The sequence below is a fragment of the Chrysemys picta genome, chromosome 2, assembly GCF_011386835.1.
Source record: "Chrysemys picta bellii isolate R12L10 chromosome 2, ASM1138683v2, whole genome shotgun sequence".
In the NCBI taxonomy this organism is placed as follows: Eukaryota; Metazoa; Chordata; order Testudines; family Emydidae; genus Chrysemys; species Chrysemys picta.
In genome coordinates, this window is record NC_088792.1 from 11281973 (window position 1) to 11570330 (window position 288358).

The 288358-nt window shown below is 45.2% G+C and overlaps 2 long non-coding RNA genes and 2 pseudogenes across 4 annotated transcripts; 2 read left to right on the top strand and 2 right to left on the bottom strand.

Moving 5' to 3' along the window:
• Positions 1–28062: 28062 nt before the first annotated feature.
• Positions 28063–205350, bottom strand: LOC122174647 (uncharacterized). 3 transcript variants are annotated; one of them, XR_010598187.1, is made up of 3 exons: positions 204110–205350; positions 132107–132540; positions 28063–37274 (listed from the first exon to the last, which is right to left on the bottom strand). It is a non-coding gene; the product is annotated as an uncharacterized LOC122174647 (long non-coding RNA). The 3 variants fall into 3 exon arrangements; XR_006176742.2 differs by lacking the exon at positions 204110–205350 and adding an exon at positions 202879–204087; XR_006176743.2 differs by lacking the exons at positions 28063–37274; positions 204110–205350 and adding exons at positions 107376–108390; positions 202879–204087.
• LOC135981247 (uncharacterized) lies at positions 122478–132313 on the top strand. Its single transcript, XR_010598186.1, has 3 exons — positions 122478–122761; positions 128537–128603; positions 132174–132313. It is a non-coding gene; the product is annotated as an uncharacterized LOC135981247 (long non-coding RNA).
• A 28020-nt stretch (positions 205351–233370) lies between the features above and the next one.
• Positions 233371–234313, bottom strand: LOC135981076 (olfactory receptor 5G9-like; annotated as a pseudogene).
• Positions 234314–275794: 41481 nt separating this feature from the next.
• Positions 275795–276732, top strand: LOC135981087 (olfactory receptor 5J3-like; annotated as a pseudogene).
• The last annotated feature ends 11626 nt before the right edge of the window (positions 276733–288358 follow it).

Below are 288358 nucleotides of genomic sequence, written 5' to 3' on the forward strand. Positions count from 1 at the left end.
ATCAGGAAGCCACGGCAATATGCCTGTAATGCTTAGTACTCTGTTAAATTATAATGTTGAAGCAGATCCTTCGGTTATCTTTATCCAGGCTAAAGTCTCATTGAAGTCCATGGGTGTTTTTGCCTCGGAGGGTCACTGGACTTGACCCAGTGATGTGTTGTCTATGTATGCAAGGCATGCATTTTCTGCCCTGCATGCTTGATTGGCTATGTGTTGTCCAACTGGTGGCCCACAGGCTGCATCCGGCCCACACGACAATTCTTTCCAGCCTCTATGGAGGATGCCATTTTGTAGAACAAAATGGTATCCTCCACATAGTTTCTGCACGCCACATGGTGGACACCATTTTGGACAACCTAGGGCAGGCAAGTGAGTTGTTGAATGCCTTACTGAAACTGTCACTGCACACTACTGACTGGACCCATTGTTAACATGCAATATAATATAACTATACAATGGCTATTTAATTTTGTCAATTCTCAGCCTCTTAGCTAAGATCAAACTTAGTTTAATTACTCCAAGTGTCTTCAGTAGTGAAAGCATAATGTGTTCATAGCAAGCATTGAGTAAGTTGCATGTAAACAAGGTTATCTGTCAACAAAGCCCTTCTTTCACCCTGCCTAATTGGGATTGCATAACTGGGACTTTAACAGGGCACAGCTCTTGTGCTGGTTCTTGGCTGACAGAGGTATACTTTGTTACCAGCAGATAATTTTCAGGCAATATATTTAGTCACATATGTTCACAACAGCTGTTTGTTATTCGTGTTAAGTGGCGGGTTGTCCAGGTTACAAGGTATTGTTTCTGTTCCTGGATTTGTTGTTTAAAGACTGGTGAAAAAACGTACACTTCTGGTATGTATTTTTTGGGGGCAAATAATGCTTTGTGATCAAAATTGGTGTAACTTACAAGATTCAAAATGACTTTTTGATGACTGACCCACTTAGAAGTCACCCAAGTACTTGTAAAGAATAAATGACAGAAAACCATATTCCATGCTTTTCATTCAGAAGAAAACAGTCTCAGTTTTAAGCATGTGCTTAGTCCATCCCTCTTCAGAAAAGTACTGAAGAACACTAACTTCAACGGGACTGAAGCATGTGCTTAAATGCTTTGCTGAATTGGAGTCTTACCCAGGAACAGTGAATACAAACAGTGTCCATTTCATGGACTCATCGATTCCTAGAGTTAAAGGTGTGGTCTGATCATCTAATCTGACCTGCTGCATAACACACAGAATTTCACCTCCTAATTCTTGATGCTTCTTCCCAGGGCTTGGCAAACTGTTGTGTAACTGACCCCTCTGCAGGGTGTCGCTGTGAGGACTGGGGCTCTCTAGAGCTCTTTCAGGGTCCTTGGTGTATAAAGGGGCATAAGGGTAGCCATATCCTCAGGTCTAATGCCAAAGGAGCTGCGTGCAACCTACCTTTCTTGGAGGGCAAGCAACCATTGGCCTGCAGATCTCTGACCAGAGCTCAGCTCTTTTGTCCCTGGTCTCGTTAGGGCCTGTCTGCCCCAATTTTGCCACTTGCACATGCAGTTGCCCTCACACGTCCTGCCTGTGGGCTGCCATACTGTATCCACCTGCTACTGTTATTGTGGCCTCCCCTGCCTGGCTCTCAGCTCTCCAGTCCCAGCTCTTTGGCTGCCCACTGCCTCCCCTTCTCTCTGCAGGAAGCTCCTAGACTGCTGCCTCCAGCCTGTTACCTCAGCTCCCACATCATCACTGGATCTCTACCAACCCTGGTTGTGATGGGATCCCAGGGGTACAACCTGGAACTGTGGGACTGCTGTGCCCCCCTTAACTCTCTAGCCTGGGCTGTCTCTCACAACGCTTTGCCAATGACAAGCAGCAATCCGCTCCAGGCACTGCTATCACTCAGCCACCAGCATGCAGAGACGCACCCAGCTAAATTGCATGAATGCTCTCCAAGCCACTCATGAACTATAAACAGGGAAACACCAGCAAATCTCCCAAGCTCCCAGCCTTGTATCCCAGACATATATCTTCTTACACTGCTCAAGACTTTCTCTTGAACAATGCAAACTCATTAATCAGTTCGCCACTTTGTCAAAGGAAAGTGGATAGGCACAAGCCTTTGTAATCTGAGCAGATACCCAAGTGGTTTGAGCATCGGCCTGCTAAACCCAGGGTTGTGAATTCAATCCTTGAGGGGGCCACTTAGGGGTCTGGGGCAAAATCAGTACTTTGTCCTGCTAGTGAAGGCAGGGGGCTGGACTCAATGACCTTTTGGGGCCCCTTCCAGTTCTATGAGATAGGTATATCTCCATATATCATTATTATTAACTTTAGACAAACTTTAGGATAAAACATTAAAATAAGTTTATTTACTAAAGGAAGATAGATTTTGAGATAGTTACCTTAAGAAAATAAAAAGTAGCCACGCATTCTAAATCCTGAACTTTTAGACTATACAAGAATTGAATCAAACAGATTTTCTTACTCCACCAGATGTTGCAAGTAGGTTATAGTTCTTAATATACAGGCTGAATTTCCTTCTCAGCCTGGGACCAGTCTCCTCAGTTCAAAGTCTATGTCTTCCCAGCGTTCTTGTTGCCTTCAGCGTAGGTGGAGGAGGAAAGAGGTGGTCTCATGATGCCTCTGTCCCTTATTTTATACTCTCAATCCACTGGTCCCTGGAAAGATACTGGCCCAGGCATGTCCTAGTGGGTCTTGCTGAGTCATAGAGTTGAGCAATCCTCATTGAGTGGTGCTTGGGTAACTGTCTCTTATTGAAATGTAGAGCTCTTGTTTACAATTCCCCTGCTGGTCAATGGTCGTTTAACACCAACCTGGGTGTGAATTTCCTCCTTTGTTGTCAATGGAGAACTAGCAGTGGGCGACTCCCAAACTCACAACATATTTCAATAACAACCATATAGCAAAATCTCATCACTTCATACACCCTAACGATATACATAGTTTGACAGAACAGTACGTTTCTTCAGATCATGATCTTTCATTTGGTATCTTACATGTCAGGCTTTGTATGAAATATCACAATCACATACAAACGATGAATATGGGGGTTACAGGGTGCTACTTTGAGGCACAGTGTGTCACACTGGTATCTCCTGATGTTACACCGTTTCCTGTCCTCTGGGGACTATGGAACCCTCTGTGGGTAACATGTTGTCCTCTCTTCTGGTTAGAGCCTTTCTATATGGCTCAACTGAAGTGGGGGAAAGGTACCAGTGGGTTCATTATACTTGCTTTACTATGCCAGAGGTCAGCTGATTTCTTCTAATTACCCCATATTATCTGCTAAACATGTATAGGACCAAGTATTAGTTATTGACACAGCAGACAGTTGATCTTTACACCACAGAGCTAATTAAATGCTCATTTACAATACGGTCATGTGTTACCCAGAGGACAGAAATGAATTATGAAAGGGAGGCATTTCTGAAAGCAGCAGTATTTTCTGGGGAATGTTTCTTTCAAGATTTCTTCTTCTATTTTCCCTTATGAACTCTCCCCCTCCCCCCCAAGATATGATAGAAAATCCCCTTTATCTGTCTATATTTTTTAAACTCCTAGAAAAAGTTTTGGGGTTTTTTGGACTGCAAATTCCTGCAATACTAATACAAAATCTGTCTGCCGCCAAAACAGCTTAATTTGGGTGTGGCCTCTTTGTTTCCCATGATTTAACTGAGGTCTGAAAAACACACAAGGAGAGAACAAGTTGAGAAATACAGTAAGTACTATAAAGGGTTAATAGCATGAGCACACAACTCATTTTTCACTGTACTGGAAGATGTTTGAGAGGAGAATATTCCACATAACAGCGCAGTCCAGGCCACCTGGCATTAGATAATTATATTGAACTGTACCTTTCAGAGAGATTACGCCTCGAGCGAATATGAATTAGACCTAGAATTGACTCTGGATCCGTCACCTCTTTGTCACTTGATACCCTCATTTCTCAAAGTTTCAGAGCAGCGTCACAGCTCCTGGAAGCTTTGAAGCACTCTCTGGTACCCCCTAACCTTTAGGCGCAGTGTGGTCTGGTGGATATAACCTCATTTTCCCCCCGGCCCCAAATGTTGAAAGCACTTGGTCCTGACATGTACTGGAGCTGTCTGAAATTTTTCAGCAGAAACTTTTTTTTGGCGCAAAATGCAAATTTACCAGCAATTAAATGTTTTGTGAATTCTTCCCAGTTTTGACAAACTGTGTTAACAAAAATCAGAAAAAGTCAAAATGTCATGTTTTGACATTTTCAAAATGAAACATTTCAACGTTTCCGTTTGGACTGACATTCTGTGCTGAAATGTCCTTTATTTTAAAAAGCGCAAAAAGCCCCTCAACATCTAAATGAAACACTTTGTTTGACCCTAAATGGATTTTTTTTCAAGGTTGAAAATATTGAAAAATTTCATTTTCAGGTCAAACCAAAACCATTTAAAAAAATTTTTTTTTGGAATATTCAGAGAGTCCAAAAAAATCCTTTCCTTGCACAGCTCTGTCTGTAACTTTTAGAGTGACCAGACAGCAAAAAAAATTGGGACTGGGTGGGGGGTAATAGGAGCCTATATAAGAAAAAGACCCAAAAATCGGGACTGTCCCTATAAAATCGGGACATCTGGTCACACTAGTGACTTTGAGCAAGTCATTTCATCTCTGTCTTGTATCAGGGGGTAGCCGTGTTAGTCTGTATCTACAAAAACAACAAGGAGTCTGGTGGCACCTTAAAGACTAACAGATTTATTTGGGCATAAGCTTTCGTAGGTAAAAACCTCACTTCTTCAGATGCGTAGAGTGAAAGTTACAGATGCAGACATTATATACTGACACATGGAGAGCAGGGAGTTACTTCGCAAGTGGAGAACCCGTGTTGACAGGGCCAATTCAATCAGGGTGGATGTAGTCCACTCCCAATAATAGATGAGGAGGTGTCAATTCCAGGAGAGGAAAAGCTGCTTCTGTAATGAGCCAGCCACTCCCAGTCCCTATTCAAGCCCAGATTAATGGTGTTAAATTTGCAAATGAATTTTAGTTCTGCTGTTTCTCTTTGAAGTCTGCTTCAGGTTGGGGGGTTGTCTGTAAGTAAGGACTGACCTGCCTCCCGAGGTCTGTGAGAGTGAGGGATCATTTTCCAGGATAGGTTGTAGATCGTGGATAATGCGCTGGAGAGGTTTTAGCTGGGGACTGTATGTGATGGCCAGTGGTGTTCTGTTATTGTCCTTGTTGGGCCTGTCCTGTAGAAGGTGATTTCTGGGTACCCGTCTTGCTCTGTCAATCTGTTTCCTCACTTCCCCAGGTGGGTATTGTAGGTTTACGAATGCTTGATAAAGATCTTGTAGGTGTTTGTCTCTGTCTGAGGGGTTGGAGCAAATTCGGTTGTATTTTAGGGCTTGGCTGTAGACAATGGATCGTGTGATGTGTCTTGGATGGAAGCTGGAGGTATGTAGGTACATATAGCGGTCAGTAGGTTTCCAGTATAGGGTGGTGTTTATGTGACCATCACTTATTTGCACTGTAGTGTCCAGGAAGTGGATCTCTTGTGTGGACTGGTCCAGGCTGAGGTTGATGGTGGGGTGAAAATTGTTGAAGTCCAGGTGGAAATCTTCAAAGGCCTCCTTTCCGTGGGTCCATATGATGAAGATGTCATCAATGTAGCGCAAGTAGAGGAGGGGCACTAGGGGACGAGAGCTGAGGAAGCGTTGTTCTAAGTCAGCCATAAAAATGTTGGCATACTGTGGGGCCATGCGGGTACCCATAGCAGTGCCACCGACTGAAGGTATAAGTTGTCCCCAAATCTGAAGTGGTTGTGGGTGAGGACAAAGTCACAAAGCTCAGCCACCAGGCGTGCTGTGGCCTCATCAGGGATACTGTTCCTGACAGCTTGTAGTCCATCCTCATGTGGAATATTGGTATAAAGTGCTTCTACATCCATGGTGGCCAGGATGGTGTTTTCAGGAAGAACACCAATGCATTGTAGTTTCCTCAGGAAGTCGGTGGTGTCTCGAAGATAGCTGGGAGTGCTGGTAGCGTAGGGTCTGAGGAGAGAGTCCAAATAGCCAGATAATCCTGCTGTAAGAGTGCCAATGCATGAGATGATGGGACGTCCAGGGTTTCCGGGTTTATGGATCTTGGGTAACTCCCTGCTCTCCATGTGTCAGTATATAATGCCTGCATCTGTAACTTTCACTCTATGCATCTGAAGAAGTGAGGTTTTTACCCACGAAAGCTTATGCCCAAATCAATCTGTTAGTCTTTAAGGTGCCACCAGACTCCTTGTTATCTCTGACTCAGTTTTCCCATATATACTTACTTATCTTTGTAAGCTGTTGTGTAACTGACCCCATTGCAAGGGGCACACCAGATTGTTCTGTACATCCTACAGGGTGCTCTGTGTGCAGCCCCTCCAAATAGTAGACCCTGCAGGGTCTGGCCTTTGATGGGTTTCCATGAACATGGGCTTTACTAGGGCTCCCATTAAAAAGTGCCACATGTCATTAGCTTCCCACAAAATTCTCAATGGCTGAAATTCACAGAGGATTGCAATGTACCAGTTAAATCTTGCATAAATAGGTGCAGGCTGGCCCACTACACAGGGGTGAATTCCACCCAGTCTGTATTGTCAACATACCTATTAAGAACTTTGCTGGAGCCACAACAATGAGTGCTTTCAGAATACCCACACAAAACAGAAGGCATTGCCTAATCCAGACCTATTAGAGTATTAGTAGACAGTTGCTTCCTTTTGTAGCTCCACAATGTGCCTTGTATGTTCAGAAACAATGAAGAAAACATAGTTGTATTCAAAACAAACATTGCAGGTTACAAGGCCAGATAATGGAGTGACAACTTGCCAACCTTCAGAGTTAAAAACAAGCATTGGATTAGTTTAGGAAAGACTGAAAAGGAGATAATCCTCCCTTAAAATGCCCTGGTGTTTTCACCTATTCTGGTGATGGGCAAGGCTTTGCAATTAATCCATAATTACAACTTCACCTTTCGACTCAAGTGAAAGACAGCCTATCAGATTAAAAGTCCTGGGCTGTGGGCGTTAGATAAGAAACACATAATCACCTACATTGGAATTTGACCAGGACGCCGGCCATTATTGCTCCTACTCTTGAAAAAAGAGCCCTGAAAATTGTTATTAACACAAGTGTTCAGGACCTTGGTTTTATATCATTGTATTATATCCTTGTAGAGTAAAATTTGCCTGTGTGCAAAGGTCCAGTATGAGCGCCATGCATCACCAAAATCCCTGTTCATTTTGCTTGTCGGAGATAGCATAATATCTTTGTTTTACTAGAAATGTCCTGGTAATCGAGGGGAAATATTGGATTTCCCTATATTAGCAGTTTTTCACAAGTTCCAGATGTTTGGATAACGCTTCTCAAGCCGAGGCCTAGTACCTCCAGAGGGCAACACAGCCAGACACAATGCGGTGACACTGCAACTTCTGATTTGTTGATCCAGTAATGTCTAATACTACTAATTTCATTAAGTAGCATTTCTCTGAGTGGTAAGAGTATGGTAGTTTGGGCTGGAATTTTCAAAGGGGCCTAAGTGAGTTAGGTGGCCAGCTCCTATTAGATCTGATTGAACATTTTCTGACTGAATATTTTGCCATCAAAAATGTCAATTTTTGTCTAAATCAAAACTTTCCACAGGAATGTGTCAATTATGACAAATTCATTTTGAAAAAAAAATCAAAAGGAGCTCTTCAATGATGTCACAACGTTCTGTTTTGACGTTATCAGAATTAAATGTTTCCATTTATCTCTTCAGAATGAATTTTCATTTCATTTTTTTAAATTTTCTACTCTAAATGATAATAGAAAATTAAAGTCAAAATGGAAGTACACCTCTACCTCACTATAATGCGACCCAATATAACACGAATTCGGATATAACGCGGTAAAGCAGTGCTCGGGGGGGGGGGCTGCACACTCCGGTGGATCAAAGCAAGTTCAGTATAATGCAGTTTCACCTATAACGCGGTAAGATTTTTTGGCTTCTGAGGACAGCGTTATATCAAAGTAGAGGTGTAGTTTAATTTTATGTAAATGAATCCCTTTAATGGTCCTGAAACAGTTTTTTCAAAAATGTCATTTTATGGAAAAGTTTGAATTGCTTTAGTTTTTGTTCCAAATTGGAACAAAAGCAAATTTTGAAACTGTGGACTTCCCTGTGAAACAGGAATAGCGCCTATGTACTATTAATGGGAAAAGCATGCTAATACTTTCAAGCTCCTTTAAAAATCTCAGCATCTATTAGATAGCTGTAGACCTGTCTGCAAACGCTACCAATTGGTACTAAGGGTGAAATCTAGAACTGGTTGGAAATGGAGCTGGAATTCATGGAGAAGGGGGGGAGTGTTTAATTGAAAAACCGAAGAACAGTTTGATGGAAAATTGTGGACCAGTTTATCAGTCTACTATAAATGTACTTGTTTATAGATTGAAAACATAACCATTCATTTTCTTGCTGTAGTGAAAGATAAATATCATTCCCAGGGAGAAAAATCTAATAAAGAAATGACACTTCCTTGCAAGCATGTTGTAATATAGGGGACTGGATGGCTCGGGGCTGGCAATGGGCTTCTGAGACTTCCACTTCTTGGTTCCAAGTTAAAAACTTTTTCAAGTCAATGGCATCTGAAAGCCATTTACCTTCTAAAGCTTGGTCAGTGCCCTATGTGAAATAAAGTTGTAGCCTTTGTTCATTTCCTGTTGAGCAAATGCCCACATCAGTACATTTAACATCAACTGGCCTTCTTAGAATCATAGAATATTAGGGTTGGAAGGGACCTCAGGAGGTCATCTAGTCCAACCTCCTGCTCAAAGCAGGACCAATCCCCAGAGAGATTTTTACCCCAGTTCCCTAAATGGCCCCCTTAAGGATTGAACTCAGAACCCTAGGTTTAGCAGCCCAATGCTATTTGATAAATAGTAGTAACTTACTAACTATCTCAATGGAACAGCCCAAGGAGATCTAAGGTGGTTTTCCCCAGATGAATGGTGTGGTACATTGTCTGAATGTCATTGGGAAATTTGGGTTAGAACCTTTTGTGGATATGTAGAAGGCATCAGTTGCCAAGGGGTGCCAAATCCCTTTCATAAAGCCCTTAAATAAGAGCAAACAGGAGTATTTCCACTGTCTTCAGTAGAGCATGACTGTGCCCTAGAAACTTGGTTTCAGGGTAAAGGGTTTGATTCTCAGTTATACTAGAGTGCCTTCTTAGTGACACCTATTTTAAGTTGACCCCTTTACACTGCCAGAGTGGTATAAAGGGACCTTGGTGTGAATGAAAATTCAGGTCTAAGTATTTGAAGTAAAAAGACCAAGCTTTTCACCAGGCCAGGAATGTCCATGGGCAGTTAATAATTAAGGACAGGAACAGTTGCTAAAGATAATAGAGACGCCCTAGGAATACAACATACTCCTCATTTTTGTCTTGCAATGGCATTCTCCAGAGCACAGACTTTTATCAATCAACCAAATGAATCATTCCACTTGGAGGATTATTTTCTTGTACCAAATTCCCCGTCTGAATCTAAAGAGATAAACTGGGTCACGTCTTTGTGGGAAACCTTATCAAATCACCTAGAAGAGTTTTCGGTGTGTTTATGGCCTGATTAAATGAATTCATCTTCAGGCAAGTAAAGAAATAAAATTAATATATTTTCCATTGTGCCTACTTTAAATTAAACTTTGAGTGGCTGCATATTTCATAGTTGATGATTCAGATGGAGCCGCATGGGTTCCTTGCCTCTTGAAAACTGTCTTGAGCAACCCCTCCCGCCTGAGAATATTAATAAAAAGCTTGCAGTGTAATGTTCAGTATTTTGATTTATTGATTTTATTTTTAATACCAATTAATTTTCCTTGGAATGAGTTGTTTATTAGTTAACTTACCGAGGAACGTGGTGAGTTCTCCGTCACTGGCAGTCTTTAAGTCAAGATTAAATGGCCTTCTAGAAGATATGCTGTAGCTCAAAGAGAGTGATTGACTCCTCAGGCCCTAAGACCCACCCTTGTATTCTGATATGATTTTCCTTTCAGAATTTCAACGTATAATATATTAGATGACTTTCCCTTTTTATTTCTTTGCAGCAATTTTCATTTTATCAGAGATGATAAAAGAAAGAGAGCTTGGAGTCATGGTTCCTGAAAACATACACACAATGTGCAGTGGGAGTCAAAAAAGTTAGGAACCATTAGGAAAGGTATAGATAATAAGAAAATAAATATAATGCTACTGTATAAATCCATGGTATGCCCACCCCTTGAATATGGCATGCAGTTCTGGTCGCCCCATCTCATAAAAGATATGTTAGAATTGGGAAAGGTACAGCAAAGGGCAACAAATTATTAGTGGTATGGAACAGCTTCCATAAGAGGAGAGATCAAAAAATCTGGGACTTTTCGTCTTGGAAAAGAGACAACTAAGGGGAGGGATATGATAGAGGTTTATAAAATCATGAATGGTGTGGAGAAAGTGAATAAGGATGTGTTATTTACTCTTTCACATAGGATGTGTTATTTACTCTTTCACATAACACAAGAACCAGGGGTCACCCAATGAAATTAATAGGCAGCAGGTTTAAAACAAACCAAAGGCAGTAAAAAATAAGTACTTCTTCACACAATGTGCAGTCAATCTGTGGAACTCATTGCCAGGGGATGTTGTGGAGGCCAAAAGCAAAACTGGGTTAAAAAAAGAAATAGAGAAGTTCATGGAGAGTAGGACCATCAATGGGTTTTAGATAAGATTGTCAAGGATACATTCCCATGCTCTGGGTGTCCCTAGCTTCTGATTGACAGAAGCTGGGAGTGGATGACAGGAGATGGATCACTTGATAATCCATCCAATGCTCTGTTTGTTCCCTCTGATGTATCTGACATGTGCCGCTGTCAGAAGCCAGGATACTGGGTGAGATGGACTATAGGTCTGACCTGGTATGGCCATTCTTATGATGCCTTACAGTCTGAGTTCCATAACAATATATCTGGACACTTCTCTTACCTCCTACTTAAGGGCTGGATTATGGCTGTGCTACATGATGAGAATACTGAGTTTATATAGCATTTTTCATCCACAGATCTAAAATACTTGACAAAGGAGGTCAGTAATATTATCCCCATTTTACTGATGAGGAAACTGAGGTGAAAAGACTCTACCCAAGGTCATCCAGGAGCAGTTTGGGGACTAGAACCTGGGTATTTGAAGTTGTAGAGCAGCACACTATCCAGTAGGCAACTCTACCACAAGCCCTGCATGACGGGTAGAGCATAGTTGTACTCCCCTGGGAGTGGATCTTTGCTCCTTGAGTGGATAATCTGCACCAGACCTATACTGGGCATAGATCCCATCCCCCCCTCCATACTGGCTCAGCTGCGCTGAAGCAATGATCACTTATGAAAAAACTGGTGCTGACTATGGCAGTAAACAAAATAAAGTTTTTTTATGAAAGAGGTACTGAATGCAAGGACATCACCTTGAATGCGTCTAAATTTAGAACGGTGGCTCATTCAAACATACAACAATGTCACAGGTCATTCATTATGCTTCAAGGTGCATGAGAGCATAGTCCCCAGGAACAATTCAGGAGCCATTATTCCAACCACATGCCATCCGCTACGTGCAAGACATCTGTTCTAATGCAAGACGGCTGACAATGGCAATATGGAAAATGTCATTTGAAGAACTGCAAACCTGATTGAAGTACATATTTAGTCAAAAAAGTAATAAACCTTGGCCAATCCATTATTTATAGCTGCTGGAACAGAATATGTTAAATCTCTTTAAAGAAAAACAAAACCTTGCTTGTTCTTGGCAAGTCACTTTAATCGTAAATCCCCTGTGGGGCTGTGTCCAAACAGGTAGAGTTTTATCAAAGAATTAGCCTGACACTTGCCGTCGAAGAGCTGTTCGGCTGATATTTTCGTTTTTCATTAGTGCACAGCGTTAGTAGTATAGCTAGGACAAACACATATGTGTCTCATGTTACCACCTTCAGGGGCTTTTCCCATGATTTCCAATGCGCACATGCTTATTGGACCTACATTCGCTTAGGGCTCAATCCAGCTCCCACTGAAGTGAATGGAAAGGCTCCTAGGTTGTGTCTACACTGCATCTCGTCAGCAAGTCTCAAAGTCCAAGTCTACAGATTCAGGCTTGTGGGGCTTGCACTATGGCACTAAAAACACTGCAGTGTAGTCATTGCAGTTCAGACACTGAAGCCCATCCAACATCTTGAGCTTCAGAGCCTGAGCGCAAACATCTATACAGATATTTTTAGGGCCGTAGCATGGGCCTAAGTCTGTAGACCCAGGCTCTGAGACTTGCTGCCACCAGTTTTTAAACACAGTAAAGACACACCCTTATTGGTAGGGCCCGACTAAATTCATGGCCATGAAAAACACATCACAGACCATGAAGTCTGGTCTCCCCGTGAAATCTGGTCTCTTGTGTGCTTTTACCCTATACTATACAGATTTCACGGGGGGAGACCAGCATTTCTCAAATTTGGGGTCCTGACCCAAAAGAGAGTTGCAGGAGGGGTCACAAGGTTATTTTAGGGGGGGTTGTGGTATTGCCACCCTTACTTCTGCGCTGTCTTCAGAACTGGGAGGCCAGGGAGTGGCGGCTGTTGGCCCGGCACCCAGCTCTGAAGGCAGCGCCCGACCAGCAGCAGCACAGAAGTAAGGGTGGCAACACCATACGATACCATCCTTATTTCTGCGCTGCTGCTGGCAGCAGCTCTGCCTTCAGAGTTGGGCTCTCAGCCAGCAGCCGCCGCTCTCCAACTCCGAAGGCAATGCTGCCACCAGCAGCAGAGAAGTAAGGGTAGCAGTACCGCAGCGCCCCCCGGCCACCACAATACCCTTTTGATCCCCCTCATGACTCCTTTTTGGGTCAGGACCCCTACAATTACAACACCGTGAAATTTCAGATTTAAATAGCTGAAATCATAAAATTTATGATTGTTAAAATCCTATGACTGTGAAATTGACCAAAATGGGCCATGAATTTGGTAGGACCCCACTTATTGGCTTCTTTGGGAGATGGATTGGCCTTGTGACAGGGTATACCAATCCCGCACTGGGCTACTGGGGCCTGACCAATCACTGTGAGCCCAGGAGACCACGCCCCCTCACCCCTTCCAGGCATGCTCCTAGACACAGACTAACTGTTTGCTCTGCCCTGCCCAGAGAATCAGAGCCCCCCACCCAAAACAAAACAAAACAAAACAAAAAACCCTGCTATTGTCTGCCCTAGCGAGGCAGCTCAGGGGCCATAGGCTGAGTGTGTGCTCTGCTCTGCCCTGCCCCGCCCCAGGGGCTACAGACTGACGGTTTGCTCTGCCCTACCCAGCGGGTCAGCACCACCCCATCAGCTATTGTTTGCCCTCTGGAGCAGCTGACCCTTTGTGCTGCCCCGCCCAGGGGTTGCAGACTATTTGTTGACCCTACCCTGCCCAGAGGGTCAATGCCCCAACTGCAGTTGTATGCCCCAGCCAGGAGGCTTGCCAGGCACAGACTGAGGCTTTACCTGGCCCCACCGGGGGCCCTGAGACCTGCAATTGCCTGATCCAACAGGGAGTTGCGACGATCGTGTGATGGGGTGTACTAACCCTGCACTGGACCAACAGGGGCAGCCCAGCTTGACACACGGCCCCTCACGACAAGCCCCTTAAAGAGAGAGGTACATTTTACAGATCCATACATATTAAGTTTTTCATCCATCTCCACGTTGAAGGCATTATGAGAAGCTACAGTCACAAAAGCCAGACATTTGCGGATGATAGAATGATGTCTGTAATTCAGTTCTGAATGAGAACTTCATAGCACTTCTACTCCCTCCACCCCATCCAAGAAACAAGCACCTGGTTTTACAGAAGCACTCAATTCAAGGAAGATGGAGGTGATGCTGCTAAACAAAATGGAGGCCTTTAGGAAGTCTTGCAGAATCCATGACCACCATCCATTGATTGTGAGGCGGGGGATATACAAGCTGGGAACACTCAAGAGCATGCTGTGCCTCGAAACTCATGTTGCGGGAGTAGTCTGAAATGCTTGCTCCAACTTCAGGTGGTAAGAAAACTCCCCTCAGATGAACACCCGGCCCCAGCAATCCACGCTTTTTCACCTTCAAGGCTGGACGTCTGCTGTGGTCGGTATCTGGGACCGAGAGTGGAAACACACGCAATAGGCAGCTAGTCCAAAAGGCAGTGACCCACCTATTGCTGAGGGAATTACAGGAGTTTTCCCAGGGAATTATGGGAGTTTGACTTCCCCCACAATGCGGCAAGTGGGCTTTCAAAGCCTCCCAGAAGCCACTGCTTCAGGGAGCTGTGCCAGAAATGGTGGGAGAGGGAACCAGAGTAGGTCAGAGGGTGGTACCATTGCAATGAACATGGAGTAAGAGTGCAGCTGAACCAGCATGGCCTCTCTGCCCCACTGGGGCCAGCTAAAGCTGGTCAAACAATTTCAAAATCCAACATTTTCACTGAAGTTTCCAATTTGCCCCCTTCCACTCCCTCAAAAAAGGGACAAAACCATCTTAAAAATTCATATCCCATGTTTTGACCCGTTCCTGTGCTTATGTCACTCCTCCCCCAGGTTCTAAATTAATTAAGCTATTTGATACATTACTGTAGTCTCTGGGCACCTCACAATCTTCAGTGTATTTATCCTCTCAGCTTCCCTGGGCAGTAGAACATGGCTATTATCCCCAACTGACAGGCCGGGAACTAGAGTACAGAGAGGCCAAGAAACTCTAAGCTCACACAGAGTGTGTAGCAGAGCCTGGAAATGAACCCAGGTCTTCAGCTAGGGCTAGGGTGACCAGACAGCAAATGTGAAAAATTGGGACAGTGGGTGGGGGGTAATAGGAACCTATATAAGAAAAAAAAACCCAAATCAGGACTGTCCTATAAAATCGGGACATCTGGTCACCCTAGTTAGGGCTCTAACCATTGGACCATCCTTTCTCCTGCCAGTATAGTCTAAGGAGGTTTGAATGAAATGCAGCATGTGACTAACCTCCACTTACATGATAGCCGGGGAAGAACAAGTGAACAATAACATCTCTCACTGAAGTTACAGAGGGAATGTAGGTTCACTCAGATGACATGGCACTTGTAGCCTGACAACATGACAAAACGGTGAAAATCAAAATAAATCACCTAGATTATCTATAATAATAAGACATCTCCCCCCTCCCTCCCCCTTGCAGGCAGAGGAGTGTGTATTTAGTGCTGACATGTAGGAAGTTGTGATGTTTTTCACAGATGCTCGGCACTTCGGCTGAAGATGACAGGATGAGTCAATTATTGCACTTCCAAAAACTCAGACAATAACAGCTCAACAGAGAGCACTGGGTGATCATTAGCTGACAACTCAGACTTGTGCAATCACTCACAATAAAGGCAATACCTGGTCACTCCCATCATGTCTCAGTCAGCGAAAAAATGTTTATTATTATATTCTAGTTGAATGTTCTCTAGCATTTTCATTCAAAGCCTCTAGTTCTTATGGCTTTTTTTCTCTCTCCTCCTCCTAAGTCAGCCAGAAAAAAAACCTTTCCATGAATCTTGAGGTAGTCAGTGTTGCCAATTCTTGTGATTTTATTGCAAGTCTTGCAATTATTTTTTGTGTGTGGTTTTTTTTTTTTTTTTTTTTTTTTTTTAATGCCTTGGCTCCTGGAGTCAAATGAATATGAAAGAATGTCAACATATATATTTTTAAAAAGTTTAGTTTTCAGCTGTCATGATTGTGGAGAACAGCTTGAAAATATGTTTGTGTGTGTGTGTGTGTGTGTGCACACTAATGGTTCCAAAATCATTAAAAAGAGCCCCAAAAACATTGGCTTAAAAATCATGAGATTTGAAAACAATCTGATGATTTTTGTAGACCTGACAGATGATTTTTAAACACTGGGCGTTGGCAATAATGGGTACTCGAGCTTTGAAGAATGTGGAAGGAATAACCGGATGCTAACTCAACTTTTGCTGATGGCTTTTCAGGCAGGTACTTGTAAGAGATGGAACAATCTCTTCCTCCATGTTGCATTGGATTCAACAGGCCTAGAATGTCACAACTAAACACTTTTGCATTGCTTTATTCTGTGGAGGCATCTAAGTGTCCATGCACATTTTCTGCAAATTATTGAAAGAAAGAGGGGGGGGGGGAAACAACCCAAAACAAACAGATGGTGTAAATTGGTATATTCCCTTAAGAGAAAATCTAGGAGGAAACTGACAAATGTACCCCTCCCCTTTACTTTCTTCCTATTTATTTTTTCTGTCTTCTCTCCTACCTCCTTAAATGTTATGTGCTGTTGGGTTTAGCTAAGCTGGAAAAAAAAGGGACCTCCTGCTGCATTTTGTTCGTTTGATTTGTGAAGTTTTCTATCATTTTACTTCAATAAAAATTAAAATGAAGCACTCAAAATGGAAATGAAGAATGCAGGAAACCTGTTCTGGTTTAAATTAAATTAAATGTGGCTTATAGAAAGAAGAACTTTTTATTGAAAATAGTATAAGGATCAAGTGTAGAGTGTGCATCTGCTAAGCTATATTTTCTCTTTCTATCTAAAAAGACAGGAGGCCGAAGCTTTCCAGACTTACTGTAATATAAATTGAGAAGCAGCTTACTTTATATTATAATAAAGAATTGGCTGTTGAGACTCCTAATTCTTCATGATAAGCACTGGAAAAATCAGGGGTTGCACCATTTTCATTAGCTGAATGTTTCATGACATAAACCAAAACTTCCAACAGACTCAAATCATTTGAGTGAACCGGCCTTTGCAGATGTGGTTTAAAGGAACAGCCTTCTACTTAGTATAACACGATCATTTCTAGTCCTAAATCGCATACAATTCATCTACCCCTATATAGCTGGATTTAAAATAGGAATTGAGGGGGAAATATAGAAGTGTGGCTTTGAGAGCTAGTGTGCTGTAGTGGGGACCAGGAGACTTAAGCTCTCTTTCCAGCTTTTCCACTGACGTGCTGGGCAAGGTACTTTATCTTCCTGTGCTTTCTGTACTACTTCCCACTCTTGTCTATTCAGACTGTAAACTCTTGGTGACAAGGGTTGTCCTTTACTGTGAGTTTTTGTACAGCAGATAGCATAAGGGGGCCCTGATCTCAGGCAGGCCTCAAAGCGCTACAGTAATACAACTGATAAATTATAATAACAAAGGACTTATGGCCGCATGCTAATTGTATTATCTTGGTGGACCTCTGACATCATCCAGGGCCATGTTTTGAAACAAGCTCCTTGTGTAAATACATTCCCAGTTGACACAGGCAGTTTATTGTGATGAGAGCTAGCGGAAAAATGTGACTTTTTTTGTGAAAAATTTGTTCCCAGGGTTGGTTGAAAATTTTCTGGGAAAACTGTATGGATGGAAAAATTGGGGTGTGAGGGGTTAGAACCCCCTTCTGGGATGCTATCTGATATACTGGGGTTTCACTGAGTTGCTCCTGCTCCACCAGCCTGGATGCCTGCTCCCTGTTTTGCTGAATTAGGCTCTCCGGCCTCTTGCAGCACAGACACACACAGGTAGGGCCACGCCCAGCTGCAGACACAGACTAAAGTCAGCTCTGTGTGAGAGGATTCACCCAGCACTCATGTGCATACCCCCTTTGGGGAATAAACCCAAAATAATACGGTCTTGCACTATATAGAAAGATCTGCACAGCGCAACCTCATAAAAATTCACCCTCTCCCTCAATGTGAAGAGAGATATGCACAACTTCTTGCCTCCCCCCATTAGAAATTGCACAAACTGAGTTTAATATAAACAAAGCAAATTTATTAACGATGAAAGGCAGATTTTAAGTGATTATAAGGGATAGCAAACAGAACAAAGCAGATTACTGAGCAAATAAAATAAAACACACATACTAAGCTTAAGATCTTAAAGAGACTGGTTTCAAGAAGTAATTTCTCACCCTAAATGTTATTTTAGGCAAGTTGCAGAATTTCTGTAGCTCAGAGTTCCAGTTATTTCTTCTTACAGACTGGACCCCTGTCTCAATCTGGACTCGCCCCTGCCTTTCCCCTCAGGTTAGTTCCTTTGTCCCTTCAGGTACTTTCAGCAGTCTTTCTTCTTGGGTAGGCAATGGAGGAGAGTCCAGAGTCCCCCTCTCCAGCCTTAAAAAGGGTTTACCTAAGGCAGGAAACTTTTGTTTGATCCCCATCTCCCTACAGAGGAAAAGTACCAGCGGATTGCGGCCACAGTGCCTCAGACACTTGTAGTTTTATTGCCTCATGTCCCCATTCTTCTCTATGAGCTGGGCTCCCAGCCAGACTACATGTCCCATGATGCACCGTGGCCAGGTCAGGCACCATGCTGGCTCTCCCTACTCCAAAAGGTGAGATGTGCATCATGGGCTAGGGCTGCCACCTGTCCAGGTTTTCCTAGGTCCTTTTCTGAGGTAGCCATCCTGGGAAATCTATCAGGGTGCTCAGGACACATTGCCATCTGTTCAGCTTTATGGGCTTAGGCTCATCCAGCATGTCCCATATATATATATATATATGTACCTCAGAGGTGGCAACCCTATCATGGCTCTGCTTCTCTTCTGTGAGCAATGGCTCTCTCCATTCCTGTAACACCAAGCCTGGGAAGGGGGAGATGAGGCCACTGCTGCAGCACTCCTTCCATGGATGGGAGAGGAAGGTCAAGAGCCAAAGGAGGAGCAGAGATGGAGGGAAGATAAAACTGATGTGGGGATAGCATTGATGTGGGTGCTAGGGACAGACAAAGGTGGATGCTGGAAGGCAGAATTCGTATGACAGTGAGACAATTAATTGCTGGGATGGGGGAGACACAGACATAGGGTTGGAGGGGGGACACACACAGAATTAATGAATTAGAATTTGGGGGTTTGGAGAGAACCTGGAAGCAGCACTGCACATTCAGGCAGCCAGTGAGAAAGTCCTGCCGTGGAGGCCAAAATCACCTTTCCCAATAAATTTGGGAGCATTGGCAGCACTAATACTCTCTCTCTCTCTCTGTCTTTCTTTCAGGGTATGTCTTCACTACCGGCCGGATCGGCGGGCAGCAATCGATCCAGCGGGATTGATTTATCGCATCTAGTCTAGACGCGATAAATCAATCATCGAGCCCTCTCCCGTCGACTCCTGTACTCCAGCTCGGCGAGAGGCGCAGGCAGATGGGAGAGCAGCAACAGTCGACTCACCGTAGTGAAGACACCGTGGTAAGTAGATCTAAGTACGTCGACTTCAGCTACGTTATTCACGTAGCTGAAGTTGCGTAACTTAGATCGATCCCCCGCCCCACCCAGTGTAGGTGAGGGCTCACACACACACACATACAGGTGGTGGGCAAGGGGCGTTCAAACATCAAAAGACAGACTGAAAAAAGACAATTTATTCTTTAACAAAGCTCTCATGACTTTGGAGCAAATCTCATGATTTGGGTGACTCTGACTCATGGTTTTCGAACATCTGGGGTTGGCTATATTGATGACTTGCTGTTGACGTCAGATTAATTCAGCCGCATCCTGGATAAAGACCTTTAGGAAATAAATCAACTCTCAGACAGTCAATGAGAAGCTGGACCAGTTAGAGAACTGCTAATGCTGCCGGTATTTTGAGATAGTTAGAGGTGTGAAGCTGTCCAGTTGCCTTGAAAACATAATCATTAGCTGTGACTTCACTGAAGAGGTGTATCTAGCATACAAATGAAATCACCATGAACATCGAATGGGCCAACTAAATTGTCTGCTGCTGGAATGCTACTGACTTTTTATGATAAATGACACACGTTCGTGCTGTTATTAGGGATACACTGATGAGGGGCCTTCGAGCCTCAAGAAGGAATTATGACTCAGTAAGAATTCCTCCCTATCTCCGCCCTTGCTCTGGGTAGGAAAGTTACTTGCAACTCCTCTTTTCTCTGCTGGCCAATACATGCCACCCAATCCCTGCCTACATAATGGGGAAGTATCAGGCATGCAGCCTCTGCCCACCACTGTGCCCACCCTATGATCAGAGGCTGAGCAGGAATTCCTTACTTACCCTCATTCCCCTGCATGGCAATATAGAACCATGGCATGATCACCCACAATGAGGGAGGATTCAGGCTTGCTTCTTCTGCCATGACCCTCCTGCATTATTGGTGCCAGTCGACGTATCTTAGATCGACTTACCTCCCGTCGTCACGGCGCGGGATCGACGGCCGCGGCTCCCCCGTTGACTCCGCTTCCACCTCTCGCCCTGCTGGAGTTCCGGAGTCAACGGGGAGCACGTTTGGGGATCGATTTATCGCGTCTAGATGAGACACGATAAATCGATCCCCGATAGATCGATCGCTACCCGCCGATCCGGCGGGTAGTGTAGACATACCCCTAGTCCCTTCTCCTATTCCTCTTGCCTTAACCATCTGCCATGCGTAATCCTTGGCAAGTCATCACTTTGGTTCTTTACCCCTCACTTGCTTTGTTTCTTACAAAAGTGAAAGTACTGACAGTTTTCTAGATACACCACAGCAGATCATTAACAATATCTCAAGCCAAGCTGATGACCCCTTTTCTTTTCCCAGTAAAATGTGTCTCAGTGTTGTCTTTGGCCACCATTATATCTCAGAGACTGCCCTCAAAGGTAGCCTCATGTGGAAAACGGAGGCGCAAAAGATTGATTTGTCTGTGTGGATCAGTGCGTTTGTATACTGCATAGGGACCTTCCCCAAGAGAAAAAAAAATCACTTAATAAATTTAAAGGTGAAGACATAAAGCATAAAACTGGAAGTCACTAGCCTTAGTTCATGTAAGACTGATGGAACATTAACCAATTGAACTTTTCCATTGGCCTTAATTAAATTCACCGCCCTATGGAACCTGAGCAATACAGGACAGAGGGGAAATTGCTATTGGGCTTAAGAAATATGTAGCGCTTACGTTTTTGCATAATATTTCACTTTAGGGCACCAATCTAACCTGAAGTAGCTTTAAAGTTCCCAGACTTGGTGCCTTCTGAACGGTGGAGAATAAACTAATTAAAAAGCTGATGTAACACAGAGAAAAAAATAACAGGCTCCTGTTTAATTCAAGCCCCCTAGCCTTGTGTAAAAACAATTTAAAAATGCAAATACTGATGAACCACAGACAGATGGCTAGGCCTTTAATGTTATTCCCCCTTAAATGTCACAGGGTGAAAAATGCCCGTTATTATTTTAGTCTCCTTATTAAAGCCAGGGCGATACTCTCTACATTTAGCTCTTGAGAGCTTTCTTAGGGGTATACCAATTTACTTTCTGCACTAGTACATGCTTCATAGGCGAACCACGGGGAGGGAAGGAACCAAAATAACGAATCGTATAATTATGTTTTGTCAGGGTTGTTTTGGAAGTAGATTTGCATGTACCGTTCTATGCTCATATTTGTAATAACTAGGGATGCGCATAATATTAGCAACGCACAACATTTGAGGCATTTTTCATTTCGCTGTGAATTGGAAATTGCAAAAATGACACCACTGGGCCCATTTTGGATCTTTTTTTTTTTCCATTCTAAAATCATGTGATTATTCTTATTTATGCATAAATAAAGTGCTGCATCACTCTGCGAGGTGCTGTGGAAGCATATAACAAAACGGAAGCCCTTGCCACAGAGAATTTAAAATCTAAGCTTAAGACAAGAGACAATAGGTGGCTATGACAAATTGGCAGAGGTTGGGAAGTAGCGGTGAAATGGAGAGAGGTACAGATTGTGACGTTGCACCCCATAATGCTTTATAGAAATATGCTTATGAGTGGAAATATGACATAACTGGAATGTGTTTTATGCTAGAGATTCCATGCAACATATCTCTGCAAAGGTTATAATCTACTGAATATATTCATCCTATTTGTATGCATGTATCATTTTTATATCTGAAGTTATGAGCGTTGGCTCTATGCTTGTATTTAAAGTGTTTGCTGTAGGAAGCACATAAGACAGATTTGGTCAACATAGTGTGAAGGGGTTAGTCAAGTAATTGGGAGTACTTAACTAACAATGGACTCTGAGAGACGCCAATCCACATCTGACCTTTCCTGGGAACCTTCAAACTAACATGTAAACAATGGCCTCGGCCTGCAAAAAGCTGAATCATTCATAGACATGTGACTTGCCCAGGTGGCTAGAGACCCCATCTTGTGGCTGTGATGTGGCACAAGAGAAAGACTATATAAGGCCCTGGAAGCCCCTCCATTTTGTTTTCAGCTGGCTCAAGAGATAGCCTCTCCACTCCAAAGAGATGCCTGAAAGAAACTGGAACAAAGGACAGTAACTACGGGGGGTGTGAGTGATTGCTGGACCCAGACTAGGAGGAAGTCTAGTCTGTAAAAGAAGCTTATTGGAACATCTCTGAGGGTGAGATTTACCTGCATTTAGTTTCCTGCTGTATTAAGCTTAGACTTGCGTGTTTTGTTTTATTTTGCTTGGTAACTTACTTCATTCTGTTTGTTTTTACTTGGAACCACTTAAATCCTATTTTTATATTTAATAAAATCACTTTTTACTTATTAATTAACCCAGAGCAAGTAATTAATTCCTGGGGGAGCAAACAGCTGTGCATATCTCTCTATCAGTGTTATAGAGGGTGAACAGATTTATTTGGGGTATGGATCCCATTGGGAACTGGGTACCTGGGTGCTAGAGACTGGAGCACTTCTTAAGCTGTTTTCAGTTAAGTCTGCAGTTTGTGGGGGATCTGGTTCAGACCTGGGCCTGTGTTTATAGCAGGCTAGTGTGTCTGGCACAACAAGGCAGGGTACTGAAGACCCAAGATGCCAGGGAAAATGGGCTCAGAGATAGTCCCAGCACATCAGACGGCAGTCCCAAGGGGGTTTCTGTGACCCAACCTGTCACACAAATATTATGCAGTTTCGCATATTCTTACTGCCTATTTAGACAACATTTTGGGAGACTATGACAGTTTGGTGGCATGGGGATGGGCAAAATGAACTGGAAACATTTTGTAAGGGATTTTTGTTGCAAAATGTTTCCGGTTCATTTTTGGCCCTGACTCCTGATTTTTGAACCACAGGAACATCAGTCACTTTTGAACCCATTGGGATTTGCAGTGCTGGGACGACACAAAAATGCTGTGAATATTTCTGATCGCAGGGAAATTAAGGCCTGCCGACTCTTTAAAACAGCAGGAGATTGTCAATTTGCATAGATCAGGCACAAACCATTAGAAATGTGCAGTCCCCACTTTTAAAGTTAGACGGACAGAAAACCCAAACTGGAAAGCACTGTGTGCATTCCTGTGTCACGGTTACAATTCTTCCTCGTCTCTCCAGCACAAGGAGAGGGTCTGAGATTTAGGACTGGTTGACATTAGCTTAACAGTTAATTAACTCAGACAATGTCAGTGGGAAAGGCAGACATGTCCAGTCATTTAATAGCTGTGCAGAATTAGGTCTCATGAGAGAATGTGGTGGGAACAGTTGAAGAAGGAGATTGTTTTGAAATATTTCAGTTCTAGGACTATTTTTTAACTCACGCATCACTCTTAGTGTTCATGAAATTCCCTTGCACTGAGTCCAGAACTCAGCACCAGGAAAAAAACAAAAACAAAACTGGTTGAATTTCCCAGTAGAAAGAGCCTAAAAGCAGTAGTCCACCGGGGAAAGCAGAAGACATGGTAGGCCTGACATACACAAATAAGCTAGAGAGAAAGAAATAAGGAGTCAGATTTTGTCTGCTGACCAGTGCGATATTAATGTTGCATTAAACTGGATGGATTTATTAGCGTTGTGACAGACCCAGACCAGAGGGGTACAGGAGTCTGGTAGAGGGCAAATATACTGGTCACTGGATGAGTAGTTTTCTCTTCCCTGAGTGACCAGAGCAGGGGCTGCACTAGAGTAATCAGGAACCTGCTAGAACCAGTTAAGACAGGCAGGCTAATTAGGACACCTGGAGCCAATTAAGAAGAAGCTGCTAGAATCCATTAAGGCAGGCTAATCAAGGCACCTGGGTTTTAAAAGGAGCTCACTTCAGTTTGTGGTGGGAGTGTGAGGAGCTGGGAGCAAGAGGCGCAAGGAACTGAGAGTGAGAGGGTGAGCTGCTGGAGGACTGAGGAGCACAAGCGTTATCAGACACCAGGAGGAAGGTCCTGTGGTGAGAATAAGGAAGGTGTTTGGAGGAGGCCATGGGGAAGTAGTCCAGGGAGTTGTAGCTGTCATGCAGCTGTTACAGGAGGCACTATAGACAGCTGCAGTCCACAGGGCCCTGGACTGGAACCCAGAGTAGAGGACGGGCCCGGGTTCCCCCCAAACCTCCCAACTGACCTGGACTGTGGATTCTTCCAGAGGGGAAGGTCTCTGGGCTGTTCCCCAACCCACATGGTGAATCTCTGAGGCAAGAAAATCCGCCAATAAGCGCAGGACCCACCAAGATAGAGGAGGAACGTTGTCACAGCGTGTTAAGGGATGCCAGTCTTCTTAAAACACAGAGAGCAGCTATAACTTCCACAGATAGCACGAGCTCAGAAAAATAACTAGCAATTAGGTTCGTAACATACACAACAGAAATAGCAATCGGCCAAGGATTGACCCCTAGCTAAATCCAAAATGACCAGGGATTTAACTCCAGCCAGTTTTGCTCTATTGATTTGATAACGAGTTTTGTAATGCAAACCACAGAACAACTCCCTTGATGAAACACAAACAAATTAAATGTCCAGTTAAGAAATAAATGCGTACAGGCCTTTTGAAAAGGCTGCTATGGAGCTTCCCTTTCCCACAGTGCCTCTGAAAGGGAGGAAGAGGGTCGAAAAGGAGCCCAAACCTGCCCCCTGGCATCCTGATACTGCACATGTTTACCCCTCATTCTAATGCTCATAACTTTGTTGGATTGAACCCATTTCCCCCCCCAAAATGTAGCAAAATCCACATTGCTCGTGTAAGGCCTGCTTCAGCACCGTGTGATTCCATTGTTACTATCCTCTCAGAGATACAGGACTTATCTACAGGGCATTTCAGTCTGCGCCAGGAGGGGTGTACATTCTAGTGTGCACTAACTGGCCCTGCTGGTGTGCACTAAAAGTTCCCTAGCGTGTGTTACGATAGTTCTGTTTCAAACAGCACTCTGTTAATGTACACTAGAGAACTTCAATGCACACCAGCAGGGTCCACACAGGCGTCAGTGCACACTGGAATTTACTGAGACACCAAGTAGACAAGCCAATAGTTTCCCCCCCCCCCTTACAAACCTATGTATCTTCTGTATTATCTGAGCACCCCACAGCCTCCAGTCTATTTAGCAACAGAGGGTCCTGTGGCACCTTTAAGACTAACAGAAGTATTGGGAGCATAAGCTTTCGTGGGTAAGAACCTCACTTCTTCAGATGCAAGTCAGATTCAGATTCTTTTTACAGATTCAGACTAACACAGCTACCCCTCTGATACTTGACAGTCTATTTAGCCTCACCGCACCCTTGTGTGGGGTAGGGCAGTGCTATTAGTCCCACTTTATAGAGGGGAAACTGAGACTCAGAGAGGCTGTGACTTGCCCAAGATCACACAGAGTGTCTGTGGCACAGTAGGCGATCGAACCTGGGTCTCCTAAGTCCCAGGTCACTAGGCCACCCTTTCTCTGTATACCAAAAAGAGCTACACTGACCTACAACTGAAGTAACACAGCAGGAACTCAAACCTGTCTACTTCTGCACACCTGGCTGGTTAGCTCAGCTGGCAAGAGCAGCATGTTAATACTGCTGAGGTAGTGGGGGGGTCAGTCCCCTATGGGCCGTGCCTTTGTGGCCTGGGTTATAGAAAGTCGGACTAGATGATCACAGTAATCCCCTCTGGCCTTGGAATCTGTGAATCCATGTGTCCGTTATCTCCACAAAGAAGAAAGTGCTCAGAATTTTTCCCAATGGGAAAGTGTATATCTGTCTGTTAATCCCTCTGCCTCAAAGTGGTTTGAAGGGATTTCACTCAAGTTAATTAAGTGAATGAATAAATAAAAATCACCGCCAGGCACAGACCAAGCAAGTGCAATATCGGTTCAAAAAGTGAACGTTTTGGAAAACTCTGAGCTGGGGAAAAAGCAGCAGAGGAGGTTAGACTGGAAACTGATGTGCAGCTTTGACGGTAGCATTCCTGTCTGGTGGGATTGCTATCATTTTATCTGTCGTAAGCAATAGTGCTCATGTCTCAGTGGTGGGGAGGCCACTAAGGCATCCTACAATACTGGACATTCCCGTTCTTCTAGGAATGGCAAAGGCCCGCCCCCATTTGCATGAGCCTGCCCTGTCTGTGTGATGTCACATGCCCGGGTGAGGTCATACCAGTGGGGGCGGGGTCATGTAGGTGGGGACGGAGCAGCATGCTCTTCAAAATGACATCTTCCCTGCCTGATAACAGAAAAAAACAGATCCGGTTTAGCAGCAGTACTGGACAAGGGCCAAACCAGACAAAAGCAGGACTTTCCGGCTTAAAACCGGACGAATGGCCTGCCTGCTCTGTGGGCATTATGTTGGGGGTTCCACTCCCCCTGTCCATAAGAAAATGAAAACTTGGTGCTTATACCCCCAGTGTGAACAGCTGTAGTGCTCTCTCCTTGCTCCCTCTGCAAAATGTGAGCATTATGGACACCTGCCTAATGACCCTGCAACTTTGTCTTTGGACATGACCTGTAAGGTCTGAGCCTCGCACCAGCAACACAAGCTTCGCCTGCATTACTGATTTGTTTTAAATCTCTATGGTTGTTGGCAGGACATTTAGTACGATTGCTTTATGTTGTGTCAGTTTTTTTGGCTTATCAACTGCCTGCAGAAATTCCCTTTCAGGAGTGAATTATCTTTTTCCTCTTCTTTGGGAGATCCAGAGTAAACAGAATCTAGAAGTGTCGTTTCAATTAATAGGACTATCATCTAGCCAAAAATCAGAGAGACAACAGAAGATTCTGATCGGACCATACACTTGCTGAGGAGTATTGGCTTCTGCTGTTTAAGGGCCCAGTCCGAAGCAATGAAGTCAATGAAAAGATCCCATTGACTTCAGCGGGCTTTGGATCAGGCCCTGAGTGTATTCTTAGCAGGCTACCGCTATTGTGTTTACAGCTCTATGAATCCATGTGCTTAGCTGGGGAAAAAAAGTGTCTGGATTAGCTTCAGCATTCTCAAATGTCAGTAGGTTTGAAAGCATTAAGCATTTTAAGTGATTGTGAGTTCTGAGAACTAGTTCTTTTTTAATAGCTTATAGAGATGACTATGGAGATATAAATAGTGCAAATTAGTCATCAATCCCGAAAGAGACGCAGGATTAGAGATAGGAAAATCTAGATCCTTCAAACGGGGAGTAACAGTTTTCATTTTTTTTTTCTGATTGGAACAAGTAATGCAAAAGGGCCAGTTTGTTAACACTTCTTCACTCACAGTGAATGCTACCTACCGTACACCACTAATAGCCTAACATCCACAGGGAAGGGGGGGGATTCTGTAAATAAGGCTATCATGATCTAGGCCTGCCATTAGGGCCCGGTTCTGGCACCCTTATGCATGCTGAGTAGTAGTATATTGCTTAAAAAGTCCGATTGAAATCCATGGGGATACACATGGCGTGAAGTACTGTTCAACCCAAGTAAGGGTATCAAAAATCCGACTCTCATTTTGGCCCAGATTCTGCCGCACTTACAGCGAGTAGCTTCTTATTCCACAAGTAGCCAGCTCCTGAAAAACCATATTTATTGTAGGATCAGATTCTTCCACCTTACTCAGGTTGAGTAGTAACTTACTGTGGAAAAAATCAATTGGGCTTTTCATTGAGTATGAAGTATTATTCACGGTGACTCAAGGTGGCAGAATTTGCTCCCGGTTTAACAGAACACCCATACTAAGAATTCCCTGGCATTGTACAAGAGTTAAAATGACAGTGAAAAATGAAGAGCTGGTCCGAAAGCACATGGGGAACCAGCCACTCAGGGGAACAAAGAATTGGCTTTTTGCCCCCAACTTACTTTTCCAAAAATGAAAGGGAAGAGCAGAAGTGAAAAGCTAGATCAAAATGACTAAATCTCAGTGTAGAAAAGTAGATGTGGTTGAAAATTTTCCACCAAGAGTTTTTTTTTTCCCCTCCACCCAACACAAAATGAATTTTTCATTAAAATGCCTATTCCCCATGAAATGTCTATTTTCCACATTTTGGGGAGGGGCAAGGAGAGAGTTGTCAAAAAACCCCGAACTGAAATTTTTGGTTTTCATATTTTGAATGAAAACTTGAAACATTTCTAAAAAAAAAAAAAAACCAACCATTTTTTGTCAAACTTTTTCATGGGGAAAAATAAAATGTCCCAACAGCTCTAGGAGAAAGGGCCTTAACGATGGATACAAGGGAGCACCAGACATCTCCAGCAGCAGGGCTCCATAGAGGAGAGGTCTTTGAAGAGGAAAAGGCCAGTTCAGGCAGAAATTTTGATTGCACAGCCAGTGAGCCTAGCCGATGTCATGATGGGACATAACGGGAGAGGTGGTCTCTTGGTCCTAGATTACTATCAAGCTCTTCTGCCCTTGAAACAAGACCTGGAGGTAAATAGCTTTTCTAGTCATTATTTATCTACTTTCAAATTCCAACACAATAACATCACCGATAATTAATGGCCAAATTAGAATTCCTACTGAAAATGAAGACTTCAGAAATATTGTTCTGGGCTGTTAGCTGCATAAAAAGAAGACTTAGGGTACGTCTATACTTACCGCCGGGTCCGGCGGTAAGCAATCAATCTTCTGGGATTGATTTATCGTGTCTTGTCTAGACACGATAAATCGATCCTGGATCAATCCCGGAAGTGCTCGCCGTCGACGCCGATACTCCTGCTCCGTGAGAGGAGTATGCGGAGTCGACGGGGGAGCCTGCCTGCCACGTCTGGACCCACGGTAAGTTCGAACTAAGGTACTTCGACTTCAGCTATGTTATTCATGTAGTTGAAGTTGCGTATCTTAGTTCGGAGTGGGGGGTTAGTGTGGACCAGGCCAAAGAGATGCTGCTGCTGGGGAAGATTTTAATCAACCACAGCAGCTGATGAATGAGCCTCTCAGACATTTAAATCAGACCACATCCCTGAGCAGCTTAAAGGGTATTAGAATCTTACCTGTATGTGTCAGCAGCTGAAAGATCTTTAGAACAACATCTGGAGCTCAACCACCAACTGTTTTAAGATACTCGCCATGTCCACTCTCTGTTTATTGCACTCTTGCCTTGTGTGGCTAATCTGGATTCTGTTCGCTTTTCTGTTTTGTCCCACACTAAAGACTTTGTCTCCCCGCACTATCATCTCTATAGGGAAAGCCAAACACAATGTGCTTCAATTTTTTACAGTTCAAAAAATCTTGCTGTAACTGAATGGTGGAGCATTTGGGGATGGATTCTTTATCTTCAGGGATCATGTCTCTAAACTGCTCTCTTTCCAGCTAGCAATAGATCAAACACTTAAGCGGAGTCAGAGTGGTAGCCGTGTTAGTTTGTATCAGCAAAAACATCAAGGAGTCCTTGTGGCACCCTAGAGACTGACAAATTTATTTGGGCATAAACTTTCATGGGCTAAAACCCATTTCATCAGATGCATGGAATAAAAAGTACAGTAAGCAGTATATATATATATACGCAGCACATGAAAAGATGGGAGTTGCCTTACCAAGTGGGGGGAGCCAACACTTAAGCAGAGTCCTACCACTGAACAGTAGCAACTGCATGTTTCTTTCTTATGTCATCACATTTTTTTATCCCAGTCTAAAGAAACTGAATGTAACAAGAATAAATTTAAACTCCAGCAGAGGAGGCCCGATTGTCCTGTACCTTCTACCAGTTTTACACCAGTGTAACATTGACTCAACAGAGTTATTGTTCACTTGCCATGGTGTAATCAGAAGGGCCATAGTCCAAGACCCTGCAGATTTGTGGCAACAGTACAGCTGGGCTGATTTATCAGTTGATTAGGTGCTATAAATTAAATGCTTGAACACAGCTTTGAAAACATAGGGCCAAATTAAGATCCTATGTAAGTGGGAACCACTCCATGCACTCTGTCTCACAGAGAGTCAATCTGGTTTTGACCCATAAAGTGTTATTGATTTGTAGCACTGTTGATTCTTTGTATGCACCTGAATTTGTTATTTTAAAAGAAAGTTGCTGATGGGGGCAACTTTGGAATCCCCCCAAGGCTATTTAATGCCTATAAGAAATGTCAAGTATCAGAGGGGTAGCCGTGTTAGTCTGGATCTGTAAAAAGAAACAGAGGGTCCTGTGGCACCTTTAAGACTAACAGATGTATTGGAGCATAAGCTTTCTTGGGTGAATGCCCACTTCGTCAGACGCATGACGTTATAAGAAATGTGTCATAGTTTGTTTGTTAACAAAGCAGTTGTCAGGTCACAGGTACCCAGCAGGGCTATACAACATCCCTGCAATCAAACCCCAAAATGAAGCAAAATGCTCCTAGCGTCAAGTATTGTGACAAACTCCAATCAATTGGTTGAAAGGCTCAGAATAAAATGTAAATCGAGCTGGTCAAAAAAAACCCAAGTGTGATCCATGAAAAGTTTTAAAAAGTTTTGATTTTTATTCTGGTCTTTTTGAAAGTAAGTAAGTAAGAAAGAAAGATGCCAATTTTTTTTTTAACTTTCAGTTTCAGGTTTTTCTTTTTCTCGTATTTCCTTCCTTCCTTCCCTCCCCCCTTTTCTTTTTTCACCCTTCCCCCCTTTTATCATTTTTCCATTTTGCCATTAAAACAGGGCAAGAAAGAGGGAATAAAACCCAGAAAAATCTAAAACCTTTTTATTGTTTGGTTTCAAAAAGAAACAAAGAAAAACAAACGGGGAGACAAAATTTTCATTTTCATGGGCAGGGAGGGAAGGTTCTTTTTCTTCTCCTTTTTCACGTTTCAAATGAAAAACGCTGACCGAGCTGTAATCCCAGCCCTTCCAAGGGAGCTGTACTGCCCGAGCGGACTGATGGGGGTGACTACGATTCAGGGAGGCATAACATCTCCCAGAGCTGCTGCTTGTGCACAGGAGAATTAAGCAGATTGTTCCCTCTAATCTGGCAGCTCCACTCTGCAGGTTGGGCAAGGGGAGGGGCCGGGTCACAGCCCTACCTCTTTCCAGCCGCTCTGGTCAGCCTTTCGGTGGGGGAAAGGTGAGCAGGAGTTGGCCTGGAGCTCCCAGAGTGCAGGGACTGAGATTTGGAGTGACCCATGTGCAGCTGCGGAAGGGGGATTGTGTCTTGTTGGTCTCTCCAACCAATCAAACCACACAGGGCAGGGGAGGGTAGAGGGCACTTGCAGAATGGCTCTCAGAAGTTTGTAGGGATGATGTTTGCATGTAGCACACAGCAGAGAAGCCTCATGCATTCAAGAGACCTGAGTTCTAGCCCTGGTTCTGAGCTGCTGTAAAATGTTGGGAAAGTCATTTCAGATGCCTCTGTTTACCTTGTCTGTTTCAGACTGTGAGCTCTTTGGGGCAGGGACTGCCTTTTACTACGTGTTTGTACAGCACCAAGCGCAGTGGCCTCCCGATGACCGTTGAACCGTCTAGCTGCTTTTGTGACACAAATACTAAAGAGCCACGATGGCTCAAGGTCCCATTGCAAGGATGTTCTGCATGGACTGCCGCTGCGATTTACTGTCGAGAAAAAGATGTATGTTCATCTTTAATTGGGGTATAAATGTTGGACTGCTCCCCCAGACAATTCAGTGCAATCACACGGAATATTAACAAAATAAATAAGAGCTGCTAATGTCAACCAAAGGTTTGCACACCAGAGTCGGCCTAATTGAATATCTGCCTTCAGGAATGCCATAAGCAGCAGGTTAGCCGACTTGAATTCAAATGTGGTGCTTAACCTGCGTTCTCTGTCAGTGTCCCCACAGTTGCTGTGCAACTGTGTGACAAAGGGACTGCTGAATATTAGGATGAGGAAGGAGATGAGGAGGACGAGGCAGTCGACAGCGCTTTCAACGCTGATTTCCCCGACAGTCAGGATCTCTTCATCACCCTCACGGAGCTCCCCTACCAACCCTTCCAAGGCGGTAACCCGGACTGTGAATCAGGGGAAGGATCAGTAGGTAAGTGTGTTAAACATTTATTTTGAACAGAATAGGAATGGTATCTTAACAATGGGTTTTTCATGATTAGTTTGCCCTAGGCGCTTTAGTTTTTAGTCCTTGCCAGTGCAGCTACTGGAAAGTTCTGTCAATATGTCCGGGGATAGAGCAGAAATCCTCCTGGGACATCTCCAGGAAGTTCTCCTGGAGGTACTGTGAAAGCCTTTGCATCAGGTTCCTGGGGAGAGCGGCCTTATTGCGTCCTCCATGGTAGGAAATTTTTCCGCGCCAGGCTAGCAGCAAGTACTCTGGGATCATTGCTTCGCAAAGCATGGCGGCATACGGCCCTGGTGTTTGCTGGCATTCACGCAGCATGCGGTCTTTCTCTGTCTCCGAAATCCTCATCAGAGTGATATCACTCATGGTGACCTGCTGTGAATTAGGGGAATGTTAGTATTGGGACTGATTGCCCGTTCCTTTACATAACTGTAACCAGCGGTTTACAGCCACGCGGTGGAGGCGGGACAGGGGCAGCATGCAGGGAACTTTCCCGGGGACAGCCACGAGAGGGGAGGGACAAGGGCAGAGTTCATGCTGGCTGGATTGCCGGCAGCAGGAACTGGCCAACGCTAGGAACATTGCTTGGAACGTGAAAGGAGGGCACTGCTATAAATTAAGCTTTAAGCAGCCAAAAGTCTACGGCTTACCATGTCCGCCTGCTAGCCGAATTCCGTTGTCCGGCCCCACTTGTGTGATCTGTACAGCAAGACTCCAGGCACTCAATGGGAAGGCCAAAAATTTGACCTTGTATTGAGTGCGCATGTGATAGGTACTGTGCATGGTCTTGTTCACCGAGAAAGACTATATTCATTGTTTGCAAAACTGTATCTTTGTGAGGAATTCACTCCCTTTTTCCCATCCCACAGCTGCGAGTGTCTCCCGAGCTACCCCGGCATCCCCCTCCCAGAGGCTGGCGCAGATCAGGTGACGAAAGAAAAGGACACGGGACGAGATGTTCTCAGAACTTATGGGCTGCTCCCGAGCCGAGGCGGCACAGCAGACCCAGTGGAGGGAGAACATGTCGCAATACCAGCGATCACACAGCGAACGGGAGGACAGGTGGCGGCAGGAAGACCAGCAGGCGACTCAAACGCTGCTTGCACTAATGAGGGAGCAAACGGACATGCTCCGGCGCCTTGTAGATGTTCTGCAGGACCAGAGGCAGGAGGACAGAGCCCCGCTGCATTCTATCTCTAACCGCCCTCCCCCACCACAAAGTCCCATCCCCCCCTCACCCAAAGTCCCAAGAAGGAGGGGCGGCAGGGGCCGTGAAAACAGTCACTCCACCCCTGCAGACTGCTCAAGTAGCAGAAGGCTCTCATTCCCAAAGATTTGATACGTCCTTTCCTTCACTCCAAAAGCACCTCACCCAAGCCCCCGCCCCAGTTTCATCCCCTAACTGTGTAGTTGTCAATAAAAAATACGTTTCTGTTAATTACTGTTTCCGTCATGTTCTTTTAGAAGAGAGTGTGTTTGAAGGGGGGGAAGGGGGTTGGTAATTGGAGAGGACAGTCACCTTTACCAGGGTACAGACACGGGGGCAGGTTCAGCAGCAGGTCACACACACATTGCAGTCATTAGGCACCCTGGTCAGTCTGGGAGGTGGTTTTCATGTTCTGTGTGGGGGGGCTATGTGAGTTTGTGGTGGGGGAGGGCGGTTACAGATCTTATGCAGCAGTCCTTAGCCTGGATGACAGAGCCACGCAGCAGGGGATCTGTAACCGCCCTCCCCCGCCACAAAGTCACATAGCCCCCACACACAGAGTCCTGAAAAGGAGGGGTGGCAGGCTCCGTTGAAACCACTGCGGACTGCTCTAGGAGCAGGAGCCTGTCATTCCTCGAGTTTAGAAGCGTCCTTTCCATCACTACACCCGCTCCCCACCACAGACTGCGTCCCAGTTTCCACACTTTACCACGAAATCCTTAATAAAGAAAACGGTGTTAATGAACAAAGTTTCATTTATTTTATTTTTAAAGGTGTGTTGGAAGGGGGGAAGGGAGTTGGTAACTGGAGAGGATAGTCAACATTAACTGGGTAAAGAAACGGGGGCAGGTTCAGCTTCTGTTTAAACAAACTTAATAGTCACAGGTTACCCTGGTCACTCTGGAACCCTAGCTTTCAAAGCTTCCCGGATGCACAGCGCGTCCCGCTGGGCTCTTCTAATCGCCTGGCTGTCTGGCTGGGCGTAATCAGCAGCCAGGCGATTTGCCTCAACCTTCCACCCCGCCATAAAGGTCTCCCCCTTGCTCTCACAGAGATTGTGGAGCACACAGCAAGCTGCAATAACAATGGGGATATTGGTTTCGCTGAGATCAGAGCGAGTCAGTAAGCTTCTCCATCTCCCCTTGAGACGGCCAAAAGCACACTCCACCACCATTCTGCACTTGCTCAGCCGGTAGTTGAAGAGTTCTTTTTCACTGTCCAGGGCGCCTGTATAGGGCTTCATGAGCCAGGGCATTAGCGGGTAGGCTGGGTCCCCGAGGGTCACTATAGGCATCTCCACATCCCCAACAGTTATTTTGTGGTCCGGGAAGTAAATACCTTCCTGCAGCCGTCTAAACAGACCAGAGTTCCTGAAAACGCGAGCATCATGAACCTTGCCCGGCCATCCAACATTGATGTTGGTAAAATGTCCCCTATGGTCCACCAGTGCTTGCAGCACCATTGAAAAGTAGCCCTTTCGGTTAACGTACTGGCTGGCCTGGTGGTCCGGTCCCAGGATAGGGATGTAAGTTCCATCTATAGTCCCACCGCAGTTTGGGAATCCCATCGCAGCGAAGCCATCTATGATCACCTGCACGTTTCCCAGGGTCACTACCTTTGAGAGCAGTAGCTCAACGATGGCGTTGGCTACTTGCATCACAGCAACCCCCACGGTAGATTTGCCCACTCCAAATTGGTTCGCGACTGACTGGTAGCTGTCTGGCGTTGCAAGCTTCCAGAGGGCTATGGCCACTCGCTTCTGGACAGTCAGGGCTGCTCGCATCCGGGTGTCCTTGCGCTTCAGGGCAGGGGACAGCAACTCACAGGAAAGTTCCCTTACGCATCCGAAAGTTTCGCAGCCACTGTGATTCATCCCAGACCTGCAGCACTATGCGGTCCCACCAGTCCGTGCTTGTTTCCCGGGCCCAGAATCGCCGTTCCACAGCATCAACATGACCCATTGCCACCATGATGTTCACGGCGCGGGGTCCCGTGCTTTGTGAGAGGTCTGTGCCCCTCTCAGACTTAATGTCCTCACCACGCTGCCGTAGCCTCTTCGCCCGATTTCTCAGCATCTGCCTTTGAAAAAGGTGGATGATAAGGCGCGAGGTGTTGACAACGGCCATAACTGCAGCGACGATCGCAGCAGGCTCCATGCTCGCAGTACTGTGGCGTCCGCACTGTCAATCACCAGAAAAGTGCGCGAACTGATGACCCGCCGGCGCTTTCACAGAGGGAAGGCGGGAGTGAGGGTTGAATGTCAACAGTTTCCCCAAACCACCCTCGACACATTTTTTGCCCCAGCAGGCATTGGGGGCTCGACCCAGAATTCCAATGGGCAGCGGGGACTGCAGGAACTGTGGGATAGCTGCCCACTGTGCACCGCTTTCAATGTCGACGCTAGCCCCATTAGTGTGGACTCACAAAGTCGAATTACTGTCCTTAGTGTGGATACACACGTTCGACTTTGTAATATAAGTTCCACAAATTCGCTTTAAGTAAAATCGAACTACTCTCGTAGTGTAGACATACCCTTAGATAGGAATGGGCATAATTGGACATCCAAGGGTATGTTGACTAACTGGCAACTGCAAGGTGTGGCCCTAAAGTAATTTCTTGTTTCTGTCCTTATTCAAAGACAGAAAGAAACCTCTAGCTGTGACACCTCTTTCTGTGCAATGCTGCTTTGGATTTATTCCCATCAAGCCCTCGTGTATTTTGACAGGTCTTAGGCATGAGTGTGGATCTGGAGAGTTTCACGCTGAAAAGAAACCTAATTATAAGTTACTATAAGGACAAAAATACTCTCCCGTGACAGTTTGAAGCAGCGTGGCTCCAGACAAGTTGTCGTCCAAAGATCTCACTTCTAGTTTAAAAATAAGCGTGCTACATTTTAAATGTCCTCTGAGATATACAGTCCCTCAGATTTTTAACAGCCTGTAAAATGAACTAAAGTTGCCAAGCAGAGAAATCAAATGTCTCTCAGTAGCAAGTGCATCAGTTGTCTTCTGTAGGCAAATGGCATAAGCCAATTTCTTTTAACTGCATAAAAATGCTCGCTTAGAACTAAATGCACCCTAATAGATTCTTCCTCTGGAGAATGTTTACAGTGGAAACAAAGCAGACGTGTCTCAGCATCAGATTATGCCTTTGTTCTTCCCTGCACAGCACTTTGACAGTGCACTGCAAAATATGTTACCATTGCCACATCTGGTCCTTTTATCCCATTGACACCTGATCACTGAACATGGCCTGGTTAAAGAGAATCTTTTAAAACCCAGCAATAACCAGATCTGCATGAAATTCCATGGGTTCGGTTCACAGGGCTTTGCCCTGGACTTTTATTGTTTGTTTGTTTCAGTTTTCAAACTTTTATTGTTTGTTTGTTTCAGATTTGGGGGTTTCAATGATCCCCAAACCCTTAAAGCAAAATGCAAACAAAACTTCTCGGTTTTGCCTGGTTTGGGGTCGCAATCAAATTCTTTCGGGCTATGTGAGCATTGCAGCTTCGGGTCTCTTCACTCCTCTGATCCTCCCTGCTTACCTGCTCTTGTATTCTTAGGGCTTGATCCTGAACCACTGACGACAATGGGAGAGGATCAGGGCCCCTTAGTGAGTTGTTCCTGTACCTGCTCAACTCCATCAGTAATGCCCATTTGTCTGCTTCTCCCACAAACACCTTTGTGCTTTCTTCCACGCCGCACCATACGCATGGAACACCTTCTGCAAAGTAGTCTGTGAAGCCACCACCCTCGCCTCACTACCTAAATGGTAGGCATGGCAGGCAAGTGAGGATATAATATACACCTAGAAGGGGCAGACGAAAGAGGTACCTGGGTTAGAGATATATGGTTTTGAGTTTATATGCTTTAGGCAGATGCATGTCTTGGTTGTTCAGATATTTGGGTTTTCGTCTGTTTCCTCAAGATGCAAAGTCATGGTTTGGCTAAGAGAGAATAGAGAAGAGACATGTGAAGAACCTGCTAATACTTGAAGAGTTCCAACACCAAGGATAGAGAGAAATTAGGCAAGGTGGTAGGTGCAGGGCTCCCCAGAAGGGGAGGCAAAAGAGGCAGTTTGCACTGGGCCCTCCACTTGAGAGGGCCCCATACCCATGGAACAATATGCAACCTGGCATGTGGGATTGGAGCCTTGCACAGGTTTGGTCTCGTTGCCCTGCTGTCATCACAGGAGGCAGGGGGTGGCTGGCCCAGAGTTGAGTGGTGTGGCAATCTGGTGTGTGTACACATGCTGAGCCCTTGTCTGCTGGCTGCCAAAACCAGGGTGGCTTCTCACAGTGCTGGGGTCCAGTCAGGAAGCAGGATGGACCTGGCACCTGAGAGCAAGTCTCACTAGCTGGGAAAGGCGAGGTAAGAAGTGGGGTGGAAAAGGTAGGGGGCTCCCTCAATGGAGGCGGCTCCTGGGAGGGCATGGATGTAGGGGCCTATGAACCAGGCTTTTTGGAAGGTGGGGGTTCAGTTTCACTTTTCATCCCAGGCGCCCCAAAAACTTGTGTGGTCCTGGGTAGGAGAGGTAAAAACTAAAATTAGCAGCAGAGCAATAGTCAAGAAAAAAATCAGGACTATCAGGAAAAACTTCCTAACACTGAGGCTAGGTCTACACTACCCGCCTGAATCGGCGGGTAGAAATCGACCTCTCGGGGATCGATTTATCGCGTCCCGTTGGGACGCGACAATCGATCCCCGAATCGACGCTCTTACTCCACCAGCGGAGGTGGGAGTAAGCGCCGTCGACAGAAAGCCACAGAAGTCGATTTTGCCGCCGTCCTCACAGCGGGGTAAGTCGGCTGCGATACGTCGAATTCAGCTACGCTATTCACGTAGCTGAATTTGCGTATCTTAAATCGACTCCCCCCTGTAGTGTAGATGTACCCTGAGATCTATCAGGCAGTAGAATGGTCTCCTAAGGGAAACAGCAGAAAGCCCCAAACTTTCTGGAGAAAACCTTAGGAAACATACAGTAGGGAATAGAACTGCAATGGCCAGGCTGAGCTCTCTACCAGCCAGGCACACAGCTCATCTGTGAAAAAATATTTCGATGATAGATTCATAGAGTCTAAGGCAGTGGTGGGCAATCTGCAACCCATCAGGGTAATCTGATTGCAGGCGGTGAGACATTTTGATGACATTAACCGTCCGCAGGCATGCCCCCCGCAGCTCCCAGTGGCCGAGGTTTGCTGTTTCTGGCCAATGGGAGCTGCGGGAAATGGTGGGCTGTAGGGATGTGCTGGCCGCCGCTTCCCGCAGCTCCCATTGGCTGGGAACAGCAAACCGTGGCCACTGAGAGCTGCGGGGGCCCATGCCTGCGGGTGGTCAACGTCAACAAAATATCTCGCGGCTAGCAGTCAAATTACCCTGATGGGCCACATGTGGCCCACGGGCTGCAAGTTGCCCACAACTGATCTAAGGCCAGTTGGGGCCATTATCATCATCTGGTCTGATCTTCTACATAGCACAAGCCAGAGAATTTTCCTCTGTGATCCCTGTATCAAGCATAGTCACCTGTGGTGGAACCAGAGTGTATTGTTTTTAGAAAAATATTGGCAAAGTTGTAAACTGAAAACAGGGTCTTATAATGGGAAGTGTCATGCCACCTTAATAAGAGGTGGCGCTATCAGACCTGCTTATAATAAAACAGCTCCACTGACAATTAACACTCTCAAGATTTTTTCCTCTTTTCAAGATATTTAATTAAAAATAGACCAGTTCCTTTAAGTTATTTGCAAATCTGGAAAGGATAGTGCAATAATTTCACAAGAGGAGAGAAAAATCTCCCACACAAACACATAAACACCTCTTTCTGCAAACACAAAAACCAGATTACAATGGTATTTACTCTGCCAAGCCTCTGTTGACAATAACTGCTCAACTGTTTGGATTAACCCCTGTGGTTTCCCTTTTGAACAACAGCCATGTCTGGCAGAGTATTAATAAAAAGCCATTTTTTTTAGATTACTTCACTCCTTAAACATGTTTTGGATTTCAGTGGAAATTGGCTGCTAGCTGGTGGTGTGATCCAAGTTTCCAAAGGTTATCTGCAATCAATTAAATAATGGAATGCATGTGTTGACTGCAGGACTGTTGGAAAGCCAACGTATTTCACAGCCGGTGTTTTCTTTCACTTCAAGGATTACATCCCATTGTATAAAGACAGTGTGTTTAAAAATAACAAAAATAAGACCAGAGATGAGAGAGCAGCAGAACAAACCCTAAAGGGTCGCGAGGCAAAGAGAATTTAATTTTCTAGAATAATAAAAATTATTCTCCCAGAGCAACGTTTCCATTGACTTCAGTGGAGCAGGATTAGACCCACCCTCCCAAAAAACGCCAACAACCTCTGACTCAACTATTTTACCTCTCATTACACAACTGACTTCTCTTCTGTTGGACTTTGGTAATCACCAAATTATACCAGACTTCCTGTGTGCTCTTGGACAGAGTGTTTCGGCCTAAAGCCACAAAGAAATGTAGGCTCCTACTGGAATGGAAATTAGGGTCCTAAATATCTTTGAAGACTTGGGCCTTAATCTGTCTGTGCCTCAATTCCTCATTACTGGGTCCTAGGCAAAACTCTCCGATGTTCACCCCCAGCCACCTCTCTCTCAACAAGTCCCCCTATATGGGCACTGACTGCAGCTTCCCCTACTTGTAGATGGACTTGAGGTTGTCACTGAATCTTCTGGGCAGAGCAGAGGCAACATAGGCTGGTGGAAGTGCAGCAGCAGCAAAGAGGAGCAGTACTGGCCGTTCCACTGCCCACTCAGATTTGGCCCTGGTGCCTCTCTTTCATGACAGGGAGGAGGAGGTGGCCTGGCCAGGCCAAATTTAAGTGAGTGCCATTGCAACCTGGCACAGAGGGTCACAGCCCCACTCTGTTTTGGCCTCGCTGCCCATCCACAATGATGGAAGGTGGCAGGACCAAATTTGAGTGAGTGGTATTGCAATCGGGGTGCACAAGGCCACAGTACCACTCAGGTTGCCCTCCACCACCACCAAACTGGAACCTAGGAGCATGCCTAGGTTGCCTATACGTTAATCTGGCCCTGGATGCTGGGAGGATAAATCTATTAAAAGGCTTGTGAGGCACTCAGATACTACAGTAACGGAGCCCATTTTAGTAGCTCAGATGGACAGAGCACACCTCCTCCCAGCGGTCACTGGCAAGTGAAAGCTATTCCTTCTTTGTAAGTATTATTTCTTTGTAAGTAGGTCTAAAATGAGAACAGACCTGGACATTCATTCAAAACTTCAACCAGGCCTGACCCTTTTCAACTCATCAAACTAGGGTCAATTAGCTACAATGGCTTAGGGGCCTTCACGATATTCTAAACATGTATCTTGCTTCAGTGGAGAAGTAGGCCACTGGAACTGGTGGCCTACTGTCCACCACACCCCTATATGTTTGCATGGGCTCCCATGGCTCCCATTGGTTGGGTGTGGTTTGAGAGAGAGGCTTCGGGAACATGACTGAAACAAAGTGTTCTGTTGTAGGCTTTAACCTGGCCTGCCACCAGCTCTAGGGAAGGCAGGCAGATTAGAGTTCTGGATGCATTATAAAATTGGTTGGGTTTTTAGACAATATGGTCACTTCGTTGCTTTGGATACCTCTGATGTCACACTATAGTAGTGTCAGTGTCCGAAGACTTAAGGAAGAAAGTATTAAAGTGGATGTAATAGGCTGAGCCTTTACTGGGTCTCGTGTGGGCGTTTTGAGAGTCTCTTCCCCTTCCAAAATATTTTCCTCCTTTGGGAACCTTGTTTCAGAATTTCTTGATTCTCAGGTACAGGATCTTCCAGTTAAGGGGACAGTAAAGGGGGAACTTTCCTTTAAGACAATCTATAGAGGTCTGGCTTGTTTATGGCAGTTAGATAAGACTGAACCCTGGATCGGAGTTTATCTTTGGCCCTTCCCTGTAGTGATCGGCTTGTACTTGGTCTGGTGAGCCATTGTGAGCAGCAGACCTTTTCAAGCTCTCTTCTCCTCAGCAACTCTGTTGAGAGTCAGCTAACTCCGAGGCACAGCAGTTTTCCTCCAGTTGCCACCCTTTCCTAGGGCACGTTCTCCCTTTTAAGCTTGCTTCTTCCAAGCAGAACCGGCCTTGTGCCTATGAACCCAGAAGAGCTTGTTAGCCTGCATGCCCCATCACAGTGGAATGATGTTAATCATCATTATTTAACACCTGTAGGATGGTAACACCTAGAGGCCTCATCCAGGGACACTGTACATACAGGGTGTGACAGTCTCTGCCCCAAAGCATTTACAATGTCAGTGATGGAGCTAAGTCTGAGAACTCCTGCAATGGGAGGCTTATAATTAGTGCTGAAGTCCAGCAGTAGACAAGGAAGCATGTATAAGGCCCAGATCTTGCAAGACATTCCATGTGGGTCAACCCCTGTTGAATTCAGTTGGGCTCTGCATGGATGCATGGGTCTGCCCATGCAGAACAAATTGCAGGATCAGGGCCACAAATCACAACACTTGACTATTTTTCCATAGTAACATTGTGGGAAACATGCAGAAGAACTCTGTGCTGGGAAATAAAAAGAGTCAGCCCTGCTGAGCCCAGCAGGAAAACATGGCATGCTGCTCAAAGTGACTGATGACCTGTCTCAAGCACCAGGAGATTGCTCATCCCGATAAGGAATGTAATAACTCCTGAGATGAGCTCTCAGTGTCACTGCTCATAGGATTTAGTGTCTGTCTGCGGGGAGCAAATTTATACAGGAGCCCTGATTCCTGTATAAATACCAGGAATATGCACTCAGCCTGGTCTGTCGCTCTCATGAGTGTCTGCCTCTGGGCAGAAAGCTCTGGCTCACAGAAACGTACCTTTGATTTTGCAGTGTGGGAGCAAAAAAAGCTTTGGACCCTGGCAAGAGATATCAAAACCAAAGTGACTGTAGATGAGGGGCAGGGATAGCTTGGAGGTTTAAGCATTGGCCTGCTGAACCTAGGGTTATGAGTTCAATTCTCTAGGGAACTAGAGGAAAATCAGTACTTGGTCCTGCTAGTAAAGACAGGGGGCTGGATTCAATGACCTTTTGGGGTCTCTTCCAGTTCTATGAGATAGGTATATCTCCATATTTTTATATTATAGTTCCTGGCTCTGAGGCATCTCAGTGACTTGTTTTGCATGTTACTGGAACAAATTAAACTCAAAACTCTCAAAAACAACGAGGAGTACTTGTGGCACCTTACAGACTAACAAATTTATTTAGGCATAAGCTTTTGTGGGCTAAAACCCACTTCATCGGATGCATGGAATGGGAAATACAGGAGGAAGAGATATATAGCAGTGCATGAAAAGATGGGGCTTGCCTTACCAAGTGGGACAATTGAATTCAGGTGGGCTATTATCAACAGGATGAAAAATCACTTTTGTAGTGGTAATCAGGGTGGCTCATTTCAAACAGTTAACAAGAAGGTGTGAGTAACAGTAGGGGCAAATTAGTATGGGGGAAATTAGTTGTTTTTAGTTCTTGTAGTGACTTAGAACAACGCTTCCTCAGCTCTTGTCCCCTAACATCCCTACTCTACTTGCGCTACTTTGACAACATCTTCATCATCTGGACCCATGGGAAAGAGGCCCTTGAGGAATTCCACCAGTATTTCAACAATTTCCATCCCACCATCAACCTCAGCCTGGACCAGTCCACACAAGAGATCCACTTCCTGGACACTACAATGCAAATAAGCGATGGTCACATAAACACCACCCTATACTGGAAACCTACTGACCGCTATACTTACCTACATGCCTCCAGCTTTCATCCAGACCACATCACATGATGCACTGTCTACAGCCAAGCTCTAAGATACAACCACATTTGCTCCAATCCCTCAGACAGAGACAAACACCTACAGGATCTCTATCAAGCATTCTTAAAACTACAGTACCCACCTGCTGAAGTGAAGAAACAGACTGACAGAGCCAGAAGAGTACCCAGAAGTCACCTACTACAGGACCGGCCCAACAAAGAAAGTAACCGAACACCACTAGCCATCACCTTCAGCCCCCAACTAAAACCTCTCCAGCACATCATCAAGGATCTACAACCTATCCTGAAGGATGATCCCTTACTCTCACAGACCTTGGAAGACAGGCCAGTCCTCGCTTACAGACAGTCCCCCAACCTGAAGCAAATACTCACCAGCAACCACACACCACACAACAAAAACACTAACCCAGGAACCTGTCCCTGCAACAAACCCCATTGCCAACTCTGTCCACATATCTATTCAAGGGACACCATCATATGACTTAACCACATCAGCCATACCATCAGGGGCTCATTCACTTGCACATCTACCAATGTGATATATGCCATCATGTGCCAGCAATGCCCCTCTGCCATGTACATTGGCCAAACTGGACAGTCTCTACCCAAAAGAATAAATGGACACAAATCAGACGTCAAGAATTATAACATTCAAAAACCAGTCGGAGAACTTCAACCTCCCTGGACACTCAATAACAGACTTAAAAGTGGCAATTCTTCAACAACAAAAACTTCAAAAACAGACTCCAACGAGAAACTGCAGAACTGGAATTAATTTGCAAACTGGACACCATTAAATTAGGCCTGAATAAAGACTTGGAGTGGATGGGTCAAGCCATTGAGGTAGTTCAGCAGCTTACCAAAATATATCAAAATGTCATTTCTAACTTATTTGTGTCTGGTAATCTGCGTAGCACAAAAGCCATGAATAATAATAACAGCTGTGTATCTTTGTTGTGTATCTTTTCGATGTGTTGTCTAGAAACCTGAGATGTTTAAAAAGGATGTTATCATCTAACATTTTAGGCTTCCTTATGCATTTATGTTAGTATAGAGTCTGGAAATATTGAAGGTCAGCCTATCCAATCTTAAAAAAAATGTGCACAGAAAGAAAAATATTTCATGTTGTACTTCAAACATCCATTTTTAAAGAAGGCGGCAGCTGAACCAATAAAGCTTGGCAATCGCTGTCTTAGATAAAGTAAGTCTCAGATCCTGCCATCCTTGCCAACTTCAAACTCCCACCAAACCTAATGGGAATTTAGGGGTACACAAGGCCAGTAGGGCTGGGTTAAAAGACTGCCTCTTCATGAACACAGCGGATTTCTATTTGTGTGCACGGAGTTGCATGGACTTTTTCAAATCTTTTATACCTCCTGGCTGAGCGTGTCACATGCAATATTTTTCAGACTCATCATTTTGTGTGTCTGATTCTGCTCTCACTTGCATCATTTTCACAATTAGACTGTAGGCTCTTTGGGTCAGAGAGTATCTTGTACAGCACTATGGGGGTGGGCAGGTTCCACTTTATGAATACATGCCTGGGAATAAAAATATCCAAATTCATCAGCTAAATTCTTCATGGATGAATAATTCAACAGCTCAGCATGTCATAGGTACTAAAAATACACAATACTGGGCCTGATCTTGCTCCCATTGTATTCAGGGTGAGCTTTGTCATTGACCTGAATAGGAACAGATTAGGTTCACTGGTTTTAGAATTGTGAATTGCCAAGTTTCATGTCTTCATCACAGCAGATAATTGGTTTTGGTTTCAGTCCACCTGCTACTAATAATTTGTAATGCATCAATTACTCCTCTTTCCTTTTATCTCTTCTGTAATTATCATGGGAAAAACCCAAAGGATGGGAAAGGTGCCTGGTGCTTAGAACATGGAAGCCTGAGACCCAGGGCTCCTGGTTTCTACTCGCAGGTCTTCCACTGATTTACTGGGGGCCTGATCTAAAGACTATTGAAATAATTAGAAATACTCCCATTGGCTTCAGTGGTCTTTGGATCAAGCCCTGTGTGATCTGGGAAAGTTTCTTCATTTACCCAGCTATATAAATGGGGATAAACGCTTACGTTGTGTGGCTTAATTATTTAGGCTGGGATGATCAAAAAAGGCAAAATGGAGGTAAGTGCCGGACTTCCCCTGGAAGGCAATGGAATCTGGGTACTTAATTCTCTTACGGCATTTGCAGAGCCCTACCTCAATGTTTCTAAAGCATTTTGAGAACCTTGAATGAAATGTTCTGAGTGCAAAGCATTGTAATTATCTGAGGAAGCAGGGGGTGGGGGAGGGGAACCCAACACTCATTAGTTCAGCTGGAAACCACATACTGTAACTAATCTTTTTGATATCAGTGTGTTTGCTGCTCAATCCTGGAAAATCTTTCCATCCTGAAGAGTGTGTTTATTGTCCACCAGCTGCCTTTGTCACCTTGTATCCATTTCAGATTGTAGAGATAACACACGTAGCTAATATTTTACTTCTCTTGTTGCTCTTATTTATCTTTTTAATGTTTCTTGTGGTTGCTAGACTTCAGCTCCATTAGGAGAGTTTGCTCACATTTTGAATGCTTTGAAATTTCATTCTAATGGTTAGTTTTCATTCTAAATTTGGAAGCACAAGTTCAAAACAGTGTTGCAAGACCCTTTGGTGATCATGACAGGTGACATAAGGTCACGTAAGTTGCTTGTGATGATAAAGAACCAGAGAAACTAATTTGTAGATTCAAACTAAATTCATATTAGAAGAAATCAGGCCTATAAACTGATATAGGAAACCAAGATTAAATAATTGGTCCTGGTCTCTGGCTCCCTGGGACTGGAATAAACAGCACAATCCTTCTTTGTCTTGTTTAACTTTAGCAATCTTGTACTCTGATCAGGGAGCAAACGTTTATGGGCTGCAAAGAGACGCCTACGCAGACATTCTTAGCCTGACAGATGGTGGTTTGGAATGGGACAAAGGAGTGAACCATAGATAGCAAAGAAACATGGATGGTCCTCAAGGCTATTGTAAGGTTGCAGTGGAGAAATCACCTTGCTATCTCACACCAAAGGAGAAAGAATGAATTTCAGAAATACACCATCAGAAAACATATTACTCCTAACTGGTAACTGGAAACCAAAGTTTTAAGAAAGCATAACCTGGCATGACCCATGAATAGCCTAGAGGGCAAATAAATCTCCATTGGCCAGATGAAAAGCAGGTAGTGGTAGATCTTCCCAGAAAAATCTGCCAGTTAATAAGGCAAGGAGCCAGTGGCACATCCAAATACTGCTAGAGGCAAGAGCGAAAATTACTGAAGCATGGCCTCCCTCAATCTCCTAGCTTGCCAATCTATGCACATTGGGGAAATGACTATGTATGATGTGCCGGAGCAGGGCAAGGACACAGAGGGAACAAGTTTTACCAGCAATTCATATTTTTTATGCGTTGACTGAATTGTTCTTTTAAAGTGCTGCCTTGCACCTAGAGTAGAGATAAGCTGCAAAGTTTGGAGCCATATCTTAACTCCCCCATAGTTTGGGCGCATTTGTATTCAGGATGGGGGGTTACTTTGGGTCCATCTGTAATCTTGATCATGTCCAAAAAAAGGGTAATGGGAAGGTAAATACAATAGATGGAAATGAAAATAAATTCTACCTTTCCCCCATAATCCTTAGAAAATCAAGTGGATTTGGGTGGTGACCCCCAAATGAAAATCCAGGCTGTTCCTCTGCTTATGCATTATTAGAGGGTATTGCATCACTATGCAACTAGCATGGAAGTGAGGAAGAACTGTCCAGCGTTTATGGACTACCTTAGGCTTTGGGTTCCCATCCTCATTCTACCCCAGACTTCTTGTGTGATTTTAGACAAGTCACTTAGGGCTTGTCTACACGCATGGCAATGCTCACTAAAGAGGTGTGACAGATGACAGAACAAGGAGTAATGGTCTCAAGTTGCAGTGTGGGAGGCCTAGGTTGGATATTAGGAAACACTATTTCACTAGGAGGGTGGTGAAGCACTGGAATGGGTTACCTAGGGAGGTGGTGGAATCTCCTTCCTTAGAGGTTAATAAGGCCCGGGCTTGACAAAGCCTTGGCTGGGATGATTTAGTTGGTGTTGGTCCTGCTTTGAGCAGGGGGTTGGACTAGATGACCTCCTGAGGTCTCTTCCAACCTTGATCTTCTATGATTCTATTCTATGATTCTATGTGTATAATCTAAAGTGCACGCAGGTGTTGCATGCTAAAAGACCCCTAGTGACAGCTAGAGTACCATGGTTAGATAACAGTTGGAAAAGCACAGGAGATCATACCTATAGATCATACCTATAGAATCATATTTTCTTTCAGAAGCAGCCAAGTCCCATTTTGGAAAGCAACAAGCACTCAGGAGCCTATACGTCAATGGGACGTAAGCTCTTAAATCACTGAGGTGCTGTTGAAAATTTTACCCAATATATCAGTGATCAGCGATGAACAGAAAACAGTAACGGATTTTCCAGTTAATCTCTGCAAAATGACAGGTAAACTGTTAAGCACATCAACACTCATTGTGAAAATTTGGGATGGCTGATGCTAATATATGCCTCCTAGCCCCATGACACCGTGAGGCAGAACAATTTTTGCTCTGAGTTAGTGGAAGTGTAACCCCTCAGGGTGATATTTGTGATGAGTTCATATGATCACATACAAGTGAATCATTTTTTCTTTTCTTTCTCTCTCCTCAAAGTTCATATCAGTTAGTCACAGTGGAACTGAATGAGTGGGCTCTAGAGATGGCGTCTGATGGTGGTGGAAACACAGCATTACTGGCACAAGGGGACTTGAAAGAGGCCAGCTGAATGAGTAGAATCATAGAATATCAGGGTTGGAAGGGACCTCAGGAGATCATCTAGTCCAACCCCCTGCTCAAAGCAGGACCAATCCCCAACTAAATCATCCCAGCCAGGGCTTTGTCAAGCCGGGCCTTAAAAACCTCTAAGGAAGGAGATTCCACCACCTCCCTAGGTAACCCAGAGACTGACTGGAATGGCCAGCTGTGTATTTCTTTATTTGCCCCTGGAGGGTACAGAGTACCCAGGATTTAGGCTAAGAGGATTTACAGCATTCACCAGCTGGATATTTCCAATGCAGTCTGAATTTTGGAATTAGGCGTTGATCCTTGTTTGATACTAGGACGTTTGGTGGGGGTAAGTGAGGGTAAATGACAATACTCGGACCATTGCAAAATCACATGTGCTGATGTGGAACGGAAACTGTTTTTCGGTTAGTAAAGTCAAAGGCGCGGGTGCCTTGCTCCTTGTGGATATTTGCTTTTATTAAAAACGGACTCACATGCACAATTAGTAATTCTTAAACCTCGGAGTGAGAGGCTGCACATTGGTGCAGTGGGTTATAATATTAATAAGCCAAACTATGAGCATCTGTATGTCTTCAGGCTGAGTTTACTGGAAAACGGTTGCGTCCTGGATAAAGAGTTGAATGTTTCAAATAATTAACTATCCAAGGGCCACATTCGTAGCTAGAGTGATTTGAAACAGCTCCCTCATCTCAGAAGCGTGGTTTTTAAAATGGAGATGAAGCTGGCTGAAGGAAATGCTCCATAGCTGCATCTCTGACTGACATGGGTTGTCTGTATGATAAGTTCATTGTTACCTCAGCAGAAACTACTGCCACGTTGTGATGAACAAAAATAAACAAATAAAAAGATGCTCTAAAATCCAAAGGTAACATTTCTCAATTTGCTAAAACTGATCTCATTCATGTATTCTGCTCCTGGATGGAATTCTGCCAGAGTTTCCGCACTGATGAAACAAAAGTAGAGTGGAACCAAATTGACAAAACTAGCCGCCTAACTTGTGTGTGTAAAATAAATCCATGACTAACTGTGTGAGACGCTATCAGTCCCCATTTGTGGGTGCAAAACAGGCAAGCTGTGGCATGCATAACTTCTTGTTCATATGCACAAACAAAGCTCTACTGGTACAATTTGGGTGGTCACTTTTGAAAATCAGCCCATTGCTGCAGCCAGTGAAATTTAGAGAGTTTGACTGAGGTTCTGATCGCGATCCATATATTATGTGTGCCAAACGTCTCAATTTTTTGAGTTTCTGTGGTTGCTTGGGAGAACCTTCTATTACAATACCCCAAACCACACACCGTTCTCCTGCTTTCAGATTTTGTTACAGTCTTGACATTCAACCAAAGATCTTTGGAAGGCTTGTGAATGGTGCTGGTTGAAATTGTTTTGATAAAACTTTTTTTGTGTGTAAAAAAATGGAGGTTTCAACAAGAAATTTAGATTTTTTTTTGTTTTTAACACAAATATTCAAGTTTTCATAAAAAAATCCAAAACCTAAAAATGTTTTGGTTTTCAGTAACTGAAGGGAGGAATAGCTCAGTGGTTTGAGCATTGGCCTGCTAAACCCAGTGTTGTGAGTTCAATCCGTGAGGGGGCCACTTAGGGATCTGGGGCAAAATCAGTACTTGGTCCTGCTAGTGAAGGCAGGGGGCTGGACTCAATGATCTTTCAAGGTCCCTTCCAGCTCTAGGAGATGGGATATCTCCATTAATTAAATTAAAACAAAGTTTTCAGTTTTAAAAAATGAAAACATTTCAATTTTCAATTACTGACAACCAAACATTTTGGATTTCAAGCCAAAAATATAGGGAAGGGTTCAGTTTTTCAAAACAAAACCCTGAAAATGTTCATGGGGAAAATATAATTTCCTTGTCAGCTCTACTTATGAGTCTTGTAAATAACCAGAGGCTGAAATGTTTTGGTCCCGTGTCAAGACCTAATGAAACTATGAGGATGATGTGAAAATTTCATTGAAACCAAAAACACGATAGATGTGAAAATACATGAATCAGAACTAAAGAGTCACGTGAACCCCTATGACGTCAAACAGTGCTGTGTTACACAGCTTTTAAACTCCTTTCTAAAATTAACCCTACACTGCAGCGCTGAAACATGAAGTTGGATTCTGATCTTAGTCACACCAACGTAGAGCAAGAGCAGCTCTGCAGTCCACCGTGAAGTTCGTCTGGAGTAAATGAAATAAGCATCTTGCTCATGGAGAACAAGCTGATGAATTACTAGAAAATGCAAGATGGAAATCCTTCCTTGAATCTTTATGAAAGATTATTTTTGATTTGTTGAAATACATGTACCTGCCAGACTACCAATTGGGTCCATTATTATCCAGTAAATCCCATTGTTCTGGTAATGCAGAATAATAGGAGTAATTGAAATGCGACTAGAAACATGTATAGTAAGGAACATATGTAATTTTTTAGAACAGATTGCTTTACTCTGAGATATTTGATGCTCTATTCCCACTGCCACCATTCCATTACCCATTGTTTATTAATCTACAATATCCAGTGACTACAACACTACATTACACTGTCATAAAGAACATGAATAATGAAACTGTACTTTCGAACAGCACAATCTTTTTGTCAGTTATTTAGGCACCTTTGGTCATATTACATAATGTATTTTGCATGGGAGTCTGTATCAAATGAAACACAAATTGATCTTCCTTCGGAAATTTTACAGGCCACGCCTGGAAAGTTTAGTACAAAGTGGCTTCTCTAGGATGTGAACAAATTGAGGTTTGTTTCTACGTGCACACCTCTCATGAATTAGCTACAAAAGTGGGAGTGGACAAGATTTTGTGCCCAGCCCATAGATAAGATTCTGGAGGATCCAGAGAAGTTTATTCTTTATTTCCCCGATTTCTCTCCCTTAAACATGATGGCTGCAAGGTGAGAGATGTGTGTGGGGAGAGGATCGCTGTTTCCCACCTTTGTACTCATGATCCGTGGGGTCATACTGCTCACTGGCTTATATTTTAGGACCCAAATAGATCCATTCTACACCCCAGGAATTACAGGAACGCAGCAATACTCATTTACTCCATGTAAACCCCAACATACTTCCTATGCTGATTCTATGAGAGCCAGCGGTACCCCAAACCCGGGGAATTCCCTGCTACCCAGGTGTTTTCCTTTGATAACTGACATATGCTAGACTGCCAGATCAATGATGAAATATTACTTAGGGTCTGATCTGGCCCCATTTTACTTGCATGATGTGGTATGATCATCTGTGATTAGCCCAACTGATTTTAGTGGCCCAGCTTGCCAAGTGTGAGTAAAGGAGGAGAAATCAGTAATTGTGTGTTTGGTTTTGTTAAAGAGACAAATTTGGCTCCAGTGGCTCCTAGTTGCTCAGGTCATACGTAATAAATAAACAAACAAATAAGTAAAAATAATACATTTCAATTTAAGTCTTAAATCCTAAATTAAAATGTTTCCTGTGTCCTGACCTCACTATTGAATCCAGGCCCACAGATGGCATCGTTAGCCTCAGCTACTGTCTTTGATCAACAGTCTTACTGTTACAGGCCTACAGGCCCATAACAGCCACGTCCCCGACCTCTGATTGCATGGACAGGCAGCACTTCCTTTGGGTGCCTGGACTGTATAAAGGCCCCAGCAGAAAGAGGAAGTTGTCTGAGCAACAGGCCATGGCATGCATAGACTGCCCTGCTTTGCCCCACCTCACCTTCCCAACCCACTGCCCAGCCCCTTGGATCAGTTCTTTCAGCTACCAAGTCCTGTAAGGACTCCAACAATTGCCCCTGACTGCTTCCGATATGGATTGACCTGCCAGATACTGGACTACTCACGTACTCTTGACTACTGCTCTGGAATGCCCCGTAGCCTGCCTCAGCCACCCAGCATTACATCTATACGCTAAATAAACATTCCCTGCACAGTACAGCATGAAGAACTTAAGGTCTGGATCCTGTAAACATGCTTAACTTTACTATTGTAAGGATTCCTATTGAAATCAACACGGCTTGCTCAACGTAGCTAAGTTAAGCACACGTGTGGGGAATCAGAATGGGGAGCTAAGACTGAAAGTGATCATACCTATCTATCTCATAGAACTGGAAAGGACCTCGAAAGATCATCAAGTCCAGCCCCCTGCCTTCACTAGCAGGACCAAGTACTGATTTTTGCCCCAGATCCCTAACTGGCCCCTTCAAGGATTGAGCTCACAACCCTGGGTTTAGCAGGCCAATGCTTGAACCACTGAGCTATCCCTCCCCCCCTGTTTTTCATTGCTCAGGTAGAGGGACAACAACAACTACCAAGTAAAGTAGGACTACGTTTTTTCAAAATAGGAGATTTAAACACATTGGGGGTGATTTTCAAAGACACAAATGGAAACTGGGTGATTATCTGCCTTACTCTCCTTGAAAATCCTAACCATCAGTGGTACTGGAACAATTTTTATAGGCAGTTTTTGAACTTCAATTTTTGAAGGCATAAGCCATGTATTTGGGTTATTACTATGACTTCAAGCCAGGGGTGAGGCAGCATCACCAGCACCTCTAGTTCCAGCACCTATGCTAATGCTAACCATTGATTTTAATGGCAGACATGTCTCAGTTTCCTAGTTTTGAACTAGTGAATGGAGGAAATGTGTCTAAATCCCCTAGACTGCTTTGGCAATTTCAGCCCCTGGAGTCTTCTCCTTTTTAAAAACGTCTGGTGTTATATACACATAGCAGGAGAGAGGTATTTATAACGTATGATTTTTAAGTTGACAGTGCTCCTTTAGCAGTTTTGAAATTAATGGTAACAATATTGAAAGCTACATAGTACATTTTAAGTACTTTGCACAAAAACTATAAACTGTAAGATGATTCCCATAAATAGAACCACTACTCAGTAAGTGGAATTAGTATTTAATTATTATTATCAATTATTAAACATGATTAATCTCCATATCTGAGGTGCTCAAGCTAACTTTCATTGGAAAGTAAGAAATAACACATCCTATTAAAAATTACTGCCTGTATCATCTAATTGAGAGTATCAGATCAATGAGTCATTAAAGCACATTTAAACCATAAATCAGCATCATCACAAGAGGGCATGAAAATGCATTTATATCACAGAAATTCAAGGTTGTTTTTTTTTAAATAAAACAACAACACTGAACCAGAAGAAATGTCTTGTAAAGAGAGTCTGATTTACAATTCTACATTATTGCTTGGTTGGCTGAAAGATTTGCTGCAGAAATTATTTACTAGAATAAAATGTTGGGGGAAATAATTTTGCTCATATGAAATGTCTGCACGGTGTCTCACCACAATGTGACAAGATTTCACTAAGACCCAAGCTCATGTAGATGAATCGGGAGTGCGTGTGTGCGCATGGGGGGGGGGGGGGGGGGGAAGGGGAGAAGAAGCACAACAAGACAAAATCCACTTCCTAACATTTCCCCAAAATATAGCTAATGGCTATATAGAAGTGTTGATTCACTCCTGGTGCATGCCGCATGCCTGGGCACAGCAAAGCAGGCTTGCCTCATCTAGCGCCTCTTGTCAACAGCAGCTCCAGCCCCATGGTGGTCTGCCTCTTCTTGTGACTTGGCCCTCCAGCCAGGTCATGTCATGGATAGTCCCACCCCTTCTGGGGTAAGGAAAGAGTCCAATCAACCAAATTTTGCTTTTCATCCCCACCCAGGCTCACAACCCTGCAGAGTCTTCTTGCTCTTGAGCAAAGCAACACCTCCTAGCACTTTCTCCCTGGAGAGGCCCAGTTCTATACTCAATAATGCTTTTCCCCTCTCAGCCCCCCCATGTCAGGGCTTTCCACACTACCTTTTCAAGGTAGCTATTAGGGGAACCCTCATTCTCTTCAGGGGTCCCCATCCAGGGACCCTAATATATGGAGATATACCTATCTCATAGAGCTGGAAGGGACCTTGAAAGGTCATTGAGTCCAGTCCCCTGCCTTCATTAGCAGGACCAAGTACTGATTTTGCCCCAGGTCCCTAAATGGCCCCCTCAAGGGCTGGGCTCACAACCTTGGGTTTAGCAGGCCAATGCTCAAACAACTGAGCTATCCCTCCCCCCTGTGGCAAGTCTGCTCTTTCAGAGTCCTCATGGCCTTCCTAGACTGTTTCTTGTCTTGACTTTCCTTTAAGCCCTTTCCCACAGCCCCTCTTTGGGCCTTATCTGTGCTTTCTGCTACTAAAGCAGGCTCACAGGCTCCCCTCTCTCCCTACCACCCCCTTTTAATCAGTGCTTCTTTTCTTTAGAGTTACCAGCCAGCTCCTTCCCCCGCCGCACTGCATCTTTAATTAAGCATGGCCCACCCTTCAGGTGCATCCAGAAAGTCTAATCGTCCCCTTAGGCTCACCCTTCCTGAGGGTGAAAGTAACCCTTTCATTGCCTGTGTGGCATAAATAAAGGGTAAATTTTTAACTGGGGGGTAATTAATCATTGGAATGATTTACCAAGGTCATGGTGGCTTCTCCTTCACAGGCAATTTTTAAATTAAGATGGGATGTTTTTCTAAAAGACCTGCTCCAGGAATTAGTTTGGGGACGTTCTTATGGCCTACGTTATGCAGGAGGTCAGACTAGATGGTCACAATGGTGCCTTCTGGCCTTGGAATCTCTGAGCCCTGTCATGGGCTAGTGCCTGTCGTTTTACTATTTCACTTCGAGATGTTCCCTAAAGAGAACCAGGCACAATGCTGTGTTCATTCATTTGGATAATATTTTTGTCTGGCTATATCTTTATGAAAACTGTCTCTTCTGCTCCCAGCTGTCTGGGAGCCACCAGGATGGTCTAGGCTAGTATTATTTTCTCACTGGACTCATTATTTCTTCTGATTCAGGGCGGCAGGCAGGGCCGGTGCTACCATTTAGGCAAACTAGGCAGTTGCCTAGGGCGCCAAGATTTGGGGGCGCCAAAAAGCGGTGCCCCCAATTTTTTTTTACAGCGTTCCTACGCCCCCTCCCCGAGCGCGCGGTAGCCGCTCCACTTCTCCTGCCTCCCAGGCTTGCAGCACCAATCACCTGTTTGGCGCCGCAAGCCTGGGAGGGGGGCGGCGTGCTCGGGGAGGAGGCGGAGCAGAGGTGAGCTGGGGTGGGGAGCTGTCGCACGGCTCCCCGGGGGGGGAAGCTGCCGCGGGGGGGGGGGAGGGGCGCCTCAGGGCAGGGGGGAGGGCGGGGAGCTGCCGCAGGACTGGGGCGGGGGGCGCATGGTGGAAGTTTCGCCTAGGGCACGAAACTTCCTTGCACCGGCCCTGGCGGCAGGTCTCCACTTAAAACAGTGCAGCTGCACCACTGTAGCGCTTCAGTGAAAACCGGTGGGAGAGCTTCTTCCGTCAACGTAATTAATCCACACACACCCCTCCCAAGAGCCAGTAGCTCTGTCAACGGGGGATGCTCGCCTGTCAACCCAGCACTATCTACATGGGGCTTAGCTCAGTATAGCTACATCGCTCAGCGGAGTGGATTTTTCAAACCCCCAAGTGACATAGTTATACTCATATAGGTCTGTAGTGCAGACTTAGTCTCAGTGTGTCAAGCGATCAGGGTTCAGTTCCTGGCTCTGCCAAAGACTTCCCGTGTGACTTTGGGTAGGCCTGATCCAATGCCCGTTGAATCCAGTGGTCTCCCATTGATTTCAGTGCATTGGATCAGGCCCTAAATCTCTCACTGCTCCACCTGAAAAATGGGCCTAATAATACTTCTCTGCTCGCACCCTTTGTCTGCCTCGTCTATTTAACCCTGCAAGCACTTATGCACGTTGTTAACTTTACATACCTCAGGCCATTTCTACACTAGGAATTCTTTACCGGCGTAGGAATACCAGTACACTACATCGGCAATGCAGAATCACCTACACTGGCAAAACTGCACTTTGTACCAGTATAATAAATTAACCCCTCCTCCCCATGAGCAAAACAAGTGATATCGGTAAAAGCGCAGCTTTGCTGATATATCCAGGCCTACACTAGGGGCTTCTGCTAGCCCGGGTATGTCAGTCAGGCATCCGACTTCTTCATACCCCTGACCACCATATCTAAGCCGGTGGAAGTCCCCAGTGTATATCTTGGCTTCAGTCCCATTGAGTTCAAAAGCATTGCTCACATGTGTAGCATTAAGCATGTGCATCAGTGTTTGCAGGATCGGGGCCTTGGATTGTAAACTCGTAAGGGCCGGGACTCTAAAAGGTGTTTGCACAGTTTATAGAACAGCAGAGCCTTGATCTCAGTTGGGGCTGCTCAGTACTACATTTAATACTAAGAGTCTGAACAGTCACTTTGCAAATACTAAGCATGTTTTAAAACTACTTTGTTAATTTTAGCACTTGCAAAAAAGGCTCTGGGAAGAATTTCATTCTCCAGCGCTGGCTTTTTACCTCCACCCAGCATTTACTTCGCAGGATGTAGCAGTGCAACCTTGCCTCCAGCAGTCCCACCGGCATGCCTCGACCCGGTTATAGCCCCGCCGAAATGAGGGGGAGGAGAGATCGGGGGTCCCATCATCCTCAGAGCTCTCGTTTCTGTCACTGGAACGAGACCATTTTACACCAGACGAGAATCCGGCTCTCTGTGTAAAAAACTAAAACTTGAATTCTGTGGATTTTCATTCAACGGGGGCGCGGGGGAAAGACTGTCCCTCTGAAATCCCATTACCAGTCCCTTGAGCTAGTGCAATGTTAAGAACTAAGGGAAATGCCCCCAGAAGGCCTAGCACCTCACTCAGTTCAGTGTCAGTGTGGACACAGTGACTGAGTATGGCTCCAGTTACCCTTTTCAGTGCGGATGCTCTCACTCGCGCTAGACCAACTGGAGAAACTTGAGTTAACTTTGTAGTGGAAACGTACCCTCGGAGGGGAAAGAATGCCACCTAGTGACTCTCCAAAGACCTTCTCTTACAGCACCTAGGCTTTTCCTTCATGGTCTCCCGTCCAAATATTAATCAGGCCTACTCATGGTTCACCGGTGAGACAGGTGCAGATGAATTTGTTCTCAATTTTTTATTTTATTTTGGCATAGAGACAGATTAAGCCTGTGTATCAGAACTGAGCAATCATTCAGAAGCCTTCCGTCGTAAAATGCAAAGTGGTCAACACCTTTCAGCAATCTGGCTCGCTGTATCATTTTCCTTTCATGCAAAATATTTGCTGCTTTCTATTTGCCATGTAGATAGTGTGCTTTACCTTGCAGAAATAAATCACTTACAAGCTAGGATCATATCCTCCTGTGCCTAGAATGTATTTGTCTCATTTGCTCTTATCGAGTGTATAAACTAATTAAACTTTTCTGTCTGAAGGGAAATAACACAATACGTGATGCTGGCTCTAGGCTTCCACCTGGATCCCAAGCCTGACTTCGATGATGTTAAAATATGCGTTTGAGAGAGTGAGCAATCTGGTGACAAAAATTAAAAATGAACAACTCAAAAACAAGTAGAAAAGAAACTGAAGGCAGAATCCAAAGATCTTTGCTCCCTGCACTGTTGTACAAGCTACCAAGATGTTGACTGAGTACAGAGAACCACACTACTTGGCGATTCCAACAACGTGAAAAGTGCCATAGAAGATTCATGCTGCGGCTTAAAATGAGAATCACAACAGAAGCCACGGAGCAGTGGATCTATAACAAGGAGGCCAACCAAGAGACACTAGAGCTGTGGCTTTATCTACTTAGAAGGGAAGCTGAAGCAGATGGTTGAGAAGATGAAGGAAACTAGAACTAGGGAGGGGGGAAAAACCCATAGAATATTTAGTTCAAAGGGGATGAATTGGCAAAATCAGTGATTTATAGCCCTTAAGGCCAGAAGGACCCATTGAGGGGAAGGGATAGCTCAGTAGTTTGAGTATTGGCCTCTTAAATCCAGGGTTGTAAGTTCAATCCTTAAAGGGGCCATTTGGGGATCTGGGGCAAAAATCTGTCTGGGGACTGGCCCTGCTTTGAGCAGCAAGTTGGACTAGATGACCTCCTGAGGTCCCTTATGATTCTATGAACATCTAGTATAATCTCCTGCCTAACATAGGCCATAGAATTTCACCCATCAAATCCATAACTTCTGGATGAGCTAGAGGATATCTTTTAGAAAGACATGAAGTCTTGATTGAAAGGGAGAATCCACCACATCCCTTGGTAAATTATTCCAGTAGTTAATTACCTACATTGTTAAGAATCTGTGCCCTACTGCCAGTGTGAATTTCATTAGTTTTAGCTTCCAGCCATTGGATCTGGTTATGCTAAATTAAAGAGCCCTCTACCACTGCAGATCTTCTCCATATGTAGGTACTTTTTAGAGCATGATAAAGTCACTCAACCTTGCCATTGATAAACTAAAATAGATTGAGCTTCTTAAACTGCTTATAGTAAGGTAGGTTTTCCAGTCCTCAAATCATTTGTGAAGCTCTTTTCTGAACCCTTTCCAAGTGTGGGCACCAGATCTAGATACAGTTTTTCAGTAATGGACCCACTCACGCTATACACAGAGGTAATACCACCTCCCGACGTCCACATGGTACTCCCTTGTTTATACATCCAAGGATCAAACTAGCCATGTTAGCCACCGCATCACATTGGGAGCTCATGTTTAGATGGGTATCCTCTATGACCCTTACATCCTTTTCAGAGTCACTGCATTCTAGGATACAGTCCCCCACCCTGTAAGTATGACCTACGTTCTTTGTTCCTAGATATGACCTTGCATTTGATTATATTAAAATGCACCATGTTTGGAAAAACCCAGTTTACCACGCAATCCAGATTAGTCTGTATAACTGACCCATCCTCGTCATTACTCACCACTCCACCAATTTTATTGTCACCTGCAAACTTTACAGCTGTGATTTTATATTTTCTTCCAGATCATTCATTTAGATATCGAATGGGGCCAAGAACAGGTCCCTGTGAAGCCCCAGAAGAAACACTCCACGAAAGCTTATGCTCTAATAAATTTGTTAGTCTCTAAGGTGCCACAAGTCCTCCTGTTCTTCTGAAGTGGGCTGTAGTCCACGAAAGCTTATGCTCTAATAAATTTGTTAGTCTCTAAGGTGCCACAAGTCCTCCTGTTCTTCTTTTTGCGGATACAGACTAACACGGCTGCTACTCTGAAAACTCTCATTGGATGGTGATTTAAATCCGTTTAACATGTCCTCCATTGATACTGAGCACTGCTAATTGTTTAGTCAGAATGTCATGTGACAGCAGTTTAGGGTGACCAGAGGTCCCAATTTTATAGGGACAGTCCCGATTTTGGGGTCTTTTTCTTATATAGGCTCCTATTACCTCCACCCCTGTGTCCTGATTTTTCACATTTGCTGTCTGGTCACTCTACAGCAGCTCATACTGCTTACAGAAGTTTAAGTATGATGCCCGTGGTTGCCTGGAAGGTGAGGTTATGTCAAAAATGCCTTCACTGGAGCAGATCCACAGGTTGTCAGCTCCAAGACCTAGAAACAACTTTCTCGCAGACTCTGCCTTTATGCTCTTTGCTCCCTATGCCCCAACCATCCCACTTTCTGTGTACCTCGCCGACTTCAAAACCCACTGCTGTGGCTTGGCCTTTTGCATCCACTCATGTACTGCCAACATTTTGACCAAAAAAGCAGATGACCTTGTCACGAAAATTTCGCCCAGTATTTTGACCCACTCCGCTAGCCACATAGCAGTAACAGTGCAGCTGGCTTCCCAAAATGTGCCCAAATCTAGAATGGCCTCCAAAATGAGTATTCATTTCCACTGATACATGAAGCTGAGCTGAGGTGACCCCAGTGAAAGAAGGTGGACAGCCAGGGTGAAATTCAACCCTGCACTGAGATCAGCACAAGAGTTGTGCCCCACTTTCACCTGCTCTGAGAGTTTGAGTGTTGCTTAGAATGGTGCGAAGGTACAGTGTAGCTAGCGGATACCATATGGGACTGGAACACAGGAGCTTTAGGTTTTAGGGTGTTGAGTGATCTTTGGCAAATTAATTTCTCTCTCTATGCCTCATATGTAAAATAGGGATAATGATACTAACCTCCTTTGTAAAGAATTTCGAGATCTATTGATGAAAATAGCTCTATAAAGAGCGAGGTATTAGTATTTTGCCGGCCCATTTGCCCTGGGGTGAACAAGTAAAATTGAGTAAGATGTATTTCTTCTGCCTTTCAGCCTGCTTTGGAAGGGTGAATACCTCTTCCTTAAGAAAGCAATTCCAAATACAAATTAGTAATAAGAGACAATAACAATCGGTGCTGACTGGCAGCAATAATCAGAACAAAGAATATGAAGGGGGAGATGGGAACGTATTAATCTGCTCCTTTTATAGATTTATGGCAGCTGCAAGTGTGTTCACAGAAGCAGGAAGCAAAACCTGTGTTAAAACAGATGAATGATTTGTGCTACCAGCAGTTGCAAATTGCGTTTTTAAGATTCATTCCCTGCCACTCAGCCAAAATGACTACATGATAACTTACACAGTTCTTTCACGGATATATACATATACATATGAGCAAAAGATTAATTATATATATATATATAATTATATATATATATATATAATTAATCTTTTGCTCATATGTAGCAGCATTCACTCAAAGATCCAAAATCATTTTACCAATCTGGATTATTATTTATTATTTGCACTACAGTAGCATCTAGAGCCTCCATACGGGACCGGGGCCCCATCCTGTTAGCATTGTACAAACACGTGGCAAGAGAGAGTCCCTAACTTGAAGAGTTTACAGGTCCTGCAATCATACATGTATGCAGTACAGAGCCTCAACTGCCTTAAATTAGCAGAGCTCCATCGAACTTAATGGAGTTTTGATCACTCCCAACAGCTGAAAATCTAGCCCATTGACTTTACTTGAAAGTGGAAAGTTAAGCATGCATGGCAGTGATAACAGGCTCGGGGCCTAATTTGAGACAAGATGTGACAAAGGAGTGAAGGTAAGGAAAACAAGAGCACATGGCTCAATTGTGGAGGGGTCGATCTTGAGGAAGAGCCGCTTGTGGCTTTATAGATTAATTCAAGGAGGCTGCTCCACACACAAGGGGCAGCATGGAAGAAAGAGCAGCAATGCTTGAAGGAGAAGCTGAGAGAGGATGAGTCTATACAGCGGCCCTCTGAACTAATTAGCTGTTGCAATGATTGTTCTGATCCCTTTAAGGATACACGCACTGCATTGCAGGGAAGCTCTTAAGAACATAAGAATGGCCCTACTCGGTCAGATCAAAGGTCCATCTAGCCCAGTATCCTGTCTACCAACAGTGGCCAGAGGGAATGAACAGAACAGGGAATCATGAAGTGATCCATCCCCTGTCGCCCATTCCCAGCTTCTGGCAAACAGAGGCTAGGGGCTCAGTCACTTCTCTAAGGTCACACAACCAGTCTGTGGGTGGGTTAGGATGAGAACCCAGCCTTCCTGACACCCCAGGGTCCTGCTCTAACTAACCGCTGGCAAACCATACTTCTCTCTCTACAAATTCCCATCTTGCTCAGTCTTAACAAGGAAGCACAGAAATAAGATCTCTCTTGCTTTCACGTATCTGCACTGTCTGTCCTTGATCTGCTTGTTAGAATTATTTATGCTCAGGCTGAAGAACAAAATAAGATAAGGAGCTCTGCATTCAGGCATCAGTTCCAGCTTTAACTTTATTTATTTACCACATTGAATGATCATCCACTAGGCAGCTGAGTAAGACAGGGAGAGGATTGGGATGGCAAATTAATGAGCGATCGTCAATAAAGTACAACTTCTGAATTAATGACCTTGTAACGGCTGGAGTCATTCCTCTCAATTTACTCCCCGTCGCCTTCTTCATCCACTCTCTTCCTTTGAATGGACTTTTTGAGCTCCCCCCAGGCATCGAGTTGGAGTGTCGGCATGAGAAAGACTCCTGTTCAGAGCGAGGTTCCAGCTCAGGGAGGGAGGGAAAGGGTCTATTCACCCCGATACTCCCTAGTATGAAAAAGTGGGGGAGATGTGGTGAGGAGTGGGAGGAGCCCTGGCTTCACCCCCCTCTTCCCAACCCCCTCAAACACACACTCGTTGGCCAGAGTAGCTAATCGGACACAGAGGGGAATGAACTGCTCCATGAAAAGGGATGAAGTATCTTGGCCCAGACTCCTCAAAGGTGTTTAGTATGCATTAGATTTCAGTGGGAGTTAGGAACCTAAACACTTTTGAGGATCTGGCCCTTGCTCCTCCTCTAGAGCAATGGGGTAGGGTCAGAATTGGAACGGTTACTCTCTGGGTCACAATTCGTTCTCTGGTGTGCTTCCTGTGCAATGCAGCTATGTGGTGCCCCTTCTGGCAAATTGCAAATTTACAACCTAGTTCATAACCGGAGAATATCAGAGATGTGCAGAGCTATTACTTGGAAATGGTATGAGTGTAAGGATTTTGTCTGTTCTCATGCTACCTCCACCAATATATAAGTCCTTCTGAGGAAGGCCTCCCTCACTTTTCAGCTCCACTCCTTGCAGGAGATTACTCCTAATCAGGGGTGAAAGTAACACAGATGACTTATACCAGTAAGGGGACTGGCTCCTGGCCCCCAGAAGGGGCGGGGCCTCAGGTGGAAGGGGCAGGGCTGGGGGTCAGCCTCCCCAAGTCGGCCCATCCGCCCTGCCTGGCCTGTGCTGCCCGGGGCCCTGGTGGTGATTTAAAAGGACCCGGGGCTCTGGCCACTGCCGCGGTAGTGGCGGCGGCCAGGAGCCCCGGACCCTTTTAAATCACCGGGCCCCGGGGCAGCTGCCCCTTTTACCCTCTCCATTGGCGGCCCTGCCAGTAGGGTCCCTACCGGCAGGGCCGCCGATGTGGGGAAGGAAAAGGGGTAGCAACACTTTAATATCAGCTGCATATGGGCCGGTACCAGCGGCCACTTCTTACCGGTACGCCGTACCGGCCTAATTTCACCCCTGCTCCTAATCCTCCTCTGAAAATGTTAAAAAAACCTGCTTCAGTGAAACTATAAAAACAAGTGGGTTTTTTTATTCAATGTAATGCAATGCAACTAACGAGGTAACTCATTGCTATATATTATCTAATCAAAAATAATTCTTAAATCCACACTTTAATTTACTCAGTCACAACCACCCCCTGCATGAAAGGAATACCACAACTGGTTGGCAGCAGTAGTAAGCTCTTATATTCTAGTAGATCAGCCCCTAAAAAGGATGTGACATCCACTTTGCCCTATTCAATTTGCACAAGTCATAAGAGCAATTAAGGAACGGAAACACAAGGAAGCAAGTAAGTCAACAGGAAGCCTTTAGCAAAACAAGAAGTAATTAAGATGAAAGTTCAAAAGAGCCCTTATAACACCTCAAACAAATTAATGACACCTTAACTTCAGGATTGCAGATAGGCAGTTAATTTGTATTTAACATGGCAGCTCTTACAAATGTAAACATAAGTAGCACTTGTGCAGATTGTTCGGGGCAAACTGTTCCATGTGAAAGCACAGACCAGATATTACTGAAAGGAAAATAAATGATTGCAAAACTAATGCTTGTGTAACTGCATAATCATGCAGCAGTCACATACACTGCTAAGGTTTTGGGTCTCTGAAAAATTCCGTCATGAAATACCCATTTTCAGAGTTCTTCAAAGAAGAATTTGGGCATTGTTAGTTTTCACCCATGGAATAATTTTTAAGTGTATTTAAAAACCTATAACTTAGTAATAAGATGACTAAATGATCAGCTACCTAATAGGGATAGCGTTGAGCTTAATACTTGCAATTAATGATTAGTTTAATTACTATTCGGGAAGCACGCTCAGATGCAAATTTGCAATTGCTGAGGCCAAGTGTTCAAACATGATGAGTCAGCCCCTCCAAATCATAAGACTGGTTTAAAAATAATGAGATGGTAAAAAAAGAACAAATGTTGAGTTCATTTCAATTTGCTTTCTGGTGTTTGAGCTTTTAGTTACAAACATGAGGGCTAGAGATTAGCTTTTTTAAAAATGGAAACTAAGATTTGCAAATAATCACATGATTCCAGGAGCTAGAGCTTTAAGATGACCACCAAATATTGTGAGATTCTTGATGAAGTTATGAGTTTATCAAGCACTGGAATTGCTGGAATTACCAATTGCTGGAAGCACTATTACAGTTCAAAGTATGTTAGGATAGCTTACTCCTACTTGTAGAAAAGCCAGTGGGCTGGGGTGGGGGGAAAGAAATGTCAGCGAGGTACATTTTGTTGGAATAATTCATGCCCTTCCAGTCCCAATACACTCCTGCCTTGAAAGCTAGTCTTGCCCACCAACAGAAGTTGGTCCAATAAAAGACATTACTGCACCCACCTCGTCTCTCCAATATCTTGGGACAACATGGCGGCAACAACACTTTACATCCTCCTTCCCCACACACATATCTCAGACACCACAGAGAGCATTTAATGGGGTTCAGGAGCAGAGTGCATGAGGGTCCATGATGGTGGTGGATTCCCCTCTTCTGCACACTCAGGGGGATATTCACAGATGGAGGGTCCATTCTGCTTGCAGACTTGGGATGGGCCAGGCCTTGTGCCAGGACACCTCACGACACTTCACACATAGAGGAGTTATAGCTTAGTATTGTCTCTAGCCTTGTGAACCAGTGACTGAAGGCAAAGGAAAATAAAGCAAGGGAGCTTCCTTTTAGAAATAGAGAGTGGAAGGGAGCCTCATCTCTGATACCTCTTAGCAGGGTATTCCAGAGAGAAGGTGCTAAAAGGCCGAAGCTGCAACCACTTATTGCAAATTGTAAATATATTTAAGATGTCAGTACTACTGGCCAAGGAGGTGTAATTAGGGGTAAGGGCATGAAGCTGAGAAAGGCTGGATACCAGGAAGAAAAACCTCCCAACAACAACAACAACAAAAAATAAAAAAAAAATTCTACCCATGTGTGGCATAATCTCCCATGGGAAGCGGTGGAATCTCATGCCATTCAACTTTTGAGGATGATTTCAGCTGGTGCCTGGAGATGTGAGGGGTGAAGAAGTCAGAAAAACGATGTAGGCCAATATTTCACCATAGTTATAAGTCAAGAGACGCGTGCTGACTCCAACTGGCAAGCCAGGTGTTGGAACGAACGTACTTGCTCGGTCCAGTCACAATCCCAGCAGCAGCATTTTGTACTAGCCAAAACCTGTCAGCCCTTAGGAGCCTGCGTACTCCTGAGGTGTTTACAGTGGGACCCAGGCAAATGAGGGGGTCGAATGAAGGAGCCACTATGGGTGTAATCCATGAAGCAACTTAGGAGCCTAAATTCTAGTGCGCAGCACCATTGAACTCCACAAAACTCCTGCTTGGCTGCTGCTTAACCCTGTAGGCACCTAAAGTCACTCGGCGTCTAACTTTCCACTGTAAAAGTTTGCAGGTGCCTAAGTTTTAAACTTTAGGGCACACATGCTGCTGCCCCACTCTAGGTGTCTGGACATCTGTCTCCCGCCGAAGCGCCAGAGCGAGTCACGAACTGGGGGAAGATAAGCATTTGCCTGCCTAAGTCACATGTGAGGCCTCCTCTGGGAGGTGGCCTCTGAGCATGGTTAGTGGATTGGGTCCTGTTCAAAATTTGGAGGGAGAGAGGAGAAGCCCAACAGTTAGAGTATTCAGCTGGGATGTAGGACACCTGGGTTCAGTTCCAGCCTCCGTACCACAGAGGACAAAAAGATTTGAGCAGGGAGCTCCTACCTCTCGGAAGAATTTGCTGACCACTGAGCTATGGCAGATAATCTGATATGGGCTCCCTCAGTCTCTCCTGTTGAAGCGGTTCCACTGTGGATAAATAATGAAAGTGTGATTGGAGCAGGGGGATTGGCTCTAGGATCTTCCACCTCCCATACCGGTGTCCTAACTCACCACTGCACTGCAGAGACTCTCTCTTTCTGGCCCAACGATGACTGTTCCACGGTGGATAAACACTTAAATAGTCATTGGGGCAGAGAGAGAGACTCAGTTATAGATAGTATTGCCTCAGTTTCCACTTGAGTTGGCCTAGCTAGCTTTGGGAATGCACCAAGGAACATAGGAATTGCCATAGGGGGTGAGAGCTGAGCCTCAGTTACTCCTCTTTCCAGCAGTGGCCTGGCCTGCCTGCTTCAGAGGAAGCTGTAAGAAGCCCGATAGTCATGGGATAACCTTCCCCCATGGACAGTTTCTTCCTGAAGGATAATGGGGACCATGTCAGAGCCGATGATGACGATGACACAGAGGTTAGATTTCAGAGTGGGGGCTAAGAACAGTTTCACCAAAATCCTGCTGGTGGGAGGTGGAGAGGGGTTGGGTTGTCTTCCCCTATCCTATGTGTAAAACGTAATTATACTTCGACTTTGCACAGACAGGGTGAAACTAACCCTTGTGCATAGGGCCAGCCCAAGGCCTGTATGCAGTGTCACAATAAATGGAATCATAGTCGGTCTTAAACAGGAGGTATGTATTAAAGAAACAGCTGCTAACCCTAGATCCAAACCCTTAGGCTATGTCTACACTACCCCGGTAAGTCGACCAATGCTACGCAATTACACCTACGTGAATAACGTAGCTGGAGTCGACGTACCTTAAGTTGAGTAGACCGTGGGGGGTCAACGGGAGAAACTCTCCCATTGACTTACCTTACTCTTCTCGTTGCAGGTAGAGTACAGGGGTCAACTGGAAAGCGATCTGCTGTCAATTTGGTGGGTCTTCATTAGACCCGCTAAATCGACTGCCGGTGGATCAATCTCAGAGCGTCGATCCAGGCTGTAACGTAGACGTAGCCTTAGGCTTCCATGCAGCTTGAGTTCCAGCTTTGGCTTCTTTGTTTAACAGGCACCACACCCTGTCAGGAAGGCTATCCAGAACACAGTGCCATCTCGTGGCTGAACCATATAGTGCAGATAAATATCATCCTTACACAACACTTAAGTCCACTAAAGTTCTAAGGTGTGTGTAGACTTTTCATAGATTCAGAGATTATAAGGCTAAAAGGGACCACTGTGAACGCCGAGTCTGACCTTCTGTATAACACAGACCATAGGACTTCCCTGAATCAAGTCCTGTTTGAACTAGGGCATAGCTTTCAGAAAAAAAACCATCCACTCTTGATTTAAAAATTTGCAGGGATGGAGAATCCACCACAACCTTAGGTAAATTGTTTCAATGGCTAATTACCCACACTGTTAATTACTGTCACTGGCTCTGTGCAAAAGGATCAATTTCACCCTGAAGGTAGATTTGAGGGATGGTGTTTTAGACTGAATTTCCTTCCTTGTTTTGCTTTAACCCAGCTACCCACATTCTGGCTCTCCTTGCTTCTCCAGAACTCTTCATTGACTGGAATGGTGCTTTTGCCTGGGTCTGGACTGAAGAATAGGCCCATGATTTTTACATCCTTGGTGGAAAAAAATATAACTAAGCTAAAAGAAACACATTGTTTTCAAGCGATTTATATTATTCCATTATTCTTTGGCAGTTGACTTGCTTTCCAGGCAGCTATGGAATACTAATATTAATGCTTAAACATATTACCATCATGTAGATATTAGGCTGATTATATCTTAATTGCGGTATAATTCACCTCAAATAACATAAACCATGAAAACATAATTGCACCTTTATTACATCATTAAATTTCATTCCTATTTTATGGGCTCTTTTATATTGAAAACTAAACCTCTCTAGTCTACGCTAGACATCAGGGTCTATTTCCTGTTTGACAAATTCAAGCCCTATTTTTATTCTTTGCCAGGAATATGGGTGCGAAGCATCCCTAGGCATAGGACCATCATAAGGTCTATGGGTCAGCTTTTAAAAAGTATTTAGGAGCCTAAAAATGCAGATACGTGCCTAGGTGGGATTTTCAAAAGCTTGAAGTCAGTGGGCGTTAGGTGCCTAGACTCTCTGAAAATCCCACTCTGTGCTAAATTCACAAAGGAGATTTAGAGTCAACATTGCAATGTAGAACTGCAGACACCCTGCCTCCCAGTGGAATTCACAGTCTCACGCTAGGCATTCAGGCTCCCTACACAAGGCACGAGGAGAGCTAGGTGCCTAAGAATGGGATTCACAGACGCCAGCATGCTGAGCAGGGAGGCAGTAGGAAATGTCAGGGAGAGGGATCAGGCTGAAGACCTAGCCCTCAAAGGGAATTCGGTGCCAAAGTCTGGGCTGTGAATCCTTTCCTGGAGTTAGACCTGTAGGCACAGGTACTAACTTTTGTTTTTGCCAGTGGGTGCTCCTCTCTGCCCCCTCCCCCTGATGCGAGCGGTGGATGGGACCTTGAGGGGAAGGGGGTGGGGCTTTGGGGCATAGGCGGGGTCTCAGGGCAAGAGGCTGAGCGGGGGCAGAGCCTCAGGGTGGAGCGGGGACAGAGCAGGAGCGTGGTCACAGCCCTCAAAATATTACTCGGTCCTGCAGGTGCTGAGCCCCTCCCTGGTTTTTTTGGTGCGTGCTTGAGCCCCAGAGCACCCACAGAGTCGCCGCCTATGCCTGTAGGCCAGGTCAACTGCTTCTCACCAAAACAGCGGTGGTGCCTCCCGCACCTTATGCCCTGTAGTCCACTAGTTAGAGCACTCACCCTAGATATGGCACACCCAGGCTCAAATCCCCACTCTGCCTGATGCAGAGAAGGGACTGGATGCCAGACCTCCTAGGGGAGTGCCCCAACCACCGGGTTGTAAGGTATTCTGGATGTGGTTCTCTTGTTTCTCCTGGTGAGGCTGTTCCATTTTACATAAATCTGTACAAGTTCACAGGATCAGGGACTTGAATGATTCTTTTCATCCCAGGTGAGCTCCCTAGCCACTGGGGTATAGAGTCAGCCTCTGTCTCAATGACTATTTAACTAGCTACACAAAGGCTGGCACACGTTCAAAGGCTCCCAAGTCAGAATGTTCTATAGCTCAGGAGTTAAGGCTTCCAGCGGGGAAACCTACATTAACAGCCCCCCATTGATTTAGACAGAATAGGGATTTGAACCGGAGTTTTCTATGATCTGGGTGAGTACACTAACCACTCGGCGATAAGGCGCACCACAGCTTGTAACAGCTACCATTTGTGTGGGGCCTGACCCAGCAGGCATGGTCCTCAGTAGCCTCTGAGAACAACTACAGGATTGGGTCCCACAGATGATATAGGCAAGGGAACGTCTAGCTTGAAGATCTCGCCTGGGTTTAGACATGAGTAGGCACTGGGTGTCAGGACTTAGGCAGGATTTAGGCACTTCAGGGACTTAATCAGTGGAAACTTAGGCACCTAGGGAATTTAGGCAGCTATGGGGTTAGGCGGCAGCTGAATGGGACTTTTCAGGTTCTAAATTTTGGAGGTAGGTGCCTAAAGTGGCAGATACGGCTAGATCCACAAAGGGATTTAGCCCCTAGATGCCAATCTACATCTTCCTGTGCCTAATACCTTTACAAATCTGGTCTTATGTCCCACCTGAATCGCACTTACGTCCTCAAAACAGGGGCAAATTTCACCCTATCTGCAAACTTATATACAGAACCCTGAACACATGAAGAAGCATGAGTTAAATAATGGTGGACAGCAACTGCTGTCTAACTACCCCCATCACTGCATGGCCATGCCTCTCACCTCCTGACCATGTGGGGGATCCGATGCTCATTGAAGTCAATGAGAGTCTTTCCATTGACTTCAGTGACCTTTGAATCAGGCCTGATCTCCTTATTTTAAAGTTAGTTAAGTTAATGCCCTAGGATCATGGTGCCCTTAGCTGAAAGGTCATCTCATGGGTACAAGCCGGAAACCTCAAGCAGAATCTGAGCAGTAAAATAATTAGTAAAACAATCTTACATTTGCAGCTGCTGAATGGGTTTATTTACTAATAGCGGGTGACTAATTTTGGAGGCAGATGAATTTGTCATTCCATATCGAAGCTACAATTGTTCAGGTGCTGGCGCCACTTAACTTCATGCACGAGGCCCCCTGTTAATTAAATCAGTTTAACAACATTAGCTTCTGCTTTTCACTAATGGTTTAATAAGTGCAGGGGCTGCATTTAGTATTGAAAATGCCTGCAACCTGATGGCTCTCTTGACCTTAACGAATCCAAGTTTAAAAGAAAGAGTAAGAGGACCAAAAAAAGTCACCGTAGCTAAACAACAGAGTAAAAGAGGCTGTTAGAAACTGACAGACATCCTTTAAAAATTGGAAGTAAATCCTACTGAGGAAAATAGTAAGGAGCATAAACTCTGGTATTAAGTAAACCTAATATAGGTTGACATATAATTACTTCCTTGGCCACTGACCCATCCCTCTCTAATTTCTCTGCTGCTTCCACCTGTTGTCACAATCCTAGAATCTGAGCACTCAAGGGATTTTTTTTGGTAACAGGTTTGTACAGCACCTAGCACAATGATCTTTGATTGAGCCCTGATCCTTGATTGGAGCCTTAAATGCTCCTGTAATATAAATAATATGCAATCTATCAAAAGAAGCATAACACACAGAGGGTCAACTGCAGAATGATTTGATAAGTTCCATTTGCAGAGTGTAATTTTTTTAATTAAATTATTCTTTTTTAAAGTAAGTGACTGTAATGCTCATGAAAGGGGCTGGACTGAAGGTGATAGGGCCTGAACCCAAACCAGGCACAGTGGCGTCAAAAGCACTGGAAGAGTCGCACCAGTGCCCCTCAAACCTGAGCTGGAGGAACCAGGGATGAAATACTGACCCCATGGCAGTCAATGGCTAAATGCCCATGGACTTCAGAAATTCCCTTGATTTCACCCCAGATCTAGGAATCCATTCTCTGTCCCCCATCTAGATAACTGGATCCTTCTGGGCATTTATAGTGCACAAACCATGCTATCTGAGTGCTTCCGGCCTTAGCAACCATGTAGTCATTCACATTTCTATTATAGATAGAGTGGTCGAACAATTAGACTCAGCATCCTACATATGCCTTCAACTACCTGAAGGTGGGTTCCAAAGAGGATGGAGCTCAGCTGTTCTCAGTGGTGGCAGATGACAGAACAAGGAGCAATGGTCTCAAGTTGCAGTGAGGGAGGTCTAGGTTGGATATTAGGAAACACTATTTCACTAGGAGGGTGGTGAAGCACTGGAATGCGTTACCTAGGGAGGTGGTGGAATCTCCATCCTTAGAGGTTTTTAAGGCCCGGCTTGACGAAGCCCTGGCTGGGATGATTTAGTTGGGGATTGGTCCTGCTCTGAGCAGGGGGTTGGACTAGATGATCTCCTGAGGTCTCTTCCAACCCTGCCATTGACCTAGCTACCGCCTCTCAGAGGGGTGGATTAACGACATTGATGGGATAACCCGTCTACACTACGGCACTACTGCGGCACAGCTGCAGTGCGGTAGCGGTACTGCCATAGCCACAGAAGTGCATGCATGGCCTAAGACCACTTTACACCTCTCTGGCAGCACAAAGAGCCCTTAACATGCATGCAAATTTGCACCCTATTTAAGATCCCCTTTAGTGTCAGAATGTGGATAAGTGGCCTTAGTGTAAACAAGAATCTGGCCCTTCATCTGCAATAATTTGCATCTCTCTGGGAGGGAGGGAGTTAAACAGTTTCCATTCCAGCCTGTGCCTACTGCTGCTTCTTGCCACTCTAACTGTGAAGTTTCAGCTTCTGAATGTTGGGATGACTCAAGGCTCAACTGGGTGTATTAATGCCATGGGCCTTAGCCATTCCTTTCCGGCTTTCACAAGATTAGCTGTTAACGATGGCAGGGAATGGTTTAACTCCCCCAATCCACCCCCAGATCGCTTCAGCATTAACAAAAACAGTAAGCACTCACCTTCCCCAGGGCTCTTGTCAGAACAAACCTCTCCTTCAGCTCTGGCATTTATTGGTTTGGAATTGATTTGCTAATTTTGTAATTAAGGCTAATCGTTTTCAGATTTTGGATGCAACTTTAATAAGATGGATTATGTTTGTTTAGAAATGGAATCAGGAGAAGCTAAAATGCTGGCACTTAATTCATTGTTTGAGAACCTGATATGAATCTGCATTCCCCTTTGATAGCTGAAATCAATTAGCCACTAATGAAACTTTCTAAATGTGACTCATGTAAGAGGAAGCTCTGAGTTAGGGAAACAAACCAGTCACTGGGGGCTTTTTTTTTTGGCAGATAGAGGCCCAAACACTGCAGGCTTTATTCAGGCAAAACAGCCTGTGAATTCATTTAAAGCCCAGTTGTGAGGATCTGGGGGTGATCTGGGGGTGAAACCCAGGTTTGCTGTGTCTACGCTGCCACCTGGCAGCTCTCACAAAGTGGGGAACAGCAGCCTAGGAGCCTTACGGGTCCAAGCACTACTGGATGGCCCATCCACGGAGGTCTTGACTGACAGTGCCTACTGTGTTCCCTGATTGGTTCAGGCATCCTATGTAAGGCCTCGGGAAAACCCCTGCAGGCTGTCTGTGCATCTAGGCAGAACCCTGCCTCGTTGTGGAAAACAGACCCTGGTGCACACCCATTATACCTGTCCTCCCTTTTGATCCCTGCCCCCCTGCTCCGCTCCTGACACTTTGCTCTGCCTCTGTCCTACTAACCCTACTGCGGCTGATTCAGTTGGCTCTGGCCCCATCCTCTTTGACACTGACTTGATCCTCTGGCGTGATGCTAACGCAAACTGCTCCTTCTGGCCTAGAATCTAGACTGAACTCACACCATATTCTCGAGTCCTCTCCCACTTGGTCCAGGGCCTCAACCAGCACGGGAGTCCTGACATCAACCCATCAGAGCACTCACGTGTATGCATAACAACGAGCATGTGAGTAGTCTCCTTGACGTCAACATGCTTAAAATTAAGCGTATGCTTAAGTGTTTGCTGAGTCAGGGCCTTAGAGTTCTGCCTAGGAAAGACCTAACTAAAGACTTCAGGGACTGTTCTACTGGGGCCTGCCCCTAAGCTGCCCCTCTTTAAGGTGAAGTTCACAGCTGTGGACAGGGCTTCCGTGGAAGCCCTGAGGCTGTATCACCTTTCCCGGGTAATCTCCACTGTCCTGATGTCGGAGACAGGTTAGTCTCTCTGATCCTGCTTTCCCCTCCCATCTCCCTTTGCGCTGACCTTTATACACTCTGAGAGGTACGGCGTATATGTTAATGTATATGTAATGTAGTTTCAAGTGGTGTGTACGAACATGTCTCAGTGCTGCCCCCTTCCTACGTATATAGGAATTGGCAGACTGGATCAGACCCAAGGTCCATCTAGCTCTATATGCTGACTGTGACAGTAGCTAATAGTACATGCTTCAGAGGACAATGTAAAAACTCTGTAGTGACAGATGTAGGATAATCTGCCCCTCATCATCCTAATGTCTAATAGAGACTGGCTTAATCCCTGAAGCACATAATGTAATATCCCCTCTGAACATTTATATTACATAAGAACAGCCATACTGGGTCAGACCAATGGTCCATCAAGCCCTAGGAACCTGTCTTCCAAAAGTGGCCGGAGTCAGATCCTCACAGGGAATGAACAGAGCAAGGCACTTTGTTGAGTTCCTGTCATCCAGTCCCAGCTTCTAGGAGTCAGAGATTTAGGGACATCCAGAGAATGGAGTTGCATCCCTGATCATCTTGGCTAATAGCCATTGATGGACCTATCCCTCATGAACTTATCTAGTTCTTTTTTTAACCCAGTTATACTTTTTGACTTCACAACATCCCCAGATTGTGCATTGTGTAAAAAAGTACTTCCTTTTGCTCGTATTAAACTTGCTGCCTATTAATTTCATAGGGTGACCCCGGTTCATGCATTTTGTGAAGGGGTAAATAACACTTCCTTATTCTCTTTCTCCACACCAGTCATGATTTTATAGCCCTCTATGACATACCCGCATCACTCGCCTCTTTTCCAAACTGAATAGGCCCAGACTTTTTAATCCCTTCGCATATGGAAGCTGTTTCACACACTTTATCATTTTTGTTGCCCTTCTTTGTACTTTTTCTAATTCTAATATATCTTTTTTGAGATGAGATGACCAGAACTGTGCACAGTATTCATGGTGTGGGCATATCATGGATTTATAAAGTGGCATTATGGTATTTGTAGTCTTATTATCTATCCCTTTCCTAACGGTTCCTAACATTCTGTTAATTTTTTGACTGCTGCTGCACACTGAGCAGATATTTTCAGAGAACTGTCCATGATGACCCCAAGATCTCTTTCTCGAGGAGTAACAGCTAATTTAGGACCCATTGTTTTGTATGTATACTTGGGATTATGTTTTCCAATGTGCATTACTTTCCATTTATCAACATTGAATTTCATGTGCCATTTTGTTGTTCAGTCACCCCGTTTTGTGAGATCCCTTTGTCGTTCTTCGCAGTCAGCTTTGGATTTAACTATTTTGCGTAATTTTGTGTCATCTGCAAATTTGCCACCTCACTGTTTACTCCCTTTTCCAGATCATTTATGAACATGTTGAACAGCACTGGTCACAGTACAGATCCTTGAGGGACTCTGCTATTTACATCTCTCTCCTGTGAAAACGGACAGTTTATTCCTACCCTTTTGTTTCCTGTCTTTTAACCAGTTACTGATCCATGAGAAGACCATCCCCCTTATCCATGATTCCTTACTTTGCTTAGGTTAGGAGCCTTGTCAAAGGTTTTCTGAAAGTCCAAGTACACTATATCCACTGGTGTCAAGTATCAGAGGGGTAGCCGTGTTAGTCTGAATCTGTAAAAAGCAACAGAGGGTCCTGTGGCACCTTTAAGACTAACAGAAGTTATGCTCCCAATACTTCTGTTAGTCTTAAAGGTGCCACAGGACCCTCTGTTGCTATATCCACTGGATTACCCTTGTCCACATGCTTGTTGACATCCTGTAGTGAGGGGGTGTGGCCCCCCCGCCAAGACTGACAGGAAGGAAGCCCCATCTACCCCCTAGTAGGTGGAGCCAGGCGAGCCATGCCCACCCTTCCGGAAGCAGATGGGTGGGATAGGCAGCTTAAAAGGTGGGCCCTGCAGCTCAGTTGGAAGGGAGCTGGCAAAGGAGACAGCCCACTGCTGTGCCCCACACCTGAGGATGAGCCCTGCAGGGCTAAGGAGCCTGAAGGACTGTCGGGTGAGCCAAAGGATGGGAGCATGGAGGAGCTACTGGAAGTGCTGCGGGGACAGAGGACCTCCATGAGATAGAGGTACACTGCAACGGGGTCAAAGAAAGTAGCCCAGGGACACCAGACAATAATCCGGTTGTGTGGCCAGAATACTGGTTAGCCTGTTTCAATGGCATCCCTGCTGACCCAGTGGTGGAGCCCTCTGCCACTGTCAGGGCCCTGGGCTGGGACCTGGTGGAGTAGAGTGGGCCCAGGTCCCCCTAACTCCTGCGGCCGCCCCACCCCTGAGGTGGCTGCCTATCCACCTTAGGCCTTAGGCCAAGAGGCCTGTGTTTGCTGAGCCAGGACACCAGGCAAAAGACTGCTTATTGCTCTGCCCTACCTTGAGGTTCAGACCCCCATGAAAACTATTTGTTGATCCACACTGCCTGAAGGTCTGAGCACCCTAGACCAGTGGTCACCAACCCATAGATCACGATCGACCGGTAGATCCTGGAGCCTCGGCCGGTTGATTGCGATCTCTGGCTGCTAAAAGTCTGGCCGTGCAGCAGGGCCAAGGCACGCTCTCTGCCTGCCCCGGCCCGACACCACTCCCAGAAGCAGCCAACATGCCCCCGCGGCCTTTGAGCGGGGGACAGGGATCTCCTCATGCTGCTCCTGCCTGCAAGCACCGCCCCCGCAGCTCCCATTGCCCTGGAACAGGAAACTGTGGCCAATGGGAGCTGCGGCAGTATATTGGGAAGCCATGATTTCCCTTTACAAAAGCTGTGTTGATTCTTTCCCAGCATATGGTGTTTACCAATATGTCTGATCATTCTGTTCTTTCCTATAGTTTCAGCCAATTTGCCTGGTACTGCGGTTAGGCTTATCAGCCTGTAATGGCCAGGATTGGCTCTCGAGCCTTTTTAAAAATTCAGCATTACATTAGCTCTCAGTATGTCATCTGGGACAGAGGCTTATTTAAGCAATAGGTTACAGACCACAGTTCGTAGTGTTGCAATTTCATATTTCAGTTCCTTCAGAAAGCTTGTGTCAATACCATCTGGTCCTGGTGACTTATTGCTGTTTAATTTATCAATTTGTTCCAAAACCGCCTCCATTGACATCCCAGTCTGGCACAGTTCCTCAGATTTGTCTCTGAAAAAGAATGGTTCAGGAATCTCCCTCACATCTTCTGCAGTGAAGACCCATGCAGATAATTCATGTAACTTCTCCCCAATGGCCTTGTCTTCCTTGAGTGCTTCTTTAGTACCTTGAGCATCCAGAGGGCCCACTGTTTCTTTGACAGGATTCCTGCTTCTGATATACTTTTAAACAGTTTTTTGCAGTTAGTTTTTCTGTCTTTTTCTAGTTGTTCTTCAAATTAGTTTTTGGCCTTCCTAATTATATTCTGACACTTGACTTGCCAGAGTTTATGCTCCTTACTATTTTCCTCAGTAGGACTTCCTTCCAAATTTTAAAGGATAGCTGTTTATTTCTAACAGCCTCTTTTATTCTGTTGTTTAGTTACGGTGACTTTTTTTTGGTCCTCTTTCTTTTTATTTGTGGTATATGTACAGTTTGAGTCTGTACAGACGCTCCCTGGGTTATGCAAACCCGACTTACGCAAACCCGCACTTACGGAAAAAGTTCCGTAAGTTCCATAAGCGGGTTTTGGGTTTTTTTCGTAATTGTCAGGTATATGTCCCTGACTTACGCAAGGTATTCCGGAATGGAACGCTTGCGTAAGTTGGGGAGTGTCTGTATTATGGTGCTTTTAAAAAGTTTCCATGTGATTTGCAGGCATTGCACTCATGTGACTGTTCCTTTTCTGCGTAACTACCATCCTCATTTTTTGTGTTGTTCCACTTTGGGAAGTTAAATGCTACTGTGATGGGTTTCGCTGGTATTCCCCCGACAAAGATGTTAAATGTAATTACATTATGGTCACTGTTACCAAGTTGTTAATCTATATCCACCTCTTGGACCAGATCCTTAGGACTAAATCAAGAACTCTATCTTCCCTTGAGAGTTCCAGGACTAACTGCTCCTCTGCATCCCGTCCTGAGGTGACACGTACCCATTCAATATGGGGATAGCTGAAATCCTCCATTATTATTGGGTTTTCTGTTTTTGTAGCCCCTCTAATCTCCCTGCGCATTTCACAATTAACGTCACCAGCCTGGTCAGGTGATTGGGAGTGTATTCCTACTGCTAGACTCTTATTATTCAAGCATGGGATTTCTATCCATAAAGATTCTATGGTACAGTTTGGTTCATTTAAGATTTTTCCTAAATTTTTCCTAAATTCCTATGCTTTCTTTTACATATACTGCCACTCCCTCACCGTCATGACCAATTCTAATATTCCTATATATTGTGTCCCTTTGATTGTCATCCTTCCACTAAGTTCCTTTGATACCTGTTATATCAATCCTTGTTTAATATCAGGAACCCAAGTTCACCCATCACAGTATTTAGACTTCTAGGATTTGTATACAACTACTTACAAAATCTGGCAATATTTAGTTGTCTGTCTTCGTGTGATGTAACTGGATGGTACTCTTTTTCATTTGACTGTTTCTCTTCAGTTCCTACGTGTACTTTATCAAAGTTTATACTCTCCTCTTTAGTTGGAGATAGAGTAGCTCCTTTCAAAGGCACTGACTTACTCAGATCCCGGGGTGGGGGCTGCATGACCTGCACTCTGCCCCATGCCCCACCCCCACTCCACCCCTTCCTCCAAGCCCCGACCCTGCCCCACCTCTTCCTCTCCCCCTCCCCACCTCTTCCTGTCCTTGCTCCTCCCCCTCCCTCCAGAGCCTCCTGCATGCTGCTGAACAGCTGATGGTGGTGGGCGGGAGGCGCTGCGAGGGAGGGGAAGGATCAGCGGGCCGCCGGCAGGTGGGAGGAACTGGGGTCAGGGGAGGCACTGATCCATGGAGCTGCCAGTTGGTGTTGAGCACCCACCATTTTTTTTCAACTCCAGTCGACACCTATGGCTCCTTTAATAAATCCTCCCCTAAGGGATGTGTCTGTCTAGACTGTGTGTTCCTCCACACTTGTCAGCTTTCCCCCAGCCCTTAGTTTAAAAACTCCTCTATGACCTTTTCAATTTTACATGCAGTTACACAGGGTTTTCAGAACCCAAAGCAGTGGTAACTTAACTGTTTCTCTCCAGGTGGTGTCAGGAATAAATCAATAAATGTTTGATACAAGCAACCGTGCCCTTATCTAAATAGACTATGTATTAGATATTAATTAGACATGTACACAATAGGTTTAGGACATCCCAGATGATGTTACTCACAGTCTGAAATGGGTTCAAGTGATCACCAGCCAGGCTTTCTGGGGCCCTTTTTCCATCCAGTTGATGGGGAGTTTAGATGTCAGCTCCTTGCCTGAAGAAAAGCTCCCGCGGACTGCTCCGAGATATTTACTTTTACCTAATCTTTTATAGCTAACTCTAACAAAGCACATAACCTATAGTGACCCCTAGTGGGTCAGCATAATGATCTCTACTGGGTAACCAATTCTTCTAATTTCATCAAACTGCTCATTATCTCAAAACATTTCTAGCCATAACAACAATATATTGGGACACCTAAAACCCAGGTCACTATTCACTCACTCCGTTCCATAACTTTCTGTCCCATCCTCCCATTCTGATTAGTAAACTGCGAGTATGCAGTTGTCTGACCTTGTCTCACAAAGGCCTACGATTATTCCTAGCTATGGGATGGTTGGTTTGCAGCTGGCAGTCACTGAACATACAAAATGGCTGACTGCAGTACTGTCAAGTTCTGAGGTACATGCAGGAATGTCAAATTCCAGGGTAACAATGCCAGTAATCTGTTCCATTTTGGTTTAGGTGGAGCCCATCCTTCCTGTATAGGCTCCTCCTTTCCCAAAAGGTTCCCCAGTTCCTAATAAATCTAAACGCTTCCTCCCTACACCGTATCATACATGCATTGGGACCCTGCAGTTCTGCCTGTCTTACTGGCCCTGCTTGTGGAACTAGAAGCATTTCAGAGAATGCTACCATGGAGGTCCTGTACTTTAATTTCTTACCTAACAACGCAACAGAGGATCCTGTGGCACCTTTAAGACTAACAGAAGTATTGGGAGCATAAGCTTTCGTGGGTAAGAACCTCACTTCTTGCATCTGAAGTCTTAAAGGTGCCACAGGACCCTCTGTTGCTTTTTACAGATTCAGACTAACCCGGCTACCCCTCTGATACTTACCTAACAACCTAAATGTGGCCTCCAGGACCTCTCTCCTGCCTTTTCCAATGTCACTGGTACCTACATGTACCACGACCATTGACTCCTCCCCAGTACTGCGCATTAGTCTGTCTAGACGTCTCAAGAGGTCCACAACCTTTGCACCCAGCAGTCAATTCACCATGTGGTTCTTCTGGTCATCGCAAATCCAGCTATGTATATTTCTAATGATCAAATCCCCCATAATTATGATCTGTCTCTTTCTAACAACTAAGGTTCCCTCCCTTGGAGGGGTATCTTCTGTGTGAGAGGATACCACAACATCATTTGGACAGAACACACTACAAACTTAAATCAAGCAGGCACATGGCAAGCAAGCACACAACGACAAACAAAATGACAGCAAACTCACCCCAAGGGTCACATCGTCGCTCCTGCTTTACTTGGAGAACTCCCTCACATAACTCTCCTGCTTGCTGCTCCTCTTTGCAGTCTGGGCATGAATTATAACTCTGGATGTTCTAGATATGCATATAAATGTCCAATCCCTAATTTCTTGGTCTCAACAACTTTCGGTGGCAATGAGTTCCGTGGTCTAATTACATACTCTGTGGAAAAACGATACCTGCCTTTTATTTCCTGTCGTGACTCCCCTGCACATCATCAGTACAGGCAGTAACCACGTCCATTCACTACTTCTTTTCAGCATGCCAGCTAGCCTCCTGGTGTTTGATTTATGGCACAGCACTTGATTCTCAACAGCATGGAAAACGCTTTTCCCCCCCCTTTTACTGCAAGAGTATTTAAAAGTTCCAGAAGATGGATTTCCAATAGCTGCCCTGAGAGCTCATCTGTCACTTTGTCAGATTGCATTGTGTCACTTGAAGCAGAACAAATGTCATGTTTTATCACAAATATAAAGGGTCTCTCCTGGGTTAATTTTACAGGGCTAGATTCATCCATATGCTCTTCTTCCCAACCTTCTCATTTCCCATTCCTTTGTGTCCCTCACACAGTGTAATCAGGTCTTTCTAACTCGCCCCAACACCATCCTTATTTCCTTTTAATTCTCAATAGTCCCCTACCTTCTGTGATATTCTTTTTGAATGCCTGAAGTCCAGCACACTCTCTGCTGGGATTTGGATGCTGTTCCGTTGAAATCCGGGGCACGCCAGGGTTCTCCCAAATCAGGCATCCCAGAACTCAAATGACTTGAAGAGAAATGCTGGGTAATCTGTGGTTGTGAGAGTCCAAGAAAGATTTCAGCCTGGATAACCTGTTCTGAGTCACACACAGAGAGGAATGAAATTATCCCAGACTATCTGATTTTTAAGAGAGGAGCTGAGGGTTACGATAGTCTTGTTTTTTTACATAATGATTTGCCAGAAGCTGGAAATGAGCAACAGGGGATAGATCATTAGATGATTACTTGTTCTGTTCATTCCGTCTGGGGCACCTGGCAGTGGCCACTGTCGGAAGACAGGATACTGGGCTAGATGGACCTTTGGTCTGACCCAGGATGGTTGTTCTTATGCCCATTCCCTAGTTTATAAACTTTTAATGAGTTGGACAATAGCACCAATATGCTACTGGGGAAATCCACTGAGCATGTAAGTTCAGTAAACTTATCATCCCTTTACCTGATGATAATTACCTGAACTCTGACCTGGAGGAGCCTTCGGTAACTCTAGGGGCTGAGAAGGGAGATCAGTTTCTGTGCTCATTTAATCCATGCATGCCTGCTCATGCCCTTAACTTGTCTGCTGAGAATGCCACTAAGGGCGCTAGGATGACCAGACAGCAAACTTGAAAAATCGGGACGGGGGTGGGGGGTAACAGGAGCCTATATAAGAAAAAGACCCCAAAATCAGGACTGTCCCTATAAAATCAGGACATCTGGTCATCCTAAAGGGCGCCTACTGTGGAAAGCAGGTTCTTCTACAATGTGAAACCAGTCACTAGTGATTTAACAGAGCTCTCCAACTCTTTTCACATATGGCACCACACAGCCCTCAGATGGTAACAGCCTTCAGTGACTGGTAATTGGGCTGGATTTGAAGCAGTGTATTAAAGGTAGGGAAGGATAGTCCAGCAGTTAGAATGGTAGATTAGGATACAGGTTCAATTCCCCCAGCAAGAATGCATTAAGTGTGAAGATCTCCGGTAGTGAACATAAACAGACGGTTGCACATCTCAAAATCCCATTAGCTAGACCTTCTTGCAGCAGATAGACTGCAAATCTCCACTACTTCAGGTTAGTGTGGCTGAAAGTGGCTATATGTCTCCAGCAGAAGACAGGAATCCCCCAGGTCCATAAAACTGGTAAGACTCTGATAGAGAACTTTCCTGGATATTTGCCATCTGTGTTACTCTGGGAAACAGGTGTTCTCCAGGTTCCCACAGAGAGGAGTGGTATGCAGGCCCCCAACCCTTCAACCTTGCAAGGGCAGCAGGGAGGTGGTGGGTGTGAGACTCAAGGTAATTGTGTGAAATCCTCCTCTCTTGGTGCAGCAGTTGTCGACCTTTGGGCTACAATCCACAAAATGGCCGATAAAACACCCCGCTACCCATCGTACCCCACAACCCTTGATGGGTTTGAAGAGTTGTGGTATTTTGATCCTGAGATAATTTTTCGGCCAGTGTTCTGGGGCGAGTTTGGATGCTGGGGGCCTGCTGCTCTTGAGTGGGGAGAAAGGGACAGCTTCTGGCCTTAAACGCTGTGACTCTGCCGGGACGGGGGCATGGGGCACCTGAGCGGGGGGTCAGTGGTGACATCACCTACACACAGCTGAGTTTTGGCAGTTGGGAAAGGCCGCTTCAGGGGGCTGTGCAATCCCTTGAAGTCTCAGCTCCAAAGCTGAGCGCTAGTCAGGCAGAGGAGAAGATGAGGCTGGTTACCTGCTGCTCTGGAATGGGGTATGGGGAAAGGATGGGGCAGGGGCAGCCCAAATCACAGGGGACAGGGAGAGGGCCAGCTGCTCTTTCCCTCCCCTGCTCCTATTCCTTCTTGGTCCTAGCGACTGTGGGGTTTAGGAGCTCTCAGATGGTGGCTACACCCGATAGGGCTCTCTCCTCACGACCAGCAGGTGGAGAAGTGGTGTCTTCGAAAAAATGTAACCTGTACTCAGGACACCAGGAATCTCTGAGCCTAATCATCACCCTGACAGTGACTAACTCTGTGTTCCTGAGCCATTCACTTCTCTGCCTCAGTTTCTTCAGCTCGACTATGGCTATGATGGCTCTCTCAGGGCTGATGTGGGGGCTAGCCAGTTAATGTTTGTAGAGCACTTTGAATCGCTTTGTACTGCATCAGCTTTTTCACACCAAACTGAGGAATGAACTCATGTCTGATCCTGATTGCTGGCTAGCAGGATGAACACTCAGATAAAAATATTTAAAAAAGAAACAAACCCTAGAACACAGTGTACAATCTATCGGTGTGGCTAAAAACAGTTACAATACTTGGCCTACTCCCTATGCCTATTAAGACGAACACAGAAGAATCAATACACTTGACATATTTTCCATTAGCATTGTAAGGTCAAAGCAATCGCGTATGTTTATGAATTCCTTGGCTTGGGACAGCAATGCAAAATGCCAAGTCGAGCTGGTAAGTTTTCACCATATCAAAATTCTGACAATCTATGGTTAAAATCTAGGGCTGACTGAACATTTTCCATTGAGACCACCACACTGCAAACCCTAAGCATTCAAAAAACAAAACCAGCCCAAACCAAAACCCATAAGTTAAGCCTCTGGAACATGGTAGCAGCTGCTGCTATACCAGCACCAAAGATATGCTGTCCCATAAAACAAGGACAAAGGGAAATTAATAGCCGGTAAACACCAGGTAATTTTATGGCCTATTACAACTAGTTATGTGTGTTAAAATAGGAAGAAGGGGCCAGGCTCTCTCTTATGTCTCTCCAACCCAGACTCACAAAGCAAAGTGGTACAAGTTTCTGCAGACTGTGTTCTAGCCAGGGCTTTGAAATACCCAAATAATGAGTCTCTGCACAGAACATGGGGTGAATTCTCAAGAGATTGTTGTATACATATTCATGCAGTGAAAATATGGGGCCTTATTTCCCATTGCTTTAGTCCAGTTTTATGCAAATGTAACTCCACTGGCTGTGATTCTCATAAACACAGACTTCAAGACCAGAAGGGCCCATCATGATCATCTAGTCTGACCTCCTGTGCATTGCAGACCACAGAACCTCACCCACCCACTCCTTTAATAGACCCATAACCTCTGGCTGAGTTTCTGAAGTCCTCAAATCTTGATTTAAAAAATTAAGTTACAGAGAATCTACCATTTACTCTAGTTCAAACCAGCAAATGACCCATGCCCCATGCTGCAGAAGAAGGTGAAAAAACCCAGGGTCTCTGCCAATCTGACCCAGGGGTAAATTCCCCAAATATGGTGATCAGTTAGACCCTGAGCATGTGGGCAAGACCCACCAGACAGACCCCAGGGAAATAATTTTCTATAGTAGCTCAGAGCCCTCCTCCTCTAGTGTCCCATCTTTGGCCATTGGAGATATTTGCTAATAGCAGTTGTGGATGGGCCTTATTCCATTGTAGGCAACCTCATCACACTGTCCCCTCCACAAACTTACCAAGCTCAGCCTTAAAACAAGTTAGGATTTTTGCCCCCACTACTCTCCTAGGAAGGCTGTTCCAGAACTTCACTCCTGTGATGGTTCAAAACCTCCATCTAATTTGAAGCATAAACTTACTGATGACCAGTTTATATCCCATTTGTTCTTGTGCCAACATTAGCCCTTAACTTAAATAACTCCTCTCCCTCCCTGATGTGTATCCCTCGCCTCTATTTATAGAAAGCAATCATATCTCCCCTCAACCTTCATTTTGTTAGCCTAAACAACTCAAGCTCCTTAAGTCTCCTTTCATAAGGTAGGTTCTCGATTCCTCTGATCATCTTAGTAGACCTTCTCTACATCTGTTCCAGTTTGAATTCATCTTTCTTAAACATGAGAGACCAGAATACAATTTGATGTATTTGGTAGCTAACGATTAGACCCTTAAGGAAAGGACAAACAGGAGAAGGAAACATTTTCTATTATAAGAAACACTCATAAATAGTACAAAGTTCTATTTAAGTGCTGCTTAGTAATATGTAGCACTGTTTTCCCTTCATGGAAGGTTTGTCTGTCCCCTTCTTCCACAGCCACTGTCCCTAGTCCTGGACATGGGGCATATCTGAGTCTTTACAACGGTTTGTTTTCTTGGAAACTACTGAACTAGAAATAATTGGCCTGATTTTCCTCTGGTACTCCAAAGCAAATTGCAAGTAACTTCCTTGAGTCAATAGTTGCACCGATGTAAAGCTGTTCGAATGAAGAATCAGTATCTGTGTCTAAAGAATGCAAAGCCACTGGGGGTTATTTTGTTTAAGAGGATGGATGATGGTTTTTAACGTGGTAGAAAAACAAAGAACAGGGTGGCATTAGCACTGAGGAGGGGTGGTCTTATAGCTAACATGGTGGGCTAGGGTTCGGGAGGTATGTGTTTAATTCCTGAGTCAGCCCCAGACTTTACCCCTTTGGGGGCAGGTTATTTTCTCTCTCTCTGACACAGTTCCTCATCTGGAGATACTACTTCCTTTGTCTGCCTTATCTATTTAGATCTTGATATTAACTCCAAAAGATTTCTGATTTGGAATATTCCTCGGGGAATCACATATGAACACACAGCAGCCTTCTGATTCCTGTATGGTTCTAACATGGGAAAGAAACATGTGTCGTTCAGAAACTGATCTTGGTTTGTGCTGTTGATGGAAACTGACATTCTCCTTCAGTGACAAGTATGAACTATTCTGGCAAACTGGACCCTCTGGTATGATGACTTAGGGAAATGCTTAGGCTGGTCTACAGACAAGGCTTGTCTGTCATTTGATCATTCCCTCAACCCTGTAGTTTATGCTGGCTTCTGTATTCTGAATATGCTAAGAGTCTAGAAACATGTCGTGTTTGTGATGCCAGATTTTATTTCTTGCATCAAAGCTTTGAATCAATCCAATACTGCAGACTTTTTAAAAACCCAAACCAAGAAAAACCAGACATACTATTTCCACAACAGGTTTTCTAATTTCAGGTCCTTAAACACTAAGGAGAGGAGTAACAGGATTGCAAATGACTCATGTGTGACCCCACGTTTAGTGGATGATGCTATTATCTGCCAAGGTATCTGGAGTATACAGGCAAGGATTATTATAACCTGGAAATGTAAAAGCAAGAGCCACTGTGTGAGACAGTATATTCAACTAGCTAGCAGGTCAACTCCACTCCACCCTCCTGTCAAAGCTGAGGAACATCTTCTGCTCTTAGTTGGAAAGTTTTCTGATTTTGTTGGGTGGGATAAGTCCTCACTGGTCACTTCAGCATCAGAGTTACTTTCTTCAGGAACTTCAGTGCCAGAGGAAACTGAAACCTCATTCTCTCAACCAGCAAGTTGTTCCAGCTGTTTGGCTACAACTCAATCACTTGCTAAGTTAGCTTTTTGTTTCCCATTAGTATTTGGATGATCATTTATGAGACGTGCATGGAAACTCAATGCTTTACAAACATAAGGTACATGGTCCCTGTCCTGAGACGCCTGAGTGTGACTCGGATTAATTTGATACCCAGGGAATCAATAGGAATAGTAGATCACTAAGGGGATCAGGATAAAAAACACAAAGGATACAAGTATTAAACCAAGGTTGGGAGTTCCAGCCATTTCCACCACAAACATCTTTCGGCTGAGAAGGAGAGCCAGGAACCATCAAATATATGATGCATTCCAAACTCTGATCTTCCCCCATGCCTGACAGTGTATTTTCCCACCTCTAAACAGTTTAAGAGGGCAGGCAGTTGTCTGGAGATGGGCCAAAGTTACCCAGAGTTAAAAGAGTTGTCCACCTAGACAGGGCCGACGAGAGGGGGGGAAGCCGATACAAATTACCGGGGCCCGGCGGTCCGGAAGGGGGCCCGGGGCCTGGCTTCCCTGGCTTTGTCAGCCCTGTTTAGCTGGTCCGCCCTTGGTGGGGAGACCAAAAATTTTTTTTCACCGTGGCCCGAACCCGCTCTCGGCGGCCCTGCACCTGGATGAGGAAGCTGGCGGTAGGGTCTGGGTGTGAATTGACTTTGTTTTAGCTTGGCAATTATGGAAGTGTTTTCTGTAGACAAGGACTGATCAGTCTCCAGCGTGCTTTCATTGTTGCTGTCAGTAAAGATTTGCAGGCTCAAGAAGGAAGCAAATAGTTCATTCTTAGAAGCACAAGGAATTATTCAAAAAAAAATTTTCTAGCCAAATGGAAGTACAATTTCTCTGCCGCATTCCCGTAGAAGAAAAAATCAAGTAACTTCACACTGATCTGTAATTAGGTGGTTTCTATATTGTATTTAGACTAAGTTCTACTGGGGAGAGGACTGGCACAATGGGGCCCCAATCCTGGTTGACATCTCTAGGTGTCATGAGAGAACCAAAAAGGTAGATTTTAAGTTTACACGTTTGTTGCTTTTTATTTGAAAAGTATTTAAGCACTAAGCAGGAAGAACGGAATGTAAACTTAAAACCCACCTTCCAAACCTTGGTCTGGTTTCCTGATTTGTGGTTTTAAAAAAATCTCTTATGTTTGCCCCTTAGCAGCAACCTCTCTTGAAGTCTAGTGAACTTAAAGTCTGTTATGGAGGAATTGATTGGAAAACCTTTACATAAAAGAGTTTGCACCTGCTCTAAGGTGATGTAATGTGATGCAGAGAATGACCTCCATGGGAGCTACTGAAAGTGAGGTCTCTATCTATCTACACATAGACGTAGAGGTCTAATTCTAAGCTCCTACTTTTTTTTAAAATTGTGGTCCTACCTTCTATCCATTACTCATTTAATAGTTAGGAACATGCATTATTTTACACTCCTTTTTTTCTTCTTAGAGGAAAAGTCTGAGTTTTCATGAATTACAGCTACTGAGCTTTTCAATGCCCCTGTGGGTGGACTCTGCTTTTCCAGAACTTTGACTGCAGATACATTCTTTGTGGGTTTGTACTCAACCAGTAGCATCTGGAAGAGCCCAGGAGTGCTTTATTCACCCAGATGAGTTTTCACTTTCTAGTAACCACTCTAGTGACTCCTCAGAAATGAAGTTTCCAAAAGCTTCTTTCTCAAAGATGGCAGAGAGCCAGGAATCCCTGACCCAGGGGTGGCTCCAGGCACCAGTGCAGCAAGCGCGTGCCTGGGGCGGCAAGCCACAGGGGGTGGCCTGCCGGTCGCTGTGAGGGCGGCAGACAGGCAGTCTTCAGGAGGTCCGCCGGTCCTGTGGCTTCGGCAGCAATTCGGCGGTAGGTACGCTGAAGCCGTGGGACTGGCAGATCACCCGCAGAAATGCCGCCGAATCCGCACGACCAGCAGACCGCCTGTGCTTGGGGCGGCAAAAAACAGAGCCGTCCCTGCCCTGACCTGCAGTGAAATGCTCCAAGCTCTATAATATGCATAGGTAAGAATGACTATGGTACACAATGACTATGGCCAATTATGGTAGTTTCACATGTTACATCAAATTCAGAGAGGGGTGAATAAATGAATGAATGAAGAAATCCCCACAGAATTCTTTTATCTCCTGGCCAGCATGGGAAGACTCCAAGTCTATTTCAGGGATGCAGGTTGATCTCGTATTTGAGAAGTTCAGAGGAATGGTTTCCACACGGATGCTATGGAAGCATACCAGTCACTTTCTTTACTGATTACCAAGTGCTGTAAAAAGTGTATTTCTCTATTTGTTAAGTCGGACTTACAGTGTGGGTAAGTGCCTCCTTCTTCTGCACAAGAGAATTAAGTATTTTTCAGAATTTCTGGTTTACAGCAAGATTAGCATCTCCTACACACTCTGGATGCAATTTAATCCTGAGCAGAGGGCTGGTAAAAAGCTAATTCACCAGTTAAACCCAGTAAGGCCCTATTTTCAAGGCAGAAGTGGTTCACCGTCCTTGTGCTGATCCCCCACAAAAAAAACGGAACCCTCTGTGACCTGAAGGTTCACTTGAATGCAGCTGGCTGAAGGGGTTTTCACTAGCAGCACCTCAGAATGCCACCCATGCTGTGAAAAGCTCGGAAGCAGCATGTGGTGAATATATTGGACTCACACCGTGAACTGTGAAATTTAGTGAGGCTATACAGGTAAATGTAGGCCTTCTAGCTAGCCCGAGATGTTAAGAGTAACAAGAAGGGTTTCTTCAGGTATGTTAGCAACAAGAAGAAAGTCAAAGCAAGTGTGGGCCCCTTACTGAATGAGGGAGGCAACCTAGTGACAGAGGATGTGGAAAAAGCTAATATAGAACAAGGCCAGCTCCCAGACTGGTCAGCTCCCGCTGGGCAGCACAGTATGGGGAGAAGGTGACCAGCCCTCTGTGGAGAAAGAAGTGGTTCGGGACTATTTAGAAAAACTGGATGAGCACAAGTCCATGGGGCTGGATGCGCTGCATCCGAGGGTGCTAAAGGAGTTGGCGAATGTGATTGCAGAGCCATTGGCCATTATCTTTGAAAACTCATGGCGATCGGGGGAGGTCCCGAATGACTAGAAAAAGGCTAATGTAGTGCCCATCTTTAAAAAAGGGAAGAAGGAGGATCCGGGGAACTACAGGTCAGTCAGCCTCACCTCAGTCCCTGGAAAAATCATGGAGCAGGTCCTCAAGGAATCAATTCTGAAGCACTTAGAGGAGAGGAAAGTGATCAGGAACAGTCAGCATGGATTCACCAAGGGCAAGTCATGCCTGACTAACCTAATTGCCTTCTATGATGAGATAACTGGCTCTGTGGATGAGGGGAAAGCAGTGGATGTGTTATTCCTTGACTTTAGCAAAGCTTTTGATACGGTCTCCCACAGTATTCTTGCCGCCAAGTTAAAGAAGTATGGGCTGGATGAATGGACTGTAAGGTGGATAGAAAGCTGGCTAGATTGTCGGGCTCAACGGGTAGCGATCAATGGCTCCATGTCTAGTTGGCAGCCGGTTTCAAGCGGAGTGCCCCAAGGGTCGGTCCTGGGGCCAGTTTTGTTTAATATCTTTATTAATGATCTGGAGGATGGTGTGGACTGCACTCTCAGCAAGTTTGCAGATGACACTAAACTAGGAGGCGTGGTAGATACACTAGAGGGTAGGGATCGGATACAGAGGGACCTAGACAAATTAGAGGATTGGGCCAAAAAAAAAACCTGATGAGGTTCAACAAGGACAAGTGCAGAGTCCTGCACTTAGGACAGAAGAATCCCATGCACTGCTACAGACTAGGGACCGAATGGCTAGGTAGCAGTTCTGCAGAAAAGGACCTAGGGGTCACAGTGGACGAGAAGCTGGATATGAGTCAACAGTGTGCTCTTGTTGCCAAGAAGGCTAACGGCATTTTGGGCTGTATAAGTAGGGGCATTGCCAGTAGATCGAGGAACGTGATCGTTCCCCTTTATTCGACATTGGTGAGGCCTCATCTAGAATACTGTGTCCAGTTTTGGACCCCACACTACAAGAAGGATGTGGAAAAATTGGAAAGAGTCCAGCGGAGGGCAACAAAAATGATTAGGGGTCTGGAGCACATGACTTATGAGGAGAGGCTGAGGGAACTGGGATTGTTTAGTCTCCAGAAGAGAAGAATGAGGGGGGATTTGATAGCAGCCTTCAACTACCTGAAGGGGGGTTCCAAAGAGGATGGAGCTCGGCTGTTCTCAGTGGTGGCAGATGACAGAACAAGGAGCAATGGTCTCAAGTTGCAGTGGGGGAGGTCCAGGTTGGATATTAGGAAACACTATTTCACTAGGAGGGTGGTGAAGCACTGGAATGCGTTACCTAGGGAGGTGGTGGAGTCTCCTTCCTTGGAGGTTTTTAAGGCCCGGCTTGACAAAGCCCTGGCTGGGATGATTTAGTTGGGAATTGGTCCTGCTTTGAGCAGGGGGTTGGACTAGATGACCTCTTGAGGTCCCTTCCAACCCTGATATTCTATGATTCTCTATGATTCTATGATTCTATGATCAGTTGCCACATGGCCCCTGCTTGCAGACTGCTCTTCCTGTACCCCGCTGCTGCCTGCACCCTGCCTCTCTGCTTGGCTTGCACCTTGTCTTGTGCCACCTGCTGTTGGTGCTGCTTCACCTGAGGGAACTTCTCCAGTTCATCCCTGGAGGGAGAGGAAGGCAGGCAAAGAATCTGCTGCTCTGCAGACTCATCATGTTATTCCACAGTGTATGAGTCACCACTCGACATGGAGCCACAAACCGTGGCATTGGAGAAGGACACCAGAGCTTGGGGGATTCAGATGGGCACTGAGTGTCCAGCAAAGCACTGTGGGTACTAGGAGATCTGCACTCTAATCCCTGCCTCAGTTTCCTCACCATTCCCTCTCTTGCCCCCAGGCAGAGCTGCAGTTTGCCAGAGGGCTCCAGCCCCAGCCACACTCACCTGACTCCACCTGGCAACGCTGTGGAGCACGAAGGCCGGTGCAGTCTCAACTGAGGTCTGCTACTAGTAGTGACCCAGATAGTCGCAGCGCTACTTCTGGGTAGTGGAAGGACATTAACTCTTTCAGTGCTTTCCAGCTCAACCAGGCAGAACTCAAGCATGTTCCCAGTATCACAAAACCCCCAAATCATGAGCCAATCACCCCCCCCTCAAAAAAATCACAAGACTGGCTTAAAAATCTGGAGGTTTTAAATAATAATACATTGTAGGTTCTTATTTGTCTGTGGTTTTTAAGTTGTTAGGTTACAGTTGGGTTATATTTTTTGAGCTTTTCTCTGCAACCACAAAGACTTAAAATTTCTTTTCTTTTTAAATTAATGCAAAGTTTCTCATGTAATCACTTGTGTCCATCCCCTGGGGCTTTAGGAAAAACATCAAATACGGAGAGACTCATAATGAAATTCCAAGCATCGGCAGGCTGCTTCCATTTCTAAAAATCCATTTCAGCCCACATAAACAGTGACTGAATGTTACTAATGTAATGAGGAATATTTACAGCGTTATTAGCATCTGACTGTCTTGTCTTGCTCATCTGAAATGGATTTAATTTTAAATGCACTCATCCACAGCTCTGTGTGTATGTATAAAAAAGTTACATTGTCTGTCACAGATGCATTGGAGTGACATCCAACATAACAATCCGCTGGGAAAAATATTTGTTATGAAAAATTGTTGTTGTTGTTTTTTTGACAAGACAGTTTTACTTTTCCATCTAAAACCTTTTTACAAGAGAACTTCCCTATGTATGAAATTTAGCATTTTTACAGAGCGTTTTTGAAACCCCCGTTTCAAGGTGAAGTAGATCAAGGGAATTTTAGTGCATGGTTGCATGGTCCACATGGACAGTTAATGTATAGCACACGTGTTAACTGTTCATCTAAACAAGCTCTAAGATTGATGATGTTAGTCTCGTACCACATGAGTTTTTTGTGATTCCTGATTGGTTCATTGTATCCATAACGAAGGACAGGGGCATGCTGAAGTCATGTGATCATTGATAGTCTCATGGAGAGGATGTGTTCTGTTTGTTCAATTACAGAAGCGTGGCCAGGTTTAGAAGGATTAGGGAATATTTGGGGACATTGCCTTTTATTAGGCAAAGCCATGCTCCATTGTGTGATGTAGTTGTTACTATCCATAGCCCATATGCAGCTGTCATATGCCAAGGTCCCTTCAGGAACTGGTGAGGACATACACACCCATCTACGCACTGGTCCAGCAACACATCAATGAAAGGGAACTACTTACTCCATTTGTGGGTGGTCCAACAAATTCCTGTGTAAAACTGAATCTGAAAATAACTGGTTTGGATATGGAAGCAATAGGATTTTTTCTAGATTTTATGTCATTAAGGAGCTGTACATGGATCTCATACACTTAATAAAAGAATGGTATTAAAGTATTTCTCTAAAATATGTATGAACTTATCATGAGTACTGTGACGGGTTGGATCACAGAGACCCCCTTGGGAGCTGCCACCTAATGTACCAAGACTACTTCTGTTCCTGTTTTCCCTGCCAGCTCAGGACTCCAGCACCCTGTCTTGCTGAGCCAGACACTCCCGTCTGCTCCAACACAGACCCAGGGGCTGAACTACCTGCCCCAAAGCTGCAAGTTTACCTGAAAACAGCTCACAGAAGTGTGCTTGTCTTTAGCACTCAGATGCCGAACTCCCAATGGGGTCTAAACCCAAATAAATCCGTTTACCCTGTATAAAGTTTATGCAGCATAAACTCATAAATTGTTCGCCCTCTATAACACTGAGAGAGATATATGCACAGTTGTTTGCTCCCCAGGTATTAATACATACTCTGAGTTAATTAATAAGGAAAAAAGTGATTTTATTAAATACAGAAAATAGGATTTAAGTGGTTCCAAGTAGTAACAGACAGAACAAAGTAAGTCACCAAACAAAGTAAAATAAAATGCGCAAATCTATGTCTAATCAAACTAAATACAGACAAGATCCTCACCAGTTCCAGAATGCTCCCTTTTACAGGCTAATCTCCTTTTAGCCTGGGTCCAGCAATCACTCACACCCCCTGTGGTTACTGTCCTTTGTTCCAGTTTCCTTCAAGTATCCTGGGGGGGTGGAGAGGCTCCTTCTTTAGCCAGCTGAAGACCAAATGGAGGAGTCTCCCACGGGTTTAAATAGACTTTCCCTTGTGGGTAGAGACCCCCCTCCTCCCTCCTATGCAAAGTCCAGCTCCAAGATGGACTTCTGGAGTCACCTGGGCAAGTCACATGCCCCTGCATGACTCAGTCTTTACAGGCCGAAGCCATTGCCCACATGGTATCTTGCATGTCTCCAGGAAGACTTCTTATGTGGATTGGAGCATTCCAAGATGCATTGTTCCCCAAGTGCTTCCTGATCAGGTACTTAACCTGGCAAATTCCTTCCTAAAGAAACTGACCAAATGCGGCGCCTCACAAAGCTTACTTAGAAACCAAGCAAGTATACAGCCCATATTCTTAACCTCGAGTGGAAAATGATCTATATGTACAAATAGGATGAATAGATATAGTAGACCATAACCCTTATGGAGATATGTTACATGGCACAGGCAGCACAAAACATATTCCAGTTATGTCATACATACATTTATAAGCACCCCCTCCCCATAAAGCCTTTTGGGGTACACTGTCACAAGTACTTTCAAGAAAATATTACACCTCTACCCTGATATAACACGAATTCTGATATAATGCAGTAAAGCAGTGCTCCGGGAGGGCGGGGCTGCGCACTCCGGCGGATCAAAGCAAGTTCGATATAACGCGGTTTCACCTATAACGCGGAAAGATTTTTTGGCTCCCAAGGCCAGCGTTATATCGAGGTAGAGGTGTACTTGCATTTGCTAAATGCTTCCTTGTAAGACCTGCAGGCATTTTTCTAACCAGAGACTAAGCAAAACAGACAATTTTACTGAGGTTTGAAACTGTCCATACATACTAAAGAGAAAACTTGGTTAACTGACAGGGAAAGATTTGCTCTTGCTGATTCAAGTTTTCATTTTTTTCCATACACCTCAGGAAAAAATCACAGAGTTTGTTTGTAATCAAAATACCCTGATTAAATCAAGACACTTAAATAGTAGTTCTGTGGTGTGCTTGCATTCATTTTTAGTATTGCAACAGAGAGATGAAATGTATAATTTATAAAGGCATACTGATCATCCTCTATCAAGCCTTCTTAAAATACACCGTAATATATCAGAGGAGATACACTGAAAGATAATAAACAAATAAACCATCTAATCCAGGGACATCTTTGATGTACTTCAAAGGTACTTTTTTGTAAATCATTTTAGCACGGATCTCCAAATACTATTATTGTACAAGCAGCCTGTCCTCAAAAAAGTTGGAAGGCTTGAAGTAACAACAGATAATTCCATACAGCATTTAAAAAAACTGCAGATTCACTGTAAAAGGCGTGATAATTGCAAAGATTGGTAAATGCAAAAGAGACCTTTATGATCCCCTAGTCTGACTTCCTGCACAACACAGGGCATAGCATTTCATCCAGTAATTCCTGCAGTGGATAGAATTATTTTTCCTTAATATGTAAGTGAGAACAAGTATAACTGAAAAGTAGTGTGGAAGGGAGTAATTACTGCGGCGGCTGATGTCCACACTACCCTTCTGTCGGTGGTGCCTGTGCTCACCAGAAGCGCTTCCACCGACTGAAGAGGGGCCGTGTGGGTGGCTGAAAGCCAGGGCTCTCAGCTCCACGCAGCTCCCTGCTGGGAGCCCACACTCCAAGGGCTTTTCACCTCCAACAAGGAGCTCCACACCCAGAGTTCAGTCGGCTTCCATGCTTCCGGTGGGGAACTGAGAGCGGTGGCAGCCAGGCTCTGAGCTGGGACCCTCGGTGCAGCTGGTGCTGGCAGCAGGGAGTGGGGATCCTGGGGGCCAGCACGGCTCCCAGTGGGGATCCTAGGGAGCCAAGGGGCAGCCCAAACTGAGATCCAGCCCAGCTTGGAGCGGAGACCCGGCAGCAGCCTGACAGCAGCCCGGCTGGGAAGCTGGGAGCCGGACTTTCTTGTCAATGTCAGGGTTCCAGTGGTGCTCTTAAATTAACAATATAGCCAACACCCGGTGTAAGTAATGCAATGTCTAGCACTGCCCTAACTACACCGACATAAGCCCTACGCCTCTCGTGGAGGTGGAGTTATTATGTCGGTGAATTAGGGCACTTACATCGGTGGGAGCAAGGCTGTAGGGTGTACACTGTCGTAACTAGATCGATCTAAGCTGCCTTATGTCTACCTAATTGGGCAGTGTAGACCAAGCCTTTAATGCGCTTGGTGAATATAATGCTTATGAACAGAATGAACCAAAGTACATTGTCCGTAGTGTAGGCAAGGCGCCACCGATTCCTAGCTGCACAGCTCTGCCACTCACCTGTCCTCACCTGCTAGTCCAGCCCAGCAGATTCTCAGTTATACCCGATCTGGGCTGGTTTTGCACGAGAGACTATATTAATAATTTAGGGCCAAATTCTTCCTTCCAGCCATACTGCTGATGAGCATGGCTTTATTCCTCACGCAGTCCTAGTTAAACCAATGTGAGTAAGGGTGGCACAGATCTGGCCCCTATAAAGCACTGTCATTTTGCTCAGAATTGTGTAATTTATAGAGGCAGGCATTTTCCCTGCCCCATGAAACTTACAGTTGGTATCTATGGGAACTGAGAGTCCCTACTGAAGCAGGATCAAAACCTAAGTCATGCAGACAATGCAGATCAATAGATGTGCTATATACTGTAGACTGAAGGATGAAACTTGAATCAGTCCAGACTTTTTTCCTGCCATACATCCTCTGATCAGTGGATTATCATTTAAAGGCTTAGATTAGGAGCTCTTGAGAGCAGGGATGGCCCTTAAGTGTTTGGAAATCTAGCACATATCAGGTGCTATCAGAAATAAATAATAACAAATAGTAAAAATATGTAGACAAAGTATATTGGAAGGGGGATTTGAATAAATCGAGGCAAGTTGCTTGGAAACTGAGAGAGTCACAAGCATAGAACAGCCTCACAGAAGGCACAAAGGTGACTGTAGAAAGCTACAAAAGTGATACAGGTTGAACCTCTCTACTCCGGCACCCTCAGGACCTGACTGGTGCCGAACCAGAGAATTTGCCGAACCATGGGAGGTCAATACAGTATCGTAGCGAGTGGTTCTCTTTATTTTTATCTTGCCGAGGCGAATAAACGGAACAACGTACCGATGGGCCCCCTTTTCCAATTTCTGCAACAATTCCACCGTTTGCTGTATCGACATTGACAGACGCTTACGCCTAGCAGCATTACCAACACTGTCACGGCTTGCTGGTCTCTTAGAAGACCTATTTAGGGGTAAATTAGAGCTAAATAGCTGCACAGAACACTGAGAGCCGGGACTGGCGGCTGTAAACAAACTTTGCTGGACCTTGGGAAACTTGGGCCCACCCACGATAAGCAGATATTCAGCTAACTAAAATCATGCCGGGCCACGGATGTTGCCGGACCAGAGAGTGTTTCAACTTGCTATTCAGAATGAAAGGAGCAGGGCCAGATTTAGGGGAAATGGTGCCCTGGGCGAACTTGTATTTTGGAGCCCCCGGCCCCCTGGATGCGGTGTCCCCCCATTGCCCCTGGCTCCTGTGGGCTCCCCACCTGCCCTTCACGAATATCCCTTGCATCCCCCTCCTGTGCCCATGTGGGGAAAGTGACCTGGATGCACAAAGCGGCTGGCATGGCTGCTCGCTCCCCCCTTCAGATGCTGCTCTGCCGATGTGGGGGTGGGGAGGGCGAGGAACATCAGGGCTCCCTGCATCCAGGTCACTTTCCCCACATGGGCTGCGTAAGGGGAGGACGGGGGAGCAGCAGGTCCTGAGGCTCGTCTCACAGCACAGCCCATGGAAGAAAAGTGACCTGGATGCACGAGTGTGTGGTGTTGCTTCTCGCTCCCCCTACTCAAAGCCCTCGAGGAAGGCATGGAGAAACATTGGGAGGATGGAGTATCTGTGCATCACCCTTCATGAACCTCCCATGTTCCTCTGCCAGGAGGACACAGGGAGAAATCTCCTCCTCCCCCCCCACGTGGCACTCCCCAGGGAACAGTTTCTGACACTACACCAGCAGTGTGCACCGCTGCATGATGCCCCTTGACCGTGGTGCCCTGGTAGGATGACTAGATGTCCCGATTTTATAGAGAAAGTCCCGATATTTGAGGCTTTTTCTTATATAGAAGCCTATTACCCACACCCCCTGTCCCGATTTTTCACACTTGCTGTCTGGTCACCCTATGCCCTGAGTGGTCGCCCGAGTGGCCCACTCCTAAGGCCAGTCCTGGGAAGGCGCATAAGCAGAGAAAGAGAGAGAGAAAAGAAAGAGGAAGAAATGAGAATGGAGATGCGAAGTGTCTCTCTAATATCCTGAGGCTGAAATGGCTACAACAATACAACATACAACAATGGAGCTGCAGGCCGGATCAGGGCTGAACAGAGCTTTTAAGGTTAGGATGATGTGCAAATGATGAAAGGAAGCTAGTAAAGGGATAGGATGAGAGGAGTGACATAGCTGCTGCTTAGCTATTAAGGAGACAGGCACTTTATAAATTCTTTATCTTTGTCCTCATACCTATGTGACCTCTACTGCTGTAACATCTGAGCATCTCCATGGATGACGGACGGTCAGAGCAGAAGGAGGGAGAGATGATTTTAGCAGCAGTATTTTGAATGCGGGGAGATGAGATGTTGGAGACCAGAAAGGTGGGGGTAGAAGCACTGTAGGTAAGAGGTGACCAAGATGTTCATGAGGGTTTCAGCATTAGGGCTGGAGAGGAAAGGATGGACTTTGGAGATCTTGAGGAGGGAAAAAGTGACAGGATTTAGCAAGTATCTGGGTATGGTAGTGAAATGACAGTGAGGGCTCAGATCTGACAGTCTGTGTGACAGGGAGGAAGGAGACAACAGAGGGACTCAGATGTGATTCTGAGGTAACCGTAGCTGAACCTTAGAGCAGGGGTGGCCAACCTGTGGCTTCAGAGCCACATGCGGCTCTTCAGAAGTTAATATGCAGCTCCTTGAATAGGCACCGACTCGGAGGCTAGAGCTATAGATGCTAACTTTCCAATGTGCCAGGGAGTGCTCAACCCCCTGCTCTGCCCCAGGCCCTGCCCCCACTCCACCCCTTCCCCTGAGCCTGCCATGCCCTTGCTCTCCCCCCCTTGTCCCCACCAGAGCCTCCTGCACACCACGAAACAGCTGATCATGGTGGGCAGGAGGCGTGGGGAGGAAGTGAGAGGCACTGATTGGTGGGGTTGGCTCAGGTTGGCCGCTGCTGCCTTACAGGATACAATAGGGTTTCTATTTAAAGTTGAATTTTGATTCCTGTCTAAAATCCATGTGTTTAATGGGATCAGCTTAAAAACTGATGTCCTGTCCAATTGCAATTTGACCCACAGTTATTATGTTTGAACTCCAGCGTCCGGAAGTGAAAAACAAATGCTTTAACTCAGTGTTACAGAACAAAAACAATACAATAAAAACATGTAGAGTACGTTTCATTTAAAGATCTGTTAAAAACAGGAGAAGTGGATCTCCTTCACATAATCAGGACTGAGAGTAAAATAACCCTTTTCTTTTCCTCAAAGAAAGGTGGTTGGTAAAAGAAGAGACTTTGATATTTTGCCTTCAAGAGAAGAGAGACTATTTTGGATATTAAGAAACACTATTTCACTAGGAGGGTGGTGAAGCACTGGAATGGGTTACCTAGGGAGGTGGTGGAATCTCAATCCTTAGAGGTTTTTAAGGCCCTGCTTAACAAAGCCCTGGCTGGGATGATTTAGTTGGTGTTGGTCCTGCTTTGAGCAGGGGGTTGGACTAGGTGACCTCCTGAGATCTCTTCCAACCCTAATGTTCTATGATTCTATAATAGGTTTTGATTGTTTGTTTTACATAATTACTCAATTTCAGTTTTACTGCTTTGTGCTTGTTTTGATTTCTTGTTCTTTTCTGTGTTTTAATGAATTAACTTCCAATGTCAGAGTGAGTGCTTTTGGATATTTGCCAAGAAACTGAATAAACCCAGGTCTCAGTAGAAAGAACTCAGAACTTTTGTAGTGCTGTTTCAATGTTGGACAGGGAAAGAGTTTAAAACATCTTTAATTGTTTCAACCGTTGAGATCAATATAACAGAGATTGACCCAGACTGATCCTAGAATAGCCAATAGGTTGGTGGTTTGGGCACTCACTTGGGAAATGGGTGGGGAAGCAAAGCAGAGATTTGAATCTGATCCTCCCCCATTCCATGTGAACGCTCTAACCATTGGGACACTGACTGTTCTCATGTCTTGCCCTCTCTTATTTTTCACAAAAAAACTTTGAATGGTCTCTGTCCCATTGGCTGGTTCCTTTCTCCTCAGACAGGGCAGTGCTGCATGGGCCATCTCATCCTGCTGTGCTGAGAGGTAGGATAAGAAGAAGAATTGGGCAGAAAGTAAAACCAAAAATGAAGGGAGACAAAATAGGATCTTACATGCCACTGACTGGAACCTTCTCAATGCTGACAATCGGGTATCCCTGCTGAAGGGCTGAGGACTGGATGTCATGATGATATTTAATGACTTTCATGACTCACAGGTGAAGGACAAAGTTCATTGAACAAGAGCAAGGCCTGATGGCCTTCCTTTCTAAAGAAAATCCTTCAGTCTGGTTTGCTCCTTCTGTCTTGGGGAAGCCAGTGAGAATTATTCCAAGTCTCCTTCTAAAGTCTAAAATGGGGTGGGAAGTGGATAGCATAGTTCATCTCCTCATCATTTCATTCAGCAGTTAAACCCTCTCCCATAAGGCCAAACTTTGCATAGGTAGCTTTGTTCCCACATTTTTAAAAATTTATTTAAGTCCAACCTCAACACAGTCCTTGAGCCTTATCCATAGGCCTTTTTATTTGGACTACTTAAGACTCTGTCTGGTTCTCTTGTGCCTGTGTTTAACATTCATTATTGAAAACAACTTGACCTACTTTTCATAGTTAGTTCCCAAGCAAGCAAATATGATAGGCCCAGTTAGTACAACATCTCTGCTGTTGGTACTGTTCTACAATAACTAATTAAATATTGAGGGTGCTGGAGAGAAACTAACTCTATAGCCCAGTTGCTGGCACTTCCCTGAGCTGGTGAAAACCCAGGTTCAAGTCTCTGCTCTGAATTAAGCTGGGCAGGGACTTGAATCTGGATCTTCTACAGCCCAGCTGAGTCCTAACCAATTGGCTATTTTGGGGGCTCATTTTCTGCTTTTGACAAGAAATCCCAGCCTTGACCTGAGAAAACTTTCTCAATGATAGTTTTGCCATAACTGGCGCATTTCTGTTGTTAGCCAGTATATATATATATATATATATATATATGACATACCGGGGCACAACCCAGACTTGTGAGGGGCTGTACCACTCCTGACCTGTAACCTGGGGTGCCTTACAATGCTTTGCTGTAGTTTCCACAAACAAGCCACACCTTGAGTGTGTGTATGTGTAACTGCAGCCTGCCCGCTACACCCTGGCTCTCATGAGCGTTGATTATACCGCAGGGTGACCCCAATACCCCCCCCCCACACACACTCCTATACTGCCCAAGCCTCTCCCGGATAGTACAAATATATTGTCTGTTATTTCTTTAGGGAATAATATGCCATTTTATTATCTTAAATAGTTATCCAGACACTTCATCTTAAACACAGTGGATTACATAGAACAGTAAAACAAGTTTATTAATTACAAAGAGAGAGATTTTAAGTGAGTAAAAGTAATGAGGCCTAAAACTCAGAAATGGTTACAAGAAAAATGAAGATAAAATGCTTATTGGTATCTTCTTAAGGAACTATCTTAGTTTCAAATCAAACTTTTTTATCACATGCTCTAGCAGATTACTGACCAAAAATTCAGGTCAGGACCCCTCCCCCCCAGTGTCCAACTGCTCTTTTCTTTTGCTTTCTAAGTGTGGAGAATGAGGTGGGCAGGGGGAGAGAGAGGCATGTCTTGGGGTGTCTGCCCTTCTTTTTATAGTCCTTTCCCACCTTTGAGAAGCGCTTCCAACTGGGAGCAAGGTGACACGCAGCCTGGTGAAGAAAGCAACGAAACGGCATGGAGTTTCCTAAGATGTAGATTTTTTTGTCCCTGCCCCCTTTCCTGCCAAAGAATGGACCCTTAGCAGGTAATAGTCCATTAGCCTTGTTGACACCTGGCTGAGGTGTTTCTGAGTAACTGGTTTAGCCACTCCCCAAACTTATCTGAGAAACATACTTCAGTTCAGATTTTAGCTTATGTTCATAACTTTACATATAATGTTGTTATGTGCATTTTACCGTGATATTATTGATCAGCAAGTTATGAGTTTGTACAAGGCATACCTTGTACAAATTTATTACAATAGTGTGTAGGGTGTGAACACAAGGGTATGTTCTGTCACAATATGTATTCCACACCGTATTAATATGTATTACACTTTATACTATATATGAACGTTAATATATTATATATAAATGTTATCACAAAGCTTTATATTTGAATGGTAATATGCTTACTCTTGTTCATTCATGCTGAGTATCCCATAACACTTTGCAAAGCTGAAGTCAGCTTTGGCACTAGCAAATATGAAAGCTATCAAAATCAAGATACATTCATTCTATGTCCCAATATAGCTACCTTTACAGGCAACTGGCTGGAATGTAGCATCCAAATAGAGCTAAGAAAAGTACAAAACAAAACTGCAAGTTAAGGTTGGATTTTAGTGACGTGTAAAATTTTTGTAACTTTTAAAATCACACTATAAATACTACTAGCTGAAATGTGTATTTTTTAAGCCTACCTTCTGTGTAAGGTGAACTGAAGATGCTGTGAAATAAGAATCACTCCCCTAAAGGAAGGGTATTTATGTGTCCCTTTTATATTGTACTTTTTTGTCTTAGACAATAAACTTGGCTAAGTTAAGTCATTTGGTTTCTCGAACCTTTTTCACGATGAGCCACAATTGTAGTCAAACAACTGGCTATGTATTAATCAATCCCACAAAAAGCTTTGTTTTGTTGAAAAAGTCCCATCTAGCTGTAGTTCTGACTGTGGTCCATGAATTCTAACCACTAGATACGCTTCCTCCATCTCCAGCATACACATTCAGTGAATAATGGCCATAAGAATATGCATTTTCTCCTTTACTTTGAACATATTTTGGAACCAATTCCAGGAATATCCTATGGAATCTCCTCTTCCGTTCAGGGGTTATAAAGAAGAACGAATATCTAAGTAGTAGCAGGAGGCAAATAGCCCAGTGTTTATTGATGCGTTCTTTAGCCCATTAAAACATCTGGCTTTTATCCCTCTCTAAAGTCTTTTTATTTGTGTACAGAATGAGTTTAATTATATGGTAAAATGTCAAATACCATTCAGATACATTACATCCTTATGGCTCAGTGGGGAAGGTCAGATTGTTAATGGGGAAAAATGTGTAAGGATGATGCTAAATTGAAAATACTCACTCTGTTCCCTCTCCTCCTTTGTGAAATAAGTTGTGCATAGATGGCTGCTATTAAACAGGATTGAAGCTTCAATACTCTACCAAATGTCCCAACCACATATGCAAATGGTAGCAATGGGACACCTCTCATCATAATGCTGTGCACCCATATAGGACTTCAGAGCACACTGCAGACAATGATTAAGCCTCTGTATGGTATGTTTCAAAGAGTTTAAAGTCAGAAGGGACCATAAGATCATCTAATCTGATCTCCTGCAAAGCACACGCCACTAAGCCTCACTCAGATACCCTGACAATGAACCCAACAACTTTGAGTTAGAACGGATTGAATTTTTTCCTTCAAAATGTAATTTTGTTGAAAAACAACTTTTCATTGAAAAAGAGAACATGCCATTTTTTTAGAAAAAACAAACAAAAACCCACCAAGCATCCTGCCAACCAAAAAATTCACAGAAGCAACCTGAAGGCTTTCCTGAAAATCGAAATAATTTTGGTTTTCGGTTTCAGTTTCATAAAAATCAATTAATTAATTAAACAAACTTTCCTGGGCTGGTTTGATGAAAATTAACATGCTTTAAAATTTTCCTTGAAAAATAAAAGGTATTTAGTCATAAGCTTTAGTCATAAGCCCCTTTTTACAGATGGGTGAATTGAGGCACAAAGGAATTAAGTGACTTCCTCAAAGCTACATCTAGACCTAGTGGGAAGTCCTACATTGCATGCCTCTGTGCTGACCATTAGCTATTAATGCCTCTGTCATCTGAGACACCACAGTAGTCAGTAAAACTCCTCAGTTTATCTATTCTTCAGACATTTGTGACTGCAAAAGTAGAAGTTGAAGTTACAAGTTCAATTTAGACACTAGGACCTAACTCCCATTGAAATCAATACGAGTTATGTGCTTTAAGGATCTGGGACTGGGTGAATTTAGTAGCTGAAAGGTATATGTATGCGTTTCAAGGGAAATACTCCCTTCCAACACCTCCTGGGGAAAAAAACAAGTCGGGGGAGGGGAGAAACTTGTAGTACTCAGTATTATAATATACATGCTTTTTTTACTTGTACAATGGGAAAGAGCAAGTAGTAAATTTCATGAGATAAGGTATTTGTTCTGTAGCCATATTTAATTTTGAATAGTTGGTGAACGGATTATGTTAGGGGATTTCTCTGCAAATGAAAGTTGAAAAGTTGTCTATTTCCCCCCAAGCAATTTCAAAGAAGCTTTATAAGTAACATGGATATATAGATATAGGTTGTCTGAAAGATCCAAGATATATTTATGTTGGCTTTGGAGCACTCCTCATAATTTGTTCTGAGTGCAAAAAGAATGACAACGTTTTTGGTCTGGCATTTAGAACCAGTTAAGTGCTTTATATGAGTAGAAGTGATAAATATTGTCACTTCTAATCAAAACCAATGTCTTCTAAAGAGCATCGGGCTTTTCCCCCCCAGAACTTGATGAACGATTATAATTATATCAACGTATTCAAGTAAGTTAAGCTAGTTGTCACTATTAATTGCAACCTTCCCTTCAAAGATGCAACTTCTCTGGCTTCTACATAAATAATCAATTTTCATTTTTACTTCATTATCTATATCAATATCAACCCAGCATGACAAATTCACATCAAGCTAAAGATAGGACATTAAGAAATTATTAATGCGAATTCCATCTTGCTCAAGGTTACAATTACATATGCTAATTTAGATTTACTCCTCTTTGTCCTTTTGCAGAACCACCTGTCCTTGCTCTTTAAGGCAGTTAAATAGATGTTTCTAATTACATGTACCTGGATCTGAAGTGCAATAGACTACTTCAGTCAGTAAAGGAGGATTTGTTCAAAAGTGGTAAAATGAAATCTGAAGGATTCTTGGCACCAGAGTGACAAACATGGTGTTAATTCCTAGGTCTGATAGACAGTTAAATGGCCAAAACATAGAAGATTAAATACATGTGGTGGGTCTAATTTTCAAACATTGTCACCTCAGTTGGACATTTGGCTTCAACATCTGGATACTCAGTCACCACAAAGACATATTAACTGGGCATTTCCACGCCTGAGGACTGATCTCAGTGCCTAAATAGAGCATTTGAATGTGTCTGCATTTCCAAACTGGATTCTAAATGCCATTGCATAAGCAGTAAGAGGCATGATGGAACTTTTATTGTTGAAGGTACCAAAATAAAGAACTTTAAGATAAGCAATAAGACTAAGTAATGGTGTGAACCAGCTTGGACAAGATCACCCCAGTCATGATCTAAAAGCTTAAAAATGCTTAGTTAACTTTTTGAAAATATTATTTCTTATCTTCTGGCATCTCTGCAACTCCTGGTTGCAACCAGGACTAGAAACAGAACTGGTTCTTTCCCACCTGTGTAAATGGGTGTCATGTGCTACCATTGTGCTTTAATAGCATTTGACACTCAGTGTAAGTCATAAGACCTAGCATTTGGTACAGATGTAAATAACTATGGAAGGCAGGGAAAAAAGCACACCCAAAATTGTATAAAATTGTCACAGGTCCAACCAAACCCTTGGGTCTATTTGAGGGAGTCCAAATCTGGATTGAAACTTTTAAACTGGACCCTCTCTCTCTATAGTAGAATGAGCCAGAACCCCAGATTTGAACACTTACTAAGCTACAGGAAAGTTTGCATCTGTCTGAGATCTCTAGTTAATAAGTATTTTATAGATTATAGAAGGTTAAAAACTATATTGCATTACATGCTCTCCCTGCTTTAAATTAAACATCACCATAATGTTCAGGAGAAGAATGCCAACCCCTAATCCCTGTCATAGAATCATAGACTATTAGGGTTGGAAGGGACCTCAGGAGGTCATCTAGTCCAACCCCCTGATCAAAGCAGGACCAACACCAACTGAATCATCCCAGCCAAGGCTTTGTCAAGCCGGGCCTTAAAAACCTCTAAGGATGGAGATTCCACCACCTCCCTAGGTAACCCATTCCAGTGCTTCACCACCTTCCTAGTGAAATATGTTTCCTAATATCCAACCTAGACCTCCCCCACTGCAACTTGAGACCATGGCTTCTTGTTCTGTCATCTGCCACCACTGAGAACAGCTGAGCTCCATCCTCTTTGACATCCCCCTTCAGGTAACTGTCCTTCAAAGACAAACTCTCTTTAATGTGCCACTGCCACTGGTTGCCACGAAAGGCAAGAGAAATTACCATTGACTTCAACACAAGAAAGATCAAGGCCTTATGGGCAGTCTGGATCTTTCATGGCAGGAGAAAGGTAGGACAAGAATCACTCCATACTGGAGTCAAAACCTTAACTGTCACCCTCTCAACTTCATCCTAGTAAACCCCACCTGGTATTCCCTCTGAGGAACCATCTGCTGCCCGTACTCTATCCCTCACACATCCCCACCAGCCAGCACACCCACAGCCAGCACCCGCCAACCCCACAAAACTTCATCACTGCCTAGCAACAGATCCTCTATCAACACCCCAGGACCCTAAACCATTCACAGTTTCTACTGTTATCCCAATATAATAATATTGTGCCACATCAGGAGATAGAGGCAGGGAGCCATGGATGGAAAAGGAAACCACTTCCCTAGAAAGCAATCTTATGTACTTATATGGTCCCTGTCACCACAGTATCTGTGCACCTCCCACTCTGTTACATTCTTTTCTTTAGGGGAAGTGCTATTATTCCCATTTTACAGATGAGGAACTGAGGCAGAGAGAGAAAGAGACTTGCTTAAGGTCATACAGAAAGATTGTGGCGGAGCAAGTAATTGAACCTAGGGTGCCTCAATCAGTACTCTTAACCACAGAGTTTCAGCACCCCGGATGGTCTGTTACATTTTTTTCTGTTAACAGAAAAGCAACTGTTTAAAATTGTTTGGTTTATAACCAAGAAGATACTTTTTTCCCCATAGGATGTGTAAAAATACTATAATGTATGTACCAGGAATACAGTACAGAAATAAAATTGTCTCATGACTTGTTGTGCCCTTCTATTCATTCCCAGAAGAAACCATGTAAGGTTCTTTTAGGAAAGGAAGACATTATAAAAGACACCAATGGGGAACTTATTAGTGGCAGTAATACACTTCGTCACATTTCTTATGAAGCTGCTAGATAGTAAAAGAATTTCTCATGTTGTTAATAAAAAAGGAAAGCAGAGATCAAGAGCTCACAGCACCCACAGTCGCTTTAGAATTCTGTTTACTGTCTTATTTGGTATGTATTAAATTACTCTGTAGAGAGGCAGAAAAGTTACAGCAGTGTTTCTTTTAAAATAGAACTTGATGTAATGCTGGTGGATTGAGAACCCAAACACTTTAAATCACTGATCTGCTCTCAGAACAGTATAGACACTGGTTGGGAAATCCTGGCCCTATTGAGGTCAATAAGAGCTTTGTCATTGACTTCAGTAGGGGTAGGATTTCACCTGCAATGCAAACGTTCTCCAATTACTTTGGCAGTGCATCTCAATACCTGACACAGGAAAGAGAGCTGAGTGACTTTTTTGGACAAAAGTGGTTTTTGCTGACAAAATGCAGATTCGGGTCAACTGAAACGGTTCACGGATTCGGGTTGAATTTGCCAAATTCCTCCAAGTGAAAAACAAAAACAAAAAATTCAAACATAAGGTACATAAGAATGGCCATACTGGGTCAGACCAAAGGTCCATTGAGTCCAGTATCCTGTCTGCTGACAGTAGCCAATGCCAGGTGCCCCAGAGGGAATGAACAGAACAGGGAATCATCAAGTGATCCATCCCCTGTCACCCATTCCCAGCTTCTGGCAAACAGAGGCTAAGGACATCATCTCTACCCATCCTGGCTAATAGCCATTGGTGGACCTATCCTCCACGAACTTATCTAATTCTTTTTTGAACCCTGAATACCTAATCATTTTGTTTCAACATTTTCTGTACCAAATGTTTTGACTTCTTTGATTCAGAATGACTTTTTGTTTAGAATTTTACTTCAGCTTTATATTTTAAAAAAGGTGAAGGAAACCAAAAATCAAACAAAACATTTGCGAACTAAAAAACTTTTTTCACTTTTAGTTTCAGGTCAAATGAAATGTTTTATTTTGGATCAAATGAAACGTTCTGTTTGACCTGAAACAAACATTTTTTTTGACCTTTTCAGTTCACAAACATATTTCATTTCAGGACAACCCAAAAAGATATTTTTTAAATTATTTTTTGGTTTGGCCATAGAACCAAAACCACAGTTATTAGGACGGCACTAGTTGGCAGACCACCTCCAGGAGAGAAGATAGTTAAGGGTTTATAGGCCTTCTATTGGGAGAGTCAAATGTAAGAGTTAGTTTCAGTTATAGGGGTATAACCGGTGGTCTTGAACCCAGGCCTATAGTATGATGAACCCTTACCCAGTGCACCACAAGCTCACCTGAGGAAACAAAACCTAACCCCTCACCTCCAGAGCTTATACCCATTGACAGGCATAAAGCTTCCCGTTCCTATCCCACCCATTATCTGAGCAATTAGAAGATAGGCCTGATTTTGACCAGACCCGTGAGACTAAGTTCTGGCCTCTTCAGCTGGTTCCTGCACTTGTTATTACACCTTGTACCTGGTTCATGCTTCCTTGCCACAATTCCAGTTAGTGATTCCAGCTTGATGTTTGGCCTGACTTTGACTCCAGCTTGATTCTTGGTGTGACTTTGGATTCTGGTCCTGGCACTGACCTTTGGCATGGATCCTGATTCTGGATTGACTTTGGTGTGGCTTCAGACTCTGAGCTTGGCTTTGACCTTTGGCGTGACTTCCAACTGCAGCCCAGCTCTGATCACTAGTCAGACTGCCCCGTTACAGGCCCCAACAGGTATCGTAGTTTATGTGGACCCTTATCTGCTTAGGGCCTGATCCAAATCTCATTGCCATCATTGGAAAGGTTCTCACTGACTTCAATGGATCAGGCGCTAGATAGTGGACTAAGTCACCAGCTCATTTCACAAAGGATGCGTCACATGGCAACAACTTTTGATCATTACCAACACTGGCCAGATTCAAACCTCTGAACTGGATATGAACTCGACAGTCACGCACAGAAATGTTTCTTGCCTATCAACAGTATATTATGGTTCTCTTTTTCATAATCTAGCATATTTAATTGACTACAGTCCTGCAAGGAGTCTCTTGGGATTGCTCAGTGCCCTGCAGTCTCCTGGAAGTCAAACAAAGGAAAAGTTATAAACAAGTTAGAAATAACTTTTCAGTTGTAAGCCTTTGTGCCTTGAAAATATAATTAAGGAGAAATTATGAGCCTCTTATGAGAGGTTGATATAAAATAATGTGTTATATTACAATATACAATTTATACTTGCACTGATTAGAATAATGATTTAGTATCAATTCAAGTGCCTACAGTATATAATAAAGCCTCCCATCACTTGTTACTACAGCACATACATTTTATGATTGCTAACCCTCTCCAATCCCACTCACTACACTTCCCCGGATCATTCTCAAGTCACCTGGAACCAGCTTAACCATAGGAATTGTCACTTCAGAGAAGACCAATGATCCACCTAGTTCGGTTTCCTTTCACAAACAATAGCAGTTACCAAATGCTTCAAAGGAACACATAACACCTTGGTATGCTTCCAGGCTGTGAATTTTCAAAAGAACTTAGGCACCCATGGTCTTCTTGACTTTCTTACTATTATTCTCGCCTGAGTGGTTTGAGTTGGACACTTTGTTACATATTTTAGAGATTTTATTTTTCTTCTCTTGTATATTTTATTTGTGAAAGTCATGGGTTAGGTGCATTCAAAATAAAAAATATTGTGAAATCAGATTGTTATGAGGGAAAATTCTTCTTGGCCCCCATAAACAATTTAGCTTATCCCCTGATAACTCTTGTAATTTTATCCTGGCTAATGTGACTGATTCCTTGGCCTGGTCAACACTTATAAGTTTTGCTGACATAGCTATGTCAGTTAGGATTTGAAAAAAAAATCACTTCCCTTACAAACATAGCTTTGCCAAAAAAATAAAAACCCTAATGTAGATGCAGTTTATATTAGCAAAAAAGTTATTTTACTCGTGTAGCTTATTCTGTTGAGGGAACAAGTTTAAGTTGACAAAAATATTATTTTGCTGGTGTAACTGTCACCCACACACCTCCTGGGTGCCATGTTCTGTCCCATCTAGTAGCACAGAGACCACTTAGAGAGAGAGAGAAAATGAGTCTGTTCTACAGCCTTAGCTAACAGCCATATGGCTTTCATCTCATGCAATAGAGGCTCATGCACTAAGCTCCAGAAATCCCAGGTTTGATCCCACCTGCTGAAAACTGGGGTCTGTTGGTGTTACCTAACTGTAGGGTGGACTAGAGTTTACTTCACCTTCTCTCTCCGAGTGCTTTTATACAACTCCTGTAGAAAAGCACATGGAGAACCAGTATTCAGTCATTGAGGATTTTCAGCATGGGTTGTACAGGGTCAACCTCCGCACAATCAAGTCCCCCCCCCCCCAAAAAAAAGAACAAAAGGAAAGAACTTAACTCTTAAGTACCAATTTTATAAAATCTTATGACAATAAAGATATATAATAGTAATAGCTTAGTTTCTACTACATAACAAGGCAACTTCATAACCATGTACATTATCTTCATTGTTATACATAAGCAAAATAAACACAGTATAGCTAAACAGGTCAGTCCCCACAACCATAAGTAACTCAGAGTTCCAAAAGCTTAGCCTACGTTTCCCTGAGGCCTGGTCGACACTGGAACAATAAGTTGGATTAACTACATCGCTCAGGGGAGTCCAGCTACAGGGAACCTATTGAGCATGCCCCCAAATTACCACACCAAATCCAGAAACTTCTGGGTGTGAAATGCTAATTGTGTATCTGCCTAGCAACAATGACCCAGACACAACTCACTCCCCTTTTCCCACTTCTCTCTAGATCTCTTATGAGATATATCCCTATAAGGCACGTGGGTTACACTGGTATCTGCTTTGTCCCCCTGGGAGAGTTGGCCAATATCGCCATACCAGTATAGCTATCTCGGCAAACCCTTTCTATGTAGACAAGGGCCGTATCATGTACAGCTGTTTGCAGTGACAAGAAGACAGGTAAATAAGCTTTTGCAATAGAATGCCATTTTTTAAAGTATTGATGGGTTAAAAGATCTCCACTTGGTTCTCTGTTTGTATGTTTGTCTTATACTGCCTGTCTCAGCCTTCTCAGCTGGGACTGGCTTGGAGGGCACCATCTGTCCGTTTACAATTCTGGACTACCACCTGGAACATCAGTCAGCTCTACAGAAGTATCATTGGCTGCATTATGTTCTTCCAGCCAGAGTTGATGTGAAGAAAACTTGGTACCATGAATGTTCACAGAAAAGCAAACTAAAAAAAAGGGGCCTGAACATGAGTAGATTGACTCAGGAGTCCAAGCTAGACACCATTTTGTGAACAAATGTTTCCACACTTTGTTCAGCTCTGCAAAAGGGTCACACTCATACTCCTAGAAAAGCAGCTGCCTTAAGAAAAGAAGAGTAAGTCTGTGAAGTAGCCTAATCCCATTTCAGTCCCAACAGTCTTCAACATAAAAGTTCTTTTCTCATGACAGCGTTTAGTGCTCGTTAAGGATGCAGGAAAGTCCCTGTGGCTGGAAGAAAATAAATATTTTACTTCAGCAGTAATGGTAGGGTTACCATTCGTCCGGATTTACCCGGACATGTCCTCCTTTTGTGTGCTAAAAATAGCGTCCGGGGGGAATTTGTAAAGCACTCACAATGTCCGGGATTTCCCCCTCCCCCGGCAGAGCGAGCGGCTGGGAGGGCTGCAGGAAAGTCCCGGGCTGGACTCCGGAGCAGCTTCCTCCTCCCACCCCCCCTCCCTGCATTCTGAGCCGGCCGGCAGCTCCTCCTCCTGCAGCCCGCTCCGGCAACCCTGTGCAGGGCCAGGGACCGGGTTTTGTGTTGTGCTGGGGAGCTCAGCCATGTGTCCGGCTGGCACAGAGCCCAACACCCTGTTCTGAGCAGCAGGGTAAGGGGGGGCAGGAGAAGGGGCAGGGAGGTTCTGGAGGGGGCAGTCAAGAAACGGGGGGGGGGCTTTTGGAGGGGAGTGGAGAAAGTTTTGGGCAGTCAGGGTACAGGTAGGGGGTAGGGTCCTGGGGGGCAGTTGGGGGGGGTCTTAGGAGGGGGCAGTTAGGGGACAAGGAACAGGGAGTCCCCCCTGGTAAGGGTAGCCTCCCCCAGGTACGGGTTGACTCCCCCTGGTAAGGGTTAGATTCCCCCTGGTAAGGGTAGTTTCCCCCAGGCACGGGTTAGTTTCCCCCTGGAAAGGGTTAGTTTCCCCCTGAGAAGAGTAAATCTTTTGCTATGGAAAAAAGTAATTTATATTTTTATACCGGATTGGCGCTGGACCGGGTTAATAACGCCCCCGCTGTTGGCTTTGATGCCCCGGCTGACAGTGTTAAATATATTAGGGGTGTGATCAGGGTCGCTGGACCAATGGATAAAATGGTGTGGACTATAATGAAGTCTCATGAGAATGAGAGTGAGAATCAAGTCCTCCCAGTGGAGCATGGAGAGGAGGTAGAGGAGAATGTTTGTGATGATCATGGTGAGGAGATTTTATCTATCTTACCGATGGTTTTTACAAGGGACACTTTTAATGATTTAACTATGGACAGTTTTAATCCAGATTTTAAGTATTTAAGTACATTTGATGATCCATATGTTAGGGAATCAAGTACTGATTTTAATAGGGATCGTAATAAGGATCTTAACAGTATTGGTAGTAATATAAATATATTAGAAAGTAGTTCATGGAAGGATGGGGTTTTTTATTTAGAGTATCCCGTTGATAGTTTTAATTGTCCAATATGTCCCCAGATATTACCAACATTTGGTAAATGGGCCAAACACATTAATGTGGTTCATAAAAGTAAAGCCATACGAGTTGTATGTAGTAAATGTGGAAAATCTTCTCAATATCATAATATAGCTTGCCACTACCCCAAGTGCATACCCAAGAAGGCGGATACCCCAATGAAGAGCCATACGTGCTCGGTCTGTGGGCTTGGTTTTCATACTAGATCTGGATTGAGCCAACACTGTAGACATAGACACCCTGCTGTGAGGAATGAGCAAAGAAAAGAAGATATGGCTGCTAAAAGTAAGATCAAAGAGGGATCGACTAGATCTCGTATATGGACTAAAGATGAGGTTGCGCAGCTTATACAGTTGGAAAGGAAATATATTGGGAAAAGGAATATAAATAAATGTATTGAGAGCGAGATGAGGACCAAAACGAATAAACAAATATCAGATAAAAGACGAGAATTAGCAAAGAAGAAGTTAGTGGTAACAGGAGATAGGGAGGAAGTGACTGAGGTAGAGGACATTAGAGTAAATATATTAGAAATTCCACCCCCAAGAGAGAGGATTTTCCCACTAAAAGGACATCCAGAAGTGGATTTAGTGGAGAAAATATGTAAACGGGGAAAACAAAGTAGGGAGGGAAGAGAAATAATAAATAGTTTAGGGGAAATTGAAGGATTATTAAAGGAGGATTTAACAAAAGCTCTCGGATGGGCAATGTTGGAAAAATTATGTTATTCATTAGTAGAGGGACAGGACCCTAGAAATGAAAGTCAAATAGAGTTGAGGAATAAAGGAAAAGGGAAGATTAGAAAGGAGGGGAGAAGGAAGCAATTTAATGCAATTAGGAGATATGCTACAAAGAAAGCTAAGTATAAATTCTATCAACAATTATTTGATAAGGATAGAAGAAGATTGACTCGCATTATAATGGGAGAGCCAGATAAGGCTAAGTGTGCTATCCCTATGAAAGAAATTGAGGAATACTATGTAAATATTTTGGGAACAATTGGACATGGTAATATGATAGGGTGGCCATCATCCACAGAGAATGCGGATAATGATATATTAATGAGTCCGATCTCTGTGGATGAGATTAGAATAGCTTTAACAGAAATAAGAAAAGATAGTGCTCCTGGCCCAGATAAAGTAAAAGTGAGCAATTTGTGGGATATTTTTAATTTAGACTCCTTAATACTTACAAAAATTTTTAATATATGGTTTCTAAATAGACAGGTACCAGATGAATTTAAGAAAAATAGAACGATTTTAATACCAAAGACACAAGATAAGGAGGAAATGAAGAAGTTAACATCTTGGAGACCATTGACAATTGGGTCAGTTTGGATTAGAATCTATACCAAAATATTAGCAAAAAGACTGGTGGAAATAGTTAAGATATGTAGTAGACAAAAAGGGTTTATATCCGCCCCTGGGTGTGAGGAAAATATTGCTATATTAGATAATTTGATTAAAGGGGCTAAACGAAATGGGAATGAAATTGCAATAGTGTTCGTAGATCTGGCTAAAGCATTTGATTCTGTGGGACACGGACATATAATAGCCGGGTTGAGAAGATTTGGTATAGATGAACATTTTATAGATATTATTAGGGACCTTTATGATAATTGCACAACTAGGGTATGGGTGGGTGATGAAGCTACTGAGTCTATTTTAATTAGGAGGGGGGTCAAGCAGGGTGACCCGTTGTCCCCAATTTTGTTTAATATTGCTATGGATCCCCTTTTAACTAGATTAGAAGTAGAAGGAAGTGGTTTTTATGTTAAGGGTAATAGTGTCACGTCATTGGCTTTTGCCGATGATGTGGCAATTTTAAGTAGCTCATATAAAGGAATGATTAAAAATTTGGGTATCTTAGAGGAGTTTTGTAAAAATACTAATCTCTCTGTTAATGTGAAGAAAACGAAAGCCTTTCATATTTTAACTAAACATAAAACCTATGTAGTTAATCCTAAGGATAATTGGCAGATAGGGTCAGAGAAGATTGAATATGTTCAACCAGGGGATTTTGAAAAATATTTAGGGGCTAGAATAGATCCCTGGATAGGTGTAGGGGGACCCGTACTTAAAGAAAAATTGAAAGATTGGAGTGAGAATTTAATTAAGGCCCCATTAAAACCGGCCCAAAAAATATTAATTTTACAGACATACATCTTACCGAAGCTATTTTATAATCTTCTTTTAATAGAACCCCCTTTTAATCTTTTAGACGATCTTGATGTGTTAGTTAGAAAAATAGTTAAAGAGATTTTACATTTACCTCAGTGTACCACAGATGGGATATTTTATTCTAGAGGTAGGGATGGTGGTTTAGCTCTCACTAAGTTTAGTGTGCAAATCCCAAATATGTTAATTCGTAAATGGAGGAGACATATTGTCTCGAGAGATGATTGGATGGACCTATCTTATCTATATGCAGGAGAAAATCTTGTGGATAAAATATTGTCATTTAGTGCAGTAACATCTCATCCCAAGAAATGGAGGGAAGAGGAATTTTTAAGATGGTCGGAACTGAGATGTCAGGGAATAGGGATAAAATATTTTAAAAATGATTTAATTAGTAATTCGATTTTTAGAAACTCTAGTAAAGTTAAATCGTCAGCGTATATCGCAGCATTGCAGCTTAGGGCAAATATTTATCCTACTAGGGAGACATTAGCAAGAGGAAGAGGAGGTGTGAATGCTCTTTGTAGATGGTGCGGTAAAGTGCGGGAGACTGTTCCCCATATCTCAGGACAATGTTATAAGACTAAGAATGCTAGGATAAAAAGGCATAATAGAGTAGTGTCTGCAGTTGTGGATAAGGTTGGTAAATTAGGGTGGAAGGCAATGATAGAGCCCCATTTGAGAAATAGTAAGGGTGAGTTAAGAAAGCCGGATATTATATTTATAAAAGGAGATACAGCAGTGGTGGTTGATGTTACAGTGCGATGGGAGGATAATGCCGGAAGTTTGGAACAAGCCCACAGTGAGAAGGTGGCTTATTATCTTGAGTTAGAGGAAGAAATTAAAAACTTAACGGGAGGTAAAAATATCCACTTCTTTGGTTTTGTGCTTGGGGCGCGTGGCAAGTGGAGTGAAGGTAATAATGATTTGTTACAATTATTGGGAATGGACAGAAGTAAAAATTTTAAGGAGAGTATATGTAGACTTGTTTTATATTCCACTATTGGTATGATGGCTATATTCAGTGACAGGTAAAGATCCCGGAGTTTCCATTCCGTGTATCTTGCCAAAACTAAATTTTAGCTATTTTGGTTTCCATGCTCTAAATTTTCAAATTTTTAATATTGTTTTGAACATTAACATATTTAGTGTTATTTAATATCTGCCCTTCAATAGAATGGTTTTAACTATAATAATAAATACTTATTAATGGATGAAATTCCAATTTAAATCATTAGTTTATTTATTTATTTATTTTAACTACTGGATGTGGATGCGGACTGGCCGCGTATAGTAACCAGGAAAGGGCAGGTAGTCACGCCTGTACATAAATAGGGGGTGGGGTTCTGGAGGGCAGTTAGGAGCAGGGGTCCCAGGAGGGGGCAGTCAGGGGACAAGGAGCGGGGGGTAGGGGGCTGGGAGTTCTGGGGGGGAGCTGTCAGGGGGCAGGAGTGGGGAGAGGGATCGGAGCAGTCAGGGGACAGGGAGCAGAGGGGTTTAGATGGGTTGGGAGTTCTGGGGGGGGGCTGTCAGGGGGCAGGAGTGGGGAGAGGGATCAGAGCAGTCAGGGGACAGGGAGCAGAGGGGTTTAGATGGGTTGGGAGTTCTGGGGGGGCTGTCAGGGGGCAGGAGTGTGGAGAGGGATCGGAGCAGTCAGGGGACAGGGAGCAGAGGGGTTTAGATGGGTTGGGAGTTCTGGGGGGGGCTGTCAGGGGGTGGGGAGTGGTTGGATGGGGCGTGGGAGTCCCAGGGGTCTGTCTGGGGGTGGGGGTGTGGATAAGGGTTGGGGCAGTCAGGGGACAAGAGGCAAGGAGGCTTAGATAGGGAGTGGAGTCCCGGGGGGCAGTTAGGGGCAGGGGTCCCAGGAGGGGGCAGTCAGGGGACAAGGAACAGGGGGAGGGTTGGGGGTTCTGGGGGGGCGGGAAGTGGGAGGGGCAGGGGCGGGGCTAGGGCGGGGCTCCTCCCGTCCTCTTTTTTGCTTGTTGAAATATGGTAACCCTATAATGGAATGGAATGATATGGAATCCATTTTTATCTGTACTTTAATGTGCCATGGACATCTAAATCATGGTGCTTCTTGTCAGGGAACATGGCCGGCAGCAGAGTCAATCTCCAGGCAACCCAACGATTGCAACTGGCCTGTAGTAGGCTGCCTGATGGACAGAGTCGGCAGACTGGCTCTTAAGCTCAGCAACATTTTGGTGGCTGCTCAAGTATAGATCCAGAGAGGTGACATTGCCTGTCCCTGCTTGTTCGAAGTCCTGCTCCTGCCTAGCTTCACTCCAGGTAACTCAGGCATCATTCTAGCTCTAATGTCCATTCTGTGGTAAATTTGGCCATTTCAAAATTTGTTTTTGTTCCAAATTGGAACAAAAAAGCTGAAATTTTGAAATTTCCAACAGAATGAAATTCCATGAAATTTCATTTTGGATCCATCAAAATGTTCCATTTTGAGAATGTTGAGGCACAATACAAATTATTTCTATATAAAATTAACATTAATATTTTCATATAATAGAAACTGAAACAAAATGAAACAAAATGAAATGATTTTACCTTCTAGGAAAAAATATTTTGACGGTATTGAAATTTAGGGTTTTGACATTATCAGAATGAGAAAGTTGAAATGATTCCTTTAGTCTTTTTCCCATCAAATTTTTTGTAGAACTCAACACATCCCCGTGAAATGCTTCAACTCTGATGAAACTGCATTTTCCAATGGAAAATGGTTCTAGTGAAAATATGTCAACCAGCTTTATGGCACATGTTGCTCCTATTGAAGCAATACTATATTGTTCTCTACCAAAGAAATGACTTCTGGACCCTCCACTCAGCCAATAATCATCTTCACCATCTTCCCCCCACCCCCAGAGTGGCAAAACTGCATTGTGCTGTAGGATTTGCAAAACTAGGGCTGGAATTTTCCGGGGATGCTAAGGGAATTTTTTTAGGTGCCTAACTCCTATTGACTTTTAATGGGATTTAGGCGCTTAACTCCCTTAGGCCCTTTTCAAAATCCCAGCCTCAATGCTTACAGTTAGATTCCTAAACTCATATATATGTGCCCTTAATTTTCAGACGTGCTGAGCACCTAGAATCTCCCATTGAGTTCAGTGGGAGCCACTTATTTAGGTATCTCAATATGGATTTAGGAGCCTAACTTTAGGCAAAATTGTCTACGTGAGTTAGGCTCCTAAATCTCATTGAAAGTCAATGGGATTTAGACTCCTAAAAAGCCTAAAGGACTTTTGAAAATGTGATATAGGTTCCTAAGGCACTTAGACTCTGTCGAAAATGTCATCCTTAGTGTTGAAAGTCTTGGTCTCAAAGAGTGAAAAACACAGTTTGACAATATTGATTCTTTTTAAAGAAGATGAGATGTGATTTTAATTGTTCTTACTTACAAAGATCAATCTCTTTCCAGAACGCAAAACCTCATAAATCCACTGTAGCAAAAATGAAGTTGGCATGCAGCTAGTGGGAATGTGACGTGCAGTGACTGCATTTCAAAATGTTCCAAGTTTCTCTTGGATAACTAAATACTGTTACCACAGTGATCTATTCTAGTATTTCCCAGATATTCCCTATGCTTGGAAGGTATATCAAAAGCTGTTGAAAGTGAATGAATTCTTAATGGTTTTGATCCTCTGCCAAACCATGAAAACCAATTTCTACTAATGGAAAATGGCACTTCTCTTTTACTTGGAAAACACAAAGACAAAGAACAGTTTGCTCGCTGACCTTTAGATGCTAAGAAGAGTAATGGCTTGTCAGTCAATTGTTTCTTGAAATTCCCACACCATTTCCTGCTATTACAAAACATATACTGTACATCTTTATGGAATCCTAACTAATTTCGCAGCTGTTCTGTCAGGAATGAACTCACAGAGAGAGCCACTCAACACTTTCGCTACTGCAGCTTTTTGGATTCAGATGTTCAGTTCAGATAATCACCAACAAGGTTTGAATGTCTCCCAAAAACATAGTTTTCTCAATGAAACATAATGGACTTCACATATTCCCTATAATGCTTGTTGATCAACAAGGAGAGATATTTTTTCCTCCTTTTCTCTTCCAAAATTTCAAGGCAAATCCTCAGTTCTTGTCAGTGGATTTGCACCAGCTGAATATTGGTCTGGTTGGTTAGATTTTCAAAAGAACTCAATGTTGATCTAACTCTGCTCCCTTTGAAATCAGTGAGAGGTTTATCATTGACTTTGATCGGAGCAGACTTAGGCCTATGCTAAAGGGTCCTGGAAACCACAACCATTGCGTATACTTCTGTACCTAATGAATTCAGTACTGGGTGAATCTCAAGAATATTGTTCAGAAAAGTACCTAAACAAGTTGGAATACTTATTGGAATATTAGTGGCTTTGCAAAATTGGACTGGAAATCTCAAAAGAGCCAGTTCTGTCACCGGGTGCCTGTCATAGTTAGAGGGTAAGTCAAACCCAGGATGAATTGTTGACTTTTTCAAGCTGGACTGGTTGGGTTTGTCATTTGATATTTCTTCTGGTTCCCTTATTTGCTGAGTTTACTCCATGGTTTGGGTGGACAGCAAAAGCCATTTATCTCACTTTCTCAGTGACAGCTGGTGCTGGGTGTGCGCCAGTCAGAAAATAAATAAACCTGACATGTAATATATCATTTTATAAGATTGGAGAAGGCCTCTGAGAATGATCAGTCTTCCTCTGCTGAGTTGTGGCACTGGAGATATTCCTCACACCGAGCGAGGCTGTTTGCTATCTGCCCTAAGCAAGGGGCTGCATGTAGTTATGTTACCCCAGCAACGGATCTGGGAGGGATGAGTCCCAATTCTCTCCTGGGCTACCCCTTTGCTCTGGGGTCAAACTAATATGCTGCTAACCTAACCCAAACAAGGCTCCACTCATTCCACACCCCCACCCGTCCACCCACCTACCCTTCTCACATCGTGACACGTCTCTTTACTCCCCTCCGTGGGCATTTAGGGAAAGCCATGGTCTTGCCCTTAATGAAGATGGCTAAAAGCAACAGCAACAGCAGCAGAAGAGCTAGTTCTACTGATATTTTACAATCTATAATCTAAGTCACTTTCTAAGCAGTTCAGTGGGATGTTAATTTAGTTATTGTCATCATTATTTCAGGAGAAACTATTTGCCAATGGGGAAAAACAGAAAATATAGTAGAGTACTATTAATTATGTATATTAAAGCTAGCATGCAAGGTCCTCAATCCGCGTGCAGGGCCTTTGTGTTAGGTGCTGTACAAACCCGTAAGAAAAGACTACGGGCCTATGAGGGGAAATAGAAACCCCACACTGGGCAGCACGAGCTTAATTGGCTATTGTGGGCTCTCTTCAGCCCCGCCCCCCTGTGGGTGATGTTAGACCTGGAGGGAGGATCTTACAAAGGGAGAACATGGTACGATTAGGGGCAGGCCAGAGAGGAGAGTAGGTCTCAGCTCCCGGAGAAGGACTGTGTGAAGGCAAAAACTCCTTGAGTAACTGCTGACCAATGACCCCCTTCGTGACGGGAGGGAGGGAGAGTCTGATATTGAACCACTACTGTAGGATTATTATTCTAGACTAGCCTGTGAGTCCAGCTGGGTTTACCAGTAACCCTGTGAAGAAAGAGAGCCCTACTGCACCTGTGGGACATTTCATTTGTGATCACTGATTTTTTTGTTTGTGTGTTCATTGACAACCCCAAAAGGAGTGGGCTATCCCGTACCCAGCCATAGGGCTAAACCTTCTATGACCACACTGATGTGGTTGAATGCCCAGATGTTGCAGACCAGAGGTGGCGGAGTGCAAAGGCTCTTTAAGGACCCTAGGGGGAGCTCTTGGAGAGAAACATGGAGACAGGGCCAGATTTTTAAAGGTGTCTAAGTGCCTAAATCCCACTGAGTTCACTGCCTAAAGACCTTTAAAAATCTTATGTTTTTTTCAGTGTTTCCAGGTATTGGAAACAGTTTCCTTTAATCTTAAGCTTTTATTCAATATTATCTGCTAAACATGTAGTGCTGAACTACTTCGCCATGACTAAACAACTTTTGTTTGACAGTGAGTGCATTTCTTTTGTAATTCATTTTACTCATTGGCCATATTGTATAGCTTAAAACAATTCCCTTTCCATTTTCAGTATGTTAGGTCTCACAGTGGTTATTTTTCACGTAAAGACTTTGTCTTCCACTATGTAAAAAGATAATAGATTTTAAAAAGTAGTAATAATGACACTATATTAACACGCAAAAAGAAGAACAGGAGGACTTGTGGCACCTTAGAGACTAACAAATGTATTAGAGCATAAGCTTTCGTGGACTACAGCCCACTTCTTCGGATGCATATGCATATGCATCCGAAGAAGTGGGCTGTAGTCCACGAAAGCTTATGCTCTAATAAATTTGTTAGTCTCTAAGGTGCCACAAGTCCTCCTGTTCTTCTTTTTGCGGATACAGACTAACACGGCTGCTACTCTGAAACCTTATATTAACACGAACAACACATTTAGATGATGAACATTGGGAGCTCTGAAAATCCTTGTATCTGCAATTCCATAGAAAGAAAGAAATTTCGCCAAAAGAGGCCCCATTCTGAAGAGGTCACAGCCAGTTACATAACAGGGTTTACATGGGAGCTGGTGGTGACCTTACTGGGAGGGGATTGTGTTGGGAGACATAAGGAAGGCCCAAAGTACAGTACCATGCCAGATAGTTGACTTGGATGGGAGTAGCTGGAAGGATAGTGAACTCCCACCAAATGTGCACCATTTACATGACTGAGACATTTCTTTCCAGCCGCCATACCTCCACTCCAGTAGGGGTGCTGTTCTGTTTCTCAGACGGGTAATGCCATGAAGATGATGGGGCTGAGGTGAGATGGATGACAGAATATGTGACAATGGTTAAGCAGCTGGTGTACTGTGACTGCTGCTTTTCATGCTGCCCAGTTTTGTCTCGTTGCTATCTTGTGCTATCCGCATCTGATTGTTTGTATTGTAAGCTGCTTGGGGTAGGGACTGTCCTTTTGTAATGTGATTGTACATAGCCTAGAACAATACGTTCCTGGTCTACGGTTGCTATGTGCTGCTGCAATACAATAAACGGTTGCCTGTGGATAGTGACTTCCCCCAGAATGAAATTTCTCCCCATCGTTTGCTTTGTCCTGCAGATGCTGTCCTCCAGTTCCTAGCAGGTCATTATGCTGGATAGAGGCTGCATCTGTTAGTTCCTCAAATGCACATAAACTAAACTCTGTGCCTTGGAGAGTATGTTGTATCATCTGTGCATTTTCAAATGCAGCTTGCCCCTTGCGCTGCAGAGCCACGCTGGTCAGTGCAGCATGTGCAATGCGTGACAGTGGAGTTATCCATGTATTTTCTTTTGGTCATATCTTGAACTTAATTTTTCATGAATTCCCTTTAAAATAAATAGGGACCATTTCCATGTTTGCTCATAAGTATAAGCAAAAAAAAAAAAAAAAAAAACAACCTCAAGCAAATCTAGTTGTTTTCAGCTCCTTCAAAGTGAAAAATAATCAGCCTCTAGAAACTGAGAATGTTACAGTTGCAAATATGCCTCAGCCATAATGGCAAAGCATGTTCAGTAAAACATTCCCACCACCTGGGCTGGCTCCTGTGACAAGAATCTGCCGGGTTTAGTTTATGCAGCTCACATGACGTTTTGCTCTAGGCTTGTCATAGAAATCCCACTTCTGAATCAGGCAGGGAGACAATTTGAATCCACATCTCCTACCTGCCAGGTCAGTGCCTTAATCATAGGCTAGAGAGTCACTCTCGTGATCTTTCTATTTGGCATAATGAATATGTAACTAGTTATACAAAGTGGAACAATTTCAACAAGAGAGAAGGAGACTAGCCAATTCCAGAATAGCCTAGCGGCTAGGAGGCTCGAGACCTGTGTCCAAGTCTAATAGAGATTCAAACCTTAATCTCCCTCTTCACCAGAAGCTAGTGTAATGACTGGGTGGCTATAAGGGGCACATACACACAGAGGTTTTTTTGAAGCTGAATGAAATGTTTCATACAGTTTTAAATCAACTCTTCTAATGTGCTGACAAATTCCAAAGATTTTCAGAGCCTGTCACATGGTAGCTTGTCTCTGTGAGTAGACCAGCCTCTTCTCTCTCTCCCCCCACCCTGGCCCTGTGTCAGAGCAGGTGTGCCCAGTTTAACCAGTTAAAGGGGGCAAGGCTACACCGGAGGATACAAAGGCCTGTCAGAGAGCCAGAAGAGGAGTGATTGGAGCAGGCTGTGCCTGGAGATAGGAAACATGCAGGAATAGAGCTAACTCCAGTAATGGGGTGAGTGGAACAAGGGGCCAGGTGCTCTGGGAGGTTGGGCTGGGGCTGGCAATCCAGAAAGGGAGCAAAGGTGGCTGAGTGAGAACAGGCTGTGAGAAGAGAGCTGTCTGAGAAGGGAAGCTGGCTGGCACTGGGAAAATCCTGAAAGAAGCAGGATTACCAGAGACCCCTGGGAGGAGAGACCATGATACTCTAGGAGAAAGGGTGAGCTGAGGAAACGTTTTTGTCTTTTACGTGCTTATGTCTGGATAAATACCGCTGCTTAAAGGAGACTGGGCAGGTCAGTGAGTACTTGCTAAGCTGGGGAGAAGACCTGCTGTGTCACAGAACTGAGCAGAATATTTTTTTCTGATCCGTCTGCTGGTTGAACAAAAAAAAAAATCAATTATTGGCCCAGCTCTAATCCCAAATCCCACAGTAGTATTCAAACCCACTGGACCACCCTTTGTCTCCACACACACATTACATGAATCTTTGAAGCATCTCCTGTTAACAAGTCTACTTTATGCAGCTATGCTCAAAGTCACTTTTGATTTTGTTTTTGCTGCAGCCCTTACTTTCATTTTTGAAGCAAATTGCTTCAGTACTGAAAGGAAATGCATTGCTATGGAATTTACACATGTGGGGAGAGATACAAGGCAACTGGAAAATAACTCTCTTCCCAGCTCCTTATTTTAGCACTAAACTTCAAAAAGGTAGCTTTATTTCAAAAAATTTAAATACGGCCTTCCTCCCCATTGTATTACAAACTAGGGACTATTCAGCCTTTCTGTACCATGGGGTGTTTGTGGATCAGAGCTCTCTGTATTGTGCATGCGGGTAAGTCCTTCTGTTTATCAGAGCCCCATGATGGGCTGCTTTCCACATTTTCATGGCTAAATGATTTTCACCTTCTGGGTGAACTTTCAGATTTGGATTCCTAAGAAAGACAGAGAAGCAATACACTGTTCCCATCCACAAACTCTGCATCCATGCTTCACACAGACATAATGGTAGGAGTGGGGAAGAAATCTCTGTGTTCTCTTTATAGACTTTGGGGCAAACTCCAGTAACCTTATACACACTGAGTAATACCTTACTCCTTAGGTAACCCCACTGAAAGCAGTGGAACTATTTGCAGAGTAAGGTACAATTCCATGTGAATAAAGGTGGCACTGTCTGGTCCTATGAAAATGGACAACTGTGAGTATAAACCTGCCTGCTGTGTTCAAGAGCATGAGTACCAACCCCAGGGGACACTGGGCACAAACCCCAGATTGGCTGTGAATTCTGGGCTTAAATTTCACTAACCATTTATCAAGGGTAACATCTGCAGGCACTATACCAGTCTTAACAGGGTGTCAGAGAAAGCCCACTTGGGTACTCTGATCTGTCTTGCCACTAAAGTGAGCCTACCTTTGTGGTAGATGGCCCCTTACACCAAGAATCACAGAGATATCCAGGTTATTCCTAGCATAGACGCCGACTCTGTGGGTGCTCTGGGGCTGGAGCACCCATGGGGAAAAATTAGTGGGTGCTCTGCGCCCACGACCAGCCAAGCTCCCTGCCCTACCTCACCTCCACCTCCTCCCCTGAGCATGCCATGTCCTCGCTCCTCCGTCTACCTCCCAGCGCTTGCCGCTGCCAAATAGCTGTAGCCAGCTCCAGGGGTGAGGAGCGGGATCGTGGTGCGCTCAGGGGAGGAGGCGGGGAAGAGGTGGGGCCGGGGCAGGGATTTGGGGAAGGAGTCAGAATAGGGGCGGAGTTGGGGCGGGGACCTTGGGAAAGGGGATGGAATGGGGGTGGGGCAGGGGTGGAGTCGGGGCGGAGGGGGGTCAAGCACCCAGTGGTGCTAGTAGAAGTCGGCACCTATGACTCCTAGTCCCAAAGGACTAGTCACTTACCCCAGGTCAATTGCACCTTAGATCTTAAATAGGAAAGGGAAATGAGATATTTACAAGGTTTAAAGCAGGTAAACACAGAGGCACAACATTTCAAAAGGCAATAGAAGCTTCTGTAATAAGCAAGCTCTATATAACCTTTATGGCTAAGCAGCTGGGGATCTCTTGCTTATGCCCAGGAAACCTTAGCTCCCCCAGGGTCCAAGCAGCAAGGAGATAAAGTTCCTTCTTATTAGGAGCTTTTCCCCCTTCCTTTCTTGTGTTCTGAGCTGCAAATTCAGCTGATGGGAGGAATCCATATGCGTGACATCTTTTCACAGCATAGAGGGTAAAACAACAAACGTCTTTTGACTTCTTTATCATCCCACAACAATCTGTCTGGTGTGGCAGGACCCTTCCTGTGGGGCAGGAGGTAACATCTTCAATGGGAGATTAGCACTTTCCACAAATTAATGTCTCTTTTCCTATCTGGTGATTTACATAGTCACATAGGCTTACCATGCAACTGGGATACTGATGTTATAATGCATGTAGCAATTCACAAGTATTCAATAAAGTCTAAACAGTAAACACATTCTTATCATTCTAATACCTATTGTAACAATACTAACACACAGGTGAGCCAGACTGATTCCAGCTATGTATTTGTTAGTGTCCCTTTGAGGCAGACGTTTGTTTTTCACCTATGAAAGGAAGGGGTGTACTGGTCAGAGCAAGGCATGAGAAGTCAGAATTCTAAGGTGCTGTCCTTGGCTCTGGCAGCAACTGACTCACTTGGAGGCCACAGGCAAGTCATGTGAACCTCTCCAGGCCTCAGTTTACCCATGTGTAAAATGGGGATAACAATATTTATCTACCTCCCAGGAATGTGTGAGGCCTAGTTAATTAATGTTTGTTAAAGATCTCAGATAGTCATATGAAAGATGCTCAGCACAAAATATATATTATGTCCAAAAGGAAAATTCCCAACATTTTTTGTATTACTTCTATTTGCACATCATCTAGTAGATTAAACTGGGGGGTAATTTTCTCTTAGTTATGAAGATTCATGAGCATTATTTATTGGGAATTTAACTACATTAGAAGGCTAAAATCAGAGCAATCCAGGACTGCCATAAAGAAAAACATATAATTTCAGTCCCAAGTGATTTAAGATTAAAGAGAGATATACAAAGGGAGAACAAAAGTAAACTCCATGAGAGAGCACAGTGTATGTTTCTAATAGCAGGTTGCAACAACTCTAAAAACAAAATGGCTGCAGTTTCTGTAGACAGTTTCTTAGAAATGTAATGATGTAGTACACAGAAAGCAAGTATATATCAGTTTTGCGCTACATATGTCACAGATATAATTAATGGTCATAATATTGTTTTACAGCTACATTTTTAGTGTTAATTAAAATATCTAAAATCCAGAGCTGACATCCCAATGGCGTCTTGAAAAAGTGGTAGATATATTACGGATCATAACTGCATTTAATTAAAAAATATACCTCCCTAGAAAAATCCCTCCATGCCCATCACAACTACTTCTGCAAGTGCTGCATATTAATTATACACATGGAGATGAATTCTTGGTAAATAGCCCATGAGGTTTTATTGCTTAATCTTGCCCAAACTTTCCCCTGTTGAAGCCTGACACTCTTGCCCTTGCCTTCAAGGGAAGCAGGATTTATACGCTATATATCTTCTGCTATTCCATCCCAGGTCTCTCCTTGAAAAGTTTTTTCACAGCACCTCTTCTTGCATTTCTCCTCCCCCACTCCTGTACACTTTCCAATTCCCTTCACTGCAGCACCTTTTCATGTAATGGATTCATTTGTCAGTATTTGTTCCACGGCGGAATATTTTACATTTATCTGAATTGGATCCAACTTCCACCGACAGTATTACTCATGTATTTAAACTGTCTCAGTCCTGCTGCATCTGGCTGCTCCTAATTACTGGAGTACTCATCTATAAATTTGAAATATGCACTTCTCAATATTGTAGTCTTAGAGCAGGGGTAGGCAACCTATGGCACGTGTGCTGAAGGCGGCACGCAAGCTGATTTTCAGTGGCCCTCACACTGCCCGGGTCCTGGCCACCGGTCTGGGGGGGCTCTGCATTTTAATTTAATTTTAAATGTAGCTTCTTAAACATTTTTAAAACCTTATTTACTTTACGTACAACAATAGTTTAGTTATATATTAAAGACTTATAGAAAGAGACTTTCTAAAAATGTTAAAATGTATGACTGGCTCGTGAAACCTTAAATTAGCGGGAATAAATGAAGACTCGGCACACCACTTCTGAAAGGTTGCCAACCCCTGTCTTAGATATATACAGAAATAACAAAAAAAAAAAAGCTGAAGACATAGCGCTGATCCCTATAAATCAATGCCCTACTTTGGCTTTGAGCTGTCTGCTTTTTGCAGCAAATTTCAATTATTTTCATCAAATAACTGACCACCTGAGAACCAAAACATTTCAATTTGGAAATATTCCCATGGAGCTTTATGGGAGTTGCAGTTCAGTCATGTTCTCATAATCCTCTATAGGCTGGGCTCCCCAGCCAGTCTACATCTCCCATCAGGCACCTTGGTCAGGGACTCCCATGATGCACCATCTCCCCTCTCCAAAAGGGGGCGACTGCTGCATCATAGGAGAGGAGAATGGGAGCATGAAGCACCCAACCTACAACTCTCAGAAGGCAACAGTTTTCAATATTCAAATTTCCACCGAACAAACAATATCCGCTGAGGGAAAAGAATCCTGTTTTTCAACCAGTTTTCCCCCTGAGTTCTCCTCTGGCTATGCCAATACTTTGTTGGGCCCTTATGCATAAGTACATTGGAACTATTCATGGAGTAAGGCACAATTCAGTAGAAGGAAGTCTGGCAAAATCGGTATCATGACTTTTGAGTGCCTCCGCTTGCTTTTAGGTATTACGGCAATGGACCCAAATTAATTTACCTATTTTTAGAAAATGGGATGAAAATACATAACCATCTCACAGGCATATGGTGAGTCTTAATTGTCCGTAAAGTGCTTTGAGAGTGTTAGATGAAAGATTCCTTATCGACATGAAGCCTCATTATCAAATAGCAGTAATTACTGGACAGCTAATATCTCAAAGCAGTGGTTTTCAACCTTTTTTTTTCATTTCTGGATCCCTACAATTTCAAATGGCGGTACAGATGCCTTCGGAAATCTTAAACATAGTCTGTGAACCCCCGGGGGTCGGTAGACCACAGGTTGAAAACCACTGTCTTAAAGTAATTTCAAGCTGGAGTATGCCATGCCAACAGGGCCGGTGCTACCATTAAGGTGAACTAGGCGGTTGCCTGGGGCGCCAAAAAGCGGTGCCCCCAATTTTTTTTTTTTTTTTTTACAGTGTTCCTCCCCAAGCGCGCGGTTGCCGCTCCACTTCTCCTGCCTCCCAGGCTTGCGGTGCCAATCAGCTGTTTGGCGCCACAAGCCTGGGAGGAGAATTAGAGGTGAGCTGGGGTGGGGAGGTGCCACATGGCTCCCCAGGCCAGGGGGGTAGGGAGCTGCCGTGGGGGTGCCTGAGGGCGGGGGAGGGAGCTGCCGCAGGGCTCCCCACCCCAGCTCAGTTCTGCTACGCCCCCTCCCCGAGCACGCCGTCGCTGCTCCACTTCTCCCGCCTCCCAGGCTTGTGGTGCCAATCAGCTGTTTGGCGCCACAAGCCTGGGAGGGGAGGAGAATTAGAGCGGGGGTGGCGTGCTCGGGGAGGAGGCGGAGCAGAGGTGAGCTGGGGTGGGGAGCTGCCGCATGGCTCCCTGGGGGGGAGCTGCCGCCGGGGGGGTGCCTCAGGGCGGGGGGGGGGGAGCTGCCATGGGCGGGGGGGGCGCCTCAGGGCAGAGGGGGGACAGGGAGTTGCTGCAGGGCTGGGGGGGGGGGCACAAGGTGGAAGTTTCGCTTAGGGCGTGAAACTTCCTAGCACCGGCCCTGCATGCCAATGTATCATTTCAATACATCGGTTCAAAAGCTTGCCCATGGTCACAAAGTGAGTCCGTTGCTGCCAGAGCTAAGGACAGGACCTTGGAATTCTGACTCCTCACGCTTTGCTCTGACTAATATACCCCTTTATTTCATAGGTCAAAGGCAAACTTCTCCCTCAATTGGACATCAACAATACTTATCTGGAATCAGTCTGGCTCACCGGTGTGTTAGTATTGTTATAATTCTATTACCTATTTTAAGAATGTGTCTAGTGTTTAGACTTTATTGAATGCTTGTGAGTTGCTACATGCATATGTGACCTTCCTACCTTGAAACCAGCTTGTTTCTCTTTAATCACACTGTTATTTCAAAATGTCCTTCCATTTGAGCTTTATTACAGCTTCTAATGCTTTGCCCTACAACTGCTTTTAGTTTTACGTATACAAGTATTAGATGATACAACGCATGTAGTATAGGGCTTCTGGTATGGGGAGGGGGGGTTAGTTTAATTTTCCGGGTTCCTTTTTTAGCAATTTTTGAGTTTTATATAGATGTACAAAACTCTGTATACGCTGTCATGAGTAATCTCTCCGTTATGTTCCCTAGTGTGCTTCAGTGTAATGTTATTTCAAAAGCACTATCTTAAAGCGCACTAGGGAACCTTTAGTGTGCACCAGCAAGGTCGACACAGACCAATTAATGCACAATCTGCGAGTGTGCTTTAGAAATTGCATCCCCATAGTCTGCCTTACTGCTCTGGATAGACAAGTCCTTGGATACAAATAACCATATCTGTTTCCCCCCCCTGTGTTTATTCAATAAACACCTATGTCAGATATTTTTTTAAACAGGGGTGTTTTATTCATGTTTATGGGTTAAAACTGAAAATCAGAAGCCTATGTATTAATACAACACAGTGTATCAGTACAGCATTTACAGTTCACCAAATCATAGAGAGCTATACTATATATGTCATATACATTACCCTCACATACTTCACAAGCAGTATATTCAGGGCCAGTTTTTAGGTATTGCACTTACCTTACCCGCTCCCATGGGGGAGGGGGTAAGGAAAGAAGGAGGATATGCCATTGGTCTCAATGGGACATATTGGATGTCAAGTGCTTTTGGTCACTTCATTTAGGTACCTCAATGGGAGTTGCAGGCTATTGAAAACCTGGCTCCTATGTGAGTGTTGAGCATTTTTGAAAAATTATCCCATTAATGATAACACGCACATAGCTAACAAACAGCACTAACGTACAGCCACATCTGGGGTGACCATGTACCTGTCAGCAAGAATAACTTTGACAGACTTCAGGGACCGAGGGGATACTATGACTTCAGACCAAGGAAATAAGATTGTCTGGGCAAGGAAATCAGAGTTTCATGCTTAATAAAACATGTTGTAAACCCCTCCTCGCTGTAATAATGGCTGCTATTATTTGCAGCGCTGCTGGTGCCTGGCTTTGAACAGAACGAACTTGAATTGTAATTTGGAGCAAACACTGTGTATTTCATCCTAAAAGTGATGGAGTTCTAATTTCATGCTCTGAACAGTTTTATTCGTAACAATTTCTTACGTTTATAAGGCCGTCCATTCAGTAAGTGCTTTACAAAGTGAAAAACAAACGACGGCTACCTTTCAGATGGGGGAGTGTTTCCATCCAGCACATTGGCTTGTCCTAGAAGATGTCACAGCCAAACAATTAAGCAATCTACTCCAGTCATCTAACAGGCTCACAGCACAAGGCAATACAAGAGCAGTTTTGAGGTAGCTGCTCACCAGGAAAGTTTCAGTTAGCATGAGACAATGTCTTCTATGTCAGGGTCAGATTATACCATCATAAGAACAGCCATACTGGGTCAGACCAAAAGTCCATTTAGCCCAGTATCCTGTCTCCCAACAGTGGCCAATTCCAGGTGTCCCAGAGGGAATGAACAGAACAGGTAATCATCAAGTGATCCATCCCCTGTCGCCCATTCCCAGCTTCTGGCAAACAGAGGCTAGGGACACCATCCCTGCCCATCCTGGCTAATAGCCATTGAGGGTCCTATCCTCTATGAACTTATTTAGTTTTTTTTTAAACTTACTCCTTTTTAATACCTTATTCACTGAGTAGCGGACTACTCAGTGAGTCAGGTACTATTCAGTGAAAGTGCAGATGGCCGACTCTGCTGCTTTAAGTAGGTTGCTTGTCTATAAAGGCAAATCCATCATCATAATTAAGTAAAACAGATAACAAAATTGGACCAATATCGTTTCTGCCTTAGGCTGCAGAAACTGAATTTCATTATAATGGATTCTTTCGTGTTGATGGACAATATTTGAAAGCCTGCCTGTTCAAAAATATTTCTGCAATACCGGATGAGCTTTTAAAAACCTTCTTAAAGTGACTGAAGGGGCTTGCTCAGAAGGAGCGAGTCTGAGATGATTTCTGGGATTTCACAACAGTTTTTGTATTTTGCTCAGATTTGAGAGTCTCTATTTAATGCTCTCATGCACCTGTGGGACTACAGCCTACGTGCACCACCTGAATTTGGGTTTCCCTGGTAACAGGTGATGTGTGACCAAAAGATACCAGCTGCCCAGTCCAAAAATCAACTCCTTTGCAAGTGCTGAACAGTATTTATGTATTTTATCGTTGTAGCAACTGTGATGTGTATGACACTTTACAGACATGGTCCCTCACCGGGAGAGTTTACAACCTGCCAGCTATATTATACCTGCTATGTCCTGTGTGTGTTGGAGGCTTGGCAATGCAAACTGAGCAGGAAATGAACAGGAGTACTTGTGGCACCTTAGAGACTAACAAATTTATTAGAGCATAAGCTTTCGTGGGCTACAACCCACTTCTTCGGATGCATATAGAGTGAAACATATATTGAGGAGATATATATACACACATACAGAGAGCATGAACAGGTGGGAGTTGTCTTACCAACTCTGAGAGGCCAATTAAGTAAGAGGGAAAAAAAAGTAAATTTGTTAGTCTCTAAGGTGCCACAAGTACTCCTGTTCTTTTTGAGGATACAGACTAACACGGCTGCTACCCTGAAACCTGAGCAGGAAATATGTCTCCTGTCTCCTCCTCCACTCCCCATTTCTTGGCTTTGTTATTCCTGATCTCAGGAGTACCCGTGGAAACCTTCTTAGTTTGCTTAGGAGTTCAGTAAAATTGTAACTCAATCTCTTCTGCTCCTTTCCTAGCCAACTGTTCACTCTCCCCAGTAAATCCAAGACATTGTTCATTATTTGCAAAGATTGCATTGGGACTTATTTTGTCCGATCTTTCTTATTTAGCTATTGTGTGTGTTTGCCGACACCCGGGAGTCTATATATGGAAGTGTTAATGAGAAGACATTATAGAAACACTTTATCATTAATCTTTTAGAATTGTGGAAGAATCTGCAAAGAAAAGAATACTATAATTTCCATAATTACTGATGTGGTTCTAAAGAACGATTTTCTGTAGCTCATCAGGTTAGGGGCTGACTGAGCAAGGTAGGTTGTGTATGAAAGAACATGAAGCAATGAGAGATTAATTCCATGTGTCTCTCCAAAGATCACAGGTTATCGGAGAGTGCTAAAACATTCCCCCCCACCCACCCCCCAAAAACAGTTATCTAAATTATTAAGCAGACACAATATGGTTTGTTGGCAGGTAATAGAGAACACTCATAATTGTGAAATATGAAACTTGCATGCAGCAGACAACACTAACCTGTAATTTACAAAGCCTTCCTTAAAATTTTCTTCTCTTCTTTTGCATATTATTGTCTGATATCCAGAAGATGGGACTCTTCACATAGACTGGATCATGCATCTCTAAAAATCCTAATTCAATGTAGGTGCCTAACTTTCTTCAAGGTCATATGGCAAGTCAGTGACTGAGGAAGGTTGCTGTGACTCTCGGTGTCATTATTTAATCATTAGACCATCTACCTTCCCATGTATAGATACAGCATAGTGTATGCAAATTCTTCTCCAGTAGATCATTCAAGGATATTTTCACCATTACGCAGAAAATCCGCTGCAGACGCCGTTCAACTTTTGGCACCATGCACTAGGCTACTCACGAAGCTTCGTTTCGGCCTAGGAGCTTTGCAAGACCGAAACTCTGTTTCTGCAGAGATTAGAAGGTGCCAGGGCTGTGCACTGAAAGACACAATTCGTCTTTGGTCAATTGGAAGTTTTGTTTAAGCAGAGTTCAGTAGATCAGGGTTACACTATATTTAGCAACTACATCTTTTAACAGCTTTATGCCCATGTCCAGCTAATGCAGCCAGTAATTTGTCTTCCTCCGGAGACCTATTAACCTGCAATGTAAATACAACTTGAATTGCTAGCATTGGGCTTGGCTCATTCATAATGAGTATGAATAGAGATGTGCGGATCTGAACGAAGTTACATTAAAGAGAGAACGCAGAAGGAACTAAAATCAATTGGCAGTGGGGAGCGGCATTTTGACAATAAGAAAACTCATCCATCAGAGGCATGACATGCCTGAATAAAAACTTTTTGGAACTCGAGTATGGAGCTGTAATTGCTTTTTTTTTAAAGATTAAACATGCATACAAATAAGCCTCAACAAACCAAACAAACAAAGTTTGTGACACACAGCCTTGAATAAATAAAGGGAACAGTGGAAAGCCCAGGAAGACAAGTTGATTCAGGTGGAACACAAAAGAAAGAGGTAGAAAGCTTTTGATTTGCAATAAATAACGTAAACCTTAGTGCAAAAGGCATGTGGGAAAGATCAGGAGACACCTCACCTCACCGCAAAAGTACAATGCGTGCTGAGAAGATACAAGATGGCTGTGAAATGAGATAATCAAATAATGGAAGGAAGAGCAGAGAAATGGCAACTTATGTGCAAAGGAAAAAGTGGTTTAAGAAAATACATTCTGTTCAGATTAGGTTTACAATCCATAACATGCAAGAAGAACCTGCAGTTGGCTCTCCCACATCCTAGGTGAATGCTCTAACCCATTCTAGAGTCCTTTTCATTTTTTTCTCTTTGCCCAATAACTATTTGTTGTCATTCCTAGGGACAATTCAGAGTGATTCATGATATTTGGTTTTTTGTCAACATGCCTGAAAATCAAAATGAAAAAATGTCAAGTCAAAACATTTTGGTAATGTCAAAGGGAAACATTTCATTTGAACCCAAGTTATTTCCAATGTCTCAATTCACCAAAAAATTCTGAAAGACGTAATTTTTGGTTTGACCTGAAATAATTTTTGTTCAGTTTGTTTTTTGAAAGACCAGTGAACTGAAAAATCCATCATTTGCCTAGCTCTACTCCTAAACCAATTGGGCAGGAAAATCCCACCCCCAAATGGTAGCGGAGCTTTTTTGAAAAACTGACCACTTATTTCAGTTCCTGAATGGGAGCTGAGCTCTTGGGGAAAGATTTTCTTCATATTTGTTTTATTTATGAATTTATGCTACTCTCTAAATTAGGTGGTGCAAAGGTTTTGTAGCGCTTTCCTATATTGTTAGTTTTTGGGTTTGGGCCACATCTTGTGACTTTTTTTAATACGTTACTCGTGTTAATTTCAGTGGGGACTTCTGCATGCAGATTGGGAGCAGGATATTACCCACAATGTGCATATACATGTCTGAGTCACATGTAACATGGGAGAACTTGTGATGAGGCTCTATGGAGCGGGCTGGCTGGCTGGACTACATTTCTCATGATGCACATCATTTTCTTCCTTCTTGGGGAGGGGAGGGGATGCAGCATAAGAGTCCCAGGCAATGGTGCATCATGGCAGTATGGTCTGGCTAGAAAGCCCAGTCCAGAAAGGAAAATGGAAGCAGAAGGCAACCAAAATACAACTTTCAGAAAGCACTGCAGTGCCATGTTGAATCAAAATATTTTGGTTTTCAGGTATGCTGGGTTTTTACATAATATCAAAATTTACCTCAGAAAGCAGACACTTTTTTGTGTGTGTGCAAAAGATGCTGTTTCATCAAAAACACAATTTTCTGTTCAGAAAGTTAGAGGGAAAGCTTTCAACCAACCTTAGTCACACAATATTTATGTTCCCTGACTGGATGAGTAACTGTAAGAAAGAGGGAGAAAGCGTGATCCGGAATAATAAATTTTAACCCTTGTGGATATTCATTACCACTTAGGGTACGTCTATACTTACCCGATGGTTCGGCGGCAAGCAATCGATCTTCTGAGATCGATTTATCGCGTCTTGTCTAGACACGATAAATCGATCCTGGAAGTGCTCGCCGTCGACGCCGGTAATCCTGCTCCGCGAGAGGAGTAGGCGGAGTCGACAGGGGAGCCTGCCTGCCACGTGTGGACCCACGGTAAGTACCTTTAAGTTCAAACTAAGATACTTCGACTTCAGCTACATTATTCACGTAGCTGAAGTTGCGTATCTTAGTTCGAACTGGGGGCTTAGTGTGGACCAGCCCTAAGTGAACCTCACTTCTATTATGTCTCTTCTGACTTCACTCTAGAGGGGAAAATCATGAATTAAGTATTAAACAAATGAGCTGCTTCATCCCACAGGTTGACAGATGAAAATGTCTGACTCACTGTATGTCTCCTTCACAGGCAAAGGCCAAGTCATGTTTTGGAGGAGGCAAATGTTATGCCACTCATTTTACAGAAGCAGACTCTCTCTGTGTTGTCAGCTTCAAATGTAACTCAGTTTTCTATGGTATATTCAATATAATATGCCAGCAATTCACTAGAAAGATTTCCCCCTTCAGTTGGCAAGGCAGCATAATTTATGGAGTAAAAAATATTGATTTGGAAGATGAAAAACACCTCTTCAGTAGTATGTACTATTGCATTAGTATTAAAGATGTCAACATTTGAGCTGTTCAGCTCTCTGTATGAACCTTGTTCTCAGTTCAGTACAAGCAGTTATCTGGATTCCTCTAAGGCACTGCTCTTAAGTTTTTGGGTTTTCTGATAATTTGGGGAAGAGGAAAACAAAAACAAAGCACTCATTCAGAATCAAGGCTTTCCATAACACCTGTGGGAATGAATGAAATGCCCCAATCTCTTTGCAGATGCTGGTCCTGCTGCAAAATCATAGACTCATGGAAGATTAGGGTTGGAAGAGACGTCAGGAGGTTGTCTAGTCCAACTCCCTGCTCAAAGCAGGACCAACCCCAACTAAATCATCCCAGCCAGGGCTTTGTCAAGCCGGGCCTTAAAAACCTCTAAGGCTGGAGATTCCACCACCTTCCTAGGTAACCTTCCAGTGCTTCACCACCCTCCTAATAAAATAGTGTTTCCTAATATCCAAAAGGATCAGTTCGGGTTCTGCTAATTCACACATTGCCCCAACTGCACATAAGGAGTCTTTGGGGAGAGCTGACCAAGTTTGTGGGTTGAGGAGGAATCCTGGGAGATGCCAACTCTTGGGAGGAGGCATGAGCTGAACTTTGTTACTTTCTTAATTTCATTGCTAAAAGCCAAACCCTAGGGAAGGGGGTGTGTTTGGACCATATAGCGTGTGTGGATTGTGCTTTAGAGTAAGCTGGGAAAGGCACCTGCTTTCAACTATATAACTGGCAGCCTCCCATTATTTATTATTATTACTTTTACCACAGTCACGGACCAGGACCCTATTGTGCTAAGCACTGCACAAACACAGAACAAAAATAAGTCCCTGTCCCAAAGGGCTTACAATCTACGTATAGGACAAGAATGAACAGATGGATACAGACAGGAAAACTATGGTGGGCAGTCTGCCTAAAATCACCCCATCTTCTAAATTACTATTTTTTTCAATATATTTTGCTTTCATATTCAACTTTAGTTTTTTTTAAACCTGCTAGTTCGCTGCAATGTCCCAAGACCTGTCAGTACGAGTATTCATGACAATAATTAGCACTTCCATTGCACTTCACAGTTCCAAAGTGTTACAGAGAAGTTTTTAAATCACTGTGAGGAAGATAAGTATTCTCACCACCACATTACTGATGGGCAATCAGACACCGTATTCCACACTCTAGTCTATATAAGTTCTTATACTGCACTCATCACTATAATATTGGAGTGCCTTCTAGGAATGCACTAAGCAACATGACTAAACATGTGTCACGTGTTGTTTGTTCTCTCATCCTCTCTGACAAGGGAAGAAACGTGTGTACTGGAATGTTTTATTTTGGTAGGGTTTTAGGTTTGGTTCACTTTAATTTTTTTCTTAATATATAAGTTTCTACGTATTCATGCTCAAGAAGGCAAGTCATAGAAATGCACTTCGAGCAGAAGGTGCTGAGGTTTGTGATGGTCCTTTGTTCCTGGGGGAGTTCATTCCATAGTCTCAGTCTGGCCAGGAAAAAGTTCTGTGCCCTGCCCAGACAAACTTTACCGTGGTTGTAGTGAGTTCCATTATGCCGCAAGAGCAGAATTGTCAACCACGATGCTTCATCGCTTAGCATTAGATGGTCTTTTAGCTATCCTGAGCCCTCGCCATGGAGCACCTTGAAGATAAAGACCCAAAACCTTGAACTTGATTTGAAATTCTGTAGGAAAACAGTGTAGAGAATGGAGGACAGGTCTGATGTGCTCACAGTAGCTCATGTTGTTGAGGACACCATGTTGCAGCCACACTGCTCTCAACTACATTTGGTCAGTCTGGAGAAATTCTATTGAGACACACCAGAGGGGAAGGTCTAATTTGGAAAGGGATGTGGCCTGTTCCCGACTCACTAGGTGGGACACAGAGACTGTGGAGATTGTTCTCCATTTCCCCCATGCTGGCCAGTGATGAGGTTAGCTGAGTGAACGGCAGATTTGAGCCTCTATCAGAAGCGGCCAAACTGAGGTCTGTCGTGAACCTCTGAGGTGAGCAATTCCGCCAAAAAGTGCAGGACCCACCGAGGCAGAGGAGGAACTTTGTCACAATGGTTATAAGACAGGAATATAAGCACATATTGACCTGTTAAATGATTAATCTATTATTGTAGAGTTTATTAATATCTTATAAACTATTTGTCTATAAATGGCACCTTAATATAAAATGTAGTTTTTGTTTTAGGAAACTATGAGAACCTTGGTAGTTCTGCCTGATTTCAACTCAGAACAAGGCAAAACTTGCTTGATTTTTTTCTTAAAGTTTTGGGTTCATAGTCCAGCTGAGGAGGTGCAAATCCATAGGACCTGAAACAAAAAATGGTTCATAGATACCCATTTCTCCCAACTGAAACCAAATAGCATTGACAAAGCCTGACCCTGCTTGGTTCATGAGATATGTGGGATTCATCTGTCAGATCTCACCAGATCTCTGAAGCTAAATGTGATATAACATGAGTCCCCTTAATATTATTTAAAGTGACTAGAGAGAAAATGGGATCCTTTTAGCATTTCCTTTTTGCCATCAGACTGTTAAGACTAGACCTCTGGTTTTCAGCCCCCTACGGGTCCACAGACTATATCTAAGGGGTGTGCGAAAGGTGACTATGAAAATAAAGTTTCAGATCCCAGAAAAGCATTCTGTTTTTATCAATCAAAATATCTGAATCCCCCACCTAAAGGTCAAGACCCAGAAGTATTGTTGTTACCATAGAAGCCCACAGTTTAGCGCCCTTTCTCATGTTACGTCAAATGCCATGTGGAACGTGCAACATTTATAGTTGAATTCTATTCAGTTTTCAGTCGAAGATTTCTATGGTAGGGGTCCGCGGACCACAGGTTGAATTTCCAAAGAGGTCCGCACCTCCTTTTGAAATTTTTAGGAGTCCACAAATGAAAAAAGGTTGAAAATCACTGGTCTAGACCCTTTCAATTCAGCCTCTTCTTTTTTTCTTAGTTTATGCCAGGAGTTTTGGTGCTTGCGTCTTTGTTTGCTATCTGCTAGCGGAACCTTAAGGGTGAAAAAATAAAACATCCTAAAAACTCTGGAAGGGCATTTCTTTAGCTCTCAGGCCACATGTGAGCTGTTTATTGACAGATAAAGTCAGAACAAGTGCAATAAATCAGGACTTTCACATCTTCCATAAAACATCTTGATGAAAATTATTTACCACTGATGCCTCTGGAGGTGAAGAAATCTTGTTTGTAAGGATGCCTGGGCAGCGTCTTAGGCAGCAAACATCCATCATGTTAAATCTGGCCTCTAATAACTGAACTCATAAACACAAAGACCCTATTACTCTTATTGCTAATACATAGCTTGCACAAAATGTGATTTGGAGGGAAAACTGTGGATTTACCAATCTCAGCTCCCTCAGCCTGTTCTTGGTACTAATTGTTATGCCTTAAAGTACATCCTCTGTCTCTTCCTTGCTACTCAATGCTCTGCACATGTACAGGTCCAAGAACTGCTTTACCTCCATGGGAGCTGTGATCTTTGGAAGTAGGAAGGATACTTTTGGGGAAATCTTATTCCCCACCTCCAGCCCTCTCTTTTCACTACTGCTGTCTCTGCTCCTGCTAGCATTAGAGTACTTCTTGGTATAAAACTGAGCAAAGAGGGAACATAAGATTTGGATCGGTGCTGTTTTATTTCTCTAGATTTTCTGTCTCTTTCCAAATTTGTTTGTTTCAGGTGAACTAAATGGGACAAAATATTATCACCAAACTAGATACAGGCCTGAATCAGAATCCCAGATCTGGTAATTGCCAGACTCTTGGGAAGCTCAGTTGTTGGACCCAAACTTTGCAGGGGCTCCTATCATGGGTGGCGGGTGAACCATGGGCTTGGGGACGCTAGCCCCTAGTCGGCCTACCCCTCCTGCCCCCACCAGAGCCCCCCCTCATCAGCTCCAGCGTTGGGCGGGGGGCACTCGGGCAGCCCGGTCCCCAGTCCAAGCCACAGAGTGGCAGATGGGCGGGCAAGCGGTGCGCCCCCTCCCCCAGGCCTGGAGCGCTGAGCAGGTAGGCAGCTGAGTGGCAGGCGGGCAGTGGGCACCACAGCCCCAATCCCGGAGCCCGAGGTGGGTGGGCAGCGCGAGCACTGGCTCCCGCCGCCCGGAGTTCCTGGCTGCAGGCCAGCCCCCATTAGCCCCAGCCCAGGGCAAGGGTGCCCGAGACCTCCAAAAAGTGGGGCGGGGGTGAAAGCAGCCTCCTGCCCATGTTCCAGGCCCCCCACCCAGGGCAGGCGCGGTGGAGGGACCTAGGCAGGCTCCCGACAGCTGCCCAGGCAGCTCTCCCTGACCTGGCTCCGCCCGGGGGGGGCAGCCTTTGAGCCACAGCCTGGCCATGATAAGAGCTGGGTAGGCATCTATCGGGAGCCGCTGTGGACCCTCCAAGCAGCCCACAGCCCGTGTCCCCACCCCCTGGGCTCCCCGCCTGCCCGGGACAAGTGGAGGGTCTGCAGCTCCTCACAACTGCCCATGTGACTCTTATCATGGCCGGGCTGGGGAGAGTCGCATGGACAGCTGTGAGGAGCTGATGACATGGAAGGGTGGTGAGCCCAGGGGGATGGAGATATGGGCCAGGGGCTGCTCTCAGCCCCCCTGCACCCTGGGAAGGTGGAGGGTCTGCTGTGGCTCCCCACAGCTGCTGGGGCTCCCAGGTCAGGCTCCACACTGGCCTGGCCGGGGGTGGAGCCTTGCGGGGAAGAGAAGGGGAAGAGGGTGGGGTCCACCCTGGTGAAAAATGGACAGCCCAGGCCCATCCACTTTCAAAAATTGGGATGGCACTGTTCCCGCCTCCTCCTCCCCCTCCCCCGGTTCTGGCGCCACTGGCCTGAGGCCCCGGCCACAGGGAAAGAAAGAGCCGCAGCAGACTGTGGCGGGAAGCAAGAGCGGGCCTGAGAGCGGAGTGTGGGCGGAGCCATGCAGGCAGTTTGGGTAGGCACAGCCTTCCCCTGCCTTTGATACCCGTCGCCCGTGGCTCCTATCTCTAAAATGGAGAAGAAAAATACTCCCAAGGACAGAACTGCAAGGACAAATTTCCAGCTGATGTAAATCAACGTGGCTCCATCCAAATCAGGGGAGCTATGTAAATTTTGGCAGAGGATCCAGTCCCAAATCAGAAGAGCCCAGAACTTTGGAGAGTCCAAATCCAGGTCTGAAATTTGCGGCTGAGGCCTGTCCCTGCTAAAATCTTAGAAAGTATCTGTGAAATACAAGACCATCGAATCATCTAAGACATACTTCTTATATGTCTACTGTGGGGATTTCCACAATCTTTGTCCTATCCGTCCACCCATCTCTCTTACATATACAGGCATTATTCTGTGTTCACCATGAGAATGTTTCTTCCTCAAGGTACAGAAAACATACTGAGGACTCACCAGATCTTAATTTTTGTAGGACTGTCCTGCAGGGAGTCTCCTTTTCCTCTCATAAGTGAAGAAGATGGTGAAATGTAGTAGTTAAAACATATGGTCAAGGACAGTGATGAGCTGCCAAAATGTTAATAACCGGTTCCCTACTGGGTCTTCGGTGGCACTTCGGCGGTGGGTCCTTCACTCACTCCGGGTTATCGGTGGCACTTTGGTGGCGGGTCGCCGAAGAGCCGGAGCGAGTGAACGACCTGCCGCCAAAGTGTCGCCGCCAACCCGGTAGGGAACCAGTTATTAAGCGTCGCCTGGTGAGTACAAGCCCGAGACCCCCAACTCTAACTGCCCCCCAGGGCCTCACCCCCTACCCAACTCGCCCCGCTCCCTGTCCCCTGATTGCCCCGACCCCATCCACCAGCACGCTGAGAGACCCCGGGACTCCCACGCCTACCCAACCCCCCCATTCCCCATCCCCTGACCGCCCCCACAGAACCTCCGCCCCCTCCAACGCTCCCTGCCTCTTATCCAACCTCTCCTCCCAGCTCCGGCCTGGCCTGCTTACCGTGCTGCTCAGGGCAGCGTGTATGGATGCTGCGTGGCCATTGGAGCTCGCTCAAAGCGGCAGGAGCTGCAGAGCTGCCCAGGAGCGGTCCAGAGCGCTGGCGCCAGCGGTGTGGCAAGCTAGGGCACTGCGACAGAGGGGAAGGCGGGGGAGGGGCCGGGGGAGCCTCACCAGCCGGGAGCTCAGGCGGACTGGACAGGACGGTCCCGCGGGCCAGAGTTTGCCCACCCCTTTAACAACCGCTTCTAAACCGGCTTCTAAATTTAACAACCGGTTCATGCGAATCGGTGCAAACCGGCTCCAGCTCACCACTGGTCAAGGATGCTTGCTATTTTTCCTCGTTTCCACTGACCACTCAACAAAACCCAAGCCAGCTATTGAATGTGTAAGTGTAGATTGTCTCTGCTTAGGCTGAGCACTACGTGAAAGCGACTAAGCAAGAAGGGAGGAGAAACCCTGTTTTCTCCATTTTTTAGGGCTTGCTTGAGCTTCTTCTTGAAAAGGGCAGAAACTCTCCTGACAGGCTACGTGGATCTATTGAACTGCAGTTTCTTAAATGTTCATAAATCAATGCACTGATTTAAAGTCAGAGACTCAATCAGCCACAGAATGCAGAGGACACAAATTCCTAATAGAAACAGATGCGGTGAAGTCTAGTTTAACTCGCAGATATAGCAGGGGTTTGTCCACCCAATCCACAGATCTCCTGACATCTATAGCCAGGACAAAGGTCTTGCATTTCTACATTGCCTCCCAACCCACCGTATAGGATCAGAATGATGCTCCAGAGAACAGCTGTGTACCCTCCAGTTCTGCCTCTGTCCCTAGCAAGTGGAACAGCTATCCAGAAGAGCATACTGAGTGTTGTTTGCAGGAATAATAGAGCATGTAGCAGAGTTAGCCCTACCCCCTTCTAGGACCCCTGCAACCAGTCTGCATCCAATGATGTTAGCTACCCTCTGCTCACAGATGCAGATGTTAGCATATAGCTCCAAGTTATAAAATAACCCAGTGTTGGGGACTGGGTTATGCCAACACAATCTGACCATAAAAGAACAGAGATTTACTTCCTCGGGTAGCTGAGTGGAGCTCAGACACACGTGAATATCTGGGCCATTGACTCCACCCCTATAAGGGAGAGCAGAATTTGATCATACTCTGTGGTACTGTTTTCATCAGCTTCAGAAAACTACCTGTCTCAACAGGGCCGGCTCTGGCTTTTTGACTGCCCCAAGCAAAAAAAAAAAACAAAAAACAAAAAAAAACAAAAAAAAAACGGGGCGGCCAGAATGGCAAAGCAAAACAACCCTGGGGGGCGGCCGGAGCCAGGGTGGAGGGGGACTCCCTGCGCTGCAGATGTGCCCGGCTAGCGGGGTAAGGGGGAGGGAGCGGGGGGGGAGAGAGAGAGAAGGGGGGCAGCCAGGGCTTCAGCGGGGCGCTGCCACGCGGCCCCTCCGGCCGTGCCCCCTGCAGGGAGGGCTCCTCCCTGCTTCGGTCGGCTGGGAGGGAAGGATGCGGGCTGCCCTGCAGGGCGCTCCCGTCCTCTGCGCCGCCGCCCCCTACAGGGCGGCCAGAGCGGAACACCACCAAAAAAAAAAAAAAAAAAAAAAAAGCGGCCCTAGGATTGGGCGGAATGCCGCCTCCTACAAGCTGCCGCCCCAAGGACCAGCTTGCTCGGCTGGTGCCTGGAGCCGGCCCTGTGTCTCAGGTGGGTGTTGCCATCCACCATACTATATAGTATCACTTGTGTCTTTTAAGATGGTCTGGGATACTTTATACCTCCAAGATAGGTGAGTAAATCACATCAACACCAATTTCAGCACACGTTTAGTTGTACAGGTGAGAACACTCTGTGTGTTTGGTCGTGCCGTTAGCTATATTTTAGTAGATTAGAAAGCTGGATCATATAATGGCTTTACTGTGCCCTAAGCACAGTACATTTCCATGTTGTTATCTTCCTACTTCTACTGAGTAACGAATGTAGGTAAAGACGGTTACTTTAAGCTGTAACAAGAACAGGAGTACCTTGTGGTACCTTGTGGCACCTTAGAGACTAACAAATTTATTTGAGCATAAGCTTTCGTGGGCTTTTCGTGCCAGCAGTGCCCCTCTGCCATATACGTTGGCCAAAACGGACAGTCTCTACGCAAAAGAATAAATGGACACAAATCTGACATCAGGAATCATAACATTCAAAAACCAGTGGGAGAACACTTCAACCTCTCTAACCACTCAGTGACAGACTTGAAGGTGGCAATTTTGCAACAAAAAAAACTTCAAAAACAGACTCCAAAGAGAGACTGCTGAACTTGAATTACTATGCAAATTAGATACAATTCACTTAGGTTTGAACAGAGACTGGGGATGGTTGGGTCATTACACTAATTGAATCTATTTCCCCATGTTAAAATATCCTCACGCCTTCTACGGGTCATCTCGATTATCATAGAATCATAGAATATCAGGGTTGGAAGGGATCTCAGGAGGTCATCTAGTCCAACCCCCTGCTCAAAGCAGGACCTAATCCCAACTAAATCATCCCAGCCAGGGCTTTGTCAAGCCTGACCTTAAAAACCTCTAATCACTTCAAAGGTTTTTTTTCTCTCTCCTGCTGATGATAGCTCATCTCAATTGATTGGCCTCTTACAGTTGGTATGGCTACTCCCACCTTTTCATGTTCTCTGTATGTATACATATCTTCTGTCTGTGTGTTCCACTCTGTGCATCCGATGAAGTGGGCTGTAGCCCACGAAAGCTTATGCTCAAATAAATTTGTTAGTCTCTAAGGTGCCACAAGTACTCCTGTTCTTTTTGCGGATACAGACTAACACGGCTGCTACGCTGAAACCTTTAAGTCGTAATAGTGTACTTATTTTTTCAATCCCCTTTGCCAAGTAAAAGGACTACAGTTCTAACATCAGAATATACCTTGTATGGGTATAATAAAAGCATACCACGATGCATCGCTTTTTAAAAATAAAATATAGCTAATCAACACAGCAGTAATATTCCAGGGACAAATGTATGCCACAGCATTCTGTATTGGAAAACATTTCCTCTGTTTCACTTCTCAAACATTATTGAAGGACTAGACCATGGATAAAAAAAAAACCATTCGGAACCCTTCCTAAAACAGACTTTCATTTGGTTGAAAGTCTAGGGCGCTGACGCTGTCAGTCGGAATTTTCCGAACCTCTGGGAAAACATGCACTTAAAACAATAACGGCAGTTTCAGGTTTGCAACCTCTAAGATGGCTTGCGGTAACAACCACCCATCAAATGGAATTGATGTTGGGGAAATCTGCTTTTAACTCTGCCAGCATCAAAGCAACATAAATTATAGCCTCCCATAACTGTAGCTGTTTAATGGCTTTGGGAAAGCCAGCATTTTATATATTAGGAAGGCCTGTGTGTGCACACCCACACATACACATGAATTGAATTGACAGTATCCATTAATTGGATTTTTAATTAGCATAACAGTGTAATGCACTGCAATAACTGAAATGATATTATGCAGAAGGTTTATTGTTTGGATTGCATTGGGTTGAAATAAGGCCTTAGTCGGGGCATGCCGTAGACAGGTGTTTAATGGAGAGGCAGATGTACATAAATAAGGAGCACTGAGGGTGTGGCAGGGGATAAGTATAGAGCCCTTGGGAGCATGAAGTTGGAATGGTGCAATTAAATATTACTCATTGGTATTGCAGACTTTGTAAACAAGCTTGGGTCAAAGGGGAAAGCGATAATGGCATACAGCAAGAAAGCTCCATGAGACAGAAAGAAAAAGCAGCTTCACAGTCCCCTTCAGAGCGACACACTGCACATAAACTAGAATCCTCGCTGCAGGATTAGGCTGGAGAAAAGTTACAAGGAGAAAGCGCTAGTTCCTCCATAAATAACTGCAGCCTTCGAGGGCGACAGAAAATGCCTGACACTGTTCCCATTGAATTCAATGAGAGTTTTGCCTTAAAAGCTGAGGAATGCCTTCAGGGTTTGTGTTACTGATATTTGCTTTCCACGTTACTGTAATAGTTTGAATCAAAGTTTGCGTTGCTGGAAAAGTAGAGCTCGAGAATCAAAGGTCAGGTAAACAGCAGTGTTGCCAACTCTCATGACTTTATCATGAGTCTTGTGATATTGGGGTTTCCCTTAAAGCCCCAGCTCCTAGAGTCATGTGATTATGTGAGAATCACCGCTGTCATTTATTCTTAAAGAGACAAGGTAGGAGAGGTAACATTTTATTGGACCAACTTCTGTTGGAGGAAGGGACAAGCTTTCAAGCTGCACAGAGCTCTTCTTCTCGTTACCTTCTCCAGATCTGTACAAGAGCTCTGTGCAGCTCAAAAGCTTGTCCCTCCCACCAACAGAAGTTGGCCCAATAAAAGATATTATTCACCCACCTTGTTTTTCTCATATCCTGGGACCACACCAGCAACAACAACAATGCAAACATTTTAAGTAAATTTCTAGCCCTTGTCATTGAGAAGACAAGTTTGAAAACATGAGCTGAGTGTAACTTAAAGGCACAAAAACCAGAAAGTGAATAAAAAGAACATCAACATTTAGTAGTAGTATTTTTTACAGAAATCTCATGATTTTTTAAAGTCAAACTTGTGATTTTGGGGGCCCAATTCATGATTTTTCTTTTATGGTTGGGGTTGGTAATATTGAAACAGGCATTGTCACGCCACCTGTATATAGTTCAGTGGTTTCTGAAAGGCTTGTGTTTATAGACATGCATGAAATTGATTGTCTTACCAATAGATAAATATACTGTTTTTAGGTTATGATTAATTGTAAGTGGATACTTTACAAGAAATCAGAGCTCAGACACCATTAAAACCTAGGGTCCCAATGCTCAGGTACCACAGTGACAGGCATGGTATAAAAATCTGAACAAAATAAAACCCAGCCCAGAGCATCCCTAAATCTGAAAGAATCAAGGATTGGGCTTTAGTACAGGATTTCTGTTAAAAGCAAGATAACAAAGACTGACGTGGAAATCAGTGTGAGTCAAATTCTACCTTTCTCCACTTGAATCTTCATTTTAGTTTTGATTACGGACATTTTATTAGTGAAGGTAAAATACAACAGTCTGTGTAGCTAGATGACTCATGCCTTTTGCAGTAGAACAGCAAAAATAAAAAACCAGCACCATACAGAGCTGCTGTTACATGCACCTTCATTCCCAAATAGTTTAGCACCTCTCTTAGTCTTTCAAATTCAAAAGTATATGTCTACAATGGATTGTACAGGAAAACATTTCAATGAGAATGTTGCCTTAACACTAACATTCTAACATGATTGAAGAATCTGGAAGCCTGACTGAGCACACTTATTGGCTTTCTAAAGCCAGCCATACGCTGTGCTCCTTTTTGCCCCAACAAAGCAATGGTGTGTGTATGTCCAGCCTACCTTTAATGCCATCTAGGTTCAGATAGCCCCTGTCTTGACAGGCAAAAAATACATGTTTTTCAATCATGTTAGTCTGACACAATTGAAAATCCCTTCTCATACTGATTAAGACACATAGGCATTTTAACAACAATACCCAGGTCTTATGATCAGTAGATTTCAAAGCATTTTATGAAGGAGGCATCATTATCCCCATTTTACAGATAGGAAAACTGAGGCACAAGACCTTGCCAAGGTCTCTCAGCAGCCAATCCAGGAATAGAAGGTCTTCTGGGTCCTAGTCCAGCACACTGCTCACTAGACCACACCCTGAAAGGGTAAGTGAAATGGAAGGGGTTTCATTATCATTTTAATGAATACATAATAATAAAAATGTATTGTCTTATGTGCAGGGAGATGACGGTGGACATCAGAGAGATCCCAGAGTGCTTTTGGGACTGTATAGGCAATGATTATTCACCCACCATTAAAGTGCACCCACATGTGACCGTAAAATATGTCAACCAAGCTGTGACCATAATACCAAACAATGTTTTAAGCAATGACAATGGGGACTGACTTTACCAGCTGGAGTTACAGCAGAGTGGAATTGTCAGGTTGATCCAGTGGTTTGAATACAAGCCGAGTTTTTGGAGATCAGGCTTAAATTCCATGCTTCCCCCACATGCTTCTTGTGTGACCATGAAGAAGTTACTTAGGGCTGGTCCACACTAAGCCCCCAGTTCGAACTAAGATACTCAACTTCAGCTACGTGAATAACGTAGCTGAAGTCGAAGTATCTTAGTTCGAACTTAAAGGTACTTACCGCGGGTCCACATGTGGCAGGCAGGCTCCCCCGTTGACTCCACCTACTCCTATCGCGGAGCAGGATTACCGGCGTTGACGGCGAGCACTTCCGGGATTGATTTATCGTGTCTAGACAAGACACGATAAATCGATCCCAAAAGATTGATTGCTTGCCGCCGAACCAGTGGGTAAGTATAGACGTACCCTTAGTCTGTCTATATCACTGCTCTTTACCTCGCCTAGGGTATTGTGAGTTTAAATACGTCTGTGTTTGTGAGGTGCTCTGGTACTCTTGTAATAGGGGCTGCATAAGTACCTTAGAAAAAGGCTGGAATTTAAGCAGGACACACTGGTTGCAAAGACTGAGATGGGAGTTGCATTGGTGGGTCAGATCTGAGGTTCTTCTAGTGCAGTATTACAGCTATTCACAGGATAGAAATTTTAGTTCAACATTTTGGAACTTTGTCTCAGAATGGCACAAAACCAAAAATTGAAATTCCTTGTGAAGGAAAAGTTAAAAAAATTGTTTTGGAATGTTTGAACCATTTTATTTCAACACAATCAAAACATTTACTTCAGTTTCAACTTTGTATTTGATTTGATAATGTCCAATATAATACAAAATAAAAGTAATTCAAAATGGAAAGTTGTTTCAAAATGAAAAATTGAAATTTTTGTTGTCAGATGTTTGTTTTCAGAACCCTCCCTGCCTCCCCAGTTTTTCTCCAAATTAGGTGAAATTGACATGATTTCACAAGCATTTAGATTTCAAAAGAACTACTTTTTTCAACTGGAAAATGGGTCCATTAAAGTTTCTCTGACCAGCTCTACCCAGTATCCTGTCTCTGATAGCTACAAGCACTTCATGCTTCTGAGGAAGCTGCGAGAAACCCTAAAAAAGGCACATGTGGGGTAATCTGCCCCACTCTTGCATGTTATGTCTCCTAATTTCTAATAGTTAGAGACTGATATGAACCTGAATCCTGAGGTTTAATATCTCTTCCAAAATGTCTTAGTTTAAACTCTAACTCTTGATATTCATAAAAAAATGCCAATCTCTTTTTTAATCTTGGCCTCAAAGACATTCGGTGGCAATGAGTTCCACGGACTGATTACCTATTGAGTGAAAAATAATTTGCTTTTCTCATTGTTTAATTTAATTTCAAATTTTTAATTTCATTAAATGTTCCCTTGCCCTTGGATTTTGAGACAGGGAAGCTCCTGATCTGCCTTCTCTAGATCAATCGTTTTTTTTAATATATTTGTATCCTGTCCCCTTTTATTCATCTCCTTCGTTAGATAAACCATTCCAGTCTTTCTTCATCTGAGCATATTTTCCATGGTCCTCCTCATTTTTGTCACCTTATCTGAACTTCCCTCTACTTCTACAATATCCTTTTTCAGATGCTGTGACCACTACTGCACACAATGCGCCAGGCAATGCTGCCCCATTGATTTATATAGTGACAGTATAATAGTTTCCATATTATTCTCCATTCCATTCCTTATGCATGCTACCTGGCTTTGGCTTTTGACTGCAGCGGCACATTGAGCTGCGATCTTCACTGAGTTGTCTCTAATGATGTGCATGATGTTGATATTGTTCATTTAGAACCTTGTCAGGTGCATGAACAGTTTGTTCTTTTCTCCACTGTTTATTATTTTGTGGCTATCAGCACTGGACTTCAGTGACATCTTGCTGCCCATTCACCTAGCTTGCTTATGTATCTTTGAAGTTCCCCACAGTCCTGGCTGGACTTTACTCATCTTAATAACTTTTGCCACCTGCAAAGTTAGCTACCTCACTCTGAACACCCTCACCCCCACATTCCAGACCACTAATAAGTTTAGTAAATAACACAAGCTCGTATAGAACTTTGAGGAATTTGGGGATGTCTGTGGCCGTGAGATACTATATTTGTATTATTTATTAATTAAAATGAGAATGAAACACTACTTCACACTGTCCCCCTCGTTAAAGTGCCCATAACAGCACAAGGATGTCTCTAGCATATATTTCTTAGGATGCCTTTTTGCCATATTCTCAGCTGACGTAAATGGTCATCGCTTCGGGATTTTTTTAAAGGTATTGATTCTTTTCGCGAACTTCATTTTTGAATGGTAATGAAGCTAAGAGCCTATTACGGTCATTGCCCCTAAATCAATGCAGCCACAGTGGACAGCAATTTTGAAGATGTAGTCAGTCGAATGGCATTGCAACAGGATCAATGCTAACAACCTCAGCAGAGCAAATTTACATCGTCCTTCGGTTGATGGAAAACAAAAGGTTGTCCGTGTCTAATAAAGAAGGGAAGGCGAGATTAAGCAGAGATGAATTTATTAACTGGCTTCTTAGTGCACTGGGAGAGGGCTTTCAAACTCAGGGCTAAGCGGAGGTCAAAATCATGCATTATAATTATGTCCAAATAAGGAGCGTGGCTCTCTTTTCACGATGTTAGGTTTACACTGGTTTAATTCCATTGGGCCTGATTCTCTATCATTGTCGTCCTTTGCACTTGTGTGCGGTGGGTGTAAAATGTTGCCAAATCAGAGAGGTAGAGCAGATGCAAGGCAACGGAGAGTCGGGCACACTGATTGCAAAGGAGACACTCTGACTTCCACCACTGGAGCGAAGAGGAGAATCAGGCCCACAGGATTCAAGAAAAGCCCTAAGGGCCAGATCTTCAGCTCGTGTAAACTGGCATAGCTCCAGTGATGGGAGAGTAAAGAGCAGTGACAAGGGAATATCCTTTAGTCATTGCATGTGTGAATGTAGTACTTGCAAAAGCCCTGGAGATTGAAGTCCCTTCTTTTATCAAGTGCTGCAATAGGGCGGGAGCAACACAAGGCTCCCCACCAGTGGGCCTCACCCCTTTGTTGACTTTTGTCTTATACATAGACTGTAGACTCTCTGGGACAAGGATTATCACGTCACTATATGTGTGTGTATAGTGCCTAACAGAGCCAGGCTCTGATCATTGACTGGTGGGCTCTAGGCACTACTGCAATACAAATAAGACATTGTAATAAGGCAGAAAGTAGTATCACGGTGAGTGTATTCGCCTCTTCTAGGGACCACATAGAAGTAAGAGCATATTACTGCTACCAGATAATGGAGCTGCTGCAGCTGAGGTCTGTGTTTTGCTCCTGACGGCTTTCGATTCAAAACCCCATGCAAGTGGTTGATAGATTTCCACCTTTCTTGTCAAGCAGGTCAGGTTCAAACCAGGTCATTAGATCTACATAATTGAACTGTTGCTTAAAAAAAAAAAAAAAAAAGCTTTATGTAGCAGTGTTTCCTAGTCGACAGTCTTGCAGGTGCTGCTCTGGGGACACTGACAGAAAATGTTCAAATATTAGCGAAACCACCATTTAAAAAGAAAAGCTTTTTTTATCCCTTTCAGGTTGAATATGTTACCAAAAAAACAATGGTGTTTAGCCATTTGAATTTGGCAAAGACACCGCAGTGACTCACCCAAGAGGCCATTATTCTACTTGGGATTGCTTTAAAATTCCCTTTTTTTCATCACATACCATGCCGAAAGCCCCATTATTTCACATCTCTCTTCTCTGCTGGCTCCAGCACTGTGCTTACCTGATTGAAAGATCATCAGTGTTTGCTGCTCCTGTTGTACGTGTGGGTAGTTTAAAGCAAAGAGCTATAATTGGGGTCACTGGTGACAACCGACTGTAATTTGTGGATGCTCTGGGATAACATTCCAGCTACTGGGGTAGTGACCCTTCCCCACTTTATATTTTTATTCTGCGCCCATTCCTGAAATCTGTTCTCCATGGGTAATCTGCAGCTCCTGTGTAGAGCCTCATTTCAGTCTCGGGCACTCACTCCACAAGAGTGGGGCTTTAAAATGCATGTACAACCCTCTGCTTATTTGTCCTGCCTCTGGTGCATGATCCATACGGGCTGTGGGTCTGTTACAACTCCCAACTTGCAAGTCTGGATCTTCAACTTCCCTCTTTAGAAATATGTGCTTTTTTTAGTTCTCATGATCCGTGGTTCAATTTCAAAAGGTAGCTCATATAAATGATCTTTGGAAAGGGATCTGTTAACTGTTTACCTACTGCCCAATGGCATGAATGTTTAGGGCCACTAAGCTGCAGAAGAGATTGTCTTCTCTCTATAGATAAGGTTTCTTCCAGGGTTCTAAGTCTGATTTTCATTCCTCCACCCTTAGGATAGGAAAAAGCTTTTTATCTCAAAACTTCTTAGGCAAATGCTGGGGTTCTTAATCATTAGTCCTTGCTAAGGCAAAACCTCATGTGGGTTTATGCTGGCCCTAGGCTTTGTGCTGGCCTTCTGCTCAGGGATGAATTCCACCCCAAGGCTTTTATCCTCGAGCCACTCGTGTTGTAGGTTGAATTGTCTTGCTCAGTGTGGCATCTGGGTTCTGAAGGTTTGAATGGTTTAGCTTTCATGTCCTGGAGGGATCCATTTCATTATCCTCCTTTGCACCATTTCAGCTCCTTCCATGTCTCTGCTATAATGAGTGGAACTGATTGCCTTTGTTTAATTAGGTTCTTTTGCCAAGAACACTGAAACCACATGCTGAGACTCATTCTCAACAGTCTTCTGAAAGTGAGCGAGGCATGCGTAAGTGCCCTGAGAACAGAACAGGGAGTGGGCAATGCCTACGTTCTGATCCCAGCTCTTACAGTGGTACTCCCTCTGTGATCATAGGCGTACCTCTTCATCTTTCGGCCTTCATTTCCCTGCCTACGAAATGAGCATGACAATTACTTGCCTGCATCACGGGGTGTTGTGAAATTAATTAGTTCTCAACTTGGTCAAGTGCTTTGAAGATGAAAAGCGCAATACAGATTCCACGTATTATTAATGTTGTAATTTCTTTGCTGCTGCTACTTGGAAAAAAATCTTCTTGCAATTCTTTCACTCTTTTCCTGTCTTACGCTCCCACTAGGGCTTGCTATACATTGATTAGGCCAAGGGAGAAATAAGTCCTCCGCCAGTCAGTTGTATTGAAAACAGCCCCACATTTATGGCTTTGCAAGGGAGGAGAGTTACTACAACACAGTTGTAGAAAAGCAATTTAAAATAATAAAAAAAAACCAGTTAAAATGTAAGTCAGACTGTTATCTTACTATGCCAGCAGTGTTATGAAAGATCATCAAAAATGAACCCTCTCACCAGGTCCTATAGATATTGTATCCATCAAACTGGAAGAGAAACACTGACAGAATTCTGAAATGTAAAGACAGATAATCATGAAAATTAAACAGACACATCATTTTAACACATTACTTCTTTAGGCCCCTCATAGCAGGGGATGCTTTCTGTTCCATTACCTAAAGAGAAGTCTTGTGGAACTAGGGCTTTTGCTGTGTGCTCCCTTATGGAATTTGTTGCCATTTGATATGAAGCTTGCATTTAAGACCAAGCTAAAGGTTTTTCCTTCCCAGCTGTTTTATGGTTATTGGTTTATCTGGTCTTTTTCTTTTAAAATGATTGTAGAGCACTGTACATATGAACGGCCATACTGGGTCAGACCAAAGATCCACCTAGCCTGCTGTATAGCCTAGCCCACTAGCCCAGTATCCTGCCTCCTGCTATAAAGTCTCCTGTATAAAGAACGGCCATACTGGGTCAGTATCCTGCCTCCTGAAAATTGTTTCACAGAACTAGATAAATTCATGGAGGATAGATCCATCAACGGCTATTAGCCAGGCTGGGCAGGGATGGCGTCAGAGGGAATGAACAGAACAGCTAATCATCAAGTGATCTATCCCCTGTCGCCCATTCCCAGCTTCCGGCAAACAGAGGCTGGGGACACCATCCCTGCCCATCCTGGCTAATAGCCGTCGATGGACCTATCCTCCATGAATTTATCTTGTTCTGTGAAACAATTTTCATGACTAGAATTATATCCATTTTTATGAAAGAAAACAGTACTAATACACCTCTACCTTGATATAACGTGACCCGATATAACACAAATTCGGATATAATGCGGTAAAGCAGCGCTCCGGGGAGGCGGGGCTGCGCACTCCGGTGGATCAAAACAAGTTCAATATAACGTGGTTTCACCTATAACGTGGTAAGATTTTTTGGCTCCCGAGGACAGCGTTATATTGAGGTAGAGGTGTATTACATTCCACACCAGAGATGGCTGCATTTTAATAGTGGGGGAATAAGAGATACTAATCTCTAACTGAAGTTTTAAAAGTGCTCTGGGATATATTTATGCTCAGACATCATAGCTGGGAATTGCAGAAATGTCTAAATATGAATTGCATCTAAATGCCACTGAAATTTGAATGTGAGTTGGATGTCTAATCCCCTGAGATCTCTTGAGTCTCCCAGCCCACAAACATAAATGTCTCAAATACTTAAATGAATCTGAAATCATAGATCTGAAAAGTACTCTATACATGTAATTAAATGTTCTAATATACTTGTGATGGGATGTATTCCCCATGCTGGCCCTGAATGGGTTGAATTAGGCCAGGTGAGCCCAATCAACCAAATAAGCAGTGAACAGGGGAGAGATTTAAGCTGGGAAGGGGCCTCTAATTGGAAGCAGGCTTAGCTGGACAGGAACAGGAGGGGCCTGCATAAAGCCCGGGAACTGAGAGCAGTAGGGGGATGCAGAGAAGTAGGTCGAAGCCAGGCCTTGGGAGAAGGGGAGGTGTGTATGGGACTATAGAGGGTAGTCCCTGGGAGGAGGAAGTTGGGGGCTTGCAAATTCAAATTGTGCGGGGAGATAGGAAAAGGGTTAGGGGAAAAGCAGTAAGGAATAAGAGAGCAGAGCTTGGCCAGTGATTAGTGGGCCCCTGTGCTGGGACCCGGAGTAGAGGGTGGGCCCAGGTTCTGCTACTAGCTAAACATGCTACAGACAAGGCAAATGATAGTAGACTGCCTGGGACAACTTGTTCCAGAAAGACTGTGTTACCTTCCCCCCCGAAGGGGGAACCATGTAGTGACCTGGCTGGAGCCCCGGAGTCACAAAGAGGAGGCTGTGGTTCCTAGTGCGAGAGGGGCCTGTGGGGTGAGAAAGAATGATGGGTAGGGGCACTGCCAAAGGAGAGCAGCACCTGGCAGAGCTAATCCCCCGGATGGCCAGGAGGTGGTGCCGCTAGTGGTGAGTGAACCCCATCACAGTATTATTGCACTATTACTTGTGATTTTGCACTGTGCTTTTCGACTCTCTTATGATAAGCTCTAGTGCTTGGGGTCATAACAGTAGAATAGTGTAGCACTTTTAAAATATGAATTGCATTGTACATCAATACCTAATTATATGGTGTCTACCCAGCATATGTATTCAGGGTTTGTCTGTACCCAGTGTCCCGCTTCTGTGCTCTCTGACTGCTCTTCAGTTCTCACGCTGAGTTGCTCCCTGAACTGTGCACAATGATCCCATTGACTCACTAGAGACACATTAACTAGCATCGGTGTCAAGTCCTGAGTCCCTAGCTCTTTGTAGCCTTTGTCTTTACTGCTAAAAAAATGTGTGGTTTTTATTGCAGGATGTCTAGTGTGGGTTAACCGGCCCACTAAAATCCTGGTGGAGAAAAGGTGCTGTCGTTTTACTATGAGGTTAAAAAGGCAAGGACAGTCAAAGGCAGATATTGCCTAGCTTCCTCTTGGTAAAAATTACAGGTGTCCTGTCTCCTCTAAGATTGTAACAGCTCAATAACTCTTGCATGTTAGTTATCTTGCTGTAAACACAACACCTCCTTGGCAGTGAAGACCTGGCCATCAAGCATTGCTCCGGTAGATGTTCGTTATCAAGGGGCGTCAGGGGGTTGATCCTCCACATCAGGGTGTGACACAAAGTCCTTTCAAGTTCCCCTTCCCCTCCACCTCCTTACACACAGGATTCCCCAACAAAGGTATCTGATGTGAATCATTTCCTCATCCATTCAATTTCTACTGCATTTTTGAGGGGAAAGAAGTTGGTTAGAAGAGCTCCTTTCCCTCCAGGTCTACTGAATGCATTAAGAATTCATGTTTGGGTTGGCTCACCAGTGATACAACAGCTGTCTGTAATAGCTGAAGACCCATGATGACAACGTCTTTTCATAAGGTCAAGCCCATCAATTTCTTGCTTCCCATACAAACATTTAAATCCACTGCACAGTAATCACTGTGCATTCATGATGAACAAGCACAAAATTATATAGGCACCAGCTTAATACGCATGTTCAATACGCATGGTTACAAACAGAAATGTAGGCAACAAGCTATATCCACAGCTCCTGTACATTGGCACAGCTCCAGTGTGTTCAATAGAACTACAACTGAGACCAGCCGAGAATCTAACCCATGATGTCTGTCATGAAAAAATGTTTCCAGGATTAGATGGTCGGCTAGATTAAAGAATCCTGTGCTACCGCATGTGGAGATGCATTCTAAAGAAGCGATTAGCCAACTTCAGAAGCACATATGGTTGCCCAATACAAAAAGTGAGATACTGAGTTTATTTAGATTTTGGCAGAACTAATTTTAAAAACATAATTTGTTTTTGAGTGATTTTCAGGCAGGGTTGGGGGTTGGGTTTTTTTAAATGAAAACTGATATGAGAACATAAGAATGGCCCTACTGGGACAGGCCAAAGGTCCATCTAGCCCAGTATCCTGTCTTCCAACAGTGGGCAGTGCCAGGTGCCCCAGAGGGAATGAACAGAACAGGTAATCATCAAGTGATCCATCCCCTGTCCCTCATTCCCAGCTTCTTGCAAACAGGGGCTAGGGACTCCATTCTTGCCCATCCTAGCTAATAGTCATTGATGGACCTCTCCTCCAGGAACTAATCTAGTTCTTTTTTTGAACCCTGTTATTGTCTTGACCTTCACAACATCCTCTGGCAAGGAGTTCCACAGGTTGACTGTGCGTTGTGTGAAGAAATACTTCCTCTTATTTGTTTTAAACCTGCTGCCTATTAATTTCATGTGGTGACCCCTAGTTCTTGTGCCATGAGAAGGAGTAAACCGCACTTCCTTATCTATTTTCTCTACACCAGTCATGATTTTATAGACCTCAGTCATGTCTCTCCTTAGCCATCTCTTTTCCAAGCTGAAAAGTTCCAGTCTTATTAATCTCTCCTTATATGGTAGCCGTTCCATACCCCTAATAAATTTTGTTGCCCTTTTCTGAACCTTTTCCAATTCCAATATATCTTTTTTGAGATAGGGCGACCACATCTGAACACAGTATTCAAGATGTGGGCATACCATGGATTATATAGAGGCAACATGATATTTTCTGTCCTATTATCTATCCCTTTCTTAATTATTCCCAACATTCTGTTCACTTTTTTGACTGCCGCTGCACATTGAGTGGATGTTTTCAGAGAACTATCCACATTCACTCCAAGATCTCTTTCTTGAGTGGTAACAGCTAATTTAGACCCCATCATTTTATATGTATAGTTGGGATTATGTTTTCCAATGTACCTTACTTTGCATTTATCAACATTGAATTTCATCTGCCATTTTGTTGCCCAGTCACCCAGTTTTGAGAGATCCTTTTGTAGCTCTTCGCAGTCTGCCTGGGTCTTAACTATCTTTAGTAATTTTGTATCATCTGCAAATTTTGCCACCTCACTGTTTACTGCTTTTTCCAGATCATTTATGAATATGTTGAATAGGACTGGTCCCAAAACAGACCCCTGGGGGACACCACTAATTACCTCTCTTCATTCTGAAAACTGAACATTTATACCTACCCTTTGTTTCCTATCTTTTAATCAGTTACCAATCCATGAGAGCACCTTCCCTCTTATCCCATGGCAGCTTACTTTGTCTAAAAATGATTAGGGGGCTGGAGCACATGACTTATGAGGAGAGGCTGAGGGAACTGGGATTGTTTAGTCTGCAGAAGAGAAGAATGAGGAGGGATTTGATAGCAGCCATCAACTACCTGAAGGGGGGTTCCAAAGAGGATGGCGCTCGGCTGTTCTCAGTGGTGGCAGATGACAGAACAAGGAGCAATGGTCTCAAGTTGCAGCGGGGGAGGTCCAGGTTGGATATTAGGAAACACTATTTAACTAGGAGGGTGGTGAAGCACTGGAATGCGTTACCTAGGGAGGTGGTGGAGTCTCCTTCCTTGGAGGTTTTTAAGGCCCGGCTTGACAAAGCCCTGGCTGGGATGATTTAGTTGGGAATTGGTCCTGCTTTGAGCAGGGGGTTGGACTAGATGACCTCTTGAGGTCCCTTCCAACCCTGATATTCTAAGATTCTAAGAGCCTTTGGTGAGGGACCTTGTCAAAAGCTTTCTGAAAATCTAAGTACACAATATCCACTGGATCCCCTTGGTTCACATGCTTGTTGATCCCCTCAAAGAATTCTAGTAGATTGGTGAGGCATGATTTCCCTTTACTAAAACCATGTTGACTCTTCCTCAGTAAATTACGTTCACCTATATGTCTGATAATATTATTCTTTATTATAGTTTCAACCAGTTTGCCCGGTACTGAAGTCAGGCTTACAGGCCTATAATTGTCGGGATCACCTCTGGAGCCCTTTTTAAAAATTGGCATCACATTAGCTATCCTCCAGTCATCTGGTACAGAAGCTGGTTTAAATGATAGGTTACAGACTACACTTAGTAGTCCTCCAATTTCACATTTGATTCCTTCAGAACTCTTGGGTGAATACCATCTGGTCCTGGTGACTTATTACTGTTTAGTTTATCAATTTGTTCCAAAACCTCCTCTAATGACACCTCAATCTGGGACAGTTTCTTAGATCTGACACCTAAAAAGAATGGCTCAGGTTTGGGATCTCACTCACATCCTCAGCCATGAAGACTAATGCAAAGAATTCATTTAGTTTCTCCGCAATGGCCTTATCGTCCTTGAGTGGTCCTTTAGCACTTCAATCGTCCAGTGGCCCCACTGGCTGTTTAGCAGGCTTCCTGATTCTGATCTACTTAAAAAAAAATTGCTATTACTTTTTGAGTCTTTGGCTAGCTGTTCTTCACATTCTTTTTTGGCCTCCCTAGTTATATTTTTACACTTCATTTGCCAGAGTTTATGCTCCTTTCTATTTTCTTCACTAGGATTTAACTTCCACTTTTTAAAGGATGCCTTTTTGCCTCTCACTGCTTCTTTTACTTGTTTAACCATGGTGGCTATTTTTGGTTTCTCTTACTATGTTTTTTAAATTGGGGTATATATTTAAGTTGAGCCTCTATTATGGTGTCTTTAAAAAGTTTCCACGCAGCTTGCAGAGATTTCACTTTTGGTGCTGTACCCTTTAATTTCTGTTTAACTAACCTCCTTCTTTTTGTGTAGTTCCCCTTTCTGAAATTAAATGCTACAGTGTTGGGCTGCTGTGGTGTTTTCCCTGCCACAGGGATGTTAAATTTAATTATATTATGGTCACTATTACCAAGCGCTCCAGCTATAGTCACCTCTTGGACCAGATCCTGTGCTGCACTCAGGACTAAATCAAGAATTGACTCTCCTCTGGTGGGTTCCAGGACCAGCTGCTCCAAGAAGCAGTCATTTAAGGTGTCAAGAAACTTTATCTCTGCATGCCGTTTTGAGGTGACATGTACCCAGTCAATATGGGGATAATTGAAATCCCCTATTATTATTATTGAGTTTTTTATTTTAATAGCCTCTCTAATCTCCGTGAGCATTTTACAGTTACTATCACCATCCTGGTCAGGTGGTCAGTAATATATCCCTACCGCTATATTCTTATTATTAGAGCATGGAATTACTATCCATAGAGATTCTATGGTACAGTTTGATTCATTTACAATTTTTACTTCATTTGATTCTACGCTTTCTTTCACATATAATGCCACTCCCCCACCAGCACGACCTGTTCTGTCCTTCCGATATATTTTGTACCCTGATATTACTGTATCCCATTGATTATCCTCATTCCACCAAGTTTCTGTGATACCTCAATAGCTTCATTTAATACGAGGCACACTAGTTCACCCATTTTATTATTTGGACTTCTAGCATTGGTATATAAGCACTTTAAAAACGTGTCTCCTATTAGCTGTCTGCCATTACATGATGTAATTGAATGGGACTCTTTTTTATTTGACTGTTTCTGATCAGACCCTGCCTGTATTTTATCATTTTCCATCCTCTCGTCCTCACTAGGACATAGAGATTCTCTATTAATAGATCCTCCCCTAAGGGATGTCTGAACCATGTGCTCCTCCGCACCTGTCGGCTTTCCCCCAGCCCTTAATTTAAAAACTGCTCTACGACCTTTTTAATTGTAAGTGCCATTCTCTATAATGAGAATTATATCAACACAACAACAGTTTCAGAAATGAATTTTCACTGTTGGTTTGAACATGAGATTTCTCATTACTGCCTGCTGAGCAAGAGCAAACCCCGGCTGACAAGGAGTTAAAATATCAGGTCAGATCTTCCTCCTGTCTCCCTGCCCCCAAGCCTGGGGCACAAGCTAAAAGAACTTTGATTGCTCCAACTTGCAACAGTATGTAACACCCACCTATGGACCATGATACCAACAGTGGTTCATAGAATATCAGGGATGGAAGGGACCTCAGGAGGTCATCTAGTCCAACCCCCTGCTCAAAGCAGGACCAATTCCCAACTAAATCACCCCAGCCAGGGCTTTGTCAAGCCTGACCTTAAAAACCTCTAAGGAAGGAGATTCCACCACCTCCCTAGGTAACCCATTCCAGTGCTTCACCATCCTTCTAATGAAAAAGTTTTTCCTAATATCCAACCTAAATCTCCCCCACTGCAACTTGAGACCATTGCTCCTTGTTCTGTCATCTGCTACCACTGAGAACAGTCTAGATCCATCCTCTTTGGAACCTCCTTCAGGTAGTTGAAAGCAGCTATCAAATCCCGCCTCGTTCGTCTCTTCTGCAGACTAAACAATCCCAGTTCCCTCAGCCTCTCCTTATAAGTCATGTGCTCCAGCCCCCTAATCATTTTTGGTGCCCACCGCTGGACTCTTTCCAATTTTTCCACATCCTTCTTGTAGTGTGGGGCCCAAAACTGGACACAGGACTCCAGATGAGGCCTCACCAATGCCAAATAGAGGGGAATGACTCAGCCAATTTACACCAGCTGAGGCTCTGGTCTGTATTGTCTTATACTGCTGTAATTATATTGCTATTTATAAATTCCAAAAGGGTTACACATTGTCTTGGTCTGAGATCTGGGCTGATTCTGGTCAGTTCTTGTGTTCGTAGATTTTTAACCATCCAGTCAAATCTCCTGCTTAGTGCAGGCCAAAGCATTTCACCCAATAACTACTGCATCATGCCCATAACGTCTCTTTGAGCTGCTATAGCATATATTTTTAGGAAGACATCCCGATATAAAGGTTTGAAGTGATGGAGAATCCGCTCCACCTCAAGGTAAGCTGTTCCAATGGTTATTTACCTTCACTGTTAAAGATTTGCACTCTATTTCTCATCTGATTTCTTTTATAAGCTTCAGCTTCCAGCATTAGCTCTCAATATGCGTTTGTCTGCTAGATTAGAAGAGATATCGACTATCAGAAATCTCCTCTTCCCCCTCCCCCCCCGTTCCCCCAGTTGGATCTCTTCACCACCAATGTATTTTCTTATTCGCCCATTCTCATATATGTACATATAATGAAGACTACAAATAGTTTAGAGTTGAAATTTTTACACAGTGTAACAGCTGGGGAACAATTAATCGGACTGTCTTCCTGCATATGTTTATGGGAGCATCAGAAAGCAGCCATGGGACGAGAGATTCAGTGCACCCATCACCTTACTATATTGTCTCTATGATTTTCTCCTCCTGTCGTTGCTCCCTGATGCTCTTGTGAGCATATGCAGGAAGACGATCATCTTTGATTTAATTTATGCACAGTGTTTCAAGTCCAACCTATTTGTATTCTTCACAACGTGTACCTCTACCACGATGGGAGAATAACAAAGTATGTTGTCTGCTGGTGAACAAATTGCAGCAATATGAAAAAATTACAGCAGGGAATTGCAGAGTTAAATGAATGGAACAAAAGTGCAGCCGCCACTTTAACAGCAGCAATCCGGAGACAGGAAAGCTTTTCTCCTTTGATCATGAAAACCAGAGTGCACTAGGGATGGCAATTGTGACTAACAGAGTAGACACGTTTGCGTCGTGCATCTTCCAGGCCCTTCTCCCGAGAGTGAAAGAATGTGTGGTGCACTGTCTCATTCACTGTGATAGTGCACCTCCCTCCATTCTTAAAGTGAGAGCCCCACTTCTAACCACGAGACTTCCACTCTCTCTCTCTACATGAAAAAAGAAGAACAGGAGGACTTGTGGCACCTTAGAGACTAAGGCATATGCATCCGAAGAAGTGGGCTGTAGTCCACGAAAGCTTATGCTCTAATAAATTTGTTAGTCTCTAAGGTGCCACAAGTCCTCCTGTTCTTCTTTTTGCGGATACAGACTAACACGGCTGCTACTCTGAAATCTCTCTACATGCTCGCTTTTGTGTCCCTAGTTTCTGTCAAGCCCCAACACCCACTAGCTCTTTGGGTGGGGTATCCCTGGGAAAGAAGCCTCTAGGTGTAAAAACAAATGGTCATAAGGGAAGCTACCCTGCCTGAATACAATGTATTAATGATGGAGCTATTCTGGTGGACAATCCAGATCCAGTAGTCTCTGTGATGCAACTGATTGGCACGTTTGGCTTTTAACTGAAAGGCTGGTGACTTGCGCCCCATCCCACAATGGCTCTTTGGACAGGCAGGGTGGCCTAGTGGTTAGGGTATTCCATTCTCTGCTCTGCCACAGAATCCCTGTGTGGCCTTTGGCAGGTGTCTTAGGGTGGGATTTCCTAGTGAGCAGGATGTACACTCCATCTGTATGTCGGAACTCCAGGGAAGATGGTGCCACCGTCCCATGAGAATGCATAGCTCCACAATGCTTCTCAATGCTGATCTGTACCTCATGTCCCAATCCAGCCCTTGGCGTCAGAACAGATTCTGGTCTGTCAGCAATGCCATGGCAGTTCAGAAGCAAACATAACCATATTCCATTTTGGGCCAACTTGTAGAAAACGTGCTTTGGTGACCTTTCTCATTGACATTTCTATCTTTACGTAGGGCCCATAATCCCTATGCAGATGACAGCTCTAGAATGATCGTATTGTTCTGCAGTACAGCGTCGCAACAGGCATTCTGAAGTTGTTCTGTTTGAGCCACAGTTTATTATGCACCCTGACACATTGTCACTACATGAAGAATCACTTCCGTCTCACACATTAGATTCCAAAACTGTGAGAGTCAGCATCGGGGCCAAAAGGCTATCCCCAAGCAAGCTCATGCATGCAGCTTGAACTGTTCATGGCCCTGCAATTATAATTTGAATAAACAGTTTCAAATCACAGCAAGGTTTTAGGCACAATCAATGTGTCTGAGTATAAGCAATTATAATAGATAAGCCGAAAAACTTTTTGCTGAGAATCCTGCAGTGAACAGTAGACAGCTCAAGGTCATTTTTATCTTTCCAAAAGAGAAAACATTCGCCTTTAAAATTCATTATCTCTTTCTTCACGGGGGGAAAAATGGTGTAAAAGTAGGTTACACTGATTACTGCATGTTAAATGATTGATTAAAACGTATGGCCTATGGGGTTGATTTTGATGTCCCGGGAATGTAAGTCACTAGTAACTCTAATGTGGATGGAGTTGTAGTGGTTTAAAACTGGCACAAGAGAGAGGACACAAGTTCAAAACCTCCGAGGGGGGAATTAGGTCCAGATTCTCAGCTGGCATAAGTCAGTGAAACTACACTGATTTTTTTTTTTTTTTTTTTTTTTTTAAGACCAGCCAAGGATTGGGCCTTTGCCCTGTGAAGTTGCTCCTGGTTCCAAGTGACTCTACTGGTGACGAAGGACCAAAATCTATTCATCAGCACCTGTACAAACCCATTGTAATGAAATGGTGTTGCAAGAGTGTAAACAAGAGCAGAATTTACTTCAATCTATAGTGGGTGCCATAAAAATGAAAAATGTTACCAACCCTTATCACATCGCAGGTATCTGAGATACCAATGTGATTTCCTGCTCTTATCCAGAGGCATTGATATATCTTAGATACAACAATATGGTAACTTCATACATGTAGATGTTGATTTCTGTCTACCCTGCATACTTGTACAGCTCTGATCCCCATAGTAACTGCATCTGAGTGACATCATACTCTTGTAAGTAAATAGATGACTTACTGCAATAGGTCCTTTCCATCACTGGATATTTGGTAACTTCATACACTGATACAAATGTACTTTGTTCTACAATCTTAAATCCTTGCAATAGTCATCAGTGACAAACTTGTTACCTGATGGCTATTGGATGGGCTATGGGAAGAGATTCTGGTGGTCTCAGTCCAGTTCTTAGTGAGCAAATGTCCCACATCATAATAATTATGGTCATAATTGGCCCCTGTATGGCAGTCTCAGTGGAAAGAACAAGCAGTCAATAGGTCATGGAGACCAAATGAATCTCACCCCTCGAACGGAGCTGCACTGAAAAAGAACCTGGTATTGCTGCCGCTTGAGTTGTATATGCAGAGAGCTTCTGGTTCAAGATTTCAATCCAGTACTTTTCATCAGTCCTAAACTTATTCTAGTGTGTGTGAGGCTGGGGGGAGAAGGCAATTCTGAGAAGCCTCACTTCAAGGTAGATCCCCATTGATTCAGAAGAGATGTATCTATGAAACTGGATTTTCCATGGGTTGGGGGAACAGTCACTTTGTACTGTATCTCTGTGAAAAAGACCCATATAGCAGTGGAAACTGGCAAGCAGCACCTGTGATAGATGAGAAAGTAAATCCTAAGGAAATGGGTTTCACCTTTAAATATAAAGGATGTAGTAGTATTGCAAAACTCCCACTAATATTGTATGTTGGAACGCACAGGGACAGATTCTCATTTATGCTCTGGCCACTGTACACTACTCTGGCAGTGCAAAGGGGCCTTATGGCTGGTGTAATTGTAATTTACATCCACTTTAAGGACCAGAAAGGAGCAAAGTGGCCTTCTTGTGAATGAGAATATGACACAGTGGCCTACTGGTGGTTCATTACTGTCTCAGCAACTCTCATCACGGCTGATGTACTCGCTACATCGAACATTGTTGTCGAAAGAGATGGCATGTCATATATCATTGGGCCACTAATAACTCACAGACTTGCATCATGGACCATTAATAACTCACATAACTTGCATCATATATGTACAGGATGTGTACAAAATATGGATATGTGCTAGAATTATATTCTTAATGTCTTTGACAAGCCAGGTCTAAGCACAGTTTGCCTCTTAGACAAAGGCATTGTTTTTGTCCAAACCTGGTGTCTGGCAGAGACAACAAAGGTCAATTTACATATAAGGTAAACTAAGCTCTCAAGCTAAAATATGGGGGAGAAGACAGCATCTACACCTAAACAGGGGAAACAAACTTTTATCTGGGCTATAAAGACAACTTATGTGCCACAGGAGTCTCTGTTGCTTTTTACAGATCCAGATTAACACGGCTACCCCTCTGATTATTGAATCAACTGATTGTATGCAATATAAATGTATCAAGTAAGGTCTCTTATGACAATTAATGACACCGCTATCATGAAATGTATTGATTAATCCTATAAGAGAAACTATGAATACTCACTAATATTCTTTAAAGTCTGTGACTAAAAGGTGTTTAAACCAGGCAGATCAGTGAGAGGTGGTAAACAGGTTCCCTTCCTGACAGGAGGGAAGGCGGCTGTCTACCCGTCTCTAAAGAAATTAAGCAAGGTGTGACCAAAAACAACGGAAGTCCTATTAACCTCCTGAGTCTGGGGACAAAATAGTGAGTTTGGGGAGATATAAGGAAAGAGAGGAAGCCATCTTGGCATCTATCACTGGACAGACCCAAGGGCCCAGAGTTCTTGCAAGCTGCAAAATATGCGTTTTTCAACCAAGGGGGGTTGGAGTCTCTGGGAATGGAAGACTGGTGAGGAAATTACCTGAATGAAGGCTGTATGTTGCTGAGGTTAGGTCTTGGGCATTAGAAACTGTAGTGTTACTTTTGTTGGTAACCCTTTCTAACTTAACCAGTGTCCTTTTTGTTAATATTTACTATCATCAAACTCAGTGCTGTTTGAACTGAAGGGATTGTTATAATATATGGAGATATACCTATCTCATAGAACTGGAAGGGACCCTGAAAGGTCATTGAGTCCACCAAGTACTAATTTTGCCCCAGATCCCCAAGTGGCACCCTCAAGGACTGGACTTATAACCCTGGGTTTAGCAGGCCAATGCTCAAACCACTGAGCTATCCCTCCTCCATAAATGCTAGTTAAAAGAAAAACTCTGCTCTTGTCTCTTTAAAAGAACAACAAACCGTATTAATTCTGAGTGTTCCAGGAGAGGACTGGACACTTCAAGGTAGATAGTTTGGGGGACATTTGGGTCTGGGCATGTGTTGGGATCACTTGGCTGGTGGAGACCAAAGCATGGCTGTGGTATAACCAGGATGGCTCAACACACAGACACTCAGTAAATGCTTGTATGTTGGCTGGGAGTGTCCAGACAGGGAGCTACAGTAGCAGAGCATTTTAAAGCACTCAGGGTTACAGGACAAGCGGTGACACAACTCATTGGTCTGGGTTGCACCCAAAACGTGGCAGAGAATCAGATTCCGAAAGGTCAGAAAACACAATCATTAGAGTTCTGATAGCAATGCTAACATGGCCATATTATACATACTCTAGATTAGAGCTGGATGAAATGTTTCAGACTAATAGTTGATTCAATTAAAAACTGCAGTTTGGTCAACCTGAAACTTATTTGTGAATTTAATGCAGAGTTTTAGACCATTCACAAAATAGCCATAGGTGGCAGTGGTGCTGTTTTTCTCCCCCCACCCCCATAACCCCTAGCCCAGTACGTAGGGCATTCGCTTGGGATGTAGAATACCCAGATTTGAATCCCCACCTTGGAACAGACCCAAAAGGGGCTTTTTTGATTCATCAGAAATTCCAGATTTGGTTTGACCCAAAGCAGGTAAAAAACTGGTGGGGGCGGGGGGAGAAGTAGGGGAATCAGAACTGCCACTAAACTGAAATATCATGTATTCACTCAGCTCTGTTCTGTATTCGATCTACTGCTGACCCTGGTTAACTCATTTGAGGTTGTATTTGGGTTCAGCTACAGTAGGCACCAGCTCATGACACTTATGACTAAGTCCACCCACCTCTGCAACATATCCACCTCGATAAATCCTCTCACAGGGTCATCTGACGCCTGCAGGCCTCCTTCCCCTGTTGAGAGGCTCGAAAGCCTCCTCACTGGAACTGGAAAGCCAGGCGGCGGGGACAAAAGGCAGTTTTCCAAACAAGACATAGGGGAGAATGCGGTCTCTACTGGGTCCCGCTTGTGCTGGAATTAAGCACTAGTGTGACCTGTAATAGGAGCTGTGCTCCGGTGGGTGAAGTTTACCGGTGAGATTTGGCATCCCTGGAAAAAAATCAAAGCTCTACGCTCGTACAGCAGAGGCTGCCATTACTTGAAACTTTAATGGGCAACTGAAAATACTTCAGGCTTCCCTCTGTTCTTACTGAAGTCGGTGGGAATTCTCCAGTGGGAACTCAGGCAGCCGTGAAGGGGTAATGCAGCCCCTCCGGCAACAGTCAAGTGGTTATAATGCAGGCAGACTCCAGAAGCGGGGAGGGGAATGAAAGTGTCGAGGTTAATAAAGTGCGAGTCCTGCAGCCTTTGAATAGTTACAGAGCTGCACATGGTGTCCTGCAAGCTTGGGGACTTCATCGTTCCTGAATGATGCCGTCTCTCTCCTGACAGCGCTGGCTCTGGCCGTCCATCTCCAAAGCCAGGCAATTTCCTGCCGTAATTGAACTGGTTTCTGTCATGGGATGGGCTGTGAGGAATCCATGTGTAGCTTATCTTTAATGGATTTCCTCTCTCCAGCCTAATTGCAGTGGAGGGTGGAACAGCTCACTGGAAAATGTACAGGCAAATGGCAGCAGAGCCAGGGGACTCAGATTCCGGGGCTGATACATTTTTTTTTCTTTGCTGGAAGAAGACTGAAATTCATAATTGTCCAGCAGGACTTGTGTGAATCTGATTGTCAGCAGGTTGGGATTCCCTGATGCGGGATGTGCTATTGCGTCGGACGTAGGGGCTCTCAGGGTCAGGCTGTGGCAGGTGGACACTTTGCCCTTGGAAGAAGCAGTGCAGAATTGCAGACTCCAAGGGGTGACTCAAAAGGCATTGTCCCTCCCATTGCTCCAGGCAGCACAGGGGGAGTATACAGCTTATTCCCCTGACCATGCCCCTCAACTCTGGCCTCACTCTTGGCGGCAGGGGGGTGGGGCAGTGGGAATGGACTAGTTGACCTCTTGAGGTCCCTTCCAGCCCAACTCTTCTATGCAGGAAGTTCCCAGCTGCTTTGTGGCAGGCTATGCACCCAGGATTCATGAAGGGAGCAGTCCTGGTGCTCAGTCAATGTGAAGTATCCTAGACCCTTAGCATTCCAAAGACACACAGGTACCAGGATTAGATTACGCCTGTCTCCCATCTATCTGGTGTGTGTGGAAATTAATATCCTTTTAAACAAAATGCATACAAGTCTCTCTATCCATAGAGGACTGAGCCCTGATAGGAGGAAGGAACAAACAATGGAGAAGAGACTCTACCCAATAATTCATGGGCCTGTCTGATTTTCTTTAAATATGCAAAATATCACTGTTATAAAAGCAGGTAGGAGTAACAGTGAAACAAACATCCCAGCTGGTCATGAGGCCCATTTTGCTAGCATGGAGCTGAGGAAACCTTTGGTTAACAATAAGTGCTACTTGGAGGAGTCTACCAGTTAAACGCATGGGGTCAGGTCGTCCAATCACGTAAAGTGGCATAGCTGAATTACACCAGCTGAGCGTCTGGCCCATTGGATTTTACACATTCCATTCCACGTGTTTTTTGTTTGTTTTTTTCAAACCTGCTACATAAGGTATAGGGAGGTGGTGAGAACCACAGTAGAAGGTAGATGTTCACAGATGCATTGGTGTGATGGGCGTTTTTGTCCGGTTCCAGAGAAAGTGAAGTCTGCCTGGCACCATTTCAATGTCCTATATTTTAAGAACTATTTATTTCTGGAATTCTGAAGTAGTACTCTGTGTAAAACCCCCTACATGGTTTGTCAGCAAGATTTGAATCTAGGCCCCATTGGCACCAATGCATAGATCTCTACCCCTGGTGCTAAAGGAGTGGCTCCATTTGTTGATAGCAGTAGTGGGCACTTATCCTCTAAGCCAGTTTAGGGGATTGTGACACATTTTGGCAGTATAATTACTTCAGAATGTAATGTGCTTCCATGCTTTGATAACACTTATTGATGACCATAGTACAATAGATAATGCCACCAACCCTGTTTCTTCTCCCCATAAATATATCCTTGAGGCAACTACTAATAAAGGAACATGATGAGCTAGACAGATCCCATCCAGTGTCCCTCAAGGAAAGGGTTGAGCAAAAAAAAACGAGGCACTGCCTGAATTCGGTATAGGAATTGCCCAAGGAACTCAGTCACTAAGTTAATTTGATCCTGCCTGAAATTGAGGTAAGCTCAACGAATGCAAATTGTGACCCTCTATGCGTGGGGTTTTCACTGGTGTAGCCACACCAGTTTCTGGCCACTGAATGAGAGCCAATCCCAAATTCAGAATATTTCCATATTAGACATTTTCAAAAAGTTTACCAAAAAAAATATCATTTTGGTCCAACCCCAAAATGAGAAACGTTCAGCAAATCGAAACGTTACAACCTAATCTGTGGGTCAAAAAATGTTGTGATCACTTATTTGTTTCAATGGTCAAAATAACTTTTCATTTAAAAAATTCTTTTATTTCCTGCATGTGCCTTAAAGTTTAGATTTGAAACAATTTCTTCTTTAATAAAATGTCAAAATAAAACACATTTTCTTTTCTTTTTTTTTCTGTCTAGGAGGAACAAAAATCTAGCAATTTGCTGAAACTGACATGAATGCACCAAACGTTTCAGTGTCGCCCAGCTCTATTCAGTCTACCCAGAGGCTGCACATCCAAATGCTCTGGATTGATTTACTTTTGCTGACCGTTCCAATTGTTTGAGGTTTGTTATCTCACAGCAGCAGTACCTGCTGCTTAGCATTTTGCAAATATCAAATGTGCACTTTGCAAGGAAGATTCCCAGGTAAGTAGCACTTCATAAAACTCTGGTCTCTCCGCAAGTGCCAGTTTTCTATGAATATAGCTAGATATGTAGCAATTATCAGCTGAACTATATTTATTGATCAGCTTTTGAACATTAACGACTGGAAAAAAATCTTTATTTGCTACAGCTTGAAAAGTAAAACATGCTAATCCCTGTGATGAATTTGGCCTACTGTCGCCTTACATTAAATTAGAGACCTTGATTACATTCCTTTTGCAGATTGCATTTGAATTTTCTTTGTAAAAGGCATATTATTCCCAGACAACACTTTGTAACATTATTAAACTACTGTAATATTCCACACTGAGAAAGTGGTTTATGTAGTTGATGGTATTCAAGATGCTCCCATGCTGATAAACACTAACTTCAATAGCTATTCCTATGTTCTCTTAAGAGCGAAGGAATTAATAGATTCACAGATTTTTAAGGCCAGATGGAATGATTAGATCCGGGGTAGGCAACCTATGGCACGCATGACGAAGGCAGCACGTGAGCTGATTTTCAGTGGCACTCACACTGCCCAGGTCCTGGCCACCGGTCTGGGGGGCTCTGCATTTTAATATAATTTTAAATGAAGCTTCTTAAACATTTTAAAAACCTTATTTACTTTACAGACAACAATAGTTTAATTATATATTATAGACTTATAGAAAGAGACCTTCTAAAAACATTAAAATGTATTACTGGCACGCAAAACCTTAAATCAGAGTGAATAAATGAAGACTCAGCACACCGCTTCTGAAACGTTGCTGACCCCTGGATCAGACAATCTAGTCGGACTATCTGTATAACACAAACCAGAGAATTTCACCAAGTTACTCCTGCGTTGAGTCCAATAACTTACATTTAAGGTTAAGATTTCTGTTAGTGGTATTTTTAGTAAGTAACAGGCAGGATACAGGCACTAAACAATAAATTATGGAAGCACAAGCCCCCCCTCTGCCATGAGGCTGACGGCCCCAGCCCAGAGCCCTGCACATTCCTGCCCCCATGGCTGAAGTCATGAAGGTCGGTTAAAGTCACAGAATCCATGACCTCCATGACTAAATCGTATATTTGACTAAATCGTATCTTCCAAAACGGCATCTGTCAGGAATCAGAGTCTGCAACAGACCCCGATCTTCAAGCAACCTAAGGAGCAGGCTGCCTAATTGGCTATGTCACCTGATTGGTTGGAAGAGTCAGCAAACCGACTCTTACACCCAGCGGCAGAAGTCTGGCAGCAGCTCAGTGCATTTGCCCAGAGCTGTGTTAGCTGCTGTTCTCTAGCCTTCTTCCAGCCCTACTCCTGCCTTCCCTCACTCCAGGAAACTGAGGTCTGACCCTTCACTCCACTTCCTGACTTCTGGCTCTGGCAATTGGCCTCCGACTCTGGCTGGGTTCCGATTCCTGGCAACTGTCTCTGCTCTAACCACTAGACATGACTGCCCGTGTCCCAGTCTCCAACAGCAGTAAATCATAGCTTGAGGTTTTCAAGTCATGGGGAATCCACCACTTCTCTTGGTAGTTTGTTCTAATGATGAATCACCCTCACTGCTAGAAATGTGCCTTGTTTCTAATTTGAATTGCCAGACTTGAACAGACCCATGGTCCACCGAGTTCCATATCTTGTCTCTGACAGTGGCCAAAAACCTTATGTAACCCTTCTGCCCATCATAGTTGGCAGCAACAAGGGCCAGGTTCAGTATCTAGGGGTTCCGTTTCAATAACACAATCCAAAACCAGCTCGAGCCCCCACCCAGTGACCTGGGACCAGGGCCGGCTCTAGGTTTTTTGCCACCCCAAGCAAAAAAAATTTTGGCTGCCCCCACATCCCAGCCCTGGGCTCCTCACAGCACCCCCCTGCTGCCCCAGCCCTGGGCTCTCCCCCCCTACCCACACCCCCTGCCGCCCCAGCTCTGGGCTCCCTCATTCCTCCCCACCATTGCCCCCCACACACACCTCCTGCCGCCCCAGCCCTGGGCTCTCTTCCCCCCACCTGCACCCTCCTTCTGCTGCTGCCCTGGGTCACTGGTAACTCGCTCCCATGGCAGGTCATTCAGCAGGAATTTTAGATGTGCACAGAACACAGACAGGATTGGTTCCCATATGGTTACAGAACTGCAGTAAAGTGGAACAATTTTCAGCTTGTGTGATTGAAGGATATCTGGATGCATATTATAAGACTGTCCTACATAACTGAGGAAAAGTTGAGGTGCCTTTATTATTCTTTTGTTCCATTCTTTCTTTCTATGGGGAATTTGCCAATGCAATATCACTGTCTTCCTTTTACACAAACAAACAAACAAACAAAAAAGGCAATGGCTGTTGAAAATAGCAATTCCAGTCCTAATAACCACTGGGAAGCATTTCTTGCTCAATTTTATCCTACTTTTACTACAGCAAGTTACAGTGGATCAGTATATTTGATTTGGGAGAAATGATGAACAGCCGCCCAAACTGAGCTTGAGAACTCCTGAATTTTGAGGTGTTCAAATCTGGAAGGCAGGTGCTGGGGGGCGGGGAGGAAGGGGGCTGTGGCTCTGTGGGGGAGCACAGCAGCATGTATGCAGCAGTGTGTCTGGCGCTGCGCGGTGCCAGACACGCTGGTCTGAATGGCACGGTAAGGGACCTGGGGGGTTGGATGGGGCGAAGGTTCGGGGGGGCAGTCAGGGGCAGGGAGAAGGGGAGGTTAGATGGGTCAGGAGTTTGGGGGGGGCAGTCAGGGGACAGGCAGCGGTTGGATAGGCATGGGAGTCCCGGGAGTTTGTCAGGGGACAGGTAGGGGGTGGGATCATAGGGCAGAAGTTGGGGGGGTCTCAGGAGGGGGCAGTTGGGGACAAGGAGAAAGGAGAAAGGAGGCTTAGATAGGGGGTGGGGTTCTTGGGGGCAGTTAGGGGCAGGGGTGATCAGGGGACAGGGAGCAGGGGGGGTTGGATGGGTTGGGGTTTCTGTGGGGGGCAGGCGGAGGGAGTGGATGGGGGCAGGGTGGGGCTACCCTCCCTCCCTCCCTGTGGAGTGTCCTATTTTTTTAATGTTAAAATATGGTATCCCTACCTTCCCAGTGCAGCTCTCCATTCATAGCAGGCTACAGCATGAGGTCTCAGCTACCTCACTCTCTCCTCCTCTTTCCTGTTGGTAGTGGCCAAGGGAATGCTGGGAAATGTAGTTCTTTCCCTGCTCCAGGGCTGGCTCTCTAGGCAGGGAGCTAACCAAGGAACTACAGCTCCCAGGGCGCCCTGTTGGTTCTCAGCTCCCAGGCTGGATCCCTGCCGCCCCTGCAAATGGGCTGCCCCAAGCACGTGCTTGCTTTGCTGGTGCCTAGAGCCGCCCCTGCCTGGGACAATTACATATCACCCCCTTGGGCGCCTCTAAGAGACAATACTTCCCCTCTCGCAAGCACAGAGTCTGAGTGTAGCAAAAGCCTTTTAATAAAGGAGGGAAACAATGCGGCATTATGTTGGGGAAACACCACAAACAGGATTCATAACACAAACCATGAGCAAAAGCCCCACCCCCAAGTAAGTTTGGCAGTGTCCTTTTCCCCTCAGGCTCTTAAGTCCAGCAACCCAACAGTCACCCCACCCCCAGTTTCTGACCTTGGTCAGTGCAGCCCCCAGAGTTCAGAAGTTCATCTGCAGAGTTTACCGCCCAGCCTGGGTGGAAGTGGAGGAAGGTATGGGGGGCATCTTACATGCTCCGCTGCTCGGATCGACAGCCAAGTGCCACGCCTCTCCATGGGGTTCTGCTGCAATCTTCACCCCCAACTGCACCACTCCGCCAGCTCTCCTGCTATCCGCTCCACTAGTCATCCTGCTAGCCACTCACCAACTTGTCTTCAGCCCCCCCACACACACACTTAACACAGCTCTCAGTGATCTCAGCTCTTAGTGACTTCAGCTCTCAGTGCATTTAGCTGGTAGTAGGGGAGTCTTAGTGTTGGTGCACCACTAGCCCAAAGTAGGTCTAATGCTTGGACCCAGGTATCAGTGATTTCAGCTGTACAGCATGTAACAAGACTCCCAATGGAGTCAAAATTAGCTCTATTATTACACAGTAGCAAGAGAAAAAATCAAAGCAGTGTTTAGGACCCTGAAAGGAGGCCCGCCCACCCACATATATATACCTGTCCCCAGCCTCTCTCAATTCACAGGGTTTTGGAACCCATGTCCCTTGCGAGTGCTGCTTAGTTGAGGGCAAGTCAGATGCCAAATACAGTTCTACTGTCCTTGATTCACATAACCAGGATAACAACGCTTTATTACTCCTGCCCCAATAACAAAGATACTGGGGATCCCACAGCAGCCAAAGTGACCATTTGGGCCAGCAGTCCCGTCATGCTCGGCAGGGTGGGTGTGCCCATGCAAACGAGATCAGCCCCTGAAGTCCTTTTCCACAGCTCACCACCAGATGTCAGGGTAGAGCTCATTCTGACTCTGCTTACACTTACATGAGGCAGATGTGGGATAGTCTGCCCCTACTGTGGTTCTCCTACTAATCCCTAGAGTCAGAAAACCTTAAACCCTAAAGCATGCTGTTTAATATTTCCTGTGCCTGAGAGCATCCTTTCCACAGGTGTTGATATGCTGTAGCATGTGACCGGTGGCTGCACCCTATAGCAAAAACAAAGTCAAAGGTAAGTAACAGGCTGTGACTAATCAAATATTAGTGTTCATCCCACCAGCTTTTCATGAACTTTAAACACATTCTTATACATTTCGTAACATCTACTTTGGACTGTACTAACACACAAGTGAGCAAGCCCGGCTCCCAGCTGTGAATTTGTCACTTCTTAGCTGACACCTACAGCCTTGGCCAGAGCTGGCACGTGGCTTACCAGCTTCGCACTAGGTACTGTCCTGGTACAAACTGGACCCCTTGTCTTTTAAAGTCTGTTTAAGTCAGAGTGGTGCATAAGATGACATCAGCATCATGTCAGCTTTCAGAGTGAGGTGCAAGCACCACTTTGCCCTTTGCCGATGACCATCGGGGAGGACCCAAGGCCAGAAGAGGATGCTGTTTTGCAAGGAAGGTCCAGGATGGGGGTATCTACCAAATGTTAGGAGCAGAAGGCTGGAGAAAGTGGAGAAAGAAGTGGTCCTGGCTTTGAGCAGGGGGTGGGACTAGATGACCTCCTGAGGTCCCTTCCAACCCTGATATTCTATGATTCTATGATTCTGGCTGCTGTCGAAAGGTGCTACCCCATGAGAGTGCTAAGAGCCCCTGATTATTTAAAAGACAACAACCATGCTGTAAACTACACGGGGGAAGGGTATAGTGAACTGGTCATCAAAGGGTTAACTGGCATACTCGGAGTATTAGGAGTTGGACCAATGCTCCACCCACCCTTACTTCCTGGTTGGTTAGCATGTGGTTTTCTTTTCCCCTCCCCCACTGGTTTATTCCCCTACAGAACACAGTCTCAGCCTGCAGTACTATGAGAAAAGTGTGTTTCTTATGCATTGAGCAGCCCTTTACAAAAGCTTGACCATCATAGTGAACTGAGGTCTCTCCGGGTACGTCTACACTGCAATTAAAAAATCTGCAGCCCTGAGTCTCAGAGCCCGGGTCAGCTGGCTCAGGCTGCGGGACTACAAAATTGCAATGACGATGCTCAGGCTGGAGTCCAGGTTCTAAGACCTCTGAACCGGACCAGCTACAGCCCTATCCCTGCAATCTCGTCAGCTGAGCCAGGCCACGGGTCTTTTGTTGCAGTGTAGACATGCCCTGGGGATCCACAAAACAGCTCCAGCACTTGGGCAGAAGGAGAAACTCTGTTGCTTCCCAGTAATAGAAGGGTGCATCAAAGGCCAGTTCACGTTGTGGGAGCTAATACAGCCCCTGGCACAGGCTGTGCCATTGCAGAACCATGGCTGTTATTGGGCACTCAGCTGCCAGGATACACCCCCTTCTGCCTCTGATTTATTCCCAGAACAGCCCCACTGCCTGGGGCTGCTGTGGAGGTGCAGGGGCCATTCTGGCAGGAAGCTCATACCATGCTTAAAGCAGATCAGAGTGGGAGGTGCTGGGAGAATCCCTTTTGGGGGCTGCAGAGAAATAATGAATCAGGCCCCTGTGTGCCTAAAAGGCCCCCTTCTGATCTCACACACACATCAGAGGTAACAACAACAAGGTACATGGAGATATACCTATCTCATAGAGCTGGAAGGGACCCTGAAAGGTCATTGAGTCCAGCCCCCTGCCTTCACTAGCAGGACCAAGTACTGATTTTGCCCCCAATCCCTAAGTGGCCCCCTCAAGGATTGAACTCACAACCCTGGGTTTAGCAGGCCCATACTCAAATCACTGAGCTATCCCTCCCCGGGTATCAGAGTAGTGTAAATGGGATTAGAATCAAATCCCTGTGTAGACTATAGTCATACTCAGGGCCGGTGCTACCATTTAGGCCAACTAGACGGTTGCCTAGGGCGCCAAGATTTGGGGACGCCAAAAAGCAGCGCCCCCAATTTTTTTTTTTTTTTTACAGAGACCGCTGCGCTGGGAGGGAGAGGGAGTCTGAGCCGCTGGCAGCCCGCCCAGGGGTTCCCCTGGGTCAGCGTGCCGCCGGCCGCCAAGGGGAACCCCTGGGTCAGAGCTGCCGCACGGATCCTTGGGCTGGGGGTTGGAGAGCTGCCGTGGGGGGGGGGGTGGGGATCAGGGCGGGGGAGGGGAGCTGCTGCATGGCTCCCCGGGCCGGGGGAGGAGCTGCCATGGGGGGGCGCCTCCGGGTGGAGGGGGGGCAGGGAGCTGCCGCAGGGCTGGGGGGGTGGGGGAAGGGTGCAAGGTGGAAGTTTCGCCCTTGCACCAGCCCTGGTCATACTATACGCACTCTGAAATGTAAAAGTTCTGTATTTAATGTCGGGCTTTTGGAAAGTGCTGGATTGATAGCTCTAGAAAAGCTCTCCCTCCACAGAAAAGTGACCAAACAGGCTTTTTAAAAAGTGCTATTTGTTTAATCTTCAGGAGCTCTCTTCCTCACTCTAAATGAGACGTGTGCTTGGGAATTTCACAGTATAACTGCAGTAGGCATTTTCATGACTGCAATATCTGTCATGCCAATATTTGCTGTACCCTGCCATCCATAATGTTAATTAAGTGGCAACCGGGGCACTGCACTTTACAAAACCATTACCCAGTTCAAGGGTGGGTAAATGATAAGGGCGAAAGCAGAGTAATATTCGTTCAGATGCGGGAACCAGATTATTGCTACGGAAAACCACAGCCTCACCTACTGTCTATGTTCCAAGTACCGTGCATAGCTCCTGCACAGGAGCAAGTAAGGAGATGAAATAAGCAGAACGTGTAAAAGGAGGCTTGAAAAATATAATTAAACATTTCAAAACACTCACACGCCCTGAGTAAAGGGTCACCAGGGAAGGGATGTGTCATCGTTTTCTGGGTACAATATCTAGGGCCCCAGCATGAAGCTAGAATGCAGCAAACTAAGCAAAATTTACCAGCTGGAGGACATGTAAACAGGATGCAGCTTTATCTTACTGCATGGGGAATGGTCTAATTACTGCAGTACCCATTTGCAGACCACAGCTACGCGCTCTGCAACTGTTGATTTCCTGCTCTTCCTGAATGTATGGGCAGCTTCTGGTCTCTTTGCACTGCGTGGTCCATGCTCGGCGGAGTGCGTGTGAGCGTATGTGTGTTCCTTAACCTTCATAGTTACAGAGGCCCCCAGTCAGCCAGGTATTTAAGCCTGGGCCTAACTTGAACAGTGTGAAGAGCAACAGAGGGTCCTGTGGCACCTTTGAGACTAACAGAAGTATTGGGAGCATAAGCTTTCGTGGGTAAGAACCTCACTTCTTCAGATGCACATCATGTGTGCATGACAGTGTGAATAGTCCCAGTGAACCCCAAGTGCTTAAAGATAGGCACGTGCTTAAGTACCTTGGGGAATCAGGGCCACAGTTACTATTTTCAGCAGGATGGCGGGCTTGCCTTCTTCAAAGCTGCAGCTTTCTACTGGTCCATTGCTCACATCCACAAAACAGCAAATCTCTCAGGCCTAAATTTCCCAAGCCCCAGGATATTCCCCAAGGGAAGATGAGGGGAAAAATCTAGCAGCTAAATTTGGTCTCTTTTTTTGGTTCTGCTACTTAGGACATGTCTATATTGCAGCTGTCATTCCAGCTTGGGTGGATGCATCATAGAATATCAGGGTTGGAAGGGACCTCAGGAGGTGATCTAGTCCAACCCCCTGCTCAAAGCTAGACCAATCCCCAACTTTTTTTTTTTTTGCCCCAGATCCCTAAATGGCCCTCTTAAGGATTGAACTTGCAATCCTGGGTTTAGCAGGCCAATGTTCAAACTGCTGAGCTCTCTCTCCCTCTGATATACGCCCATTAGCTTTGACTGAACTAGCACACTTAGAATGGCAGCGTCGCCGCGGTAGCAAGAGCCATGGGATGGGCTAGTCATCTGAGTCTAATCCCTTCCCAAACCCTTGGTACATATTCAGATGGCTAACCCAGGCTGCCGCCTGAAGGGCTGCAGCTACAACTGATGCTTTCAGTATTCGAGCTCGATCAGAGTTAATGCGTGTATGTCTTTCTGAGCTGGAAACTACACCCCCAGCTGCAGCGTAGATGTACCCCGAGTAGTTGTCTGATTTTGGGCAAGCCACCCAGCCATTATGTGTCTCAGCCTCTGTTGTGATAACTGGGCCTACAGGTTTACCCTAATTGTGAGCTCAACTGCCAAAGTATGTGAAAGTTCATCAGATGTCACAAAAACCTAACAACAAATGATGGGAAGAGCTATGAGAGGGCGACAGAGATTGAATTAGTCCAAGCAAAAAGGCCTCCTAATATAACTCAGGACGGTGTTAAGCTCATGCACGGTAAACAAGCAAATGTGAGTCTGGAAATTAATGGGCCACAATTGGTGTCGGATACTAAGCCTAACTGATGGGCAAAATCATAAGGGGTGTGGAGTTTGCACCCATGGTTCTTTTTGGGGGTATGTAGGACTTCAGGCCTTGAGCCCTTAGCAGCTAGTAAGTTCTAACTTGCCACCCCGTGATCTGCTTACAGGTGTCTGCACAGAAGATGAACTCTGACAGAGGACTCCAGTCCTGGGCTCTGATTGGTTCCCAGATTCTATTTAAAACAAGCACAGGAACAGGAAGCTGTCCATATAACTGGATCCCTCCTGTTTAGAACTGCTTCCCCTGTAATACCTACCCCTGCGGCTATTCTCCTGGTAACCTGACCCCGCCTGACTCCTGAGTCTTGGTTTGCCTGCTAGCCTGTGTTAGACTCTGACCTCCTGGTATCTGACCTGGCCTGACCACTAGGTCAGCTTGCCCATGTCCCAATTGTGACAGTGGGACCTTACATCTTACAGAAAGAAACTAACATAAGGGGAGAAAAATTGCTCACTGGAGTGAACTGCACCATCATGGATGCCTTCTCCACCATCTCCTGGGACCCTGGACCTTTGTCCTCATCCTGCCCAGGCCAGAGAGAGGGACCCAGATGACATCACCAGCTCCAGTTAAATCCCAAAGATCACCTGGGGTGAAATGGGACTGGACTTTAACAACAAAAAGAGCAATAATGACAGCTCCAGCCCATTTCAACTACTCTTTTCCCCAAAAGAACATTTATTACCATCTTTGGTACCCTCTAAGATAGTGGCTCTCAACCTTTCCAGACTACTCCATCCCTTTCAGGGGTCTGATTTGTCTTGCGTACCCCAAGTTTCACCTCACTTAAAAGCTACTTGCTTACAAAATCAGACATAGAAATAAAAAAGTGTCAGAGCACACTAGTACTGAACAATTGCTGACTTTCTCCTTTCTACCATATAATTAAAAAATAAATCAACTGGAATGTAAATAGCATACTACATTTCAGTGTATGGTATACAGAGCAGCATAAACAAGTCATTGTCTGGATGAGATTTTAGTTTGTACTGACTTTGCTAGTGCCTTTTTATGTAATGTCAGTACCAGGCAAATTAGTTGAAACAATAGTCAAGAATAAAATTGTCAGACACATAGAAGAACATAAATTGTTGGGCAAAAGTCAACATGGTTTCTGTAAAGGGAAATCATGTCTTACTAATCTATTAGAGTTCTTTGAAGGGGTCAACAAACATGTGGACAAGAGGGATCCAGTTGACATAGTGTACTTTGATTTCCAGAAAGCCTTTGACAAGGTCCCTCACCAAAGGCTCTTACATAAATTAAGTTGTCATGAGATAAGAGGGAAGATCCTTTCATGGATTAAGAACTGTTTAAAAGACAGGGAACAAAGCATAGGAATAAACGGTAAATGTTCAGAATGGAGAGGGGTTACTAGTGGTATTCCCCAAGGGTCAGTCCTAGGACCAATCCTAATAATAAAATAAAAATAAAAATAATAATTCATAACTTATTCATAAATGATCTGGAGAAAGGGGTAAACAGTGAAGTGGCAAAGTTTGCAGATGATACTAAACTGCTCCAGATAGTTAAGACCAAAGCAGACTGTGAAGAACTTCAAAAAGATCTCACAAAACTAAGTGATTGGGCAACAAAATGGCAAATGAAATTTAATGTGGATAAATGTAAAGTCATGCACATTGGAAAAAATAACCCCAACTATACATACAATATGATGGGGGCTAATTTAGCTACAACTAATCAGGAAAGAGATCTCGGAGTCATCGTGGATAGTTCTCTGAAGACATCCACGCAGTGTGCAGCGGCAGTCAAAAAAGCAAACAAGATGTTAGGAATCATTAAAAAAGGAATAGAGAATAAGACGGAGACTATATTATTGCCCTTATATAAGTATGTATATTGCGTGGACGTGGCCCAGATAACACAGAGAAAGCTGCATATGCAGCCGACAATGGCGAATAGATTGAGAACCACTGATCTAGTCTGACCCACCATGTAACACAGGCCATAACACTGCCCCCAAAATACTTCCTAGGCCAGATCTTTTAGAAAAACATCCACTCTTGATTTTAAAAGGGTCATTGACGGAGAAACTACCATGACCCTTGGCAAATTGTTCCATTGGTTAATGATTCTCACTCTTTAAAAATTGACACCTCATTTCCAATCTGAATTTGTCTAGCTTCAACTTCCAGCCATTGGATCATGATAGACCTTTCTCTGCAGACTGAGGAGCCCATTATTAAATATTTTTCCCATGGAGATACTTATAGGCCAGGGATCGGCACCCTTTGGCCTGCGGCCCGCCACGGTAAGCCCCCTGGCAGGCTGGGACAGTTTGTTTACCTGCTGCATCCGCAGATTCGGCCAATCGCGGCTCCCACTGGCCATGGTTCACCACTCCAGGCCAATGGGGGCTGCAGGAAGCGGCGAGGGCCAAGGGATGTGCTGGCCGCAGCTTCTCGCAGCCCCCATTGGCCTGGAATGGCAACCATGGCCAATGGAAGCTGCGATTGGCCGAACCCACGGACACTGCAGGTAAACAAACCGGCCCGGCCCGCCAAAGGACTTACCCTAGCGGGCCGTGGGCCAAAGGTTGTCGATCCCTGTTATAGACTATAAGTCACCCTTTAACATTCTCTTTGGAAGCTAAAAAGACTCAAACAGTTCAATCTATCGCAAGCAGGGATAGTCTCTTAACCTTTAGTCATTCCTAAGGCTCTTCTCCGAGCCCTCTCTAATTAATCAACATCCTTCTTGAATTTTGGGTACGAAAACTGGATACCGTATTCTGGTAGCAGTCGCATCAATGCCAAACACAGAGGTTATATTACCTCTCTACTCCTTACTCGAGATTCCCCTGTTTAAGCATCCCCAGATTGCATTAGTTCTCTTGGCCACAGCATCTCATTGGGAGCTCGTGTTCAGCAGACTTTCCAGCATGACCCCCAAATCTTTCTCAGAATCACTGCTTCCCAGCATTGGGTCCTCCATCCTGTAAGTATGGTCCACCTTCTTTATTCCCAGATGTGTACATTTGCATTTACCTGAATTAAACCACATACTGTTTGCTTGTGCCCCGTTTACAAAGCAATCCAGATCGCTCTGAATCAGTCATCTGTTTTCTTCTTCATTATTTACCAATCCCCCAAAATGTTTGTGTCATCTGCAAACTTTGAACTTGACCTGATATTCTATGGGGAACTGATGTAGTGAGCAAAGTGGTGGGGGAATGTGCTCTCAGCTGAGAAGCTAGGCTACTGTATTCTGGATTAAGGTTATGTCTACACTGCCCTGCAGTTCAGACTACAGGGGTGTGAATAGCAGTGAGCACCAAAATAGGTGCTGACTCCCCCATGTAGACGCTGCAGACACAAACTAAAAGGTTCCTATTGCACGTGAAAGTAGTCCTGCACTAGAATCTATTAGTTCGCACTTGCAGCATCCACACTGAGGAGTTACAGGACAACATTTTGGCGTTCAGACCCATGCTGCTGTTCAGAGCCCCTAAGACTGACAAGACCTAGGTGAATCTTTCTTAAGGCCTATGGTATCAGCCTTATCCAAAGCCCAGTAAATTCAAAGGAAATCTTTGCCGTGACTTCACTAGGCATTGTAAGCACATAGGGCCTGAGTCAGCTAGATATACTGAGTTTCAACCAGAATGGAAATGACAAAAACATGGCTAATGGTCGTGAGGTGATCCTGGCCTGATAGGAAGGGGCACAGTGTTCGAACCAGTCTCAGGTGGAAACAAGAAACATGGGCAGTCACAACCACTGGGAGGCTTTGAAACCTTTATTTAGCTCAAACAGATCCCTGAATAGAGGTCAGAGATTATTTAGGTGTATTTGAACAATCATCTGAATTGCTCACTAAAGAATCCGCAACGGTTCCAACTTTTTCTCAAACGCTGTTATTTTCAGGGAAAGATGGGTCCCTCTAAAGTGCTGCTTTGAACGTAACCACTTTATCAGTCATTGCAGACGGCACATGTCAAAAATGAAAAAGGCAGCATGGTCGGTAACAACACGACTGATATAACCCCAATGCAGGGGCATTGATCAGGCAACATGTCAGCCCAGGCAGCTGCAAGGGCGCAATTTTTCTCAAAACGAGAGGGTTGGCTTCAATTTTCCCATGACACAGAATGAAAAGTGTAACTCTGAGAGAAATTAAAGTTCCGAACCTGAAATAAACGAGACGGTTTGAATCTCTACTGGCTGGCACCCTACTTGGGACTCCAGTAAGTGCCATACAAACACGTAGTGAGTCCTGCCCTGACGAGTTTAGTCTAAGTAGACAAAAAAGATGGGGGAGGGGCAGAAACAAGCCCAGAGAGAAGCAATGACCAAGGTCACACAGCAGGAGCGTGGCAAAGCCACTTGACAAATAGGAAATTATTGTTATCCATTGGGATTGCTGCCACTTTCCCCAGGTCTGAATCTGGCCCATTGTGCTTTTAGTAAAAAACCTATTCAGATGTGCTGCTGAAATCAGGGAACCGTGCTTTTGTGACAATGGAAATCACTGTTTTAAAATAGAAAAGCAATTTCCAATTTGCCAGAAACAAATCAGGAAAAGATGTTTCAGGAAGAGCAAATTGAAATTGGGAGCATCAGTCACCGGGCTTTTACAGGGCACAGTCACAAACAGCAGGACGTGTGTGTCTGTGAGGGAGGGAGAGAACATGGTATCTGAAGGTCTGAAAATAACTTGGGCTTATTTTACCAGCCCCTGCAGGGGCAAAGACTCTGGGACTTTCTCTGACCGTGAATATGGGTGACTAAAGCCTCGTATGGTTGATCATAGAGGTGTAAGCAATTGGTAGGGTCTCATCTTCAGTGTGCTGAGTTTGAGGAAAGCTTGCGCCCAGGCTGTTAATGGAGTACATAGAGCCTGGACCACAGCTACACCTACCTGGCTGCTGGCTTTCTTTTCCCTGAAGCGCTCAGTGATCGGGACCCTGGCGGGCTTGGACTACTGATGCTGCTGGAGGTCCTGGTGCTTCCCTCCTCTCATTCTGGTTGGTCATGGAGAATGGCTAGCAGCCGAGAGTACCCTTCCTTCTTTCTGCCCTGGCAGCTCCATGGTTCTCCTCCTCCTCCCCTGCTTGCCTTCTTAGATGGCGCGGGTGGGATTATTGAGTGACTGGTGGACCTTTGGCCGCTCTTATGCCTTGCAGGGTGAACAAATGCTCCACGTGGCTGCTGCAAGTCCGAGACAACAGCCTTTGACAATTGTTGCCAATGCCAGACTTGTCACGTGACAGGCCTAGGCTGGCATCACATGCAGCTACACAGCCTTAGCACTGGATCTGCTCCTTAGAGCCCTGGGTAAGCTATATTTAGGCTTGGAAGGCTTTGATTTTTATTGGTATATGTCGGTAAACATTGTGGGTATGGTGAAATCAATCATCGAAATGTACAGGTAGGCAAAAAGATCTTGGAGTCATCGTGGATAGTTCTCTGAAGATGTCCATGCAGTGTGCAGAGGCGGTCAAAAAAAGCAAACAGGATGTTAGGAATAATTAAAAAGGGGATAGAGAATAAGACGGAGAATATATTATTGCCCTTATATAAATCGATGGTATGCCCACTTCTCAAATACCGCGTACAGATGTGGTCTCCTTATCTCAAAAAAGATATACTGGCACTAGAAAAGGTTCAGAAAAGGGCAACTAAAATGATTAGGGGTTTGGAACAGGTCCCATAGGAGGAGCGATTAAAGAGGCTAGGACTTTTCAGCTTGGAAAAGAGGAGATTAAGGGGGCATATGATAGAGGTATATAAAATCATGAGTGATATGGAGAAAGTGGATAAGGAAAAGTTATTTACTTATTCCCATAATACAAGAACTAGGGGTCACCAAATGAAATTAATAGGCAGCAGGTTTAAAACAAATACAAGGAAGTTCTTCTTCATTCAGCGCACAATCAACTTGTGGAACTCCTTACCTGAAGAGGTTCTGAAGGCTAGGACTATAACAGTGTTTAAAAGAGAACTAGATAAATTCATGGTGGTGAAGTCCATTATTGGCTATTAGCCAGGATGGGTAAGGAATGGTGTCCCTAGCCTCTGTTTGTCAGAGGATGGAGATGGATGGCAGGAGAGAGATCACTTGATCATTGCCTGTTAGGTCCACTCCCTCTGGGGCACCTAGCATTGACCACTGTCGGCAGACAGGATACTGGGCTAGATGGACTTTTGGTCTGACCCGGTACGGCCGTTCTTATGTTCTTATGCTCTTATGTTCAAAGTAAGAGAAATTCTCCTTGAGAACTTAGTAGCGTTTGATTTAAGGATATTTACTTTGTATAATTTGACACGTGATGTTGACACTTTGTTTTAATGGCGCTAAAGCTTCAGCGTTTTCAATCTCAACATCTACTGTCATTAAATAGTTATTGTCTGATTCCTCCCCCTTAATTTCTTGCAACTGTGACAATTTAAATCCTGAAAAATTGGGGAAAATGTTTGAAAATAAACCTGGATATTATCTGTCAATGATATGCAAAATTCTGTCAAGCCTAGCTCTGTTGACTTGCAAAGTGTACTCGGACTCAGGAAAGCTGCATGCACTGTGCTTTGTCACCAGCAATTGATCACACCACATCCAGTTGCCATTGCATAGTCAATGCCACAAACCAAGTCAACATTACCATCACTTAGGAAATCAGGCCATTCATACACGTCGGCTAGCATTGTCTAGGGACTGAGGTTACACATAGACCACATACAGCCTGGGCAGAAGTCGTACAAGCATCTCCCTAAACATTAACCTCACCCTGACTTGCAGGGAATCATCGACCCATGGTCAATAGAAGATTTCAGTCTTTAGAACTATCACTTAGGCACCTTTCACAAACACTAAGGGCAAGATTTTCAAAGGTATTTAGGCACCTCAAGATGCAGAATGGTGCCTCGTAGGTACTTTTGAAAATCCTGACTCCCGTTGATTTAAATGGAGGGTTAGATGCCTAATAGAGTTGGACAAATAACAGATGTTTTTGGTTTGTTGACAATTCCGAAAAATGGGAAAAAATAATTTCCAATCAAAGAAAGTGATTAAAAAAAAAAAACAACCTCTTGGCGAACCAATGAAATAGGTTCAATTTTAGGTTGACCAAAACGTTTCCGTTTTAATTGTGATCCCTTGTAAATAAAATTAAAGGGATCTTTGAACTGAAAAGTTGTTTCAAACTGAAGAAACAAAACACTTCATTTCAAAAATGTCAAAGCAAAACATGTAGATTGTTTTTGGGTGTTTTGTTTTTCGAATTGTTTTCAACCAAAACAATTCAGCAAAACTGGCATGGATTCTCAAGACACTTTGGTGTTGCCAAATCTGCATTTTTTGCCAAAAAAAGTGTCAGCCAAAAATTATCTCTGAGCTCTAATACCTCACCTTATGTACCCCATGTTCCTAATAGGGAGATATCTCTTTAAGATATCTATTGGGGGGTTAGGTAGGAATGGGTTGTGTCCGGGTCCTTGTTGCTACACAGATGCACAATTAACTCTCAAAACTCTGACATTTCTGGATTTGGGTGTGGTAGTTTTGGGTATATTCACTAGTCTCTGTTGCCAGTGTTGCCAACTTAGCAATTTTTTCGCTAGATTTAATGACTTTTTGATTTCCCTAGCGAGGAAATAAGGGTCAAAGTGACCAGTGACAAATCTAGCAACTGTCACTGCCGATTACAGTGATATTCAGAGAAAGAAGTCGCCGATTTGTATAGTCACAAGATCATAATAAAATCCATTCCACGCTCTTCTGACTACACGATTCTGCCGATCAGCCCTGAGCTGGGAGGGGTGGGATAGTGTCCAGACTCGCGACAGCAAACACACCGAGCTGGGGGAGGCCTGAACATTGGCACCCAGAGACATCAATCCACAGGCGCGGCCTGGCCCAGAGTCCCACATGCTCCATTGTTTGAACAGCTCGGTGGTCCCCCTGTCGGGCCTGGTAAGGCCACGATTGGTTGGGGAGGGAGGAGCCTGAGCTGGGGTAGGTTGGCCGGGTGCAAGCAGTAGAGCTAGAGAAGAGGAGACGGCGTCTCGGCCGCTGCCTCCCAAGTCCTGGGAGAAATGTTGCCTTGCGAGCACCATGGCTGAGGCCTCCCCCAGTTCCCAGGGATACTCCCTTTGAGACCTGCCCCACCCCCCGCCTTGCTGGGGGGAGACTCTTTCACATGGACCCTGCCCTGCTCCCCACCCCAGACTCTGCCCTGGCTCCCCACCCTCCACTGGGGAAAGACTCCCTCACTCGGACGTTGCCCTGGGCACCCCTTGCTAGGTTGCCATCTATCCGGTTTTCACCCGGACAGTTCAGGTTTTGGCTTTTGTGTCCAGGTGCCATTTGACAAGCTCTGATGTCTGGTCTTTTTCATCTGAGGCAACCCTAAGTGGAAGGAAGAAGTCAGTGAAGCAGCAGCCACTGCCACCTCTGGGGCCAGGTTGCTCATGCGGCTCGCGATGGCGTGTGGGGTGGGGCCTTGAGTGAAGAGATAGAGCAGGGGAGTCTTGGGGGAGGGGAGTGGCAGGAGGCGGGGCCTCAAGGGAAGAGGTGGAGCTGAGGTGGGGCCTTAGGGGGAAGAGATGGAGTAGGGGGCGGGGCCTTGGGGATCCAGTTACCAGCCATTAGGAAGGTGGCAACACTACCCCTCACTCATTGAGGGGAGAGCTATTCCCCTCATGTGAGCTGGACACTTCTTATTGCATCTGTCTGAAATGTTCCCTCGTGTAGGTTACGTAGCCACATCTAGCGACTTTTCAAGGTTTCTCACCACTTCCTGCTGTGTGGAACAGGCTGGACTCAGACTCCATGAGGGCAGGCAGGCAGACAGGGCAGCTACTTTGCAAAACGTCATGTGTCCTGTGTGGGTTGGGGGAATATAAGCCCCCGGAGCAGAAAGCAGGGTGCTGTTTCCCCTAACTTTGAAGCATTTTGCAGCCGGTTAGTTATATTGTTAACCCCCTAACAGGAAAGCCCGGACAGTGTTAATTATAGAAAGGGGAAATTTTGAGGGAAACAAATGACTAATTGTTTACTTTGAAAGTTGTTTGATTTTAGCCAAACTGCTTTAGTTAAATTGTCTCAACTAGGACAATTCACCAATGTTTCTTTTATTTAAATAGGAAGATGGGGAAAGAGTCATTTATTTTGCTATTCTGATTTTGTAGTTTTCTTGTAACTGGGGTTGTTTTTAAAGCTATATACTTAACTGAGTGGTCCGTTAATTGGTTAGTAGCTAACTATGATTTCAGCGGTGGAGGAGGAAGAGTCTGCATGGATTCCAGCTGAAAATTTCCACAAGCAAGTGAAAGGAAGATGTTGCTTTTCATTCAGCATATTGTATAAATTTGGTGATCAAAGACTCCAATTGAGATGCACCGGATGAAGTGGGTTTTAGCCCACGAAAGCTTATGCTCAAATAAATTTGTTAGCCTCTAATGTGCCACAAGTACTCCTGTTCTTTTTGTGAAGATAATGTATGTGGCTTATGAAGTAGCCATGTTATGTTGTAAAGTTTAAGTTTTTAATGTTTATGTTTATCATAAGATTTTATAAAGTTGGTACTTAAACATTACGTTTGTTCCTTTTGTTTTTTTTGGACTTTACTGTGGGGAGGTTGACCGTGTGCAATCCTTGCTGAAAATCCTCAGTGACTGAATTCTGGGTCTCCAGGTGCTTTTCTATGGGAGTTGGGGGGGGGGGGAGGGTTAGGCACCAAAGAAGGGCAAGGAAGTCAATTCAAGCCCACCCAAAGGTTACACTTTGAAATTCCCACTCCATGCCTATCTGCCTAAATCCCTTTGAAAATCTAGCCCCAAGTGCAAATGCGATTCTGTTAGGGTTTTGTGTGTGTGTTTACATGTGCACCATTCAATTGGGAATCAATGTTTGCAGTTGATCAGTGAAAATGTTTGCTCTTTAATGAGACATTTTTATCTTATTCCTCTCCATCTGTGCCCTCCACAGCTTGGCAGCAAATACTGGGATGATGCTGTAAAGTTTGGAAAGGCAGTTTGTTCAAGAAAGGGTGTCCAAGACTTTTATTTCAGTGCCTCATTCTGACTGTCTCATTTGGCATCAAGTTTTATGGAAGCAAAATTAAAATTGCAGCAGCCATTGCAAGAGAATAATATCTTTAAATACAGGGCCCTTTTCACCTTAAAGTCCTTTACAAGCATATCATAAATTGCTGTGCAAAATGTAGGCTATACCATGCACTGAACTCCCATGGGTGTCACTGGGGTTCCGGGTGCATAGGGTTTGAAGGACTGGAGCCAGGAAGGCAGTGGGACCTGGAGGAACCCCTCTACCTCCCACCACCTCCTTCTACGGGAGTTTTTCCCAGCCTGTGACCCTTTTATGGGAGTAAGGAAGTAGTGGAGAACACTTGAGATAGGAAGGATCCACCAGATGGCACAAAAGGAACTGAGCACCACTAGGGTCAGCAGCTGAGAATGGGGTCATGAGAGGACCCGGTTCTCTCTCTAACTATGAGGATGGAAACATGGGCTACAATGTAAGAAGGACCGTGCAAGAGAGTCTTTGCCGATGCTCAGTAAAAAGAGACAGGATGGTCCAATGATTAAGGTGCTAGCCTGGGAGTTATACTTGACCTAGGTTCTATACGTTGCTCGGCTACCAACTCTTTGTCATTTCGGGCTTGGCTTCATGATGATTCAGTTTGCAGTAACTGGCCCATGTGGTTCCTGCTGGGGTGCACTAGAATTTATCTAATGCAAGTTGACATAGTATTGTTTGAAACGGCACTACGGTCTGGGTCTTAGTTCTCCATCTGTAAAATGTGGGTATTAGCACTTCTCTGCCTCACAGGGGTGCTAAGAAGATAAAACCATTAAACACTGAGGTGTTCAGATGTTACAGGGACCAGATAAATACTACATTTAGAAATGAGAAAATGGCATAATATTGAAAAACTATACAAAGAAAGGATAGCAGGTTCATGGTGCCCATTCAGTGTAAAATACAAAGGTACTTTCCTGATGTTGTCTTTACTTGTTACAGAAGTCAAGTTTATCAAGGTAAAGCTGGATTGGGGTGTCTTGGAACAGGTGTTAGATTTGGGGGCAAAATGAAAGAGAAAAAACAGAAAATATAACTTCTGGTCTTATTAGTGAAAGGCATCACAACAACAACAAAAAGAGCGGCAGACCTGAATTTCTGCAGCTTTGTGAGAAGTTGTAGAAAGGCAATGAGAAGTATAATAGAAGTAGGGAATAAACTAATCTCTGGAATTTCCTGAGTTGTTCATAAAACTGATAGAGGTGTGAGGATTTGGGAATATTATTAAGTAACCAGAAACCCCTTATTGTAAGTAGATCAGTACCTGATTTCAGACTCACATTTGCTAAATTGGCAAGAGAGTAAATTTTACAAATTTTTATACATTCCAAGCTTAGGTGGGATTGGCATCAGATTCTAAAATAACTTCCTAGGGTGAACGCACAGTGTGCTGTTTTGATATGAAAGGTCACCATATGTAGTGGTAATGACTTTTCCATATTCTAGTGAATTATAAAAGAGGTCCTTGGCTGACATTTAGATTATGATAATTTTTTTAGGTATACAGAAGAACACTTGGGGAAGCCTTTAGGTCAGGGGTAGGCAAACTTTTTGGCCCGAGGGCCACATCTGGGTGGGGAAATTGCATGCAGGGCCATGAATGTAGGGCTGGGGCAGTGGGTTGAGGTGTGGGAGGGAATGCGGGGTATGGGAGGGGGTGCGCTGTGCAGGAAGGGGCTCAGGGCAGGGGTTGGGGTGCAGGGAGGGGCGTGGGGTGCGGCAGGGGGCTCAAGGCAGGGGGTAGGGGTGCAGGAGGGGGTGCAGGGGGCACCAGGGGGCTCAGGGCAGGGGGTTGGGGTTCAGGGTTCAGGATGGTTTTGGGGTGCGGGCTCCGGCCCGGCACCGCTTACCTTGAGCGGCTCCAGGGTGGCAGCGGCACGCTGCGGCGCTAAGACAAGCTCCCTGCCTGCCCTGGTCCCACACCGCTCCCGGAAGCAGCCAGCACCACGTCCCTGCGGCCCCTGAAGGAGGGTAAGTAGAGAGCTCTGCGCGCTGCCCTCACCTGAAGGTACCTCCCCCGAACCTTTCATTGGCCGCAGTTTCCCATTCCCAGCCAATGGGAGCTGTGGGGGGCAGTGCCTGCAGGTGAGAGCCCTCTGCCCCCCGCCGGTCCCCCAGGGGCCGCAGGGACATGGTGCCGGCCGCTTCCAGGAGCGGCACAGGGCCCTCAACACCATGGGGTGGCAACCCCGCGGGCCGGATCCAAAGCCCTGATGGGCCAGATCTGGCCCGGGGGCCATAGTTTGCCCACCCCGGCTTTAGGTTCTAAAAAGGTGGGAAAAAATGACAGGTTCAGAGTTAAGAAAGACAACGTGGATCTTTCTTTCATACTTTTTAATCTAGACATACAACATCATTGCCGAGTGGCTGCATCCTTTAAAAGGAACAACAAAAGCCAGCGGGGAATAAGGACGTATCCCATAATAATTCAGGGCTGATTTTTATTTTTACCTTTGTTAAACTACTCTGGAAGCGTCATTCCTAGTTTGTCTGCAGTAATAAACCCAACGACTTCATTGCTACAGAAAAATGTAAAATGGTTTTGCACTGTGAAACAAGATAAGCCTTGGGCTAGACTCTGAACTCCATTGAAGTCAGTGCAATTATAGCAGTGTAAGACTTGAATCAGGGCAATCAGAATAAGGCACAAGGCTTCGGATGAAACAGAAACACTGAAGAGTTCTAGTGTTTTGACACAAGCATGCAATGCCTCTGCAGTAGGGACAACAGCAGCGTCTAGGAGCAGTATATCCGTCAGCCCTAGGATCGAGGGAGCATTCAGATGACTAAAAACCATCTTTGTCCCCACCCCTCACCTTGGCCTTTGGCTGATCCCAGGTCTGCCAAGATGAAGGATGGCTCAATGGTTACGGTGATAGCCTAGAACTGTACATACCCCGTTTCAATTCTTTGCTCTACCATCGACTTCATGTGTACGCTTGGTTAAACCACTTAAATGCGCTGTGCCATGGTTCTCGGTCTGTAAAATGGAACTAATGACACTTCCCAACCTCCTAGGGGTGTCGTGAGGATAAATACTTTACAGACTTTGAGGTGCTGAGAGACGAGATAATGGGGGCCATACAAGTATTTAAGCTAGATACCTAGGAGCATCTAGCACGTGGTATTAAGAACTCTTATTCAATAGACTGGATGCTAAGAGTTTCCTTCTGGGGGTCTCCATTTTTCTGTGCTCAGCTGGAGACAGCTGGAAGGGGCCTGATTTCAAGTGAGTGCTTGAAAATCCTATGAAAATCCTGGTCCTTTAAAGGCATCTTACATTGGGCACCCAAAATCCCTTTGGAAAATGTTGGCCGTAAGGATTAATTCCTTCCTAGGTCCCCAAGTAACCCGGAGGCTTCAGGAAAACTCTGCAGCTCTTTCATGCTAAACAAGTTGCAGTTTGAGTTCACTATTTGAAGCCAGCTGTAATTGCTCGCCTTTGAGCGAGGCTCTGTGTGGGCGAGAGGGGCGGGAAATGAGTTGGAGCCTTCTCCGCAACAAACTATTTCGGTCTCCCTTCTTCTCCTTTTCTGAACATTAGCGTGGTACAATACAGGTGCCTATTTCCTTAGCGGGTAACATGCTGGCTGTAAAATCAATTAGCGCTGGCATAAATGAAGCCTTTGTGCTCTCTCAACATGAAATAGGAGCAGCAGCATGCCGACTGTTCTCTCCCTTGGCAGCAAGATTGACTGTTGCCCAAAAGAGCAACCTTAGCATTTCCTTCTCAGCAAAGCTGGGAAGAAAAGACGTGCATGTGGTGCACTGGGATACAGCTGCCAGTGAAATTAGAGGTGGAATAAAACAAAGGGCGCTTTTAATTTTATTTTGCAAGTTGCAAATGGATGGAACAAGTGTCTTCGGAATTATTTCATGCCGAACGGAAGTTTTCTCCCGATCTAGGCCGTGTCTGGTGATTTGGGGGTCTCTCTCCTTTTTTGGTGCCCAGACTGAGACCCTAAAAATGGACCTGTCTGTGGATATCTGGGACTGTCTCTATTCTAGGAAAACAAGCACTAAACTTATATGGCAGAGTTGCCTACGAGCTGCCAAACTCCGACCGCCCATTTCAAACCTCACAAAGCATGGGAGTGCTTGGCTCTGAGGTAAATTCTGCTTTGGGTCCATCCCTACATCATTGGTTTTGTAACTATTATTACCTTTGACTAATGTGTGGGCCCAATTCGCAGTTGCACTAAGACCCTGACATGCCACTCGGGTGGTGTATAGGGGGCAAAAATGGACCCCTTAGAATACCCCTTGTGCCAGGTCCCCTTGTCCAGGGTAGAGATGGCATGAGGTCTGCTTCTAGTCCCAAGCATAGGCGGCTTCTCAAGAGAAGGGATGCAGATGGATTGCACTCTGCTACGGCTATTCCTGAGGCTGCTTCAGCTTACGTTGGGTGCCAGGCAAGCTCCTGGCTGCCCCAGAAAATGGAGCACACAAGTGGCTTGAAGCCATTTCCATTGCCTCTCTCCTCACCCCCGTCCTTGCTCCAAGCCCAGGAAAGCAGTAGCTAATGAGGCCATTGTGTGTCTTCTATTTGCAGGTGTCCTAATAAGCCTCTCACTGTTGCAATTTAGTGCCTCCTACCCACTAACATTTCTTTGCAGCATCTCCTCTCTTGTCGACAGTCGTGCTGGGTTTGATTGACATGCTTATCTTGGAAGCAGAGAGGTTTATTTACAGCAGAGCTGAGAACATGCCTTATCCTCTGCCATCTTGTAGTCAATTTGATTGCCAAGGAACAGCCTTCAGATGCTGTTCACTTTTTGACCCAGTAACAGTGTTGAGGGAGCTTTTTGTATCTCACTAATAATCCCCTTGAGTTTTTACTGCCCTAAAGTTAATGTTAGGTGAGATCCAGGGAAGTCTGAGCAACCTAAGCTCTTCTTAACATCGGTGAGGATTGAGACCTCGATGCAGAGTTGATCCCTACTGCCTGTGCAGGAAGAGAGAGTATCCAATGGTGTAATGATTCCTCAGTGAATGCAGCCTGCATTGCAGAAGGGCTTCAGACAGATTGAGAGGAAGGGAAAGCAATGCATAGAGCCTCCACAGCCTCCTTCTGTAGCACCCCTGTCCTTGATCTACCTCACATGCGTCCCCTCGGATCTGTTGTGGAGGGGATGACAGGTCTTAGGGTAGCGTTCTACCATATAGAAATGATTGTGATCTTTCCTCTGTACAGGAGAAAGCTCAATTGCTGATTGCTGTCTGGGTCACCACCAGCTTTCCTTGGACTCTGTCCACCAGTGACTTTTTACTGATTGCAATTGATTCAGAATGCCTCTGGTAGGGTTTTTGCACAATCTCTAGAAGTCCTCTGCTATTCCTTCCATGAGGGCACCGCATAGCTTCTGATAAAATAATAAACACTGCTACGCTTTAGAAAGAGTTTATTCAAGTGGTTAGAGCAACAGGCTGGGAGGCACGACTTCTAAATTCTGTTTCCATCCTTAGGGCCAAGTTTTCAAATGCAGGTAGCTAAACTTAGACATTTAACAGTGTACTTCGACTCTGGTGCCTGGGCCAGGCTTTACATGTCTAAACCAGGCATTTAGGTGTCCATCTAAACTTGAAAACTTGGTTCATAAAAAGTTACGGCACCTTAATTTCCCCAGCAGTGAAATGGGGGAGGATAATTGCTTTGAGAGCCTCAAAGCAATATGCTTCAAGCGCATTATAGATTATCCAGCACTGGGTATTTTGACCTCACCCTTGAACTTCTTCCTTCACCTCACCGTCCGTTGTGCTACTATGGAAGGACTGTAGGTTTGGGTTAAGGCTGCTAAGCTAAGGGAATTTGACCTGCGCTTCATTGCCTCTTGATTGCACTTGTATGGTGATGGAAACAGCACATTGGGACACCAGCCTAGGAGAGTCAAAAGCTCTAGCATACCAATTCTAGAATATACTAATGAAGTATTCGAGTTATTATTTAATGTGTTTATTGTGGTATCACACAAAGGCCCCAACGGGGAGCCTGTACAAGGTGCTATACAGACACACAGGGAGGCATGGTCCCTGCTTTAGTGAGCTTACTATTTCAATAGACAAGTCAAAAAGCATATAGTAAAATGTCAACGGTACATACCTAATGAGTTGTCCTTACCTTAGGGAAAGCGTGAGAGAAACTCCAGCTGGTTTCTCACTGCAGAGGCGGCAAACGAGACCATAAATCTCACTAAAAAAATGGCACTTTGGTGTGTGTGGGCTTGTTTACATGGGGAAACTGACCAGAATAACTATCCAAATATAGTCTCCTCTGTAGACACTCTATTTTGGAGCAAACTAATAATAATTAGAATAATACCACCTAACTCTGGTCTAGCAATTTTCATTTATAGATCTCAAAGCACTTTACATAGAATCCCCATTTCATCCCCATTTCACCGACTTGGAAACTTTGCTTCCAGGACAATTAGTGATGCTTCAAAGCTTCTGAAGTGGTATAATTATTCTGAAATATAGTGACTTTTATGGTCGTATGGAGTAGCACACAGGGAGCTATTCCACAATAGCTATTGAGGTCAATTTCTCCATGTAAACATGTTCTGTGTCTCTAAATGCTGTGCTTGAAGAATTAAAGGGAAACATGATTACATTAAGTCAGGAACATAATAAGTCTGAATGAAATATGGTTTGAAGAGGAGACAGTAATTCAGCCTCTCTCTAAGGCTATATAGGAAGTTCTGAGAGGAGAAAGGAAAACTGTGGGTTGAAGATTCATAGATCAAGGAAGCAAATGTAGTTTGTAACTCAGAGGGGGAAAATGTTCAGAATTCCTGCGAGTTGAGCAAGTCAAATAAGGGGTAAAATATTTGACATTACGAGTGAATTAGAAGGATACCCTAGACAGCAGAGCCCTTCTGATGGAATAAGCGAGCTAGTTATGAAAATCGAGATTATGATAATAAGTAATTCCAACTTTCCCACTGAAACCAGGGAAATCCTCAAGCCTTTCTGTTAATCTTGTATTCTGATAATGGTCAGAACAGCTGTTTCCTCGCTCGGTGTGTTAGCTCCTCTCCCCAAAATGTTAAGTGCCTGATATGACCACCTTCGAGCTTGCAGATAACTCGAGAAATAGAGCAGTTCCCTTAGCCAATGCACCTTCGCTAACTGTAACGTACTGACCTGTTAAATCAAGCCACCTGCAGAGAATTCCCAATAGCTGCTGTGAGTGGATGTCCCAAAGGAGGCATGGGGGGGAAGAAGCATGTTAATAAAACATTAATGGGAGTGTGCAGCAGGTGCAGTCTCAGATCTGACTGACAAAGAATAGGATTTGTGTTTGAGTTGAGATATACACCAGGATTTCACATCAGGGACGGGGCTTTGGGGTCTGAAGAGTTATATTTTGTGTCCAAACACTGTGAAAAAAATCTGTGCGATAAAAGGAGGGACATCCAAAATATAGCCCCAGGGGTATATTTGGGTATACGCAACCTTCCCTTCTTCTGGTATTCTGCCGTATCTGAGACACAAGCTTGCTCTCCACAAAAAACTCAGACTACGTCTACACTTGGAGCAGGAGGGTGTGACTCCCAGCTCGAGTAGACATACTTGTACTAGCTTGCTAAAAATACTGGTGCAGCTGTGGTAGCTACGGCAGTGGGCGAGCAGCGGTGTGGGCTAGCCACCACCAGTAGGTACCCATGGGGAACGGGTAGGTTTCTACTCAGAGTGGCTAACTCATTCCGCCGCTCACCTCTGCCTGTGCTATTGTGGCTACACTACTATTTTTGGCCTGCTAGTTTGATGACAGCGAGTGTGAATATGTCTCCTAGAGCTCAGACTCAGACCCCCAGCTCGAAGTGTAGACATGGCCTTGTCCTGGCAAAGCGAAGTCAGTTGGCGGTGTGAAAAAAATACCCTGACTGACATAACTACTCATAAAAACCCAGTGTAGGTGCAGGTATGCCGACAGGAGCGTGTATCCATTGGCATAGCTAATGGTGTTTGGCATAGGCACCGATTCTGTGGGTGATCCGGGGCTCAAGCACCCACTGGAAAAAATAGGGGGTGTTGAGCACCCCCAGGGCCAGATTAATCTTTTGAGGTCCCCGGCATCCTGACCATGGTCCCGCCTCCCGCTCTGCCTGAGCTCCATGAGGCGTTGCCCCTGCTTGGCCTCTCCCCCCTGAGGCTCCGCCCACTGCTCCACCCCCATTCAGACTCTTCCCCATAAGGCCTCCCACCGCTCACATGGGGGGAAGGAGGGGGCAGAGAGGAGCACCAGAAAAAACAAAAGTCAGTGCCTGTGACGTTTGGGGAGGTAGTGTTCTTACACTGGAAGAAAAATGCCTTCTGTTGGTGTAAGTTCCTTCTATGCTAGGGGAATATGTCGGCATAGGCTGTGTACTGGAGACAGTACAGACCACAAGGCCTAATAACTAACAAGTCAGCATCCCCGCCCCCCCACAAATGGTGATTGCTTTGGGTTTTTTGCACCTACAGTTTTGTGTGAAGCATAGTTCTACCTTGAAAAAAAAAATGGCATCTTGGGTTTCTGCATCTGTTGTGTCTCAGTGATTCCAGCAGGGATTTGCTCAGTTTATAAGTAAAAAGTTTTTATTTTCTAGTGAGGTAAAATTTTTGGGACAAAGAGTTTATTCTCTGAAAAATGCAGTTTCAGTTCAACTGAAACTATGCACTGAATTTAACTTGAATGATTAGGCTGAAACAAAAGAACTATTTTTCTTTCCCCCAAAAAGTCGGTTTGCTTTGACATGTTCAAAACAAAATATTTTGACTTTTCATTTCTAAATGACATTTCATTTCAAAATGTAGCTAGATCTGTTTTAAAATGGGTAACCCCCTCCTAGGGTGACCAGACAGCAAATGTGAAAAATCGGGATGGGGGTGGAGGGGTAATAGGAGCCTATATAAGAAAAAGACCCAAAAATCAGGACTGTCCCTATAAAATCAGGACATCTGGTCACCCTACCCCCTCCCCTCCACAACTAAATGAAATGGAAAAAAAAATTCAACCCTAAACAAAATCATTTCAGAAACTGAAATGAAAAACTGAAAAGAAGAGTCCGTTATTCACTCAGCTCTAATTGCTGCAAACCAACCTTGGAATTCGGGAATCAAACGGGTTCTTTCCTTCTCGTGCATGATCACCAATTATGCAGATTCTGCAGGTCAGAGTTGCCCTCCGTGACCCCTCGGCAAAGCCGCACAATCTGTCTTTCCTGCCCTCAGTGCGGCTGGGCATTTGCATTACAATCTAATGTCGAATTTCAAAATGATCCTAATATGTTCTGCTAAGTCTGATAATAAATACCCCTCTGACTTTTTGTGGCAGAAGGAAATAAACGTGGAAAGGGGGAATCACGGCTCCTGCCAGTGGATAAAGCTGTCTGCCAAGGAAAGGACCTGAGGTACATATGGGTAGTTTGGCACGTGATCGAGTAACATCACATTTTATTTCGCCTGGGGAATGTAACAGATGGCTATCAAAAAGATTACACATGATTTGAGTGTGTCAGCATAAGGGAGAGGAGTGGAAAAAAACCTGTAATTGAGCTAAGGGATGAGATAATAGGTAAGGTAGTTGAGAGGGAAAGATGGGAAACATTAGGCAATGGCAAATAAACAGGTTCAGCTATGCAGAAATTATAGGGGTGTAGGTTAAACGGTGAGTATAACAGCTAAAAGGTAGAGAGAGAGAAAAATAATTATTAATGCTACAGAACATTGGCTCTGGCTTAGCACAGTGGAGATCGGGACTATTGCCATTCAAGTCGGTGGGGTTACATTCACATCACCGGAGTGTGAGAGATGTCTGTGGTGAGGGAATGTGGGAGCGTTATAAGACGTAGATTTATCTCTGCACTGGTGTAGGTGCACAGACGTGGCAGTTTGGGCATCACCTATACCAGGCCTCTAGGGGCTGGTGCACGCTAGGCCAATCAGGAGGGCCTGAAGATGTACCCCCTGTTTCAGTGACCCCTATGGGGCTTTGCAGGAGTGCAGATGCAAGTATGTGCTGGCCACAACACCTCCATCCTGCATAGGGCCCCCCTCCTTTCTGCCCTGGCCCATCCCAGACTGCTCTCTGCACTCCAGGACAGAGGCTGCTCAACACAATCTGCCATCCTAGGCAAAACTTCAGTGTGCCACCCCATGGGTAAAGCTATAGAAACGCGAGCTTTGTGGTAGAGTAGGTGGAGCTCTATGATACAGTGGCCAAAGCTCTATGGTCCTAAGGGTGCGGCTGTATGGCCCAGTGGGCGGGGCTGCAGTGTGCAAGGAGTGGCACTCTATGCAGAGTGGGTGGGGCTGTGTAGTACGGTGGGCGGAGCTCTCTGCAAGGAGTGGGGCGTTGGCGGCACATAGGTTGAAGGGCGTGTGTGTGCTGGTAATAGGGATAGCTCCAGAGTTGGGCGTGGGAGGAGAAGGCCAAGCTAGTGAGACAGAAGTCAATTAAACTAGGAAGATGGTGAAAGCTAGCTAATCTGCGTCACCAGATGGGATTTGGAGACCATTGTTGTTAGATAAAGGAGAAGACAAGGAAACAAACAGGTCAAAATTCGGTTCTTAGAAACATGCCTACTGCTCCCAAATGCCTCAGCCACCTTAAAAGTCAACGGGAGCCGTTTCCATGCAGACTTTGATCAGCTGTATATACACACAACAAGACACTGAAATGCTTCTCTATCTATTCCTCATTCCTCTATATTAGGTAGGAATAGAACCGCCTGAAATTTTTTGTTTGAAACCTTATTTTTTGGACCAAAATGGCTTTTTTTGTTATTAACATGGAGATTTCTGCAAGAAAGATCCAATTTTGATGAAGTTTTTCAGGGTTTTCACCGAAAAAACAAGAAACACTAAAACTGAAAAAATGTTCAGATTTTCAACAAGCTGGAATAGTTGTGAGGAAAGTTAGGCGAAAATGAAAACTTTTTTTGGTTTTCACTTAAATTCTCTGTGGACACCCCCCCACTCCCCCACACACATTTCCTGACAACGTCTACATGAGATCAAGTTCACAAAGGCCTGACTTTTAATAGCCCTCCTTAATTACCCCAGATGACCTTACAAACCTGATCTTTCTCTGCTCCCTCTGCCAATCAGTCCTTTCACAAATCTTCACAGCATTGGGGTGAAAACTGTCATTATGAATTAACTTGGAACCCTGAGGGACGATGGTGGCTATTGTTACAACATGGGGTTCTTCTCATTAAAGGCCTGATCCCAATGCTATTGAAGTTGATGGGAGTCTTAGGGTATGTCTACACTATGGAGACTGTAGCTATGCTGTCATAACCCCATAGAGTTGACGCAGAATATGATGGAAGGGGTTTTTCCCATCTACAAAGAAATACTCAAATGATGGTAGCTATGTCAATGGAATGGAAGCATTCTTACGTCAACATAGCTGCCTCTATCCTGGGTGTTAGGTCAGCATACCTACATCAGTCAGGCATGTGGATTTTTCACACCCTGCCCAACACAGCTTTGTTGACCTAACTTTTAAGTGTAGACCGGGCCTTAGATCAGGACCCAAATGACTTTTTAATTCCTGACAGCTCTTTTAAAACAGGGCAATTTCTTTTTTTTCCCCCCCTTACTGTAAGTAAGTTGCTGCTTACTCTGGCCTTGATAAGCAGCAACAAGATAAGTTACAACAGGTGTGTAGAAGAGAAGGCCTTCAGATATTTAAAGCAATAAAATGCAAGGTTGTAAAGCAAAAATCATTTCACATGAACATTTAAAGTAACAGTGCATTCATTAAAGTCCTAAGAAATCAAGTAATCTTCCAAAATGCATAACTTCTTTGATGGAATTGTTTTTTCAAACTCTTGAGAGCGTTATTGTGCTGGGTGTATAACCTGCATGGGCCTGCCACTTGTGTAATCATTTCCTTAATTTAAATGACATTTACTGCATTCATATTTGTTCCTGCATTTGCAGAACACTGACTTCATTGTTTTATACTGAATCAACCGTCTAATGTTGACACCAGTGTAAAAACAATTTTAAAAAGAACAAACTGATTGCACACATTAGTCCATAAAAGTCACTGAAGCATACGGGATATAAAGGTTTCCAATTTTAAAAAAATAAATCAAAACAAGGCCAGGATGTGTTCAGTTATTTTTAACCTATGAGGCCCAGGGGCATCTCTCTTGCTAGATCTGCTAATGAGGACAGGAACACGGAGAGAATTAGTGGTTTAAATTTCTTTCACAAGAAGGTTTTGGTCAAAACTGGACACATTATTTTCTTATCTGGGGAACTTTTCATAACATAAAGCCAAACATAAATTCAATTAGTACTAATGAGTGCTTCTGGCATAGCAGTTCCTGAGACCACATAATTGGGGTTCAACTGAACAGAGGCAAAAGGTTATATTTTTAAAGTACCATAAAGAAATCACTTTAGGAAAAAATCTTTGTCTGGGATTCAGTTCTTCAGGACAGATGAGTAAATAATTAGTTATTTATATCCAGACTCGTGCTTTCTTGTCTACTTAATTTCGGGTCCTCTCCTGTTCCCATTAAAGTTGATGGCAGTTTTGCTATTGACTAGCTGGGAACAGAATCATGCTTGTAGACTAAAGTATTTGAAGATGAGACCAGATATTCCTTTATATAGTTACATCATGCACCAAATGCCCAATGGACACGCGAGTCAGAGTCATACACACGTTTCAAAGGGCAGTCCTTGGTGTCTTCTTAGCACTAGGATCTGATGTGAATGAAGGCTCAGCTCCTCGAAAGGGATTTAGGTGCCAAACTCCCATTAAAATCAATGGGTGTTAGGCGCCTAAGTACATTTGAGGAGCTGGGCCAAAGGAAATGGCAAAACTCACCCTGACTTCAGCAGAGGTAGGATTTCAAGCCATAACAAATCAGATGCATAAGAAGCAGTTATATTTGTCTCGCTCTATTACGGTGATAGAGAAGGTAGTTAAGATACATTAACCCTCTTCCACCAATGTCGCCCTCTGACTAGTCAGAGCTCTCTCCAGACTGAATAAGCTCTACACACAGAAATAATCAACAGAAACTGCAGCCATGTTAAGTGCATGAGTCACCATGGCCATTCCCTGCTAACTCCCCTCTCAGAGGTTTGTTCACCTCACAGATAGGGAGCATCTCCATCGGCCTCGCTCTTGACAAAGGTTGCAAAATCGCCCCAAGCCAAGTTACATTCATTCTGGCACATCACGTGCCATTTCTACAGCATCATCGTCACTATTAACCAGCTGTATGAAAGTAGCACCGAGAAGCCTCACCCAACTTGTGGCGACATGGTGGAAGGCAACATCCAGCCGGATCGTAACCCATTGATTTTTCAAAGCTGAGCTGAACACTTAGGGCCAACGAGCGGTACTCCAAAGAAGCCCATTGCGCCAAGTCCAGGGATCGTAAAGAGCTGCAGTGACATCCAGGGAAATCTCCTGTGTAGGAGCTGCATAGGTCTTCTCTCAGACCCTGCCATGGGGAGCTGCTTGAGGGGCAGGAGAGAGTGGATCATAGGTGGGAGGGGAAGTGGCCAAAGTGCCCATCACTATGACAGTTTAGGGGCTGCTCCAATTTACCTCAGTGGCCATTCTGGCCCCCCAAGTAACCCGGAATACAGGGAGCACTAAGGTAATATTAAGCCACTTTTTCTTCCCACTCCTCTGCATTGTGTGCGCCTCTCAGGACATGCAGCACGGAATCTAGCCTTTGCCTTCTATAGTCCTCTATGCCCTTAAGTCCGCCTCGCCACCCGTTATCATTGTGAGGTCATGTTTTTATGAATTCCACACAGCCACCCTTCTCACAACACACTTCTGCTGTCATACCTACACAACACTGCCAGCTGACAACATCTAGGCAAGCAGGAAGCTACATTGTGTGCCCAGCCAATCCATATGAAAACATGCTTGTGTTACTGCTACCTCATCCTCCCTCGCTGTCTGTTTCATCCTGCTGTTGCATCTTACTCTTAACCTAGATAGCAAGTTCTTCAGAGCAGGGCTTTCTTTTTATTGTGTTTGTACAGCTCCCTGCACAATGGGACCTTAATCCCTCAGAGGGGCTGTCACGCTGCCTGGAATGGCTCACAGCTAACAGTGCCTAACTCAGGTCAGACTGTCATATACCAGGGGTACTGATATATTCTAACAGATTTCACCAAGCCAGTAACAAAAGTGGATCACTATAGTAGTTTAATCATGGAGCCACAGACTGTCCCCTTTAGGCTCTCCAGACCCTACTTTACCACCCAGACAAACTGGACTTATGGTAAAAGCAAAGTTATTAAAGCCAAAATTCATCACACAGTAGGTTCTTCCAGCCCCAAAAGACCTGTCACTTACCCCAGGTCACAGTATACTTCAGATCTCACCAAAAGACAACGCTGTAGCCAATTCCTTAGTAACTAACTAAAGATTTATCAACTAAGGAAAATAAATGAGAGTTATTGCAAGGTTAAAGCCAATAAAATACATTACAGTTGGATCAGAGTATGTAGTCCAAATGCTAGCAGAGATGTAGCAATCTGCCAGGCTCTGAGAGTCTTTTCATAAGTTTCTCAGGGTTTTCCCAAAGTGGATCTGGGGAATTCTGTCTTGTATCTGGAAAGCCCCCTGACAGTATCTGCAAAGATCAAGAGATGTCAGGATCGTTCCCAAGGTCCAGTATTTATAGCTGAAAACAGCCTGCCCGGTGTTATTTTTAGCTCAGTATGTGTCCGTAGATTTCCCTTTGTTGAGCACACAACTCTCCCACCCCCACTCTGAAGTCAGTGTTCCTCCTTGCTGAGCAACTTTAGGCAAATGGGTATAGATACACGGGAACAATGTGATAGCCAAGAACATTAGCTTGCATGCAGTTTAAAATATCAAATTAATTCACAACTAAACACTAACATACAGGATTATTTCAGGGTTCATTAAGAATATAGCCAGCAATCACAGGTAAACTTAGTGCAAATGCAATTACCAGGGCATGTGCCATGTGAACGCAGTGTGACAACATCTTCCGTTGTTCTGTTCTAACGAGTGGACACAATAACATTGGTAATCAACAGGGTCATAGACAAGAGAACTGCCTATTGCTTTTAATCTGAGCGGGGTTGCCTGCGTCACAAAGGACTCTAAGTGCCCTGGAGTTGATTTCCTAATGAGGTTTTATTCCCCTTCAAATATATACTCCTTGCTATTTGTAGAAGGGAAAGTTATCTGTGTGGTGTAAGCAACTGGTAACAGGGAAGCCCAGGTTGCTTCTTCAAGTCTGATGCAAGCCAAGCATCCCAAAGATGTCACCATTGGATGGCCTATGGCGTTTGTCCATATCACAAATAGCACAGTAAGCGCCATTTGGGTCCTCTGTTGACAGAATCAGTTGAGAAGCCCAAGATGGAAGGGCAAGGACTGTCACCTGAGGTAGCAGTGTCATCTAGTGGGTAGAGCATGGAAGTGGAACTCAGGAGACCCGGGTTCTACTCCTGGCTCTAACACTGGCCTGCTGTGTGACCTTGGGCAAGTCACTTGGGCCCAGATCCTCAGAGATTTAGGCATCTAGCTCCCATTGAAATCAGCTAAATACCTTTGAAGTTCTGGGTCTTTGCCGCGGTGTGCCTCAGTTTCCCTCTCTGTGTTGTCTAGCATTGATTCCCATCTGCATGGATTTGGGTCTTCTTTTGTCTTGAAGCAGTTCCTTGGCAATTCCACAGCTAATCAAATCCTTTTGTAGGACATCTATCCATCTAGTTTTGGGTCTTCCAACCCTTTTCTTACCCTCCACTTCTATTCCTATGTATTTCTATACTGTCTTTCGATCTTCTTTTAACATGCCAAACCATCTAAGCCTGTATTCCCTCAGCTTCTCTATAATTGGTACCACCTTCACACTTCCCCTAATGAGTTCGTTCTGAACATGATCCATCCTTTGTACTCCAAGGATACATCTTAACATTTTCTCTTCCCAGGGGTGGCTCTAGGTTTTTTGCTGCCCCAAGCAAAAAAAATTTTGGCTGCCCCCCCACCCCACTGCACCCTCCTGCCACCCCAGCCCTGGGTCACTGGTAACTCGCTCCCAGGGCAGGTCATTCAGCAGGAATTTTGGATGTGCACAGAACACAGACAGGACTGGTTCCCATATGGTTACAGAACTGCAGTAAAGTGGAACAATTTTCAGCTTGTGTGATTGGAGGATATCTGGATGCATATTATAAGACTGTCCTACATAAATGAGGAAAAGTTGAGGTGCCTTTATTATTCTTTTGTTCTATTCTTTGTTTCTATGGGGAATTTGCCAATGCAATATCACTGTCTTCCTTTTACACAAATACAACTAAAACTTAAAAATAAATAATAATAAAAAAGCAATGGCTGTTGAAAATAGCAATTCCAGTCCTAAAACCACTGGGAAGCATTTCTTGCTCAATTTATTCTACTTTTTCTACAGCAAGTTACAGTGGATCAGTATATTTGATTTGGGAGAAATGATGTAACAGCTGCCCAAATTGAGCTTGAGCACTCCTGAATTTTGAAGGTGTTCAAATCTGGAAGGCAGGTGCTGGATTCCCTTTCTGAAAATTAGCTAAATTTGGAAAAGAAAAGTCAATTTCTGCTTCAATGGCTCAGAAGTGTAAATCCTCCTATGTGCCTGGTACTGTATCTAAAGCTGCCCAGTCTAGTAGAGCCTCCCCTCCCTTACTTTTCATTTTAAATTCTAGTGGGATCCACGTACCTGCCTTGCTAGGCTTCAGATAGAGAGATGCAATGTCCATTTAGTCCACCCAATTCTTTCTTTGGGGGAGAGCCCAGGGCTGGGGCAGCAGGAGGTGCGGGTGCGGGTGCGGGTGCGGGGCGGGGCGGGGGGGGGGGGGAGGAAGAGCCCAGGGCTGGGGCGGCAGAAGGTGCAGGTGGGGGCCGGAGCTGGGGCAGCAGGGGGTGCGGGTGGGGGGAGAGCCCAGGGCTGGGGCAACAGGGGGTGCGGGGGAGGGGGGGGGAGGAAGAGCCCAGGGCTGGGGCGGCAGGAGGTGCAGGTGGGGGCCAGAGCTGGGGCAGGACGGAGTGCGGGGGGAAGGAGAAGAGCCCAGGGCTGGGGTGGCAGGAGATGCAGGTGGGGGGAGAGCCCTGGGCTGGGGTGGCAGGAGGTGCAGGTGGGGGCCAGAGCTGGGGCAGCAGGGTGTGCGGGGGGAAGGAGAAGAGCCCAGGGCTGGGGTGGCAGGAGATGCAGGTGGGGGCCAGAGCTGGGGCAGCAGGGAGTGTGGGTGCAGGGGGGGAGAAGAGCCCAGAGCTGGGGTGGCAGGAGGTGCAGGTGGGGGCCAGAGCTGGGGCAGCAGGGAGTGCGGGTGCGGGGGGAAGGAGAAGAGCCCAGGGCTGGGGTGGCAGGAGATGCAGGTGGGGGGAGAGCCCTGGGCTGGGGTGGCAGGAGGGGGCCAGAGCTGGGGCAGCAGGGAGTGTGGGTGCAGGGGGGGGAGAAGAGCCCAGGGCTGGGGCGGCAGGGGGTGCGGGTGGGGGCCAGGGCTGGGGTGGCAGGAGGTGCAGGTGGGGGGAGAACCCAGGGCTGGGGCAGCAATGGGGTGCAAGTGGGGGCCAGAGCTGGGGCAGCAGGGGGTGTGGGTGGGGGAGAGTCCAGGGCTGGGGCAACACAGGGGTGCGGGGGGAGCCCAGGGCTGAGGTGGGGGGCGGCAAAAAACCTAAAGCTGGCTCTGTCCCTACCATTGCAGTTCTACACTCCTTCCCCCTCCCTTTCCTGTTAATTTTGGCCAAGGGAATGCTGGGAAATGTAGTTCTTTCCCTGCTTCAGGGCTGGCTCTATAGGCAGGGAGCTAACCAAGGAACTACAGCTCCCAGGGCCCCCTGTTGGTTCTCAGCTCTCATGCTGGATTCTTGTGCCCCTGCAAATTTGCCACCCCAAGCACCTGCTTGCTTTGCTGGTGCCTAGAGCCGGCCCTGTCTCTTCCACGGTCTTCAAGCTCTGCTCCTGTCTCTTTCTCAGTGCCCAGCATTCAGAGCCATACAAAAGTGCAGGCCTAATTACTGTCTTACAGATCTTACTTTTCAATTTGATAGGTATTCTCCTATTGCAGGACACTCCATTCACTTTTCTCCATTTAGTCAATGCCCTTCCTGTTCTGCTCATAAGTTCATCATTGAGTTCACCATTATCTTGTATTATAGGATCTAGTGACTTGAACTTCTGTACTTTTGATTGTGGCTGCCTCCCTCCCAGACTCACCATCTGACTGTCTTTCTGCAAGGTATAATCGATCATAGGAGCTGACTCCCTGGGTGCTCTGGGGCTCAAGCACCTATGGAAAAAAATAGAGGGTGCTCACCACCCAGGAGTAAGAGCTTGGGCATGGAATGTGATGAGTTCTGTGCTGCTAACAACTTCTGCCCTTGGAGCAGGGAGTTTGTTTATAAACAGAGGTAGGGCGATTAAGCTAATGAAAGGCTTGTCATTAAATTAATTTAAGGATCCTTAGCTGATCCGGAAAGCATTCCCAGGCATTCCAGTTAAAATATAGGAAACAAAGGGTAGAAATAAATGGTCCCTTTTCAGAATGGAGAGAAGTAAATAGTGTGTCCCCCAGGGGTTTGTACTGGTCTGGGATCAGTGCTTCAATGTACTCATAAATGATCTGCAAAAAGGGGTAAACAGTCTGCAAAGAATTACAAAGGGATCTCACACAACTGGGTGACTTGGCAACAAAATGGCAGGTGAAATTCAATGTTAAATGCAAAGGCAATGTTAAAGGCAAAATATAATCCCAACAATACATACAAAACGATGGTGCCTAAGTTAGCGGTTACCCATCAAGAAAGAGATCTTGGAGTCATTTGCACTACTCTGGAGCACTATGTTTCCAGAGTACTGTAAATTCATAAGAATCCTTCTCACTGTGTCTGTATCATCCTAAACTGCAGAATGCTCATTCTCCTGCTTCAGAAGACTTAAAAATTATCTCCAGTCATCAGTGGGACAGATGCAACTGAATAATGTAGCTGTCCTTAAAGTGCATCAACATAATACCAGGGAACCTAGATAGAAATAAGATTGCTGACAGTTTCATCCAGAAAGCTACAGTGAGGGATAATGCCTTTAAACTGGGATGTTAGTGAAGACAGCTTGTAGGAGGTTGCAATGATTTTAATATACTGTAATTCATGATAACGTAATGATGTAGTTCATAACAATGTAAATCATTATTAAAATAGTAAGGTTACCAATGAGAGACACATTCAGTAACTAGACTATGAAAGAAGTGTATAAATATGCTGAAAAAGCCTCCCCCCAAACTGGCAGAGTGCCCCCCCCCAAACACACACACCTCTTCAAAAGCACCCACCAGCAAAAGCAGAAGTCAGCGCCTATGTTCGGGATGTCTTCTCTAAGTGCATCAAGCACCAAGGTGAACAAAAAGGGGCTTAGAGCCAACCCCGATGTACTCCAACTTCTACTAGAAACTGCCAGGTATCAGAAGGGCAGCCGTGTTAGTCTGTGTCCACAAAAACAACAAGGAGTCCGGTGGCAGTTAAAGACCAACAGAATTATTTGGGCATAAGCTTTCGTGGGTAAAAGTGTTTTTTTTTTTACCCACGAAAGGTTATGCCCAAATAAATCTGTTAGTTTTTTACTAGAAACTGCTGTTTCTCCACATGGCCTTCTAACTGTGGCAACAGCATCTTCATTTTATGTCCGGCCCAAGTCTGAAATAGTCTTCAGGTATCTTTTATTTTCATACACCACCACATGCCTTCTCTCGGATCACGGCCATAAGCCTTCTCAAGACTGGTGAATCCCACATGCCGGGTTTCCCCCTTTTCTCTGTGGTTTTGCAAAAGCAATCTTAAGGCAAAGATAAAATCCATTGCTGACTTGCCTGGCACAAATCCAAACTGATTGTCACTGTTTCCCCATCTGTATAATGGGGATAATGATCCTGACCTCTTTTGTAAACTGCTTTGAGAGCTCTCTGGTGAAAAGCATTAGAAAATAGCTGGGTATTGTTTTCTTTGCACACTGGGCCCCTCAGCTCAGGGGTGAGTGTGGGTCACAGGGAGGGGTGGTGAACTTTGCACTCTTTGTGGTATGCTTCACGAGGTCTACAGATAGATTCTAGGGTTCCTGCTGGACTTCACTGGAGCCCAGCAATTCACTTCATAATTGCTTCAAAAGATGAATGCCACCTGTGCATTTTTTCTCACCAATATTGGGTGTTTATATATCTACACAGACACAGACTGCCCTCTGCTGGTCGAACCATATATCACAACTCACATATTTAGCAGTGATACAGTTCCATCTAGTGGCAATCATGCAAATGGGAGGTAAAAGTAACCAATGACTTTGAAAGCAAGAGAGGTTGTGACAGAGTCAACTGTCACATGGAGAAAAGCAACAAGGACAACATAAACCAACAAACCCCAGGCAGCTATAGGTGGTCCAGATGGTTCTATCCAACTCTGGCTCTAACCAACTCTCCTGCGGCGGCTGCTAGGAATGGGAGAGGTCAGGCCCATATAAGGCAGACCCGGCTCATGCCAGAGGTGGAAGAGCTGCTTCCATCGCTGCTTTTTAAAGGATGGGCTGGTGAGAGTTGGGAGTGTGGGGACTGATAGTGATCCAGGAAGGCTAGAGTGGAGTCCAGGAGCAGGGCAGGATGGAGTGGAGAACATGACCAATCCTTGGAAAGGAAGGTAGAAAAAAAGAGTCACCGATGCTCATTATTGTTTGTTTGTTTGTATTACTGTAATGCCTAAGGGCCCTAGTCTGGACTGGGGCTGGTTAACAATACCAGCTTTGGAGGTAATGTAAATTAGGCTCCTTTATACTTACTTCCAGCCACTTATTGATGGGTCTGGGAAACTCAGCTGGAGTCACGTACAGGCAGAAGGGCCAGAAAAGTGTGTAAGTTAAAAGTAGGATGGAGCTACTTCAACCAACACTCTCCTGTTAGTTGCTGTTCATATTACTGTCCTTGCCTCCAGACCCCATGCCTGGGAGTAGCTCCAACTTAGACTCAGTGGTCCGGGTTCAGAGGGGATAATGTGAAGCGGGTGAGTTTAGGTCCAGGTCTAAGTTGGTTTAATATCCAGAATCAGGACTTGGTGGGATAGGGTAGAGGGATTAGAGTCTCCAGTTTCATCTCCAGATTTGACCCATAGCTTCCCCCCTTTCTGAGGCACTGTATATTTATTACCAACACCTTAAACATCGCTACATAAAATGCACGCAGCATCCTAATGCGATGGCCAAGAATTCCTCATTGCACTTCATGGGACACTGTATAAGTATCTGAGGGGTAGCCATGTTAGTCTGGATCTGTACAAAGTGACAAAGAGTCCTGTGGCACCTTATAGACTAACAGATGTATTGGAGCATAAGCTTTTGTGGGTGAATACCCACTTCGTCAGAGGCAACGAAGTGAGTATTCACTCACGAAAGCTTATGCTCCAATACATCTGTTAGTCTATAAGGTGCCACAGGACTCTGTCACTTTGTACAAGTATAAGATGCCAAGAACACTAAAACATTTCTATCATCTCTAGTTTCAGAAAGTAGCAGTGGGTTTGCTGCCTGCCCTGAAAGGATCAGGACATGGTTGGGTGGAGAAGCAGGCTTACTCTGTGGCCTCCAGAAAACCCAAGTGGGATGTGAAGGGGAATTAGTTACTCCACAAAGACCTTCACAATGCTCTTCCTCCCTGCTCTTATCAGCTAAATATTAATTTACCTATTGTATTCAGCCGAATATCAAAGAACCAAGTGTCAAAGAATAGCGCTCAGCTGAAGAGGAGCTAGAAAATGAACAGTGGAAGAAGCGATAAATCATATCTATTGTTTTACCTTTTACTGCAGCCTGAGGTTAGTAATCAAATCCAATAATCAACTTCATAAAAACAGAATGGAAGAAAAGAGCCATAGCAGTTAGTTATTGGATATAGCCAGGTTTTTGATACGTTATTGCTTTTGGGTATGACAGACTGAAAAGTTTATCTCCTCCAAGGTGAACGCAGATTTCTGGCTGCAGATGTTACAACCTTCATCAGTGACAGCCACAGAGAAGATATTGAATCAAGCACAGTACACATGTGCACATTCCAGACTGTCTCTATGGAAAAGAATAAATGGATACAAATCAGACATCAAGAATTGTAACATTAAAAAACCAGTAGGAAAGCACTTCAATCTCCCTGGACACTCAATAACAGACCAAAAAGGTGCCATTCTTCAACAAAAAAAACTTCAAAAACAGACTTCAGTGAGACACTGCAGAACTGGAATTAATTTGCAAACTTGACACCATCAAATTAGGCCTGAATAAAGCCTGGGAGTGGCTGGGTCACTACAAAAAATACGGTAGTTTTCCCTCTATTGATATTCACACCTTCTTGTCAACTGTTGGGAATGGGCCACATCCACTCTAATTGAATTGGCCTCGTTAGCACTGACTCCCCACTTGGTAAGGCAACTCCCAAGTGGGGGCAGGGCCTGGTGCTGAGCAGGGGGGTCCCTGGAAATTTTAAAGTCAAAATGGGGGTCCTCGGGTTGCTAAAGTTTGAGAACCGCTGGTCTAATCCAATTTTCTTGGGCTCAATACAGGGGTAACCGGATGAAATATAGGGTACATCTAGACAGCAATTAAACACCCACTGCAGCTGACTTGGACTTGCAGGGCTCGGGATTACGGTAATGTTTAATTGCTGTGTAGACACTGGTGCGGTGGGACCCTCCCCTTTTGCAGGACCACAGAGATCCGGCTCCAGCCCAAGCCCAAATGTCTATACTGCAATTAAACAGACCCATAGCCCGAGCCCCACAAGCCAGGCTAGCTGGGGTGTTTAATTGAAGTGTAGACATACCCTTAATGGCCTGTGGTATATGGTAGGTCAGACTAGATGATCTAATGGTGTCTTCTGGCTTTAAGTTCTATAAAACTATAATTATTTATCATCAAAGTTTGCAGCCTTGGTGTCTGGATAGATTCCAGTTGCTTCTAGTTGACCAAATAGCATCAATGACCAAATCTGTTTCTCCCCCCGTCCACTATTTACATCTGGAAAGGTGCTTGATTGCTACGGTTTTCCATGCCTTTGTTACTTCCAGTTAATAAAGAATTTTACACCATGTTAGTTGAGTATCTCGCCTTGAGCGAATAGTGCCAATACTCTGTGATATGCAATACACTGGGTAAGAACTGAGTAAAAAAGTAAGGGACTGATCCAATGCCTGGTGAAGGAAATGGGAGTCCAAAACAAAATTGACAGTATCCTCCTCTCATTTTGTCTCAGTTTCCCTTCTGCTAGCTGCCTCCCACCATCACCCTGTCCTCTTGGGCCTATCCCTTTCCTAACTCCTTTTACCTCATTTAAAGTCTTACCTTCTTTTGCTAGGAAGTCATGAAGCTTCTGAATGAATGTAGGGAAGGAGAGTTTGTTAGATTTAATATTATCACTATTTTATTTGTTTAGCTCCCTTTGTATGTTATTACCTGACAATAAATAACTTTCATGATTAAGCTGGTTGCTTCTCCCTCTCTCTCTCTCTGTCACCCCCTATCCCTTGTGGGTGTTTTTTGGCTTCCCCATTCACTCCACAGGAACGCTTTTCATACCTAAGCTAAAGATCCCTGCAGCACCCAAAAATCCTGTAGGGTTTGTTCATCAAGTGGGTTACTCCCAGAACTACCCTAACCTTAACACACACACACACACACCCGCCCCCGTGGGTGTTTTTTGGTTTCCTTATTCGCTCTGCAGCAACGCTCCTCGTACCTGCAGCACCCAAAACCCTGTGGAGTTTGCTCATCAAATGGGTTATTACCAGAACAATTGTAACGTGAAAGTGGGGATAGGGACCTGCTGAACCTGGGACATTTAAGGGACATTTAAGGGTGGGAGATTGAAAGTGCTGCTCAACCCAGCCTGTTCAGGCATACTCTATTCTGGTGCGGCGCCCATGGCATATGAGGGTGGCAGCTTGGAGGTGCTGCTCGAGTCCAGGGACATATAAGGGGTCAGCTTGGGAGTGCTGATTAACCCGGTCCTCTCAGACGCGCTCTGTTAATGTGTTTGTGTGTGTGTGCTCATCTGATTCTGGGGCTGGAAGAACCCAGCCCTGGGGACCCGAGGTCCTGCAGGATAGCTCCATTGAGAGGGAACTTGCAGCAGGGAGAAGTAGCGCTCCGTATGAGAACACAAGTGACACAAGCAGTACAGTGATAGAATTACAGACCCTCCTCCTCCCCAGAAGAGTAACCCTAATAAATGAGCATACCCCAAAGTAACGGGCAAAGCTGGTAACAATGTGTAACCTACATAGAGGGGAGGTACACTGTTTTACTTACCAACTTTGTACTTAGGGTGACCAGATGTCCCGATTTTATAGGGACAGTCCTGATTTTTGGGTCTTTTTCTTATATAGGCTCCTATTAACCCCACTCCCGTCCCGATTTTTCACATTTGCTGTCTGGTCACCCTATTTGTACTATAGAATTCCTGGGACTTAAGGTATTTGCACAGATCATGAATTCATATCCTTGCAAGAGATTACAGCTGGATTTTCCTCAGAAACCCTCTAAATACTGAAAGTAGAAATTATAATAGGATTCACTTTTCTTTCTTAGGCATCCAGTACCAATAAAACCATCAGACAGTTACACACACACACACAATTAGCAGTTTCAAATTTCTTTTTACTGAATAATACTCCAAAGATAAATCACTACATCACTATGTACCTTACCTAGCTAGAGTAACATCACTAACTAGAGATCTGTTATTTCCCTTTAAAATGAAGAACAGAACACAGGGCCTAAACCCTAAAATATATCTTTATAAACTTCACAAGATACATACAGGGACTAACAATTAGAGATTGTCCATAGGTCCATCAATAGCTATTAGCCATGATTGGCAGGGATGGTGTCCCTAGCTTCTATTTGCCTGAAGATGGGAATGGGCGACAGGGTATGGATCACTTGATTACCTGTTCTGTTCATTCCCTCTGGGACACCTGGCCTTGGCCACTGTTGGGAGACAGGATACTGGGCTAGATGGACCCTTGGTCTGACCCAGTACGGCCGTTCTTATGAGATCTACTTTCACGTAGGCTCACCCTGGACTATTATATTGACAAATAGATAAAACATTTAGTTGTACCACATAATCAGTTGTTTCAGCATCCACACCACTGAATAGATACACAACTTCAAATAAAAAAAACAAACTATGGATAACTGCTGTAGCTGTTAGGCTTACACAGGGTCTTCTGTTCAATGATCTGATACAAGTCACAAAGACATTTGGCCTCCAGTCTACAGTTCCTCCTTTATGGTCTCAATACCATGGACTTCTGTAAAATTACAGGGAACTGCATTGAGATCCACCCCACAGGGTCTGTCTGGATTATACCCGACAACTCTATCTTCTCTCTGCAGGGCTGGGCTGAACAGGACTGGTGATGGTGCTCAACATGGCTGCTAGTTTTGTACCCCTGGTAGAACTCACCACAGATTGGTCAGGACCTTCCAACTTCTTTAACTGGGGAATGTGTGTGCATGCAGGAATGTCAGCCCTTAATGAAAGCCTTCCATGCCAGCTTCCAAACAGCTACTGAGCATGGTTAACAACTTCCTGGACTCCCTCTAGTGTGCTGAAATAACAACGACTTGTGTGCAGTCACACAAGCCTCTATACGGCCACCTTGTCTGATTTCCATATTAACTCAGAGCATGTAGATACAGCAGATAATTACTGCAATACGGTTTTTGGCTAAACACCAGAAAATAACATAAATTTACAAAAAAGGAAAAGAAAGGGGGTTACAATTGCATAATAAGTTTCTGCAGTGATTTACCAAACAGACTAAGATACATACAGTCCCTCCCTGAAGGGCTTACATTATAGCAGAACCTGCAACCCCCATTAAAAATAGGAAATAGGAGCACAAGATGATAAATTCTTAGTTGATATAAAATTTAACCACGAATGTAGGGTTTTTTGTTTGCTTGCTTTTGTTTGTTAAAGCAACTTGTGCTTTAATAGTAACTCCAGACATTTTCAAAGTTGCATTAATGGGTAAGAATCACCCTTTAACTTCAGCACTTCTTTCCAGACACTTTGTGGTGTCTTCTCTATTGCTTTTAATTTAGTTTCCTCTAACAATCTTCTGAGCAGTCTCTTTCCTATAGAACCTCTCTTCAACGGCATCAGATCCGAATGTGTCATTACTAACACTAGTCCCTGATTGGGTTATCCACCTGTCAGTTAGTCAATGTAACTACTTGGGATGCCAGCTTCTCTTCTGATCTTTCAAGAGCTTTTCCCAGCAAAACATAACTGCTGGTGATTTAGATGCCATTAATTCTATTTGCAAAATAATTGGTCTAAATCTTCAGGCAGACCTAATGGCCTGATTCTTTGGTCTGATTAAGATGTGCATATGTTCCCTCTTCTTAAGTTTTACTTCTCACCCTGATACATTCCCTCCTCCTCCTCACCTGAGATAGAGAGCATTAATAGAAATTTAAATGCAATTACAGCATTAACAGGACCGAAAGATTTGTCCTCCCTACCCTTGAAATATAAATCAGGCATTTTCTGCAGGAGGCTCCGCAGTCTTGATTAAAGTCTTCTACTATTCATAGTTATTGGGCTTTATTCTCCTCTCTCTTATATTTGTGTAAATCAGGCTTAACTCCATATAAATTAATGGATTTACACCATTGAAAAACTAATGAAGTTGAGGAGAAAATCAAGGCAATTATTCTGTTAAATGGAGGATTCTTTTTCCCTCATGTGTGCAACAGAGAATGAATAAATCATATATATTAAATGTATAGAGCTTGACTCAACGCCGCTTTACTTAAGGATTATGCCAATTTCCCTTGAGTTACACTGGTAGAAAACGGTAGTAGCGCAGCGGTGAATCAGTGCCATGGGCTTTGTGAAGTTCAAATACTGTTTCCTCTTTCCTCACTTCATAGTAAGATCAAAGTCGCACTTCACATTTATTATGAAAGTCAGCTATTATATAATGTGGGCCAGTTCGCTTCTCACAATGATCATAGAAACATATACGACTTTTGACTCAATTGAAGTTACTACTGCTTGCCAATGGTGTAAGAGAGGACTCAGGTTTCTGTATTTTCCTTCTTCATAAAAGGTGTGTGTCGGGGGGGGGAGGGGGGAAGAAGATGAACAATTGGTTATACATTTCTTTTCAAAAAGTGCTAATAAAATGGTTTCCTGTACTGTCTGTGTTTTTGAGTGATAAAGTCAATAAATAAATCTCTCAAAGAGGAAACAGCCAGTGTTTGGTATTGTCTTGACAGCCCCCCCCTAGATTTACCTAATCCTGGTTGATATAAATAGTACTGGCGATGCTCAATTTCTACCTTCGTTTTGAATCGCTACTGTAACTCTAAATATTGTTTTGTTGGACCACCAAGTGGAGATAAATGGAAGAATGCAGAGTCCTTTACTTAAGTAGATGATAAGCACATTTCCCTACTGTTTGAACTGTGCATTAGACCATTCAGAAAGCTGTAAGAAAACGGTTACAGGATATACATACAATGAAAGTCATTTCCTGTTATTCTTTAATACCAACTATTCATTTAAAATTGAGTTTGGCTTTTACATCAGTGTGATTTTTTATTTCATGCTCTGACAAAAGGAAATGGGAATTCTTTATACAAGCTCTTTATTTTGACAAGATGTGAATTACCGTAACTATTTTATGCAATTAGACCCCACGATTCTTTGGACCGGAACATGGCTCGAATTGTCCTCTTAAAGCAGTGATACTCAGACTTCAGTGGTTCAGGGGCCAAATCAGCGATTAACATTGCCCAAAAGAGTCACAATAGTGTGAAGTCATTGTTTCATTTACTATATATATATGTACATTATTCTCACAGCAAAATGACTGACCAAGTATTATTATTTTCTCAACTACAATTGCTTACTAACATAGGGAAAGCATCTTGATTGGTTAATAACTTAGATTGGTTAATAATTAAACCACACGGTGTTTTAATATCATGTGCTGCAAATTGGCATAGGAGACACATTACAGAACCTCTTGTGGCTTGCGAGCCTCAGTCTGAGTATCACTGTCTTAAAGGGAAACTGAAATATAATATGCTCTAAAAGCTGTTGTAATCTCTGTGTAATTACAAAGCACTGCATATCACCAAGGGTACGTCTACACTGCATCTGGGAGCAAAACTCCCTGTCCGTGCCCACAGACTTGTGCTATCAGGGCTTGCACTAGCGCTCTAAAAATGACGCCGTCGCTGGTGCTTTGATGCTGCAGCTCGGGCTGGAGATCAGGCTCTGAGTGTGAGACTCACTAGCGAGAGTCTGCGGCCCCGGTCTGGGAAGCTCGGTCCCAGATGCAGTTCAGACAAACCCTATGTGCTTCTGCAAATCATTCTCCATCCTTTAAAACAGGTGAGCAGTGCCTATGTAAGTTAAGGTCACCCTATCAGCACTGACTCATGAGCGCTTCCCCGTTGTACAGCAGTCCTCATGCCCCACAGGGTGGGAATAACAGCAGAGGTCAATGAGGCGGCTGGAAGTTGTGTGGAGTCATTGGGTACGTCTACACTGAAAATAACACGCAACCCCCAGCAGCAAGTCTCACAGCCCGGTTCTACTGAATGTTCCCACTTAGGCTGGAGCCTGGCTTGGAAACCCAACAAGGGCGGGGGGACTATCCCAGAGCCAGGGCCGGCTCCAGGCACCAGGCACCCAAGCACATGCTTGGGGCGGCACCTGGTAAGGGGCGGCGGGGGGAGCGCGGTGCGGCATTCTGCGGGGGGGGGGGGCGCTCCGGCGGCGTGGCCCGGCGCTCGGCGGGGGGGGCGGCGCGGGGGCGGTGCTCGGGGGGGGGGGTGTTCTGGCGGCGCTCAGCGGGCTCCGGCGGCGCGGAGCTCAGCGGGGGGAGGGAGTGCAACACGGGGCTCGGCGCTCGGGGGGGGTTCTGGCGGCGCGGAGCTCGGTGGGTGGGGGGGCAGCACTAGGGTTACCATTCGTCCGGATTTACCCGGACATGTCCTCCTTTTTGTGCTAAAAATAGCGTCCGGGGGGAATTTGTAAAGCACTCACAATGTCCGGGATTTCCCCCTCCCCCGGCACAGCAGAGCGAGCGGCTGGGAGGGCTGCAGGAAAGTCCCGGGCTGGACTCCGGAGCAGCTGGAGAGGAGCTCCGCCCTGCATTCTGAGCAAGTGTCTCAGCACAAAGTGCAGCCCTCCCCTTTTGCAACTGGGAGCGGTTTCTGCCATGCAGCGTAGCAAAACGGGAGCGAGAGCACTTTGTGCTGATACAAGGGCAGCTCTCCCCTGCAACCCGGTCCGGACTAGGGACCGGGTTTTGTTGTGCAGGGCCAGGGACCGGGTTTTGTTGTGCTGGGGAGCTTAGCCACGTGTCCGGCTCGCACAGAGCCCAACACCCTGTTCTGAGCAGCAGGGTAAGGGGGGGCAGGAGAAGGGGCAGGGAGGTTCTGGAGGGGGCAGTCAAGAAACGGGGGGGGGGCTTTTTGGGGGGAGTGGAGAAAGTTTTGGGCAGTCAGGGTACAGGTAGGGGGTAGGGTCCTGGTGGGCAGTTGGGGGGGGGGTCTTAGGAGGGGGCAGTTAGGGGACAAGGAACAGGGAGTCTTAGGTAGGGGGTGGGGTTCTGGAGGGCAGTTAGGAGCAGGGGTCCCAGGAGGGGGCAGTCAGGGGACAAGGAGCGGGGGGGTAGGGGGCTGGGAGTTCTGGGGGGGAGCTGTCAGGGGGCAGGAGTGGGGAGAGGGATCGGAGCAGTCAGGGGACAGGGAGCAGAGGGGTTTAGATGGGTTGGGAGTTCTGGGGGGGGCTGTCAGGGGGCAGGAGTGCGGAGAGGGATCGGAGCAGTCAGGGGACAGGGAGCAGAGGGGTTTAGATGGGTTGGGAGTTCTGGGGGGGGCTGTCAGGGGGCAGGAGTGCGGAGAGGGATCGGAGCAGTCAGGGGACAGGGAGCAGAGGGGTTTAGATGGGTTGGGAGTTCTGGGGGGGGGGCTGTCAGGGGGTGGGGAGTGGTTGGATGGGGCGTGGGAGTCCCAGGGGTCTGTCTGGGGGTGGGGGTGTGGATAAAGGTTGGGGCAGTCAGGGGACAAGAGGCAGGGAGGCTTAGATAGTCCTGGGGGGCAGTTAGGGGCAGGGGTCCCAGGAGGGGGTAGTCAGGGGACAAGGAACGGGGGGAGGGTTGGGAGGTCAGGGGGGGCGGGAAGTGGGAGGGGCAGGGGCGGGGCTAGGGCGGGGCTCCTCCCGTCCTCTTTTTTGCTCGCTGAAATATGGTAACCCTAGGCAGCACGGGGCTCGGCGCTCGGGGGGGGTTCCGGCGGCGCGGAGCTCGGCGGGGGGGGCAGCACGGGGCTCGGCGCTGGGGGGGGGTTCCGGCGCTCAGCGGGGGGGCGGTGCTCTGGGGACGGGGGTTCCGGGGGGGGCAGCAAAAAAGCTAGAGCCGGCCCTGCCCAGAGCCTAGACTCCAGCCCGAGCCAGAATATTTACACTGCTTTTTTTAGCCCTATAACACATCCCCAAACGAGTTGGCCTGAGCTCTGAGAATCGCTGCCGTGGGGGCGTTTTTGCAGTGTAGATATATCCACTGGATCTTTTTAGAGATAAACCTAGTCCCTGCAGTCAGGGCCGGCTCCAACATTTCTGCCGCCCCAAGCAAAAAAAAAAAAAAAAATCTGCGATCGCAATCGTGATCGGCGGTGGCAGTTGGAAAAAAAAAAAACGTGATCGGCGGTGGCAGTTCAGCGGCAGGTCCTTTCCTCCTAGAGGGAGTGAGGGACCTGCCGCCCCCCCCCATTGCCGCAGGTGCCGCCTCTCTCCCTTGGTTGCCCCAAGCACCTGCTTGTTAAGCTGGTGCCTGGAGCCGGCCCTGCCTGCAATACCAGGAAATTGTGTATTTTGGGGGCAAGCCTCACACCAGTTCTGCAGGGACCAGGGCAAATCCCACATCCAACAGAACAATAAAGCGGAACCTCCGTGAAATCAAACCTACCGCTTTGTGCAACTGCACAATGATCACATTTGAGCCTCTGACTTTCATGGGTGGCAGGAGTTATAGGCCAAGTTAGTCTACCCTTGGTAATTCACAGCAACGTTGCCCATTTCTCTCATGATACAGGGGCACAAATGGCCTATGTCAGTGCTGGGTGTCAAGGTGCAGGCAAACTGAACAGCAGAGCTTGGAAGATTACAGTTCCTCACTCCCCTTTCTAGACTTCCATGATTCAGAAAAGCCCTTAATGAAGTAACTGAGCCATGAGGTGATGATGGAAGCCAACGTCCTCCATAGTGAGATACAGTATAGGAGGCCATCTAGCAATATGTTCACAGCTTTGAGTGAACATTGCAGAGTGCTGACAGAAATGACACTCTTGCAGATCATCCTTCCCCTTCCTCATCAGATTAGCCTTATGGGTTTGCTCCTGTTCCCAGTTATGTAATGGGAGTTTCCCCATTGATTTCAATGAGTGCAGGATAAGACCCCTACTGGTTTATTTACACTTCAGCTGGGAGTGTGTTTCCCAGCTCAGGTAGAGAGACACGGGCTAGCTCCTAGGGGTAACACGGGTGGCAGCTCAGACCAGCTGCCTAAGCTCAACTCCCCTGGGGATTTACTTGGGCAGTAGCCCAAGCCACCACCAGTGCTACCCCCGGCTACATGGCTACTTTTAGCAAGCTCGCTCAAGCAGAGCTAGCATGTGTCTGTCTACCCGGCTCCCATGCTCCCAGCTACATACCCTAAATGTGGTCAATTTCCATGGTGATTCACTTATACAGAAGTAAGATCTGTGATGCTGCCCAGGCATATGCGAGGCACCTTGCCACCAACTGTCCTCAGCATGAGAAAGTCTTGTCAGTGTCTGCTGTGAACAAGCTCCCTGAAACCACCAGCCTCTGGCAACACAAGTGCTGCCCTCCAGGTCTCCACAGGCCTTGCTCTCTCTCTGTACAGGTTAGCAATTGGCACACTCAAACCCCTAAGTCCTCTGAGCATCCTTCGGGTGTACACAGTCCCGGTTCCACTGGACATTCACAAAACTCTAAGATTCGCTACTCTCAAAGGAATAGTACACCCCAGCTTCCAGGGCTCTACTCAGGACCACATTCTACACACAGCACTGATACAGATGAGTGAAATAAGAATAAGGTTATTACCAAAGAACAGAGATTCAAGCGATAGAGAGTGAGACTATTGGAAACAAATGGTTACTTATAAAACAAAATTGTAACCCACTTTCTAGAGCCTAAACTTAACCAACGCTCAATGTTCATTTACAGTCTATTACAGCAAAATGCTAATCAATAGATAGTGGAGATTGCAGGAAAAACCAAAAACAGGCAGCGTATCCTATTTAGGAGTAAGACAATGGACTCTTGAAACTATATCTGGGGTGCAGATGAACCCTTCAGTTATTCCTTAAGACGAGCCACCAGCCGGCTTGATCTTACAAGAAGGGATCACAACCAAACTGGTTGAAAACACCAGAGAAGGACGTGGGGGTAAGCTATTTTGTATGAGCTAGGGGAATTCATATTGCAAACACATGCATCAGAGGTAAGACTAGAGGTGCCTTTTTAAAAAGTAGGCAGAGAAGAACACCCAATTAGCCAGAAACTCTTTCCTCATGAGGAAGTATATTCCGTGATAGGAAAAGAATTCTTGGCTGCCAAATGGGCAATGGAGAGTCTGTGGTACTATCTCCTTTTTATGCAGTGTCTTGACTCACAGACCTAGAGTACATAATTCTTAGTATAGATACATAATTCTTCACATATTTTGTACAATGATTATGATGACCAGTGAGACCCAGGCTTTTGTTAGAGAACTTACGTGATGTTCTTTGTCAGACTAGTAGATGGATACCTGACCCAGGGGGTCTCTGTAACCCTGATGTACCCCTATGCCTGCTGTCAGTTGGCATCAGTAGGTCCTTGGGTCACAAGACCCCAGTTCCCAAGTCCAGTTGAGCTGTATTTTACAGAAAAAGTTTGTATGTTGCACCAGATACAAACAAAACTTTTTCCAGAATTTGCAATGAACAACCTGGTGTTTCATGAGTGATAAATGTCTCTTTGTAGAAAATTTTCTGTCTGCTGCTACTTGTCATATTTAGATATGATTTTTTCTACCCAACCAGTTATTCCTGGTCAAAACATCACCCTTTGTTCCTGTTTGGATTTTTCAGTTCCTAAACTGATTTTGACATCGATTTTTTTTAAAAAGTCACTCTACCCGTCTTACACACGATTTTTGTTCTGGTCTCCACGATTTATATAAAAAGGTTGCTTTTCTTTCTTCACATCACCATTTTCCCCACAGTGGGATAGTAGCTCTCAATTACAGCTGGTCATTTTTCTTTTTTTTTAAATGAAAAAAATTGCTTTTTGATAAATAATGACAAAAATATTCAGGATTTTTGGGGGAAGGGGATGGCAACCATTTTAAAACAACTGTTTCACATTTTCAGTGTAAACCTGAAAATATTTGAAGAATTTCAATGAAAAAAAATTCAGAGGACATTTTTTCATGGGAAAAATAAAGGTTTCCTGATCGACTTTTAATACATGAGACTTTTTGTTTTTTTGCCCTGATCTAGGCTATGGATAATGTGCCCAGAAACTGTGGTGATGGGTGCCGTGTAAAATGCTTGTAGTGAATAAAAGAAAATGAATTTTGTGAGATGTTTATGTGGTTACAGTATTCTCATATAGGGCTAGATGGTGCCTTTAGACACAGGGCTCAGCAAAGCACGGTGCATCAGGAGCAGCCCAAGATGGCCTTGACTAACCTTTGAACTATAATCCCTCCTGCTTCCTCCATGTTGCAAGAGGGAGATGAGCACCACTTTCAATCTCCCACCCTTAAATGTCCCAGGTTCAGCACATCCCTATCCCCACTTTCATGTTACAATTGTTCTGGTAGTAACCCACTTGATGAACATACCCCACAGGATTTTTGGGTGCTGCAGGGATCTTTAGCTTAGGTACGAGGAGCGTTGCTGCAGAGTGAATGGGGAAGCCAAAAAACACCCACAAGGTGGGCGGGGGGGAGAAAGAGAGACAGAGGGGCAACCAGCTTAGCCATGAACGTTATTTATTGCCAGGTAATAACCATACAAAGGGAGCCAAACAAATAAAACAGTGATAGTATTAAATCTAACTTAAATTTGATTATAAAAGTCAGATTTAGAAAACTATAACTGATCACACAAGTCAGGGTCAGAAGGTGATACTGAGAGAGAGAGAGAGAGAGAGAGAGAGAGCTGGGTTCTCACCACTCCGTGAAGCTTGAATCGATCGGGGGTCCCAGGTGGGGGTGGTAGCTGAGGGTCTGGAGTGCTGGAGACAGGCAGAGACCCCAGCACGGTCAGTCAGGAGAAGATGAAGTCCCAGTGGAACTGATGCAGATGTTGGATCCAGGCATCAGAGCACTTACTTGAGTATGGGTAAGGGGGTTTGTAGGGAAAGAACAATGGTTCAAGGGAAAACACTAGATTTGTTTATGTGTAAACTGACGGCTCAAGGGAGAATACCAAAGTCGTTTTGTTCAGGCTACACAATAGGAACTGATTTTTCCTGGCTGTGGGCAGTGCTCCTTCAAGGGAGCTCGCAATGCAATTAGGCAGCGTCAGTATTTTGGTCACCAATAAAGGATTTATTACTAGAATTGGTCTGATAACTACTGAGCTGGGTGGGTGCAGGTGTGGGTTCATTAAGATCTGGAGCAGAGATCCCCCATCATGCACTGCTTCCCTGCTTTTCTGGTCCCAGAGTTCCCTGTGGTTCTTGCCTTGGAATCTCTGTTCTCCATTCTGTATGTTAATGGAGATGTCTCCCTGTCCCATCTTTGATGCAAATGAGGCTAGGGGAGTTTCCTTAATCCTGTCACCCTGGTCTGGAGGGGTTTAGGTGTGTCTCCCACTTCCTTTTCATTGCTTTTTGTAAGTCTTTCTTCTGATCGGCTTTGATGCAAGCAGAGGCTGCAGGGGGGAGGGTCTTTCGTGAGTCAGACAGGATGGGTATTGCGCCCTGGTTCCCCAAGAACACAGAGCTGACAGGTAACAACCCCCATATTTTCATACCTATCACAATCTGGCCCACAGTTTCTTTCTGGTTGGTCTGAAATATGAGCAGATCAAACAACTCAATCAATAACTGGGGTGATTTAGTCTGCAGAAGAGAAGAGTGAGCGGGGATTTGATAGCAGCCTCCAACTACCTGAAGGGGGGTTCCAAAGAGGATGGAGCTCGGCTGTTCTCAGTGGTGGCAGATGACAGAGCAAGAAGCAATGGTCTCAAGTTGCAGTGGCGGAGGTCAGGTTGGATATTAGGAAACAGTATTTCACTGGGAGGGTGGTGAAGCACTGGAGGGTTACCTAGGGAGGTGGTGGAATCTCCATCCTTAGAGGTTTTTAAGGCCCGGCTTGACAAAGCCCTGGCTGGGATGATTTAGTTGGCGTTGGTCCTGCTTTGAGCGGGGGTTGGACTAGATGACCTCCTGAGGTCTCTTCCAACCCTAATCTTCTATGATTCTATGATCCTATTAATATAAGGGGAAGAGGTGGCAGCTATTTTCCAATCTGGGTTGTTGCAATTCATCCTTGAATCATCACGTATAGTATCAACTGTCATTTACACTTGCATTTAATCTTGGACCTTTACAAACCGTCTTTTTTCACTTGATTCTGGGTCAGAAATAGGGAAACTGAGTCCCAGTTCAGTGATTTTAACAAGACCATCCTTTCACCCATCCTCCCTGACCAATATTTCCTTCTCACTGCAGGTGTGAAATGCATGTCAGACAGGTGTCCAAAGAGATTACTCAGAGGCAGGGCAGACTGTTAATGAGAGGTGGAGTTAGGCCTACTGCACATTCAACATCTTACAGATGCCAAGAGACAATGGGTGAGAAAGAAAGTGCACACATTAGCATCCAGTCTATGTGAATCGCCAGCACAGCCCATTATTTCAAAGGTTGCTGGCTATTTTTGTCCTGCTTTTCTTCAATAGATCCTTGAATCCCTGGTGTGTAAAATACATCTCGTTTTATTCATAGCCCAGCTAGGGTCCGTCACACAAACCATAATTGGTCTACTTCCGTAGTCCGCTCTGACTCGTTAGACCACTGAATAGTTTAGTATGTAAGCAACACAAAAGAAAGTAATTCTTCCTGTTGCTGTTTCAAATCTTATTAAATGTCTTTTTAATTATACTTATTCTATCCCTGCAGCTCTTCCACTGTAATAAACCCTCCACTGCCGGTAGATTGAACAAAACAAGCCATGAATTAGGAAGAAATACTTCAGTCCCTGATACAATTCTCACTGCCATCTGTTAATTAGTGGATGCCAGAATAGCTGCTTTCACTGGTCTGGGATTAGAATTACGGTCACAATTGATAGTTACATCCACTTTAATACAACCTGCAGAAGTAACCTACTAATCACCTGATCATCTTAACCAGAATTAAGGTAGTGACATTTTCAAGAAAAGCTTTGAGGATGTGGGCCCAAACCAGACCTGTCTTCAAGGCCATAATCATTTATCTTTTGTGTTACTCTGTTGCACTCAGAATAAACTAAAAATACAACAGAACGTGGAAAGGCTAGGATTGCTTTGATTTTAGCATGTTAACCGCCAGAGTCCACTTACATTTCATTTAGTTTACAGATTAATATCTGTATCAAGATCAGAGAACATTTTTAACAGCGAGATTAATAAACCAAGGGAATATTTATTGTTTTATCATCTGTATTATAATAGTGCCTAGAGAACCCCACTGAGAGGGCCCCATCGTGGAAGGCACTGTACAAACACAGTTTAATGCGCAACAGTCCCTTCCCCAAAAAGTTTGTAGTCTAAATATTGTGGGCAGTTCTCCATCCTTGAAGTCTTTAAATCAAGAATGGATGTTTTTTTGTTTTTTGTTTTTTTCTAAAAGAGACACACTTAGGCCTGGTCTACACTAACCCCCCAATTTGAACTAAGGTACGCACTTAGTGAATTACGTAGCTGAAGTCGACGTACCTTAGTTCGAACTTACCGCGGTCCAGACGCGGCAGGCAGGCTCCCCCGTCGACTCCACGTACTCCTCGTGCCAAGCAGGATTACCGGAGTTGACGGGGAGCACTTCTGGGTTCGATTTATTGCGTCCAGACAAGACGCGATAAATCGAACCCAGAAGTTTGATTGCCTGCCACCGAACCAGCGCGTAAGTATAGACAAGCCCTTGATGTCAATCACAAATTATGGACACAGTGGATAAATTCTATGACTTGTGCTAGGCAGCAGATCAGACTAGATAATCTTAGTGGTCCTTTTTGACCTTAAAATCTGGTGACCGTCATGAAAAGTCAGCATTTGTCAACATTTACCACTGAGTGATATATGAGATGCCCTGGTTTCCAGCTATGTTCAGAATAGAAAGCAACAGGAGGTCACACTAGTTGATCCAATGGCCCTGTCGTCACCTGTTGGTGTGATCTTTCTAGGGGTCTCAGCTTCTGTCTCCCGGTCTTTCTCGGAGGCGGCCTCGTGCAGGGCTGTCGCCCCTTTGCTATCTCAGGCCTTTCTGCCTCCCTCTCAGTTCCCTCCACTTTATAGCAGGTCTTGCTTTCTCTAGTGGTCGCAACTGTGAGTGCCTGTCTCCAAGACCAGCAGTTATGGCAGGTGCATGGGAGGGTGAGCAGGTGAGACTCTCCTCTCCTCTCCCTTCTGCCTATGCTCAGTTTGTAAACCCCATTACACATCCTCCCCCACAAGGTCTAGGCCTGGCCTTGGGGGCAAAGGCTACTTCCTTGGACAGAAAATCAGCATTGTGATGCAAACTTCCTGCCCGCTGCTGTATCCGAAAGGCATGTGGTACCATTTCATCATCTTCGGGTTCATCACTTTTGTCCCATTTAGCCAGCACAAGGGGGCATCATCAGCAACTAATGTGAACTCATTTCCTAGGAGATAGTATCACCGGCTTTCTATTGCCCCTTTGGCAGCCAACCCTCCTTTTCTATCCATGTATGCCTTTCTCGTGGGGGAAGGGTTTCCGGATGATATGTGTACAATCAGGTGTTCTCCATCTTACTTCCTGGGAAAGGACGGCCCCTAGTCCTACCTCTGATGCGTCTGTTTCCAGTAGGAATTCCTTTTCAAAGTTCAGGCTCTACAGCACTAGGTATCTGCAGAGTATGGACTTGAGATTTTGAAAGACAATTTCTAAGACGGGCATCCACAACACCCATCTTGGGGTGGAGTCCCTAGTTAGGTCAGATAGCAGGGCTGCTATGGTGTCAGAATGGGGCATGAACTGACAATAGTAGCCAGCTAAGTCTAGGAAGGCACTCACTTGTCTTTTGGTCATGGGGGTCTTGTATGCCTGTAAGGCCTGGACTTCATCCACCAAGGGCTGGACGTGTCCTCCACCGACTGTGTGGCCTGGCTAACAGGCTTCTTCCTTACCCATTGCACATTTCATGGGGTTTCCCATTAATTTGGCTTCTCTCAATGATCAGAGAACAGCAGCTACTCTGTCCTGTTGGGAGTCCTAATCCTTGCTATGTCATCCAAGTATGCCACCACAGATTGATTATGCTGTTGGAGTAACTGGTCCATCAAATGCTGAAACTGTTACACTACCCTGTGTAACAAAAAGGGCTTTGTCTTCAAATGAAATAGTCTGAGTGGCATAGAAAAGGTCATCTTCTCCTGTTTATCTGGCATCAAGGGGATCTGCCAGTACCCCTTCATCAAATGCAGCGTGGTTATGTATTGGGCTTCTTCCAGTCAGTCGAAGAGTTCATTCAGTTCATTCTAAGACCTGATCTACACTGGGGGGGGGGGGGGGGATTAATCTAAGGTACCCAACTTCAGCTATGAGAATAGCGTAGCTGAAGTCGATGTATCTTAGATCGACTTAGAATCACTTACTTCGCGGCCTCGCGGCACGGGATTGACGGTCGCCACTCCCCTGTTGACTCCACTTCTGCCTCTCGCCATGGTGGAGTTCTGGAGTCAACGGCAGAGCGATCAGGGATCGGTTTATCCGCGTCTAAACTAGACGCAATAAATCCATCCCCAATAGATCGATCACTACCCACCGATCCGGCGGGTAGTGTAGACGTACCCAAAGCGTGAGTCTTGGCGTAGAAATCAAAGACAGAGATTGCATTCACTTTTCTGAAATCTATGCACAAACACAGTGAGCCATTTGGCTTTGGGACCAGCAAGATAGGACTCCTCCAGTCACTTCAGGATTCTCCTGTCACTCCTAGTTCTAACATGGTCCTGTTCTTTTTCTCGATGGCCCCCCTCAGTTTGTTGGGGATTGGCTGGAGCCCTTCCCATATTACTTTACCAGGTTCTGTATTAATTTGATGTTGTGCCAGGGACATCTTCCCGAGGAGAGCTGAGACTACCTGTGGAAAAGTGGTCACCAGTTGGAGTGCTCGTTCCTTTTGCTTTTGGTTTAAGTTCTTTCCATGAGGTACTGAGATTTTTTTTAGGCAATCATTAATTTGGGGTCCTGGTTCCGATTCCTCAGGTTATGGTGTTATGAAGAGATTTTCCCTGGCTTTCTCGGGCTTCTGCTAAAATTGTTGTTCCTTTTTCTTCCCTGGTTGTCTGATTAAGTCGTCCACGGTCCATACTTTCTTTATCACCTTGTAAGGGCCGTACCACTCAGCCATTACTCTTGATTCCGAACTTGGAAGAAGTAACAGGCCTCTGTTGCCCATCTGGAAGACACCCTTTATTATACTGTTGTTGTTGTTGTTCTTGTGCTTCTTTGAGATTTTCTTTAGCGTATACCTATTGAAGGTTATTAAACCTTCTTTTGCAACATCTGGTACTAGCCACTAGCAAAGACAAGACACTAGATGGAGCTCAGGTCTGATCCAATCTGGCAATTTCTGTGTGTTTATTCAGTGTTTCATAAAAAGACCGGTGAATCCAAATGCTTCCGCAGACCAAATTCCTTCTAAAGAGAGAATCTGCACCAGAGATCAGATAGTTTAATAGAAATTTGCTATAATGTAACTATTTCCTGCCCCCACTTTAAAAGGAAGTGCAGGATTGATGACCATAAATAAATATTTAATGCTAAAAGAGCTCTCCTGCCTGTTCACAGATCTCAGATCCTAAAAACATTATATATATATATATATATATATATATATATATATATATATATATATATATATATATATATATATATATATATATATATTGTGACAGACCCAGACCAGTGGGGTACAGGAGTCTGGAAGAGGGCAAATATACTGGTCACTGGATGAGCAGTTTTCTCTTCCCTGAGTGACCAGAGCAGGGGCTGCACTAGAGTAATCAGGAACCTGCTAGAACCAGTTAAGGCAGGCAGGCTAATTAGGACACCTGGAGCCAATTAAGAAGAAGCTGCTAGAATCAATTAAGGCAGGCTAATCAGGGCACCTGGGTTTTAAAAGGAGCTCACTTCAGTTTGTGGTGCGAGTGTGAGGAGCTGGGAGTAAGAGGCGCAAGGAACTGAGAGTGAGCTGCTGGAGGACTGAGGAGCATAAGCGTTATCAGACACCAGGAGGAAGGTCCTGTGGTGAGAATAAGGAAGGTGTTTGGAGGAGGCCATGGGGAAGTAGTCCAGGGAGTTGTAGCTGTCATGCAGCTGTTACAGGAGGCACTATAGACAGCTGCAGTCCACAGGGCCCTGGGCTGGAACCCGGAGTAGAGGGCAGGCCCGGGTTCCCCCCAAACCTCCCAATTGACCTGGACTGTGGGTTCTTCCAGAGGGGAAGGTCTCTGGGCTGTTCCCCAACCCACATGGTGAATCTCTGAGGCAAGAAAATCTGCCAATAAGCGCAGGACCCACCAAGATAGAGGAGGAACTTTGTCACAATATATATATATACACATATACATACATACACACACACAAGCCAAAAGTGCTCTCAAAAGAAGAAAAGAAGTCATGGAATTCCCCTTTATGGGAAAGATGGAGTTAAAAACATCAGAGAAAAGACTAATGTAAACACATTCTACATAATGTTCCATAGAGCATCTCAGCTGACCATATCAATGAAAGTCCATCCGATTCACAGAAATGATTTATTTGCATTAGACTCAGCCATTGTAGACATTGTCTCTGCTCGGCAAAGGAGTGATGTTCTAGAAAGTGTTAATGAACATGCATTCCAACATGCCGTGCTCGCCACAACCAAACCGCCACACGGCACTCAGAGAAAGAGCTGAGCCTTACGCTGTGCCTTGAAAACTCAGAGTTTGGACGTGTGTGTGCCCAGGGAAATGACCTCCAGGTGTAGAAGACTCCCCAGTGAGAATGCTCGACCATCACTCTCCACATATTTAATCTCGGCCTCATTGAAGTCTGTGGCAAAATTGCCATTAGTTTCAATGGCCGAGGATTTCCTCCTAGGTCTAATATCCTCTGCAAGTCAGTGGACAACTGCATTTGGCAGCAGCTGTTCTTGGGCTGAGTGTCTCATGATAGAGAACATTGCAATAATCCACTCCAGAAGTCACCCAAGGTATGGACTATAGGAGAGAATTCATGTGAAAGACTCAGAACAATCTCCTTTCTGTTCCCACGTGGCTGCATTATAGATTCAAATAATCAACTAGTTGACTTCTGCAAATTTCTGCCTCTGGCAAGGTGTTCTGAAAAGTGCTATTTCCTGATGTGACTACTAGTTACTAGTGATTCTAAACTTCCTGATGTAAGGAGATTTCAGTTCTATTGTAATGGAAATAATGTTCACACCTACCTTCTAAGATATGTCGTCTTTCTTGATTTCAAAGTATAGGATGGAAGTGCGTTTATGTTTGGCATAGCATCATTTGGGAGAGGATCCCTTTAGCACCCTTGAGCTCTGATCATCAAGACAAGGACGGGCAGACTCATTAAAATACACCGCATTTCTCTAGGGGACGGGGGATAATCACATGCAGATGCATTATCTTTAAAAATTTTGCAAAGGTTTTTGCCACTGGGGGGATATGGGCTCTGTGGCTGATGTAGAACACATCCCTTGCCTCCCCAGCACCTGCTATAGAAGGCAGGTTGGAGCAATCCAGGGGAAGGACAGGGTGTGGTTTTACTGTGCTGGTGTAATGGCCCGGAGTAGGTTTAACATCATTCTCATCATTGATTCCCAAGAGGCTGTAACAGTGCGGTGGAGAGCATGACTTGGTCCCGGCATGCAGCATCCCTGCTCCAGCAATGGTACCTGTCATGTTCCATCCCGTTTGCCGGCCTAGGTTGCTACTTGCAATGTATGATGCTGGTTTTCCAATTTATTTGAATTCTGAGAGCATGACCTTGTGCCTGTGAAACTTCGCAGCCCAATTAAATGTGATTTATGGATGGTTCTGAACAGCCGCCTTCCGACCAGACTGGAGTCTAGAACTTGAAATACCAGGAAAACAGTTGGGTGCACAAATTCAGGGTTCCCCTTTGGCCTTGGTTGTAGAGCTGTCTCCTCCCAAACCCCATTCCTCCCCTGCTCATGACCTCCTCCCAAGCACCCCCTTGTGGCCTGAGTCGGTCTGCAGCACCCTGCCATCCATCTCTCCCTCCTCCAGGCTCCACAGCAGCACTCACAACAGATCAGTCTTGCCGGCCCTTCCAGACGAGTTTTATTTATTTTCCAAGAGACAACAAACCAAAAGGAGAAGAACAGCATACGGCAATTTCACTGCTGGCCTTAGTCCCTGCTCTCTGGGTCTTTCCCCCAAGGTTATTGCCAAACTCTCCGTCTCTAGCCGTCCTTGCTGTTCCTTTCTTTCTCTGCAGCTCCTGTAACTCTCTCAGACACTTCCTCTTCTGCCCCTTGCTGATCAGTAAGAGAATCAGCTGATCCCTGTTCAGGTGGGGCTTCTTAGCAGCTAGGATTGGCTGAGCTCAGGCCTCCAGTCCTTATAATGCCAAGCCACCCTATGACGGGGCTATTTACAGGGACAGGCCATAATCAAAAATCTAGTGCTTTTCTACATCACCTCCCTTCCTCTCTTCTTTACCAGTACTGCTAGCACCAATACCATGTGTGTTTCTTTCTTCCATTCCATTCTTCGTGTGTTTACATATTGCTTCTTCTGCATAGAACATCCTCACCACACAAGTTCCCCAATCCACCACCCTTTCTTTAATAAATAATAATAATAATAAATAAATGACTATTCATCAAAAGAAAGAAAGAAATCCCTAGTTCTTACATATCCTGCTTTCTTTGTATGTGTCAGTCTTCCTTAGATCATAGGGTTTTTGTATTAGGGAGTGTCCTAACTTTTTCTGTCTTGTAAAGCACATAGTATTGACACTAAATAGATAAATAATGGATACATCACACACACACACACACACACACACACACACACACACACACACACACACACACACACACACACACAAACCCCAAATCCTTTTGTTATAAAGGTTGGTCTCATCAGTAAAGTAAGCTATAAAAATTAGGAAATGCACAAAGGACCAAAAGGTTACAAAATGAAGCTTTGTCTCAAGTTAGGAAGTACCAGAATGAGCATTGCCCATGCAACATTGACTCTGCAATAAATGAGGCAGGGATTCTACAGACAACAAACTCCTTCAGTACACAGCCCCAGAGCAGAAAATCCCATGCATTGAATAAGGAAGGGGTCCCGTGGAAAAAAAATAATATGAGATCATGTCATTAAAGTCTGCATCATCATGGAAATGAACAAGAGGACTGAATTAAGGGTGCCAGGGCAACACTTATTTGGACATTTGCTAACCTGAGAATGCAAAACTTTGTAACCTTTTAATCCTTTTTAAATCCTTGACTTTGTATTTCCTAATTATTTTATGGTTTATTTTATTGATGAAAGCAAACTTAAATAACGTTAAATGAAGGAGTTTTTGTTTGTTAATTTCCTTTGTTTTTTAATAGAAAGCAAATATTTTATATATGTGCTATTTAAACAATGAAGCTTTTACTCATATGTTGTTTTCAGTATATATTTTATTGCCATTGTTATCTTTGTGAAAATCCCTGTTTCATCACTCAATGCTGTATTGATCAGAATATTGAAAGTAATTAAATTAAACTGTATTAAAACAAAACTCATTTTATGCAACTTCTGTTTCAGTGAAAGTTCTAAGCTATAACCCTGAATGTGTAAGAAGCAGATAAACAATATCCAAGAAAAAGAGATGGAATATTTCATCTTATTTTCAACTAGCCCTTACTAAGGAAAGTAGCAAACAACTGCCCTTTGATGTGAAATCATCATTAATGTGTATTTTGTGTAGTTATGTTGTTGGCTTCTTTACGAATTTTGCAAAAAGAGGAGCACTTGGAAAGCCTGTTCCCCCCCCCCCACCACACACACATACTGCACATTTGTTGCCCACTGGTGCTGCCTGAGCAGTAGCATTGTGACATCAGAGATAATCCACCACTCAGCACTCCCTCCCTCCAGTTCATTTTCATACTTGGGGAGAATGACTAGCAATTACACTCTGAGTCTCTCCTCTTTATATCATCTACTAAATTAACCAATATAGTTCAAAAGGTTGTGGAATAAGCAGGGGGAGATGCCTATATTGGAGAAATCACATATCAATGCATAAAGGAGAAGCTGTAACACTGTTACTGGACATTGTTTTTCAAGGGAAATGGTGCCTTCCTTCATTATCTGGCTCAAGTTCCATTTCCATATTGTTTTCTCCTGTAAATCACATGATAGAAATTTCTGCACAATGACTTAATGAGTGAGAACTAGCTCCTATTTGCACTCAAGTACTGATTGGTAAAAACCAGTCTCCATATTTACATACATTGAGGAACAAGTTTTTGGTATATTGTCGTCCTCAGAGCACCCTTCACTTCCTTGTTCCTCAGGCTGTAGATCGGGGATTCAGCAGGGGGATCACAAGGGTATAGAACACGGCCACCATTTTCTCCCAATCCACTGAGCTGCCAGACGAGGGTCTTAAATATGTAAAGATCAGGGTCCCATATAAGACGGAAATGACAGTCGGGTGGGAGGCGTAGGTGGGGAAGGCTTTGTGCCTTCCTGCAGTGGAGCGGACCTCAGGATGGCAAAGATGATGTAAATGTAGGAGATGAGGATGGTGAGAATGGTGCCTATTGTTTCTATGGCTGCAAAGATGAAATGAACTCGCTTATTGATGCGAAAGTCAGAGCAGGAGATTTCTTGGCATGGGCGAATATGGCAGAAGAAATGATTGAGGATATTGGAGTGACCGAAGGACAGACTGAATTCAGTACACGTATGCACAGTGACATTGACACAGGCGCATAGGGAAGAGCCAACCACCAGCTGGAAGCAGGCTCTCTTGGACATGATGACATTATAAAGAAATGGGTTACAGATGGCCACAAAGCGATCGTAGGCTGTCAAAGCCAGGAGGCAAAGCTCATTGTTGCCACAGAAGGAGAAGACTAAAAACTGAACCACACACCCAGGGAAAGAAATTTCTTTACTCTTCACTAGGGAACTGAGCATCACCTTGGGGGCAATCACAGGGGAGGAGACAACATCTAAGAGTGACAAGTTGCTGAGGAAAAAGTACATGGAGCTGTGGTGTTGGGAGTCAACGCTAATCAGCACAATCATCCAGACATTTCCCACCAGGGTGCAGAAATAAATGGCAAAGAAGAACACAAAGAGGATGTTTTGCAGCTTTGGACTGTCAGTTATTCCCCAGAAAATGAAGCCAGTCACTCTGGTGCAGTTTCCGGGAGCCATTTCTCCTGTCACAGTGCTCTGTGTCAAAAAAGAGGCAGAGGAGGGGATAGAAAAAATGGGTACCACAACAATAAATCTGATGTACAGTGGAGACTCGGGTTATCTCTTAAGAGATGCCGAAACAACGGAAATTCAATTTAGTCATAGATTCCAAAGCCCAAAGGAACCATTTTGATTATCTAGACCAGTGGATTTTTTTTCTCATTTGCGGATGAATCAAAAATTTTGAATGGAAGTCGAAATTATAGACATAATCTGTGGACCCCTATGAATCCATGGACCACAGGTTGAAAAGCAGTGTTCTAAGGTAACAACTACCTTTTGAGGACCCTTTAGATATAGACTGTGAATCCCAAGGCGTTTGCAGACTATAAATTCAACCCCCCCAATCTAGTCTAATTGCTTGTATAACATAGGTCATCATTTTTTTCCAATATTTTTCATTGTAAATTAGAGCATATCTCTTAAAAAATCATCCAATCTTGAATTAAAAATTGTCCATAAACTAAGTATCTACCACGACCCTTGGTCCATCATCCCAAGGGTTAATTACCCTCACTGTTAATAGAGGCTTTTTATGTAGAGCTGGTCAAAATTCCCACCTACCCCTTGGAAATTTTTGAGCTTTTATGAATAAAACCCCAAATCCAAAATATTTTGGCGCTGGTATATTTTGGCTAAAATCTGAAGTATTTTGGTTTTGAAACAGAGCAACTGGGAGGTGTAGTCGAACCAACAAGACTGGCCTATAAAGGAGAATGAGAGCATGAGGAACTTCAGCTAGACAGATCAACATGTGGAATGCTCAGCATACAAGGTGTTTCAGAACAGGTCAGAGAAACGCCCATTGGGACGTTGACTTGGTGTTTCTTGGTCTTGCCCCAGCATGGGGAGCCTGACTTGACTACATGACATCCCTTCCCCCCTACAGTGCTAGGATTCCCCAATAACAATATTTGTATTTATTATTATTATTTTATTTTATATTTTGTACAAATGCTGACATTTCCATGGAAGAGTTCAATGAAAAAGAGATTTGTTTGGTTTTGTGGGAGGAGGGCAGTTTTCATCTATTTCCTAGGAATTTAGAGTTCCCACTCACTGTAGGAGGGTCTGATCCAAAACAGATTGACGCCAAGGGAAGTTTTTCCATTTATTTCAGTGCACTTTGGGTCAGGCTATTTGTTAATATCAGATTTAATCATCTTTCCAGCTAGCAGAGTGAGAAGCAAGGCAAGGTAACGGTCAGTGTATTTGTACCTTCTACACTCCCTAAAGGAGGATATCTTCAAGGCAAATAGATTAGTAAAGTTCACAACAAATTATAAATTTATATGAACTCAAAGAGGAAAAAACACTTCCTCTTTTCTTGAACTATTAAGTATGAGATTTTGATTGCACTGAAATCAGGAAATTGAAAGCAGGGTCTAAAATCCTAAGATGTTTGTGATAGCTTTACCTGCCTTTAACTGATTAGTAGAAACAACATCTATAACGAAATGGCATGACCAGTTCACTGGCCAACTCAGCCAATGCAAAATACAGCCAGACCCTCCCAAACATCTCTCTACTTGGGCTCCTACCTGAAATCTCTTTAAAGGTAAAGTTATGGAGCCAGATCCGGAGCTGGTATAAACTGGAATAGCTGGTGGACTTTTCATTCGAGCACTTTAATACTTTGAGATCATTTCTGTTTAAAATCTTGCAAATAAAAAATAAAAACATGGTGAACAATATATTTGCATGAATATTCAATCATTTCCCTGAGATATGCATCTTTTGCACAAACTGGTCTTCTTTGGCTGCTTTTTATTACAGCTCCTAGTTTTTTTCAGATTTGCCCACCTATGGTTATGAACAAGGTCACCAATAACAAAGTTCTTGCATTTCTCCATGAGACAAAGAAACACCAAAGATAGGAATCAAAATTTCCATATGGAAATGGAAGCATAAAGTCACACTCATCTGGAAGCCCCGTTTCCTAGTAATGTGGCTATTTTGGTACTAGATTTCTAGAATTCTTTACCTTATCAATGTGAAAAAATAAAATGCATGTGCACACACACACATACACACACACACGTGCGCGTTTCAATTGTCCTGTTTGGACTAATCACATTTCACCATAATAGGAAACCATCAGAAAACATCAAGAGAAAAAAACATTATATTAAACAGGCTATTGAAAAATAAAGGATTTTTTGCACAAAAGTTAATATTAGTATATTATTATATCCGTTATCGTTTCCAGGTTTCAGAATCTGATCCTAAAACATCATCAACTCTTACCTTGTTATAACAACGCAATATCCAGAACACTTTCAAATGCCGTGTTCCCTCCTAACTGGGATGTAATGTGGGATAGAAAATAAATTAATTCAAGAACCGTTTTCAGATAGAAAGAGCCAAAATGGCTAGTAAAGTTAAAACAAATCTAATTTCTAAGTGAATCACACCAATACTGTAGCTATTTACAGAAAATGAACTGAAAGACAATGGCGGAGAAAAAGAATGACTTTAAAACAAAGGAGGTGAGCATTCTGGAATTTCAAAAGTCTGCTTGCTTCGAAGCAATTGACAATTGCAAATGTTTTCTTTCCAAGTCAGCATTTTAGAAATGCCAACCACAAACAATGCAAAGTTGGCAATTGCAAATATAACTTTCTTATTATGAAACTAAAGGGCCAGGTGTCACCATAGCCACCTGATCTATTGCAGGGAGGTGCTTGGAGTAGTAGATTTAAGCCTCACATTAGCACTCTATCACCTTTTCATAATTAAAACAGGAGCTAGGCTATTTATAATAAGTCAATTAAAACTACAAATTAGGGATAAACTCTGATTAAGTTCAATAAACAGCATTCTTGTTGAAATCAATAAGATTATGTTCACAATGGTTCACTGTATATTAACTGAGGAGATATGAATGAAGAGCAAAGTTAAGCAGTGGGAGCTGAATTAAAACTATGGGTGAGAGCCTCATGCCAGCTCTGGCTTCTTGCACAGCCTAAACCTGGAGTTCTTCAGTGGGGAAGCAGAGGCAGCAAGTAAGTTTGGAAAAGCTTCCACCTCAAAAGGAAAGGACCCTAATGAATACTAAGTTAAATATCTCTATCTCTCCCGTGCTCACATGCAGTATCTTATCATCCTGTACAACTATGGCTACAAATGGCTATAATTTACCGTGAGTGAGTGGAGACAGTGGGAGGACCAGCCTGTCCTTCTCAGAAGATATTTCTTTCACAGAGTCATAAAGCAGCTTCATAGAGAATACCCACTGATCTCCACCTAAAGGGCCACAATGAATTGCAGGTCAAACAGCATCAAGAAAGATGGTTCCCTTGGAAGCTAGGTGGGTCCAGATATTCCTGTTCCTTCTCCGACTTCAAACTAAGAAGAAAACTGAACTATGCAAGAGAGATTTCATTCCATTATCGGTGTGTATCCACCCCGAAACCATGAGACCTTCCATGGGGGCAGAGAATGATGCACTGGGGAAGCCAGTGCTGCCCATTCCATAGTGTACTGTCTTTTTTCTTCTCTCTCCAGGGCTGTTGACTGGGAATATTTCACCAGCACAAAACTTACTCTGGGAAATTTTAAATGAAAATGTTTAATATTCAAATAAATGAAGCACATGTTTAGGAAAAAAAAAAAAAGAAAAAACCCTCCATTAAACAAGATTCTCTGAAACCAAGGGGTAATTTTAAACAGACCATGTTCATTTGCACAGCATATGAAATCTTTTAACTCAGTACAGCACAATGGACCAGACACTCCATTGGTATAAATCACCATAGCTCTGTTGATGCTGATGGATACGTGACAACTGACGCCAGGTGATGATCGATCCTGATATTCCCAAACTCTGGCATGCAGCATTCAGGATAGTTTAGGCAGTTGGTCCCATTTCACTGCAAGTTATTTTGTGAGAGAAAATGAAGACAACATTTTGGGGTCAAAACCATCAGCACTTTGAGAACAGAAAAAACAATCTTTTCTCTTGGTAGACAGAATAGATTTTGGAGATCTCCCTCAGTATTAGAACGGAAAGAAAAATAGACCACTCACCTTAGTCTTTGCCCCGTCATGTTAAAACTTTTTGCAAGAGAGAGATCTCTCTTTCTTGAACTCAAATGGATTATGTAAGGGGTAATTGGAGGTGGGGTTTATTTGTTCTGCGAAGACAAGGGGACAGAATTCATAGATTCATAGATTCTAGGACTGGAAGGGACCTCGAGAGGTCATCGAGTCCAGTCCCCTGCCCGCATGGCAGGACCAAATACTGTCTAGACCATCCCTGATAGACATTTATCTAACCTACTCTTAAATATCTCCAGAGATGGAGATTCCACAACCTCCCTAGGCAATTTATTCCAGTGTTTAACTACCCTGACGGTTAGGAACTTTTTCCTAATGTCCAACCTAGACCTCCCTTGCTGCAGTTTAAACCCATTGTTTCTTGTTCTATCCTTAGAGGCTAAGGTGAACAAGTTTTCTCCCTCCTCCTTATGACACCCTTTTAAATACCTGAAAACTGCTATCATGTCCCCTCTCAGTCTTCTCTTTTCCAAACTAAACAAACCCAATTCTTTCAGCCTTCCTTCATAGGTCATGTTCTCAGAGCTCTGAATCTCAGGTCAGGCACAGGCGGCGTGTGTGTGTCGTTAAAATACCAGTTGCGTCTCCCGGCAGCAGGAGGTAGTTAGACACCAATAGATGGTCTTCAAATATTGTTCAAGTTCTTAGACAGGTTGATGCTTCTCTTTGTCTTTCCCTCTATTTTATGCCGTTCATATATCTGAAAATCCCCCCTACCAAGAAGCACGTCCAATCACAAATACACTTAGAGGAGCATGGCAAGATTCTGATCACTATGTGCCAGGATTAGAGCTGAGAATACGGTTTCTTTCCGAGCAGCAGGACTAGACGTCTGTCTGTCGCACAGCCAAAGGGCAATGAGCATTCTGCTGCTCAGCGCAGAGAGAGAAGGAAACATTTGAAGCAGCAGCCTGAGAGGGTCCAGGATTCCAGTAAAAAGCCAGGAAATGCACCTGCACGTGCTCATCCGATTCAGGTCTCGATTGGGCGCTGTCAAGGGCCCTCAGCAAAGAGCCTGTCATGACATATGCCATTTAGCTGTGTCACTGGCGGGATCCTTATCAGGCAGTATAACGAGGGTGATGCTGCAGCTGGGAACAGTGAAGATCCTGTCAATGTCCCTAAAGGCCAGGATGTGACCTCAGATTATATCAGGAGGACCAGTCTGGAGAAGATATCAGTGAAAACTGTGGAGAGGGGGATGTGCCTGGCCAGAGACTGGAAATCCAGGTGGTTACTGCAACTCTCTAACCCCTCCCTCCCATTGTTTTCTAGATAAATTGTACTTTCAACACTGAGGATTTTGTAGGTTATGGCCAAATCATTTACTGTCCTGGCTAATATGCTGTGCATTGCTGTGTGTGAAGCAACAGAGGGTCCTGTGTGTGTGTGTCTGTGGGATAGTGCAGATACCACAGCATTTGCATGGCCTCCTCTACCTTCCCCTCCCTTCCACCAGCCACTGCTGGGCACAATCCAAAGTGGATACAGAGCACTGGGGGGAAAGGTTTCTAAAAAGCCAACTTTGCTATTTATCCAAGAGTTCAGAGTATGGGCTATACGGCTCATGCTGAAGCCCATGGTCTTTAGTAAGTTCACAAATAGAAATCAGTGCCCCTCTGTCCATGTCTCCGCAGGCAGGCAGGTGAGGGTGGAGGGGTTCAAACACCGCTTGGATCAATGCTCTCCATCCTAGCTCAGGCTTTGGTTGGTTTCTTTCAATTGCCCCCAGTCCTGGTAGCTTATTCTGGGAAGTTTCTCAGGCAGCATGAATTCTCAATGGCCTTTCAGGAGAACTGGGAGTGCAAACCTGCTAGGACTTCCATAATAGCCAGGTCCCTACCAAATTCAGGGCTCACTTTGACTAATTTAAAAACCCTCTGGCCTTGAAATTGAACAATGTCACCATTTCAATGTTTCACTCTGAAATGTCATGGTATTATAACCATGGGGGTCCCGACCAAAATGGGAGAATGGGGGAGTTCAGAGGTTGTTGTAGGGGGGTCACAGCATTGTCACCCTCACTTCCGTGCTGCCTTCAGACCTGGGCTCCAAGGGCAGCAACCAGCAACCTTTCTGAAGTTAGAGGACGTTCCCAGATATGCAGGTGGGTCCCTGCTCTTGGGAGCACCTCAGCTCCTACCTACTACTTGGGAGCACCTCGGCTCCTATCATTTTTAGGACATCCAGAAAAATGGACACCTGAGCCCCAGAAGAACTGCAAGGGAATCCCTGAGCCCTAGCTGCAGATGCCAGGCAGAAGCCCCGAGCCGAGGTACCCTGACAGCCGACAGGAGTGGGGAGGGGCATGAAAGTCCTGAGCCCAGTGCTCCAGCTCTGGCTACAGCCACAGCGGGGCCAGAAGCTCTGAGTCCAGGCACCCAGAGACGTGACTGGAGCAGAAGCTGCCAAGGCCAAAGCCCTGAGCCCAAGGCCGGGCTGATGCAGCGCACTCACTTCTGCATTGCCTCTGCAGGTGCATCTGATATCCCCACGGAGAGGAAATCCTGTCACCAGCCTGGCAGAGAAACAGCTAGGAGGCCCCTACTGGTTTCTCCTGGCTGGGGGGCTCCCAGCAGGACAAGGAGATCGGATTTCACGGGGCAGGGCTAATTCGATCTAGCCAAGAAAGGCACAACAAGAACCAAGGGCTGTCAGCTGAAGCCAGAGAAATTCAAAGGAGAAGTAAGACACACTTTTTTGACAGTGAGGGAGACTAAGCACTGGAACAAATTACCCAAGGAAAAGGTGGATTCTCTGTTTCCTGGTGTCCTCATATCACAACGTCTCCCGGCAGCAGCAAGTAGTTAGACACATATATATGGTTGTCATTCTGGAAGGTGCCTTTTAGTGAATTACAAGCAATTGGGCTTAATATGGTGCAAAGTGTGTGAAATTTCATGGCCCGTGAAATGGAGGCCACATTAGGAGATTGAATTGTTTCACAACCGAGGCCTCTATGAAAAACTCAGTGTGGGGTGAGGAACAGAGGGTCCTGTGGCACCTTTAAGACTAAAAGAAGTATTGGGAGCATAAGCTTTCGTGGGTAAGAACCTCACTTCTTCACATGCAAGTGATTACTTGCATCTGAAGAAGTGAGGTTCTTACCCACGAAAGCTTATGCTCCCAATACTTCTGTTAGTCTTAAAGGTGCCACAGGACCCTCTGTTGCTCTTTACAGATTCAGACTAACACGGCTACCCCTCTGATACTTGACACCTGGTGAGGAACAGACTCTGCTGTTTTACTGGGTAGCCTGCTTGCTCCCCAGAATCAATAATGAGCAAGTGGGGTGATCCGGGGTGCAGCTCAAACATCCAACTGGGCTGGCCAGGGGCAGACATCAGGCCTGCAAGGGAAAGGTGGGTGTGGCAGTGACTTCACAAAGGCCTCCGGCAGGAACTCAGCCTATTGGGCAAAGATGATGAGGTGTCTGTGACCTCACAGAGCTCCCTTGACAACAGCCAGGCAGGAGAGGGATGCAGGGCAGGGGGAACCTCGGAGATGCCTTGTAGCCTTGCTGCAGCAAGTCTCCATCTCGTGGTCTCTCTCAGAGGACCAAGAGACAGTCGGTGTGGAGGACATTCTGTGCGTTTATTTTTTCATATCTGTGTGGATTTTTTTGAAAGAAATCGTCATCTGTGTAGAAGGTAAGAAAAAATGTAGGCTCTAAGTACAAGATAAGGGACTCTATCATAGCAGATTCAAAGGCGTCACCACCCTCCTAATGAAAAAGTGTTTCCTAATATCCAACTTAGACCTCCCCCATTGCAACTTGAGACCATTGCTCTGTGTTCTGTCATCGGCCACCACTAAGAATTTCATGAGAATCAACCTTTCATTAGGAAAATAATTTAAAAATACAAATACAAAAAACTTTGAGTGAAATCAATCCATCCTGATCTTTAGTGTCTGGGGGGTGGGCCTCGGGGGTCAGACTGAGACCCTCATTGGCTAGTAACACCCAGGATGCCAATAAAAAAGTTACAGTTCTCTTAGCAACCAAACCTCCATAATCCAAGGAACACCCGGGGGCTGCAGGAGACAGAGGGGTGCTGAGAATGTCTAACACATGATTGAAAATACAGAGATGTGATATTGACTTTGGTCGGGGGATAAGTAGCAAATCCATTGGGATTCTTGCCCCAAACAACAATCACTCATTGTCTTTCAGAACACAAGGGCCATAACACGCCTGATGTGCTCAAATCTCTCTCCTGCTAGGACTTAGAGAATTGTCTCCATCCCCATGGTACAGAGGGAAAGAAAAAAGAAGTGACCTCTCTTTGGTCACACATCAAGGTCATGCCAGAGCTAGAAAGAGAAGCATAAGAAAAAAGTTGTATCAAAATGTTTTGCATTTAAAACTAACTGATTTCTTAAACAAAGGAACTTTGATGTGTGGTTAGTGAACTGAAATGATACATTCTTGTATCCACGTGTTTCTAGATTGATGAACCAGTAGATCTATCCCCTCACACCTAGTTTTTATCCATAGATTGAGGGAGGAAAACAAGTTTGCCTGTTTTGTGAATTCCCAATGGCTTTCTTGAATTTCAACAAACTGGTCGATTGAACTGAACTATTTGAATAAACTGAAATGAAAACAATATTTTCTGCACCTTTCAAGAAGCTCCTGCTGTCCAAAGTTGAATTAGCATTTCAGCTAACTTTGCTTCCAGGGCCTTAGCTATCACATCAGTGGTGCGACTGTCTGAGAAACTTGGCAGTGAACATATTCCACTTAATGTTATTTTTTCTCTTCTATTTAAATTATTTAAAAGATTGTCATGAATTTTGCCCTTATCAAAGGTTGTCAATTTCAAATTTAATTATGACAGTGAGAGAGTCTAGCTACTAGAACAAATTACCCAGGGGAGAAGTGGCGTTTCTGTTTCCTGGTGTCCTACCATCATAACTAGTTAGGAAGGGGCCTTTTAGAGAATTACAAGCAATTGGGCTCAGTAGGGTGCTAAGAGTATGAAATTTCATAGCCCGTAAAATTGAGGCCACCTTAGGAGATCTAATTGTTTCATAACTGATGCCTCTATGAAAAACTCAGTGTGGGGTGAGGAACAGACTCTGCTGTTTTACTGGGTAGCCTGCTTGCTCCCCAGAATCAATAATGACCAAGTGGAGTGATCCGGGGTGCAGCTCAAACATCCAACTGGGCTGGCTAGGGGCAGACATCAGGCCTGCAAGGGAAAGGTGGGTGTGGCAGTGACTTCACAAAGGCCTTTGGCAGGAACTCAGCCTATTGGGCAAAGATGATGAGGCGTCTGTGACCTCACAGAGCTGCCTTGACAACAGCCAGGCAGGACAGGAATGCAGGGCAGGGGGAAGCTCGGAGACCTCCTGTAGCCTTGCAGCAGCAAGTCTCCATCTCGCGGTCTCTCTCAGAGGACCAAGAGACAGTCGGTGTGGAGGACATTCTGTGCGGTTTTTTTTCATATCTGTGTGGATTTTTTTGAAAGAAATCGTCATCTGTGTAGAAGGTAAGAAAAAATGTAGGCTCTAAGTACAAGATAAGGGACTCTATCATAGCAGATTCAAAGGCGTCACCACCCTCCTAGTGAAAAAGTGTTTCCTAATATCCAACTTAGACCTCCCCCATTGCAACTTGAGACCATTGCTCTGTGTTCTGTCATCGGCCACCACTAAGAATTTCATGAGAATCAATCTTTCATTAGGAAAATAACTCAAAAATACAAATACAAAACATTTGGAATGAAATCAATCCACCCTGATCTTCAGTGTCTGGGGGTGTGGGCCTCTGAGGATAGACTGAGACCCTCATTGGCTAGAAACACCCAGTGAGCCAGTAACAAATTCCAGTCCTGTCAGCATCCAAGCCTCCATAATTGAAGGAATACCTGACAGCTGCGGGAGACGGAGGGGTGCTGAGAAGGTCTAACTCATGATTGCCAACACAGAGATGTGTTATTGGCTTGAATGGGGGACAAGTAGCAAATGCGTCAGTCACTACAACACGTCACACTGGGAGCCAGGGAGACTGGCACTTCTCAGCTCTGGAAGGGAGTGTTCCTCTAGCGGTTAGTGCGGGAGCCTGGACAAAGGACTCCTGGGCTCCATCCCCGGCTCTATCCCTGACTCCCAGTGCAACCCTGAGGCAGCGGCTTCTCCTGCCAAGGCCTCTGTTTCCATCAGTGGGGCTGGGGACACTCCCCTACAGCCCTTGGGCCATCACGCTTCAGGAATGTGTGTGAGGTACTAGGAGACCTTGAGATGGGAGGTGTCCTGCTAGCCGTCGGTCAGTGTTGTGAACCCCTGGCTGCTGGCCTGAGTTTATCCATCCCCTGGCAATAAAACATTGTCTTGTTTTCACAGTCAGTTTTGATCTCCCGACTTCTACCCCCTGCCCTACTGGCAGGGGATTCTGCAGCACCCCTTACAGGCCACCTGGGTGCAGGAGATAGAGGAGGAGGGTAAAGGAAGGACCAACACCGAGCATCTGCCATTCAGCTCCATCCCATCTAGAGTAAGTAAGTGGAGTTCTCCAGAGCCATCCCCAGTGTGGTGGAAATATCCCAGCAATAGGGCTCCCAGCCCATCCCTTGGCAGAGTTTGTTCCCCAGGTTGAGGGTTCCTGTGCCCTGGGGTGGGATGTGTGGGGAGGAGGAATTGCCTCAGCAGAGGGGAGGTGCGCCGGGGAGCAGGCAGGCCCCATTCATGAGCTGCTGCTTTGAAGCCAGACTCACGGTTGCTCCTCACTCAGTTCCAGGATGGAGCGGCTGAGGCAGATGCTCAGGAGGAAGGCCGGGCAGGTGGCTCCAGAGCCAGAGGGAAGGAGCATCCTGCTTTCCCAGGAAGAGAGCGGCCCCTCTGTCCCCACGGGCGGGGAAGAGGCTTGTGGACAGGCTAAAAAGAGGAGTTGCCTGGCATGCTTTAGGAGGAGGAAGACAGCTCCCCTAGCTGACCCTGAGGCACCTTCTGGGCCCAAATGGAGGTGGCCTCGGGTACAGTTATGGAGGAGGGAGCCAGGAGAGGGCAGGAGCCGGGCAAGGCAGCTCTGGGGCTTCCTTCAGAGGAAGCCAAGGAGCCAGGAGCTGCGCCCCAGGGCCCAGCAGGAGCCATCCAGCACCATGGCAACTGTGGAGCCCTGCGCCAGCCCTATCCTGGCAACTGAGGAGCCCTGCGCCAGCCCTACCTTGGCAACCGAGGAGCCCTGCGCCAGCCCCAACCTGGCAACTGAGGAGCCCTGCGCCAGCCCTACCTTGGCAACTGTGGAGCCTTGCGCCAGCCCCAACCTGGCAAGTGTGGAGCTCTGCGCCAGCCCTACCTTGGCAACCGAGGAGCCCTGCACCAGCCCTAACTTGGCAACTGAGGAGCCCCCCGCCAGCCCCACCCTGGCCACTGAGGAGTCTCCTGCCAGCCCAGAGCAGGAGATGAGCGACTGTGGGACATACACCAGCAGCTCCGCCTACTCCCGAGGGGCCAGCAGCTCCTCCGTGGGGTCTGACTGGTCTGCAGATGAAGGCTCCCTCTTTGCAGGTGAGGGGAGACCCAGGGGAAAGGGAGGAGGACTGGGGCGGTGGGGGACTAGTAATACCCTGTTCCCATTGACTCACCAAGGTGCCGGGACTGACCCATGTGAGCCCCACTAACACCAGTGGGGGGGGGGCACAGCCACGCCCCAGGACAGGGGATGCTGGGTGGAGTCGGGGGAGCTCCAGCCTCCACTGATCATGTGGGGGGGGGGGCTGACTGCCCTGGGGCCCTGAGGCTCATGGGGCTGAGGGCGTCTCTCGCAGGGGTAGGATGGGGCCCTCGCTGCCATGGGGCTCCTTACAGAGAAGGGGGAAACATGGAGCCTTCTCTGTCCACTGCATCCCCCCAGCAGCAGAAGGGATTATACTTTCTCCTTCTCTACCTGCTGCAGAGTCCCCCAGTGCCCATGAGGAGGAGGAGGAGGAGGAGGAGGAGGTGTCCCCTGAACACGACACCATCATGATGATCCAGAAGCACCTCCAGGGCAGAGATGAGGTACAAAAATCCCCCAATTGTTACTGCGCTGCCACCAGGTCTGTCCTGCTCCTTGTTCCATCCCCACCCAGGCAGGGGGGTCTTGTCCCAGACACTCCCTCACCCCCAATGGGGGGACATGTCTCCTCTGTTATCTGGCACCCCAAAGTGGGGACATTTGTCCCACACAGGCCAAGGTTTCCGCTCCCCGCAGACACTGTCCAAGTTACAAACCCGGTCTGTGCCGGGCAACACAGGTTTCAGGAAGGGGCGGCTTTCCCTGTCCAACCCCATGGAGGTCCTGAGCCCTGGAGCTGGTTTGGGTTGGGCGGGGAGGTCCCTATGTAACAGGCTCTCTCTCTCTCCCCTCACCCCACTCCTAGCTGGTGAAGGACAGGGCCACTCAGCTCCGCTTCCTCCACGCTGTGCTGAGTCTGTGTTCCTCGGCACAGCGTCAGGGGCGGGACACCCTGGAGCCCCACGTATCCAAAGCAGCCCTTGTGGAGAGCATTGCGGTGAGTGGGACCCCATGCCCGGCCCCTGGGGCGAGGGAGCCAGACATGGGAGGAAGCGTTAGTGGGGCCGAAGGGGGAAGCAGAGGACAGGGGTTCCTGGGGCTGAGGGCTGGGGAGCAGGGAAGGGGATAATTGCGACACTGATCAGGAGCTGGCAGTGGGGGAATTGTAAGTCCAGGGGGGAGGGAAGGGAAGGGGAGGGAGGAATTGGGTGAGAGACGGGGAAGGAAGTTTGATGGATGGGAGGAATGGGGGGGCCCAGCTGGTTGGGGGTGGGGGTGACACTGGCTGTTTCTGCAGAACACTTTGGGCTCCTCCCTGGGAAGCGCCTGTGGGTTTGCGGTGCCAGAGTCTCACACGCAGTTTTGTTTCGTTGGGGTCTCCCAGGAGCTGATTGAAAATCTCCCGGAGGTGTCAGAGCCGAGCTCCATCATTTCCAGCTCCATGGCCGTGGTTTACAATCTCAGGTACCAGGACCCTCCCGTCCAGCTGCCCTAACCCTAGTGCTGATTGGGCCCAGAGCCGGGAGTCACAGATCCTCCTCCGGCTAGGTTACCCCCAGCAGATGCTGTTCCCATCCCCCAGCAGAGGAGGCAGGAACGTCCCCTCTTTCCTGGCTGGGGGGTTGATTTCACTCCAGGAACGTTACAGTGGCCGTAGGGAGGGGATCACTGCGGGGCAGGGGGTCATGCCCATGGCAGTTCCAACGCCACGCTGGTGCTGCAAAGTGTATGACAGGTTCCTCTCTCCTGCCAGCAAACTGAAGCCGCCACTGGCCCTGGAGCTGGAATCTCGCCTCCTGCGGGCGCTTCTCCACAGGATCATTACCATGGGCACTGGGAACGACACCCCCCAGTTCCGGGTAGGTCCTGATCCTACTTCTCTGTCCCAGGAGCAGAAGCAGGCTCTGGTCCCTGCTCCCTTGCTTTGATAGAGCTGCTGAGAATAGGGGAGGGGTGAGCAGAGCTGGGAACAGGCCCGTGACAAACTGGCAGGGGGGCCCCCTTCCCTCCAGAGGAGATTGCATTACCCCTCCATGGCTGATCCCAGACTTTCCTCCTCTCCTCATTCTGTGCTCTGCTGCATGGACTCTCCCGGGGATACTACCTCCCACCCATTGCAGTTTGCCTGTTCCATAGTCTGCTGGATACCAGGCCCTGCGCAGAGAACTGCTAAGAGCAAGGATTGAAGAGGCAGCAGGCATCCGGCCATGAACTTTTGCTTAGTGTCCCTGGAGTGATGTGAATGGGAGAGGCCAGGTTGTGCCTTTTGAGTCTTGCCAGGGCTCCTGGAGAATCCTCCTAATTGTCCCTTGACTGGTGTAGCCCCATGTCCCTTGACTGGCGGGTGCTCCCTCCTCTTGCAGGCTCTCCACAAGAGCTATTTACAGAGCCTGGAGAGCATGCTCAGGGGCCTGCTGAGCGAGAACCCCACCTTGGAGAAGCTGCAGCACCTCTTGGAGGTGAGTAGAATGGGACGGTCTGGGGTGGAATTGCCCCTGAACCCTGGGGGAGGGCAGTGAAGGAGAGATTAGAAGAGCCACATTTCCATTGTGTCCTTCCAGCTTGGACCCAGGCGGCCACACTTTCCCAGAGCTGCCAGTGCAGGGGGAAGGAGCTGGGACTGTCAGCCAGAGCTCTGCCCGGTTGCATTAAGCACTAACAGTGAGCACCAGGCCTGGCCGGGAACTGAGAGACAAACCCCTGTGAGATGCAGAACATGGGCCTCTGAGAAAAGTCACTGGCTCCTCTCTAGGGAGACCCTGAGATGCAGGAGGAGCCTCAGGGAATCAGCTCTTCTGTCCTAGGGACACTGCAGTTCCCGGAGGGATTGTTCTCATGGCCGTTCCATCCATCCTACCAAGGCCTGTGTAGCTGGGGTCTGGGGTCCAGGGCATGTGCCTTGATCCTGTCGTGCTGTACATGGATCAGGGGTTCAGGGCAAATAGACCAGCCCCAAGACTGACCATTGTCCCAGCCTGGAGAGACAATGAGCTTGTGCGCAGCAAGACGTGGGCAGTGTCATGGACTGCCTTTTCAAGCTCTGTGACCAGGGCTCAGCTATTCCACCCTGAGCACAAAGTCTCAGCCCCTTGGGGAGGGAGAGAGGGTCATTTGTAGAGCATGTCCGCTGACCCTCCCCTGCCTCCTTCTCCTGCAGCATGTCCATGTCTGGCTCCATTCAAAAAAGGCCCAGGAGAGAGCTAGGGCCATACAAAGCAGCGCTGCCCTGCTAGAATTTGCCAGCTGCCTGCCTGGATTTGACGTAAGTGACCTTTGACCCAAGCATCCTGCAGAGTCAGGGCTTGAGTCAAGTTCCTCATCCCCTGACTAATTGGTCCCCCCTGGGTCTGTAAGGGATTGCGTTCCATAGGCCACTGGCTGGCAGATTTGTGCCTGGCCTCAGGGCCCTTGTTATTCTGGAGCAGCTAGGCAGCGAATGCTCATAGAGCGCCCTTGCCGTGATCCCTTTGCTCCAAGCTCCCTTGGTGGTAGAGAGGAAGAGGGCTCTCGCGTCTCTCCCCCAGCGCCTCCTACAGAGGGGTGGGAGCAGAGCTCTGGCCCAGGGGCGCTGGAAAGCTGAAGGGAGAATGTTGATGAATTCCCCTCTTCTCCTCCTTCCACCAGACCTCCTCCGACTTCTCCAAGGCAGGCGACTTCGTGCTGCAGCTGGGTCTCCATATATCCCACCCAGCCAACAACATCGGTCCGCAAGCCAGGGGTGGGATATATTGGCTGCACAGGCTCCTGGTGCAGAAGAGGGGTAAGAAAGTCAGCTGGTCAATGGGACCCCATGGAAACAAGCCTCTCGGAGACTAGTTCCAGCTGGCCATTGGGACGCCTATAGAACTAAGGCCTCTCTGTTAGACCCACTGTAGCGGGGAAGCGGAACCCCAATAGAAACAAGGCCCCTCCTTAGAGACTCCCTCTGCTGGGCAATGGGACCCTCCAGAAAGAAGCCCCCTCCTCTGAGACCGATCCCACCTTAGATGATGACTCTTTCTCTTCCCCTCTGTCTGAATTAGGGATATGAGTGTGAAAGTGCCAGGGAAATTGGCTGCTTTATTTCAGAGCCCGGCTCTGTCCCCCAGCCCAGAGAAATAGCCCACCCACAGGGCAGCCAGCTCGTGAGGGGACAGGAACGGAGCTATTGAGACACATGGAGGGAAAGAGCCCATCATCAGGGCAGGGGCAGGAGCAGGGACCAAAGGGGAAGGACACAAAGCTTGTAGGATGTCACCAGTTGGGTAGTCAGGGCCAGATCCTGACTTCAGTGGGTGTGGGTGGTTCTCAGTATTAGACACCACCATTGACAAGCACCCACTCCCAGAGCACAATGACCGTTAGGATCACAGGATTACTGTGATGACTGAAACAAATCCCCCTTCTGCTACTAAACCGCCGGGTATGGACCTTGCGATTCCATTGGGCCGTGGATGCCACCAGGACCCTGGCCAGCGTGCACCCAGAAGGAAACCGGCAGTGAAAGCGGAATGCCAAACCTCCCCAATGGGTGTGTCTTTCTCCCCCAGGGCTCAACATCACAGAGGGGAGAGAGCTGTGGTGCCGGGACGGGCTCCAAGACACCGAGCGCGTGGGGTACAAAAACCTGGCCAGGGTGGGAGAGGTAAGGACTCTCTGCCGGTGCATTGCAGCAGCTCCGGGGTGGAGTTGTCTCCCCCTGCAGTGAGTGTGTCATGGACACAGGGCAAGAGCCTGCTACTTATTTCCAGCAGAGTATGTGAGGCTCCTGGGAATGTCAGTGGGGTGAGGCGTGGGAATGAACCAGACCTAAAAGACCCCTAACCTCTAGCGGTTGAGCTGCAGTTGATATCGCTGCTGGGAGCAGTAGTGTCCTGTGTTGTCTGTGTGAGCTGGGTTTCAGAGTGCGGAGACACATGTCCAGCATCTCATGGCACCTGCTCCAGAAAGAGCTATTTGAGGCCTCAGTGCCTGCAACCTCTTACTGAAGGGGGTTTCTTGGTCCATGGGACCCCAAAGGTTGGCTGCCTCAGGACTCTTCTCCACCTTGTGATCCACTAGAGGGATTTGGGGCCTGGTTCTGAGCCATTGCAAGGGCTCTGGTTCTGTTGGTTTTAGGTCTTTGGAGATCTATTTACTGAAGATCAGAAAAGGACTTTCCTCCAGGCGGGGCTGCAGGCCATACACCACCCGCTGCTCCGTGTCAGCCAGGCTGGGCTGATGCTGACTTATTCCATTCTGGGGGAAGCCAGCCAGCTGCTAGGGGACGAGGTAACCAAAGAGGGCTCAACTGGGGAGGGAACCCCAGGGCCTTTCACCTCCAGGCCATTGAAAATCACTCCCATCCCATCCCCATGCGCTGACCTGGGAGCAAGGAGAGGATGAACCCAGGCAGGTGCCATTGGTAAGTGCCAGCTTGTCCCCTGAGCAGCTCAAGGCAGGACAGACCCAGCTCTCCAAAAAGGCTATTTCCTAACAGGCATCACATCAACACGACACGCTGCCATTGCTCATGCTAGGGGCTGCCAACTCCCGTAGCCACCTCTCGGAGCCTTTCATCCCCTCCGGGCCTCAGGCCGGTTCCTAGTGCTCTGGGATCATGTTATCTCAGCCCCCACCTGCTCTGGGAGAACTGGACGAGTCAGTCAGCAGAGCCTGCTTAAGTGCCCCATTCCTCAGAGCTACTGTCCATGGCATCATGTTAAGGACTGGGGGATCCCTTGGGGAAAGATGTCCACTTCCTCTCACCCCCCGACACTACTGCCCAGACGTTCCCAGCCCCTCAGCTGGAGGGGGCAAGGGCGGCTGAGGGGATTCTGGGGAGCGGAGCTTAATCCCCAGCTGGGTTGGGAGGTAGAACAGCTCTCAGTGGGGAACTGAGAGGAGTGGGGGCAGGAGTTCATTCCCCAATGGTGGGAGAGGGGATGGGAGTCACTAGAGAAGAGACAAGATTTCGGCTCGGGGGTTGGGTGGGGGAATCCGTCCCTCAGACATGGGGAGGGGCGGGGAGGAAATTTTGCTGACTCCCGGTGCCGTTAATCCCCTTCGTTCTCGTGGGTGTCCAAGTCTCTGATTGATCCTTGTTCCCTTGCAACAGGGGGACATTACAGCAAAGGTGATGGCCGAGCTCTGTACTATCAGGAGCTTGCGCCAGGTCCCCAAAGCGCTGCAGGGGCTGTGCTCTGCAGGGCAGCCTTGAAGACCCACCCCCCTTCACATGACCAGGTACTGCTCTGTCTCACTGTGCCTGGGGGGGAAGGGCTGGGGGAAGCGGCCATAGAGCCCACAGCACTGAGAGAAACCAAGGCTGAGCACCTCACTCTCAACACCTTGCCCCACCCGGCCCGTGGAGCTGGGGCCAGGCCAGATACTGGTTCGGAAGAATCAGGCTGTGGGGCTGGCCCAGAAATGAGAGCATCCGCAGAACCCGGGGTTATGCTCAATAGCCATTGCAGTCTGGGAGGGGTGGCCTGACATGGAGCCCCTCCCCTGTCATCACTGCTCAGACCTTCCCATGGCCCGTGTCACCCCTGCCGCAGCGAATGTCTGACCATCCCCCACCTGGGGCCCAATCCACCCACCTGGTATCTGAACCCTTCCCAACCAGGAATGAAACTCCCCCCTAACAGTCTGGGGCAGGGAAGGATCCTCCCCATCTGGCAGGTGGGAACTGAGACGTAGAAGAAGGGCTGTGGGCCTGGTCACACAATCCTGGGTGGAGATCTGGAAAGTGGACTGGGTCCCAGCCTAGAGCTTTCCCCCCAGGGGCACTTTCACTTTCTGCCCTTTATTCTCCCCTCCGGCTAGGGGGTCTGTGAGTGTGAAATGAACAGGGGGGTGATGCGGTCCTGGCACACAGCCCGGATGGGAGCTCCCCTTGGCTTGGACCCCAGGGTCAGAGACATCTTGGTCATCCTGCTGTCCTTCTTTTATTGCTCAGAAGGGAGTCCACCGATGAGGGGTTTCTAGGGCTCCAGTAAGTCATCCTCATTCCCGTCCGCATGTACCCCCCTGCCCAGCCCTGCCCTCCGGTTTCCTTGCTGTTGACTCTGGCTTGACTATTGACTCCGGTCTCTGGCTATGACTTTGGCGTGACCCTTTTTGGCTCCAGATTTTGGTTATGAACCCCGGCTAAGTTTTCTCCTTGTCTTTCTCTAGCCTCGCTCCAGGCCCTCCACCCACCCGCTCCAGCATTACCTCCTCATCCTGATCTTCCCCAACCCCTCGGATTTTGACTACCCGGATTTGACCTTTGGCGTGTCTATGGACTTTGGCTTGGGCATGGACTTGGATGATCTTTGGTCTGACCACCCGGCTTCGACCTCTGGCCTGGACTTGGAGACTGGCTCTGGTTCTGCTTCTGCTTTGTTGATGGACTCTGATCTCAGTTTTGATCCTGGTGTGTCCCTGGCCCTTGATTCTAGCACCACTCTTAGCCTAGGTGCCATCCATAGGCAAAAGGGGACCCATCACACCAGGTGTGAACCATGGCTTCACTACATGAGCCTGGCCCGGTGCTGCCCCTACTGCAGTTGGGCAATGGAAATGACTGAAAATGCAGGGGTTCCTTTAAACAACCTCCGGCACCATTCTTGACTTGGCACCCGGCCGTAGTATAATGGCCCTACCATCAATCAAATCCTAACCTCCCCCCTTGATTCCTTAAGCCTAATCTCTTGACCCGTTAGTCCCTCCCACCTGTCACCGGAAGTCCCGCCCCATGGAGGTATTACTTCCGGGGTCAAGGTGGCCACATGACCAGATGCAAGGTGTGTCATCTGACCACTCTAAGAACTCCTCCCACCACCCTCTACCAATCAGGATGGGTTTTGTCCTGAAAGGACCGCCCCAAGAGGAGATTTGACCATTCAGGGTGCCTTCTGGGGTGGGGTGACTTGTCTGCAAGTGGGCCATGTGACCCCTCTAAGAACTCCTCCCACCACCCTCTACGAATCAGGATGGGTTTCGTCCTGAAAGGACCATCCCGAGAGGAGATTTGACCAATCAGGGCGAGTTCCGGGGCAGGGTGACCCTTCTGGAAGTGGGCCATATGACCCCACTAAGAACTCCTCCCAAGGCCCTCTACCAATCAGAGTGCAGCACCATTACCCCATCAGTCCCAGTGCTGGACAGAGGAGGCCATCTCTTACCAACGACACGTGTTTTAGAAATTGTGGAAAGGCTGCTGAGAGGAAAGTTGGACTCCTTCACCACCCCCGTGAAAACTTCTGACTTTGTTTTAGCCCCGAGTGTCTTTGACCATGTGCAGAGAAAGTGCTACATTAGGAACAGTTCCGAGGAGGAGGAGGGAGCGACCGTGGGGAGCCCTTTGGCCCGGCCGTTGATGGATACGTCGGAACCCGAACCCCAAACCAAAACCAAAGTGCTTGTGAGACACCCCGATTAGCATGGTGGCCTCTCTTTGTCCACCCCCTTAGAGCTGGAATGCGATCACGGCTTGCGGGAGTCACCGGTGGACAAGGTGAACGGAAAAGACAGCGCTCAGGTAAATGAATGATTAAGAAGAAACTTTCGAGGTCTTGCGGCCAACAGAGATCTTTTGGAACGCCTCATGGCCAATGAGGGAAGAGGGTATGTTCAGTTCTGCCATGGCATTCAGAAACACACCCCATCGTTTAGGTCCATGTCTGCTAGGAACAGAGCACGTCTGGGTGACGGCCCTGCCTAAGTCGAGCATGTTAGAACCATTAGCCACAGAACCTTTATACACAAAAGCCCCTTTATCATTCAATGAAGAGATAGTTGTATCCTGGCCCAGCTTATTTAGCAATACTAATGCATTTTTCTTATAACACTTATTGACCTTATCCAACATCTACTGAGCAACAGAGTCTGAGGTCTTTGGTGTTTCTGGGGGTTTGGCAGTTACACTCTGTTTCTGTTCTGGTAGAAACAGACCTATTTTCCCTGATCCGCATCACTCTGCTTCACGTACATTAGGTACCTTTGAAGCACGGCACTGTAAAGTTGAGCCTTTTCGTATTCGGCTAAGTCAGTTCTTAGAAGAACAGACTTCATTTCAGCATCCAATAAGCGAGTTGCGGTCATTCTCCTATTTTCCTCTGCCAGAGGGGGAGCCCTTAATTGCTCCAACTGGCGGCTGGGCACCAGGTACGTTTTTTCTGCATACTCCATTATCAATTAGTTAAAAACCCCATTATCAGAGGGGTAGCAAAACTTAACAGAGGGCTGATAAACCCCCCAGACTGCTTCACCAGATGCTTCTTTCTTTGAAGTGAAGCTCTTTTATTACATAAAGTTTTTATAAGCATGCGTCTCTTTTTCAGCACACGCACTTGATTCTGTGTTAAAGGTCCGTTTCCTTTGAAGGTAATGAGCGCTGTTTCTGAGATGGCCACTACTAGATCGTCAGAGGCCTAACACAGTAGCGCCCTCCTTTGCTGCGGGTACGATTTGCTAAGTCATTTTAGCAGGCCCAGATTTCGCTTCACGCAGCTAGACATGTTTTCGGTCAGCAGTCCCGGCTGTTAAAAAGGGGCCTGCCAATAATTCATCTCTTTCTATACCCGGCTGTTGTTCTTTTCAAAGTATAAACCGCCGGCCAGTCTGGAGGGAAAAGAGCAGTTCTTAGTCTATAAGCTTCTGGTGTGGAAGCACTGAAATCCACTACCAGGTAGCCATAAGGTCTTTTGGTAGCATCCTCAAAAGCTTCTAGAAAGAATTGAGCTTTGCCGGGGTACATTTGCCAAGCGAGCGTAGCGATTTGTAATTTATCCCTGGGGTTTTTGAACAGAACCAGGTACTTTGTGTTTAGTTTAATCGTGTGACTCTTTTTTCCCTGACAAACTCCAGCATCTCAGGAGTTTTCAATCCTTCGTTTTTTATTCACACCCCCTAGAGCGCGTGTTCTGGGTTTGTGAATGTATGTGGTTCTGTGCACATTCAGAGCCCCTAGAGTGTGTGCTCTGGGTTTGTGAATGTATGTGATTCTGCGCACATTCAGAGCCCCTAGAGTGTGTGCTCTGGGTTTGTGAATGTGGGTGGTTCTGCGCACATTCAGAGCCCCTAGAGTGTGTGCTCTGGGTTTGTGAATGTATGTGGTTCTGCGCACATTCAGAGCCCCTAGAGTAGGGTTACCATTCGTCCGGATTTACCCGGACATGTCCTCCTTTTGTGTGCTAAAAATAGCGTCCGGGGGGAATTTGTGAAGCACTCACAATGTCCGGGATTTCCCCCTCCCCCGGCTGGGAGGGCTGCAGGAAAGTCCCGGGCTGGACTCCGGAGCAGCTTCCTCCTCCCACCCCCCCCTCCCTGCATTCTGAGCCGGCCGGCAGCTCCTCCTCCTGCAGCCCGCTCCGGCAACCCTGTGCAGGGCCAGGGACCGGGTTTTGTGTTTTGCAGGGGAGCTCAGCCATGTGTCCGGCTGGCACAGAGCCCAACACCCTGTTCTGAGCAGCAGGGTAAGGAGGGGCAGGAGAAGGGACAGGGAGGTTCTGGGGGGGCTTTTGGAGGGGAGTGGAGAAAGTTTTGGGCAGTCAGGGTACAGGTAGGGGGTAGGGTCCTGGGGGGCAGTTGGGGGGGGGTGTCGTAGGAAGGGGCAGTTAGGGGACAAGGAACAGGGAGTCTTAGGTAGGGGGTGGGGTTCTGGAGGGCAGTTAGGAGCAGGGGTCCCAGGAGGGGGCAGTCAGGGGACAAGGAGCGGGGGGTAGGGGGCTGGGAGTTCTGGGGGGGAGCTGTCAGGGGGCAGGAGTGGGGAGAGGGATCGGAGCAGTCAGGGGACAGGGAGCAGAGGGGTTTAGATGGGTTGGGAGTTCTGGGGGGGCTGTCAGGGGGCAGGAGTGCGGAGAGGGATCGGAGCAGTCAGGGGACAGGGAGCAGAGGGGTTTAGATGTGTTGGGAGTTCTGGGGGGGGCTGTCAGGGGGTGGGGAGTGGTTGGATGGGGCGTGGGAGTCCCAGGGGTCTGTCTGGGGGTGGGGGTGTGGATAAGGGTTGGGGCAGTCAGGGGACAAGAGGCAAGGAGGCTTAGATAGGGAGTGGAGTCCCGGGGGGCAGTTAGGGGCAGGGGTCCCAGGAGGGGGCAGTCAGGGGACAAGGAACGGGGGGAGGGTTGGGGGTTCTGGGGGGGCGGGAAGTGGGAGGGGCAGGGGCGGGGCTAGGGCGGGGCTCCTCCCGTCCTCTTTTTTGCTTGCTGAAATATGGTAACCCTACCCTAGAGTGCGTGCTCTGGGTTTGTGAATGTATGTGGTTCTGCGCACATTCAGAGCCCCTAGAGTGTGTGCTCTGGGTTTGTGAATGTATGTGGTTCTGTGCACATTCAGAGCCCCTAGAGTGCGTGCTCTGGGTTTGTGAATGTGTGTGGTTCTGCGCACATTCAGAGCCACTAGGGTGCATGCTCTCGGTTTGTGAATATGGGCGTTTTCACTCTCAGTTTCCTCAGGGTTTGGTGTGGCGGTGGCCGCTAAGGAACTGGTGTTGTGATTGTGTTGTTGCAATACCTCGGGGAGGACAAAAAAAAAACATTTTACAAAACTGAACTTTACCATCTTTCTCACCCACATCTATGTATTTACTTAAAATACAAAATCTCACAGAACAACCAAACCAATAAGCAAAATATATTTACTGGGCTTCATCCATCCATCAATCACTGATGCTGATGAATTTTCCTTTGCAGCTATCTCTTTCCTTTTTCTTTTGAACTTGTTTTTCCTCTGGTGTAAGGATCTCTCATATTTTGACCGTACTGCGGGGCAAACAACATTATTATAAAACTCCTGAAACCGTCTTGTAAACTTTAAAAAAAAAAAATATTCTTTAAGGTGTTTTTCTGTTTAAAAAGTCACAGCTTTAAAACAAATAATCCATTTCAGGCTGTACAACAAACACAGGTTTTGAGTTTATTTTTACCACTTAAAAAACAAAACAAAACAAAACAAACAAGCCACAAAAAAACCAAAACTATTTTTTTTAAAAATACATCTCATTTTGCAGAATAAAAAACTAAACTGCTTTTAAAATCCATTTAAAAACATATTTTGCACAGTAAAAAACCTTGTTAGTTTGAAACAAACCAAGTACTTTTTAATAACCTACACCTATGCCTTGCACAGACCCCTCTCACACACAAACCAGCAGCTTTATAAACACCCCAAACCAAGTTTGCAGCCATATACTTTTCAATAACCCCCCTCCCCCCATGCATTTAAAAGCCAATTGCTAGGGTTACCATATTTAACAAATAAAAAAAGATGACCCTTCATGGGGCTTTTCCCTAAGGCAGTTTTTAAGGACAGTATAAACAGCAACGGGTACAATAGTTTGCATGACTTTTTTATGCTCACGGGGAGGCACTGGCTCAGTTAATTCTATGCCAAGCCTCCTCCTAAACTACTCATAACCGTCATCCTCAGAGTCCTCTTCAACAATTTGTATCGGCGTTGAGCAAAGACAAGGTGGGCCCGGTTCATCTTCGCTGCTTGATGCAACCCTGTTCCAGGGCCTCCAGGACCTCTAGAAAGGCATCGTCGAGCTGTTGAGAGATTTTCAGAAAAGATTCAGTGTAAGCACCCCACTGCTTGTTTTTAGATTTACACAACCCCCAGTTCCTAACCCATTACACATCCTCCTCGACCGTCGCTTCTTAATCATTCATTTACCTGTGAGACGTCTTTTCCATTCACCTTGTCCGCCGGTGATTCCCCAAGCCATGATCTTATTCCACCTCTAAGAAGATGGACAAAGAGAGACCTCGGGGCTAAAACAAAGTCCAAAGTTCTCCCGGAGGTAGTGAAGGAGTCCACGTTTCCACTCATCAGCCTTTCCACGATTTCTAAAATACATGTCCTTGGTAAGAGATGGCCTTCTCTGTCTGGCACTGGGACTTACGGGGTAATGGTGCTGCACTTTGATTGGCAGAGGGCCTTGGGAGGAGTTCTTAGTGGGGTCATATGGCCCACTTCCGGACGGGTCGCCCTGCCTCGGAACTCACCCTGATTGGTCAAATCTCCTCTCGGGATGGTCCTTTCGGGATGAAACCCGTCCTGATTGGTAGAGAGTGGTGGGAGGAGTTCTTAGAGGGGTCACACGGCCCACTTCCAGACAGGTCACCCCACCCCAGAAGGCACCCTGATTGGTCAAATCTCCCCTCAGGGCTGTCCTTTTGGGATGAAACCCATCCTGATTGGTAGAGAGTGGTGGGAGCAGTTCTTAGAGGGGTCACATGACACACCTTGCTTCTGGTCATGTGGCCACCTTGACCCCAGAAGTAACACCTCCATGGGGCAAGACTTCCAGTGACAGGTGGGAGGGACTACGGGTCAAGGCGTGGGGATTAAGGAGTCAAGGGGTGGTGGTTGGGGTTTGATTGGTGGTAGGGCCCTTATAGTACTGATGGGTGTCCGAGTCAAGAATGGTGGAGTAGGTCCAGGGACGGAGGTTGATTAAAGGAACCCCTACATTTTCTAATGGCTAAGAGTGGTGCTAGAATCTAGGTCCAGGGACACACCAGGATCAAAACCGAGATCAGAGTCCATCAACAATTTTTTTTTTTTAAGCAACTAACAAAATCATCCAAAGCCCAAGATTTGGTGGTGATGGGGGACTTCAACTATCCGGATATATGTTGGGAAAATAACACAGTGGGGCACAGACTATCCAACAAATTCTTGGACTGCATTGCAGACAACTTTTTATTTCAGAAGGTTGAAAAAGCTACTGGGGGGAAGCTGTTCTAGACTTGATTTTAACAAATAGGGAGGAACTCATTGAGAATTTGAAAGTAGAAGGCAGCCTGGGTGAAAGTGATCATGAAATCATAGACCTTGCAATTCTAAGGAAGGCTAGAAGGGAGAACAGCAAAATAGAGACAATGGATTTCAGGAAGGCAGATTTTGGTAAGCTCAGAGAGCTGATAGGTAAGGTCCCATGGGAATCAAGACTGAGGGGAAAAACAACTGAGGAGAGTTGGCAGTTTTTGAAAGGGACACTGTTAAGGGCCCAAAAGTAAGCTATTCCGCTGGTTAGGAAAGATAGAAAATGTGGCAAAAGACCACCTTGGTTTAACCACGAGATCTTGCATGATCTAAAAAATAAAAAGGAGTCATATGAAAAATGGAAACTAGGATAGATTACAAAGGATGAATATAGGCAAACAACACAGGAATGCAGGGGCAAGATTAGAAAGGCAAAGGCACAAAATGAGCTCAAACTAGCTACAGGAATAAAGGGAAACAAGAAGACTTTTTATCGATACATTAGAAGCAAGAGGAAGACCAAAGACAGGGTAGGCCCACTGCTCAGTGAAGAGGGAGAAACAGTAACAGGAAACTTGGAAATGGCAGAGATGCTTAATGACTTCTTTGTTTCGGTCTTCACCGAGAAGTCTGAAGGAATGCCTAACATAGTGAATGCTAATGGGAAGGGGGTAGGTTTAGCAGATAAAATAAAAAAAGAAAAGTTAGATGCCTGCAAGTCAGCAGGGCCTGATGAAATGCATCCTGGAATACTCAAAGAGCTAATAGAGGAGGTATCTGAGCCTCTAGCTATTATCTTTGTAAAATCATGGGAGACGGGAGAGATTCCAGAAGACTGGAAAAGAGCAAATATAGTGCCCATCTATAAAAAGGGAAATAAAAACAACCCAGGAAACTACAGACCAGTTAGTTTAACTTTTGTGCCAGGGAAGATAATGGAGCAAGTAATTAAGGAAATCATCTGCAAACACTTGGAAGGTGGTAAGGTGATAGGGAACAGCCAGCAGGGATTTGTAAAGAACAAATCGTGTCAAACCAATCTGATAGCTTTCTTTGATAGGATAACGAGCCTTGTGGATAAGGGTGAAGCTGTGGATGTGGTATACATAGACTTTAGTAAGGCATTTGATACGGTCTCGCATGATATTCTTATGGATAAACTAGGCAAATACAATTTAGATGGGGCTACTATAAGGTGGGTGCATAACTGGCTGGATAACCGTACTCAAAGAGTTGTTATTAATGGTTCCCAATCCTGCTGGAAAGGCAAAACGAGTGGAGTACCGCAGGGGTCTGTTTTGGGACCGGCTCTGCTCAATATCTTCATCAACGACTTAGATATTGGCATAGAAAGTACGGTTATTTAGTTTGCGGATGATACCAAAGTGGGAGGGATTGCAACTGCTTTGGAGTACAGGGTCATAATTCAAAATGATCTGGACAAATTGGAGAAATGGTCTGAGTTAAACAGGATGAAGTTTAACAAAGACAAATGCAAAGTGCTCCACTTAAGAAGAAAATATCAGTTTCACACATACAGAATGGGAAGAGACTGTCTAGGAAGGAGTACGGCAGAAAGGGATCTAGGGGTTATAGTGGACCACAAGCTAAATATGAGTCAATAGTGTGATGCTGTTGCAAAAAAAGCAAACATGATTCTGGGATGTATTAACAGGTGTGTTGTGAGCAAGACACGAGAAGTCATTCTTCCGCTCTACTCTGCTCTGGTTAGGCCTCTGCTGGAGTATTGTGTCCAGTTCTGGGCACCGCATTTTAAAAAAGATGTGGAGAAATTGGAAAGGGTCCAGAGAAGAGCAACAAGAATGATTAAAGGTCTTGAGAACATGACCTATGAAGGAAGGCTGAAAGAATTGGGTTTGTTTAGTTTGGAAAAGAGAAGACTGAGAGGGGACATGATAGCAGTTTTCAGGTATTTAAAAGGGTGTCATAAGGAGCAGGGAGAAAACTTGTTCACCTTAGCCTCTAAGGATAGAACAAGAAGCAATGGGTTTAAACTGCAGCAAGTGAGGTCTAGGTTGGACATTAGGAAAAAGTTCCTAACTGTCAGGGTGGTTAAACACAGGAATAAATTGCTGGCAGGGACTGGACTCGATGACCTCTCGAGGTCCCTTCCAGTCCTAGAATCTATGAATCTATGAATAAACAAAGCAGAAACAGAACCAGAGCCACTGTCCAAGTCCAGGCCATTACCCGCTGCTGTGAATCTCAGAATTGTTGGCTCACAGGAAATCGGCAAAGCTTTTCATCCAACTTCATCTGTGAGGATTTCCAATCTAACACTCATTTGGGCAAGGGACAAATGGAAGACAGATTTCAAATCACGCTATGGACATTTTAACTGTCTGATATGCCATTGGAGCTAACTAAGAGTCCCCTGACCTTGCAACCCTTCATCAGTGATGTATTTGGGGACAGTGTCATCTATTGAGGTGACATACTCCTCTTTTTGGAAAACCCAGAGCAGTACACACACCTCATCCGAACCTGGAGATGTTTCGGCAGTGTGGTCTCAACACAGAATTGGAAAAGCGTAACTCCAGCCAACTCTCCACAGAGTTTTTGGGGTACATCCTCTCCCCAGAAGGTGTTACGATTGATGCAAATAAGGTGGAAGCCATTCATAAATGGGACAAAGTTTGAAGTCCTCAAGAAGAGCAGCGCTTCCTAGACTTCACCAGCTTTACTGCTGCGTCGGCCCAGGGTTCTCAGAGCCAGTAACCCCCACGAGAGCTCTCCTCCACAAAATGGGCGCATTCGTTTGGTCATCCAAGTTCCATCAAGCCCGCAAACAGCCCAGAATTGCCTTCACCACTGCATCTATTCTGACGCACAGCATTCATCGTGGAAGTAGACACATCTACTTTGAGTACCAGGGCCTGCTTTATTTGGTGTTGCCAGACGTGGGCCGTAATTCAGACTTAGCTTGACTTTCCCTCCTTCGGCTGAGAGGACAGATCAGCTCCAAATTTCCAAAGGCCAATGACACCTTTGTTTTGCTAACTATAGATTTCCCACTGATTTCATGCCACACTACTAATGGCCTCTCCGAACTTCCCAGCTATTGACCTGGGTCAACAAATCCATTACATTCAAGAAGAACGAAGGGAGCCCCTCGAGGACACTAGGAAGGAGTCAGATATTATACAGACTGCTGATGACAAGAGGGAAGCCATTTGCTGAAGGGAGGTACCAAGTCCCTGGCACTGACCCAATCCCTATGCCCCGTCTGTTGGAGCAGTTCCTGACCCATCCCCCTTGGCTGACCTTCTGATCCCATCCTCCTCCCCTGGCTCTAGGGAGCAAACTCTGGGTCCCTTCCCTCACTCTGGCACAATCCATGCCCAGAGGGACCGAGCCCCTCACAGACAATGGGACTGTCCTCCCTCCTCCTGCTTGTGGGGGAGTCTACTACCCCCATTTTACAGACAGGGAATGAAGGTGATGAAGTGACCTCTCCAAAGTCACACCTGGAAATGTGGAGGAGATCTGGGAACTGGACTAGGTTTTACAGGAGTGCCCTCCCCACAGAGGCAGCTTCACTTTCTGCCCTTCGTTCTCTCCTCCCCTCGTGGCCCGTCTTCGATGGGGATCTCTGAACTGGAAATGAGCAGGGGCTTCCTCCCTCCTCTGTCTTCCAATGTCTGGGATCTGTCCACAGCAATGCAGGCTGCAGCTAGCCAGCTTGGGGAGCCATCGCCTCACCCTGTGAAATCGAGACGCGCTGGCTCTCAGTGATGCTTCGACGGAAAACCACGCACCCCACACAGAGGTTGGAACCAGCCATTCCCAGGTTGTTCTGAGGAGCCATGATTTCTCCAGGAGCTGGGTAAAGGGCACAGTGAGCAGTCTGTCAGCGGTAGGGGAGGATCATGTAAGGGGAGGGTCTAAGAGAGGAGGAGCGTAAGCTAGGCTCTGTATTTGAGCTTGGCAGGGATCAAGAGAAGGGACAGGGGCTATTAGAGGGCAATGCGAGGTGCAAGGGGTGTCGGAGATGGGGGCAAGGCCTGTCAAGTTCAGCTACTTTAGATCAGTTGTGCCAGAGAATCACCGGTGGAGGTGACTGAAAGCTCTGAACTGGGGCTGGCCAAAAGCATCCTCCTCAGATGGGAACGTCCCAAAAATCTGCAGAAGCTCAGCCTCTGAGGTAAACATTGTGGCCCAAACCTCTCTCTGCTCTGTACCTCGCAGGATTCCAGCCGGCTGTTCCAATCCAGGATGAAAACTCTACCACTGAAATCTCACAGCCCCTGTGCAGTGAAGTGCCACTTAAACCCGCTGTGATGCACAGAGCTTGCCCTGGCTGTCCGCACAGGACTGAATTTCACCCCTTCAGAGTGTAAGGAAATAATTGGCTGAAGGCCTTTTTCTTTTTGGATGGCTGTCTAATGGGAAAAAACGATGGGGATTTTGAACCTGTTTCATTCCCATGACTGGTGCTTCAATGATGAAGAGAAGTGCTGATGCATTGGTTGATTTCCCCAACTTTTAATCTACTTTTTTCTTCTCTTTTAACAGGTATTCGAAGGGCACCCCATGCTTCATATGGGCATTCTTGGGTGGGCAGATTGCATCAGACCTGCACCCGAATAAATAATAGTGAATGAAATATGCAGACACTAAAGTTCTGCAGCCAAATTCTCAGAAACCTTCCTCTTCAATGTAGGATCAGGATTTTGTTTCTAATTGATTTTTTTAAAAAGTGCTAAGCAGCTACTACACTGTAATAAGAGGAAACAGAAGCAAAAACTGAAAGGATGTTACTTAAACCAATGAACAGATGCAGAGAGTGGAAGCACGGCAAAGCACACCAATGAATACTCTGAGTAAATAACCTGAAAGCAAATAGGGAAGAAAACCTCATCTGGGTAATTGTGGCTCTTGGGACAAAAATCAGGTTCCTGGTACGTAGCCTGGCTGAGATCATCCCTTTTCCCTGGATCCCAGACCTGGGATTCAAACGTCATTCTCTGTATGGTGTTGTCCTTATTTTATTCCTAGGAAAAGGATCCCCAAAGGAGGTGTAAGGATCCTGGACTCTAGTATCTCCAAGAAGCTTCAGCCACCTTCACAGGTAGAAGTCACTGTCTTTCCTACAATGCCACTAGTGCTCTTTCTGCTCTCCAGATCTGCTCCCTCCAGCAGGACAGAGACACCGCTTAACTCCTCGAGTCCTGATTTCCTGCCATTCTAAGGGTTGAGGGGTTTGCATTGTCCCCACCCCCACCATCAGAGACTTTTCCTATGGGAATCTCCCTAGAGCAGGGGAAAAATCTGTTCTTCCATTAGAACCAGACTGCTCAGTAAATCCACCCACACTGACCTCATCTCAGCTGCTTTGTTTATCTGAGATTAGTGGTATCTTTGGAAAACCCTTAGAGTGCCAGGGTGTGAGGTGGAGCAGGGGAGACGGGAGCTCCAGGAGATTCTCCTGAAGAACACCACCCTGTCTTTCTCTGGTCAGGTTAAAGTTCGCCATCCATTAGGAGGTGAAGACCAGATGGGAGCTGCTGGATTGACCTTGATATACCATGTCCTTGAGTGGATGAAGGACCTACATCTCAGGGATGGCCAGCAGCAGATGTCACACATGTGTCCAGGAATAGGCTAAACAACGTACACTGATAGGTAAGTACATTCATGGCCACATGTAAACATCACAGGAAATGGTGGGGATTGAACCAGGGTCCTTCAGCACAAGCCCCTCTCACTCAGTGTCAACCAATCCAGCTCCAGTCATTAGACCGCGCCCCCTTCCAGAGCTGCTGAACCCAGGAGCCTTGATTCTCAGACCCGGGCCTCACATCACAAGGCCAAACCTCCTCCCATTATGGCACTGTAGAAGGGACAATTGTCAAAAAAACCCTCTTCATTCCTCCTATCAGAGACTGCAGCCACGGGTGACAAGTGAATGAGCTGAGATCTCCCCTGTGGGAATCCGAGGGGCTGCGCATTTGGGTTTCACAGGGAAGGCCTCTGGCAGCTATTGACAGAGTGTTCCTGTGAGGAGATTTTTCCATCTCTAACAAAGGGTTTCTGTTCCCCCAGATCTCAGCCGCTCAGCAGAATGCGGGAGAGCCGAGTGCTGATGGGCTAGAGGGGTTCCAGGAGTCGCTGTGCAGCTGGTGCAGTGTCTGCAGTCACCATGGGCCAAACCCTGCGCTCCAGACAACCCAGGCTGTTTCCCTGGATTGCGAAGGGGACTTTGGCTTGGGGAATCGGTGGCTGGTGCCTGTGTCCACAACTGGGATGTTTTCATGAGGCTACTCAATGGTCCATGAAGTGCCATGCAAGCAAGGGGAGAATGGACATTAGAGAGCGAGTCTGGGACCTCTGTGGAGCTGCTGCAGTTGAGCATCCACAGCCAGAAGAGAGACGACGGGAAAGGCGCTTAGATGGGGGCCACAGACGCAGCAGCCGTCTCATCAAGCTCTGCTCACGCGCTAGCCAAGAGAGGCAGGACAAAGAGCCACCCAGTGACCGCCTGGGTTGCAATTAGCAATACGCGTTTTTTTTTCAGTGGATTATGCTGTCCTGACTGTCTATTTCCTGTAATGTGCACATCCGGCCTCCCTGGCTGACCTCAATGGAAGTTAGGTTCTCCGTGCCCATAGGACAGGGCTGGCCTTACTATGAGGCGAACTGAGGTGGCCGCCTCAGGTGACAGACTGTGCGGGGGCACCACTAGGACCCAGAGTGTAGAAAATGGTGTCTGCTGCTGGTGCATATGTATTCTCCCTGCTCGAGATGCACAGAGATGGTGGCGTGCTGGGCTGGAGGAAGGGGCCATCCCTCCCTTCTCTCCCCAGGGAGCAGAGCCTCCTCTGCCTGCAAATCCTGCAGCCCGCCCGCTCTCCGAGCATGCCATGCAAGCCAGCCCCGGCTGCACCACACTGACAACACAGCTCAGCCCCAGCAGGGGGCTACAAGGGAAAGGAGCCATTACTGTGTAAATGTACCTATCTGTATCGATTCACAAGCAAGGGCCTTCGCTGGCTTTCTAAAGGGCAGGAGAGCAATTCACCGGAAGCGTGGTTCTTATCTTGATTGGCAGCGGCGCCCCCAAATCTTGGCGCCCTAGGTTGCACCGTGCAGGCAGTCAGGAGAAAAGGTGAGAGGAGAATAACAGAAAGTAACAGGAGTTGCAGGGAGAGAAAGGAGGAGGAGCCTCTTATGCACCTCTCTAGCACCTGCAGGAGCCTGGACTGATTAACATCAGCTTGTCAGGGAGCTTCTTGTTTCCTGCTGCTTTCCTGAACCCACTTGAGGAGAACAGGTGGTCAACTGAAATAGTAGGAGCCAGTTAGGCCCTTAAGAGGCTGATTTCTTCCCTCACTAAGACCCTGCTACCAGCCTGCTTATTTGTTCCCTTCAATTGAGTGTTGAGAGCCACTCTAGCTGGCACACAACAGCAGTCATGAGTGAAAGAAGAAAACGCCCCCCTGGGGCAGCATTCAGAAAAAGAAAGAAAGCAAAAGAAGTTTTTCTATCTAAGCAGGAAGGCGCTCTCCTGAGATACACAGACACAAATGTTCACGGTGAGCCTTCCGGCCCCAGTGAGGATGTGAGTGGTGAGGAGATGCCTGATCTTCCAGCTAGTCAGAGTGCAGGTGACCTGGCAGCTACTGCAGCATCCATATCTCCATCTCAAATGGATGTAACCAGGCACATTCCTGAAGAAAAGTGTAGATCAGAGAAGAGTGTGGTGGAGGCGCAAGAAACAGCTGCTGCTGAGTTTCGTTCCTTAAGTCTAGATGATCCAGGACTGTGGACCCACTTGAGCAGTAGCCCGAGGGACTTCCTTGTACTACATGGGCCACAGCAAGTAAAAAAACTTCATATCCTCCAAAGAGAATGAAAATAGAAGTTTCCATCCAACACATTCCTGATGTGAAATCCCGAATGGTGACAAAGTGGAGAGGCCATGGTGTATGTACTCAAAAACCATACATAACTTCAAATTTCTGTGTGGCTTAGTGTTGTGGCATGACATACCGTTTGAAATAAATGTTGTAAGCAAGAGACTTTAAGGTGTTGACCTTGATAGATCTGGAGCAATGGAACAACTGGACAAAGCAAAGTCATACCTACAGTCTTACCGGCCAGTTGAGGGATTTCAAAACGTTCTGAAGAAGTTGGCAGAGAAACTTCACACCAAAGCTATTTTACCACCCATCAAAAAATACAACAGTCACCAAAGAAGAAGACATTTTGATTACGAGTCACAGGTAATCCCATAAGAGACCCCAAACTGAAAGCCCTTTCAAGTTACATTTCAGCAGGATCTACCCCAAAGGCAGTTCTGGAATATATGTGCACAAATAAGATGACCAGCCTCTTTCCAAATGCTTTTGTTGGTCTGCGCGTACTTTGAACACTTCCTGTAACAGTTGCCAGTGGAGAATGCAGGACCAGCCCTGCCATGGGATCAGTGCTCATTGTGCTCACGCAGCAACCTAGCATGCAAAAATGGAATATGATAGATGCAATGGTCCAAATAGTTAAAAACCCGTCCTCCCTCTGTTCTCTGCGGTTTTCATGTTTGCAATTAAAGGAAGCCAGATATCTAGCTACTGGAGACCCCCCTTTTTCCAGTCAGTCTTAAGATCAGAGCTAGCATGCGCACAAATCATTATAGGGAAAAGATGGATTTTTAACTCAAAAGCCATACCCAGTTCAGCCACATTTTCACAACTTCCCAGATGAGGCAGTGTAAGAAATGGCCGTGCTTTTGCCTGGATTTAACTCACTGTGCAATGACACATCACATTACCCAGTGTTGGATAACTAAGGGCCTATTGGACTGCAGAACAACCAGCAAATTAAACCGGAGGTGATCTTGTAATAATAAAGTGTTTATATTAACTAATAAGCCAATCTCTGCCCATGTCCAGGTATACTTTGTGTTTAAACCCTAGGTAAAAGCCAGTGCATTCAGGCCACCCTGGGAGTTGCTGTTTGAAGCAGCTAATCTGGGCTTTTCAAAGGAATTTTGGAAAGTTCGATGTACTGATCCATTGCCGTCACATACTCCTCAGTAGCATGACAATTGCCCACCTCACAACCTTGCATGTATTTAGCCTCACTACACCCCTGTGAGGTCGGGAATTATGACTGTCCCCATTCCACTAATGGGGGACTGAGGTCCAATGGGATAAAGCAAGTTGTGAAGATAACTCAGGAAGTCTTTGACAGAACAAGTACTTGAATCTGGGTCTACCAAATCTAGGATTAGCCCCTCAGCCATGGGAACATCCTTATGCCTGACTCCCTTACCCTCCTCTGTATATCCCCGTCCTAGTTTAGGTTTCTTCCACTGCAGTTTCCTGTGCCTCCCATACGTTATTCATTGTCTTTAGACTTTGAAGACCTAAAAGACATCTGTGCCAGCTTTAGATGAGTAGAAACACAGATCTACAGATGAGTAGAAACACAATCCACAACAAAAAAGCAAAAGCAAGTGCAGTGGCCAACTCAGCCAACACAAAACTAATCTGGACACAAACGTACCCTCACCTGGTCTCCTGCAAAACATGTACATCTCTTGTAATCAGGACTGGTGGAGCTAGATCCTGAGATGGTATAAACTGGACTAGCTTGAGGATCTGTAAATCAAGCACTTTAATACTTCGAGTGTTTTTTTTTGTTTTAAGTCTTTAACAAATAAAAGTAATATATGCTGAACAATATACACCTCTACCCCGATATACCACTGTCCTCGGGAGCCAAAAAATCTTACGGCGTTATATGTGAAACCGCATTATATCGAACTTGCTTTGATCCGCCAGAGTGCACATCCCCGCGCCCCCAGAGCACTGCTTTACCACGTTATATCCAAATTCGTGTTATATCAGGTCACATTATATTAGAGTAGAGGTGTATATGCATGAATATTCTCTCATTTTTCCTGGGATATGTGTTAAACTGCCTTTCCAGGGCAACCTCTTATTACTTTTTTATTCAGGCTGCATTTGCTCACCAATGACTCTGCATGTTGCTGGTCCTTTGGGGAGCTGTCTCCCAACACCAGGACTGTACTTATGCAATCCCGTTTTGGGGTGTAACCCTGTGTTTCCCTCTCCCAGCACTGAGTCCTTCCCTGTCCCCTTTTCCTCAAGAACTGTGGTCTGCGCTCTCTGAGCTTAGCATGTCTACTTTTTGATCAGAGGCACCGTTTCCCAGCAATTTCCCCTCCCCTAGAAACACAATAAAGAGAGAGTTACTATAGGCATTAGCATCTCACCAGAGATCACTGCTCACAGAGTGAAATATGGAGACCTCGCTCATGTCTGTGCAGAAGGAAAGCTTGGGAGGCCATTCAGAGATAGATGGTCTGAATGTAATTCAAGATGTGCAGTTCCTCTTTATAAGACACATAAAATGATACCTCAGTTAAATGTGGCCTCAGGGGGCATTTTTCAAAAAGAAGCAGGAATGGTTAGACAACGGGAACATCCATCTTTGAGTCACATATGACAAAAAAAGTTTGTCAAACCAATATGTTTCCAAGAAACATTTCAGTTTAGACTGACTGGCATTTTTCAACAGAAAATACTGTAGTCAACAATTTTTCAACCAGTTCTTCACATTAACTTTCCAATTAGATTTCTCCTTTCTCGCCCCCGCTCCCTTGTATTACAGGCTGTAGGTACTCTTCCTAATTTGAAACACGTACATCAAAGCTGAAGATCTGAAAGACAAGTCCTAGGTTAGAGAATTGTCTTTTGTAACTATCAAAGTAACCTACAAACTTCTACCACAGACATGCTGGAGGCATCAGCCCATCCACACATCATCCCAAATCAAGCCTGGGAAAGAAGATGTGCTTGACCACATTCCCAGAATGGTAACATAGCCAAAGGATTGTGGACCAAAGTAGAAATGAGTGTGAAAGATGGTGACTCTCTCTCCCCAAAAGATGCCCTGTCCCTAGCTCCCAATTTGAATCAAAATATTTCCAGAGTAAAAGTTCTTCTTCAGAAGATACCAAGAGGAACTGCCCTCTTTCAAAACAGTTTGCATCTTCTATTCTCAAGGACAGCAAGGTGCATATGACCTTTGAAAGAGAATTGCTCTCTGTGCTGACGTGGACCACTAGCTTCTGTGAGGGCAGCTTGACTTTACTGCTGTTGGTAAATAATGGCAGGTGGTGGTCATATTGAGAGAGGACCTCTTTGCTTAAAGGCAGCTTTAGCCTTATTCCTGTCGACAATTATGAGAGCTGGTGGTGATTTTGAAAGGTTGCAATTCTCTGAAGCTCAAAGTCTGGACATTTTTATTTCTCTTCTCTGGACTTTTTCAGTTCTAATATATCTTTTTTTTTTTTAAGATAGGGCAACCAGAACTGCACAAGGTATTCAGGGACTGAGGATACAATGTATTTATATATATGTAACCCTTCTGCCCATCTAAGTTGGCAGCAACAAGGGCTGGGTTCTGTATCTAGGGGTTCCGTTTTAATAATGCAATGCAAAACCGGCTCGAGCCCCCACCCAGTGACCTGGGACAATTACATACCACCCCCGGGTGCCTCTAAGAGGCAATACTTCCCCTCTCGCAAGCACGGAGTCTGAATGTAACAGAAAATGTTTAATAAAATGAGTTAAACGACATTAGCATTAAATTGGAAAAACACCACAAACAGGATTCATAACACAAACCATGAGCAAAAAACCCACCCCAGCAAATTGGGCTGTATCCTTTCCCGTTGGTTCTTGAAACCAGCAACCCAAGGATCACCCAAAGTCCCAAAAGTCCAACAACCCCCCAAAGTCTCTGTCCCTGGTCAGTGCAGCCCCAGAGTTCAAGGGGGGAGGGGCACGCAGGGTGTTAAGGGGCACCTTATGTGATCCGAGGCTGACCGGCTGCCTCTCCGTGAGGTTCCGCCACAGCCTTCACCACAAGCTGCTCCACTCCACCAGCTGTCACATGAGCCGCTTCCGCCGTCCCACAAACTGCTCTGGCAGCTGCTCCGCTCTGGGTAGGGTAGGGTGATTGCTTGGCATCTACACGAACAAAGTTATAGTTGTTTGTTTGCTGTAACTGTGCTTTTTCCATAGTTTAACACATCTGGATTTCTTTTAAGCCTAACTTTGATGCTGAATTCACTGAGTGCTCCCGACGGAAAGAAAGACTGAGCCATTCCTTTCCAGTTACACTGCTCTTGAGACTTCTTCCTGTGACTTAGCAAAACAGCGAGAGCTTTCTGTAAAACTGAGCAAAGACAAATAAACAAATCTACTTAGCATGATAGAGCACCAAGGAGGGCATTGTAATGAGCCCTTCTGTGCCTGGCTTGAGACTATCATTGTAGGTGTGACTTCAGAGACTTGATCCTTAAATGCCACAGAAATGAATATATGAGGTTTTTGGTGCCCTAACATGATCCCTTAGGGATAAAGGGTGATTGAACACTCTCTTCCACCATGAAGATACAATACTTCTTTCCTTCAGTGGAGGTGGGATAGCTATTTTCCTTCAGTTCTGATTCCTGGACATAACTTTCCATTTTCTCCATTTACTTGGAAATGTGACGTTAGCGCAGTCAACATTGCAACTTGAGACAGACATTGTTCGTTTGTTCATTTTTCTGTCTCAGGGTAAATTACAGTGGCAATGGACATGGTTCATGGAAGACCCTGAAAGGTCCAGATGGATATTAGGTAAGAATCCAGGATTATACATAGAGATGAATCTGAGTTACACACTTCAGATCTGGAATCAGATTCAGATCCAACTTCTTCAGCCTTTGAGGATTTTCAGATTCTGGGCTTTTCAGCCAATTATAGAGCTAAATCAGGGTTATAAAATTTGAATTTATGGTTGTCGTGTTATCAATTAGAGGTCAATGCCCCACTGTACTAGGTTCTCTGGAAAAACAATAAGGGAGGGAGTGTGAAGCAGAGCCAGGAATTAAAGAACTATCTCAATCTAGTGCCCCTACTTCCAGTCTGACCATTATCCAGTGTTGTGTATGTGTGTGAGTGGGGAGGGGGAAGACGGACACTTGGATCCAGTGGGTTCTGGTGTGGCCGATCTCTAACCATAAGGGGGAAATAACAGTAATTATTTGCATTGCTGCAGCCCCAGTCAAGGTCGTGTTTGTTTGAAAACTGTAACCAATGGGAAGCAGTGGGAGGGCAGAGGTGATAGATGACATTGCAATAGCAGATGAGCCTCATGGTGTTGATAGACTGTGAAGGGGCTTGGATTGAAAACAAGCTGTTTGTGTTCGATTAAATGGGGACTGGGGGAGCCAGAAGAAGGAAGCAAATGGAGAAAGCCTCACTTTTGAGGTGTTACATAGTTTTGCCTTCGTGTCTCTTCAGCCTTCTTTCTTCCTTCTTTCTCTCTCCACTCTCCTCACACTCCTCTCTGATACAGCATTTTCTCCTTTTATCTCACTCTCTCACCTGTGGCTTCATGTAATCCCCCTATGCTCCCTCTTCTAAGCATCCTCCCTCCCTCCTTCAGAGCCTTGCACACAGCCTTCCATTGTTGCTTCTGTGCCAATGTTATTCCTTCGCCATTTCCCGCCTGTATCATATTCCTGTGTCACGGCGAATGACCTAGAGAGATGAAGGACCTGGCAGTGTGTACCACTAGTAGGTGTAAGACACTGGGACTGGAGACAAGTGGCCAGAAATCTCCTAGAGCAAGGATAGCATAGATTGAAGTCACAGTTACTAATTCTCACGGTATTTAATGCTTCTCTTAAAACTTCAGCTCCTTCAGTCATGTGATCAGTTAAGAATCTAAGAAAAGCTTGAAAACGTGACTGACTCCAGGGCCCAGAAACATTGTTCCATTGCAATTTGCTGACTGAGTGAAATTGGAACATTTCATCAAGAAGGGCCAATTTCAGTGGAGCACCACGGAATTGAGGAAACTCTGCCTACATCAGAATCCTGCCTGGTTTCCTCTAGTTCACCTGCCCAGCTCCTTTGCAACCTGCCCAGTGGCCTGCTAGCAACCTCAGAGCTTCCAGAGCCCATGGCCTTGGAGCAGATACACATGCAGATTGCCCTGGGGGCTGGGAACATCCAAAATTGTCAATGTCCATGAATCCAGGGATCCATTCCCTTTTCCAGAGACTTTTCAAAACCTGTGGGTTTGTTCCTAAACCAAATTCTGAAATATAAAAATCTTGTAGAAAACAGAATTACACTACCCTTCCCTTTCGCTAAACCTGTTGTGTATTATTTTTAAAAGATCTCAAGGTTTTAAGCCAATTGCATGATTTTTGGAAGCCTGATAATAGTTTTCAGATGCTTGGGATTAGCAGCACTGCCGGGGGATGTGTTATGAAGCAGCAGTAACCAAGTGACTGGGACATAACAGACATTGTAGTCATCTAAAAGGATTATCTGGAATAGGGTGACCAGATGTCCCGATTTTATAGTGACAGTCCCGATTTCTGGGTCTTTTTTCTTATATAAACTCCAATTACCTCCCACCCCTATCCCGATTTTTCACATTTACTGTCTGGTCACCCTAATCTGGAAGGATTTAAAGTATGAGTGCTTTCTAACTTACCCTCAGTGAGCAGACAATATAAAGGACCTAGCTCAAACTCAAACCCATGCCAGGTATATTTCATTGGTGAAAATTTGTGATAATGTACATGAATCCGGAAACGCCCTTCTGACGGGTTGGATCACAGAAACCCCCTTGGGAGCTGCCACCCGATGTGCAAAGACTACCCCTGTTCCTGTTTTCCCCGCCAGCTCAGGACTCCAGCACCCTGTCTTGCTGAGCCAGACACTCCTGTCTGGCTCCAGACACAGATCCAGGGTCTGAATCACTTGTTCCAAAGCTGCAAGTTTACCTGAAAACAGCTCACAGTAGTGTGCTTGTCTTTAGCACTCAGATGCCCAACTCCCAATGGGGTCTAAACCCAGAGAAATCCGTTTTACCCTGTATAAAACTTATGCAGGGCAAACTCATAAATTGTTCGCCCTCTATAACACTAATAGAGAGATATGCACAGTTGTTTGCTCCCCCAGGTATTAATACATACTCTGAGTGAATTACTAAATAGAAAGTGATTTTATTAAATACAGACAGTAGGATTTAAGTGGTTCAAAGTAGTAACAGACAGAACAAAGTAAGTCACCAAGCAAAATAAAATAAAATGCGCAAATCTATGCCTAATCAAACTGAATACAGATAATTTCCTCACCAGTTCCAGAGTGCTCCCTTTTACAGGCTAATCTCCTTTTAGCCTGGGTCCAGCAATCACTCACACCCCCTGTAGTTACTGTCCTTTGTTTCAGTCTTCTTCAAGTATCCTGGGGTGGGGGGGTGGAGAGCCTCCTTCTTTAGCCAGCTGAAGACCAAATGGAGGGGTCTCCCACAGGTTTAAATAGACTCTCTCTTGTGGGTGGAGACCCCCCTCCTCCCTCCTATGCAAAGTCCAGCTCCAAGATGGAATTTTGGAGTCACCTGGGCAAGTCACATGCCCCTGCATGACTCAGTCTTTGCAGGCCGACGCTATTGTCCACATGGCATCTTGCATGTCTCCAGGAAGACTTCTCATGTGGATTGGAGCATTCCAAGATGCATTGTTCCCCAAGTGTCTCCTGATCAGGTACTTAACCTGGCGAATTCCTTCCTAAAGAAGCTGACCAAATGCCTCACAAAGCTTACTTAGAAATCAAGCAAGCATACAGCCCATATTCTTAACCTCGAGTAGAAAATGATATATATGTACAAATAGGATGAATAGATATAGTAGACCATAACCTTTACGGAGATATGGTACATGGCACAGGCAGCACAAAACATATTCCAGTTATGTCATACATACATTTATAAGCACCCCCTCCCCATAAAGCCTTATGGGGTACACTGTCACAGCCCTATCGGGAACTGGATACCTAATTCCAGTCAATTTTATGGAGTCTTGGATGTCTAAATCTCCTAGACAGCCTTAAAAATCTCAGCCCTGTTAAAAAGGGAGTGTAAATTTAAAGGTCCATCCCAGCTCTTCCAAGACATCCCGGCGGCTGGTTTCCTGTAAGATATTCACTACCCACATTCAGGCCCGGTGGTGTCATTCAGATTTAATTCATGCCATGAAATTTCCTTCTTCCATGCTGCTCACTCTTGTTATCCCGGCAGGTCTGGTTTCATGCACCCCTGTATAAATGGCTGAGGGCAATCACAGCATGGTGACAAAGTTCATCCTCCTGGGGCTGACTGATCGTCAGGAGTTGCAGATACCCCTCTTTGTGGCGTTCCTGGTGATCTATGTTCTTACGCTGGTGGGGAATCTTGCGATGATTGTGTTGATCTGGGTTGGTCCCCGACTCCACATCCCCATGTACTTCTTCCTCAGTACCTGTCCGTTGTTGACCTCTGCTACTCCTCAGTCTTTGCTCCAAGGATGCTGGTGAATTTCTTAGTGGGGAGTAAAAGCATTTCTTACTCTGCCTGTATTGCTCAACACTTCTCTTTTGTTGTGTTTGTGACCACAGAAGGGTTCCTGCTGGCCGTGATGGCGTGTGACAGCTATGTAACCATCTGTAACCCTCTGCTCTACACCGCTGTTATGTCTAAGAGAGTCTGTATTCATCTAGTGGCCAGCTCATATGTAGGGGGGCTCATGAACTCACTGACCCACACATGTGGCTTGCTGAGGTTGTCATTCTGTGGACCCAACATCATCAATCATTACTTTAGTGACACTAACACATTACTGAAGCTCGTTTGCTCTGATAACCACATCAGTGAGATTTTGCTTGTAGCGTTCTCTGGGGTTATTGCCATGTCCACCCTCCTGATTGTCATAATCTCTTATCTGTACATCCTCTTCTATATCCTGAGGATCTGCTCCGCCAAGGGCAGGCGCAAAGCCTTCTCCACCTGTGCCTCTCATCTGACAGCTGTCACCATGTTCTATGGACCTATGAGCTTAAGCCACATACAGCCCAGTTCCAGCTACTCACTGGAATAGGAGAAAATCTCTGCTGTGTTTTATACCCTGGTGGTCCCCATGTTGAACCCCCTGATCTACAGCCTGAGGAACAAGGAGGTTAAGGATGCTCTTAAGAGGGTGATAGACTGGAAAAACATTCTCAGCTAATTTGTTCACCATGACAATTCCAGTCAATTGAGAAGAACAATTGGACGAAGGATCGTAGTATGGTCTACTACGTAGTAATCAAGTTGTTACTGCCTTGATTTGTGTATCACAAATGTCGTACAAGAATTAAATGAAACTCAAAGAACTGATTTAGCATGTCGAAATGATGTTTTACAATTGCTTGAGAGGAACAATGTTACCTAATGTCCTGTCATTATGTGGCTGTTGGAATATAGACACCTTTCCTTGTTTCTTGACCATTAATCTATTTGAAATGGTGCCCTGCAAGGTTATCTGAGATTAAAAATAAAATAAACTTGGTTCTAGGTTTAATTTCTTAATATGTTACTTTAATTGATGCTCAGTATGTAACTTGCATTATGAGAATTCAACGCTTTTGCTCTCTTTAGTGTCTGGGCCTCATACGGGCTATCACAATTGATCTCTATCCCCTTTAGAACAGCCCTTAACGTAGTTGAAGACTGTTATCAGGTCCCTCAGTCGTCTTGTCTCAAAACAAAACATGCCCATTTTTTAAAAAACTTCCCTAATAAATCAGGTTTTGTAAACCCTGATTGTCATTTTTGTTGTTCCCCTCTGGACTCTCTCCTATTCGCCCACATCTTTTCTAAAGTGTGGCTCCCAAACCTAGACACAGAACTTCAACTGAGGCCTCACCAGTGCCAAGCAGAGCCAAACCAGCACCGCCCTGGTCTGACATACAACATACCTGGTAATCCCCCTAGACAGCCTGTTTCACAACTGCACCTCATTGTTGGCTCCTAGTCAACTTGTGATCCATTTGAACTCCCAGATCCATCTAAGCAGCACTTCTCCCTAGCCAGTTATTCCCCACATTGTATTATGCATTTGATTTTCCCTTCTAGAGTGAAGTACTTTGCACTTGTCTTTATATTGATCACATCTATATTCATACTAGTGCTCCATACATCTATTCTTAACAGTGTTATTGTATATACTTAGGCTGGGAAGGAATAATTTTTTCTCAATAAATGTTGGTAAATATTGATTTCACCATATGCACACAAACCAATGAATAAGATGTTGCCATCAATAATTATTGAAATTTACAGATAGGCAAAGTAAGAAAAATTGCAGCTTCAGAATGTATTCGAGTTTGATTTAAGGATATTTATTTTATCTATTTTGACAAGTGATGTTGACCATTTGTGTTTTAACAGTTATAAAGCTTTAACTTTTTGAATCTCAGTGTCGACTGCCATTAAGAAAAATGTCTGACCTCCCAATGTCTGATCCGCATAATTTTCCGCAATTGTAAAGGTTTAAACATTTAAAATAAAAAAAGGCTTAAAAATAAACATCAATATTATCAATTAAAATGATAAAAAAAATAAAAATCAAATTCTGACAAGGCTCTATATACTTGTTATACAGCTTTATTCTCAATAATCTTTTTGTCACGTTGTGCTGGTCCCCATCTGTTTGTCATCTGTATCGTTGTCTCTTATTTTAAGCTTACATTACAAGCTCCTTTGGCCAGAGGTTGGGTTTTTTTGTTTTGTTTTGTTAGATGTTGGTACAGCACCTAACAGAATGGGGTTGGGATTAAGCCCAATACTAATGAATTAAGGAAGTAGTATCAATAATAATGCTCATGTAATGTTACTCCCACCAATGCCATATATTTCAGAGGGGTAGTCGTGTTAGTCTGTTTCAGCAAAGACAACGAGGAGTCCTGTGGCACCTTAAAGACTAACAAATGTATCTGGGCATAAACTATCGTGATACATTTGTTAGTCTTTAAGGAGCCACACGACTCCTCATTGTCAATGCCGTATAGTGATTTTATAGGTTTACTTACAGCAATGCTATACATTTATCATAGATTTTAAGGGCTAGAAAGGACAATGAGATCATTTAGTCTGACTGATTAACTCAGGTCACAGTCCTATACAGTTATCCTCGGTATTAAGCCCATTAACTGGCATTTTATTAAGTGTATCTTCCAGAGAGCCATCAGGTCTTGATTTCACCGCCTCTCTAGCTGGATAAACCGTCACTTCCCATGGTCGTTCATTCCAGCTGTTAACCACCCTCCCTGTTGAAAATGTGAGCCTCATGACTAATCTGAATTGGACTAGTTTTACTTTGAGTATCATGATATAGTGTTCATTAGAACTGGGGGGGAGAGGGGAGTTGGACCAAAATCCTTTTTTTCTGAACAACGCAGATTTGGGTTAACTGAAATATTTTATGAATCTGTGTCAAATGAGCTGGATTGTTTTGCTTTGATCTAAAACCTCAGAAAAATCGAAAAGGTCTAAATATTTTAAGTTTCTCATTTAAAAGACTTTTTCTTTCAAAATTTACTTCAATTTTATTAAAAAATATAACAATTGCAAAAATTGCAACTGATCAAACAAAACATTTCATTCAACTTGTCAGTCAGCCAAAAAAATGGAAATTTTTGAAAAAAAAATCAATTTGGGTCAACCAGAAACTAAAGTTTTTCATTTATGTTTCAGACTAGCCAGCAAACCAAGAAATCAGTTATTCACAGAGTTCTTTTGATCATACACTTTTTTTCCTCATCATTGCTATATACTGATTAGCCCTATTCTCACCACTGACACAATTCTATTGCTTTAGGGCTGGTCGACACGGAAACTGACGCTACAGCTATTTAATGTAACTCCCTATATGGCCTTTGGGCTTGTCTTCACTACCGCCCGGATCGGCGGGTAGAAATCGATCTCTCGGGGATCGATTTATGGCGTCTTGTCGGGACGCGACAATCGATCCCCGAATCGACACGCGTACTCCACCAGCCCAGGTAGGAGTAAGCGCCGCCGACGGGGAAGCCGCGGCCATCCTCACAGCTATTCCCATAGCTGAATTTGTGTATCTGAAATCGATCGCCTCCCCGTAGTGTAGCCGTAGCCAAATAAGAATGACATTTTCTGGTTTAGTTTAATCCTGTAAATTAAGAGTGTCCATACCTGGATAGCTCTAGTGCCTTAAATTCACATATTATCTTGCTCAGGAATAACTTCCCAATGCAAACAAGCCTGTTCTCACCAACACTGATTTAGAGCTTTACTTTCACCCCTCCATGCAGAGGTGGGACACTGAACAGCAATCTTTACAAGTTGGGAAATAAATTTATTTGATGTTTTTTCATCCCGAAGAACCCAATACAATTGGGCAAACATTCTGGTGTAGCTGAATATGCACTTTTCTCTGAAAAAAAGTTTCAGTCAAAGAATTTTGGCCAGCAGTAGTTAGGATACTTTCTACCCCATAGAAATGCCTTACACTTAAACTCTGCTAGGTAGACTTGAGCCAAGGGATAATAGAGTTTAGCCCATTGTGATTAATGGTGAGAGGACATAAATCCACTGAAACACACTCAGATGCAACCTCCTCCGGGATTCAAGAGTTGACCCGCTACCCAACCCCATTCACGGGGGTTCTTTTTATCTTGCATTAATAAAGTTTCAATGAAAAATATTAGAGCACAATATTGGATCAATCATAGAATCATAGGACTGGAAAGAACCTCGAAAGGTCAGAAGTCCAGTCCCCTGCACTCACGGCAGGACAAAGCACCATCTAGAACATCCCTGACAGGTGTTTGTCTAACCTGCTCTTAAAAATCTCCAATGATGGAGATTCCGCAACCTCCCTAAGCAATTTATTCCGGTGGTTAACCACCAGGACAGTTAGGAAATTTTTCCTAATGTCCAACCTAAACTTCCCTTGCTGCAATTGAAGCCCAGTGCTTTCTACACTGGAAAATACTGATTAGTAAAAAATGACATATTGGAATATTGGAATGAAGCATTGGAGTAACAGAGACTTGGTGGGATAACTCACATGACTGGAGTACTGTCATGGATGGATATAAACTGTTCAGGAAGGACAGATAGGGCAGAAAAGGTGGGGGAGTTGCATTGTATGTAAGAGAGGAGTATGAGGTATGAGAGAGCTCTGGTATGAGACTGCAGAAAAACCTGAGAGTCTCTGGATTAAGTTTAGAAGTGTGAGCAACAAGGGTGATGTTGTGGTGGGAGTCTGCGATAGACCACCAGACCAGGGGGATGAAGTGGACCAGGCTTTCTTCCGGCAACTAGCAGAAGTTACTAGATCGCAGGCCCTGGTTTTCATGGGAGACTTTAATCACCCTGATATCTGCTAGGAGAGCAATACAGCGGTGCACAGACAATCCAGGAAGTTTTTGGATAGTGTAGGGGACAATTTCCTGGTGCAAGTGCTGGAGGAACCAACTAGGGGCACAGCTCTTCTAGACCTGCTGCTCACAAACAGGGAAGAATTAGTAGGGGAAGCAAAATTGGATGGGAACCTGGGAGGCAGTGACCATGAGATGGTCGAGTTCAGGATCCTGACACAAGGAAGAAACGAGTAGTAGATTTAAGCCTCACATTAGCACTCTATCACCTTTTCATAATTAAAACAGGAGCTATGCTATTTATAATAAGTCAATTAAAACTACAAATTAGGGATAAACTCTGATTAAGTTCAATAAACAACATTCTTGTTGAAATCAATAAGATTATGTTCACAATGGTTCACTGTATATTAACTGAGGAGATATGAATGAAGAGCAAAGTTAAGCAGTGGGAGCTGAATTAAAACTATGGGTGAGAGCCTCATGCCAGCTCTGGCTTCTTGCACAGCCTAAACCTGGAGTTCTTCAGTGGGGAAGCAGAGGCAGCAAGTGAGTTTGGAAAAGCTTCCACCTCAAAAGGAAAGGACCCTAATGAATACTAAGTTAAACATCTCTCTCTCTCTCCCGTGCTCACATGCTGTATCTTATCATCCTGTACAACTACGGCTACAAATGGCTATAATTTACCGTGAGTGAGTGGAGACAGTGGGAGGACCAGCCTGTCCTTCTCAGAACATATTTCTTTCACAGAGTCATAAAGCAGCTTCATAGAGAATACCCACTGATCTCCACCTCAAGGGCCACAATGAATTGCAGGTCAAACAGCATCAAGAAAGATGGTTCCCTTGGAAGCTAGGTGGATCCAGATGTTCCTGTTCCTTCTCCGACTTCAAACTAAGAAGAAAACTGAACTATGCAAGAGAGATTTCATTCCATTATCGGTGTGTATCCACCCCGAAACCATGAGACCTTCCATGGGGGCAGAGAATGGTGCACTGGGGAAGCCAGTGCTGCCCATTCCATAGTGTACTGTCTTTTTTCTTCTCTCTCCAGGGCTGTTGACTGGGAATATTTCACCAACACAAAACTTACTCTGGGAAATTTTAAATGAAAATGTTTAATATTCAAATAAATGAAGCACATGTTTAGAAAAAAAAAAAAAAAAGAAAAAACCCTCCATTAAACAAGATTCTCTGAAACCAAGGGGTAATTTTAAACAGACCATGTTCATTTGCACAGCATATGAAATCTTTTAACTCAGTACAGCACAATGGACCAGACACTCCGTTGGTATAAATCACCATAGCTCTGTTGATGCTGATGGATATGTGACAACTGACGCCAGGTGATGATCTATCCTGATATTCCCAAACCCTGGCATGCAGCGTTCAGGATAGTTTAGGCAGTTGGTCCCATTTCACTGCAAGTTATTTTGTGATAGAAAATGAAAACAACATTTTGGGGTCAAAACCATCAGCACTTTGAGAACAGAAAAAACAATCTTTTCTCTTGGTAGACAGAATAGATTTTGGAGATCTCCCTCAGTATTAGAACGGAAAGAAAAATAGACCACTCACCTTAGTCTTTGCCCCGTCATGTTAAAACTTTTTGCAAGAGAGAGATCTCTCTTTCTTGAACTCAAATGGATTATGTAAGGGGTAATTGGAGGTGGGGTTTATTTGTTCTGCGAAGACAAAGGGACAGAATTCATAAATTCATAGATTCTAGGACTGGAAGGGACCTCGAGAGGTCATCGAGTCCAGTCCCCGGCCCGCATGGCAGGACCAAATACTGTCTAGACCATCCCTGATAGACATTTATCTAACCTACTCTTAAATATCTCCAGAGATGGAGATTCCACAACCTCCTTAGGCAATTTATTCCAGTGTTTAACCACCCTGACAGTTAGGAACTTTTTCCTAATGTCCAACCTAGACCTCCCTTGATGCAGTTTAAACCCATTGCTTCTTGTTCTAGCCTTAGAGGCTAAGGTGAACAAATTTTCTCCCTCCTCCTTATGACACCCTTTTAAATACCTGAAAACTGCTATCATGTCCCCTCTCAGTCTTCTCTTTTCCAAACTAAACAAACCCAATTCTTTCAGCCTTCCTTCATAGGTCATGTTCTCAGAGCTCTGAATCTCAGGTCAGGCACAGGCCGCATATGTGTGTCATTAAAATACCAGTTGCATCTCCTGGCAGCAGGAGGTAGTTAGACACCAATAGATGGTCTTCAAATATTGTTCAAGTTCTTAGACATGTTGATGCTTCTCTTTGTCTTTCCCTCTATTTTATGCCGTTCATATATCTGAAAATCCCCCCTAGCAAGAAGCACGTCCAATCACAAATACACTTCGAGGAGCACGGCAAGATTCTGATCACTATGTGCCAGGATTAGAGCTGAGAATACGGTTTCTTTCCGAGCAGCAGGACTAGACGTCTGTCTGTCGCACAGCCAAAGGGCAATGAGCATTCTGCTGCTCAGCGCGGAGAGAGAAGGAAACATTTGAAGCAGCAGCATGAGAGGGTCCAGGATTCCAGTAAAAAGTCAGGAAATGCACCTGCACGTGCTCATCCGATTCAGAACTCGATTGGGCGCTGTCAAGGGCCCTCAGCAAAGAGCCTGTCATGACACATGCCATTTAGCTGAGCCCTGGCGGGATCCTTATCAGGCAGGATAATGAGGGTGATGCTGCAGCTGGGAAAAGTGAAGATCCTGCCAATGTCCCTAAAGGCCAGGATGTGACCTCAGATTATATCAGGAGGACCAGTCTGGAGAAGATATCAGTGAAAACTGTGGAGAGGGGGATGTGCCTGGCCAGAGACTGGAAATCCAGGTGGTTACTGCAACTCTCTAACCCCTCCCTCCCATTGTTTTCTAGATAAATTGTACTTTCAACACTGAGGATTTTGTAGGTTATGGCCAAATAATTTACTGTCCTGGCTAATATGCTGTGCATTGCTATTTGAGAAGCAACAGAGGGTCCTGTGTGTGTGTGTCTGTGGGGTAGTGCAGATACCACAACATTTGCATGGCCTACTCTACCTTCCCCTCCCCTCCACCAGCCTCTGCTGGGCACAATCCAAAGTGGACACAGAGCACTGGGGGGAAAGGTTTCTAAAAAGCCAACTTTGCTGTTTATCCAAGAATTCAGAGTATGGGCTATACGGCTCATGCTGAAGCCCGTGGTCTTTAGTAAGTTCACAAATAGAAATCAGTGCCCCTCTGTCCATTTCTCCGCAGGCAGGCAGGTGGGGGTGGAGGGGTTTAAACAACGCTTGGATCAATGCTCTCCATCCTAGCTCAGGCTTTGGTTGGTTTCTTTCAATTGTCCCCAGTCCTGGTAGCTTATTCTGGGAAGTTTCTCAGGCAGCATGAATTCTCAATGGCCTTTCAGGAGAACTGGGAGTGCAAACCTGCTTGAACTTCCATAATAGCCAGGTCCCTACCAAATCCAGGGCTCACTTTGTCCAATTTCAAGGCCAGAGGGTTTTAAATTAGTCAATGTCGCCATTTCAATGTTTCACTCTGAAATGTCATGGTATTATAACCATGGGAGTCCCGACCAAAATGGGAGAATGGGGGAGTTCAGAGGTTGTTGTAGGGGGGGTCACAGCATTGTCACCCTCACTTCCGTGCTGCCTTCAGACCTGGGCTCCAAGGGCAGCAGCCAGCAACCTTTCTGAAGCTAGAGGAGGTTCCCAGATATGCAGGTGGATCCCTGCTCTTGGGAGCACCTCAGCTCCTACCTACTACTTGGGAGCACCTCGGCTCCTATCATTTTTGGGACATCCAGAAAAATGGACACCTGAGCCCCAGAAGGAACTGCAAGGGAATCCCTGAGCCCTAGCTGCAGATGCCGGGCAGAAGCCCCGAGCCCAGGTACCCTGAGAGCCGACAGGAGTGGGGAGGGGCATGAAAGTCCTGAGCCCAGTGCCCCAGCCCTGGCTACAGCCACAGGGGGGCCAGAAGCTCTGAGTCCGGGCACCCAGAGACGTGACTGGAGCAGAAGCTGCCAAGGCCAAAGCCCTGAGCCCAAGGCCGGGCTGATGCAGTGCACTCACTTCTGCATTGCCTCTGCAGGTGCATCTGATATCCCCACGGAGAGGAAATCCTGTCACCAGCCTGGCAGAGAAACAGCTAGGAGGCCCCTACTGGTTTCTTCTGGTTGGGGGGCTCCCAGCAGGACAAGGAGATCGGATTTCACGGGGCAGGGCTAATTCGATCTAGCCAAGAAAGGCACAACAAGAACCAAGGGCTGTCAGCTGAAGCCAGAGAAATTCAAAGAAGTAAGACACACTTTTTTGACAGTGAGGGAGACTAAGCACTGGAACAAATTACCCAGGGAAAAGGTGGATTCTCTGTTTCCTGGTGTCCTCATATCACAACGTCTCCCAGCAGCAGCACGTAGTTAGACACCAATATATGGTTGTCATTCTGGAAGGTGCCTTTTAGTGAATTACAAGCAATTGGGCTTAATATGGTGCAAAGTGTGTGAAATTTCATGCTCCGTTAAATAGAGGCCACATTAGGAGATTGAATTGTTTCACAACCGATGCCTCTATGAAAAACTCAGTGTAGGGTGAGGAACAGAGGGTCCTGTGGCACCTTTAAGACTAACAGAAGTATTGGGAGCATAAGCTTTCGTGGGTAAGAACCTCACTTCTTCAGATGCAAGTTTCATCTGAAGAAGTGAGGTTCTTACCCACGAAAGCTTATGCTCCCAATACTTCTGTTAGTCTTAAAAGTGCCACAGAACCCTCTGTTGCTCTTTACAGATTCAGACTAACACGGCTACCCCTCTGAAACTTGACACCTGGTGAGGAACAGACTCTGCTGTTTTACTGGGTAGCCTGCCTGCTCCCCAGAATCGATAATGACCAAGTGGGGTGATCCGGGGTGCAGCTCAAACATCCAACTGGGCTGGCCAGGGGCAGACATCAGGCCTGCAAGGGAAAGGTGGGTGTGGCAGTGACTTCACAAAGGCCTCCGGAAGGAACTCAGCCTATTGGGCAAAGATGATGAGGCGTCTGTGACCTCACAGAGCTCCCTTGACAACAGCCAGGCAGGACAGGGATGCAGGGCAGGGGCAACCTCGGAGACCCCTTGTAGCCTTGCTGCAGCAAGTCTCCATCTCGTGGTCACTCTCAGAGGACCAAGAGACAGTCGGTGTGGAGGACATTCTGTGCGTTTATTTTTTCATATCTGTGTGGATTTTTTTGAAAGAAATCGTCATCTGTGTAGAAGGTAAGAAAAAATATAGGCTCTAAGTACAAGATAAGGGACTCTATTGTAGCAGATTCAAAGGCGTCACCACCCTCCTAGTGAAAACCTTTTTCCTAATATCCAAGCCTTCCACACTGCAACTTGAGATCATTGATCCTTGTTCTGTCATCTGCCAGCTCTAAGAATTTCATGAGAATCAACCTTTCATTAGGAAAATAATTTAAAAATACAAATACAAAAACTTTGAGTGAAATCAATCCATCCTGATCTTTAGTGTCTGGGGGGTGGGCCTCGGGGGTCAGACTGAGACCCTCATTGGCTAGTAACACCCAGGATGCCAATAAAAAAATTACAGTTCTCTTAGCAACCAAACCTCCATAATCCAAGGAACACCTGGTGGCTGCAGGAGACAGAGGGGTGCTGAGAATGTCTAACACATGATTGAAAATACAGAGATGTGATACTGACTTTGGTTGGGGGACAAGTAGCAAATCCATTGGGATTCTTGCCCCAAACAACAATCACTCATTGTCTTTCAGAACACAAGGGCCCTAACACGCCTGATGTGCTCAAATCTCTCTCCTGCTAGGACTTAGAGAATTGTCTCCATCCCCATGGTACAGAGGGAAAGAAAAAAGAAGTGACCTCTCTTTGGTCACACATCAAGGTCATCCCAGAGCTAGAAAGAGAAGCATAAGAAAAAAGTTGTATCAAAATGTTTTGCATTTAAAACTAACTGATTTCTTAAACAAAGGAACTTTGATGTGTGGTTAGTGAACTGAAATGATACATTCTTGTATCCACGTGTTTCTAGATTGATGAACCAGTAGATCTATCCCCTCACACCTAGTTTTTATCCATAGATTGAGGGAGGAAAACAAGTTTGCCTGTTTTGTGAATTCCCAATGGCTTTCTTGAATTTCAACAAACTGGTCGATTGAACTGAACTATTTGAATAAACTGAAATGAAAACAATATTTTCTGCACCTTTCAAGGAAGCTCCTGCTGTCCAAAGTTGAATTAGCATTTCAGCTAACTTTGCTTCCAGGGCCTTAGCTATCACATCAGTGGTGCGACTGTCTGAGAAACTTGGCAGTGAACATATTCCACTTAATGTTATTTTTTCTCTTCTATTTAAATTATTTAAAAGATTGTCATGAATTTTGCCCTTATCAAAGGTTGTCAATTTCAAATTTAATTATGACAGTGAGAGAGTCTAGCTACTAGAACAAATTACCCAGAGGAGAAGTGGCATTTCTGTTTCCTGGTGTCCTACCATCATAACTAGTTAGGAAGGGGCCTTTTAGAGAATTACAAGCAATTGGGCTCAGTAGGGTGCTAAGAGTATGAAATTTCATAGCCCGTAAAATAGAGGCCACCTTAGGAGATCTAATTGTTTCATAACTGATGCCTCTATGAAAAACTCAGTGTGCGGTGAGGAACAGACTCTGCTGTTTTACTGGGTAGCCTGCTTGCTCCCCAGAATCAATAATGACCAAGTGGGGTGATCCGGGGTGCAGCTCAAACATCCAACTGGGCTGGCCAGGGGCAGACATCAGGCCTGCAAGGGAAAGGTGGGTGTGGCAGTGACTTCACAAAGGCCTGTGGCAGGAACTCAGCCTATTGGGTAAAGATGATGAGGCGTCTGTGACCTCACAGAGCTGCCTTGACAACAGCCAGGCAGGACAGGAATGCAGGGCAGGGGGAACCTCGGAGATCTCCTGTAGCCTTGCAGCAGCAAGTCTCCATCTCGCGGTCTCTCTCAGAGGACCAAGAGACAGTCGGTGTGGAGGACATTCTGTGCGGGTTTTTTTCATATCTGTGTGGATTTTTTTGAAAGAAATCGTCATCTGTGTAGAAGGTAAGAAAAAATGTAGGCTCTAAGTACAAGATAAGGGACTCTATCGTAGCAGATTCAAAGGCGTCACCACCCTCCTAGTGAAAAAGTGTTTCCTAATATCCAACTTAGACCTCCCCCATTGCAACTTGAGACCATTGCTCTGTGTTCTGTCATCGGCCACCACTAAGAATTTCATGAGAATCAATCTTTCATTAGGAAAATAACTCAAAAATACAAATACAAAACATTTGGAATGAAATCAATCCACCCTGATCTTCAGTGTCTGGGGGTGTGGGCCTCTGAGGATAGACTGAGACCCTCATTGGCTAGAAACACCCAGTGTGCCAGTAACAATTTCCAGTCCTGTCAGCATCCAAGCCTCCATAATC